We start from the raw sequence: 260,430 nt of genomic DNA, 5'->3' as shown, positions 1-260,430 counted from the left end.
TAGAAGAAACTACCCAGAACTTTTAGTCTAGAAAACTGACCAAAGGCTGCGGTGTAGCCTGGATACCATCTGAACCCTTCTCCTATCCTCCTCTGACTTCCTTTCACATGCAGCCCACCTCCAAACACTGTCAACTCTAATTCTTTGGTGTATCTTACATATGTCAATTTACCTGCATCCCTGTGGCCTCTTCTCTATGCAAAGTCAATAGAAATCCTCTCCAGCCTGGTAATTCCAAGTGGTTTCCCAACTTCGTTTCATTCCATCCATCATACTGTACTGCAGCCTGAGCCACTTTCTGAACCACAAATTATTCAATGATTGCCCCTGCCCCTGAAATTCACACTTCTTGATATCTGCAAAGCCTGCATGGTCTGATTCCTGTCTCTCCTTTATTCACATTCAAACCAGTGTTCATCTTAAAAGCTCTTTAACTTTTTTTAGCTTTTCCAATCTACCATGCTCCATGCTCTTTCTAAACATTGATTCCTCCCAAATGATGTTTCTTCGGCCTAGAACTTTTTTCTCTCTTATCTTGGCTAACTCTCACTTATCTTCCATTGACCAGTGTAAGGTTACTTTCTTAAGGACACATTCCTCAGGACAAATTAGATCCCCCTGCCCAAGGCTCTCATTGTCCCTTATATGCCCTTTAGCATAACACTCACAGCACTTTGTTCTAAAATTTGTTTAGTTGTCTGTCTTCTCCATCAATTCTTATCATCTCTGAAAGTAGGGGTTGCCTTAATCAGGCAAGATAACAATTAAAAGCTCATTTGGTCTTCTCTTTTTTTTCTAAATTCATCAGTTCATACGCTAAATGTATATGGAATATTTACTGTGAGTCAGGCACTGTGCTAAATCGTAGGAAGATAATGGTGAACCAGGCAAACCCAGTTAGTCCCTGAACATATGGTCTGTATTTAAACCCTCTTCCCATCTACTAAGAGAAATTCCCCAACTTTGTTTTAATGGCATCCCGTTTTTACTCCAGGTTATTCGGGGAAGAATCTAAGAGTAAGTAGAGAGTTCTCTATAGTTTTCCTAAGTGTTTTGTTCTCAGTCCTCCTCCCAAGGCCTTATAGATTCAAAGCAGAGAAGAGAGATGGGGAGAGAGAGATGAAGAGTGTACTGAAAACTACAGGACGCTGCCTGGCTCTGCTGTGCCCATGAGGTCGTCAATGGGGGACAGAATCCTCTGAGAGCACTTGCTGAATTTGGGATTTAGGCTCAGAGAGCAGAGAACAAAGGTGCTCTTAAGAGGATTCCATCAAAAAGCTGGAAGCTTCCAAATCTTAGTGTAGCTAGCATAAAGCTCCATCCCCCAGTTTGGTGCAGTGATGGTGTGGGACATCTCTCAGCCTCTGCAGTCAGCCCGTCTTCCAGCAGGTAACATTGTACTGGCCCCACATTCCCTTCACATGGGGTCCCTTGCACTGCACAATGGTATATAGTGAAATATCAGTCCCTAATTAAATGTTTCTATTCATAATATTTAGAGCTGCAATATAATCTGTCCATTTTAACTGATTATAAAAGATTATTATATTTTCATTTTGTGTGTGGGTTTTATATGGAAACATTTTGACTAATGATTTCTTGCATTGTAATCTTCACATACAAAAATCAAAATTCGTATAGGATGAGCATTATATTATTCTCCTTCCTGAAATCAAGGTGAGGTCATAAAATATGCTGTGACAGTTAAGGTCAGTAGGAGGGAGCTTGTGACAAATGAAGATTATTCTGAAAACTTCTTTTTATAATATTCACCTCATGTGATTAGAGTTTCATTGAAGAGACAGACATTATATACATAAACAAAACCAACCAAAATATCATCAAAACTGTGATAAAAACAGAAGTTCTAGCTCTGATAATGGCAGAGTAGGTTGTACCAAACTTACCTTTGGGCCAATTTCATTTTCAAACTCTAAACATAACACCAAAACAACTTTTTGAAGGAACTGAAGATCATGCAAAAATGGGAAGAAACTGGAGAAGTTTCAAACCAAGAAACAAGGGATGTGAACTAGGGTGAGAACCATTTTTGAAGGTGGTTACCCTAAGAACACTCCTCATAGAACTCAAGCAGAAAACTTCTGTCCTGGGCCGAGCCGGTGGCGCACTCAGGAGAGTGCGGCGCTGGGAGCGTGGCGACGCTCCCGCCGCGGATTCAGATCCTATATAGGAATGGCCGGTGCACTCACTGGCTGAGTACTGGTCATGAAAAAGACAAAAAAAAAAAAGAAAGAAAGAAAACTTCTGTCCTACTGGCCTGAGGCACTTAAAAAACAGCAACAAAAGGGACCATCTGTCCCCCCGCACCGGGAAAAAAGAAACATTCTTATTACCAGAGACAGTAGAAAAACTCCCACGTGTAGGGGCCGGCCCGTGGCTCAGTTGAGAGAGCGTGGTGCTGACAACACCAAGTCAAGAGTTAAGATCCCCTTACCGGTCATCTTTAAAAAAAAACAAAAAAAAGAAAGAAAGAAAGAAAAAGAAAAAGAAAAACTCCCATGTGAAAGATGCCCTTCCAAAACCAGGAAAGAAGAAATATTCTTGTCACAAGAGAGAGGGACTCAAGATTGAGAAAAATCTGTACAAAGAGACCTTGTTAAAATAATCCCATAAATATATACAATTATCGTGTGTAATTAAAAAATAATTTTAAAAAACACATGCAAAACTAAAAAAAAATTATCTTTATTTTATTTTTTTTAATGAAACATAATGGATTATACATATTTACAGAGTTGACTATCAGTATTTGTGTACAGTATGTGATGATCAAATCAGTATCGTTAGCATGTTCATCATTACAAATCGCAATTATTCTTTGTGTCCATTACCCAATTTCTCCCTTTCCCCCTCCCTCTCCCCCTTTTCCACCTCTAGTAACCATAGATCTGTTCTCTCCTTCGGTAAGTTAAATGTATTATTGTAATTCTTTCTTTCTTAGCTCCCACTTATGAGTGAGGACATGTGGTATTTCTCTTTCTGTGTCTGGCTTAATTCACTTAACATAATTTTCCCCAAACTCATCCATGTTGCTGCAAATAGCAGAATTTTATCCTTTTTTATGGCTGAGTAGTGTTCCATTGTGTAGATACACCACATTTTCTTCATCTAGTCTTCCATCAGTGGACATTTAGGTTGGTTCCATATCTTGAAAAAAAAAAATTTTTTTTTCAAAAAACAAAAACCTCTTTTCTTTCTTTGGTTGTCCCCTACATTTCAGTTACTTTTCCTCACATTTGCCACTCTTTGTTCAGTCTACTAAATAAGCCCTTAGGTTTTGCCACTTCTTTAGGTCTCCGTTTTCCTATGGGGACTCCCATGTGCATGTAAAACTTTATATGCTTTTCTCCTGTTAATCTATTGTCAATTTAATTTTTAAGGCTCAGTCAGAACCCTAAGAGGGTAGAGGTGAAGTTTTGCCTCCCCTCCACTATAATTGCTACAATTAAATTTCAGTCCTACAGTACAGTGTGAGAAGTTCTTTATGTGATTTTTCTGTGGAGCCCTCCTTAGGTTCTTTAGAGAGGAAATTGGAAACTATAAGTATGAAAGCAGAGATAGAGAACACTAAGGATGAAGGCTGGTGCACTTTCAGTGCACTCAGAGATTACTTTTGGAAAGACAGAAGTCCAGCCAGCATTGCCACATCCATTTGTGAATCACTTTCCCCAGCTTGCATGCAGCTTTTGTTTTATTTCTGCCTCTGTTATTTAGAAGCCTTGAGGCTTCCACTGGAAGTAAGGACTTTATTTTTTGGAATAATGGCTAATGCCTAAGGCTAATATTTAGTTTGGATTGTTTTTTTCCCCAAAAAACAAATTGACCTCTAAATCAATAATTGCTTTTTTTTAAATAATTGGATTGTCAATGATTAAATGACAAACATTGTTAAACTCCCCCAAATAATCTATAGTTCCCTACAATATTAATTTATTCCATTTTGCCTCTGATCTACTGAACTATGTCTCTGCTAATCTTTTTTTTTTTTCTCTCTCTCTCTCTTGTGGTGCTCTTTTCTCTTCCTGTAATTTATATAGATCTAAGTGTCCAAAAATTTTAGTGACTGGAATTTTGTGGCAGTAGAAAACAGGACACTCACCAAAGCTCTTATCCCTCCATGGCAATCACCCGTATACATCTCCACTAAGAATAAAAAGCTTCACATATTTAAAAGAACTATGATTATTTTACCTATTTTTTTTTAATTCCTTAAGCAGAACTGTCAATTTTGTCAGGCTAAGGAAAAACATTTTTGTTTGCAATATTCTTCACAAATATGCTGTATATGACTTTTATAGTTAAGAACACATCATCTCCTCCAAGTGTAAATATTTTCTTGGGATGAGAAATCCAGTAAAACCACAGATCCTTAGCCTTTGTGGTAGGTCTAAACAAGTCCTGCTTTTTGAGCTTTCAGTCTCTAAGTGTGACAGGCACGAATTTTATTTGAAAGGTTATATTTTGCATTTTTAAAAAAACGTGTTTGCAAGACTTACTCATACGCGGTTAAATGTTTCCATGTCTCTGAAGTCACCTGCTAGGATTGGCCCCACTTCACATATGGGAAATCATTTATGGGGAGCGAACAATACGTCCTTTGTGCCTTTCACCACAAGCTGGCTCAGCTTCACCTTCACAATTTACTGAGTTTCCAAAATTATTTTCCTGGTGTACACTGTGATTCTTTTCTTCCCTCAGAAACAGAGAACAACACTGCCTTATCCCAAGTCCATACTTCAGCTTTTAAATGTCAGCGATGCTTTCACTCTCCTGAAATGTTTAGCTGAGCCCCTGGAAAGTGTGGTGCAGCATGAAGAACGTGTGCATGTAGCAAAGGTCGCTTCTCCGGGTCTCGAGTTTCATATGTATTTCCTCCTGCCCATCCCCTTTGACTTCTTACTGATCTATTTCCTATGAGATGTATTTCCAAAATGTGCTTATGTTTTGGTGTTGAGGTTATCATGATATTTATCTTCGTTTCTAATTGTGTTTTTACAAATGTTCTACAATAAGGATACATTATATGTCATAAGGAGGAAAGCACTTTTCTTAAAATGAGACCACAGGAGAAGTAGATAAAGTCTACTAACCATCAACAGACCCTGATTCGAATCACTAGTGTTCTTCAAAGCAGGTTACGTGTGCATTCCTCTCCACCCAGCTAGAAGAGAGAGGAAAAGCAGAGTTACACAGGCCCACTGTTCTCTCTTGAGCACTTGCAACAACTGTTCTGAATGTCAACATAGATGCATTGAGTAATAATGTCACAACAGGAAGCCAGTCATTTGGGGCTAAATAAAGTTAACATTCCAGCGGGTCTCGCCTTTCTACTATTTCGTCTTTGTCTACTTCAGCATATTTTTTTAGGAATCAGAAATGCTTGTGGTACAGCTGTTCTTTGTGCCATATGGTGTAGCAATTAACTACCCATGGTCCCTTTCCAGAACTCTTTCCTCCCTTTCTACAGTGGTCAAGTGGAAGTAAGACCTTCATTCAGAATCATAAAACATCGAGCTATAAAGGCCCTATTCATGGAGTTTGGAGAGGAATCCTCAGTTAGGCTCATAGAGTCTTTTGAGATGGAAATGATATTAAGGGTCATTTAGTAAGGCGCAACATTTATGCAGGAAGAAGTAGAGCCAGAGAATTGCCTGGAGCGCTGTTATAAGTTAGCAAAGCCAGAACGCAAGTCCCCGTGTTTCCATTCCAAGTCCTGTCTTTCTTTCCAGCATTTTCATTCCACTTGAAGATAGCCCATTATTATTCTAGAAGGCAGAACACTTTTCTACCTTACAGCCCCTATACCAGAAGAGCTTTTCCCAAATTTTCTTTGATATTTTAGCTTGCTAGGATATCAGAGAATTCTATATTTTTTCTTACAGGCACATATGTATCTTCACTTGGTAGGTAGTTCCACTTACCAACAGGCATATTTCCAACAGTAACCAAGAGGATTACAAGAATTCCATTCCTGGCCAAAGACTCTTTACTCTGTATTTAAAAAAAAAAAAAAAAAAAAAAATCCCCTCTACACTTTTTCTCTCTCCCTGGTTTAAAAGTGAAGATGGCAGAAAGTAACAAATCTGGAAATATGTGTTGATACATGCTAGCCGCTGGGTTTAACAACCACTAGAAAGAAGGAAACCCATGATACCGTGGCACACCCGAAAATAATTGGTAGCATATTGACTAGAAAACAGCAAATGAAGTCTCCAAACCAAGAGGGGGATTTCAAATGATCAGCATATTTTGGGCAAATATCTCTTGCCAGGGTCAACATATAACCAGAATTCTTGTATTCCATTTCATTGCATCAGCACAATACTTTTAAAAGAAGACAAAAAACAAACCAAAAAAACCCCAAAACTATCAAAATGCTTCTTTAAAAGTTTTCCCATGATTTAAATAATCTTAAAAAAAGGAGACAAAGAATTTACTTGGGTTAATTTATATAGATTAGAATTACCCTTTCGGAAGACTGGCTTACCTTTGACAGGGTAGGAACAGAAACGTGTCATACCTTTTCTCCCCCATCGTGAAGGTAACAGCCAACACTCATAACAAAAGATGGGTTAACAAAAGAAAGGATAACGAATGCATTTAAAGTTTTACACAAAGACTGAGGATAAGCTGACTATTTTTATGCTTAGATTCGATGAAGAATGGACAGCTATGTAGGAATGTGACTCGACTTAAGGGTATGATTGAATGGTGATAATCCGAGGGAGAAAACCAAGCAAGACCTGTCTGTCAGATTCTTCTTGGTCTTTGTGTGTTTTATTCCTTCCTCTGGTTATGGGGCAGGAACCCTCTGAAATGGGAGAGGGGGAAGAGTGACTTTTCTAGTATTATGGCTTGCTTTGGGGAAAAGGAGTTCTAGTTTCTATGACCAACCTTGGGGGAGAGGAATTACAGTTTCTGTGAATCACTTTATAGGGATAGAGGCAGGAAAACAGGAGAAGCTCAGAAAGACTTTGATTCTGGGGCCTTTCCAATCCCTGTCAGTTCAGAGTCCATAGCATGCCAAAGCACCACACTTTGGGGTTGCATGTTCTCAGCCCCAACAGCAGGCAGGAGAAAAGTTATACTTCTCTAAGCCAGATCACATCAGCTCTAGCGCTTGGGCTTGTTCCATAACAATATGCGTGGGACTTGGATTCACAATGCTGAGGCCTACGCCTCAGGTTTAACTACTTGAGCTTGTCTTATAGCTTTTCCCATTCTGCACAGTGAAACTAGGTATTTGTAAGGGAGGGGAAGAAAATCAACTGTCGACTAGTCATTATCCTATCCACTTTGCCAAGTGTTCCTCTTTACAATGATCCCAAAGGCCAGGAAGTCTCATTCTCTTTATAAAGATTTAGAAATGGAAAGTCATCAAGTTTAAGCAACTTGCTCAATTCCAAACTAATAAGGAGTGGAATGGGAATTTATTTGAGAACAAAACTTATTGGTTTTGCCCCAAATCGTGACTGTGCTTTAAACTACTAAACACTCAAAGCTAATCTTCAGTGTGTGAAGAGGGTGTGAAGATTTTGGCTTTTCAATGCTTTGCAAGAGGACAAACCTTGAGGCCTCATCCATTCTACCTTTTTGTGAAACTGATTTTTTTTTTAAATCACCATTTTTCATTTAGGCAAAACTCAGACTTTTCTAAGTAAGTAGTGGCTGAGAAGGAGGAGGCTTAGCCCACGGAGTGAGATTGTCTATTTATGTTCAAAAGTGAAAGGAAAATCATTTGGGATGTGGGAACTGTTGCTGTTTTACTGTGTGGAAGTCACTGAAGATGAAAACCCGAGAGTACCATTCTCTCCTTGTTTTGGACACCCGCTGTAACAGAAACCATCTTTGTCTACTGACTTCTTGGCCTATTCACACATTTATTGAAACAGCTCTACCTCCTACAGACTGCTTCCTTTGTATAACAGAGGCTGGCAGTCTCTTTCCATTGGTTGATTGTAAGCTTTCTGAGTTCTTGGACCCTGTCTTAACTATCTTGACATCTACAAGGAAGCTGGCCTTGCATTCCTGTGATTCTCATTGATTAAGTCAGGCAAAAAGGGAAGGAAGGATTAAAGGGAAAGGGATCAGTTTTGGCTAATGTGAAAGAAAAAAAGGAAGAAAGAGAGAAAGAAAGAGATGGGGAAGGGAAGGAAAGGGAAAAGGAGAGAGAGAGAAAGAGAGCAGAAAAAAAGAAAAGAAAGAGAAAGAAAGAAAGAAAGAAAGAAAGAAAGAAAGAAAGAAAGAAAGAAAGAAAGAAAGAAGGAAGGAAGGAAGGAAGGAAGGAAGGAAGGAAGGAAGGAAGGAAGGAAGGAAGGAAGGAAGGAAGGAAGGAAGGAAGGAAGGAAAGAAAGAACTGCTGCTTTTCCAAGCTTTCTTTATTTCCATCACGTCTGTTCAAATCCATTTTCCATAACTCATCTTGGTCATTCTCTTTCTCATCTTGATGTCTTCCTTAATCTCTTTAAAACCTGTAAAATAGATCACTTGTGGCATCTATCACCCACTTGTGGCATCAGTAAAATTTAATTTTCTGTTGGTGGACCAGCCCAGACTCTAAGACCTCGCAATTTGTGACCTGCTGATGATTTACAAGTCACTTCAGGAAAATGGTTCAACAAGCTGGATCTGATTCCTATGGCAAGTGTCAATCACTTCAGTGTACTAGTCCATTTCTGTTGCTTATAACAGAATACCTAAAACCGGGTAACTTATAGAGGAATTAAATTTATTTCTTACAGTTTCAGAGGCTGGGACATCCATGAAAGAAAGTGAACAGAGACGCCAGGTACCATTCAAGCTTTATTAAAGGAAAAGAATCGGCCGGGCTGTGCCCAAAGTGGGAGACAGCCCGGGGCTGCCCTCAAAATGGAAGGCAGCAGCTACGATGGGATTGTGAGAGTCTTTATTAGCTGTTGGGCATGAAATGTACGGGGAGCGGGGACCATTAGGTTGATGTAACTGGGTGGAGAACTGCGCCAATGCAGAAGCCCGGAAAGTTGTTTCTGTTTAAGTCAGGAGGCTTCTCGTAAAGGGAAGGGGGAAGGGGCTTGATGCTGAAGTGCAAGATGAGGCCGGCAGCTATTTTGTGCTTATTGTGTGCACAATGGAGCCAGTCACGTCCAAAATCTATTAATCCAAATTCCAGAGAATGTATCTGGTGAGGGTCTTCTTCTGGGTGGTGACTCTACAGCAACTCAGAGTACCACATTGTGAGAGAAGATGGCACAACCAAGAGAGAGCTAACCTTCTCACTTGTCCCCCTTATAAAGCCATCAGAAGCAAGCCCATTACTCCATGAATGGATCAATCCAGTCATGAGGGTACAGTCCTTGAGATCCAATCACCTCACAAAGACCCCACCTTTCAAATACCACAATTGGACTTCCCACCCTCTTAACTCTGTTACAATGGAGGTCATGTTTCCAATACATACACTTTTGGGAGATACATCTGACCCACAGCATTGGATATCTCTTTTGATGTAATGATGTAAAAAAAAAAAGCAAACAAAAGGAGGACAGTGGTCATTCTTATTTAAAATCAGAAAGCTTCTTAGAGTTTATTTCTGCTTTCCTTATTTTACAAATGAGAAATTTAAGATGCTTTCTGACATTTGCTAAGAACAATGGAAGTCACTTCCAGAATTCATTGCCTTCTACTTACTGGCTCTGAACATGCACAATCTTAGGTCAGCTGGAGGGTGTGCTTATAAAAGGATTAGAATGCTACAAATATCATCTTGACAACCATTGCAGAACCTGTAAATTTGAATTATTACTTTCAAATAAGTCACTGTATAGATTTGCATTGCAACTGCTATTATACAATATTATTATGGATATTCAGTCAAGCCCAGAAATAATTCTGTTGTCTGAAAATGCCACTTATTTTTCACTTACATAAATTCTAAGAATAATTAATAAGGAAGCTATTAGGCTGACATAACTCCAGTGCCTTGGGTTCCTATGTAAACAATTTAATGTAAACAGTAAAACAAAATTTAAGCTTCACCAATCAAAAACCACTAAGTAACCTCTCATACCCAAATAAGGCAAACACCTAGCTGTAGCCAATCCGGTAATTTCTCTACTTTGCTTCCATGTTCAGCCTATGAAAGCCCACTCCTGACACTGACAAAGCAGAGCTCTCAACCTCTTACAGTTTTCAGTGCTACCTGATTCATTTAATGCTTAAATAAACTCTATTGAATTTATTTTGTTTAAAGGGGTTTGTTTTGTTTTGTTTTGTTTTTTACATAACTAACTCCCCCCAGAGACTCTTGATCTTGAGAAATACGAGTAAAGTGTAGTGGTTACAAGGTTAGAAGTATGTGCCCTACTCCATGAATTCAAATCTGGACTCTGTCACTCAATAGCTGTGGGTACTTGGGGGCCAACTACAACTGAACGTTTTTATCTGTAAAATGGAGATGATATCTATTCAGAGAGTTGTTAGAATTAAATTATTTCATTCACAGAGCACTTAGAACTGTGCCTGATATATAATCATCATTTATCTTAACTATTATTATTCATGCTAAATCAGACATCTCAGACTTCTATCATTTTCTTTGTGAGAATAAGAACAAAATGCTCTAAAGAAGAAAACAAAGAAACATGACAGGCCAGGCCCTAACTTAAGGATACTCGGAAAATTGCAAGCCTGGAGTCAGACCTGAACAATCATGAAAGAACAGAATGGGCTTAGTAACATCTCCAAAAATCCATGTTTCTTGATGTTTCTCATCTGTCTGATTCCATGATTGCTTAAGAATCAAATGAATCCTTACTTGCAACCTCTTGCAGAATAAACCATGTGATACAAAAGTAAATTTTATTATTTGTCTTAGTCTTTATTTTGAACAAAATTAATCTGACAATACTTTTTATTAAAGTCTTTTGTGAATTAATTGTATATCAACTTCCAACATTAAAAAAAATTAATAAAAAAGCTTTTTTTAAATTGAAACATAATTGATTATACATATTTGTAGGGTACAGAGTTCACTATCAATACTTGTGTAAAATACGTGATGATCAGTTCAGGATAATTAGGATATTCGTCATTACAATACATAATCATCCTTCGGGTCCATTAACCAATTTCTCACTGACTTCCCTCCACCTCCCCTTTTCCCACTCTAGTAACTACAGTTTTGCTCTCTCCTTCTGAAAGTTCAACATAGTACTGTGATTATTATTTCTTTATTGATTGATTGATTGATTGATTTTTTAGCTCCCACTAATGAATGGAAACCTCCATACTGTTTTCCGTAATGGCTGTACTAATTTAAAGTCCCACAAACAATGTAGGAGGATTCCTACTTTTCTCCGCATCTTTGCCAGCATCTGTCATTTTCTGTCTTTTTGATAATAGCCAGACTAACTGGAGTTAGATGACATCTCAATGTGGTTTTGATTTGCATTTTCCTGATGATTACTGATGGTGAGCATTTTTCATGTACCTGTTGGCCATTTATATATCTTCCTTTGAGAAATGTCTATTTAGCTCCTTTGCCCATTTTTCAATCATTTGGAATTTTTTGCTGTTAGTTGTTTGAGTTACTTGTCTATTCTGAATTAATCCCTTGTCAGAAGTATGCTTTGCAAATATTTTAACTTACAGATTCTTAAAGCACAGTTTTGATCACGTCTCTCTGTCAGTGATTTCTTAAGTAAAATAAAATTCCTTAGCCTGAAAGTTAAGGCTTTCCTGGAACTGGCAAAGCATCTTTCCCAGTTTTATTTACCCAAGTCTGGTCAAACTGAACAATTCTTCATGATTCTTGTTCACTGACTGAATATTTATTTATTCCTTTTCTAATGCTATTCCTGCCATGTGGAATGCTTTTCCCTCTCCATCTCCTTCTGTCCAATTCTTACTACCCTTCAAGGGTCAAATATCATTTCTAAGAGATCCTTTCTAATTTCCCTAGAGTCAGCATTATTTTCTTCCTTCTCTGGACTAGTGCTTTATTTATAATGCCATGGGAAATCAAAGCTCATCTTACATGCCACTACATGTCAGCAACCATAGTAATCGAGTCGTTCATCCCCAAATCAACTCTGCTTTTCTCTCCCAGGTGTGTCTGCACATGCTGTCTCTACAATCTAAGACATCCTCCATTCTCTAATTTACTTAGCAAACTTCTAATCCAGCAAGCCTCAGTCCGAGTGCTCCTTTGTCAGCCAGAACTCCCCCAGGTAGGTAAGGTAAATTTTTCCTACCATCTCATAGCACCTAACAGATTTTGAGCACTTCAAGAAACAGTAGAAGAAGATATCGTTTTTAACGCATGACAACCTGTATTTGAATCCTACTCTAGACTTCAGTTTCCTCCACCAAAAACAGAGAGAGAGAGAGAGAGAGAGCATTGAGAACGTAATGTTGGAAAAGAACTACAACAGCTTTCAAAATCATGAGAATTCGCACGTTGCAAATAAAGTACATGACACAGTCAGGGAATAAATGAGCCATAAATATTTTTGCATAGATCTATGTTAGCTCCTATCATCATATATCATTGATGTAAGTTGCTTTTATATCAATGTTTGCTCTTGACCATGAACCCCTGCAACGCACACCCTGGGGAGTGTGGCATCTTAGAGTCTGGATCAACACCTGAGTTTGAGTCAGCTCTGTTGTTTCCCAACTGTGGGACATGTGGGACATTAAGCAAGATAATTCATTTCTTTATGCCTCAATTTCACTACCTGTAATTTACAGGTAATATTAGCTATATGGGAGGGTTGTTGTAGATCCAATGAGTATAAATAAAAAGCTCAGAAAAAAAGTCTATGGCATAGGAACTTCTCAAAATATGACAGTTATTATTTATTTATAATGCCAGTAACTAATTATAGAACATAGAAGATGCTAAATAAATGTTTCTTGAATGAAGAAGTGAGTAGACTATAAAGCACTAGGCAAATTTCAATAACTATTGACTATTGACTTGATATGATTGTTTTAGCTCTAAAATCCAATTACCAGCTAATCAAGTAATCCCTTTACTTTGCTTCTATATGCAGCTTGTAAAAGCCCATTCCTAATGCTGCTGAAGTGGAGCTCTCTGAACCTCTTCAAGTTTGGGGAGTTGCTTGATTCATGAATCCTTTAGTGCTCAAATAAACTTTGTAGAATTTATTTTGTCTCAAATGTTTCTTTTAACATAACCATCTCTGCAAAAAGACTCTTGCTTTTGAAAAAAACAAACAAACAAACAAAAAAAAAACAGAAAGTGTAGTGGTTACAAGGTTACAAGCATGTACCCTTCTCCTTGATTTTGAATCCAGCCTCTGTCACTTAATAGCTGCAAATATTTGGGGGCAAGCTATGCCTCAATTTCCTTATCTATAAAATGGAGATGGTACCTACTCTGGAGAGTTATTACAATTAAATTATTTCATTCACAGGAAACATTTACAACTGTGCCTGACAAATAATCATCATGAATGACTACATATATGTGTGTATATATGTGTGTGTGTGATATATATATACACATACAGATATATATATATACAGAATTTAGTCATTCATATAATGGTGAAAATGTATTTCACTATTACTCTAAGTCTTTCTGAATTGAACCCCAGGATACAGGTAAAATAATTCCATCTTTTTGAAAAATGTTCTGAAAAATATACTTGGGCCACTAGTCAAAATTTATTTTTATGCAATTAGATCATCTACCTTCAAGAGGCCAAATCATCTATCAGGAGGCTCCCTATGTGTCAAAACAAAGAATGCTAGATCTTACATTCTTTTAGAGATTCTTTTTCCTAAATACTCTTCTCAATGCCTACAATCAACCAACAGACATTAGCTGAGGGTCTAATGTTTGGCATCTGTAAAGCAAGAGTTTTGGGCTATGATCTAAGATTCTTTCCAGGACCCTAAGGTGCTCAACACCTTCCTGGATTCAATGGAGAAATGAAGTATGAGGCATGTTCCTTTCCTCCAAAAAACACATAGTATGAAGAACAAATATTTTTAAATTAAATAAAGAGGGAAAAAGAGTTATGGAGTGGAATTAGAACCTGTTGGTTCTCAGCTTGAGGTTGAAAACACAGTATCTTTTTATTCTGGGCCATTGTTTTTCTCTGTGACCCTTAATTCTTCTGATTCTCTCGTGTCCTGTGCATTGGAAAATCCTGTACACAATTTCAACACCCAGATTTACAGGAAGGGCATTTTCAATGGGCCGTCTCCTGCTGCTTCTTGCTTATCTCATGTGTGCTCCTGACAGCCTACCAAGGTCGCCTCTCTGAGATGTTTCACTTTCTGCATATTCTCATGTCTTTCCCAGCATCTTAGATGCTGTTCTGTTCACTGACTTCAAATGTGTAGTATTAAGGATGACAGCAAGTTTTGATGTCAACAAAGGGAAATAAAGAACCATATTCTTTTTGAGTCTCATTGGAAGAGGTTTTAGAACACTTAATTTAGTTTTAAATTTTAAGAAATGTAAGAGGTATCCATTTCAAATGATTCATACTACCATGTGCCTTCCTTAAAAGTTTCTTAAATAATTAAATAACTGATTCTTTGCAGTTATTTTATTTTTCATGGTATTACGCTAACTTCATACTAACTATTTAAATTACTTGTATCTTTATCTTATCTCCCCTAAAAACAGCCAATCGTTTAAAATGCTTAATATGCATCAGACATTGTTCTGTCATTTACTCCTCTACAATGACTATATAAGAAAGGTATTATTATTATTACTGATCCGACCTTATAGATGAGAAAATAGAGTTGTGGTAAGGACGTATCATTTGCTCAAAGACTTACAGCCAGGTAGTAGAAGAGCAGAACTGGAACTCAGTTTTTCTGACTCCAAATCCTGAATGTTTACTTGCTATGTCTTAGCAGCTCCCCAACCAGTTTGGGTATTTCCTTAGAACAGAAGCAGTGTATTGCTGTAATGTGTATAACTTATCCTAACACTTAGCACAGAGTCTCTGACCTAGTAGCTTCTTATTAAATATTTGGAAGGAGGAGGAGGAAGAAAAAGGATGAGGAAGGAAGAGGATGAGGAGATATATTCCAAAAATGGTGCAATGACTGTAAAAAGATTTCTTCTCTCTTGAAGGCACCCCCAGCTTCTCTAAATCCCTGAGCTCCAGCCAACAGTACCTGCTGACCCTGCCCGGCTGCCTGTGTGGGCACGAGAATGTGAGGGGAGCGGGCAGTGCATTTCTAATTTTCTGCATGGATGCCTTAGTTGCTATGAAGATATTGTCGAAGGGAAGTAATTTCAAAGAAGAGAAGCTAGCCTGATTAAGCAGTTCGATTAAGATTGACTTTTGAGAAAATATTAAAAGCTCAGAGGACAAAGGAAAGATTAAGATTGGAAGCCATTAAAGAGACCCCTGAGGTATCAAAGTGGTGGAAGACGGCTGCTCCCTGGCACAGCACAAAGCCTTTATACTGGCAGCACCTTCCATGATAGCAATCACAAGACAAGTGTGCACTGTCGGCCTGCTCAAGGCCAAGCACACCCATGTCAGCTGCGATTCTAATAAGCCTCATGTTTCTGTGGAAAGCCTGAAGGTCCTTTAATCACACAAGTCTCCCGGCCTTCTCCTCTGGGTCACTAAGGGCTTAGATCCTATTCTTAGCACATGGAATTTAGCCTAGTCTCACCCCTTGAGATCCTGTGATTTACTCTCTCCCTAGAGATTTACTGAAACCAAAGTAACCATCCCAACTACTTCTTATTCAACAAGAGATTAACTCCTTTTAAACAACAGTCTGACCATACCTCAAGCTTCTTGCTTGTGCAGGCCTTGGCAGACTGTTGGTTTCTTCTAAACACCCTTCTCTTCCTGTCAAGGCTCCCTAGTAGTTGATGGTCTGGCATTTGGCCTCAGGAATGTAGCCAAGAAAGAATGTCAGTGACTAGTCCCCTGGGGGATCTAAGAGATGAGTTCTCTGGGATCAGCTGACATACAGATCCATATTCTTTGACCTCTGCAAATCCTACCTGCTTTTATGTCTTTGTTTTATATGTTTGGCAAAATTTGAAAGCTGTCACTCAAAATGGACCCTGGCCACTCATTTGCTGGTTAGTCCAAACATACTGTAATTTGGAGCTCCTAACACTAACGAGTAAAGAGAAAGCTGTCAGGTTGTCCACTGGCAGAACTGTAGCCAGTAGGGAATGCCTAGACCAGTCAACTTCAATTAAAACCTTGAGCACCCTGGGAGAGACAAGGGCTAGGATATTGGAATTCTCAGGAAACAAGAGGTTTTTTTCATTTTTTCTTCTCCCTAATTTTTTTTAGGGTGGGAAAAAAGGCCCTGAATTTCAAAAGCCCACATGTTCACCAAAAAGAAGAGGAATGGTATTGCCGCCCTAAAAGTTTATAATGACAAATGGAAAGCTTTCGTGTTACTGTACACATGTGTGTGCTCAACCTTTATAGAATATCTCACTGGTGAGGCAGAGCAAGTCTTGCTTGATTTACACAGAGAAATGTGAAACTGAAAGTGACATCACTTTGCAATTTGCCACTTTCCACCACAATCCATGTAATAATATTCTACTTTTACAAACCCCAAAGAGCAGATATGTTTGAAGAAAGAGAGGATATGCCAGAAATACTCAACGTGCCTTGGAATTAGCCATTAGAATTAGGTTATGTTCTAATGCTACGTCTGCCTTTCTCAACACAGTACACTCCCAAGAATTCTGAAATAATTCTATCCTAGTACTTTTGGGTATCTTTTTATCTTTATATATATATGTTTGTGATTTTTATTCAATTTAACATAACTTTTACTTTTTTCTTACTTCTAAAATCATGACGAATTATTGTAGATACATTAAGAATACCACAGAAGCAATAACAAGAAAATACCAGAGAGAGTTAACATTTAATCTCAGAGTACATTTTATCAGTCAGCGTGTTATGTTTTGTTCTTCTACACATGAGAAGCTCACTTTATTACATCAATCCTCATGGTATTCTTCAGTAATACACAAAATGGCTATTTTTAAACCCATTTTTTAATATCTACAGGGTAGAACTGAAGGAGCAAAAAGATGGGGCGTGGCATTTGCATGTATTTTAATGTACATAGAGTCTAAGAGAACTTTTTAAAACTAAAGCGTTCTTAAAATTTTAAATGCTGAAATGAATACTCATTTATTTTGTGTTCAATCCATGCTGATTTCTAATACTCTATTAAAATAACAATGTGAGTATAAATTGATAAGTTCAAAGAGAACGAGAAAAGAGACAACAACAACACATTTTGAGAAGATGAAAACCAAATTGACAAGCAGTAACAGATTTAGTAAAACAGAGAAAAACAAAACCTGCCAAAAACTGCCAGTAGGAAACAGCCCAGAAACAAGCTGATTTACTCCTTGGAATTACAAAATTTTTAAATGGGAATGTAGGTGGGGCTGGAAACTGGAGAATTTACTGAAAAATGTATCTCATAAACAGCAAGATCTAATACTGTGCTGGTAACCAGCTCCCTACGTCACCCCACCCCCATTAAAGAGCGCCGCTTGCCCATTTCCATGGTGTAAATACTTCCACCATGCCTAATGTCAAACTACCAATATAACCCTACTGAAAGTAGAATTGGGAAGACATGAGCACGTCTGCTAGGGAGCTGGTTCAAGCTGGCTCCAGCACACCTCTTGTTTGAACCTAGTAAGCAGTACAAGAAATTATCCTCTTCCTGCAACCAAAGAGTGGCTGCTTATTCTATGAAGAAATTTCAGAGACAGTACTCAGGAACGTGAGGCTTAATTAAGAAGGAGGTACAGCATGAAAAGGGAAACTACATAGAAATGTATTTATGGTACAGCCCCTTTCTTCTTGTGGTTTCCAGAACTGCCTTCTGGCTGGAGATTGGAAAATCCTTTTATATGGAAATTGAAAATAGAAGAAAAGATCAATATTATCTATTTGGGGGTTACTCAATGAAACAGCCCACTCACATCACACCACAGTGAAGCCCCTTACCTAAGAAGCTCCAGTCTTACCCAGAGCTTTTAGTCAGCTCTTCCGTGCATCACTTTTAAAACTGAATGACGTTCTTCCACCTTTCTCCTCTGAAGCCACCTTTCTCCCTTGAAAGTGCATCATAAGACTCTCATTTCAGAGAGTCCTGCCCTATACCTGGAGGCCAACAAGAATATGAAAAAATATGCCTTGCTAAGTTCCCCCAAGTTTATCATCATTAGGTTATACCTTTTTTATCCTCCAATCACACTTATACACAACTATCCATAAAACTATTCAGTCTCCCTGGGTCTTTAGGTCTATTTCTGAAGGCTCCCATGCCATGTAAAATATATTTATAATTTATTTATGAATAAATATATTTGTTATGCTTTTCTCTTGTTAACCTATCTTTTGTATTTTGGGGTTTTTTTATTTCAGATTTACTGGCAATTTTATTTATTAATTTTTTTAATTTATTTATTTTAAATTTCTTAATTTATCAATATAAAATGTAGTTGATTTTCATGTCCTTTTACCAATTCCTCCTTTCCCCCCCTCCCCCCTCTGCCCTCACCAGCATCATATCTGTTCACTTACCTTAACAAGTTCAAGGAATTATTATGATTGGTGTGTCTTTTTTTTTCTCTCCCCATTTATTTGTTTGTATATTTATTTATTTATTTTTATTAGTGCCCACATATAAGTGAGAACATGTGGTGTTTCTCTTTCTGTGCCTGACTTATTTCACTTAAGATAATTTTCTCTAAGTCCATCCATGTTGCTGAGCATGGTAGTATTTCATTCTTTTTTTACAGCAGAGTAGTATTCCGTTGTGAAGATATATCACATTTTCCTTACCCACTCATCTGATGATGGGCATTTAGGCTGGTTCCACTGTAAGTAGTGTTGTCTACAGCTTGTCTACTGTAAATAGAACTGCAACAAACATGGGAGTGCAGGTATCCCTTTAACTTCATGATTTCCATTCCTTTGGGTATACACCCAACAGTGGGATAGCTAGATCATATGGAAGATCTATCTGTAATTGCTTGAGGAACCTCCATACCATTTTCCATAAAGGCTGCAGCATTTTGCAGTCCCACCATCAGTGTAGGAGGGTTCCCTTTTCTCTGCATCCTTACCAGCATTTATTATTCTCAGTATTTTGGATATTAGCCATCCTAACTGGAGTGAGATGATATCTCAAAGTGGTTTTGATTTGCATTTCCTGAATGATGAGTGATGTTGAACATTTTTTCATGTGTCTGTTGGCCATTCATGTATCTTCCTTTGAGAAATGCCTATTCAGCTCCTTTGCCCATTTTTTTATTTGGGTTACTTGTTTTTTTGCTGTTAAGCTGTTTGAGTTCCTTATGTATTCTGGACATTAATCCTTTGTCAGATATTTATTTTGCAAGTATTTTCTCCCACTCTGTTGGTTGTCTTTTTGCTCTGTTAATTGTTTCTTTTGCTGTGCAGAACCTTTTTAGTTTGATATAATCCCATTTGTTTGTTTTTCCTTTGGATCAAGAGATCCAAAACTGGATCTCTTGTCTTTGCTGATGGGAGAAGAACTTGAAACTTTGGAAAACAATATGGCAATTTCTTAGAAACTTAAACATAAACTTACCACACAACCCAGCAATTTCATTCCTGGGTATTTATGTGAGAGAAATGAAAACTTATGTCCACACAAAGATGTGAATGACGATAGCAATATTATTTAAAATAGACAAAAACTGGAAACAACCCAAATATCTACTAATGAATTAACAAAATATGACATTTTCATACAATGGAATACTCGTCAATCATAAAAAGGAATGGATTATTTTTACATACTACAACATGGATGAACCTGAAAAACATTATGTTTAGTTTAAAAAGCCAGTCACAAGTGACTACAAATATTGTATTATTTACTTGTAATTTCCAGAAAGGTAAATTTTTAGAGACAGACAACAGATCAATGGTTGCCTGAGGCTGGGGTTGGGACAATTATTCTCTGCAAATAGACACAAGGGAACTATAAGGGGTGATGAGAAGGTTCAAAAGCTGCATTGTGGCGTTGGCTGCACAAGTATTTAAATTTACTAGAAATCACTGAATTGTATAGTTATAATAGGTGAGTTTTATGGTATATAAATTATACCTCAATAAAGCTATCTAAAAATTAAAGAGAGAGATTCACAAGGCATATAAAAAAAGTGAGCAAGACTGAATTGTGGCATTTATTATGCACAACTTGGTGATGAATATATAAAGAAATATAAAGAAGTAATTATTATCCCAGTTTTTCATTTTATATTCATTCCAAGTTACCTCAGTGTTCACCATCCCATGGGTTAAAAAAAAAAAAAATTAACTAGCAGATGGCCCCAATTTCCTAATTTTAGAACTATCTGTTCCAGTGGGGTTTCCTGCATCCTGCAAAATCTTCCATAGTTAATGGTAGAAGTCTATGTGGGCGTCTCACCGGACTCATAAACTGAACTCTCTGCCAGAATTATCTTGAGGGATCAATTATGTTCTTCCTCTCATTGTCCAACTCCTTTTGTTGGTATACATGTGTGAGATATAAAATACAAACTATGTAATTTTGGTGATTCCACATGTAAGTTAAATGCTGTTATAGTTGCATTTAAAATTGGCATTGCATAATATAAAAACAAAAGGTAAAATCTGTGCTAGTAATTTAAAATTTTAACCTTTTTACTTACTTAGGATAACATGAAATGGCAAATAAAAAAACACCATGAAGTTTCAAATGAAAGCCTCTAGAAGAAAGCAAAAAACTTTATATTTAACCATCTTTAACACTTTTTTCCAGATTTTTCAACAAGGCGCCTTTCATTTTCTTTTCCTTTTTTTTTTAATGTTGATGCTGTATTTTTATTCAGATTTCTCCAAGTCCTTATAATTTCCTTTATAGCTATTTTCCCCCTGAAGTGTGATCCGATCAAAAGCTACACATTACATTTGTCATGTCTCTTTAATCTCCTTTAATCTAAGAAAGATTCACAGTTTTTGTCACTCATGACATTGGCATTTTTAAAGCCTAGACCAGTTGTTTCATTGAACATCTTTCAATTTCAACTTGTCTGGTGGTTTCCTCATGTTTGAAATCAAGAGCCTTAATAAAGAAATAAGAAACAAATAATTGTAGAGAAACAAGTAAGGGGGAAAAGAAGTGAGGGAAAGGAAGAGAGAGAAGAAAGGAGGGAATGACAGAAAAGAGGGAAAAGAGATGCAAACTGATTTCATAATAAAATGTTAATACAAACTAAAGAAAACAATATAGCAAGTTTATGTTCAGACTATATTGATAAACAAATTTATGGAGTGGTGGGTGACGGAACATGGTGCCTTTTTTTTTTTAATTTGTAATTTTTTTTTTCATCTTGCACCAGACCTCACGAATTTGTAGTTAGCCCTGACCTGAAGGGACCATTCTGATTCAGACAGTTGTGTCCAGGTATGACAAGTGAGATCAGACACTGATAAATGGAGAGTCTGCCCCAGTATCCTGATTTTTACCTAAGACCGGAGACGTATGCACATGCCTGTTCCCCACATTGGCAGAGTGAAGGGACAATAGTGCAAATGGAGAATGACATACAATTTGGCTAGATATCAGAAGACATAAATCACGTTAATAAACTCTTAAGTAAAATAAGGCTGGCCGGTCAGCTCACTTGGTTAGAGCGTGGTGCTGATAAAGCCAGGTCCAGGGTTTAGATTGCCAAAATGGCTGGCCACAAAAATAAATAAATAAAATAATAAAATAAAATATGTTCTGCTCTTTCACCCTGGGGGAAAAAAATTGTTGCCTTGTAATAACTGGAAGGCCATGTGCAAATTTAGAAGTCTAAGACTTCTTAGAATTTTGTTCCAGGATGTGAAAATGTGGGATTGCCGTCCCTGGAATCCAGTCCCCAACTGTGACATGCTCCCATTTTATTTCCACCTCTTGCTCCATCCCATACAAAAAGGGCTTCATGCTAATCTGTGTGGATACCAGAGCCCACACATTCAAGCTCTAGCAAGACCACCATAAACGCCCATCTCTTGCCTCCCTCATAGAGCTAAACACCTAGAGGCTGAAGACACAAAGGACAATGGCCAAACCATATACAACAGTAGAACTTTGGCCACCACTTAAGCAACCTTCCCAGAAAACCAATCCCCTTGTGTACGATAAGTAGCCCAGGAAGCCAGCCTGCTATAAGCCAGACTTGCAGGAAGCCAGATCACTATCTCTAGTGAAAATCCAGGAAGTCAAACAATAACTCCTGTAACAATCATCCCAAAATGTCCAGGACTTGATTAATAACTGACAGCTTTTCTAATTTTTGTCCCTGCTTCCAACTCAGGACCAATCAGAGAAAGCCAAATGTGTTAACCCAGTCCCATAGGATGCCCCCTTCCAGGTTGCCCATGTCCAGGTTCCCTGTGCCAATAACCTCCAACAGAGCATGGCTGGAGCCTTCTTTTTTTTTTTGAGTATAAAGCTTTCTCTCTTCCCTGACTGCCTTTGAGTCTCTGCCAAAACACAAGTGATGGTAGCTGACTCTCTTGCTATAGCAAACTCTGAATAAATAACTTCCGCTTTTCTCATTTGGTCGGTCTTTATTTTCACAACATGCACTGGCCACACAGTCCACCATCAGGCAGAATGACCTAGAGGAGAGTCCTACCAATCCCTGAAAACCACAGCTGGCAACTCTGAAGTCCTAGATGTATGGAACATGCCCAGAAAGGGAGAACATGGAATCCAGGTGAAGAAATCTCCTCAGCCCCAGACACTTCATGGCTGCCTCCAGCTTCCCCATGTCAGTAAGTTATTCAGACCCTGTTATTCAGACACAGCAGAGGAGGATCAGAGGAGGTCTTTCTAAAGCCCAGGGCCCAGGGCAGGAGCTCCTCCTCCCTAGGTCTACTAAAGGTAGGAGATTGGATTTTTCATGAGGACAGGGCTAGGCACCTGATGTCAAAATTACGTTGACTTAAACAAGATAAATAATCTGCATAACTACCTTTGCACAAAATTCCTTACAGGGCTTCAAAATTCACCTGACCTTCAGTGGTCGTCTCGGAATCATCATTCCCGGTGACGCAGTGAAGCCTCCAAGCAGTGAGGCCAGGCAGCACCTCTCCACAGTCCGCTCTGCTGCCCGGGTGAGCCGGGCCCAGCCTAAGCCTGTGAGTGGAGCAAGGGTGCTTCACACCGACGGCCGGGGGTTGCTGCCTGCACACCTGGGCTGTCCCTCCTCCTCACACCCACACTTTTGACTCTGGAAAGAGGGAAGAATTAAGTTGTTGATGGCTTCACATCTCTGCCCCACTCCTCCAGATGCCCTTATGGACTCTACTTTTCGAGAGGGGACTTGCCAATGCCTTCCACATAAACCCACAGCATTCGCCCATGTGGGTGCAATTTTGGTTTCAGTCTTTCACGTAGACCTCACTCTCCTTTCTCACGTTCTGTTCTGCATGAGTTTGTGACGCTGCTCAGCAACTATTGCAGCCGAGGACAGTCGATTCCTCTCATTTCCACGGCCAGGGGAAAGCAGAGGGCTTGGTGGTAGGGACACCAGAGCTTCAGTCTGTAGGATCTCGAACAAAGCACTTACCCTTGTCCACACTCCATTTCCTTGTGTATAAAATTGGGGATAATAATATCTGGATATTATTGGAATGATGCTTTTATGGGAGATAATGTAAATTACAGCACTTGGCATATAGATAGTGTTCCATACATACTTACTACCACTGCTGCTGTTACTACTGTGGTTATTTGTCCGTCCTTTTCCTCAACATTCTATTGTTTCTATCTAAAAACACGCTTATCAAATTGCACATTTATGTAGTTGAGAGATCATTTTAAGACACACGCACATTTCAGGAAATAATCTTGCCTTGACAGGAAGAAAGGTAATGATACCCAATAGGTCTTTTCCACTTCTAATTTTAGTCACTCTATGGTCCTGCGATTACTATAGCCAAATAATCAACTAAACATAATTATGCACAATTCCAAACATATTATGAAGTGACAAGGCCTTTATTTTTCATTGTACCCTGAATGCTTGTATCATTAAAGATGTAAAAACAGAATTCAATTTGGGCCCACAGAATGGAAAGTCAAAGGAATGAAAGAAAAGATAAGAAGGCCTAGGGTTTTTTTTTTTCCTTTTTGGTTTGGAAATATTTAAACACCTGGAATAAATTTTTAAAGTGTTCAAACAGCCTAACAGCTGCCAGATCATATGTGTGACTCACCTTATTCAAGTCAATATTGTAGGAATTTTATCTGTGAATCCTCTGAGAACACCTGTAAGTAAGTGTCAGAAGTCTCTGATGAGATGCAAATAATGATAAGATGTGTTCTGGAAGACCTGGATGATCTGTGCCCAGATCATTGGGATATGTTCTGATTGTCTCACAGGATGGCAAATGTATCTAAATCCACAGTTTTCTACGTTCAGACTTGTATGCAAAAACTGAGAAATTAATTCCAGATGTATATTAATGAAAAGCAAGGAAGAGCTTAGGTTTTTACAAAGTAGTTATGATATAACTTCTGTACTATATCATTAAATGACATAATGAATGTCACCATGTTTGCAATCCATAAAGTAGCAGACTAGGTAGAACTGTTATTGTCTCTAATGATGAAACCTGGTAAAATTCTGACAATGAGCCTCACAGAACTAAGTTATACATCTTATTCAAAATCTTCAATACACAGCCTAGAATAGTAGCTACCGGTGTACGCTTTGCAGAGGAAAGCAAGCGAAACTATAAATGCACTTTCAAAAAGAGAAGAACAGAAAATCTCACAATTATTTTGGAAATTATTTTAACATTTTTTTTCTGAATTAGAAGCTTAAGTGTGATGATAACCAAGCTCAAGCTCCAAAATTAACAAAACCATAAGTTATTTTAAGTTCTAGGTGTATTATATCACACTGTTTCCCTTCAACTTGCTCTAATTTTAAAAAGCATAGCACAAGACTTTATGCTTTGTCCTTTCAGGTCCCTTTTTATATTTGTTATTTAAATTTCCTTGGGGAACACTGAACTTTGCTAAAAGTTCATCATTCTCAAAGTAAAACGATGCATGAATGAGGATTCCAAATTTTGTCCTTTCTATTTTACCCTGTATGAACATACATTAAAATCCTAACTGACTTCATGAGAGTACTGTCATGAATAAGCCAGAAATAATTACAAGTGTTTAAATCCAACTAGTTGGAGCTGATATTTCAGGATCCAGGAAGGTAACACATATTTTTCTCCCCAGTTCTTTACTTTTATGTATCTCATATTCTCTCAGAAGTTAGGAGAACGTTGAGCTTAACATCAAAGATAGAATACCCTTAAAAAGAAACATTTAACAGAGAAAATATTAATTGGTCACTGGAAAGCGTAGCCATGAGAATAAAGGAATCTGGAGTGAAATGAGAGATAAATGCTAGAAAACATAGCTAATGGAATGGAATTTCCTTTAATACATGTGGGAGCTTACATGCATGTGTTCCTTTTTCCCAAATATCTAAGATGTTTAAAGGAGCAGCAACAGGCCATTAGCTTTGCTAAGGAAGTTTTACCATTGCCTCTTCTAGTTTGTGTGAAAGGAGTCCTTTTTCCACCTTATCGTCTTGATAAAGTTGCATAATTCTGCTCCGTGTTGCAGAATGCCTACACTTCTGCTCATGCTCTGAGAACTGCAAGTCAAAGATACTGAGGTGTTACATATTATCAGGGATCAGAGAACCAGACACCATAGACATGAGATAAGTTACTTCCTTTATTCTACCCCTCCCTTCCTCTAACTTCAGATCATGTCCAGTCTTCTCTGCCCTCTTCAACTCCCCTCAAAACAAACACACTGATAGTGTTTGGGGGATGTTGATATTATTCAAGAGACTTCGATCTTGCCAACTCTCCCTTCTACTTTCCAGCATTCATACCATCTAAATTCTAGAGTTTTCATGCCCCAAAGGTCTTATTCTCAATATTAACATCAATATCAATATTAACAATGACAGCTAATGCTATCGAACATTTCTTATGCACGAGGAACTATTCCTAGTGTCCTATAAAGCTTTTAAATCACACATCACGCATCAACAACCCTATAATATACATACTATTATTGCTATGATCTGCATGTTTGTGTTCCCTTAAAATTCTTATATGATGAAATTCTATCCCACAAGGTGATGGTATTAGGAAGTAGATACTTTGGGGAGGTAATTACGTCATGAACGTAGAGCCCTTTTGACTGGGATTAGTGCCCCTGGGCAAGAGGCTCAAGGGAATTTGTTTGCCTTCCTCCACCATGTGAGGACACAGTGAGCAGGTGCCATCTATGAACCAGAAAGCAGGCTTTCACCAGACACCAAATCTGCCAGTGCCTTGACCTTGGACTTCTCAGCCTCCAGAAGTGTGAGAAAGAAATTTCAATTGTTTATAAGCTGCCCCGTCTATGGTTTTTTTGTTATAGAGGCCCAAACAGACTAATATGATTAACATCTCCATTTTACAGATGAGAAAACTGAGGCTTAGAGAGTTTTTAAGCAGATTGCCTATGATCATACAGCTTACAAGTTGTGAGGCAAAGATTTGAACCCCCATCTTCTGACTCCAGAATGTACACTTTTAATCAGTACTTTTATTATTCATTTTCCTACTTCTTTTCTACTCATCAAAACTTAATGTCCTATCAGCTCTCATGAATGAAATTAGTTTTAAAAAGCTGCTAGATAGTGGCTGGCAATACTAGGGGCTCTATTAATATCAGTTTCCCTCCTCCTTCCCCTTTTCTCATCAGTAGGTTATAATATGAACTCTCCTAGACATCTTGTACAATTGCTAAGTGTTTATCTCCAACAGAGCAGTGTCCTAAATCCCTAAGGAATGGAAAAGATACTGAGACTCTCAGGTATTCTGAGAGATGGAAAAAGGAAGGATTATTTTAGAGCCTCAGTCTATGCTAATTCTGAATTTCAGTGGAAGGGTGAGCTCTACAACCAAGCATGAGATTTCAGATGACTGTGCAGCTATATTTTCCTGCTGCAGGGATGCCATTGTCATGGTGGAATTTTAATTCGGAGTCTTTGTTCAATCACAACAAGGCTCTGGGTACTGGGGTTTATTAAGGAACAAAACACAATATCTAGGCTCCAGTAATTTCTCAGGGGAGCTAGACAAGTAAAGAGGTCCTTACTGTTACTGGACAGTATGATGAAATCTGAATAAAATACCACTTATAAACCATATTATCATCTTGCAATGTCAATTTTACATAATTAAAATGAATATCAAAGGCAATTGTTTGGAATTTATAAAACAGTTCTAGCTAGTCAAGTAAAGAAACAAGGGGAAATTTTTTAGGAAAGGAGAAAAAACATGCAAACGTCTTGAGATGGAAGAAAAGATAGCATGTTTAGCAAAGAGGAAAAATCCAGTGAGATGAGAGTGTGAAAACAAGTGGTAGAAGGTTACAAGGATTTGTCATTCTAGTTGGTTTAATTCTTTCTTTTCATTTTCACAACTCATACTAATGACCTTAAATATAAAACTGGTCCCAGCTTTGGATCACAGATATGTCTAGGTCTGTCCAAAGAAACTGTGGCCACTATATCCTGAACACATGAGCCAAATCCTCTAGCATGTTCTTTAGCCAAAACTAAAAAAAGAACATGCTAGAGAATGGAGCTCATATACTCTGGATAAAAGGTGTTGAAGAGGACAGAGAAGTATCTATTTCAGATTACTTTGGCCTGTCTCTTAGATTCAAGACTGAGCCTTCTGGAGAAAACAGCTCCAGAGAAAACTAAGAAAGAAATTCTCAGATTTGGGGGATCAAAACGTATTGCAGATTCTTGCTAAAGAAATAATACTCCAGGTACAAGACTTGAAGCAACTTGTATCACCCCTTTAAGAGAGTATTTCAAAAAGTTCTTGGAAAAATGGAATTAAATGATAATACAAATACTTCCACGAACTTTTTGAAGTACCCTTGTATGTGATGTCAATGAGAAGATATCACAGCAAGTTATCTTCTTTCCCACTCATATTCTGGTAAACCAAATAATACATGGCCCTTTAGAATTAGTGTGAAGAGCACTTATCTGCAAGAAAAAGGATTTGGAAAATTTCCATCAGTATAATGAGTCTCCTTGGAGAACTGTCAATAAATAAAGGAGCCAGTACAGGTTTAGACTTGGGCAACAAGGATCTCTAACTTGGGCCTAGTGCTTTCCAGAGAACTATTAGCATAAACTTAGCCTCACATCAATGTTTAAAAGAACATAAGGATGATCAAAAATTTTAGAGTTCTGTTTATCATATGATATTATTAAGAGAAAAGGTATGTCACACATGAGAGAGAATATACATAATACATATATTAAACAAAGGACTTGTATCTGAAATACATAAAGAATTCCTACAAACCAATAATAAAAGACAAATAACCTAATTTTTTTTAAATGAGAAAAAAACATGAACAAAAGAAGATATACAAATGGCCAAAAAGCATATGATAAGGTGCTCAATGTCCATAGTCACCATGGAAAGGAAGATTGAAATCAAAATAAAATACTATTTCACACCCAGGAGAATGGCCAAAATAAAAAAGATTGAAATTCCATGTTCCAACAAAGATGAGGAGCAACGGGAACTCTACACAGCAATAAGAACAACTACAAACTACACAAAATATATGGATTAATCCTCCTAAAAACATTACATTGAGTAAAAGAAACTAGACACAAAGTAGAGGTTGGTTAACAAATACAAATTCACAGCTAGGTAGAAAAAATAAGTCCTACTGGTATACAGCAGTGCTAGGCATCTACAACTAACAATAATTTATTGTATGTTCTCAAATGGCTAGACAAGAAGAGCTTAAATGTTTCATTACAAAGAAACAATAAATTTTTGCAAGATGAATTTGCTGACTATCCTGATTTGATCACTACACATTGTATACATGTATTGAAATATAACTCTGTACCCCATAAATATGTTCCAATTAAAATATTAAAAAATAAGGGCTGGCCCGTGGCTCACTTGGGAGAGTGTGGTGCTGATAACACCAAGACCAAAGGTTCAGATCCCTATATAAGGATGGCTGGTTAGCTCACTTGGGAGAGCGTGGTGCTTACAATGCCAAGTCAAGGGATAAGATCCCCTTATTGGTCATCTTTAAAAAACAAATTAAAAATTAAAAAATTAAATAAAAATACATGTCAATTAAAAAATACATTTTAAAAACATTTAATAAAGTTCAATAAAATTTTTAAAGATTAAAACTTTAGCTTTATTTAAATAAATTTGTTTATAAATTTGATACCATTGTTTATAACTTAATAAATATAATTTGATTTTTTCCATTTAATTTTAATAATTTTAATATTTTAGAGGATAACCTTACATGTAGAAAAACTTTTTCTTTTAATTTTTGTTTTACTTTACATATTTGATAAAATGTATTTAATATTTTACTAAAATGATTTTCATTTTATTTTTAAATTTTTTAGATTAAGATCAACAAACTATGGCATGTATAAATAAAGTTTTATTGGAACATACTCACACCCATCTGTTTATATATTGTCTATGGCTACTTTAGCACCTAATGGCAGTTAGAGCAGTTGCAACAGAGACCAGATAGCTAGAAAAATGTAAAATATTTAATATCTGCTTCTTTGAGATGTTTGCCATCGCTCCTTTAGATCATTACTGCCAAGAGAACACAAATAATGTGAAATTTTGATCACAACAATATAAATGTGATTTTGCTGAAATGCAGGCAAGAAAAATAAATTTTATGAAATAAATATATAATTTACAAGTTACGTGTCCATAAATCTTTGATCCACCCACAGAACATCTAGCCATTTGCAAAAATAATAAAAGTAGTCACCTTTGACACATTTTGCCAACCTTCAATCACCAGAAATTCATCACGTTACACATATTTTTCCTTTTTGTCACTACAAAGATGCATTTTTTTCAAGGTAGGAAATTACCACATATTTTATTTAATGATTTGTTATTTGATTTATAACTTTCAAATAATCAGACAAATGGTATTTGGTCTCCATTTGTACTTGTGCCCCAGGCTCTGCACATATAAGGGAAGAAAAGGTAAATGCTCCTGTACTCCAGGAACCCAGAGACCTACTCCAGGAACCCAAAGACTCTCGCAGTAGGGAACTTGTGGAACAACCTACTGTACACTTTGACATGAAAGGTCTCGCTCTCTTTTCATGGCTCTAGACCAGCATGAAGTGAGAAAACACCTCTTCATTCTTCCTCTGGTCTTCTGTGGCCAATGCAGATATTTGTTAAGAGGAGACAGAATGTGGCTGGGGAGAGGGAGACTTTTCAATTTTTTCCTTCTCTTTATGACCTTCTGTACTCCATAAGGCAAGTAAATAAACAAATTGTTACATATTGAGAATTACTTATGGAGCAAGTGAATCTCTAAAAGTTCCCCAGCACAGAATGAAGGTAAACTTTTCTTCATTGGCAACTGGAGACTTTCAGCTCCCATTGCTTCCTATTCCTTCTCCACCCCAAATGCATCAGGGTTCTCCCAAGCATAAGAACTTGGGGACTTTACAATGACTTCCCCTCTACCCTTGCTCATTATTCATAATCACAGGAAGCCTCAAGAGAAGCTTGGAAATTTGTTTTGTCTTCTATCTTGGACTACACCAAATTCTTAGGCAGGGCTTCTACCTACCAATGCTCTTTATAACTGGGGGGGGGGGGGGACTTAAGATTTACTTTCTCACTTTTAGGTGTAAATCATTATGGATTTTCTCCAATTTTTCCAGATTGGTTTACTCTGACCAAAAGTGAAGAACAGAGTGTTCTCCCTCCTGCTACCTACATTCCTACCTCACTGTACCCACATATTTATTCTGCAGGCTTCATATGGCTTTGACCTGGCAAAGTTACCTTTTCTTGTGTGTCAGAACATTGCCTAGAATGGAGTGGGTGCCTGCCAGAAGATTTGCTGCGAATCTGGATTTACTGCAAAGCTAATGAAGCTACTTCACAACCCCTCACTTGCACAGGTCTAAGCCTGGGAAGGTTCTAGCAATGTGTTCCCGGGGTCATACATCACGTCCACCTACAAGTAAACTGCTGCTAACTTTCCAGTGAGAGAAATTTCACCCGTTGTGCAAACTCACTCAGCACGATAACACAAAGGCCAGGGCCGTAGACAGCATTTGGGTGTGATGGTGTCATACTTCGTTATCTTTTTTTCCTCATTCACAATGAATAGCTACCTATGTATCTAATTTTACATGCATAAATTTGTATTTTTTATCCTAAAGAATATCTCTGAAGTTATATAAGGTTCTGGCCCTATAAAAGCCAAGTATGATATTCAGTAAATATTTAATGCAGGAGTGAATGACCTTCCAAGATTAGGTAAATTTTGATTTATCTGGTACAATATCTTAATTTTATTAGACATGGAAGGTAGTAAATTAAATACCTGAGTCTTTAAAAGCTCCTTTAGCATATTGGAAAAAGGTCGGAAAAAGCACACACTTTAGAGTCAGATAGAAACAGGTTTATATTTTTCCTCCTGCTAGTTTAAACTTGATCAAGTTATTTAATTTCCTTGTGCCTCATTGTCCCCATCTATAAGATGATGATAATAACACTTAGTTTGTAGAGCTATTGTGAGGACGAAATGAGATGATATATGTACACCAGCAAATCAGACTGCCGAGCATGAAAAAGGCATTTTAAAGAGTGTTAGGAGTCATGGTTGTCAGAGTTAAGCACACAGACTCTGAAATCAGATTACCTACTTTAAAGCCTGGCTCTTCAGCTAGTTAGCTATACAATCTGGGACAAATTATTTAACCTCTCCGTGTGCCTCTGTGTCCTCTTCATTAAAATGGGAATAAAAATGGTACATACACTAGAAGGTGCTTATGAAGATTAAATGAGTTAATATTTCTCACACACTAAGAACATTGCCTTGGCACCTAGCATGCTGTGTAAGTATATATTAAATTGACAGCTATTTATTTTTTGAAAATCTTTATTCCACTAGACCAGAACTGTTCTATTAGGTACATGCTATAGAAGAATAACCATAACATTATCTCCGAAAATGTGGGAAGTTTGTTCTAATTAAATCCACATTGCATTGTTCAGGTTTCTTGTCGCTGAAGATTTATAGACAACTTTTTGAAAAGCCAAAGTTTCCAATCTATGGCAACATGTTCTACCTTGTTACTATACAAAAGACCCCAATTATACTACTCGGTTACTACCTTCAAAAGTATTTTTGGTAACAATTGAACAAAAGGAATTCCAACAAAAAAACTATTGTTTTCTCTGAGATCCAAGAAAGTTTAATTAAAATACCAACATGATCAAACAGGCTAAGAATGTGTTCTCATTATCCCAATTAAGAGTCAGTAAGATTTGATTAATATTATTCTGACTGCTCTGGGCTCAGGCAGATCTGTATATTTCCATTTAGTTATTCTTCTCTAGTATATCCTGCTAATTATCTCATTCTTTCTCTCTGCCTTTCTCTTCTTTAACATAATCCTTTTTTTCAAATGCCCTCCAGAGCTTTTCCTTTAAAATGGTAAAAATTATTTTAAGTACTAAAGTTAATTTTAGTCAAAACTTTAAATACCATTTTGAGTTCATTCATATCTCAGATTCTTCCTAAAAAAGGAATATGTGAGTTTTTAAAAAATGGAGCTTTCCCAGGATTGATAAAATTTACTATGCAATTCAGGGTCTACCAGAGAATTAAAATGATTATTTATGTTCCCCAGACGCAGAGAATTAGGGAAACATTGAACTGTGCTGATTCTCTAAAACACACAATTGGAATTGTTTAGTAATGCTTCATTTGTATGCAAAGAGCCTAACATATTTAAAATAGGTATGCAATTCTGTGTTGATTTCAAGGTTTTCCTTGAAAGGAAGGGAGCCAGTTTATCATCAAAGCTCATATATTCAATACCCACCCCAAAATTAGATAAATGCAGTGCCATGCTTGAAATATTAAATGGACAGAAGTCTGAAATCCAAAGTTACAACTCCCAAAGAAATGATAACTCATTCTTTTATGTATTTGGAATATTAAATTCCTGGCTTAAAACTCCGAGTAGGTGTGTGAAATAGTTTTCTTTGGGGAAAATACCTAGTTAGTGCTCTTTTTCAGCTGGTAATTGTGCTGGTATTTTAAAATATGTTATTACACCCAGAGGTTTTGGAAATGGCCATATGTTTTATAAAAATATGAATAAATGTGAGATAGAATTATGCTACAATTTCTGTGAATATCGTAATTCTGAATTGAATGCCTTTTGTGTTTTTAAACCTCGCCTGCATAAAAGTGAAAATAAAATGTGAGTTTTAAAGAGAAGGGCATCTATAATTATATTCTAGTTCTTTTATGTACTTAGTTTCATGCTTAGTTGTACACACACACACACACACACACACACACACACACGTTTTTGGTTCCTCTTCTATGAAAAAAAAAATCCCTAAAAAATTACAGTGATATAAAGACATAATATATTAAACACAATCGCATAACGAGTTCTTGATTTTCATCCTTGTGTTAGTTTCTACCTTGTTTTGTTTTCTTATTTAAGAATTTGAAAGAGAAAACAAAATATCCTTACTCTTCCCCATTGTCCACTGCGATTACAGGTGGAGGCTGTCCCACCTTGTTTGTTTCATCCTCCAGGTGACAATTTATGTTCCCAGAAGGTACCATTCTTGACAGCACTTTTATACACGTGAATACACGTAATGCTGTTCAACTTCATTTACTCTGGCTGCATTAAGTAAAAGATGGAAAAAATTATTATGATTATAATAATTATAATTTTACAAGATAAAAATGTCTTAATTTATCCAGCTCTTTACTGATGACATAATGAGAGGAATTCTAAGTGATAAAGCGCATCTTTTTTAAGAAATGAAAAATTAAACTTCCTGAATGACATTAGTGTCGAGGAAAATTCTTCCTTGAAGAGAATCAGATATAATATCCTGATTCACTCTGATGGCAAGAGCAGAATACCGTGTGATACAGTAACATTATGATCATTTTATTGCAAAATAGATGAGAACCAGTTACTGGTTTATATACTAATCTCTTTACTATGCTATATATACATACTTTATCTCATTTTTCAAGTTTAAAATAAAATGAGGAAAACATACTTCTTTCTGGGTTGATGACAGATCTCAATAAAATAATCCACATGAAATGTTTACATAATGCCTGATGTACAGTGGGTGCTCAGCAAACGATGGCTCCTATTTCAAAACAAGATTTCAAAAAAATTACTTTTTTTATCATCCTAACTATAAGTGTCTTTTTTTTTTTTTCAAACTCATACCTTAGTTAAAAATGTGAAGAGAAAACTCAGAGAATGGGAAAAATTATTTGCAAACCATACATCTGATAAGGGGTTAATATTTAAAATATATGAGGAACTCAAATAACTCAATAGCAAGAAAACAAATAACCTGATTCAAAAATGGGCAAAGAACCTGAGCAGACATTTCTCAAAAGAAGATATACAAATGGTCAACAGATACATGAAAAAGTGTTCAACATCACTGATCATTAGAGAAACGCAAATTAAAACCACAGTAAAATATCACCTCACATCTGTCAGAATGACTTTTATCGAAAACACAAAACACAGCAAGTGTTGGCAAGGATACAGAGAAAAGGGAACTCTTGTACATTGTTGGTGGGGATGTAAATTAGTACAGTCATTATGCAAAACAGCATTAAAGTTCTTCAGAAAACTAAAAATAGAATGACCACATGATCCAGTAATTCCACCTCCAGATATATATCCAAAGGAATTTAAATCAATATGTTGAAGGGATATTTGCACTCCCATGTTGTTTCAGCATTATTCACAGCAGCCAAGATATGAAATCAACCTAAGTGTCCATTAACACATGATTGGACGAAGAAGGTATGATAAATATACATAATAGAATACTAGTCAGCCTTAAAAAGGAAGAAAATTCTGTCATTTGCAACATGGAGGAACCTGGAGGTCCTTATGCTAAGTGAAATAAGCCAAGCACCAAAAGAAAAATACCACAAGATCTCACTTGTATATGGAATTTAAAAAGTTGATCTCACAGAAGTAGAGAGTAGAATGATGGTTACTAAAGGCTTGAGGAGATAGGGGAGAAAATGAGAAGCTGTCGGTCAAAGGGTACAATGTTTCAGATAGACAGGAGGGATAAGTTTTGAGATCTATAGCATAGCAGGGTGACTATAGACAATAATAATGTATTGTATATTTCAAAATAACTAAGAGAACTAATTTCAAATGTCTCCCCACAAAAAATATGAACAAATGAAGTGATAAATAGGTTATCTTGCTTGATTTAATCATTTCACATTATATACATGTATCAAAGCATCACATTGTAGCACATAAATGTATACAATTATGATTTCTCAATTAAAAATATTAATGAAAAATTCATACCTTACTCCCAAGCATATAATATGCAAGTTATCTCAAATATTTATCATCATTTTTCCATAATTCCTTTAAATTTTACTACTTATGTACTTTTAAATTTACAATTATACACTAAATGTGTTTTGAAATCAAGTTTCTCTACTTTAAATATGAAATATCTTCAACACTTGCAAACATTTTTTTAAGGACTCTTTTATTTTATCAGCAGTTGCTGCATCTACAAGCAATAATAACATCGAACCACCATTTTTTCTCAACCACGAATTAATGAGAACATAAGAAAGTTACATAATTCAAATTTCTTTATAGATTCTTCAATTTTGTTTCTAAGAAACAGCATCCACTACCATGGCCTCCTGAACACTGAACAATTAAGTTAAAACTCAGACTTGACCATTTTGGAAAGAAAATGAAATTATGTTTAAACTTCAAAGTTACTTGAAATTAAGAAAATGAGAAAGAAAATTTGAAAGTAACAATTGGTTGAACTTTCATGCACCTCATTTTTGTCCCTTTGTCACGGTGCTTAATTTTCACTATGTAAATTGCATTCAGGATGCATGAGCTCCTTTATCTAATCACAGGCTGCCAAGAATCTGTTTAGACATTCACCTAGGTTAATACGCATAGTATTGTTCTTCAGTTTGGAAAATGAAGCTTCGGACAGAATCTATTATCTGTGTGTTTTGGTTTGCCTGAGCAATTGTTTCCCAAATGCATATTAATTTTATGTATATTATTTCTAGCTATGATCCACCTGGGTCCTGTGCCCTGAGCCAACCAGACCTTGAATGAAGACAGCTGTGACAAGTTATGAGGGTGCTGAAAGATGGGTTTCAAGTGTCTCAGATTCGTAACCCTAGGGGACTTTGACCATCCTGAGTTCTTGCTTGTGCCATGCAGTAAGGGACACTGGGCAGCAGTCACTGAAGGCCTTCCAAATGGCTTCTCATTATCCATAGGAAGTTCCAACAAACATTAGTCCTCAAAACACCTAGAAATAACAGGGATTTGTGGTTTAAAACTGGGGAAAGAAGTATACTGTAATTCCATTGGCGAGTCAAATAGTACATTATTGATTACGTGAAGGCTCTGAGAAAACATAAAGCAGCCTATTTAATTTTGTTTAACCCCATGTTTTCCAAACTTATTTTGGAGCTCTTTAAACAAAAGTCATAAAGACATTTTTCTTTTTAATTTTATCTCACCATTGGACAGATAATCTCTACAACAAATCATGAGAGAAACTTTGAATTCAAACTATACTTTAGATCAGTTTGACTTGACAGACATCTATAGAACATTTCATCCAACAACTACAGAATATACATTCTTCTCATCAGCACAAGGAATATTCGCCAGTATAGACCACATGTCAGGCCACAAGCCAATTTTTAACAAATTTTTAAAAATTGAAATCATTTTAAGTATCTTTTCAATGGAATAAAACTAAAATCAAAAACTAGCGAAACTTTGGAGACTATAGAAAATATATGGAAATGAAACACCATGCTTCTGAACAACCTATGGGTCAAAAAAGAAATTAAACATGAAATCCAAAAATTTCTTGAAACAAATAAAAATAAAAGTACATCATACCAAAACCTATGGGATACTGCAGAAACAGTGCCAAGGGGGAAGTTTATTGCAATAAGTGCTTACATCAAAAGAATAGAAAGTCTTCAAATAAATGGCTTAACATTACACCCTACAGAACTAGAAAAACAACAGCAATTCAATTCCAAAATTAGTAGATGGAAAGAAATAATAAAGATTAAAGCAGAACTAAGCAAAATAGAGACCGAAAAAAAGATACAAAAGATTAACAAAACAAAAAATTGATTTCTGAAAAAATAAACAAAATTGACAAGCCATTAGCTAGACTAAGAAAAGGAGAGAGAAGACCTAAATAACAAAAATCAGAAATGAAAAAGGAGACATTACAACTGATACCACAGAAATACGAAGATCATTAGAGACTGTTATAAAAACTATACACAACATATTTGAAAATCTAGAGAAACTGATAAATTTCTCAACACACACAACCTACCAAGACTAAACCAAGAAGAAATTGAAAACCTGAAGAGACCAATAACAAGCAACATGATTGGATCAATAATCATCAATCTCCCAATGAAGAAAAGCCATATATGAAAAATCATATATGACAAACCCACAGCTAATGTTATCCTGAATGGGGAAAAGTTGAAAGCTTTTCCCTTAAGAACAAGAACAAGACAAGGGTGCTCACTCTCACCACTCCTATTTAACATAGTATTGGAAGTTCTAGCCAGAGCAATCAGAGAAGAGAATGAAATAAAGGGCATCCAAATTGGAAAAGAAGAAGTTGAACTGTCCCTGTTTGCAGATGACATAATCTCATATAGAGAAAAACCCTATATTCCACCAAAAAACTGTTGAGCTGATAAACAGATTCAGTAAAGTTGCAGGATACAAAATCAATATACAAAAATCTGTAGCATTTCAATACAACAACAGTGAACTAGCAGAAAAAGAAATCAAGAAAGCAAGTCCATTTACAATAAAAAATAAAATAAAATAAAATACCTAGGAATAAATTTAACCAAGGAGGTGAAATATTTCTACAATGAAAACTACAAAACACTGATGGAAGAAATTAAAGAGGACACAAAAAGATGGAAAGACATTCTATGCTTTTGGATTGGAAGAATTAACATTCTGAAAATGTTTGTACTACCCAAAGCAATCTACAAAGTCAAAGCAATCCATCAAAATACCACTGACATTCTTCACAGAAACAGAAAAAAAAGATCCTAACATTCACATGGAACAGCAAAAGACCCAGAATAGCCAAAGCAGTCCTGAGCAAAAAAAAAAAAAAAAAAAAAAAAAGCTGGAGGCATTACACTACCTGACTTAAAATTCACTACAAAGCTATAATAACCAAAACCACATGGTACTGGCATAAACACACACACATGGACCAATGAAACAGAACAGAGAACCCAGAAATTATTCTACTTATTTACAGCCAACTGATCTTCAACAAAGGGGCCAAACACATACACTGGGAAAGGACAGCCTCTTCGATAAATGGTACTGGGAAACTGGACATCCATGTGCAGAAGAAGGAATCTAGACCCCTATCTCTTGCCATGTACCAAAATAAACTCAAAATGGATTGAAGACTTAAATTTAGTATCTGAAACTATAAAATTCCTAGAAGAAAACACAGACAAAACACTTCAGGATATAGGACTGGGCAAAGCCTTTATGAATAAGACCTCAAAAGCACAGACAGCAAAAGAAAAAATAAACAAATAGGACTATATCAAACTCAAAAGCTTCTGCACAGCAATGGAAACAATCAATACAGTCCAAAGACAACCTACAGAACGGGAGAAAATATGTGCAAACTATGCATCCAACAAGGGATTAATATATAGAATATGCAAAGAACTCAAACAATTTAATAGTAAAAAAAAAAATCCAATTAAAAAATGGACAGAGGAGCCAAATAAACATTTTTCAAAAGAAGACATATGAATGGCCAACAGGTATATGAAAAAGTGTTCAACATGACTAATCATCAGAGAAATGCAAATCAAAACCACATTGAGATGCCATCTCACTCCATCCAGTTAGACTGGCTACTATCAAAAAGACAGAAAATAACAAATGCTGACAAGCATGCAGAGAAAGGGAAACTCTTCTACACTGTTGGTGAGACTGCAAGTTAGTATAACCATTATGGAGAACAGTATGGAGTTCTCTCAAACAACTGCAGATGGAACTACCATACAATTTAGCAATCCTACTACTGGGTATATTCCCAAAGGAATGGAAATCATCATTTCAAAAGGATACCTGCACTCCCATGTTTATCACAGCTCTACTCACAATAGCCAAGATATGGAACCAACCCAAATGTCCATCAATGGATGACTAGAAGAGAAAAAAGTGGTGTCTGTGTATGTGTATGTGTATATACACACACACACACACACACACACACACACACACAATGGAATACTACTCAGCCATTAAAAAAAAAAGAATGAAATTCTGCTATTCACAGCAGGATGTATGAGCTTGGAGAAGAATATGTTAAATGAATTAAGCCAGGCACAGAAATAGAAATATCTATTGCATGTTCTGACTTACAAGTGAGAAGAAGGAAGGAAGGACGGGAGGTAGGAAGGGAGGAAAAGAAAGAGAAAGAAAGAAGGAAGGAAGGAAAGAGAGAGAAGGAAGGCAGAAGAAAGGAAAGAAGGAAGAAAATAAGTTGAACATTCAGAAAGAGAGAGCACAGCTGTGATTACTAAGGCGAAAGCGGGTGGGGGAGTAGCGAGAGGTTGGTTAATTGACACAGAACAGCTAAACAGAAAAAATAAGTTCTACTGGTGTAAAGTCGAGCTGGGCGTCTACAATTAACGTTAATTTACTGCATGTCATCAAATGGCTAGAAGAGAGGAGATAGAATGTCCCCATCACAAACAAATGGTTAAGTGTTTTTTAACAGTGAATATGCTCATTGCCCTGATTTGATCATCACACATTGTATACAGGTATTGATACTCAACTCTGTACCCCACAAATACGTATAATCAATACACTTCAATTTAAAATAAATAAATGAATGAATATAAGAAATGTAATACTGGCAAAATTAGTTTGTAAAAAGGATAAGGGGTTGGGGGCAGAGGAAAATTATTTAGGCAAAATAAAAACAAGAACAACAGCAAAATAAAACAAAAAATAATTTTATCTGTTTTCCAAGTTTTCTGCAATAAACAATTATTATTAGAAAAGAAAACAACAAATGTATGGAAAATGAAACGATTAGAGTTGCCACACTAATGGAATAGAATGCCTGTGAGTAGTCTGAAATTCTGATTTTTCTCACCACCTTTTTCCCATACGAGAAGCACACCAAAAATCACCTATTTATTGTTAGAGCGGCATTTCTCAAAGTAGGTGGTATAGACCGTTAGTTCCCAGATTTGTTAGTGAAGACTCTACAAAAAGGAGTTTCAGGGTCAAAAATTGGGATCTATAAATTCGCGATTAGACTTCTCAGAAATTTTAATGCACTAATGCATATTGTGCATTCCCCAAAGGGACGGATTTTCTGTTTCACCAAATTTATTTAACTATGGATCACCTTTGCATTAGTAGTATCTTGAGAGACTTTTTTGTACCAAAGACTCTTTGGAGAACACTGGCTTAAAATTTTAGCTCAGAAAGCATTTGAAAACACAGAGGCATGGATTAAAATGGTTTTCAGCAGTTGACCTAAGACCCTGGCTGAAGTTTCAGGTCTTGCTGAGAGAAAAAAAGAGAGAAATTTGCCTAATAATTATCAGAGACAGCTTGGAAATTTAGGGACCTTGTTTTTAATTATCAAGGAAAGATAGATGGATAGATGGATAGATATTGACATATATTATGATAATGGTGATAATAAATTAATATGTATATAACTAAAATATATTTCCCCAAAAGAATGAAAGTATATAAATGTGTGTGTAGTTTTTTCCTTTCATTTGGTCTACCAATATTTATTCAGCATTAATTATGGCACAAAACCAGGCTTAGTACCAAAGATACGAAAGCACTTAGGTAAGTCCACAACATCTGAGAGTTTAGTGTCATTGGCAAGACAGCATTCAAATAAGCGCAGTAGTATGACAACTGTAGGAAAAGAGCTGCATCTATAGAAATATGGGTGCAGAGAAAAGGAACCCAGAGCTTGCAGAGATTAGATTCAGGAGAGGCTTCCTAGAAGAGCAGGTTGCTGAGCTCAGACCTCAAACCCGTTGTTCCTGCTGTCCACCACTGCCCCCATTTCAGGATTAAAGCATGGAATTGCATCCTATACATTTATCTTCTTTTTGTACCTTTGACAACGGTTTAACAACAATGCAATCTCTTCAAAATTTCAATTGAAAGCCATGTTTACCCACTGGTAATAAAATAATGTCATTAAAATAATAAATGTAACCTTCTGTGCTTTATATAGAAAAAGAAATTATCACTAATGAAGACAAAAAAATAATATTGGCTCCCAGAATGAGGTGGGACTATCATTCAAATCATCCATGTTGAAGAAATACTGAAAATCTTTTTTTTTTTTTTTTTGCTGACTGCAATTTGCTGCCAAATTGAACCTTTGAACCACTGAATCATTAATTTTAAAAAATCACATTTTGCCAGCCAATTACTCAGCATTCTGTGACATGATCAATGATGTTAAAGGTTTTCAGTTCATTGTATTAATCAATTAAGCACAGAATATAAACAAAAAACAACTGTCAGCTGATCTGGATCTATTGCTGATGAACTGCTGTTTAAAACAATTAATAGTGAAGTAATGCTTGAAAACTAAGGGCAAAGGCCTAATTGATTTTTCAAAAGTAAGAACACTCTAAATGCTCAATTAGTTAATAATTTGCCTACTAATTGATTTCTTCAAGGTGTCTGACTGGCAAAATTGAGAAAGTTTCTATAAATGCTATCCTTCTACAAAAAACTTGTTTCTAGGCATCTGGGAAGATTAGAAGATCAATTTATACTCTCATTAATAGTGTGGGAAACTTTCTCCAAGGATGAAAAAGCTACTATCAGAAGCAAACAAACAAAAAAAAATTGACTAATAAAACTCTGGAAAGCACTTTATGAAATGAACTAATTTCATGAAGATTATTAATAAATTAAATAGGAAAAACTAATAAAATGATGCAAATATCTACTAGAAATAACATTTACCAAATGCAAAAGGCTAAGTTTAAGACTAAAAGACTGGTGAATAAGATGTTTTTAATCGTAGTTAATGAAATAAATAAAGAGAAATGAACATGAAGATGCTAAGAATTCTTCTAATTATATTTTATTCCCTAATTCTATATTCTCTTTCTACAGGACAGGTTACATGACTTTCTGGTAGCAGAACCTAATGAAAGGCATGTAGATGATGTGATAGAGATTACAGGTGCTAAAAAATCCAAAGCATCCCGAAGAAAGATTATGATGCTAACGGTATGGATATTAATAGCTCACATTTATTGGATACTTACTACATGGGAGGCACTTTGTCAAGCATTTTACGTAAATTAACCCATTTCATCCCTACACATTCCTGAAATGTTAGGTGTCTGTCCAGGTGGTAAACAGTATGTCCGAATTTGAATCCAGACAATATGCCTGCAGGATCCATGCCCGTTACTTTCTTATTCTCCTTCATCAAACCATGCACTGTTTTAGCACTTTACACAGGTTGTATTATTTAATTTTACAACAATCCTTCGTGCTAAATACTCTGCATTAAATACTTTATACCAATAAAGAAATTCTGATCAAGTAGTTTGCTCCAGGGCCCCTGGACCACCATATAGTCTCTTAGATATGTACAGGACAAGTCTGGCCAGTTAGCTAAGTTTTTTAGAGGGTGGTGCTAATAACACCAAGGCCCAGGATTCAATCCCTGTACTAGCCATCTGCCAAATAATAATAATAATAATAACTTACAGGAATGATGTCATAACACATGGTCTTTGGCAACAGTATTGTTGGGAAAATAGGCTAATTTAATCAGGTACCCTCACCTTAGGTCAGGTTGGGGGTGGTGCAGCATTCTTTGTAAGCAAATTGCGGGGGGTAGTTAGTGTTCATGTGTGGTGCCATGACCTTGGCTGGCGTTGACTGCCTCGGGGGTCCACCATGTGCGGCCATGCTCTCCAACCTACAGCTTCCAAAGACCTGTTTGCCGGTTACCTAACTCATAGACCTGTGTGAAGGAGACTGGTCACCCAGCCTGGCATGTAAGGGGTCTGGGGACGAGCCTGGAATGTGAAGGGTTTGTGACCCAGTCTGTGAACGGGCTTGAGGGGTCGGTCTGTGAGCTCCAGACCCAGCCCTAGCTCAACAATTGGCACAGTGGGCAGGATTATGGGCAGGTAAAAGAGCTCAACAAGTATGGACAAACAGGCCAAGATTCTCCCACTAAGCAGCTGGTGACCTTTGATTTTTAATTGCTCCTCTTCTTCTCCTCACTCCTCCCACAGTTTTAATACAACCACAACTTCACTTCTTTTCCAACGGTGCTGTGAAAAGATTTTTTACAAGTATAAATTGCATGCAAAATTATAAAGTAGGAGGCTATTTGCACTAGTAAGAATATACATATATATATATGTTTTATGTATAAATATTCTAAGTTCATTACTGTAATTTGCCTTATATGATGACCAAAAAAAGTCCCACAATATTAGCTAAAACTATCAAGCATACATTAGTTGCTAATGATCAGGAAATAATTGCCTCCTTAAGAACCACCCAGCAAGGCAGGCGATCCAGTGAACTAAGAAGCTGGAGAGAGAGGGGGCAGATGGGAGTTCACTCTGAATACAGGGGCAAGAGCTGGGACCAAGAATCCAGGCTCTGGTCTCTAACTCACCCACAGTGAGCAGCTGTTTCTCCAGTCAACACCAGAGAACCCAAGGCCCTACAACAAGGTTGCAAGTCTTTCAACCCTACCCCCTTCCTATACTTTGTTTATCCCCTGGGTAAACAGAGATACAAATATGTTAAAGCAATAAATACATTTTAAAGAATCAGGAGCATCTGCTTTTCATGGTTTATTCCTGAATAACCTTGTGTTGGAATTGCCTGCTATTAATAAAAGATAGTATGCTTGATTAGGGTTTTAAGATTCTAACCCAAGGTCCTCTTTTTCTTTATTTTGAAATTATAAATCAGCATCCTTACTGCCTGGTGTAATTGTGAAGATTAATCAGATAATGTATTCAGTGTGCCTGGACATAGCAGGTGTCAATGCAGGCTGAACCTCCTCCTTTCTGTCTCTCCCCCACCTCTCCATGGCTCTCCTTCCTACTTACTTCCTCGTTGCATTGAGGAGACCATTGCTGTACCCAAGTGCTGAAAGCCAGTCACTCCTCTCCAGTCAAGTCCCAGTCCTACAAGTCAAAGGTTACTGTAGGTCATCCTGGCCTGAGTGAAAACCTAGCATCTGTCTTCCCTTTTCACTTTAACCTCATCCCTGTGCAGTCAGCCATATGCATTGCTCAGGGAAGGGATTACATGGAATGTAGCGAACAAAGAGTTTTCCTGGCTCTGGACTTCCAAAATTTCTTCCTAAACCTTAGATCTTAAACAGTACATGTGAAATTAAATTATTTTAATTTATAAATATCACTATTTTTTTTCTTCTCTCTTCTTTCTTCTCTCCCACTCTCTATATACAAACACATGCAGACGCATGAAGGATCTTCAAAATTTCATGGAAGGATTCATTTTATGTTTTAATCCAACTTTTCCATGAACTTTTTGAAGTACCCTCATGTGTATGTGTGTGGATGTATTTGTGTGTGTATGCATAATCCAAAGGTTTGGTTTTATTCATGCAAAGCCAGCCTCCAAAGGAATTGAGTCACAAATTATATGTCCAAACACTGGAATGAGGAATAAATATCTGAGCAACGAGAATACAATCTAGATAACTAGATGAAAGTTTTCTTTAGAGAAAAGAAAATACCAGCGTCAACTGCTGGTATGCAATTCTAAGAAGGTGGGAGGTCAGTGGGGGGAGGCAGAAGGTGGGTGCGGTGGAAACCACAGGCAGGTTAAGGTAGGATCCAAGGGCAGAGGCACCTCAGCCAATGAAAGCCAATTGTCGGCTAGTCTTACAAAGATGTCACCATGACAACCAGCAGCAGTATCAATGCCTCCAAGCAGCATCAAGGCATTGAACAGTGGCAGGGTGTGTCCAGGCAGAGGACCTGAGTCAACCCTCCGTGCTTTCTTCAGCTCTAGAGAGCAGGGAAAAAAAAATAAATGTCCAGAACAGTCTCATGATCGTGAGGGGATCAGAAGAGTGTATGAGAGGGGACATCCAACCAGGAAGAACATTTCATTGGGACAAGGCAGATGCTGAGAGAGTGAATTAATCTGTTACTCGCAACAATGGGAACTACATGAAGTTTTTGTCATGGAAGGTGGTGGTTCAGAATAGCATTCACACATAGTTATTTTTCCCTTTAAAAATGTGTATTTTTTATACCCGAGCTTACAGCCTATAAAGAATTATGATATCCACAATGGATAGGGTTTAATTTCAGAGATGTCTAAGCCCCTCTAGATTCACTAAAATGAATTGGAAGTTTTGTCACAATAAATTGAAAAATAGTTATGTTGACTGTCTTAGTCCATTCTGGCTACTGTTAAAAAAAAAACAAAAAAAAAACAATACCAAAAACTGGGTAGCTTATATATGACAGAAATTTATTTATCACAGTTCTGGTGACTAGGAAGTCCAAGATCAAGGCACCAGCAGATTTGGTGTCTGGTGAGGGCCTGCTTTCTGGTTCATAGATGGTGGCTTCATGCAGATGACATCCTTGGCCCTCTTTTCTAAAGGTGCTAATCCCATTCATGAAGTCTCTGCCTTCATGACCTAATCACCTCCCCAAGCCCTCACCTCCTAATACTATAACCTTGGGAATTAGGACTTCAACATATGAATTTTAAGAGAACACAACATTCAGACCATAGCATTGATTGAGAGTGATGTCAACTTGTATACTTTTAATATGTCACAGATAAAAATAGTTTGTGCAACTCACCAATGTTTATAGCAGCATTATTCACAACAGCCAAAAGATGGAAGCCACCCAGGTGTTCATCAGTGGATGAATGGATAAGCAAAATATGGTACATACGTAGAATGGAATATTATCCAGCCTTAAAAAGAAAGGAAATCCTGACACATGGTACAACATGGATGAATCTTTAGGACATTATGCTAAGTGAAATAAGCCAGTCACTAAAAGAGAAATACTGTATGATTCCAATGATACGAGGTGCCGAGAGTAGTCAAATTCAGAGACAGAAAGTAGAATGATGGTTGGCAGCGGCTGTGGGAGAGGGGAATGGAGAGTCATTCAATGTTTAATGGGTGAAGAATACAGTTATTGAGTGCTTAAGGGGTACAGAGTTTCAGTTTTGCAAGATGAAAAGACTTCTGTGAATTGATGGTGGTGATCGTAGCACAGCAACGTGAATGTACTTAACACCACTGAACAGTACACTTAAAAATGGCTAAGATGGTAAGTTTTATGTGTATGTTATCACAATTTTAAAAAGAAGTAAGGTATTTTATAGAGAGACAAGGAATTTCTGTTTGTCTCTATCTACACAGCAACTTCACAGAAATCTTTAAAATATAACCCTTATATGCAAGGGTTATAACATTTCCTTATCTTTAAATATATATATGCAAGGGTTATAACCATTCCTTATCTTTATATGCAAGGGTTATAACCCTTCCTTATCTTTAAATGTTTAAAATATAACCCTTCCTTATGCAAGGAATTCATGTGGCTACCCAGGGTGTGTAACTGCCAAATTCACATCCAATTCTCCAGAGTCCAAATCCAGCACTCTTTCCGTTGTACTCTAATAGATATGTGTACACGAGTATATATGAGTAAATAGTATATACACAGTCATACAAATTAATATAAAATACAGTATATGTCAGTAAATAGCATATAGACAGTCATACAAATAGAAAATACGTGTGTGGTTCTCATTAGGAGACAAAATAATAAATGCACTTTGCTGAGCATTTGAATGTTACCTTTGATTAGTGAATTTCAGGCCAACTTATTTTTAAATAAAAAATATTTTTAGAGTGTGTTTGATGCCCCATAATTCTACTAAGTCTCTTACAGACCTTGTCCTTTGAAATAGTAAATCAGCTTTACTAAGTATTTAAATCCAAAACGGTTCATTTTCACTGTTTCTCTAATTCTAGACCAACAGAAATTTATCCTTGCCTGCACCTTAAAACTTGTATCTGAATTTTATCTGCCACCTATTCTTATTGAAGTCCTCTAAAAAAATCTATCTATTGTATACATATTTGAAATGGGAAATAGATGGTTGTCCTTAAAGTTGAGAATTATTTTGATATTATACAATATTTAGACATCATTAAAAAGAACACAGAAGTTCCAATAGGCTAAAAGCTTACATTTTTAAATGGCACAATGAAGAAATTTTAAATGTTTAGGTGATAGATATGCTAACAATTCTGATTGGATCATTATACAATATATGCATGTACTGAAACAACAAACCGTACCCCATAAACATGTACAAAGAAAAAAATAAATTAAAAATAATAAAGTGGCACAATGAACAAACATGTATTTATAATTATATACTTAAGAGCTGATTTTCCTACACATTGCATTCATCTGAGGTTTTATTTTGCTATGGATTTAATAGGAAATAGAATCTTTTTTCCCTCACAGTCATACTTGGGAGGAAAGCAGCATCTTGTGGCAGAAAGAGCATTGGCGTGGGAATTGGACATCCAAGGTCTTCTGCTATGCAGCTTTGAGCAAGTCCATTTCACCTCCCTTGAACTCATTTTTCTCTCCAATAAGGTAACAGAGTAAGAGTAGTGGGACTTGAACATCTTTCCATCTTTTATATTCCAAGACTTAATGCTTGTGAGATTCTGGCGTGCACATCAGATGCTCTGGCTGCACCCAGCACCCCTCATGCCCACAGTAAAATTACACTCCTTCCTTCAACCAATTTGGCTAAACCAGCTTGGCTCAATTTATAATTCCTGAGTGACTTCATTAATGATGGTGATGATAATGGCAGATAAGATTTACTGAGCACTCATTATGTGCCAGGCACTGTTTGTGGTACAGTGGTTATAAAAACATCTCTAATTTTCCAACGCCATATCCATGCCCTTTGCAGTTCCTCCTATTATAAGGTGGAGTCTCTCTCCCCACCCTTTGAATCTGGGCTGGCCTGTGGTGTGCTTTGGCCAATAGGATACAAGGGGTATAGTGGGGTACTAGGCCTCCATGCTTGCTTTTGGAGTTCTGCCACTACCAGGAGAACAAGCCCAGGGTAGCCTGCCAGCTGATGAACACCACATGAAGCAGAGAGTTGTCCTATTCACAGCTTCCAGACACCGGAGTCAGCCAGGATAAGCACAGCTTCCTAGCTGCCTTGCAGCTGGCCATAGATGCATGGGTGAGCCCCATGTAGCCTAGCTCTGTTCAGCAGAACCACCAAACTGAAATAATAAAGGGTTATTGTCTTAAGCCACCAAGTTTTGCTATGGCCTGTCATGCAGCATCCTTGTGCCAATAGGTAACTACCACCCTGCTCTAAACATATCATATGTTTTTCTCATTTACTTCTCACAACAGCCTTATATGAAAGGTATTATTATTATCCCACTTTAGAGGTGAGAAAATTGAGGCACAGAGAGATTAATTAATTTGCCCCAAGTCATAAAACACTGCTGATTATAATATGCACCATTATTTTACATACCACTAAGAAGAAAAACATTCAGACTTCAAAAAAGATGCATCCTAATTTCAGAGATGTCAAAACATGAAAAAGTAGAAGCACATCTTAGGACTGATGATATGTAGGAGTAAGTGGTGAGTGCCAGGCCTTTGGGCTGGGTAGTTTCATTTGTTTGGAATAATTTGAGATACTTAAGTATTTAACTGGTAGTTTGAGAATTGTATGCACATTTTGCAGTTTTCCAGAATGGTAGATGAGGTGTAAGGGATTTGTTCCTCTTAAAAATCTTTTGTTAGTGCCCTGGGCTTTTAAATTTTTCTCTGCCCCGTTCTGTGAACTGTGCTGTATCCCTTGTGTTCTAACAAAGACTCCTATTCTTTACTATACACTTCATTGCCGGCATTATTTTATTAATATTTTCTCTTCCTAAATCCCTCTCTGGTTGGTTGGTCTTCTAAAAATTTCTCCAATTTATCTATGTCTCTTAAAAGGAATTAGATGCTCACTTGCTAAATATTGTATTAATGAGATCTAATCACTGGTGCTGAATTAGATTAATTACCTTGCTTGTTTTGAATGTGACACTCATCAATCAATTAATATTCTACATACATGTGGTCCCCCCATTGTATTCTCTGAGACAGATTAATCTGACCATGGCTTTTGGAGGTAGATAGACTAGGATCAAATATTGCACTTTTTCGGACACTTGCTATTTATATAACCTTGGACAAGTCACTTAATATCTTTGAGATCCAGTGTCCTTGTCTAAAAATGGATATAAACTCATTCCAGCCTGTATCATTCAGGATTCATCCAAAGAAGCAGAATTAGTGGGGGAGGGAGAGTACACACACACACACACACAAACGCACACACACATACACACTCACCTACATAAAATAAAATATGATTATATATAATTATATATAAATTACGTATAATATATAATTATATATGAAGGTACTTCATAAAGTTTGTGGAAAAATATAATTGAAAGATAATACAAATATTTCCACGAACTTTTTGAGGTGTCCTTGTACATGTAATATGATTTATTTGGTTTTATACAGTTGTGAGAGCTGATTCAATCATTGAGATGAGGCTGCTGTTCTGCTGTAGCCCAAAGTCAGCGCAGTCGGCCATCTGGAAGAAGAGATGAACGTGAAGTAGAAAAACAAAGGCAAATTGGAATCTGCAAGGCTGAGCAGAATCTACCAGAATGTTCTGGAACCCACGTTGGTCTCTCATTGTCTCCAAGCCTCCTGCATTAATGAAAGGGGTGTTCTGCTGGATAAGCGGCTCCCTCCATCATGGAGATAAACACACAGCTGGCCCAGGAGTCGGAGACGCTGAAGGACTGCTGTAGCTGGAGGATAGGGCAGTTGCTGCGGGAGCTGCAGATCTGGCTGCTTCCCCACGCTAAAGGGAGAACCAGCGTATCCACTGCAACGCGGGTGAGCGACAGCAGCGCCTGGTGTCCTGCCCGCAGTGTTGCCAGATTTAGCAAATAAAAATTAGAGTGCCTATCAAAACTTAAATTTCAGATAAACGGCAAATAATTTTTAAGTATAAATGTGTCCCAAATATTGCATACAAATATTCTTTTAATATAAAAATAAATATGTCTCATGCAGTATTGGAACATACCTATGCTTAAAAAAAAAAAAAATTGTATCTTAAATTCAAACGTAATTAGGATTCTATATTTTATTGGCAACCCTACCTGCACTGGCCTTCAGAGTATAGAGAGATATGACTTCCACGTGACTTCTGCCTTCCATTTCACACACACAAAAATACCTTGTGGGCAAATCAAAATCAAAATGAGTTACTACCTCAAATACATTAGGAGGGCCACTATCAAAAGAATAGAAACTAAGTTTTGGCAAGGAAACAGAAATTGGAACCCTTGTGCACTGTTGGTGGGATGTAAAATGGTGCAGCAAGTATGGAAAACAGTATGGAGTTTCCTCAAAAAATTAAAATAGAACTACCATATGACCCAGAAATTTTGTTAGGGGACAAAATAGCAGTGATGATATGTATGAAGGAATAATATTCAGTGATGGGAGAACATTTAGCAGCTGGATCCCCCAAACAGTTCCCTTTTAAATACTACAATTGGCTAATTCAAGAAATAGACTTTGCTGAGTATTAAATAATATTTAGAAATTCAACAAACAACGCTTATAAGTAATGTAATCCTAATGTTTTCTTAGGGGAGATATCACTGTATCTGATTATTTCCTAAAGTCATGTCTAAATATATTACTTAAATAGCCATTTCAAATTAGTTAAAAGACTGTCACTCCATTTATTATTAGCATATACAGTATCAGAGAGGCAAAGCTTCCATTTTAACATAAAAATACTAATTCTAATGGTCTGGTTTTCTTACCATTTATGTACTTAGTTCTAAATTGTCTCAGGTTGAAAAAAACGTTAACTTATATAATGAAAACCATTACCATACCTGTTAGTTGACATTACTGAGAGAGATTTACAGCAGCAGGATATTGTTGTTACTCTGATGTGACCTGCTGAACCCAATTTTTGTTACCTCAATTGTTTCATAACTCTAAGAGGATAGGTTAGCTCACTTCCATGGATTCAAGTTATCTATATGATTTAATTCTTCAGCCTAGTAACAGTTCTTTCATTCAAGTTGATAGACTTCAAGTTATATAAATGTCTTTCTCCTGCCAACTCTAGAGACCTTCACACGTAATGGTATCCTGAGAAACATAACTTTAAATCCTTCGGCTCTCATGACTCGAACTTTTTTCGTTTTTAGAACTATAAAACTCTTTAAAATGCTAATATACTGTACTAGCTATATTATATCATTAACATTGTGTATTACTAATAACTTATATTAATATATATACTAATATGTATACATAATTTAATATGATTATTTCATGTGTGATTTAAGGTCACAACTTATGGTATCATTCTACTCCTATTCCCTTTGAGTCAGAAAATAAATTGAACTGAAGTATTTAAACTTTGTGTTTCTAAACTCTTTAGCAATACAATAAATTAGTCAATGACATTGACATGATTGAATAACAAGACTCAGCTCGGTTTGCTTTTCTCTTTTGTACATTATTATGCACTACTAGTTTTTCAGATTTACAGTGTGTCAGTTGACCAGAAGTACCATCCTCCTTCTGGTGTTCAGATTGTCTCAAGTACACCTTAAATTGGTTCTTGTGGTCTTTTGACATAACACCATTAATCTTCAAAAGCTTCCTTGCTTCCTGGCACAACTAGGTGCTCCAATCTCACCTTGTACCTTTGTACCTTTCAGGAGCACACATCGACTCAAACATTTTCTAAGAGATCCTGTATTCCTGGGCACTAGAGCACATCCTAGAACGACCTTGATCCTAGGCTGTGCAAGTAAACAGAGCTAAAAATGATGTCCCCCAAAATTCCCCTCATGGAATGGCATGAATTCGTGGTAATCTTTCCAATTCACTTTTGATGGTGTAGCATTCCTATTTAAAGTATTGATTTCCTAATTACATCTCCTTTTTCTTACACAAAAAATCTTGACTCCTGATGAAATAAGTTAATTACTTATTTGTTTTCTTACCAGTAATGTAAGAAAATAGTTCTGAAATAATTTAAAATTTAATTCAAACAGAAAAGCTGCCAAGCTTTGAATGTTTAGGCAGTTTCTTTTGTTTTTAGACTGCTTTTCTGTAAGCATTTGCAGTCAAATTAAATTGTTCCAGGTTCCCTCAGAATACCTCATTTTATGTGGATATATATAAATACTTATCTGATGGACAGTTTGGTTTGACTGTTTTAACCCTAGCCCTAATTCATTTTTATTTTGAGGGTATTGGCATTCAAACCGCTATGCTAGAAAACTCTGTAAAAGTAGAGGGTTTTAACCACTCCCTTTTTCTTGGAGATTGTTGCTAAGAGGAAAGAAGTTCCTCTCCAATAGTCCACTAAAAGATAATGGGAAACCTCAGCTCATTCTCCAAATTTTTCATGTACAATGGTTTTATTTTATCAGCACCGCACTCTCCGGAGTGAGCCACAAGCCGGCCCTGATGGTTTTATTTTACCACTAAGTTTCTACCTATAGTGATTATGAGAGACCGTATATAATGATCTATACAAATACAAGATATAAATATATGTATAAATACACATATATAATGACTAGCTGAATAAACCCATTATTTTTTCTATTTTTTTGTTTGTTTTCTACCAGTAGAAACCTACATATTTTCACATATTCAATTCATTTTTAACTCTATGAATTCCCACCTTGGTCTTAAAGCTTTAAAATTCGTTTTGCTCCCTTTGATGAACAAGTTCTTTGTCTTTTTTTGCTTTGTTTTTTTGGTGGCTGGCTGGTATGGGGAACCAAACCCTTGACCTTGGTGTTATACAGCCATGTTCCAACCAACCCAATTAACTGGCCTTTTCCTTACCAATTTAATAAACCACATTATCAATTGTTAGACCAAAGTTTGCATCATAAAATCCAAATAAAATTGCAAAATTGAACCTTAATGGGAAGTAATTTTAACTACTTTCCTGCCTGAGTAATAGCCAAAAAAAATTTTTTTTAAATCATACTGCTGAGTTTATTTATAACTGCTAACATTATAGTACTGAGTTCGTTTATTGCTATTGGTCCCACATGGCTATTCCAGCTATTACTAAATGATTAAGGTTGTAAATTGGCAGCTCTTTAGCTGTTCCAGTTCATCAAAGTGTTTGGTTCACATGGGGTTAGTCCACACAGTATTTTTTTAATTGTGATAAAATGCACATAGCATATAATTTACCGTCTTAACCATTTTTATGTGTACAGCTCAGTGGTATTAAGTACATTCACATTGTTGTGCAGCCACCCCCACCATCCATCTAGAATTCTTTTCCTCTTGCAAAACTGAAACTCTGCACTCGTTACACAACTCCCCCCTTCCACTCTTTCCCCATACCCTGGCAACCACTCTTCTGGTTTTGTCTCCATGAATTTGACTACCCTAGGTACCTCACATAAATGGAATCATGCAGGATTTGTCTTTTTGTGACTGGCTTATTTCACTTAGCATAATGTCCTCAAGTTTTGTGCATGTAGTAGCATGTGTCAGAATTTCCTTCCGTTTTAAGACTGAATAGTGTTCCATTGTGTCTGTATACCACATTTTGTGTATTCATTTTATGTGCCGATGCAGACTTGGGTTGCTTCCACCTTGGGCTATTATGAGTAACACGTCTATGAACATAGATGTAAGAATATCTCTTTGAGACCCTGATATCAATCTTTTTGTATATATACCCAGAAATGGAATTGTTAGATCATATGGTAATTCTAGGTTTGATTTTGGGGGTAACTGTCAGACTGTTTTCCATAGCAGGTGCACCATTTTACATTCCCACCAACAGTGCACCAGGGTTCCAATTTCTCCACATCCTCACTAGCACTGTTTTTTTTATAGTAGCCATCATAGTGGCTATTAGGTGATATCTCATTGTGATGCTGATTTACATTGCCCTAATGATTAGTATTGTAGAGCATCTTTTCATGTGCTCTTTGGACATTTGTACATCTTATCTAGAGAAATTTCTATTCAAGCCCGCACAATATTTTTAAGTTGGTTTGAGCTAGGAATTCTAGAGCAGCAGCCTTGGAGCAGAGACGTCCACTAAGAGATCAGAGCTTTGAGACCAGGGCTACAAAGGTGATCAATTCTAGCAGGTTAAGAGGAAGAAAAAGGTGTGGTGGACACACTAAGAGCCATGATCACCCTCTGCCCTGGCTAGTCTGCAAATTTGAAAGATTACTACTGTCTCAACCCCTAGCCCTGGACTTCATGAATATCCACACCATCCGCTTTTAAGAATCATTGGGCCTGGGCCGACCCCGTGGCGCACTCGGGAGAGTGCAGCACTGAGAGATGAGCGCGGTGTGGCCGGTCACAAAAAATCCAAAAAAAAAAGAAAAAAGAATCATTGGGCCTAAAAAAAGTGGAGATCCTGGAGATTAGTTTGAGGACAATCTTTAAGAGCTCTGCCTAACTTAGAAGAAGCTGTCAATATTCGACCACCACATTTTTTATATACCTTTCCCTACTCCCTCCCATGAGGAACAGCCTCAATTCACTGGGGCTCAGAGCAGCTGCTCCTTTTGGAAGAGGCTTTCATGATCTACCTCATGGCTATTTTTACTACTCCCAGTTGTATTTCCTACTGCTTGCCCTGTTGGTCTGTGTATTAGTCTGCTTAGGCTGCCATAACAAAATACCACTGACTTGGTAGCTTAAGCAAGAGACATTTATTTTCTCACAATTCTGGAGGCTAGAAGTCCATATTCAAGGTGCTAGCAACTTTGGTTTCTGGTTGAGGGCTCCCTTCCTAATTTGCAGACTGCTGCCTTCTCACCTTGTCTTCATTCACACAGCCTTTCTTCTGTACATGCACAGAGAGAGAGAGTCTTCTCTCTCTCTCTTCCCATTCTTATAAGGCCACTAGTCCTATCAGATTAGGGTCCCATCCTTATGACTTCTTTTAACCTTACTTACCTCCTAAAAACACTATTTCCAAATACAGTCACATTGGGGATTAGAGCTTCAACATAAGAATTTGGAGGGGACACAATCCAGTCCTTAAAAGGGTGCATCCTAATTTTTGTTAGCTGCCTAGCCTCTTTTAACTTTATAACCTCTGAAATACAGAGGGCAATTTTGCTATTTACAATATATACTAAAATTAAGAATCACCAATTTGTTGGCTGTTTCAACTTAAGTTTTTTGCCTACTTGTTTGGTTACCTTTTGCAGCTCATCAGTACTTATGGGTTACTTTCTCTAGTCTTCTTCTGTCTTTTCAAGAACAAACGAGTTAAGTTTCTAATTCCTTCATTTCTACTTGGGTGAATTTCTGAAAGAAATCTGAAAGATTTAAAGACCTTCAGCCACAAACTCCAGAACTCAGCATCCTTATCTTTATGTTCATCTATTCAGTTCCAGAACATGGGCTCATGCTTCATTTCTAACATCTGTGACACAACCTTCACTCTGATCAGACAAGATCTCAGCCTTGGGCCTTGCAGCAAGTCCTCACCTTAGAAAATATCCCAATACTCCAGTACTTCTAAAACTGATCTCTATAGGGCCAGAAACTGCATTGCATTTACCCTGGTTTTGCCAGTGCCTTAGTTTTTTGTATATAGTGTTACACAAATGTCTGTTCATTTAATTGCCTGTCGGATTTCTGAATATCACCTATTTTTAATTTCTTTATTAGAACACCTACTTATTATATAGTGAACCTCATACCAACTGCTGTGTAAAACCACCACCTGTTATCTGCTGGCTTATTTTCTGAGTGCCATGTTCTGTCCCCCCTTATGAATTTCCTACCAGCATCTGTAGCTGTGATTTCCTGGGTCTATCCCAGTTGGACAATTTCATTTGCAGAAACTGGACCATTCTCTACAGGGTCCAAAACATGACACTAGCCATAGTGTGACCATAGAAATTTCTTTGATCTCCCTAGGTCCTGTTTTCTTTATCTTTCAAGGGAAAATGTTAAGACTAGATTATTTCTAAATTGCCTCCTCCCCTTGAATCTGGGCTCAGTAGAATATGACAGAAGTGACAATGTGCTGATCTCCAGACCTAGAAAATACCAGCTTCCATTTCCTGTCTCTTGGAACACTCATTCTTAAAACCCTGAGCAACCATGCAAGAAATCTGATGGCTCTACTGGAGAGATCATGAAGATAGGATTTGAGAGCACATGGAGAGACAGAATAAATCAACTGAGCTCACATTTCCAGCTGTCCCCACCATGGCACCAAACCTGTGAGAGATATCCTCCTGGACCCTTCAAACCAGGCAAGCCTCTAGCTGAACAACACCAAGTGAGCCCCGTTGATACCATATAGAGAAGAAGAATCACTCAGCCAAGCCCTTTCCAAATTCTTAACCCACAGATCATGAGCATAGTAAATCGATTGTTTTTACAAACCCTGAGTTTGGAATATTTGTTACATAGAGATAGATAACCAGAAAGAGGAGATAAGAGTTTATGAACTCTGCTTCCAGCAATATTGCAGTCTGTATATCCTGAAAACCCTCCTATTACAAAACACTTTAAAATACCGGATAAAAATTTTTACAAAATTATTTTAATGCATAGCTAAGCTCACAAGAGGATAAGAAAGTATTCAGAAGTGAAGGATCCCAGAATGAATCTAGACTTAGCAGGCACTAAAGCTGGCAGTTGCCCCAAAGGCATTGGCTGACCTCCAAAAAGCAAGGGATTTGGATTTTAATAGCTGAGAGAAAGTCTTAGGCCTTCACAAAGTAGGGAATCAAAATGGAGATACTGAATAAAGCCAAGAGCCTAAAGGGTGCATCCTGACCTGAAAGAGAGTAGGGCTAGAAAAATATCAGCCCTGCAAAAGGATATAACTGGTAAACTATATTTGGCCTTAAGTGATGGAATGACTATAAAGGACATCTCTGAAAATCTGTTAACAAAAACAGTCCTCCCCTAATGTATACATATATCAAAACATCACATTGTACCTCCTGAATAAATATAATTATTATTTGTCAATTTTAAAAAGATAAAAATAGAACAACAAAAAAAGAAGCAGTTCTCAAATGGATTGAGGGATCGGGAACAGTTCCCGTTACTTAACAGAAACAAAAGCAAATTGCTTCTAAGGAATGGACTGTCAATTTCAACCTAGTGGGGTGTCTACAGATAAAGGCAGTGTTGGGCTGAAGCTGACTTGTTCAGACTTGCTTGAGAGAGCCAGTTTTGCTCATCTCTTCCCAATATCACATTCAGTCATGTCAAACTGGCAGTTTGAAATTGGCTGTTGTAGGAGCATTTACACCACGGAAATTAGCAAACACCACAATTTGGACTTTCTTAAATGGGCTTTCTTAAGTGGAGCTAGTTTATCAGCACAGCACTTGATAAAGTCCCATTTACATATGCTCCCTATTAGAAGCACCAGAATCAAGAGTCATCAGAAACAAAAACAGCACCATTAAACCTCTGAAATCTTCATATGATTAAATTAAAAGATAAAGAATATATAGTGAGAATCTTATATGTTTACAGAAAAAGAAAATCACAAACATGGGCAAAGAATAAGAGATTGTAAAAATGATGAAATAGATATGAACAAAGAATTTAAGATAGAGGAAACAATAACATAAAAGGACTTGGGAATATCTAATTATTCAATAATGTATGTTATACATTATCACTGTATGCTATCAGCTGGAGTATACATGTAGGAAAAAATTTAACCCTGCAGTACTTCCACCTGCTGCAATTCTGCCACTACTCTGCCTGTTCTAGGAAACAGGCTACTGGTGCCACAGTTTTTAATTACTGTTCAAATGGAATCATGTGTCATTATGATGAATTAAAACAATCCCTGCTACTTTTTTAATTTTCTCTACTTTGTTATGAAATATATTATCTTTACAAAAATTATAGATATCAATATAACAAACAACTGTGACTTTGGGTTATACATATATGTATTCTTATACAAATACAAATACGTATTTGGTCTTCATCTCCAGTTCCTGACACAGAGCTCCTAAATCCCTTGGAATTTCATGAATGATAGGACTGTCTTTTGTTCCAGTGAAGAAATCCTTGATGAACTGTAGATAGCTTCAGGAGGGAGACTGGTAGCCAGAAAGACCAAACCTTTATTAGAAGCCTAGAATTTTCAGCTCCAGGGAGAGGAAAGAGGCTGGAGATTGAGTTAATAATCAATCATGCCTATGTGGTGAAACCTCCATAAAAAACCCTAAACAACAGAGTTTAGATGAGGAGCTTTTGGGTTAGGGAACACATCCATGTGCCAGGAGGGTGATAAACCCCAACTTACAGGGATAAAAGTTTCTACACTAGGAACCCTTCTGGACCACGCCCTATGTACCACTTTTTTTGGCTGTTTATTTGTATTCTTTATAATATCCTTTATAACAAACTAGTAATAGTAAGAAAAGTGTCTCTCTGAGTTCTGTGAGCCCTTCTAGCAAATTATCAAACCCAAGAAGGGGGTAGGGAGAATCCCTAATTTATAGTTTGTGATTTGCATCTGTCTTGTGGGGCTGAGCCCTTAACCTGTGGGGTCTGTGTTAACTTCAGGTAGTTAGTGTCAGAATTGAATTGAGCTGTAGTACAGCCTGTTGGTGTCCAGAGAGTGGTAGAATTGGTGGGTATGGGAAAAACACCCCCACACATTTTGTGCCAGAAGTCTTGTGAAAAACAGTACACAGCTGGTATTTTACACATTTTGTGATGAAATGTATCATCCTTGCAAAAATTATAGACATTAATATAATGAAAATCCAGGTATTCTTGTGTATACCCTCCTGTTTTCTACCTCCACTCCATAGAGTTAACCAATCTTCAAATTAGTATTTGTCAATTCCATGAATGATTTTCTCCTTTACTACATATGTTTGTATACATAAATAATATATGATAGTATATTTAATGTTTTAATGTTTAAAACTTAAAATAAATTCAGAAAGCTGCTTTTTCCATTTGTCATTAATTTTTTTTAGATAATCCACAGTGAAAATGAATATTAATACTACATGGACCAACATTGACATGTAGCACTGGTTTGTCTTCTGTTCTGTTGTGTTCTATTACTTGAGTATACAATTTATTTAATTACTTTGAAAAATAATTTGACAATATCTAGTACAGTTGAAGATACATGTTCCCTTTCACTCATTAATTGTACTGTAGGCCAATTAGAAATCAACAGAAAGGGCTGAGGGAGAAGCAAAAGTGATTTCAGATGCAGAGGACAAAAAATAAGGGACAATAAATCCCAAAACTCCTCAAAGCTTCTGTGGAGAAGCCCTCTCCAGGCTTTGTTTAGGAAATACTTTTCCATTCCATTGGGGTTAGCTTGGATCTGGGTCTTAGCAGCCAGATGCTGGGGCTACTGTTCCCAGCTGTCAGACTCCCACCCAGAATGGAGCTCCCATACTCTCTCCATGCACTTTGGGGTCCTCTCCACATATTCTCTGCTCTGAATTCCCTGCATTGACAGACAAATTTACTCTAATAGTACAGAGATTCCCAACTAATTCTTCAGCTTTACAGCATTTTTAAAGCACCTTTATTAAGAAACAATTTGCCTAGAATAAAATGCACTTTTTTTTTGAGGTCTGATCTTATTTATTTGTTGCTCTTTAAAAATCTTATTTTTGACTGGACTCAGAGTTAGTAGTAGAAGCTCTCAGAGAGGACAGCCTATGTCTCTTGACAATCTGTTCCTGGCATTTTTCCTTGGCCTCCTGCATTTCCTTGGCCAAAAGTTTAGCATATTCTACGGCCTCTTCCTTATTTTTCTTAGTGCACTGTTTCTTCAGAGCAATACACCGATGTTTTTGTTACAGGACATGTGGAGTAGCAAGACACTGAATCTTGGATGCTTTGGTCCTAGGTTTCTTACCTTCTTTGTTTACAGCTTTCTTACAATGTATTGACAGACATCATCTTCTGTAGAGAGATTGAAAAGTTTGCAGATTCCACTAGCTCTTTTGGGCCCCAGGTGACAAGGCACCGTGGTATCCGTAGTCCAGGAACATTCTTCTCTCCTTTTTTATTTAACAATGACCAAGCTGGGAACACTCAGATTGGCATCCACAATGCAACCCTGAACAGATTTGTGCTTCCATTCTCCAGTTCTCCTGGGCCTGTAACAGGAATGCCCCCTACTCAGCAGCAGGCAGTCACGGCCATGGGTCAAGACATCCTGCTTCATGGGGAAACCTTGTTTGTCATTCCCACCACTGATTTGGACCACATAACCCTTCCATTCTTCACCCAGAGCATCAGCAGCAACTTCTGTGGCCATACGCTGCTCGTAAAAAGTATGAAGTTTGTGTTCATTGTCCACTTTGACGAGTTTCTGGCAGCCAGTGGCTGGGAAGGAGATACTCAGCTTCATCTTGAAACAGCTCATCATCTCCCTAAAATGCACTTTTTTAAGTGTACATTTAAATGAGTTTGACCAATGATATAAATGTATACTTTCATCTAACCACCTACACAATCAAGATACAGAACATTTCCACTGTCCCCAAAAGATCCCTTGTGACCCTTCCCTATCAATCCTCAATATCTGTCCGGGACCTCAAGCAACCAGTGACCTCTTTCCGTCTCTGCAGATTTATGCCTTGTTTAGAGATTCATATATTGGAATGATAACTTGTATTCTTATCTGGCATCTCTTGCTCAGCATGTTACTGTTGAGTTTTTAGCACAGTCTTTCTCTTTATGTATGGATATATATAAAAAAAATTGTTCATTCACATGTTGATGAATATTTGGATTGTTTCTAGTTTTAGCTACTATAAATAACACAGCTACGAACATCCATGAACAAGTCTTTGTGTAGATATAAATTTTTCATTTCTCATGGGTTGATAACTAGGAGTGAAATTGCTGGATCATATGGTAAATACATATTTAACTTTTAAGATTGGCAGGTTTTCAAAGTGCATCATTTTGTGTCTCCTCTAACATGTATGAGAGTTACAGTTATTCCACATTCTTGTCTACATTTATATCATTAGTCTATTTATTGTTACCCATTCTAATGGTGTGTGGTGGTCTCTCATTGTGGTCTTAATTTTCATTTCCCTGCTAACTAACAGTTTTGAGGATCTTTTCATTGGCTTATTGACCCTGTCCTATCTTCTTTTGTAAAGTGTCTATTCAAATTTTTTGCCCATTCCTTATTGGGCATCTCTTATTTTTCATCTTATTGAATTGTAACAGCTCTTCATGTATTCTGGACACACATCCTTCCTGTATCAGATATAGGCACTGGGAATATTTTCTCTCAGTCCATGGCTCACCTTTTTATTTTCTTAACAATATCTTTCAAAGAGCAAAAATTGTTATGAAGCCCATTGTACCAGGTATTTTTTCTTCTATTGTTTATGATTTTTGTGGCCTACCTAAAATATTTTGCCTATCCCAAGACCAGAAAGTTTTCTTCCTATCATTTTAGTTTTATAATTTATATTTAATGATTCATTTATAGTTATATCAATAGCTTTATGCTTTATGTTTCAAGTAGGTTTTTGTGTATGGTGTGAGATAAAGATTGGGTTTTATTTTTTTCCTGATGGATATACAATTATTCTAGTACCATTTGTTGAGAACACTATTTTTCCTCCATAATTACTTGGCAACTTGTTCAGAATTGATTGACTATATACAAGAGTACTTCAATAAGTATGTGGAAACAATAGAATTAAAAGATAATATAAATCTTTTCAGGAGCTTTCAGAAACACCCTCATATGTGTGTGGACGTATTTCTGACCTCTCTATTCTATTCTGTTAATATATTTTTATATCCTAAAGCCACTACCACACTACTGTCTGAATTATTGTAGCATTATAACAAATCTCGGCATCAAATAATGTAAGTCCTGCAACATTTTTCAAGATTTTTTTGGCTATTCTAACTTTTTTCTTTTCTATATACACTTTAGTATCAACTTGCGCATTTCTACAAAAAAGTGTCCTGAGATTTTTACTGTGATTGCACTGAAATTAGGGGTCAATTTAGAGAGAATTGTCATTTTAATAATATTCCAAATTCTATCTTATCTTATCCCTTCCAAATTACAACTATCTTATCTGTCTCCATTTATTTAGATCTTCCTTAATACCCCTTGGCAGTGTTTTGTGATTTTCTGTTGTGCAGCTCTTACATGCGTTTTACTAAATTTATGCCTAAGTGTTTTATGTTTCAGGATGCTTTTCAAAATGATAGCTTTTAATTTTCTATTTTCATTTGTTCATTGTTAGTATTTAAAAATACAATGGATTTTTTTGTGTGTCTTGACCTTATATCTTTCCAACTTGCCAAACTCACTTGTAAAACTTATCCCTAAATATTACATGATTTTGGATGACTTTGTAAATGATATTTTTAATTGTAATTTCCAACTGTTCTTCACCGTTATAAAGATACAACTGGTTTTTGTAGATTAACTTGTATCCTGAGAATTTACTGAACTCACTTATTTGTTCTAGAAGCTTTTTGGTAGATTCCTTAGGACTTTGTACCTCCAACTTATCACCTATATGATTATGATGAAGATTATACTTCTTTTCTGATTTATGTTTCTCTTATATATTTATTTTTCTTACCCTATGAAGGGTCTTAAAAAGTTCATGGAGGGCAGTTAGCTCAGTTGATTAGAGTGCGGTGTTATAATACCAAGGTCAACAGTTCAGATCCCCTTACCAACCAGCTGCCAAAAAGTAAAAATAAAAAGTTCATGGAAAGATATGTATTATCTTTTAATTCCATTTCTCCACAAATTTTTTGAAGTACCCTCGTATGTCACAAGCTAATACTTACAGTATAATGTTGAGTTAATATTCTCATCTTATTTCCAGTCTTAAGATTTTGGGTACGTGATGTCAATAGGGTTTTTTTTGTAGATGCCTTCTGTCAGATTGAAGCTCACTTCAGTTCCAAATTTGCTAATTTTTTTTTTTTAGTCATGAAATGGCATAAATTTTGTCAAATGTTTTTTTCAACATGCAGTTTTATGCAGTATTAGGTAGTTTTTTTATTTTATTAATACGATAAATTGCATTGTTATCTTTTTAAATGTTAACATTAAATCAACCATGCATTCTTGGGTCGTGTTATATCACACTTTTATAGGTTACTGGATTCAATTCACTAATATTTTGAGGATTTTTCTGTCTTTGCTCAAGAGGGATATTAGCATTTAATTTTTTTTTTCTTGTAATCTCTTTGTGTAGTTCTGGTGCCATGCTAATGCTGATTTTATAAAATGAGTTATTAAGTATTCCTTCCTCCTCTGCCCTGAAAAGTTTTGTGTGTAATTGGAATTATTTTTCCCTTAAATGGTTGATGGAAGTGAGCAGTGAAGGAATCTGGGTCTGGAGATTTCCTTGTGGAAAGGTATTTAATTATAAATTCAATTTATTTAATTGATATAGGCTCATCCAAGTGTTCTATATCTTCTTGAATCAGTTTTGGAAATATGTGTTCAAGGAATTCATTCGTTTTGCCTTGGTCGTTCAATACATTGGCATAAAATTATTTATAACATTCCTTTATGTCTTCATGTTTATTTCTTTATGTTTATTATTAATGTTTCAATGTCTGTGTTCTTATACTGGTATTTTGTGTTGTCTCTCTTTTTCTTTTTTTTTGTAGTTATTGTTAATCTTGTATATCTATTTTCTGAAAAAGTTGTCACTTGCCACTTCTTCCACCTATTAATTGGAATATGCTTTTAAGTTATATAGAGTAACTTTAATTTCTTCAAAAAGCTTGCTGAGAAAAGAAAAACACAGAAAGAAAGAGCAAGAAAAGGAAGGGAAGAGGATGTTGAGAGACTATTATTAGAATTTTATTTTATTTTTTTAATGTTTTGTTTTGTTTTTATTGGTTATGAATATTCATGGCATACAAAGCAAATTGACACCACTCGTGCCTGGTTTATCAATTTTATTAGTTTGGTTTTTTTTCCCCCAAAAAAACCAACTTTTGGCTTCACTGGGTTTTAATTTTTTTAATTAATTTTTAACCTTTAGAATTTCTTTTTTTCTCCTTTCAGTTTAATTTGTTCTTCTCTTTCTAGGTTATTGGGTGAATGCTTAGACCATTGATTTTAAAACTTTGTGCTTTCCTAATAGCTGTACATGTCAGTTTGAGTACTGTATTAATTATATCCCACAAATGTCAGCACCCTTTTTTTTTTCATTCCTTTCAAAATATTTTCTAATTTATCTTGTGATTTATTCTTTGACTCATTGGGCTGAATTCCCATATATTTAAGGATTTTCCAGATGTCTTCTATTATTCTTCTATTATTGGCTTCTAATTTAATTTTATTGTGGTCAGAGAATATATAATGTATGGACTATTTTTATGCACAACACTTCTGACACCAAATATCTTTCCCACACTAACCTGTTTTCCAACTCAGGTATTTCTGATTTTTTTTACAGTTATGTGTTAATATTATTTATCATATTTGGAATATTTTAGCCATTATTCCTTCAAATATGTTTTTTGTCAACCCCTTCCTTATAAGATTCCAATTAATGTAAATTGGACTGCTTGACATTCTTTCACTGGCTAGTGAGACTTTTTTTTTTCAGCTTACTTTTTCCTCTCTGTGTTTATTTATCTCCTATTGATATACTTAAGTTTACTGATCTTTATTTCTGCAGGTTTTGCTAATTTTTATTCCAGAGATTTTGTTTTTCATCTCTAAATTTTCTATTTTTAAATCTTTCATTTTTTCTCATTATGCTCATATTTTCTTTTAAATACTTAAACACAGTTATATTAGTTTTTTAATGTACTTATCTGCTACTTTGATCATTCTTGTCATATCTGCTTTTGTTACTGTTGACTGATTTTTTTAGCTTTTATGCTCACCTTTGGTGAATGATAATTTTCCTTAGAGTCTCTTCCTACTACAATGATCAACTTTTTTTAATCCATGGGATGTGTTTTTACACATCCTGCTTTTATCTGAGCTTATTTGTGTAAGTTTCTGTTCCTTCCAAAAAGAAGTAAGAGAAAGAAGAAGAGGAGGGGGAGAATAAAGAGAAGGAGAAGTAAAATAGCTAATGCTTGCATGGGTCTTACTATGTGTCAGCCACGATTCTAACCCCTTTATGTATAATAACATATTCATATCCTTAAACAACTTTATATGAGATAGGTATTCACTTTCTAGAACACAAAGGAGATGCATAAACAGGTTAAGTAAATTGCCCAAGTTCACAGAACTAGTAACGAGTGAAGTTGGAATTTGAACCCAGAAAATAGATATCTAGAATTCACGGTTCTAACAACAACATTATAGTCACTTTATGCAGATGTCTCTGTATTAGTTTGCTAATGCTGCCATAACAAAGTACCATTGCTTGGGTATCTAAACAACAGAAATTTATTTTCTCACAGTTCTGGAGGCTGGAAATTCAAGATCAAAATGTTGGCAAGTTGAGTTTCTCCTGATGCCTCTCTTCTTGGTTTGCAGATGGCTGCCTTTTTACTGTGTTTACACATGGCTTTTTCTCTGTGTATACACACACCTGTGGTATCTCTATATGGATACCAGTCACATTGGATTGGAATCCCAGTCTTGTGGCCTCATTTAACCTTAATTATCCTTCTAATGGCCATAACTTTAAATACAGACTCATTGGGGGTTAGGCCTTCAACAGATAAATTTTGAGGGGACACAATTCAGTTCATAAAATTTCCTAAATCCTCAGATGAAATTCTAAACTCAGAAAGCTGGGTTCATAATTTCAGAGTAAAACACTCAGGTAAAAACAAATTTCCAAGTTAGTGGAAAACACACCAAAAAACAAAGCTCTAACTCAGGTGTGAATGCTAGAATAGTTTATTCTAGTTATATAAAAGATAAGATCATAAGCATACGATATATGTGTAATGCACTAATAACTTAAAATGGGTTGGGGGGTCCTTCAGAAACCTATAACTTGGAAAAGCATGCTGCTTACATCATTATATTTTTTTAAAAGATGAAAAATAATCAGCTAATACATATCTAATATCATATGTCTTCATCTTTCATCCTACAGCAAGAAACACTAATTTCTAACTGGACACTCTTTCACGCCTACAAAAAAAAATACTAATTTTGTTGTCTATAAGATTTATTGAACTGAAAACTCAAGTCACATTGTAAGCTTTAGTAACTATAGTAAGATTCATAAATCTATTATTACCCTGAGTTATTGCCCTGAACTCTTCAAATTTTATTTTCTGAAAATCTGTAAGGAATGAGGGATATTTTCAAGAACAACCTTTGTTTATAATTTTTTAAATGAATGTATCATACATATCTTAGATTTACCTATTGTTTTGCAAATTAGTCATTTATACATTTCCACAATGTGCATGCCCTACAGGCTGAGTTTAGCTCTCTGATCTTTGTGAACTTCTGAAAACGTCATATTTAATAAAGATTTTCTTTTAAATAAATGTCTGATTTTCTATTATGACCAGGTAATGCCAATTACCCAAGAAAGACAAGAAAAAAACAATTCAATGCATCTATTAAAGCAAAGCTTAGGGATACCTTATTTCAAAGTCAATCCAAGTAGGTAGTAACAATAATTCTAAACTTCAGTAAATTTACACATTTTCTTTTCTTAAAAGAGTTGTGTAAAGAAATCGACTCTGGAGAATGTCAGGCTTTGGACAACCATTTATATTAACATTCTGTAATTCACAATTAATCTTATTTAGCAGATTAGTTCATATAATTAGTTTACATATTCAAGATTGGAACAATAAAATGTTCTCAGTTATGTAATTGCTCATAATTAGAATATTAAGTTACCACCCCAGTTTTTTAAATTTCCAAGCAAATTGTCTAATAATTATTTGGTATTTACTTAGCATATGTTTTTGTTGCTGAACTTGGATTTCTACTTGCAAAGCTCAAATGTGATTTGTTTAATGGGAGGAGAAGATAAAACATTTAGGTAAGCATCAACATAGTTGAATATGTAAATTTTGAAAATAGATGCAAAGGAATTGAATTCCTTCTGACAGCAACCTAAAACCTAAAATAGGCAAACAAAATCATATCTTCTTAAAAGTGTTATCCATGCAGAACACAGGCTTATCAGAGTTTTGTTTGAATCTAACTTTAAAATCTATGGTAATTCTATATCATTTGTCTCTGACAGTCGTATCACCAGTGAGGAATTAATCTATCAGATTTACTGTCTCTTCCTTTTCTTTCTCAACTTTGCTGCTCTTACTTTTTTCTCTGTCTCTCTTACTTTTTCACTTTATTTTACTTCCTTTTTCTCCTTTTCTTTCTTTCTCTCCCAATGCCATAAAAGTTTACTTAAAGTACAGCTACTATACCTGACATCCTAGAATTCCATTATAGGCTTTTCCTTCATAGAACTATCTGTCATGGCAGGAAACAATGGGTTTTAGAATATATGGTTGGTAGTTCTAATCTAGAATGTTTCTAGCATTAAACAAGGAAATACAAATAAACAAGAATTAGTCATCTTCTCACTTTATTTCATAAATAAGAATTAAATACAGCAAATGTGGAGATGTCATTTTCAAGTTTGTTGTTTTAAGTCCTCTTTTAAGGCTTCTTTTACCTGGAGACTTTAGACGACAATTCACTTCTCAGAAGGCAGCTGTTATGGGCTGAATTCATATGTTGTGGTCTAACACTTGAGGATCTCAGAATGTGACCTGATTTGGAGATAGAGTCTTTATGGTGGTAATCAAGTTAACATAAAGTCATTAGGGGAGACCCTAATTCAGTATGACTATCATCCTTACAAACAGTGGAAATTTGGACACAAGACATGCACACAGAGAGAATGCCATGTGAAGATGTAGGTAGGTATTGGGATGATGGGTCTACAAGCCAAGGAACACAAAGATGGCCAATGAACCCCCAGAAGTTAGGGATGGCAGGGAGCTGAATCTTCCTCACAGCCCCCGGAAAGAACCAAACTTGTCAATGCCTTTATCTCAGACTTCTGACCTCCAGAACTGTGAGACATTAAATTTCTATTTAATTAACCTTAAACATATGAACCTGCCAACAGCCATGTGAATGAACTTGGAAGTGTGTTCTCTGCCAGTTGAATCTTCAGAGAGACTGAGTGTAGCCCCAGCTAAGAGCCTGACTACAAACTCACAAGGGACCTTGAGCCAGAGGTATCCAGTTAAGCCATACCCGGATTCCTGAGCCCAGAAATTGTGAGATAATAAATGTTTACTGTTCCCTTGTATTCCTGGTTTGCAGAGAGTTTTCATCATGAATTGGCACTGAATTTTATCAATTTGCATCCAGTGAGACAATTATATATGGTTTTTGCCCTTTATTCTATTAATGTGGTAAACTGCAGTGATCTTCAAATAAACTTGTGTGACTTGAGGGAACTGGACATGGTGCGAGGCAGTGGGAGAGAACACTTTCTGTAGGTAGCAGCAAACTACAAATACAAGCAAGGAAAAGATAGCTCTGAATTCTACAGTGGTTTTCTAGTGTATATAGTATTTCTGAGGTTATTTATCCTGTGTTGACAAGCAGGCCTGAAATTTTGTATAACCACATGATACCCTCTTTCTTCAAGGATGGAGCTGCTGTGCTACAGAGAGGTGAAAACATATCCCTTCCAGTACTCCCCTTAGACCTGGCAGTAAGACCTCTTTTCCCTAGGCTCCACATTTTGGAAGACCACTAACAATCAAAAAAACACCCTGAACACTCAAATGTAATTAAAGAGCACTTGGGCTCCTGTGTTACTTAGGATCAGAGGCTCACAGCTTCTAGGTGCTACACTCCCTCTCTTATGAATAACACTATTCAGGACCTAGAAAATTGCTTTTCCACATCTCTTCCCTTATGTCCTTGTGGTAGGGATGGGAGTAAAAATTTGGGATTGTAAGGCTGATGATGTTGAAGACTGGCAATGCTTCAGAGTACAGGAAGAATTTGAACAGTGGAAACACTTTAAGAAAATTAACAAATTAATCTGCCAGATCCTTCCTTTCAGGTAACATGAATGCCAGAGATGCTTGTGTAAGTATCATTTACTATCAGTAGGTCAATATGTAGTTCAGGAGGTACTGATGAATTAATTAGCATGATATTTGCAATATTGCACATGGCAGCTGGTGAATATTTTGTAATAGTAATTATATTACTCTCAAATTTGTACTATGTTATTTTAGACATAATATATGGAAAGCTTGATGACAACCTTTACATTAGCAATTTGATGGACAAAGAATACAAGGAATGTGAATAGTTTTATTTTTGTAAATGTATTTAATATAATTTAATTAAATATTTTCATAAATAAATACATTTCTGCTTTAATAATTCTGAGTTCAAATTTCATGTCCATGATTATTCATATTTGTATTTCAAATAATCTAGAATAAAAATAACTTTTTTTTTAAAGATGACTGGTAAGGAGATCTTAACCCTTGACTTGGTGTTGTCAGCACCACACTCTGCCAAGTGAGCCAACCGACCATCCCTATTTAGGGATCCGAACCCGTGGCCTTGGTGTTATCAGCACCACACTCTCCCAAGGGAGCCACGAGCCAGCCCAAAAATAAATTTTTTAAAACTTTTGAAAATATAAATTTGTATTTGTATTTTGAATAACCCAGAAGAAAAATAACTCCTTAAAAATAATTTTAATTTTTGGATATTTTATATTTGTCTTGTATTGTAATGAAAATATATTGAAATTTATTCACTTAGAATACAATAGAAACTTTTATTCTTTTAGATAATTGCTGTCAATAAAGTATAACTGATTGTAAAATAATTATTGATATTGCTGAAATGGAAGCAAGAAAAGTAAATTTTATAAAATACATACAAAAAAATTTATGAATTTTTATTTTATCACATCCAAATATTACTGTTTCATTAAGAGAACACCCAGATGTATACAATAATTAAATTGAGTTATCGTCAATATTTTTCACCAATTATATAAAAAGCATAGTTTTACACACATTTTTATGTTTCTTATTGTAAAGATGTATTTTTCAAGGTAGGCAATTAGCATATCTCTTACATAACAGTACATCTTTTATATATAGCTTGATCTATAATCGTCGAGCATTTAGACTTCTGGTAAATAGGCTTCCATTTTTATTTTTGCTCCAGGGCCCAAAAATGTTAGGGGCAGGTCTATTCTCTTCTAATTTGGAGATCTTGAAAGTCATATTTGATTTGTACCTAGTGTGGATGGTGGTTGTAACGTAATTTGCCCCATTGTCCGTGGGTCTCTGGCTCATTATGCAGGGCAGACTTTCAGTGAGATGTGTGTATCTAAGGGAATGATCTGCTGCACCAGATAGCTATGGGGATCCATAGGCCCAGACAGCTGGGTTCATGGAAGGTACAGTTATGCACCACATGACAATGTTTCAGTCAACAATAGACCAAGTATATTATGGTGGTCCCCTAAATTGTAATGGGTAAACCATATACCCTAGGTATGAAGTAGGCTATACCATCCAGGATTGTGTAAGTACACTCTGTGGTGCTTGCACAACAACAAAATCACCTAAGATGCATTTCTCAGAATGTATCCCCTTCATTAAGTGACACATTATTGTATTTCTCTGGAGTTCCTTTGCATAGACCCTGGCTGCAGAGACATGTTGATATGAAATCCACTGTTGGCCAACCCACACTCATGCTGAAAGTGAACTTGTAATGGTCTGCCATTTTTGACGATGATGATAGCAACCTGTCTGCCAGAAGCTGGAGGGAAACAGTGGGAATATGAGCTGGAACCCTGAAGGCCCATCTGGTGATGACTTCATAGGGTCTGTGCCCCTAGTCTTTTGAATCACAGCTCCCGTGTTCACCATGTTACTTGGAAGTACTTCCAGCCTCTTACAGCCTGTTTTCTTGCAAAGGTACTGTATAACTTTCTTATTGTTGCTGTAACAAATTAGCACAAGCAGCGGCTTCAAACAACAGAAATTGATTCTCTCACAGTTCTGGAGGTCAGAGTCAGAAGTCAGTTTCCCTGAGCTTAAACCAAAGTGTCAGAAGAGCCAGCTCACTCTGGACCTTGCAGAGGAGAATTCATTCCCATCTCTTCCAGTTTCTGGTAGCCGCCAGTGTGCCTGGGCTTGTGGTGTGTCACTCCAATCTTCAAGGCCAGCACCTTCAAATCTATTTCTGCTCTGTCTTCACACAGGCTTCTCTGTGTCTTAGAAAACCTTCTTCCTCCATCTTATAAGAATACATGTGATTGCATTTCGGGTCCCCCTGGATAATCCAGGATTATCTCCCCATCTCAAGATCTTAGCATAATCACATCTATGAAGACTTTGACACATCAGGTAATATTTACAGGACCCCAACACTAGAACCTGATAACTTTGGGGGGAATATTTTTAACCACTGACAGGTACATAGTCCTTTCATAATAGCATAGTTTTTTCATTTCTACCTTTTCAGAGTTCTGGGGGTGATATGAGATACATAACTGAAATCTGTCTTTCAAGCTTATACATAGCTATAGAAAATTTGCCCCAAAACTAAGAACCTTGGTCTTAGACTACATTAGGAGAAATTCCACAGCAAGTATTCCTGGAACCTTCTCCGTCTCCACTTCCATCCCTCCCCTTCTTCCCCCTCCGCTCCATCCTCCCCCTTATGCTCTTTCGCCTTTTCCTCCTCCTCCTCCTTTTCACTACAGTAAGGTATTTGCTGTAACTAGGACATGAAAGAATCTGAACTACTACGGTGTGCCATCAGGGCAGTCTGCAGGTGGATGAAGAGTCCTGCCTTCCCAATGGCTTCTGCAGACTTGGCCTGGCATCTCTCAATTACATGCAGCTAATGTGGAGCAGCACGGACAGGGAGATGCTGCTACATTAGAAAATTCAGTCAGGCTTAAACCAATAACTTTCTTCTTCTCCTGTCTCACTTTTGCCCATGTGTGCCACTGACTTGGACGTCTGGACTAGGACAGGAACGAGGATCTAAGAGGCCATGTAAAGATCATGTGCAAGTAGCCAAAGGTTTGAAAGGTGCAAGAAGCAGGGCTCTGATGCCCAGGCAGTTTTTTACATATGACTGCCCGTTTTAGGTGTTATTTAGTTAGGGCCTGAGGAATGAAATAGGGTTGCCAGTGTTAAGAGTAGGAATTCTAGGATAAAAAGAGTTTAGCAAATGCCTTACCTTATATGTTTGCTTTTGAAAAACTTCAGCTGCTTGATTTAAGGGAAAAGAATCCAAGTGCTAAATAACTCTTATAAATCCAGTAAACTAAACTTTTAAATACAATGAACATTAGTTCTAGCATAGTGTTTTATTACTGAGAATTACTTGTGCGATTTTACCTAAAAATCATATCTAAATTTATTTCCTAAATTCATATTTCAAATTATTGTTAAAAGGCTGTTAAAATAATAGGTCACTATGATGGCATTACAGTATATGAAATTTCAAATATATGTGTTGGACGGCAGCTACCTTCCTGGCACAGGTGGTTGCTACACCTAATGACGACTGCTTGTTCCCTTCTTTGTTCTTCACACATGCTCAGGATGGCACCTGGAGGATGTAAAGGGGGAGTGACTATGGTGTCGGGTAAAACCCCACCCCATTTACGGGGCTTAACATCATTGGTGCAGAGAGCCTTCCGGGCTCGTGGACACTTCATGATCTTTACTATAAGCATAGGCAGGAGCCATGCATGCATGCAAGAGCTATAGGGTGATTGGCTTGTTAGGTGGAGACCCCCGCCAGAATCCCCCTCCCATTTAGCCCACTTATGCATAAATATGTAGGCTTTGAGTTGAATAAACGGAACTGCTTGACAGAACCCCCACCACGTCTGAGTGTCCCTTTGCAAGCTGGGTTGGGGCCGGGGGCTGCACTTACTTATCTCCTGGGCTCTCCCACCCCGCTCCCTCTTGCACGGGGAGGAGGAGGCAGGGAGTCATCTTCGGCTTCGTTCCCTTGAGCCAAGCGCGGTTTAGCTAGTTGTTGGGGCACCAGCGCAGGCGCCGACTCCCCCGCACCCCGACATATATGCAGCTACTTTCTAAGCCCCAAAATACTAACACATGGCTTTGATTTTTTTTATATGTTTTAATACATAATTTTAAATCTTTCCAGACCATGTTTTAAATCTTGGGGTTGATGGTAACCATCCTAGTTAATTGATCTGCCACTAACATTGATTTAACAGTACTCTTTCAGGGGATACAAAATCTTTTTAATTTTATAATATATAACACTACCTTATCATGTTAAATCTCATCCTCTGGATTGTCATATCTAGGTTTCCAGTATACAAATCCAAGTGATCTTCTGCTGTGGTCTGAATGCTTGTGTCCCCCGCTCCAAAAATTCATGTTGAAATTCTAACCCCCACGCTGATAGTATTTGGAGGTGGGGCCTTTGGGGTTAGGTTATGAGGGCAGAACCCTAATAATGGGATTAGGGCCCCTTATAAAAGGGGCCCCAAAGAGACTCCTCCTGGCCCTTCAATCATACGAGGACACTGTGAGATGATGTCATCTATGAACCAGGAAGTGGGCCCTCACCAGACACCAAATCTGTCAGCACCTTGATCTTGGACTTACCAGCTCCAGGAATGTGATAAATAAATTTCTGTTGTTTTTAAGCTACCCAGTCAATGTTATTTTGTGATAGCAGCCTGAATGTACTAAGACATCCTCCCAGTTAGTATTGTCTTGACCAAAAAACAGTGTGGTAGCTTCAAAATATGTCCACAAAGTCATTGATTCTCTCTCCTTTCAAAGTTGGAGCTTAATTCCTTTCCCTGTAAGTAAGCCTGGACTTAATGACTCTCCTAGCAAATAGTATATGGAGAAAAGAATGCTGAGTGACTTCCAAGACTAGGTCACAAAAGGCATTGTGGCTTTCTGCCTGCTCTGTCTTGGACCACTTGCTCTCAAATGACATGTTGAGATGACACTCAGCAGCTCTGGGGAGAGGTTCACATGGCCAGGAACTGAGACCTCCTGCCACCAGCCAGTGAAGAGCAAGGCATCCAGAATCCAGCCAACAGGTTCTTGAGTGAGCTATTTGGAAGTAGATCCTCCGGCCTCCATCAGACCTGCTGATGACTACATCTGGCTGACATCTAGACTGAAGTTTAATGAGAAACTCCAAAACCACCCAGCTAAACTACTCCCAGGTTGTCAACTCTCAGAAACTCTGAAATAACAAATGTTTGTTGTCTTTAACGTTAAGATTTGGTGTAATTTGTTATGCAACGATAACTAATATAACCAGTTAAAATCTTCAAATGTTCCTAATGAGTGATCATTATTACCTTGCTTATAATTGCATATGATTAACAGAGAATAATTTATGTAAATGAATATGGACCATTGAGACTTTGTCTAAAATATTGCTTGACGCTGGATCAGAATGTAAAACTTAATTTATATAATCTGTATCCTTATTTTAATTACAAATAAACCAAATACAGAACTGAGAAGCCACTGAATATATACAAATACCTATTATTTTAATGTTTGTTATACAAATTCATACTTTCCAATAAAGAATGTGATAAAATATTAACCAGAGTATATGAAAGTATAATACAATTAAACTTTTAAAAACTGGAAGTTACGTGAGATATTACATATTTATATCATACTGCTGTGAGCTAAATTGTACCCCTACTCGAAAAATTTATATGTTGAATCCCTAACTCCCAGTACTTCAGAATGTGGCTATATTTGAAGATGGGGCCTTTAAAAAGGTAATCAAGGTTAAATGAGGCCAATAGGGTGGGCTGTAATCCAATCTGACAGGTGTCCTCATAAGAAGAGGAAATTTGGACAAACAAAAGAGATGTCAGGAATGCATGCTCAGAGAAGATAGGGCATGTGAGGACACAGGGAGAAGGCGATCATCTGCAAGCCCAGGAGAGAGGCTCAGAAGAAACCAAACCCACCAACATCTTCAGCTTGAACTTCCAGCCTCCAGAACTGCAAGAAAATGAATTCTGTTGTTTAAACCACCCACTTGGTGGTATTGTGTTATGGCAGCTGTAGAAATCTAATACAAATAACCAAGAAACATTAAGAAGACACTCCCTTTTACATTCTTAAATTTTCCAGATTACCTTAGTCCTGCTCAAAACATTTTACATAAAGTTTTAGTTTTTAAAATTTTAGGGCAAAATTTTTAAATACTTCATGGCTTTGTATATATAATGCCCCGAATATACAACACGTTTTAAAACTGCACTTAACTACTGCAGAACTGATGAATTTCCCAAGTTTTAAAATCAGATTTTGAAATCTAAAGCATTTATTTTTAAAATCTTCCAATTTAGAATAGTCATTGTGGGAAATAAATGTGTTTCAAAATCAACCAAGAAGAGGGGGGTTGTTCGTTTAATCCAGCTCTCTCCTTCCCCCACCCACCATTATCTCCATGCTAAAATCACGGCTTTTACTATTAAGCAAGATTCTAAAGGGTAACTTTTTCTTTCCTTTTATAGTTCTCATTTCAGGCCAAATTTTTTTTTAATCAATTAATTGGCCTATAGTTTGTTTTAAGAGGCACATAGTTAAATTTATCACATGAATTTAAAATTGGTGAGATTCAATAACACAGATTATAGGGGGAAAAAATTGGGAAAAAAAATAGAGTTGTTTTTAAAACTGTTTAAATTCTATTCTAGTTTAGTGTCATACAGAGACTCTCAGTATCACACCACAGTATCATACCCAGTATCGTTCTGTGTCCTATGGCTTAATTGTTGCTATTCTCAGGTCTGGGTTGCTCTATATTTCACCAAAAGTAGACCAGATTATTGTATAAAGAGACCGTGGGCTCACTATGTAGTGTCAGAAGATGAAATTACAACAAATTTAGTTTAAAGGTCTGAACTGGCTCTTATTTGCAATTCTAGAATTGGGTGATAGCTCATTCTGAGTGTTCCAATGAGCTGAGCAGAGGAGTTTGGTTTTATAAGCAGAAAAAGGGCTGAAGAAAGCAGAAACAGAGAACAAAACTTAACTGGTAACCACAGTCACCTACTGGTCACTTTACAGCTACTTTCTCTGTAGAGGTTAAGGCAGAGGGGCTTCCTTATCATGCCAGCTGTCATGGGTTTACATTATTTATCCCCAGAAACAAAATATTGATCATCTGTAAGTAAGTCACATGGTTGTCCAGGGAGCACATTATTAGAGATCTCCTTAGTCTTTGAAATTTTTAGTTTTAGAATATGTGACACCAAGTTGTGTTGAATATAGAACAGCTGATTTCTTCTTAAGCACTGCCTGCTGATTTTTACTTTGCCATGTAAATTGTATCCCACTTAAAAGTCTTTGAACTCAAAAACTTTCAACAAGGAAAAGTGCATTGAATATTTTCAAACAATACGGAATGTAACATTGATTCATGTGATAGATCAGGCACTTGTACAACATTAAAAAGTGATCATGAAAATTCTCAGGGTTTTAGAGTTTAAAAAGGAATCTGGCTTTCCTCTTGAGGAGTCCAGCTCTTAGTTAAAACTGGAGTGTGATTATTCAGACCTGACCATAGTCAGTTACAAAGGCTTTATACCTTGCAGGCCTCACATGGGGAAAACTGCCTACCACAGCCAACTTGGTGCACAGCCAGGACTTTGCAGTCTCTCTCTGAAGGGAGTTGCAGTCAAGGACTCAGACTTTTCTAGCTGATCACGTTCTTTGCATATTTACAATCCTATTCCCTGTACATTTATTCTTAAGACTCTTTACCTGAGGCTTTGGGCAAAGGTCCTTTCAGGCACCTCTGCTGAGCCCTCCTTATGGTGGGAAAAAAAGGAAACCTTAAAGACACTTTCCCCACTCTGACCCAGTACCCAGTATCTTCCCACTCCTAGTCCTTCCCCCCACCCTCACCCTGACACCAAGGTTCGTAAAAATGCTAGAATCTTCTGATTGTTCTTCCCTTAGCTGTGAGAGGAACCCACATCTCTGCTGATCTGCCTGCCCCTGGACCAGTGCACCACTCTATGTGGGAAAATGAAACAGGAAGAGTTGGTGCTTTCTCCAGTTTTAGCCTCTTGCTTCTACCACACCTCCTTGGACAGACTTTTCAGTTATTCCGAGACCTGTAACCTGAGAGACTTTATCTGCAGCATCATACAACTGTTGTTCACAGTGCAGTTCCACCTCTCATCTTCCCATAACTTGTCATCGCTTCCCCCAGAACACAGAGGAACTTGTCCCAGGCTATTGTCTGTTCTTTGGGCCATTCATCTTCCCTAAAAATTATTTACTCTTCTTCTAGAAGTTCTTACATCTCCCACTTCCCTCTCCCCTATGAAGAGGGTTTTTAAGCTTCAGCCATCTAACCCTTCTTTGAGTTTCATACTTTGTGTGGCTCCCCTATACATGTGCATGTTAATAAATGCGTGTGCCTTTTCTCCTGTTAATCTGTCTATTGTCTGTTTATTTCAGTAGACTCAATTATCAAACCTTCAGAGAATGTGGAGTATACTAACATTTATAAAGCAAATGTATTTCACAGGGGCTAGCCTACAAAGCCCTGTGGTTTTAGGTTTAGCCTAACTTTTAAAATTACACACAGAAATTTTAAGCTTGCAAAAGACAGGAAACTTTCCCCAGGCTAAAGTCTCTGTTGTAGATAAAGAATTGTAACACAGCAAAGTTGCTGGCTCAAGGACAGATGCCCTTGGAGCAGGTTAACCTACTGACTGATATGTTAAGAAAGTTGCTTTATTGTTATGTAAAGATGCTGAGGAAACTGCTATAGGAAAAGACAATATTTGCTAAGAACAAGCTTTTGTTGGTGGATCAACTTAACCTTTTGCAAATTACATTATGGAACATCACTTTGTTATTTTACTGATGTTATCAGCTTCTATTGTTAAACTATACTTAGCCATAACTCCACCTATGTTCCTTTTCCATAACCTCCTGTCCTGGAAAATAGATACTGGGTGAAGACCCCAGCCTGGTGTTATTTTTCCAAGGAAGAATGCCTCTCTCTTGAGGGTTCCTGAAAAATTAACCCCTCAGGGCTTCTCACTGCTCAGAAGAAATGGGCTTTGAGTAATCCCTTGCATCTCCATCACCCTGAGTGAGGCAAAGTGACAGAGAAAAAGTTTGAACTTCCCTACAATAACCAATAGGTCAATGAAGAAATTAAAAGGGAAATTTAAAAATTTCTTGAGTTGACCATAAATATAAACACAACATACAAAAATTTATGTGCTACAGCAAAAACAGTTTAAAGAGGGAAGTTTATAGTGATAAATCTACATTTTTTAAAAAAAGAAGAAAAAGAAGAAGAAATAACTCAAATAAACAATTTAACACTGTACCTCAAGGAACTAGAAAAAGAAGAAAACTAAGCCCAAAATTAATAAAAGGAAGAAAATAATAAAGATCACAGTAGAAACAAATGAGACTAGAAAAACAATAGAAAAGATCAACAAAACTGAGTTGTTTTTTTGAAAATATAAACAAAATTGACAAACATTTAGCTAGACTAAGAGAAAAGAGAAGACTCAAATAAATAAAATCTGGAATAAAACAGGAGACATTACGAGCGACGAGTCACAAATACAAAAGATTATGAGGACTATTATGAAAAATTATATGCCAACAAATTGGATAATCTACAAGAAATGGATAAATTCCTAGACACATACAATCTACCAAAATTCAATTATGAAGAAATAGAAAATCTGAACAAACCAATAATAAATAAGAAGATTGAATCAGTAATAAAATGTCACCCATCAAAGAAAAGCCCATACCTGATGGCTTCCTGGCTGAATTCTACCAAACATTTAAAGAAAAACTAATACCAACTTTTCTCAGCTCTTCCAAAAAATTGGAGAGGAAGGAATACTTTCAAACTCATTTTATGAAGCCAGAATTACCCTGATACCAAAGCCAGACAAGTACACTACAAAAACAAAACAACAGCAACAAAAAACAAAACAAAACAAAAAAAACAAACTATTGATATTTCAACATTCCTGATGAACACAGATTTTTAAAAATCCCGAACAAAATAGTATCAAACTGAATTTAACAGCACATTAAAAAGATCATTCACCATGATCAAGTGGGATGCATCCTAGGGATGCAAAAATGGAACAATGTGTGCAAATGAATAAATGTAAAACATCACAATAATAGAATGAAGGACAGAAACCATATGATCAATTCAATAAATCCAGAAAAAAGCAGCAGACAAAATTCAACATCCTTTCATGATAAAAATCCTCAACAAATTAGGTTTAGGAGGAAAGTACTTCAACACAATATAGGCCATTTTTGGCAAACCCACAGCTAACACCATACTCAACAGGGAAAAGTTGAAAGCTTTTTATCCATGATCTAGAACAAGACAAGAATGCCCATTCTCACCACTTCTATTCAACATTAGTACTGGAAGTCCTAGCGATAGCAATGTGGTAAAAGAAAAAATAAAAAGCATCCAAATCAGAAAGGAGGAACTCAAATTGTCCATGTTTGCAGATGACATGATCTTATAAAGAGAAAACCCTAAAGATGCCACCAAAAAACTGTTAGAACTAATAAGAGAATCAGTTGCAGGATACAAAGTCAACATACAATACACTAACAGAAAATCATGCATTTGCAACGTGTGTGAACCTGGAGAACATTACGTTAAGTGAAATCAAACAGACACAGAAGGACAAATACTGCATAATCTCATTCATATTTGAAATCTAAAAACGTTGATCACATAGAACAAGAAAGTAAAATGAGCGTTTACAGGAGTTGAGGTGGTTGGGGGTGTGGGTTGTGTAGATATTGGTCAAAGAATACAAAATTTTAGTTAGACTGGAGGAATGAGTTCAAGAGATCTATTGTATGAAATCGTTGACCATAATCAATAACAATATATTGTATTCTTAAAAATTGCTGAAAGAGTGGAAGTCTTCTGACCACAAAAATGATAACAATGTGAGGTAATGCATATGTTAATTAGCTAATTTAGTTATTACACAATGTGTATATACTTTGAAACATCATGTCGTACACAGTAACTACAGACAATTTTGTCAATTTAAAAAATAAAGTAATTTTAAAAAGAACAATGTAACATACAAATCAAAAATTTTTCTACTACTCCTGGCTTTCTTAATTAATACAAATCTTTTTTGTAAAACCACTGTTTTAAGGCCATGTACGTGTACATAAAAACACTTTTTAAGGAAAATCTCTTTGCCAGCAGCAAATTGTTAAACCCATCATCAATATAATCATCTTCTAGAAAACAGAAAAAAAAAAAATCCTTTGAAAATTTAAAGTATTAGTGAATAAATTAACCTAAACAAGATTACAGCAACAGCAAAAATATCTTATTTGTTGCCATTCCTAAAAAGCTGGTGATGAGATGATTTAAAACACTCAATAGACAGCAGTGTCAGTTAGATGCAGATTAACATCTGTACAGACTTGAAGAAAACAAGAAGCAAGTGTAGGCATCCAGAATACTCCAACCAAAATATGACTGTAGGAAACCAGAACATGCCACTCCAAATATGCCTTTTTGGCATAAAGATTATTTTGAGCTGATTATTTTGAGAAACACCATACATAGGTAAAGCCCTGAAAACAGAATAAGAGAAATTTTGTAAGAGAAATTTACATTTATAAAGAAACTCTCCACTTCTAAAGGTGCCTCTCTCTCTGTACCTGAAGAGAGGATGACTCTAAATCTCAAGAGACTCTTAACCCTTATCAGAAGGCACTGATTTAAATTTGCATAACAAACCTTACTCTCGTTTACTATACCTTTCCTGATCACCTTCCCATAATTTGCCTCCCCCGCACCCTTCTTTCTTTGTTTTACCTGAAGATGGTATTTAAGCCCAGTTTCTAGTCATCTATTTCAGTTTACTCATCCTTGAATTTCTCCCGTGCCCATATGAGATATACATGTTAAAAAAACTTCTGTTGATTTTTCGCTTGTTAATCTGTGTTTTGTAACAGGTGCCCCAGCTGAGAACCTAGAAAGATAAAAGGAAAAGACTTTGTTTTCCTCCTCTACACAGGTGATACATTTGCAGTATGTTAAAGGCAAGAAAAAATAAACGAACAGCCTCAAGACCTTCATAACATCTTTATTAGCCTGCCCTAAACATTGAGTACTTTCTATACATCTCATCTGGCTTTTAACAAATGAATTTACTAGCTATTTCTTCCGGTTAGTTAAGACTGACAGCATGTCATTGGTATAAAATATGCAACTTAATTGAATTACTCTTATTCAGTCTATCTAATGCGTTCATACTGAGAAGAGCAGAAAGGATTTCCATCTTATAAAAAAATTTCAAAATATACCTAAGGTGTGCATTAACACAGATGACAAATAATATCCTTACTGGTATCTATAAAATTCAGTCAAGAGGTAGCCCCCTATTACATACCAACAATTTATCTGTACATTTTTAAATATCTGAATTAGATATATAAATAATTTTATTTGTAAAAATAAATATTTATAGAATGTCTTAATGTGGTTAGTACTGGGAATACAAAGATAAGGACAGTCTCTGTTTAAGGATCTCATGGTCTACTGTTAGAGGAAGAAATGTAAGCAGAAATTAGTTCTGAGAAACCGGGAGATGGAGAGACTAGCTTTACCTAAATTTATAAAACCTGCACAGAGGAGGTAACATTTGAACTAGATCTTCAAGTATGGGTGAGACTTTTATAGTTAGAGGGGAGAGGGCATGGCATTCTAGGAAATAGGTCAAACACAGACAAAGAAAAAGGGAAATTTGGAATTTCTAGGATAGAGAATACATGGGGATTTCTGAACCCAGAAGTAGGGTAGAATCTGAAAAGAACCTTAAATGTCAAAATAAAACGTTAAATTAAGATTTGAGCTTTGATTTTGCATGTAATAAGAATCAATAAACTATTTAGGAAAGGGAATGGTACAATTGGGTTTGTTTTTTGGAAGGATGACTCTGGTATGACCCTTTATATGATATAAACTGCAATAAGGATGGACACAGATAGGACAAGCTTGTAGTAGTCCAGGCGAGAGGTAATCAAGTTCTAGATTAAGTCTTTGGCAAAACACTGAGAAAGGAGAGATTAGAATACTGAGATGCTTCTGACTATAGAACTAACAAGACTTGGTGGGTGATTGGAGAAGCAACATGGAAGAGTAAAAGGAACACTGGATTTGCATCCTGGAAGAGCTGGCTTGACTCTAGGTTTTGCCATGAATTTGCTTTTTAATCTTAAGCAACTTGTTTTATTCTTTTTATTAATAAGATAAAAATAACCATACCTACCCAACCGGGTTATTATAATAATTAGATATAATATTCATAAATCTCCTTCATATTATTAGTTTTATTATTGTTATTATTCAGAGTATAAGAGAGAAAATCCTGGGATGCCTTCTAAGTTTTTGACATAGAAGACCACATGAATTTGATAAGCCCATGAACTAAAAGTGACAGAACAGGTTCTTAGAAATGAGCATGAATTCAGTTCCAGTCTCTGTAGGATACCAGATGAAGATGCCCAGGGAACAGTTAAAATGTGGATCAGAAACTTGAAAAAGAGAGTCTGAACATTTTTGGAACTTGTCAGCATGTCAATTACTTTTGAAGTAAAAGTAGTGAAAGAGAGAAGAAGAAGCAAGAAAAAAGTATTCCAGGAACTGAACCTATATTAAATGACCTTGAGCCTTGCCTTAAAAAATTAACTATCTCTTAAGTCCTTTTAAGGAAGATCTGTAATTTCAAAACTTCCACTTTATATTAATATAGTCTTGCTTTTGTCTTTGAGCCGCCTAGACTCTCAGTTTGGGTAAACTGTGACTAGAAAAATGGAAAAATGGTGCAAAATTTCCTAGGTCTGGTAAGAGATTTTCCATAAACCCTGCTACTAGAGCAGAAGTCCAGTGAGACAGAGCACTTATACAACATTAGGCAAAGCAAATTTATTCCTCACAGGTAGGCACAATTATAAACAGAAGCCTAGGATCTATAGCAAGACAGTCTCCCAAGGTTGAAGAAAGCTCCTCAGGGTGGATGGAGCCCTGTCTGTGTATATCTCACTTTGCACCACAGCTGAGGAACTCTGAAAGCACTCTGCTCTGGGTTTCATACCCTGGGCAACACTTGCATCACTGAGCACAAGTGCTGCAGAACATCCTGTTCTGGGAAGAATGAGGACATAGCTCAGATCATTCTGGACATTTCTTCCTTATCTCAGGATGTTGTATTCTGGATACATTCTGCCCAAGAATTACAAGCAAGAGGGGGAAGAGCTGGGTTGGCCAAAGTCATCCGAGGACTTATTCTTTTGTAGGTGAATCCAAAATCTTGTTCTGGAAGTTCAGGACTATAAGAAACTAAACAGATCTGCATAATGTAAAAAACTGTCCATGCTGGGGACAAAAAGTTGCTGCTGTCTTAGTCTGTTCTGGCTGCCATAACAAAATACCATAAACTGGGTAGCTATAAACAACAGAAATCTATTTCTCACAGTTTTGGAGGCTGGCAAGTCCAAGATCAAGGTGTCAGCAGATTTGGTATTTAGTGAGGGCCGACTTTCTCGTAGATGAAAACTTCTTGACTCTTCACATGGCAGAAGAGCAAACAAACTCCACAGGCTTCTTTTATAAGGGCACTAATCCCATTCATGAGGGCTCCACTCTCATAACCCAATCATCTCCCAAAGGCCTTACCTCTTAATACTATCACTTTGGGAGTTAGAATTTCAACATATGAATTATAGGGGGACACAAACATTCAGACCATAGCAACTCCAGAGATAAGTATAGTGTTAACTGGTCTTCTTCATCGATAATTATCTCACAAAGGTGCCCTTTCCAAGTTTAGCACAGTCTCTAGAACTTCTGGCATAAACTCTCACTTCATGATTCAATCTAGCACCCTGGCTTTAAATACAATGGAAATAGCAATAATTGTCAATTTTTTTATTTATAACTCAAACCTTTTCCCTGAGCCCGGACTTGAATATCCAACTACCAAATGAACTCCTCCATTTGGATGCCAAAAAGGCTTTTCAAAGTCAACAGGTTCAAAACCTAACTCCTAATTTCTCCCTAACCCAATGCAATATTCTCTTCCAAGAATCTTTCCTGTTTCAGAAAATGGCAATCCCTTCCTTCCAGCAGAGCATACCAAAAACCATAAAGTCACCCTTGACTCTAATCTTTCTCTCACACTCTTTATCCAATGCCCGACTAAATATTATTAAACTTCAAAATATACCCAGAATCTGCATAGAAAGCAAGGCTTTCGGAACCACTTAGATAGTAGCACTGCACACACTGATAACCACAGAAATATCAATAGCTTTAACAATACACCAGTAACATCCCAAATGATCTCCTGGTGTCTATCCCTGCCTCCTGTGGTGGACTGTTTGTGACATGGCTCCCAGTGATACTGCCTTCTGATGGCCATGCCTTGACGTAGTCCCCTCCTCTTCAGTGTGGACTGGACTCATTTTTTTATTGTGTATATTTAAGGTGTAGAACATGGTGTTTTGATATACATATACACGGTGAAAAGATTACTAGAGTCAAGCAAATTAACATATCCATCATCTCACATAGTCACTTTTTTTGGTGTGGCACGAGCACCTAAAATCTACTCTTTCGGCAAGAATCCTGAATACGACATTATTAACTACGGTCCTCATATTGTACATTAGATTTCTAGACTTATTCATCCTATGTAGCTGCAATATTGTATCCTTTGGTGAACATCTCTGCATTTCCTCTTCCTCCTCTTCTGCCCCTGGTAACCACTGTTTTATTCTCTCTCTGAGTACTTAAGTTTTTTTTTTCTTTTAGATTCCACACATAAGTGAAATCATGCAGCATTTTTTTTTCTGTGTCTTGGCTTATTTGACTTAGCATAATATCCTCCAGTTGTATCCATCCTGTGGCAAATGGCATGATCTTATTATTTTGGGGGCTGAATAATATTCCATTGTGCACCACAGTCTATTTATTTATTTATTTAAGAATCAAATGCAGTAAAAGTGATGGGATGTTACTTCCATGACTAAGTTATAAAAGACTTTTATCTTGCTGAGATTTCTCTCTCTAGCTCTTCATCCTTGCTTGTTCTGATGGAGAAGACTACCCTGTAAAGAACTGAGGATGGCCTTTTGACATCAGCCAACAGGAACTGAGTTTGAACCTTGAGATTACTGAGGCCCCAGCCAACTAACTCCTTGATTGCAGCTTTGTGAGGACCCTTAAGCAGAGGACCCAGCTAAGCCATATCAATTCCTGATTCATATAAAGTTTGTGATAACAAATGTGTGCTGTTTTAAGTCACTAAATTTTCAAGCTGTTACATAGCAATAGATAACTAATACATCTTGCTAAAGTCTAATCTTAAATAACAACAAAAATGACTGCTGTAAAAGACAGATCAAGCCACTCCTCTACCTAAAACCATCGATGACTTCCAATCTCACTTGGAGTAAAAGCCCAAATCCTACAAATAGCCAATGTGATCATACCTGATCAGGTCCCCTATCAGTTCTTTATCTCCTATGAGTCTTTTTCTTTGGTGTCTTTGCTTCACACTGGCCTCTTGGCTGCACTTGAACATGCAAGCATGCTTTCTTATTCAGAATCTTTGGACTTGCCCTTTCTTCTGTTTGGAATACTTTTCTCCAGCTATTCATATGGTTTGTCTTGCATGCCTTTTAGTATCTGCTCCGATACCTCTGTATCAGTGAGATACGAAGACATTTCGGCAGAGACTTCCCCAATCACCTTATAACATATCAACAATTTCCTCCCTGGCACTTTCTCTTTTCCTTCCCCACTTTATTTTTCTCCCTGTTTATCATGTCTGTCCTGTGCCTGTACTTGCATGCTGGTGTACTGTCCTCCTCCTCCTACCAAAATAAAACTCTAGGAAGGAAGGAATGGATATAACCAAGTCTAAACCAGATCTTAACACATAGTAAACACTCCATAAACATCTGTCAAGTAAATGAATGAACTACTGGTTCTTTAGCAGCAGAATTGTTACATTTGACAGTTGTAAACATTTAACGGGAGAAAAATGAAGAGGGAACAGGGCTCTGCTCAGGAGCTATGTAGCAAACATCACATAAATAGCCATAGGAATATGAGTTGCTCTTAACAGCCTACCATTCGTTAGGATATGAAGCAAAATTATAATTTAATGCTATTATAAACCAGTCATTTTTCACATAAAGAAAAAAAAGTCTGTTTCATAATCACAGACTGTACCCCTAACCTTGGCTAATCATCTTGCAAATGCCTGTGATTAGTCACAATGGGTAATGCAAAAGGGAGTGCCAGTGGCCCAGGCAGCACAATCCATCACTAACACAGGGGAAATAATTCAAATTTCCTGTCCTACTAATAGCAGGTCACTGGCATCAATTTTGTATTTGAAGGGCAATCCAAACCAAATTTCCTAACATGCACCAAAATTTTGATAACTACTCTGTGCTAAAACTAGCATTATCTAGCAAAACAACAGATCTAACATTAAAAGAATTTGTAGCAGTTGGAAAAGCAACAGAATTAAGAGCATAAAAAGAAATCATGCAAGGCAACCTTGTTGGTTGTTTTAATAGAACTTCCAAAGGTATGGCTATTTCAGGGGATATAGCATTTTATCAAAATGTCAGAAAATCTTATTCATTTTTTTTTTTTTGGAACCTAACAATTTGATTCAAATTGCCCTTGAATACAAATACCATATATCGAAAACAGATATAAGGGTAAGATATATGGCCCTATGTGGAATTACCATTGTGACAATCCTATGATGTAATGTTTTAAGACTGAAAGGTGAATGTAAGGGAGTAAAAAGAACCTCTTAGAATAGTCAGAAAGGTGGCGGTTCCAGTCAAGATGGCAGAATTGACAGTCCCCTGCATCATTTTCTCCCACATATCAACCAATTTACAACTATAAAAATGTAACACAGCCAAGCTGGGGTCGCTGGAGCTCAGGAGAAGAGGAGGAAAGGCCTACAGAGTTCAGGAAGGGGGAGAAGCCATGAGGAGAGAAAGAAAAAACTGCTCGGAGCATTTTGGGCCGCAGCCGCTTTAAGGCTGGAACTACTGAGGAGCAGGAGCCAGCAGAAGCCACAGCTGTGCCCTTCAGATGGAGTTGCTTGGAGGCGGCAGGGGAGAAGAGGGCCTTGGTGAACCCAGAACAGCAAGACCACTAATAGGGTTTCTGTGGACCCACTCAGAAGAGAGGAGCCAGAACAGCTGAAAAAGGGGAGCCATTCAGAGGCTGGTGAGTTAGCGCAAGGGACCAGTGCAAGGCCTGTCCCATGGGAAGTGTTTGGAGCATGGGCAGTGGCAGAGACGGGCCCACCGGGAGAACAATGGGACACAGCAAGGCCAGCCGATCCATCACCCAGTCAGCACAGGACCACTCAGAGGAGACTGGTCAGGAATGCAGAATTGCATGAGGTGCAGTTTGACAAAAAGATTTGGGCCCAGATCAGAGTTTCAACACAACCCAGGTGCACTGGGTCTCTGGAGAGTCAGAAATACCTATAAGGTCAACCATTAAACCCTGAGCTGCACAAAAAGTCTTCCCTAAGGAAACAGCAGCAAAGCAGCAATTTAGCTCAACCACACAGCTCAAGTACTGGTTCCCACAGGAAGTTCCCCTATTTTAGAAGTAAGCATTATTTCCGGCCCAGGCACACCACCAGTGCCTCATGCCCACCAGGGGACCTGAGGCATGGAACAGGAGACTGGACCCCCCACCCACCCACAACCATGCACTCAGCCAGCACCTCAGGGCCCTGCCCAGGGGCCCGGGGCATGGAGTCAGGGACTGGAAACTCACCCACAACCAGGCACACCACCAGCACCAAGGAGCATGCCAAAAACATCACCTCCATGTGGGCAGCCCACCACAGCCACCACAGTAACCAAGGCTGCTGCAAAAGTGGCTAGATGTCACAAACACCACACAGACGGTCCACCAGCCCCTGGAGTGCATTGACATAGGGAGTCACCAGCAGAGACCAAAGAAAAGAAGAGGATGTCTCTCTCCACAAAGCCCATTCCAGAGTGACAGAAGCAACAGCTGCTCTATGATAATATTGGGGAAACTGGACACAACTTTGAGCATTGAACAGATCATCTAGGCAACAAATCAACAGAGTAACCATTACTCTTTCAGAAGGAGAGAAGAACTCTAGGGTTATCAGTGGTGAGACGGGGGAAGGGGCGGGGGATGGGGAGAGACTGGACAAGGGGCATAAAGAATTATGATTTGTAACAATACATATGCTAGTAATATTGATTTGATAAGCATATGTCAACATTGAATCCCAAAAATATGTAAATCAATTATGATTCAACAACAACAACAACAAAAAGTCAGAAAGGTTAAAAAAGAAAAAAGCTGAGTGAATTAGGATATTTAAAAACATTAAAGATGACAGAAAGGGATTTTCCAATTGATTGGAGTAAGATAAAAATGATGGGATGGGCCCACTGTTTAAGGAATATAATGTTGAAAGATGACAGAACACTAAAATATTTCTATTTGGTCTCCTTCGAGTTGCAGAGGTCTAATTTTTTTTAAAAAGGAATTTTAGCCCAAGATAATTGAGAAGATACAAAAAGGGCACATAGCCACTTTAAGTGAATTTAAGTTTCTGAGCAAATTACATCCTGAGAAGCTGAAGGAATTTGTAGATGGAATCTTGGCATTATTATTTGGTATGAAGAATGGTGAAAATTGAAAGTAGCTCTATATTGCTTTGTTTTTTAAAAAAATGGGAAATTTATGATTTTTTTAAGTGTCAGGCATAGATTTCAAGCAAAATCCAAGAGTGGATTTATTAACAAATACATTTTGAACATCTAGAAAATAATGTAGTAATAGTTATGCATCAATAAGGGCTTATAAACACAAAGTCTCAATTGAACTAATTTGCACTGTCATTGGTTTGCATTTGGTTTGTTGTTTGTTTTATTTTCAGAGGGAGTGGGTTTGGTAGAAAGAGCTCCCTGAGATTTTGAGGCAGAGAACTGAACATAGATTTGAGTCCTGGATCTACCGCTTTTCTTCCTGAGTGACCTTGGGGAAGACATGTCACTCTCTCTCTCTGAGTCTCATTTACTTACAAGACTACCTCGAAAGGCTGTTGTAAAGATCTTGTGGGCTAATCAAAGTAAAGCACCTTGCACCATTCCTGGCACATAGGAGACTTAATATTATGGGAAATCTTCCTTTTTTCTACCTCTCTATTCCCTCGGAGACAGACTTCTGTTATATAACATTCTTATCCCGTCTTTCCTCTCCTCTTATTTACTTTAGCATGGGAGTAGAAAGTAGCCCTGTCCAGCTCAGATTCTTTTCTCTCTTCTTTTGGAGCTAGCTTGTTGGAAGGACACATGCATTCTGGTCACTTTTCTGCCAACCGGAAAACTTATTAGGGCAGGTTTGGTTCATGCAAATTGGCCATTTATAAATGCTCTTGAAAGCCAGAAGTGTAATTTTGCTCTATGCAAAACAACTAAAAAAGACCTTGTAGAAAGCCAGTTCCTCAAATCTCATTAAACACAACCTGTTAATAAGACAAAGCTAAATATATTGCTTATCATACTAGGGGAGAATAACACTTCAGCATAGCTTTAGTAATGTCTCAGTAGGGTGACAAAGTCAACATTAATTGAGAATCAGAAGTTTGTTGAAGGGTCTTCCAGTGCAAGGAGGGTTGATTAGAATTGTGTAAGGTTACAACAGCCCAGGATTGGTGAAAACAGCAAGGCAAGACACCTCAAGTACCATAGGGGGCAAATCATCTGCTGATGCTTTCCGTTGAAGAATTGATGAGTATTTGGGGGAAGTTACACCAATGAAGACAATGAAATAGTAAAGTCATGTTAAGGTAGAAGAGCTGCAGGAGAGTGTATTAGTCCATTTATGTTGTTTATAACATAAATACCTGAAACTGAGGGATTTATAAAGAAAACAAAATTTATTGCTTACAGTTTCAGAGGCTGGCAAGTCCACAGTGCAGGGAACACATCGGATGAGTGTCTGGGTGGTGGCAACAGTGACGCAGGGTATCACACTGTGAAAAATGGTGAAGCAGAGAGAGCAGGGAGACAGCTCCTCCTGCACTCTCCTTTGAAGCCCTCAGAACCATGCCCCTGACCACCATTTTTAATCCATTCACTAGGGCATGGTAACCCAATCACCTCTTCAAGGCCCCACCTTTCAATTACCCACCCTCTTAACATTCACACAGAGGGGGTCAAGTTTTGGGGGGACATTCAACCCAAGGTAGCAAGTGAGGAGAGTAGACATTTCATTCCTCAAAGACCAAGTTGTCAGTGAGGGATGGTAGTTTTAGTTCTCAATTTTCATCTTCAAATCGGAAAAGTTGTCTTCAGATAAGCTATCTTGTCTATATTATATAAATATGCTATATAATATAGACAAGATATATGCACGTATTTATAGATATCTGTGTGTATATATATATATGTTTTTAATAAAATGTAGTCTATATAGTGATTAGTCTGCCAAGTTTGTAGTTAAGATGCTAGTAGACTCTCTGAATATGATTCATTAGGTATCTTTCCACTTCTTCATTTTGGAGTTCTGCCAGTCTTCTATCTCGTATCTCCTGAGGTGTGGCCCTACTTCATTCTCAACATCCTTAGTCACAGGCTTGTTACCAGCTGCAGAGGACTTCCAGCCTTTGCAGAGAATGTTGAGTATCTGCATCTGTAATTATTCAAAGTTTAGATTGTTAATGCAGACACACCATCATCTGTAGTAACAGGGAAGGTCTTTTATCTACTCTTTCCACATAAAACTTGTTCCTAATTACTCGGAATCCAGAAAGTTTTCTTCTTCCTCTGTGTTATGCACCATTTCTGAAATGTTTCGGGGATATTAATACTATCAAACATCCTCCCTCAGAGTAGCAGTTTAGAAGACTTAGAGTTTTGTGCTTGTACTTCTTAGCCTTAAATCCATATTTCTACACTATATTTCTGGTATCAACAGAGGATGAACTACAGATATATTTTGGGAGATCTTAAATTATGTTGATATGTTAGTTATATAAGTAGCAGAAAAAATCAAATAGTCAAATTTCCAGTTTCAGTTTCTTAAGCCGTCATATCAATATGAGCAGCGTTCACCCTACTCAAGAGAAGGCTCATGCAATGTATGTTTCTCCTGTGAAGCAAAGATAAAATTACAAGCTTTCCTTAGGTCGTTAGTGTTTCAGTTTAGAAAGTGCCAATTCAGAAAGAATATCTGATGAGGAGAGATGGTCAGACCTCAAAGACCTTGGTCTTGTTCTTAGAGATTTCTCATTAATTTCCTCTGCCACCTAAAGACGATACTGCAGTGAAGTTCCAGTCCAAAACCAAAACCTGAGAACCAGGAATCCTGATGTTTGAGAACAGGAGAAGATGAATGGCCCAGCTCAAGCCAAGAGAGGATATTTGTCCTTCTGTCTTTTTGCTCTATTGGAGCCATCAATGGATTGAATAATGTCTACTCATGTTGGTAAGGGTGATCTTCTTTACTTAATCTACTGATTCAAATGCTAATCTCTTCCAGAAATAATGTTTTACCAGCTATCTGGGCATTCCTTACGCCAGTCACATTGACACATAAAATTATCCACTGAGCCTTGTCACTCCTCCTCCCTGCCTTCTTGTTCAAGACAATCATAAGCTTGTCCTTCAGTAACTACATCTGGAAAGAAGATAATGGGAAATGTACAAATCTATACCATTGTTAATTCAACTTTAATCTTGGTTTTTAAAGCTATCCAAGGTTGTACTCCTTGTAGTTTTGCAGTAGTATTGGTGGTTAGGAGGACAAAGTTAGGTCGTTTCAACCTTGTTTCAGAATTTTTTTTTTTTTTTTACCAGAAGACTAGATCTCCAACCTGAAACTGATTCCAGGGCCATGGCGGGATGTCTGGGGGAAAGGCATAACTGACCTGCTGGTGATAAAAGTAGTAGTGGACTTAATAAATATATTGGATTGAATGAGATTAGCATCTCTTAAGATCAGAAAGGGTAGGGAATCCTCATTGGCCTGCCAGTAATATTTCATAAGGGGATAATGAACGTTGACTAGAAAGAGAGGAATGAAGGATCCTCAGGGCAAAAGGCATGGCTTTGAGTTAAGACAATCTAAGTTCCTCAGAGAATCTGCTGGTTTGGCTCTTTGGCCCATTCTATTTTTTCCAAACAATTGAGAGTGATATGAACAGTGCAATTTTTGTAAGTGGAAGTACATGTTGATATCTCGATTAACTTTACTGGTAAATTGAGTGCCTTTAGTGCTAGAGAGAAACGAAGAGATCACCTGAGTGGTGACTCTTTGCTACAGTGGTGGCAGTAGCCTGTCTGCAAAGAAAAGCTTCTAGCCATCCTGAAAATGCACTGACTGTGGTTAGAACATATTCCTATGAATGAAACTTCAAGTTCTGAATAAAATACATTTGCCAGTGGAGAAAATGCCCCCAAGAAAGCTGGCTCGCATCCTTATCTTCACAGTTTTATCAGGATTGTGTTTCTGTTAGATGGCACAAATTGAGGAAATCTCAGTGTAAGGGTTTGAGGCACTCCCACCAATGTTTGTGGGGGAGACCTTGAATATTTTCTTTGCCGTTATGTATAATCTTACAGTGGCTGTGGACTAAACTTCCAGCAAGGGATGAGGAGAGAAGAAGAAGCCGTCTGGATGTCTCTAAAGCCCATCTGAGTGGATAGAAATCCAGCCTGTATCCAATTAGCTTTTTCAGCCTCAGGTGCTAGCAATTGTTATGACAAATTCCTTAAGCAGAGTTTCTGTCCTTAAAGGAGGGTTAGCAAGGAAAAGTCTGGTGGTTGAGAAAGAGATTTCTTGGGAATCAGTTATCTGAACCTATTTGTCAGTCAAGGAATTTGCTTTAACTTCAGGAGTCCAGCTACTAGCCTGAGGTGCAATTTTGAGGATAGCTAATACCTTTAGCAGCAGTAAGTCCTCCAGTAGGTTAACGACTTGGGTTCTACTTTTGATGGGTGTCCCTGCAGCTGTCATGAATCTTCTTTGTTTTCACAGCATATCAAACTCATATACAACTTCAGAGCATATCTGCTACCAGTGTAAACACCAGCTCTCTTACTTTGTGCTAGAACGCAAGTTCAGGGAAAGGCTATAAGTTCAGCCACTTGGGTAGATTTAACCTCAGGTCCTGTAGTGAAGGAAAAGCACAGGTTGCTATGACAGGGCAGAACATAATATATAAGAATATATCTTTATACTGATTATGTCACCAGACATTCAACACTGTCATCCTTTCCTCAGTCCCTATGTCTCTAAAGGAGGTTGAGCTAGGGAAAGTATGTGGTGGTTGAAGAACAGCTTTCTTGGGAAGCAGCTGTATTAACATATTTGTCAGCCAAGGAGTTTTCTTTAGCTTCAGGAGTCTGGCTACTAGTCTGAGGTTCGATTTTGAGAATTTTTCTTGGAAAACCTAAAAATTACAGATTTTTATGGCACCTGCGATAGACTGAATTATATTTCCCCCAAATTCATATGTTGTAGCTCTAACCCCTAATGTGACTGTTTTGGAAGATAAGACCTTTACAAAGGTAATTAAGGTTAAATGAGGTCATAAGGGTGGAGCCCTGATCCAAAATGTTGCATGTCTTTATAAGAAGAGATACCAGTGAGCTCTCTCTCTCCTTTCCCTCTTTCTCCCTCTCTCTCTCTTTCATTCTTCCTTTATTCCCCCAATTTCTGTCCAGCTCCCTCTGTCCACCTCCCAGCCATGTGAGGACACAGCAGGAAGGCAGAAAGAAGTCTTCACCAGAAACTGAATTGGCTAGCACCTTGATCTTGGACTTTCCCACCTCCAGAACTGTGAAAAAATAAATTTCATGTTGTTTAAGCCACCCAGTTTATGGTGTTTTCTTATGGCAGCCTGAGCTGACTAATACAGTGCCCAAAGTCTGAGGGCCTCTAAATGTTTGTCTTTCAGCTGATCATATTACAGAATTACCTTTGTAGAACATCCTGTTTCAGTCTGTATTTAAAATTACGTAAGGAGTCAGAAGATGAAATGAGCAAAGACTTGATTTCAAGTCATCACAATGAGTTGGTTATACATAAAGGACATGTTTTTATGGAGAAATTGATCACTTTTCTGAAAGGAGGGTCATTAGATCATCTTGGGTGTAAAACTATCAGGAGGAATTCACATGACCTCATTGTTTAAATGTATGTCAGGTAGCATGGAACAAATACAGGGAATGAAAAAACTGTAAAAAAAAAAAAGTTGTACCACATTCTAGCCTGCTAGACATTATTGGCCCAAGATCATTTCAGGCTAAGAGCTCCTTAGCATTCAAAATACATTTCAAGAATTCATATTGATTTTGCAGGCTGATACAAAAAGAACTTCTTGGGTTAGATTCCGTTTCAAAATGGCTCTAAGTGCTAACAATTACATTTCTAACATGTGTTGCAACAATCATAGCTCTGTGCTTTTTGCAGCACATTGATTGACAGCCACCTTTACTGGTAAAAGTTCTGATTCAACCATAGCTTGAGTTGTGAGAATCTGTAGTTGGGAAACTGTAAAGGTACACGACCATGCCAGTTGTAGGGTTAGGGCAATAGCTACATTAATTGTATGGCTAGGTATTTCATAATTAAAGCCAAAACATTTCATTATTTTTGTTATACTAAGTTTCCATTTGTATTGTCAGGGCTAGGGCTCAGACTCTTCAAACCCATTGTACAGACTGGGTCACCAGACCCCTCACACGCAGGTCCATGCTAGGTAATTGGGAAAGATCCCAGGAGCCATTGGCAGATGACATGAGCTCAGTTCTCAGCTTCCTCAGCAGCAGCAGCAGCAGCAGCAGCTTACAGCAGCAGTAGCAGCAGTGGTGGCAGTGGCTTCTTGGGGCATCCCAGGGGCACTGGCAGCAACAGCTTGCAGCAACAGCTTGTAGCAACAGCCTCCAGCAGCAGTAGTGGCCTCCCCATTGCCCACCCCTGGGGTCATCTCGGGGGGAGAGGGCAGGGGGCGCTGTGGACCAGAGCTGCTCATCCTTTATATTTAAGTCTGATAACCCAGGACAACTAGGTGCCCACGCACATCTACATCAGACAATAGCCAAGGAACAACTGGGTGTACGTGCATATTTACATCAAATGCATGGCAAGAGTCTGAACATCTGAGGGGCCCTGACCATTTTTCTTTACTTTCCGTACAATGTCTTATCAGTCTCAAGCAAGTGGCTATCCCTGGATGGTGCAAGGATACTTTTAGGCTATTTAGATTGCCTGAAATAAGAATGTTGGAGGAACTGGGCTCCAATATTTTCCAGAGGTTTTTGTCCATAAGGTTTAACATTTTTATTTTCAACAACTGGAATTGAATTTTCTGAATGACTTATTGGGGGAGGGAAACCAGTGGTGACCACTCAAGTGAAGACCTGCCATGATAGTTCTCATCGAGAGCACATGTCAGCCCACCATCTGTTTTTGTGAAGCTTACAATTGCAATGGTTTTTGCATTTTAAAATGGATGGGGTAGAAATCAAAACAAGAATAACATGAAAATTATTTGAAATTATAATTGCACATAAAAATTATGAAACTCCAATTTCAGCATCCATAAATAAGACTTAATTGAAACACAGTTACATTTATTTATTTATTTATTGTCTATCACTGCTTTTGCCATAGCAGTTGCAACTGAGACCCTATAGCCAGCAAAGGATAACATATTTACCACTGGCCCTTTACAGAAAAAGTTTACTGACCTCTCCTTTTGATACTGAGCAGTGCCTGACCCACATAGAAGCCAATGTTATGGCCCTGGTTTTTGAGAAAAGGAAGGCTTTATTGCAAGGTCCACTAGCATTGAGGGAGATAGGAGACAATGTTCAAATCTGTCTCCCTGATCTAGGATTTGAGCACGTTTTTAAGGAGTCAGCGAGTAAGGAAAACAAGGGGTCAGTGAGCAAGGAAATTTTGAGTTGGTGGACTTTGGTTAGGCTTGGGAAAATTCCAGTCTTTCTCCCTTTCGAGTCCATCCTGCACCCATATAAGGCACCCTTTACTTCAGATTGTGGTCCACATTTCCTAGTTCTTTTCTTTTGGTTCCACTGGGAGGAGACTTTTTGTTCCCTTAGCAGGACAAGTTTCATTGGAAGGTCATCCAGGGCGGACAGGGAGGCAGTGAAGCATTCACTCTGTAAAACATCTAACTCTGGTAAGTTAGAACAAAGAGACATACCAGTACATACCAGTTTAGGCTGTTTTCACTCTAGCGTGCTGGAAACAAAGAAAAAACTCCCTGTGAAAGTCAATCCTAATTCTTTCACTTGTTTTTGCCCCAAAATTAAAATTTTGCTAGAGATTTGGTAAAGAATTAGGCTAGATGTTTAAGAGACACAAATCAGCAAAAGCGAATCTAGATTCAAGGGTTGATTGATAAGTTATCCTTGCATTATGAGTTGATGACAATAAAATCCTAAGAAGTACCTCCTTAGGTACTTGCAAGGAATTTTTAGCTTTCTCCTAAGAACTGAGCAGAGACACAGAAAATAACTGCTCTCTCTTGACTCCTGCAATAGCTGAAGAGGATTCAGCTGGAATTCCCATACTTACTAGTTAGACTCAGAAGCAATTCACAAAAAGTGGGGCGGGCTACATTCTCTCGTTACTCTTTCCCTCTGCCAACTCCTTCTCCTCTCCCAACATTTAAAAGTTGATTTTTTTTAGGATAGATGCTAGCTAGTCCTTTTTCCTTTCTCACTCTAATTTTTCTACTTAGGAAATCTTGTTATCAGACAACAGTGTCCATCCCTCGAAGAGTGCAAAACCGCCAAGACCAGGCTAGGAGGAAGAGTCTTCATCAGAAGACTCAGAGAGAACACTGGGGATGACTCCCAAAGCGATGTCTTATACAGCCAAAATTCCTGCTTATCTTCTCACCCAAGTTCTCACTGAGGTCCTCTCATGTAAATGAAGGATAGAAGCTTGTCCAATTTGGATAGGATGACTGTGGGACATAGTTCATTGGTCAGTTCTGAAGCTCAATTTGCATTTAGACCTGGAAAGCAATGTCCCCTTTGGGCAGCAGGACTGTGAGAAATGCCCTCACCCATCCAATGCCAAAGGATGGACACGGAGACATGAAATACAGTGAAGCGAGACTTTAATTATGGCTTCATAAGGTTTGGGTGTCTGAAGGGCAGGCACATGGAAAAGAGCTGTAGCAGGCAATTTATTTCCTAATACGTAAGTCCCTGCCCCTGCCTCCTCATTGGCTGAGTACTACGAGGTGCACAATCTTCCTGAACGATGGCTAAAATTTATTACCCCCTTGCAAGGAATTCTTTTGTCTGGGGGCTCAGGACAAGCCTGCAAAAAAGGCCTGCCTAAGCCCTGTGAAGGGAGAAACACCAGGGAATGAAGAAAACAAGGGGTGCTAGTAACTAATTACCATCTCAAAGAGAGCCTTATCTGTTTAGAGATGCTCCAGGAAAATGAAGAAAACAAAAGGCGCTAGGAACTAATTACCATCTCAATAAAACACCCTCAGATAAGTCATTTCTGAAAATGAACCACTTAGATTATTTTCTTACAAGTGAAAGGAATAAAATTCAGCACCAGTTAAAGGATGAGACACAAACGCAAGGCAGCTCGCTGGAGAAGGTGTTTTTATTCTGCAGGCACATCTGCTTTTATAGGGTTAGAAGAGAGCTGATAGGTTTGCTGAGGACCCGGGGCATTTGGAGATTGGATGGATTGCGTTGCTAAGAGTCCAGGAGCAGGGAGCCTGTGCTGATTGGCCTGCGATTCGCGCCGGCAGGAATGAGAAGGCGAAAGAGAAGGTTAGCCAGTGCCATGATGGGGCATGGCTGAAAGCGTTCTCATACGACCTAATAACAAGGACCTCAGGAAATTGTTACATGGGCTAAACCTTGAGCCCTCAGCTAGTACAGGTTACAGTCCATAGGTGGCAAATTGAGACTTCCTGTCTTGATTGACCCATGACATGAAACAGGGATAAGTAGGTGTGGAGATCCCAGCTCCTCCTTGGGTGGATATTCACCAAAGTTTACCTCTGAGGCCCATATTTCAGTTTCAGCCAGTATATTTTGATGGCAGTCTAGTATTTCATGGTTCACAACTTTCTGCCACCTCCAGCAAAAACAGAAATGCAGAACAAAGGGTTCTGAGCAGTCCACTTTTTTTTTTTTTTTAACTTTTCAGCAACAGCGAGCACGTGGGCATTTAGGAGACCTTGGACCCTAGGTTACATCCTCATCCACACCTATAGCTTCAAATAAAATTTTTCTGTTTTGACTAAAAAAATTATAATTTCCAGCCCTTGCTAAAAACTCCAGACTATTTATAATATTGCCTATTCATCACTGCCACTTGAATGTTTAAAATGGACCTCAGATTGAACATCTTCCAGCAGTGCTCATGGTGCTCCAATGCAAACTGGTCTTCCTCCAGGCCTTCCTGTCTTGATGAACAGCTCTTCACCCACTCAGGAAACCAAAAACCTGGGAGTCATTTCTAACACCTCCCTCTCTCTCATGTCCTCCATCCAAGCAACCATGAAAATGAGTCTTGTCGTTTCTTAAATACTGTATTATTCAAATATACCCACTTCTTTTCATTTCCATTCCCACCATCCTAGTTTAAGCTATCTAAATCTCTGATCTGTGGCTACAGACTCCTAATTGTTTCCCAGAATCCATTCCTGTGCACTCCCCCATTTCCCTCCAATCTCAATGCAGGAGCTAAAAGAAGTATATAAAAATGCAACTTCTATTGCATCTTCCTTCTGCTTTAAGCCCCACAATGGCTTCCAACTGTTATTAAAGTGAAAAACCACATTCTTAATTAACAAAGCCCCATCGCTGCTGGAACTCACCTTTTTCCATATCACCAGCCCCACTGGATGGCACTCTTCCTGGCTGTTTCAGTCCCTCCGTTTCAGTGTCCTGGTCTTTTCTCATTTTCCCAAATGTTCTATTTTCTTTTCAGCTGCAAGAACCTTCCACAAACTGTTCCCTCTCCTAGAGTTCAGCTGAAATGTTACTCACTCGCAATATATCTACCTGAAGACCACTTAAGATCATCAGAGACATAAAGCTATTGAGCCTCAGAGGTCTTCAGAGTCTCCATCCATTTGCTCCCAAGCATCTCTTTTGTCCCTATGCAAATTTACTCACCTTTTCTCCCCAGTGACCTGATCTACATTGGATACATCAGACTTAAAAAGAGCAGTTTTGGTCAACCCATTACAAAACAAAAGCAAAAACAAAAACTCCCCAGGGCAATGGGTACCATCTTGCTTTCTATTTTTTACACTTATATAATTATGAGGCTTCCTTCAAGAGATTCTTTCTGGAGCAAATATACAGTCAGAGGTCATTTGCTGCCTACTGATGCCAAAAATTGAAAGAAAACACTAATTAAATCAGTGTGTGTTTGTCCTCTGCGTCTGCCCACAAATACCTTGAAGGTGGTGACCAAGCCTATTTATTCATTTGATTTGTCCTTAACATTCAGAAGAGTGGTTTGCACACAGTAGACTCTGAGTAATAATATCCACTCATTTGTTCAATTAAAAAAAGAAATTTTAAAATAGTACTTAAATTTAATAAATTACATTAGCAATTCATGTACATTCTAAAAATGGCAAATAACAAAAAATATTAAGACAAATATAAGGAAGAAATTAAAATTCACTTATAAGTCTGCCATACAGAAATAAGCATGATTAATGTTTTGTTACTTTTCCTTCCTATCATTTTGTCTATGTAATATACCATTGGGGGTCAGGATAGCATAATGGGCAGTTTTGTCTTTGTTTTGCCATCAGGTATCTATTTTGGGAACTCACCCTACTTTACCCCTGTTCCAGGAGGTATGTTTTCAACCCAGACCAGGACAGTCATTTGACTTTATTTCCCCCACCTGCACTCTTCAAGAATGTGTGGTCAATGACAGGCCAATCATATCCCTCCCTGGGCATGTTTTCATTTCTATTTTATTTGTTACTGGGATTTTACAATGTGAGGATGCCATAAGGGTAGAGCTGCCAGTGGCCTTCCAACTACAGGGTGAGTGGTTTGCCTAAAAACAAAGCCATCAAAGAGCTAAAAGATGGAAAGACCTGGGGACATTTGTTCACCTCTGGATCCAGCTATACCTGAAGCAATTTCTTATATACATGAACCAATTTTTTCCTTTTTGTGTTTAAACTAGTTGGAGTTCTGTTTCTGTCACTTTTATCTGGAATAGTTTTAACTAATATTGGAGTAGTTTTGATACTATTTCATGGTGTAATGGTGAAGGACCTAAGAATGCCTGACTCGACTTTTTCTCCTTTCAGAGTTCTATTGCAGGGAGGAGGAAAAAGGTGTGGATACATGAAGAAAAGAAGAATAAAAGCAGAAATTATTCTTAGCTGACTAAGCCAACAATAATCCTTGAGAGGCTCAAGCAAAGGTGAGTCAGAACGTTGGACGGGGTTCTAGGCAGAATCTCCTGCTTGACTGTAGACTACATGCTGCCATATTACTTGCCAGAGAGGTTTTTATTATATATTTCCATAAGAAGGGACAGAGCTTTATTTAATGAAGATTAGAGAAGCTAATTAAGTTGATTTAGAATTTAATATACTGGGCTTTTACAGCCAAACAGCCTTCAAATAGATGAGTAATTTTCCTGATCAAGACTGGCTATAGAATCAGACTGCTGGGACTTTGCCTTTATAATCTATCAGTGATAGCCTTGAACATTCAAATCGTTTTAAGGAGTAAGTTCAAGTACAAGGGTACTTCAAAAAGTTCGTGGAGGGGCTGGCCAGTTAACTCACTTGGGAGAATGCGGTGCTGGTAACCCCAAGGTCAAGGGTTCAGATCCCCATACTGGCCAGATGCCAAAAAAAAAAAAAAAATCCTCAAAAAGCTCATGGAAAGATTCATATTATCCTTTAATTCATTTTTCCATGAACTTTCTGGAGTGTTCTCATATGAGAAATGTCAACGCACAGACATCTGAGCTGAGAGTTGAGTTTATAAAAAAAGTTTTGCTTCAATTACCATATAGGAATTAAGTTGTGGTTATTTGGTAGTCATGAAAAGACAAATTAATGAATGGAGAATATTATGCATTCTTTTGTTTATTCACTTATTTATTATTCAATAAATATTTATGGAGTGCATATTGTATGCCAGGCACTGTTCAAAGTGTTGGAGATATAGTAATAAACAAGACAAAAGCTTTCCCCTCTCATGCAATGCACACTCAGAAACATCTCAGTTATAGTGAACTGAACATAGAATGTACATATATTAATCTGTATAGTGATGCGTATTCACTTTCAAAGGGATGAAGACAACTGAGGTAATTAACTGGACAAATAGGTCTGTAAAAGTCAGGCAACATGGAGAATATGGGCTTGCCTTCTGAATTTTCTGTGTGATTGTCTCAATTCTCCATTTGCCTTGCTGGTAAAATTATTGCCTAAGAATGTTCACAGCTCTTATTTTGGAGGAATTTAGAGATCCAGAAATGAAAATAACTGATATATGTAATTGTAATGTAGTGTTATTAAAGATAAAATGTTTTGTAATTTATAATGTTTACAATGATTTGTTATGATTACATACAATGTTTTTCCCAATGATTTCTTCCACTTCTTTATCTTGCTAATATTACTAGAATGTAGGGGACAATTATTATCCCTCAGTTTTGCTGGTGGGAAAACAGATATTTAATGAGTGACATTTAAATTACAATGCTTGACCAGGTTTATGAGAAAGTCTGATTACAGGTTTAAAAGGGAAAGAAATTACACCTGCAATGTTTCCCCTGCTTTCTGATTCAGTCTTTTACATGAACGAAGGAAATGACCTTAGACACACTCATTTAATCTCTCTAGGTTTCAGCTTCTTCATTTGGAATATTAGGCAATGAGCTATGTTTAGATTCAACTAACCTTTTTAAAACTTTATCTTTATTTTATTTTTTCATTGTACATGTTTATGGGGTACAATTTGTTGTTTCAATATATGCATATATTGCATAATGATCTAATCAGAATAGTTAGCATATGTATCATATAAATATTTATCAGTTCTTGTGGTTTTAAAATTCAAGATCCTCTTCTCTTGCTACCTTAAAATATATGATACAATATTGTTAGCTACTGTCACCCTGGAGCACCAGAACTTATTCTTCCTAGCTAACTGTAACTTTGTAACTTTGTACCAGTCTACCAAACTTTCCCTGGCCCCACTTCTCCCCTCCCTTTCCCCACCTGTGGTAACTTCTCTATTTCTCTCTTTTTTCTCTCTTATTTTTCTTAATTGGCCCATGATAATTATACATATTTATGGAGTACAATATGATATTTGGGTACATTCATACTGTGTGCAATGATCATATCAGGGTGCTTAGTATATCCATCCCTTCAAACATTTGTCACTTCTTTGTGCGAGGAACATTCAACATCATCATGACTAGCTATTCAAAGATACACAGTACTTTATTGTTAACTGTAGTCTCCCTATATTACTATATAACCCTAAATCTCCTTCTTTCTCTCTCTCTAATATTTGGTATCCACTGACCACCCTCTCCCCATCCCCCTATTTCCCTGCCTCCCACCAGTCTCCAGTAACAACTATTCTACTCTCCACTTCTATGAGGTCAATTTTTTAGCTTCCTCCTATAAGGACATGCGGTATTTCTCTCTGTGTGCCTGGCTTATTTTCCTTGACTAATTTTCTACAAGCTCATCTATGTTGCTGCAAATGGCAGAATTTCATTTTTTTTTTTTAGGTCTGAGGGGTATTCCACTGTGTATATATACCACATTTTCTTTATCCAATCACTCATCAATGGACGTTGAGGTTGGTTCCAACTCTTGACTATGCAATAAAAGCGTGGTAAACATGGGAGTGCAGGTTTCTTTGACTTGCTGAATTCCATTCCTTTGGATATATACCTAGTAGTGGGATTACTGGATCATATGGTAGTTTTATCTGTAGTTGTTTGAGAAATCTTCATACTGTTTTCCATAGTGGCCATACTAATTTACATTCTCACCAACAATGTATAAGTTTCCCTTTCTCCACATTCTCACCAGCGTGTGTTACTTTCTGTCTTTTCAATGACATTCTAACTGGGGTGAGGTGATGTCTCGGTGTGGTTTTGATTTACATTTCCCTAATGCTGAGTGATGTTGAACATTTTTTCATGTGTCTGTTGGCAGTTTGTATATCTTCCTTCGAGAAATGCCTATTTAACTCTTTTGCCCATTTTTAAATCAGGGTACTTGTTTTTTTACTGTTAAGTTGTTTGAGTTCGTATGTTTTCTTTTGAAAAATTCAGATCCTTTGCCCATTTTTTAATTGGATTATTATTTTTGGGTTTTTTTTTTTTTACTGTTGAGCTATTTATTTATATATTCTGGAAATTAATCCTTTGTCAGATGCATAGTTTGCAAATATTTTCACCCATTCTGCAGGTTGCCTTTTTACTCTATTGATTGTTTCCTTTGCTGTGCACAAGCTTTTTAGTTTGATATAATCCCATTTGTTAATTTTGTTTGTTCCCCTTGTGCTTCTGAAGTATTATTCATAAAATTTTTGCACAGACCTATGTCCTGAGGTGTTTCTCCTATGTTTTCTTCTAGTTTTGTAACTTTGGGTCTTACACTTAAGTCTTTAATCCATTTTGAAGTCATTTTGAGTTGATTTTGGTATATGGTGAGAGATAGGGCTCTAGTTTTATTCTTTTATATATGGATCCCCAATTTCCCCAGCACCATTTATTGGAGATACTGTCCTTTTTCCAATGTATGCTCTTGGCTCTTTCATCAAAAATCAGTTGGCTGTAGGTATGTGGATTTATGTCTGAATTCTCTATTCTGTTCCATTGGTCTATGTGTCTGTTTTCGTGCCAGTACCATGCTGTTTTGATTACTATCATTTGGTAGTATATTTTGAAGTCAGGGAGTATAATACCCTCTGTTTTGTTCTTATTGCTCAGGATTGCTTTGGCTGTTCAGGGTCTCTTGTTATTCCATATAAATTTTTGAATAGTTCTTTCTATTTCTGTGAAGTACATCATTGATAGTCTGATGGGGATTGCATTGAATCTGTAGATTGCTTTGGCTAGTGAATGAGTCCACTTCTGTTGCTTATAACAAAGTACCTGAAACTGTATAATTTGTAGGAAAATGAAATTTATTGCTTACAGTTTTGGAAGCTGGGAAGTCCAAAATCCAAGGAACACATCTGGTGAAGGCCTCGTTCGTGGTGACAGTGACACAGGGGTCTCACATGGCAGAATGGCACAGCAGAGAGAGAGACAGCTCCTCGTATGCTCTCCTTTTAAAGCCCCCAGAACCATCAACATTTAACCATTCACTACAGCCAGTCACCTCTTCAGTCACTTAATAGGATTTCCCACTCTCTTCATACTGTCACAGTGGAGGTTAAGTTTCTAATACATGGATTTTGGGGGACACAATTTGATTCACAGCAGATAGTATGGTCATTTAGACAATATTAATTCTTCTAATATATAAACATGGGATGTCTTTCCATTTTTTTGTGTGTTGTCTTTAATTTCTTTAATCAGTATTTCATAGTTTTCTTGTAGAGATCTTTTACCTCTTTGGTTAAATTTATTCCTAGGTATTTTCTTTTGTTTGTTGTTGTTGTTGTTGTTGTTGTTGTAAATGAGATAGCTCTCTTAATTTCTTTTTCTTTCTTTCTTTCTTTTTTAAAGATGACCAGTGAAGGGAACTTAACCCTTGACTTGGTATTATCAGCACCACACTCTCCCAAGTGAGCCACGGGCCAGCCCTTAATTTCTTTTTTTTGCTAGCTTGTTGTTGATGTGTAATGGTTTGTTAATAGTTTGTCAATTTTGTTTATCTTTTTAAAGAACCCGCTTTTTGTTTCATTTATTTTTTTTTTAATTTCATTTTTAGACTCAATTTCATTAATTTCTGCTCTGGTTTTTATTATTTCTTTTCTTCTACTTAGTTTACTTTGTTTTTGCTTTTCTAGTTCCTTGAGGTGCATTATTGGGCTGTTTATTTGAAACCTTTCTATTTTTTTGATGTAGACATGTATTGTTATAAAGTTTTAATACCACCTTGGCTGTATCCCATAGGTTTTGGCATGTTTTTCTGTCTTCATTAGTTTCAAGAAATTTTTTGGTTTCCTTCTTAATCTCTTCTTTGACCTATTAGTCATTCAAGAGCATTTTGTTTAATTTCCATATATTTGAATAATTTTGCAAGTTCCTCTTGCTATTGATATTTAGCTTTATTCCATTATGGTCAGAAAAAAAGACTTGATATGATTTTAGTGTTTTTGAACTTGTTGAGACTTATTTTGTGGCTTAATATATGGTTAGCCCTAGAAAATGTTCCTTGTGCTGATGAAAAGAACCTGTATTCGGCAGCTATTGGATGGAATGCTTTGTATATGTCTGTTAGATCCATCTGGTCTATTGCATTATTTAAATCCAATGTTTCCTTGTTTTTCTATCTTGCTGACCTGTACAGTACTGAGAGTTGGTGTTAAAGTCCCTAATTATTATTGTGTTAGTGTCTTTCCCTCCCTTTAAATCTGATAAAATTTGCTTTATGTATCTGGGTGCTCTGTTGTTGGGTGCATATATATTTATAATTGTTTTATCCTCTTGCTGTATTGATTCCTTTATCGTTATATAGTACCCTTCTTTGTCTCTTAGTACAGATTTTGATTTAAAGCCTGTATTATCCGATGTAAGTATAGGTACTCCTGCTCACTTTTGTTTTCCATTTGCATGGGATATCTTTTTCCTTCCCTTCACTTTCAGTGTATGTGTGTCTTTGTAGGTAAGGTATGTTTCTTGTAGGCATAATATGAATAGGTCATTTTAAAAATCCATTCAGCCAGTCTGTCTTTTAATTGGAGCATTTAATCCATTTACTTTCAAGATTATTATTTATATGTGAGATCTTACTCCTGTCATTTTGTTGGTTGTTTTTTGATTGTTTTCTGTATCCTTTGTTCCTTTCCTCTTCTCTTCATGTTTATCCTTGCAATTTGGTGGTTTTCTGTATTGGTAAGGTTTGATTCCTTTCTCTTTCTAATTTGTGTATCTATTCTACCAGTAAGTTTTACATTCTCAGGTATTTTCATGATGGTTGTTATTGTCTTTTATTTCTAGATATAGGATTCCTCTAAGCATTTCATGTAGGGCTTGTCTGGTGGTGACGAATTTCCTTAATTTCTGCTTGTCTGAGAAAGACTTTATTTCTCCTTCATTTCTGAATGATGGCATTGCTGGGTATAATATTCTTGGTTAGAAGTTTTTTTCTTTCAGTACTCTGAATATATCATTTCATTCGCTCTTGGCCTTTAGAGTTTCTGTTGAAAAGTGTGCTGTGGGTCTAATAGGGATTCACTTATCGGTGACTCAATGTTTTTCTCTTACTGTTTTAAGAATTCTCTCTATGTGTTTAACTTTGGATAGTTTGACTACAATGTGTTCTGGAGATGACGTATCTGGGTTAAATCTATTTGGGTACCTTTAAGCTTTCTGGATCTGGATGTTCACATCTTTCCCAAGTCTAGGGATATTTTTAGCTATTACTTCTTTAAATGGGTTTTAAATATCTTTTGTTTGTTTGTTTGTTTTCTTCTCCTTCTGGAAAGCCCATAGTTTGAATATGTTTTTGCTTAATAGTGTCCCATAGATCTTGCAAGTAATGTTCATTCTTTTTTATTCTTTTTTCTTTTTGTTTGTCTTCCTGATATATTTAAAAACTATTGTCTTCAAGATCAGAAATTCTTTCTTCTAGGGGCTGGCTCATGGCTCACTTGGGAGAGTGTGGTGTTATTAGCACTAAGGCCATGAGTTTAGATCCCTATATAGTGATGGCCAGTTAGCTCACTTGGGAGAGCATGGTGCTGACAACACCAAGTCAAAGGTTAAGATCACCTTACCAGTCATCTTTAAATAAAAAAAAAAAAAGAAATTCTTTCTTCTGCTTTATCTAGTCTGTTCTTGAAACTCTCAGATATATATATATTTTTAATTTAATTCCATGAATTCTTCAATTCCAAGAGTTCTGCTTAATTTTTAAAAGTGATATTTATCTCTTTGTTGATAATTTGATGTTTATCTCATCCAGTCATGCCTGTAGTGAAGTGGCCTGTCCAGCTGCTTTTGAGCAGTGGGAAGGGCTGCTAGGCAGGCCTGCAATGAAGGCCTGAGCAGCCCCTTCTGAGAATGTTTTCAAGGCTACTAGGTGGGACTGTTCAGGACAGAACCTGCTTGGCCACCTCTCAGGGAGGGGTGGATGCACTTTATTTCCACCAGCCCAAGGTCATATTCACTAGGGTAGAGACCCATGAGATGTTTTTCTGGGTTAGGGGCTCAGGTACACACAACTCAGTCAGCTAATGGGGCTGGGAAGTAGGGAGAAGAATGGGGGTGGTCTGCTTAAGGAGGGTCTGCCTGTCTGATCTCTGGCTGGGGATGTGGGGGTACATCAGTTTAGCAGGACTTGGAATGACTTCTCAGACTGCAGAACTAGAGTCAGTCACCATAAGCCCAGGCTTCAAGCTGCTGGGATCAGGGCATTGCAGCCTATAAGTGTGCTGGGATGAGGGCAGAGCTTTAAGGCTGGGGAAGCACCATAGCTACTGGCCCCAGGGCAGAGTGTGTTCCTACAACAGCTCTGGTTTCAATATAGTGCTGTCCTCTATTAGCTTGGGTCCCAAAGTTGGGGAGTGGGAAGTGCACAGTTTGTGCTGTTTGTAGTGTTCTAGGGCCATGCAGTGTGTGTATTCTAGACTGCTCCCAACACTTGGCTCTGGGCTTGTCCTGCCAAAATATCCATGGGCCTCTGTGGTGAGGTTGGGGGTTCGTGTGGGTCCTCTGCCTACCTTTTTGTTCCAAGGGAAAATTCTTCCTGCACCAATCCCAATTTCAGAGACATGGCAGCTGAGGCCCTGTGCCTCTCCTCTCTAAACCACCATTCTGGGCTTTTGTGCTTCACAGGAATCTCGCCAGTCTTCTGCTGCACTCCTACACTCTTCCACCAATGCTCCTGTCAATATTTAGCTGTGTGTTAGTTGTTCTGGTCCTTTTCTGTGGGAGGAACTTGCCCTGTGCACCTCCAGTTCACCATCTTGCCCTGCCTCCTCTCAATTAACCTTTATTAGGCACCTATTATGTGTAAGTCATGTGATCATGTGCTAACTGCTTTCAATGTTAAATTAATTAAATTAAATTAAATTAAATTTGAATCAAATCTCATGACAAATGAAGAAAACAAGACACCAAAAAGTTATGTAATCTGAACAAGGTAAGCCAGCAAAAAGATAGAGTCAATAGTAATTCAAATCTTCTGACTTCAAAGTCAATGATTTTTCCTCTACGCTTTAGCACTTTCCTCTATATTTTAGCATTCTTGGACTTATGCAAACATAATATAGCATTTTGATTTATTGAAATATAAGCTAAAACAATCCTATTACCCAAAATGCTAAAAATATTTGTATAAGTGGAATAATAAATATATCTGAATTAAAAATTTTAAAGTCTGACTAATTTATACCACCAGATTATCTATGAGGTAATAATGTTTGAGGCTTCTAAGTGATATAAGAGGGTGTTAAAAATACATACATTATAGAAGTCCAAATAACAGGAGGTTTCATGTGTTATCAACATACTGGTTCAGAGGTTGAGTCAATGTAGTAATTACTTTCTTGAGAAAGGTATAATTTTAAGTATATGTTATCAGTCTGCTCGGGTGAACAAATGGATTTTGATATGTTAACTGACACTAAGAAAGAAGAAAGCTACTATTCCAAAAAAAAAGATTTAGATGGAAATTTCATGATTGGCAAATCTACTACTAAGCCTATCATTAGGAGTTATTAGTTGGCTGATAGATGTTAATCATTGTAGGTGGTCACAGGACTAAAAGTGTTAATACCAGATAGCTGATATAACAAGACAGATTATGATATATTTGGGAGATAAATACTCAGAAAATTTGCTGTGTGGGGAAACTAGCTACATTTCTGGTGTGGACTATATTTCTAAATTTCCCCCAAAGTTAGTTTTTTCTTTTGCCTTGTAATATATTTTCAGTATTATTTAAGAAAATTTAATTCTACTGTAGAAAATAAGAGAGGGAGAGAAACAGAGAGGACAGATAGTACTAAGTATAGAAGCAAATAGCTTGTGAGATATGGCAGACGTAGAAAAAGTAAGTACAGTACATGTGTGGTACTTACATTTTATCTGTATAGATAAATGTTATAAAATGACAGATAAAACTGATAGAACAAATGAGAAAATTACTTATACATAGAAATGTATGTACCAGATATTCATGATTTACTAAATATACATGAGGTATAAGAGGCACTCAATATTTATTGGATTAAAAACTCAGCCATCCTTGGTGATATCCAATCTGGCCCCACATGTCCTCTGTCCAAGAAGCACAGATAAAGTGAATAGCTGTTTATTGGGCTATTTGGCAAGTTATAATTGCATCCAGGCATTATTGTCCTGCATCTCTCCAATAGCGCTCCAGGTATCTTATATCTGTTGGGTTACCTTGGTCTCATACCTCAGCTCTGGTCCTTGTAACCACATCATCGGTGGGGGAGACTGATGTGGCTGAGTTGGAAGAAAGAGATAAAGAAGTGAACTAATCCAGATTGTATGAACATTGTGTGACCCATTATTCTGATGGTATTATTTTTCATCTGTTTGTACTCTATCCTTTGTAGGCTAACCTATCCAGTATCTTTCCCCTGCTTCTCATTGTGTGTTTTAAACTGATGTAATAAACTGTGTGATTTGAGCATCTTAATTTGAACTGTGAGTCTTCCTGTCCCATGACATCTGTGCTCATTTGCCTGGTTGTATACTTGGAGGCTACCATTGCATCAAGGTAATTCCCTGCATGGCTCTGCTGGTCAATTTCTGCCTCATATTTCTTGCTTATGTTTACAATTGATGGAACAGTAGTCTCCTTATCCTTGGGGGATACATTCCAAGACCCCCTTGGATGCCTGAAACCGTGGATAGTAACAAACTGTTTTTTTAAATACATACACACATATAAATTTCAAAGTTTAATTTATAAATTAGGCACAGTAAGAGATCAACAACAATAGCAAAATAGAATAATTATAGCAATATACTATAATAATAATTATGAGAATGTGGTCTCTCTCTTTCTCAAAATATCTGAATATTTTTGGACCATGGTTGACTGTGGGTAACTGAAATGGTGCAAAGTGAAACTGCAGATAAGGAGGGACTACATAATCACAGTGGAGTAGGTAAAGTATATATTATCTCAAAAGGTATTTGATTATCTAAAGATGTATCTGTCATAGGGCTATGTTCTAATAATAGTCTGTCTGCAGTAGTAAAAAAAAAAAAAAAAAATCATGGTTCCCCAGGATAAAATCATAGCACTTTAAAACTGGTTCCAGTTAAAACTCTCATTTTGAAAAATGAGATACAGTGACTTCCTGAAGGTCACTATTTCCAGTAGCTAGCAAGCCGGAACAGGAGCCAGTGCTGTCTGAAGAGGCGAGGGGGATATTTGAGATACTACTGCTGTTTCTATCTGGGTCCTGGATAATGATCAAGCATACGTTCTAGCACATGCTATGTAATAACTAAAAATATAAACTACAGCTGTCATAATTAATAAATTAAAATTAAATGATGCAACAATAAACAGTATCAACAGGGCTTATAGAGATGTCACTGAGGCATTTCAAATGCTAAAAATTGCTATTCATATGATCATGACATTACATATTTCCTTTTGATTGTAGAAGACTAAACTTTAGTCAATTATCTCAAGTAAGTTGACTTTAGCTGTGAGTTTACACTCAGTTATACAAAATATTTAATTCACCAAAAGTTTTATTCACTAGTTAACATAGATGAAGAATTGTGTTAGATGTGTAGAACACAAAAAATGAATAAGATTTAAACTATGTGAATCAACAAATGCTTTTGAGTTCCTTCTATTTGCCAGGCACTGTTCTAGGCACTAGATAACCACAACAACAGTGGCTTAAATCAGAGAATATTCATTATTGATAAAAATAAGTCCAGCAGCTTGGTTGGCAACTCAACCAAGTGACCAAACAGTGACCCAAACAGTTTCTGTCTGCAGTGGTTTGAATGTGTCCCCCAAAGCTCATGAGGTCTTATTCATGACATTAATAGATTAATATCATTGTTGTGGGAGTGGGTTCCTTATAAAAGGGAGTTTGGCCCTCTCTTACTCTCTTCTGCCATGTGATACCTTCTGCCATGTTATGACAGAGCAAGAAGACCCTCACTGGACGGTACCCCTTGATCTTGGACTTCCCAGCATCCAGAACTGTAAGAAATAAATTTCTGTTCTTTATAAATACCTAGTCTCAGGCATTCTGTTATAGCAGCAGAAAATGGACTAAGACACAGTCCTTCCATTTCTTCCTATTTTTTTGGAATTTTCCTTCAGGCTTTTTGGCTTGTGGTTATAAAATACCTACTTTAGCTCCAGGTATCACTTCCTCACAGGATCACATCCAAAGCAAGAATAATGGGGGTGACAAGAGAGAGAGATCTTCTTTCATAAGCCCCTTCTTATCACACACACACCATCCTGAGTCTTCTCAGCAGACTTCCCTTTAGATTGGTGTTTACCAATAGAACTTCCTACGATGTTGGCACCATTCCATTGTTTGTGCTGTCCAAAATGGTAAATACCTACTATGTGTAGCTAATGAGCACTTGAATTGTAGCTAGACTGACTAAGGAACTGAATTTTTAGCTTAATTTAATTTTATTTACTATAAATTTATATGCCCATGTGTGTGTATCTATTGGCTACCATATTGGATGGCACAACTTTTGATTCTTCTTGGCAGTAACTAGGTCACATGGCTACCAATCATTGCAAAGGAGGCTGGGAAAGTGATTATTTAGCTCAAGGGAGGAAAAATTTGAGAACGGCTCTTTGGCAGCAACTAACAGTGCCATAAAAAGTAAATAAGACAGAGTGTCATAGAGCTGATATTATATTGGGAGAGTCTAAGGACATAAAACTATAAACAAATTAATAAAAAAGAAAGCTATGTTTGGATTTGGACAAGCTGTGAAGATTATTCAGATTCTGTCTAAATAGTTAGTCTAGATTCTAGTTTAATGCAATAGAGAGGTAGTGATTTAACAAGGGGGTCAAGAAAAGCTTCCAGAAGCTCAAAGTCTGATAGAGAAGAAGGGCATGTAAAATAAATTGTTAACAATAAATATAGGTACACACACATATATATTATATATAAAACGTATGTTTACACATATAAACTTATTACGTATATAAATATATATATTTATGCACATACATATTACACACAGAGTTCATACCATTTCTCTATTAAGAAGAAAAACAAAGCATCTTTGTGTGTTTCTCTGGTATCTCCTACAAGCCTTCCATAACAGCAAGACAGGATTTGCAGCATAGAAGCACTGGAATGTGGTCCATCTACTATCGTTAAATCAACAGTTGATGTAATACAGTTTTCCTGGACTATGTGTATACGAGTATGGTTAACCAGTGATTTCTACAGGACATCCTAAAGTGGGACCATCACAAACACAGTGAGAACTTTGAAAGGACCTATGAAGTCACACAACTTCAAAGGGCGTGAAGTTCTTGAGGCCTGAGGGTAGACAGCCCTGTCTGGCTAGAGGCTGTTACGTCTGGGTACCTCAATTCAAGCTTAGATTTTGGTGTGACTGAGGGGTAAAGGATGGTAACTTTCAGACAGTGTCATCCTCTGGGATCTCTGAAAGCGTGGAAAGGCCTACTTGTCATGTCCACATGAACCCACACTGGTCCAGAGTAATGAGTGAGAATTCTGTGCAGTCAAAGGACGACAATGTTGAGAAATACTTTCTAAAGCCCTTTCCAGCTTTAATATACTATTGCTTGTGATCTATAATGATCTTTGTTTTCAAAGATGCTATGAGTGCTTTCCGTGCAAGAATGGCTGAAATTAACCTATAATAAAACATTTCTTCCACATTTCTCTTTGGTACCACTTGGAATATCTTTTTTTTCTGATAATTCTGTAGTTCATATAACTTTCTCAACTATGATGAAGTAAAAAGAAGATATGTACCGAATTGATGCTAGCACTTGTGGTAAACAAATTTCAAAATAGACATGCACATTTACTGCAACTAAAGGTTTCACAATGTTTACATACTCTGTTCACACGGCAATTTATGATTATATCAATAGTAATATGATTTTTAAAAAACTTCCATATGGCTGCAGTAAGAAGCTTTTATCTTTATAAAGAAAACAGATGATGATAATAATAATTTTGTTAGGGAATAATAATTTTCAAATAAATTCTAGAGAAATGTGACCAATTTCACCCACTTTAACCCAGAGGCCCCAGTTTACTTTCTACGGTTGTTTATAGATTTAAAGCTACTTAATGGTGGTGATCATCTCCCATTTTTTCTATCCATCATAGTGTCTGGATCTGTGCTGTTCAATATCAACACGGTAGTCATTAGGCATTTAAAATTCAAATTTAAATTAATTAAAATTAAAAAAAGAAAAAAAAAATCAGTTCTTACCCCACACTAGCTGCATTTCAGTAGCTATACTTACACATGACCACCATATTGAACACATAGATCCAGAACAATTCTATTATCACATAATGTATTATTAGACAGCACTGGACCCTGTTGGGTTTACATAGTTTAATCTAAAAAAATGTTGGTCAAATGAACTGCTTTTCAAATTTAACTCTGTAGTATATGGTAAATGGAGACCATTTACTTACTATCCAGAGAGTTCTATCCAGATAAACATATTCCCGGGAATTGGTCCCTAAGATAAACTTTTCAGGGTCCTTAGGCAGTACAGTGCTCTGACCCTGGCAAGAAAAAAATCCTGCCATGGGATCTGCATTTTGGAGGGCAAAGGGTTTGGGATACATAGGCCAACGGCTCAGGTCTCACTCTGTGCTACCTGCTATTTTTCAGGGTGGAACTCCCAAGGTATCTGAGAATTCTGCATACAAACCTGGCTTTCGAGGTTGTTTTGAAGGTGTACTTCTCAAGGTAGGAGAATAGCTTGATGTATTCTTTGTAAATTTTTAAACCTAGGTTAGGTGGGCTCTGCGTTTGCAAATGTTGGGGCAGAGATGGGGGCCTTAGCTGGAATAATGCATTCAGCTGGAGTTTCTTGTTGGTTTGCTTACTATATGGCTCTAACCGGTTAACATCTGAGGTATTTCTGGACGTGAGCCATTTCTCGCAAAGGGCTGCAAGATGCACCCTTCGCAGGGACCTTAGCTGTTGTTGCTGAAGGCCAGAATGAACCTCGGAGTTCACTTTATTGGAGAGGAACCTGTCTCCTGGCTCTGGTGTTCTGGGAATAAAAGAGACCACCCCAGTGAGCCGGAAAAGCGATTCCTTTTACAAAATACTTGGCTTGGGGCACTTTCTTCCTGAGGTGGTCGGTCAAGGAAATTAGCCTAGTCGTTGTCCCTCACTCCATCCTCCGGGCCGGGGCTCCTCGGGCGGGATGGTCGGCCCCCAGGGGCGCACAGGGCGGCTTTGTCTGGAGGGCGGCGGCGGGGACTGGAAACCTGCGGGAGAGTAGCCATCGCGGATGGAATTGGGACTAGAACTTTCTTCCACCTTCTCCAAGAGTTGCCATCCTCGCGCGGGCTCCTCACAACTCCTGCCCGGAGGCTGGGGCCAGGGGTGCACCGGGTCGGGGGTCAGAGCCCTCAGGTCCGGGGAGCGCCCGTCTCCGCCCCGGAGCTGCGGGCGGCAGCGGGCCAGGGGACAGCAGAGGAGGCGGGGGGACGTGGGGAGGAGGGGACGGGGGAGGGGAGGAGCCGCCGCGGCCCGGGCCGGGGAAGGCGGCGGCGGCGGCTGCGGCGAAGGGGGAGGAGGAGGCGGTGCTCCCGCCGGGCCGTGGAGCGGCGCTGGGACCCGTGCGGCCGTGACCCCGCGGCTCCCCCGAGGCCGACGCGGCCGCAGCGGACAAAGGAGCATGTCGGCGCCGAGGAGGGCCCGTCCTCTGGCCGCCATGAGGCTCCGGGCGCCGCCCGGCCCGCGCCGCGCCCCTGCCCACCCGGACGCCGGGGCCGCCCGCTAGGCCGGTGCGCCGCCGCTCGGTCCGCAGGCCTCGGCCCGCAGCATGGAGCCTCCCGGGCGCCGGCGGGGCCCCGCGCCGCCGCCGCCGCTGCTGCTGCCGCTGGCGCTGCTCGCGCTGTTGGGAGGAGGCGGCGGCGGTGCCGCGGCACTGCCCCCGGGCTGCAAGCACGACGGGCGCCCCCGAGGGGCCGGCAGGACGGCGGGCGCCGCTGAGGGCAAGGTGGTGTGCAGCAGCCTGGAGCTCGCGCAGGTCCTGCCCCCGGACACGCTGCCCAACCGCACGGTCACCCTGTGAGTAGCCCGCGGGCCTCCCCCACCTCCGCCGTGGCGCTTTCTCGTCTGCCCGCGTCTGTGTGCGTCACTCTGGAGAGGAGTCCCTGCCGGCACCCACGCGCCTTTGTGTGAATGAAGCTGCAGGCAGAGGGTGGTGCTGGGCCAGGGTGCCCTCCGGGGGAAGGCGGGCGAGGCTGCCTGCGAGCTGCCTCCCGGCTCCGATAGTTTGCAAAGTTTTTGGGTTCCCGGGCGCTGCGCTTCGGTGGCTGCGCCGTGCCACGTGAGGATGGAAGTCAGCATGCAGTCGGCGGAGCGAAAGCTCATTCATCCTGGGCTTGGACTTCCAGAAAACACGATGCTCGATTAGAAGCGCCAGTCCTTCTGTTAATTTGCTTCTGTTGCAAATTAAGTTACGCTTAAATGGTAGAATTTGCAGAACACAAGGACTCGGAACGGTCTTGTGTATGATTCTGAAACCCCAAGACTGTTCTCTTGCCTTTTACCATGTTAGTTTTTATTACAATTAAAGAGCACCTTGTAAGATAGAGTTGTTATTCTCGTTAGAAACATTTGGGATGAAGTTGGGCATCTGTCTTGCAGTCCTGTTTTCATGTCTGTGAAAGCTTATACTTAAAAGCAAGAACTTCGGAATTGAAAATTGGATTTGTAGAGCCTTCCAACTCCATCGACTTTTGATTTTCGGACTGAGTTTGCACCTGGAAGGAAAAAAATTGGTAACTAACTTTGCGCTAGGATTCAGGGTCCAGTTTTGCAAGATTAGTTCTGCCAATTCTAGCTGAACAGTTGGCCCCAGGGACTGTTGGTTTTGTTTTCTTAACGATGAATTGGTTTGGAAAAGTTTAAGTCTAAGTGTTTCTAGTGAATATTTTGTCAAAGTGGAATATGAGTCCCTCGGTTCCGTGTTCGTCTGTGTTGTTTTGGTTGGTTTCCTAAAAAAGAATCAAGGCTGCCACTATAAAAACATGAAGACAAGGGCCGCAGCATGACATATGAAAAAACTTAAAACACGGTTTTGCATTTAACCCAAATTCAGCAGGAGGATATACTGGTAAGAGAGGTATAAATATCATTGTTAGCACTTTTGTTTATTCTTCATTTCCATTTTTTGAGTTAGGGAGCATTTAACACAGGAAAACTGTACATATGTGTGTGCTTTTCTGTTTATGGAGGCAGAGAAGTTTTTGTTTTGTTTGACTTCTTTACCAACACTTTACCATTTGGTGGTGGCAGCAGTTGTGTTTATTTCTTAGCCCAGATTCTTTGAAGTGAAAATTTTGGGTTTGGGACCTTAATTACAGTCTGAGCCAAGTGGAGAAAACCCCAGTGTTGGAGGTGCCCCTTGATGCTCTGCAAAAATTAGTCATCATGCAGTGACGTTATAATTCGGTTCTGGGTCACTGAGTGTGACTTCAGTTGATTCATGTTTAAGTCCAGTTATTCTGAAACGTCAGCAATTTCACCTGTACTAGACCAATTGTTTGTAAATTGTTGATTTTGCTTTACAGAAAAAAAATACGTTAGAATGTAGAAAATCACTATTCCGTGTGTTATCAAACTATTACATTTTTCTTGAGCTGATTAAAATGTAAATGCCTTTGAACTGTCATTTTAACTGAATTTGTTTACACCTGAAAGCTCTTTAGATGAAAATAAAATTTATAAATATATTTAGTGAATGGGAAGAAGTTGTAATTTATTTAAGGATCAATTAAAGCTGATGTTATGGATGAAGTGGGTTCTAGGTATATTAGGCCTAGTAGAGGTTCTTATGGACCAGTTTCCTTATTTTAGTAGGCAAATGATCAGGCTGTCATTGTGGATAAGTGACTTGCCTAAGTACCCATAGTTAATTAGCTTCTGGGTCCATGTTCCAGATTCCCGCCTTGCAGTTCAGATGCTAATGTCCCATTTTTCCACCTTTTCTTTCTTTATCTTTCTTCTTAGCTCAGCAGTTTTTGTTGAGTGGCTCATAGGCAGTACGTAGCATGTTGAGGTTTGGACTGTCTGTTAATTTCCTAGGGCTGCTGTAGATGACCACAGACTTGGTGGCTTTTACATTTTTGTAGGCCACAAGTCTGAAATCAAGGTGTCAGCAGGGGCCGTGCTCCCTGTGAAGAATTTTGGGGAGATTTCTTGTTTCTTTCAGCTTCTGGTGTAGTCTCTGCATCTGTCTTCACACGGCCTTCTTGTGTGTCTCTGTGTCTCAAAAACCTCTCTTTTCTCTTATAAATACACCAGTCATACTTTAGGTTCTAAGTCCAGAATGATCTCAAGATCGGTAACTTAATTACATCTGCAAAAACCCTGTTTCCAAATAAGGTCACAGTCAAAGGTACTGGGGTTAGGACTTGGACCTGTCTTTTTGAGGGACACTGTGCAACTCACTATAGAATAGAAATAAGAACATGGTCTTTCTTCTCCAAGAACTTACAGGTATTTGGGAAAAAAAATTAATGAATGAATCTCAGAACAGTATGACAAGTGCTCTAATACTGGGTATATTTGCACATGTAGCAAAAGAAACCCAGAAGAGGGTAACAGGTGGGATTGTGGATCTGAGGATCCTGACCCAATTCCGAAGGATGGATAATTGTGAAGAAAATGGTGAGGGGACAAAATGGGGCATATGAGGTTGGAGGTGGGGGATCCCAGCACGCCCATCGGCTTGGAGAGAGCAATGTCCGCTTTTGATGCCATGCAGTTGGTGTTGCTGGAAGTCAAGGGCAAGTGTCCAGTGCCCAGAGTGGTCAGATGGGACGATGGAGGGGCCAAGTCAAGGATGGACAGGCTCCTTGGTTTGCCTTTTATGCTTAGGTGTGGATAAGCATTTTCAGCTGAGTTGTGATGTGGCTGCACAGAAGAAAATTAATTGATTGGGGGGATGGGAGGATGGCAGGGATAGGATAGAATTTTTTTTTTCCTTAATGAAAAATAAGGCTATTTCTGTTTAGCGGATGAAATGGTAGCCTAAAGCCCAGACTCTTCAGCTGTTACATATGGTGAACAACACTCATTTCCACAGCTATGTTTATCAAGAGAGGTCTGGCAGAAATCCCTGGCTTGACCACACTTGTTCCTAGTATCTCATGTAGACTTTTCATTGAAAGATCAAATTGCACTTACTATTTTAACACACAAATTAAGCCAAAGTTTTATGTGTTTGTTAAAAATATAAATTATTCATATACTTTATATGACATGTTGCTTAATATTTTAAGTTTCAAAAATTCCGAGCACTTCATTGTTCGAAAGTTTTACAAATTTAGCACTGCTTTTCCAAATGTATTTTCTTCATGATGCTACATGGTTATTCTAGACAAAGAAAAAGTTTTAAAAAATTATTTGTAATTAGTCAAGAAACTTAGGGATGAAGTCCAGGTTTTTCTCAGACTGTTTAACAAATTAAAGTAGAGTATGAGTTTTGGTTTTTACTTTATAAGATGTTCTGTTTGCTATAAGACCTGATAATTATTTGGATATCACCAATATGGCTCAGAACCAGGTAGAAGAAAAGGAATGCTTGTAGTATTCAGTAACTTAAAGCTAGTTGGGGAGAAAGGATTTGCGCAGTAGGAAGTAGATATTAAGGGAATAATTAAAGAATTAAGTAATAAATCCTTTACTGCAGACTGCTTCAGTGCTTTAGGAAGCCTGAAGGAGGGGAGTGATCACTGTGACTGTGGAGTCATTGGAAGATTTTTGATTTTCCTGAAGAAGTCAGGACTTGAAGTGGGGGGACACACTTGGATTGAGTTGGGAGGAGAAGGCATTCTGGAATAAGGGTAGGGGGTGATGACTGACTGGCCCAGCTGAAGTGGAGAGACTGTGTTGGGTGAATAATGGAGAGACAGTTTTAAGGACCCTTGGCTTGTACATGGTATTTCAGACAGGCCTGGTTGGGGTCAGTTAGGGGACAGTTGCACATGGGAAGAGGAAGGGATCCAAGCAAAACCATGCTGGAGTATGGGGGAGCCTGAAACAGAGATTGACAAGGAGCATCTGCTGAGGCTGGGGGAACAACGGGGAGAATATGGTCATAGAAGTCTGTGGAAACAACTGGATGAGGAAGGAGTTTGGGATGGAGGGGACCAACAAGATGCAGTGTTGATAGATAGAAGTTTTCTCCTAAAGCCAGGGAATATTAGAACACATCTGAGTAGGGTGGGGAATATCCAAGACAGGGAGAAATGGATGGTGGAAGGTGAGATGGGATGAAGCTGGAGCACAGGTGGAGGGTTTGGCTTTTGCTGGCAGCAGGGAATTTCCATGCCCACACAGTGATTGGAGGGTCGGTGGAGCTTGGGCATACAGGCAGGCAGGGCAGTGGGGTGCAGGAGGGAAGAAGAGGAGGTTCTCATCCCGTTGGTTCTATTTTCATAGAGAAAATATGCATAAAATATACATAAAAGAAAACATATAGAGGCAGGATGAGGGAGAAAGGTGGGATGAGGAGGTGAAAGAGGCGTGAAAGGGTCCTTTTGGAAAGTGAACATATTCGCAGTGAAATCAGCAGGGTGGAGCCTTGTCCATCTTTGCCTTGTGGTCAGATTCAAAGGGAGATGATGGCCAGCACAGTTGTTTTTCTCCAGATGCATTCAGCCTATATGTGAGACTCTTTGGGTATAGCCAGGTTGTTTCTTTGCCAGGTGAGTGAGGCCCAGGGAGAGAGGAGCAAAGTGATTTTAATGGGTAGACCAGTAACCTGCTGTGGCTTGAATTTCTACCAGGAGAGCTGCTGGGTCAAGGGGAAGGTTGTTATCTTTGGATCAAGGTCTTACATATGTCTGATTTCCAAGTATGTAGCACAAATTATTTTTCTCCCCATGGACGTTGGTTGAAGCACTGTTATGTTGTAGGAACAGAGCTGAGCGCTGGGGTTCAGGGATAAAATAAGGAGACGTGATGCTTTCTTTGAAGGATCAGTCTTATATGAATTCTCTGCTGAACCAACTGTGCCTCTCCTTGTCCCCTGAGCAGACTTTTGTACTTTGCTTCCTGTGTGCCTTGGCTAAGACTGTCACCTTTGCCTGGGAATTCCTGCCCTTGTACAATCCAGCTCAACTGCTATGAACTCTGCACTCACTGTTGTAGTGTTTTGATCCCTCACTTCTCTGAACCCAGGTAGCTCTAATTATCTGTGCATTTGTGTTATCTTTCTGGAATACCAGATGTAGCTCTCATCATGCATGTACCCTTGAAGGGTAGGACTCAGACCTATTTTAGCACAGTGCCTGGAGCATGGGTGGGTACATGATCATTCTTTCTCAGCGAGAATAATGCTAACAAAGATACAACTGGATGGTGGAAAATCAGGAAAAGTGGGGGATGGAAGAGGGATGTGAATTCAAATTTCGACCCTATTATAGCAAATGAGAACATTTATTTATTTAGTTTGGGTCAGCATTTCATAGTCTTAGGAACACTGATTCAAGAATGGGTATATGAAATCTGGCTACACTTACATTTGATCTACTTGATTGAATGAGTGTGGCAAGTACACTCATAAACAGTGTGTTGGGGAGTGGCCTGAATTTCTACCAGGAATATTGTTCAGAAATATTTCAGAGTTTGGGGTAGACTTAGGCATTTGCTTCATGAATGAGTCTTTTTCTGATATGATGACAAGGTTTTGCATGACCCAATCCTGTTGCTTCTTGCCTGCTTGGAGTCCTCCAGCATCAGCAGTACACGAGAGAAGCTGGTGGGTTTGGCAGTATACCAACTCCACAAACAAACAAACACCGGAACGTTTGGAGAGGTTTGTCCCATTGCAGTCCTAGCTTTTGTTCCCAGGAGCCTGTAAAGATGGTTTTAAAAGTAGGTAAAAGACAGAATTAAAAACTCTTGAAAGTAACTCAGAAAATGACACAGGATAAAATTTCTCATAAGAATGTTCAATAACTTTTAAAAAATTCCATTTCAGCCGCTTCTCTGAAAGCCATTGTTTTCTGTATTGGCTTGATCCTATGGAGGACTCTTAAGTCCAGCAAACATAACTAATTTATTATTGTGTCAACACTTTTCTCATAAACAGACAAGACTTAGCATACAGAATTCTTTCACTTTTAGTAGCTTATTGACTCAGTTTGTACAGTGATTAAGAAACTATAGATGTGACCTTCCTCAGCAGGTTTTTAATTGTTGCCTGATTAAATTTATTTAGAAACCTAATATAATGTTAATGTTTTATGTATGGTTTAGCTTGCATTAATGTTCAAGTGCAGACAATTTTACCCTGAAAAGGGAGCTTTAAAAAAGTAAACACTTCCTCCCAAGGTTGGTATTTTCCTTCTTGACTACACTGTTCAGACATTTTGAGTGTCTAGTAAGGGAATCTACCTCTGTGTTCGCTGTGGGGTGGGACGGAAATGTAGTAGGTGCCTCCCAGAAGGCACACATCTGTCTTGGCACCTTGAGTAACATGCTGAGCACATTGCAGACACTAGGCTTTGCTTTTTACCAAATGAAGCCTTTCTTGTTCTCAGATCCTTCCTGTTCAGGGTCTGAAGGGAACAAATGGAAAGTTTGAGGGGTTGGTATAAAAATAATCCAGAACCTTCCCCCTTCCCATCCACCCCTTCCCCAGCAACCTGGTCTTTTTTTTGTATTTGTCTTCAGGCTGCAAGCACCCATTGCCTTCCCACATATAGATGGGGCTGTCCAAAGACCAGGGTTTACTTTTGATACTTATTCTTCTTTAGTGGCATTCTTGGTAATTCATATTCTAGCCTTTTAAAGTGCCTGTTTTTGCATTCATTCAGCAATTCATTCACTTCCTACCCTGCTTGTAATGGGCTTAGGTGGATTTATGTGACTTCTTATCTCTGGGCTTGACTTTATTTTTATTTTTTATTTTTGCTTATTAGACCACTTTTATCCTAGTCTCATATGTCTTTCTGGAGGTCTACCTCTTGCCTTCTACCTGTGCAATACCTGTCCAATATCTGGTTGGATGTGACCATCAGCTCTTTTTGATGTGATTTAACCTGTATTTTCTTCCACTCTACTGTGATACTTATCCACTCTACTAAGACAGCAGGAGAAAGCAGGGGGGTAACTTGTGGATTTTTAGAAATTTGATAGGCCTTGGAAGTTTCTAAAGGGAAATTTGCAAGACTGCTTTAGGAATGACCTTGCTTAAAGGAACTGATGGACCTTTCTGTTCTGTGACCATCATTGATTTCCTTCTCATGTCCCTCTGCTGCGCACACCTTTCCCCAACCCAGAACGTCTCAGACCTCTTGTAGCACATAGTCACTTCCAGTATTTATGACAGTCTTTTCCAAGATGTTTCACATCATGCCACACACAGACAGTGATGATGTCTGTGGGACACACTATAGTGAAAGGGTGAAAGAGCTCCAGGCTGCAGCCCACTGCCCGAGTCCTGCATCTATCCAGCCCTTAGGTAAGGGGAGCAGGTATCTGCACCTTCCTGTAACCTGGTAGGTGAGGTTTCTGTTGAGATTTTCAGCCTTATATTAGAATCACCAGGGAGCATTAAAAGTTCCAAAGCCTGGATGACAGACCCTGTGTTCTGATTTAATTGTTTGGAGATGGGGCTTGTACGCTGGCTTTTTCAGAGCCCTGCAGGTGATTCGGATGTCTTCTGGGCTGAGAACCTGTTGTTTAGTAGCCCAGTGACCTGAAGGGTTAACCACAGTCACTGGCTGTCATCCGCTGCAACAAAAGAAAGTAGAAGAAAGCAGAGGAGCAAAGGAGGGCAGCTGCCTCACATGGAAGGGCCGGAAGGGCTGGAGGAGCCGTTCCAAGTGGAGCAAAGATGATAAAAATCAAGAGACGTTTCTGGGACACATAGCTGAGCGCTTAGGGATAGGGCCTTGTTCAGAGGAGCCAAGAAAAATGGCTATTTACAGAGCAGAGAGTGTTGTGTTGAAGTTGGATTTAATATCAAGTCATGGGCATAAGGACAATAAGGTTTAGAGGTGTGTTGTGGAGCTAAATGAATGAAATGAAAGGATCTAATTGCGGCAAGGATTTGTCCAGTTAATATTTGAGAGCCTGCTGTGGACAGGCCTTTTGGAGAGACCATGACAGGAGATTTCCTCTGTCAGGACACATAACTTTGTTGCTAGGCTATGAATCTGAATCAACTCAGGTATCAGATATTTGTTAGTTGCTTTTAGCTCTTTATCAATGCAGATGACAGACATTCTTGATTCTTAAACAAAATAAATAGTTTACATCTTTTGTCTTTTTTTCCTTCTCATATTTCGCCTTCTTAAGTTTAAATTTCATAGTGTTTGAATTGATGTGCACATTTGCATTCTTTTATTCCTCAGTAATCACCATTGCGGGGAGGGGGCAGATCTGTAGAATTATATATTTCACACGAAGAAGGCTGAATTGTCTATCACCCTCACAGTCTCCTGATTAGAGTTTTTATTAAGGCTTTTTATGATTCTGCCTGATGGCAGTGCCACCATAGGTGTGAGAAAATCTTTTGGCAAGATTGCTAGCTTCTCCTATATGTAAAAAGGCTGCCCCGCACCTGTTCGAGAATTGTACTTGCAGGCCAAGATGTCTCTCCACTAGAGGAATAAACATGCTCCCGATTGGGGTAAGGAAGAAGTAGAGGACCCTGAGATTATCTAAGCCCCCCAGTACCAGTCCCATCTTCCATCTCTTCCCCCTCTCTAAGCACAGGGCATTAATGCACCGTATGTGATTGGTAAATGTTTGTGAATTAAATTCACTCCGGATATGAAGACATTTCTCATTTGGAATACATCATTCCAAGTATGTGACTGGGCTTCATCTGGAATGTCAGTTCCATTGCAGGGTTGCAGACTTTGTTTTACTCCCTCCTGCATCTGTAGAGCACTTAGGACAGTGACAAGCATTTAACAGGCACTCCTGTGATGGCCTGCTATTGTGGATGGGATAGAAAGCAGCTTGTAGATTGTCCTGGGGATGACACTTCAATCCGAACCCTCTTTAGATTTAATTGAGGGAGATTTAGAGCAGCCTTCGAGGTGTAATTTTATGCAGGTTCTTTAACTCAGGTGTCAAAATTTTCTGTCTTTAAGCCTGCTTAAATCTAAGTTTAATTAAGTTGACTCATTTCCCATCCAGATAAAACTTAAAAGCATTCTTTGTTTTATTGTGCAATTCTTCCTGACTCGTTTCTCATGAAAAAGCCAAAGAGAAATTGACTGGTGGTACATTCATCTCCAGGGCAGTATTTAAGACAGGTGTCCTTTCTATGAGTGTTAGATTTGTCTTTTTTTTTTTTTTTTTTTTTAAACCTGCCTTTTGTTTGTTTGTTTGAAACAAGACCAAGTGTAAACTCTCCCTTTATGGCCAAGACTGAGAATTCTAAAGTCTTTCCAACAACGTAGAACTTGCAGTCTACCGTAGTGGACAGTGCTGGACTGGCTCTTCCGTTCCTTGTCCTGTCTTGTGTTTGCTTGAATTGTAGAAGCTAGCATACAGTTTTGGAATGATTTATTTACATTCCTTGTTCTCTTACCAGATTGTGGACTCCTGACAGTCATATTTATCTCTGTATCCCCAGCGTCTAGCACGGGAGCACTCCGTAAATCTTTGTATGAAGAAGTCCCATTTTTCCTAGTATTCTTTTTCTCAAGTAGGGCTAGGAAGAATCTTGCATTATTTCTATGAGGGATGAATCTATCATGGATAAACTCGACACTGTTCAAAGCAGAATATCCAACATACAAGGTCAATGCTTAAACTCCCACTCTTCGTCTGATAGTGAGAAGAAGTGTCTCTTACCTACTGTCTTTTTCATTTCTTGATCTGATTCCCTCCCATCTCTTGAGACAACATTGCTTATCTTTCCTCTGTTTTAAACTTCTCCCCTAGTTTGTGATATTTCTCCTTGGCATACATAATCATGTCCTTTTCTGCTCTGTTAAAAAACTCCCCTCCCCAAATGCCCCCTTGTAGCACCATGATGGAGTGACCACTCTCTTTCCTTCACAGTTAAGCTTCTTGAAAAGTAGCTGGAATCCATCATCTTCATTTCTTTCCCTCTTATTTCAGTTTTAACCCCTTGCTGTCTAGTTTCTGCCCTGTGCCCTTGCTGAAATCTTCCTAGATTAGAACATTTTTTTATTCATCGCTACATGATTCTTCTTATTCTAGTTGCCTATGTATCTATTCATTTATCTGTTTTCACACTCACTAATTATTGCATCTTGGCAACTGTGTTTACTACTTAAGCCATTCTTTCCTGTTCACATGATTTGGGCTAGCAAACTCTTAGTAGGACCTGGCTGGCTTGGTTGCATGGTTTTTCTACCGAGATAGACCCAGGAAGGGCAGGGCCTCCTGGGGGATGGTGTGCTTTTTGAGGTGAGGCTCTTGGGAATGGGCGTCATCCAGTCTGAACCTATGAGAAATAGAAATTGTCTGCTTGAGATTATTGCCTACTTGAAGAACCCTAGCAAACTGTTGTACTAGGATTTGATTTTTCAGGGCTGTTTGTTGGGGAAAAAAATCGTATTTGAGTTCTTCCCTCAGGGATAAAGTTGAAAAACTTGTCTATCACCTTAGCTTGCAGACTGAGATATTTGTAAGACTTTTCTTTCTCTTGTTTTCTTTTCTTTTTTAAGCTTTGTAATGCTCTCAGTTTCTTGTGCTAGTTTTCCCATCTTTTACCGTTTTAGGATTTTAAAACCTTTTAAATTGGAAGTGTTTTGTTGTTATCGTACACAGCAAGCATGAGAAGGGAAATTAGGGAGACCTTTTATACTCAGTTTGTCCAGAGTGAGAACAAGTGGTGGCAGCTTTAAGATGGAAAGGAAAGTGTGGCGATTCCCCAAGACTTGCAGTCAATGAATAACAGGCTCCTTTCATGGCTGGAAAAATAGTTTGGGGAGGTGAGCATCACGTGGCTCACTCAGGTTTGTTCTTGCTCTTTAACTTGTGATGTTTTGCTAGGCTGTGAAAGTATGTAAGCCTTAATGGTTGTTTTTTATTCTGACCCAGAGTTTATTTTCCAGTGATGCATTTCTCTTTCTGTTGGGATGTTAACATCCTGGCCTTCTTCTTATTATTCTCTTTCAAGAGAATGGGCTTTCGGAAAACACTTCCTTAGCCTTCTGATAAAATTAATTTGATATACCTGATGTTTAGAGTTTTGAGGTAACCACAGTTAAGTTACCTAATATACAGGTGTATTAGGGTTCTCTAGAGATACAGAATCAATAGGACAGATAGATAAAAGAGGGCATCTATTATAGGAATTGGCTCACATGGTTATAGAGATAAGGACGTCCCATTATCTGCAAGGTGGAGAACCAGGAAAGCCAGTTGTGTTACTCAGTCCAGGTCCCAAGGTCTGAGAATCAGAATCAGGTGGGTGGGATGGTATGAGTCCCATTCTGGGTCTGAATGCCTGAGAACCAGGAGCACAGATGTTGGAGGGCAGGAGAAGATGGATGTCTCAGCTCTAGCAGAGAGCAGATCTGCCCTTCCGTGCCACCTTTGTGTCCTGTGCAGGCCCTCAATGGATTAGGTGGTGCCTGCCCACAGTGAGGAAGGCCACCTTCTTTACTCAGTTCACCAATTCGATGCTATTCTCTTTTGGAAACACCCTCACAGGCACACCCAGAAATAATGCTTTACCAGCTGTCTGGGCATCCTTGAGCCCAATCATGTTGACACGTAAAATTAACCATCACAACAGAGGTAGGAACAGTTTTTTTCTGATGCTGATTTGACTTTCTCCTAACACTGGTTTGGTAATTATCTTGAACTGCCATGACTAGAGAAATGTCATAGAACTTTTTGATATTCAGAACTTTATAAATAAACATCCTTAACTGATTTAAAAGTTCTAATAACAACCAACATTTGGATTTTTATCATGTTCTCGATACTATGCCGAATACTTCATGGACAACATCTCACTTAATTGTCAAAATAGTTTTATGAAGTTGGTATTGACCACCTTTTATAGGTGTGCCAACTGAAGTGTGGGCAGGTATATTGATCTTCTCAAGTTTCATAGTTTTGTGACTCTAGGTCTGCACTTCTAACTATTGATAAATCTGTGAAAGTCAGAGGCAACTTAGATGCTGTCTTTGATGGTAGGGTTGGTGGTGAGCCTTCGTAGAACATTTGACACGGAAGACTTGTTTGCATTGATCTGTTTCTTTGGAGGTGGCTGACTGATGGGAAAACTGACTGAGAATTTTCACCTAGTCCATATTATGTCCAAGTAATTAACTGTTGAAGGAAAGGGTTTTAACATTTTGCTATCAACAAGTGGTTGTAGAAATGACTAGGAGCAGTTATACTTAGATTCGTATGACCAGTTATTACACAATCAGTCCTTCTTTGCTTATCTGCATTCTTGACATTGAACATTTTACCCTGGAATAAATAAATGCCCCTATTTCTAACATAGCAGCCACGTTAAGATGAAAGGAAAAGGAACATTGTAGGGAGGGTAGTTGCATTTTTGGTAGGTCTCCATCTGAAGTGAAAGGAATTGATAACGCTCTAGCTCTGTTTTAGGAAAGGTTCAGTCTATATGTCATGCTGTGCTGGGTGAGCAGACAGCCGTCGTACCTCCTCATTTAATAAAGATGCCAGCAAGGAGGATACAGAGGAAATAATATGAGACTGAATGGGCATAGGGACTGACATTGGCTTTGCTACCAAATAGAATTGTGACCCTTAGCAGATCACATTTCTGCCCTTCACTTTCCTGATTAGTAAATCGAGGTTTTGAACTAGATTACCTTTAAAGGGCTTTTAACTGCAAAAATTCTGTGGTTTTACATAATCTACACATCAAACCAAAGCTGACAAGATTGCTAAAATATTTTCAAAAAGCCACAGAAGTTACATGCACTTTTAATGAAGCTCCAGTCGTTTTGTTAGAATGGCTTCATTGCATCATTATGTTGCATTATAATAGGGAGGGCAGGGGCTGTTTTCTTGGGGGGAGGGGGGAGGTGGAGGAGGGTTGGGGCTGCTCCTCATTAGCGTCTGGTCTGCCTGGTTCCTGAGCCTTTTCTCACTGCTAATTGCCCCTCACTTACCAGCTGAGACCTGCCCTCCTTCCCTAGGGCTAATCCAACATTGGGACCTTGTGCTCTCATTGTGTTAACTGAGTTTCTTTCTTGTCCCCGAGTTCCTGAATGCTTGGCACCTGAACACTTGAGGAGCTCTTTTAGCCTGTGAACTCTGGTTGTCTCTTTGCATTTCCCTGTTTGAAAATATACATTTTTAAACCCCAGCACCATTAGTAGACCAGCCTGCTTGTCTGAATTTCTGAGTACCAGATGAATCTGCAGGGTGTTGATAAATTTCAGAAACATAGTTTTTTTTTCTTAAATACAGTGAACATATTCTTGATGACAGTGTAGACACATAGACACCCATTCACATGTGTGTGAATGTGCACTTTTTTTCATTTGTTTCCAGACTTTATGGACACCCTGCAGATTCTACGTCACAGGATTTTTCTTGCCTGCATTCTCCCCTACCTTTTACTGCTTTGCCTTTATGACCACATTTTTGTTGTGAAATCCTTCGATGCCAGCATTCTGGCTGATTCTGTTTCACAGCAGTTCCCTATTGACCCTCTTTCTAAATGTGCAGGCCAGTTCTTGGTCATGAACCCTCCAGTTACAAAAGCACATTTGGGTCATAGTTGCCTTTGATATGGTTTCTGCAACAGAATCAATGGGGCAGATGGATTTCTTGCCCCAGTGATTTGGAAGACACTTTGCTGTCGGGAGTGCTGTGTGAGCTTATCAGGAAAGTACCAAGACTGAGTAAGGATCTGATGGGCTCAGTATGGGGAGGCGATGGTCATGCCATTATTTCCCAATGGCGCTGGAAGCCCAGAACTCTGTTAATTATGGTGTTCATTGTTTCTTTGGTTTTGCAGTTTTGGGCTCATGCTAGCCTTTTGTACATATCAGGGTTCTTCACTGTTTGAGATAGAGTTTCTAAAAGAGTGACACAGCCACCTAAATTTACTAAAGGTCTAGAGATTTCTTACCAGTACAACTATTTATATACCATACTTAGTAGTAAAACTATTTATATAATATACCTAGTAGTAAGCTCTGTCCTTGTCAAAAATATTGACTTCATTCTTAAGTCATAGTTTCCAAAATGTGCTCTCCAAGTATATTCTAAAAAGTATATTCTAATAGAGAGTGACTCCCACCATTTGGACCAGCTGCCTAAGGATCTTTGGGGGACTGTATTAGGGAGAAATGCTGGTTCTTGTATATTAAGAACACCTATAAATTAGTAAGAAAAGACAGGTCCAGTGATAATAGGTAATGTTTGCTGAGTGTGCCAGATTCTGTAGTATCTGTTTTAAGTGTGTTGTTAGTTACTTTCACAGTTGCCTAATGAGGTCATTATTATGATCCCTGTTTTGTGCAAGAGGAAGTGAGGCATAGAAGCTCAATAAGTTCCCTGGGGTCACCCAGTCAGTAAATGATGGAACCAGGTTTTGAGCCAAAGCAGTCTGACTCCAGAACCCATCCTCATAACCAGCATGTGGTCAAAAGGTATTTCCAGACCTTCACAGGAAGGGAACACACATTCTTTATGAGAAATGCAAATTAAAATTTTGAGGTACCATTTTTTGCTTCTCATATTCAAGTGTGACTCTGGCAAGAATACTTCATAGGTGATGGGTAGACTTACATTATGGGGTACATAATATCATCATTTTTGAGTTATTTAGCAGCCTTTGGTATCATTGCCTATAGTTATATTATTAATGTTTGCAAAGTGGTGACACTTTAATTTTATCATTCTTTATTTGTTTATTAGCTCCAATTCTTCTATAAAAGAAATTTTCCTCAGATCAATTACTTGGCTTCCTTGAGGTCACTTTGTCCCAAAGGGCAAGATAAGTCTTTGATTGTTTTTCTTTTTTATTAATTTTCAAAATAATGAGTTGGTTCCCATTCTATATTGTTTTCACCTTTGACCCATATAAATACATTATCTAGTTAAAAAATAACTAAAAACAGTCCTTTAAGTTGCAAATGAAACACCCACACGGTGACAATTTATTTAGAGTTTAGTATTTTGACTGTATAACTTTAGTTTTTTAGTGTTCTAACGAAAATAACAGAAAATATTTTTAAACTTTACTCAATCGTTCATTTGTATCGTAGTTTTTTTTAGAGTAATATGTGTAGTAGTTTTCTTTATTGTAGGATATAGCACATGTTATTCAAGAGGTTTTCAAATTTGAGTGCACATCAGAATCCTTTGGAGGGTTTGTTAAAACAGATTGCTAGGTCTCATGTTTTTGGAGAGGTCTAATCCTTCACCAGACAGCCGAACAAGTCCAGGGCATGAAGAGATTGGGAATACCCACTTTGGATCTAATGCCAGTCTGCAGGAATTGGGGGTGGGGATGGATGGTGAAACTATAGAAATAGCACCAAAAAGAATCACTCAGATCATTCATTATATATTTTTCATCCAAAAAGGAGGGGGGAGGGCTGGACTGTGTCATTCATTGTGTTGCAAGGGACATAATCAGGATACATGTGTGGTCTTGGAAACTGGTTTGGACCAACCACCTGTAAAGGATCTTTTTGAGATACTTAGAAATTTGATTGTGGCTGGGTTATTAGAAGAGAAGAAAATATACCAAAATGGAAAGGTGGAGAATCTATAGCTGAAAACAACTGGTAATAGTGTTATTTACAGTATGATCTCATTTTGTGTATACAAAATACAAAGTTATAAATATATGTGGATGATAGTGTCGGGAACGAGCTTTTTTAAAGTATTAAAATGGTCTTCCCTGGATGCTGGCAATATACTTTTATTTTCTCATTTTTGCTAATCTTTGTTTTCTGATTCTTTACAGTGCACATCCACTGCTCGTGTAATAAAAATCATTTAGAAAGAACCCATCTTTTCAGTGAAGAATGTCATTTCCCACACTATCTAAAGGGTAATTCGATCTCAATTACACCTCCGTATCCCTGTTTCTTTTATTTCTTTCTCAATAGAACTTTTCACCAGCTAACATTTTCCATATTTTGCTTATTTATTTTGTCTCCTCTTACCCACCAGTGTGTAAACTCCTTGAGGGCAGGGATTTTTGTTTTGTTGTTGTGTTTCCTATCTCCTCGAATGCTATCATATCACGCACAAGAAGGCACTCAGTTAATCTTTTTAACTGAATACATGAATGAGTAAGATCCAGTATATTGAGTTATTTGATGAAAACTGTAGGTTGCAGTTAAGTTTAAAAACCACTGTGCTAAATTTCATCAAAGCTCCAACTGGGCTTAGAGTTATAAAACCTGATAGGTTTCTGTTGCTTCAGATCTGCCTATTTTCATTGTTTGCCATTTTCTAATGCAACTAGTCTCAAGAAAACAAGAGGGAACAGAATGACTGAATGGGGTACCTTTTTCCCTTAATTTACTATTATATGTGAGGCTAAATCTGCATTCCTGTTTTTCTTCCCCAGAAACCAAATGCATTTTCCCGTGGTACTGCAAAGCTATAGCATGGAAAGTGTGATGGAGGGAATGTGTGTATTAGGGTGTCTTAGCAATTTTACTTCCTCCAAGGTGTACATGCTCAAGTGCAAGGGTCAACAAACTACAGCCCTGCCTATTTTTGTACAGCTTGTGAGCTAAGGATGGCTTTTTACATTTGCAATTGGTTTGATGATTGGGAACCCTAGTTAAGTGAAATGTTATCTCCCCCCATCCAAAACAAATCCATTCTTCTCATTAGTTGACCATTATGTTAAAGAAAAAATTATTCTGACACTTGTTAAAACAGTAAGGAAGACTTTATTCAAGCCTATTGAGATACAGATGTCAAGACTATTGCAATTAGGGGAGAGAGACCAGATCAACTCCAGATTCAATAAGAACGAGTAGGGGTGTATAGCCAAGGAGGTTGGAGGGTCAGTGGAGGGAAAATTACTAAGAGAAGAGACGTCAAGGATAGGGAGATTTTTGTTAAATTGACCTGACAGGATTCTTATTAAAGGCAGGCCAGGGTGATCAGTTATCACCTGGGGAATTCTGGGGGATAAGGAATTTGATCAGATATTGGGAGTGGTCAGATATTGAGAGTGGGAGGATTCTCTCTAAACTGGCTTAGCAGGATTCTGACTTTTAAAAGCTGGACTCCATAAGGACGAACACCAAAGCCCAAGGTCAGTCCTTGTGGAGAACAGAGCTTGGAGGAACCTGACTCAAGTTCGGACAAGGAGAGCATCTTTGCTGAGCATTACAAAAAACATGATACTCAATTATTATATTTTGAGTTTTGTCAATAAAGAAATTGTGGATATTTTTCTTCTCTCGTTCCGTACATACCTACATACTATCCTGGATCTTGCCTCTGGCTCTCAAAGCCTGAAATATTTACTGTGTGGCACTTAACGGAAAAAGTTTGTTGACCTTTGCTGTAGAGTTTTAGAACTCCTCTTGTGAATTTTACCAGCTTCACATTTAAAAAGAGTTTACGATTGATATGTAGACCTGTGCTTATTGCTCTGAGAGTACTGGCTACAGGCAGAAAGGGCTTGTCTAATTCAGCTTACATAGTTTCCCAGGCTTCTTGCTGGGTGTTTTCAGCTGGACACCAAGTGTCTTGTCTGCCTGTTGTTTTCTCCCTCTTTCCTCCGTCCCATTCATGAACTTAGGAGCAGCCTCACTCCTGATGGCCAGGTGCTCCGTGGCTGCTTCCACCTGACCAGTGGACCTACTTCCTCTGTACCTGGATTTCTGACCTCCAGGACTGTGAGCTAATACCTGGGTGGGTTTTTTTTTTTAGCAGATTTATGCTGCTAAATTTGTGGTAACTTGTTATGCATTAGTAGAAAACGAATACAGACCTTAGTGAGGTTATTTCTATTTAGAAAGATTTCCCCCTTCCTTTTCTGCCCTTTAAATTCCTACTTTTTTTTTTTTTTTTACAGTGTCACTCCCAGCACACAGTAGTTGATCACATGTGTATATATTCTGAATTAATGAGTAATAGGTCTATCATCAGGAACTCAACTGAAAAATCAGACTCAAAATTCTAGAAGAACCTCAGTATGTTCCCAGTGGAAGAAAGCTCTCCATTTGATTAAAATGCCAAGTGAACTTGCTTCTATTATATTCATAAATAATGAAGTGTCCAGTGTTCTTTATGATGTACAGACAGCCTGAAAAATGGGCTTCCTTTTCTCATGAAACTAATGTGTTCATAAGATAAGATGCAGTATTATTTAATAAACAGTTCTTCATTTTTAGGCATTTTTGAAAGATATCTATTACGGCATTAAAAACTCTTTAGTTTTTCTAAACCAGTTTCTAAATCATTTCATGTAACTGTGTTTAATGATAAAGCAGAAAAATAGGTTATTTCCTTTTTGTTTATGAAATTGCTAAATAAAGAATTTCAAATAATAAGAAAAAACTCCCGGCCTTTATTTATTTTAAAATGTTGAGTTCTTGATAAAAATGCCTGGGAACTTGAAAGGTTATTTAATGAACCATTTGAAAAGTTAAGGGTGACCATATACCCAGGTGATGCTTCTTGTCCTAGTATAATAATTAATGGCACCTCCTTTTAACTCTTAAGTGTCTGTTTGACTATAAATTATATTAGACCCTATAGTAGTATGTTACCATTGATATCTTTGACTTGCTGTCTCATTTTCTTTTTTTTCCTTTTCTTTAAATCACCATGTGTTTTGTTTTTAATTTCTGTGCTTTCCAAAGTTTTCGTATTGGCCTACTTTGCCTTTTTTTAAAATCTGAATTTAATTCTTTAAAATGAAATTGTCATAGAGATCATTTATATTAAGAAAACGTTTTTTTTGGCCATAAAACGAGTCTTAATGTGTTTAAAAAGACTAAGACCATAGGAAATATGACTTGCTGTCTCATTTAAAGTAATTGTTCACCTTGCAGACATTAAAGTTGGAAGTACAGTTGGAAGCTGTGAACAGCTTCAAGAAGTCAGACTAAGTATGCTGAACTCTCCCAATTCTCCAAATCTGTAGAAGAGAGTAATAAAAATACCCACATGTTTTCATGTCTGTTTGAAAACTTAGTGGATCATTTTTTTTATTATTGAATTCAAAAATCTTACTAGAATATGCCCAGATGCCTATCTTTTTTTATCAGTTTGCCTGGCACATTGTCTTTTTGTTACAAGTCTTTCTTCAAACTGGACATTTTCTTTTCTTTTTTCTTTTTTGTCTTATGCACATGTGGTGATCCTAGCCCCTGACGGCTAACAATGTAGTCACTAGCAAAGCCCACCTGAGAGTTAAATCATGTCAGATTCCCACACTGTAAGATTTTGAGCTTAATGACATAGGAAGTACCTAGGCTTTGGTATTTTGATTTTAAAGCTCCATGCATGATTTTAATGTGCAGCCAGAGTAGAGAACCATTGCTATGCACCAGGGGTTGGCAAGCTGTTTCTGTAAAGACCCACACAGTAAATATTTTAGGTGTGCAGGTCATACAGTCTCTGTTGCAACTACTCAGATCTGTATATGTGAAAGCAGCCATAAGACAATTCATAAATGAGTGAACATGGCTGTGTTCCTATAAAACTTTAGTTAAGAAAACATTTTGCAGGCTGTAGTTTGCTGACCCCTGCTCTGAACAGATCAGCACGATTATTATCCTCTTTTATGGATTCTGATGCTGAAGGTCAGAGAAGGGATCACTTGGCAGTCTGTACTAGTGTCACATGGCAGTACTGGATTCAGATCTAGCCTTCCTGATCCCAGGCTCTGCTTTTACCTTTTGCTTTCCAGGCAGCTGACAGCTGTAATTCAGCTTTCTGCACAGTAGGTTTGGTAGGCTGTTGAATTGTTATCACTTAAGAGAGTTTCTTGGTTAGATAAATTTGAGACATGTGCAACCAAACAGGTTTGAGTAAGTATCTTCAACTTAGAATGGGGCAATTTAGCAGGTAGTGCTTTCTAAATGTACCTTTGGTCAGAAAGCTCTTTAAGAGGCCCTTTTTTCCAACTCTCATTCTATTCTGTGGCTCTTTTGTTTGTGAAAATGGTAGTGATTCCAGACTTCAGATGTGTGTGTCATCACCCTTGTTTGTCATTGGATATCACTTGCAAAATGTTTATAAAGTATTCTCTCAATTTTAACTTTGCTCATTTTAAAATACTTGTTTTAAGCAGTATTTAGGAAGTTATGCATTTGATCTAGTTTCATTTATTTTAACATATTAGTAAAAAAAACATTAGAAAGAGGTTCCTGAATCTCAGTGGTGTAACAGTTTGGAGAGACTGGCGTGATAGGACAGATACTGTTGACCTTGTCAGAAGACAACGGTATTAATTTCTGTCACTTATAATACCTGAAACTGGGTAATTTACAAAGAAATGAAATTTATTTCTTACAGTTTTGGAGGCTGGGAAGTTCAAAGTCCAAAGAACACTTACTTGGGTGAAGGCCTTCCTCTGTGTGGGAAGTCTCTACAGGGTCCTGTGATGACAAGGGTGTCACATAGTGAGAATGGGCTGAGCAACAGAACTAGCCTTCAGTTGCCTTCCTTTTATTTATTTAATTAAATTAATTAATTTGTTTATTGTTTACATTTTAGTGATATATTTTATTTGTCACTATATCCAAAATACTGTCATTTCAACATGTAATCTCTATAGAAAATTTATAATTATTATTATTAATTTTTATTTTAAAATTTTTATTGAATCGTAATTATACATATTTTGGGGGTTCAGTGTTGACATATGTTGATCAAATCAATATTACTAGTATATATATTGTTACAAATTGTATTTATTCTTTATGCCCCTTGTCCAATCTCTCCCTATTCCCCTCTCCCTCCCCCCTCCCACCTCTGATAACCCTAGATTTCTTCTCTCCTGAAAAAGTAATGTTTACTCTGTTGATTTGTTGCCTAGGTTATCTGTCCAATGCTGAGAGGTGTGTTCAAGTCCCCCAATATTATCGTAGAGCAGATGCTTCTTCTGTCACTCTGGAATGGGCTTTGTGGAGAGAGACATCCTCTTCTTTTCTTTGGTCTCTGCTGGTGACTCTCCTTGTGTCAATGCACTCGAGTGGCTGGCGGACCATCTGTGTGGTGGTTGTGATGGCTAGCCACTTTCGTGACAGCCGTGGTTACTGTGGTGGGCCACTCACATGGAGGTGATGTTTTTGGCATGCTCCTTGGTGCTGGCAGTGTGCCTGGTTGTGGGAAGGGGATCTGGTCCCCAGCTCAATGCCTCGGGTCCCTGGTTGGGCCCCAAGGCACTGGCAGTGTGCCTGGCTGTGGGAGGTGGGGTCGGGTCCTCAGCTCCATGCCTCAGGTCCCCAGGCAGGCCCTGAGGCGCTGGCCCCACTGACAGTGTGCCTGGCAGAGCTAGTCTTCAGTTGCCATCGTTTTAAAGCCATCAGAACCATGCGCATTACTCTATGAATTGATCTATTCACAAGGGCACAGTCCTTACAATCTAATCACCTCTTAAAGGTCCCACCTTTCAAATATCATAATTGGATTTTCAATCCTCTTAACACTGTTACAGTGGGGGTCAAGTTTTCAATATTTGAACTTTTGAGGGACTAATTTAATGCATAGCGGCGACCGATGAGCCCAGCCTGGTTGGTAATCAACCCGCAGGTACTGCTGAATGAAAACTAGTATCAACTTTACCATTTTCTGGTTGTGATGTTGTCTATTTGCTTGAATCTTATGAAGCAGTCATCCGGGCCTGCTTTAAGAGCTTCACCACACATTTATATATATATTCACAAAAGCATCCTAAGAGCATTTTCTCTTAGAAATGCCCGGGACGATTTACAGATGAGACATTAAACAACTGAGAGGTTAAGGAACTTGTCCTGGTGTTAAGATTCAGTCAGGTAATTTGTATCCCAGAGTTCTGCCCTCTGTCACGGTATTATGTGCTCAGTAATTATTGGGGGAGGACAGAGACTAGAAAAGTGACCCCAAACAAAAAATTGGTTAGAGCTGCCAGGCAGGGGACAGAACTACATTTCCCTCCCCAGCAGGTCTGCCGCATTTGACCCCCTTTCTTTGTGTTTGGTGGTTGATTGCTAGACCAGGATGACGATGCACTTAAAGAATGAGACACCTGACTGTTTTACATGAGACCTGAGACTTTAACTTTGGTCAACACGTGAGGCATGAGGCATTCCTGTTTTAACAGGCAACCTTGTGATTTAAAGTAATAATTCTTCTAAGTGGAAGGCTGTTGAGATTTTTCTGTGGGTTTTTGCAAATTTGTAAAGGGAATTGTTAGCCTCTCAGCATGAAGGGGAAGAAATGAGCTAGAAACTGTGCCTTCCCCCTAATTAAGCATCAGGAGAAGACTTAGAGAAATGAGACCTCTACTTTTAGGAAATGACCCCTTTATGACACCCTAAGTGAATATATATTGAATGACATTTGTTTGCTTTTTCTCCTTTTTCAAAATTCTATTGAAAATGAGAGAAGAAACATAAAAATATGACTAGACAAGTAATGGGGCTGAAAAATGAGAAAGGGGCTACAGTGGCCCAGAAGCATTAAGGAATAAATAAAGCGGATGGGATCAGATTAATAGTGAAACTCCACAGCAGAGGAACATACAACCCAACAGAGACAAAAGTAGGAATAACTAGAAAAATGGATTTTCTTAACAACATCCTGGAAAATTCCCAAGAATTGAGACTATAGGGAGTGGTGACAAAAGTAGGTAATGAGAGTGGTCGGCCAGGAATTAATAACCTTGGAACAGCTGTTCTAGTCCTGCTCCCAGAGGGGTTGGTGGTCGTTTGCCTTTGCAAAAAAGCTGTTTAGCCCAGTTTTAAATAAACTGGGAGATTTGCCAGGGCAGAATGCGGTGGGTGACTATAGCAGGAAGGAGCAGTCATGGAGGCCCCAGGTGTCTTTTGTGTGTGCATCTCCAAGGATATGAGACTTCTGAACCTTGAAATAAAGGCAGTTTTACTCTGTCCATTCGCCATTATTTTCATGTGTGCTAAAGAAACTGCAGCAACTAATACTGACCAGTCCAGCCCCAAATTTGTAAATATGAGCAAGCACCCAAGAAGGCTCACCAGACATTTGAGAACTCAAGAGAACGGGAGGGCACTGCATCAGCTCAGCAGAATGAGTGGGGCGAAGTTAATACAGGGAAATTCTAATTCATAGTCTCAGACCCCAGAGAATAGCAGATCCATAAAGCAAAAGCAGTTCATGGGAAAGGTAGAGAAAGGGGTCATAATGTTAAAAAGTGCTGATTGGGGGTCTTGGGGGACACTAGATGTGCCGAAGAGCAGGAAAATGAAAACAACTCATGACTTAGACAATCAGTGATCTGGAAAATTGAGCAGAGGATTTATTCCAAGATTCAAAGCAAAAGGAGTAAGATGCGAAGTATGAAGCAGAATTAAGAAATGTAGAAGATGATCTAAGAGACGGAGTATCCAACTATAGAACAGATGGAGAAGGATAAGGCCTCCTTTGCCATCAAGGGTTGGATGCCTATTTTCAAACAACTTTTCAGCAAGGGATCGGGGAGACGTGAATTCCTCTTGAGAGCTAGTTTCTCTACGAGTATAGACTTCTTTTTCCCACACCGTGCAATGCCACTTCCCCGTGCCTGTGTCCACCCCAAGCCCCTTCATTTAGAGTTCTTCTGAATTGCTTAACCATTCATGTTCTCCATGGTATCTTAACACAAAGCTTTTTACATTGTTTATTTGAAAATAATTTCAAATGTAAAGTTGAGTTAAAACATAACTTTTGCAAAATTAAAAGAAAAAGAATAATGGATAGAACCCTTGTATATTTTTTACTCAGATTTACCTGATTTTCCTATTACTGACATTTTACCCCTTTATCAGTTTTTTCTATATGTACATAATATATTTTAAATCATTTCAGAGCATACTGCATACATCATAATTCCACAGAACTTTTAATAAAAGTGACCTTGACTTTTTTTTTTTTTTTTACCACTTCAGCTGTGATAATTTGGATATCTGTGAAGAATGTTAAGCTTTTGTTTGTATTCTGAGAGATTTAACATTTTTCTGCCTTTAATTATGATAATAGGAAATCTTCTATTGCACAAGTTTTGGGATTCTTTTTTTTTTTAAGTGCTGTACCATAGTGAAACCCTAATGTATAAAAAGTCATGATTAAGGATTCTGACCAGACTTAACTTAAAATTCATTGTGTGGGTGCCAACAATGACAACTACTGATAAATTCATAACTTCTTCCTTTTCCTGACAGCTGGAAATTTCTTTTGATATCAGTTTTAAGATGGTCCTAATTTTAGAAGGGTTAACATGTGGAAAAAGTATTTTAGGAAACTTTTATGGCAATATTAAAAGAAGAAAGAAAACAAGACGTATTCCGGTAGAATTTTTGATTTCTAAAAAAAAAAAAATCCCATAGCCTCACATAGAAGAAGGAATGAGAGTGGGACTGAGATTTATGCTTTTCATCTGTACCACCGGATGCCGGTAAATTGTAGATGCTGTATCATTATGTCCTCAGGGAAGGATCTTTGAACATGGAAACTTAAACCCAGCCATTTATTTTTTTCATTCATTTATTGAGCAGATATCATGAGCATCTTGTCAGTTGGGTTGTCTGGAAGCACTTGCCAGGGTGGAGCTAGAAGTACAAGATCCTTACTGGGGGAAATGACTGTGGAAAATAAAGGGAGAGGACACAGAAGTAGGCGTGGGAAGCCTTCAGATGGGGATGCCGAACTAGCATCTGTGAAAGGAGAGGGGCTGGAAGGACGATGGGGAGGAGAGAACTCAGACTTTGATGCAGCTTTGCGAAAAGGCTTGGCCACCCCAGCAGAATCTCTTGTCACTCAGCTCACCCACAGGGAGACTGCACTGGGTAGACATGGAGAGCCCTGTTACCACTGCTGTGCTCAGTCCTTGGCTGGGTACTGCCTGCAGAGTGTGTGGTCTCTGCTTGAAAATTGCAAAGGGAGGTAGATCCTCCAGACACTTGCAGCTTGGGGCTGGCCCGCCAGCTAATGCTCTCCTGCAGCATGGACTCTTCTGAAAAGCAGTCACTCAGACCAGACATTGTTGGAATCTTGACTCTGCCATTTAGTCTGAGTGTGAGCCTGAGCAAGTTACCTAACTTCTTTTGTCTTGCAATTTTTTTGTTATTGTTTAGGAGAAAACGATAATACCTATGTGGTAGGGTTCTTGTGAAGAGTGAGTGAGAATATTCACATAAAGAAGAACAGCTGCACAATATGATCACTCACTGTTCACCTTTATGTTCTTTTTGTGGGGACGCAGTAATCGTCAAATTGGAAAAGAGCTCTATACTTTATGGAATTTGCCTTGCCGTAGGAGACTTGGTAAATATACAAGTTCCTGAACGGGTACTTTCAGATAATGAAAATGCTTTTAAAATAAGTAGAGTAAGGACAAAACAAATTTTTCTCTACAAAAATTAATGAAAGAATGAATGAATGCATCCATTCAAGAGGAGGACACATCGATGAACAAAGTAACTAATATACTTATGACAGAATGTAATTGCCAGTGCCATGTGGAACTACATGTAATTTTAAAATAAAGATTATTCATATTAATCAGAAGTTTTGAAATTCTGTAGATACTTTCTTATTCTTACTTGCTAGGAAGAATTAAGTTAGGAATTAGTACTTGTTTGCATTTATGTAAAAACAGAAAATAAGCTGGGACAGAGTAAAATGGGAGTTGGCAAGCTTTTTCTGTAAAAGACCAGTTAGTAAATACTTTAGGCTTTACAGGCAGGAGTGGCTGCTGTCGTAGCTAAAAGCCACTGTAGACAGTATGAAACAAATGGGCACGATTGTGTTCCAACAGTGCTTTATTTAAAGACATTGCATTTCGTGTAATTTTTGTGTGATTTTTTTCCCCACTCCTTTAAAAATGTAAAAGCCCTTCTTAGCAGTCACGGTCTTTAAAGATAACGGATTGCTGCTTGGGTTTGGCTCGGCCCTGGGCTAGAACTCTGAAGAATGTTGGGAGTCACCACTTTTAGTGGGATAAATAAAGCAAAGCACTAAAAATTCATTTTTGAGTTAATATTTCTGAATGTAGCTTATCACAAGTGGACCTAAAGGTGTAGGATGTATACCAGTTGAAGTTAGTGATTCACCTGGCTCAAAATCTAGCCTACTTTTCTACTTTTCTTGCCCTTAATAGAGAGCTATTTGGCAATAACACACATCATTATTCATTATAAATCTAACAGTATCAGTTTGTATTACTACAATTTGTACTATTTGAGCAAATCAGAAATGTCAAGGGATGGAAACTCTTAGTAGGTGAACGAATGCCTTGATCTTTCTTTGTGAACACCTGAAGAGCTTTCTTTCCCTGCCTCCTGCAGCCTCCTCCTTCATTGTATCTCATTTTGTAGATGGACAAAACAATCCCATAAAATCCCCTGTTGTTGGAACCAACCTAAATATCCAGTTATTATCTTTTTTACAAACAACAGTGCAATGAATACTTTTGTTATGTAAATATATACAATTATATAATATACAACATGGAATATATTTTGCCCACGTGCAAGTATGTCGTTAGGATAAATTTGCAGAAGAGGAATTAATGGGTCTAACATTATATGGGCATGTGTACTTTTGCCTTCCTTAGTGATTGTAATGATTTATAGCAAAATGTAAGTGGCTGCTTCCCTTAGAATATGAAATGTGTTCTCACACGTTTTTCCCACTCTGAGCAATGTAAGGTATCTTCCTTTAATTTATGTTTCTCTGATGATGGAGCTGTGCACATAGATCTTTTCAGTCATTGGCATCGGTTTTGTTGTTTGCTTTTAAACTGATTGTAAGCATTTTTCTCTTCATCAAATTCCTTTGAAATAATCATTTTTAGTGGATACATAAAATTCGTGGTCCACTGGTGTTTACTTTCATTGACCTATTTGTTCAGGGCCTTTGTCAGTTTTTCTATAGGTGAGTTGTTTTTCCTTAATTTTTTTTAAAAAGCTCTTTATATATTTGGGAAATTAGTCCTTTGCCTTTGATAGGAGTTGTAAATATTTGTTACCTCTTAGAGTCATTTATGGATTTTAAAAAATCAAATAGAAATTTTAGAAATGTACTATGTTTTAAAATGTTCTATTCCTTTCTTTACTTAGTTCTGGAAATTCCTTAGCTATTATGGCTTCTAAATCTGCCTTCCTTTCCTTTTCCTTCTTTTTCCTTTCTCAGGCCCATGTCTGCCTTTGTCTTTATGTGGCCTTTTCCTTTGTCTTTTTCTCTTCTAGGGACACTTGCCATTGGATTTAGGGTCCACCCTAATCCAGGGTGATTTTGTCTCTAGATCCTTAACTTAATTACATTTTTTTGTAGATAAGATCATATTCACAGGTTACAGGTAGACGTGTCTTTCAACCCACTACAACAATTCAACCCACTACAGTAATCTTGTTTGAATATTTAGCTGATTTTTCCCTCCAGTAGCTGATGCCAAGAATTATATTTCTAATGTTTGATTTGAATATTTAATGCTTTTGAAATATGTTTTTAAATTCTTCTCAAAGAGAAAATTATTTTGTGTCTTTTGCCATATAAGGTGTGGGTGCTGTTAATAGCTTTCAATGATTCATTCCATTCTGGGATTTGTAATAGTAAGCAACTGAGAACTTCTAATACTTAATTTTTATTTCTTCTTCTCCATAAACTTTTGATATTGTAAAAAACATGTCTACATTTAAGTCATACTCCTTTTTTCATATTTCAGCATGAATGCTATACCAAACTCACTTGGTACTGTGTTACATGATAGCAGTGGACATTAAACTCTCCCTTACAGTGTTTAAATTCAAACACTTTAAATTTAAGGTGTGAGCCCGGAATAGCATTCCTAAGCATTGTCTATAGATCATGTGGTGTTAACATCATTAGTATAGGACAGAAATGGGTATATATAAACTTTATAACTTTGGTCAAGTTTTATATTTTTCATTTAGTTACCTCCTAGACAGTTTGAAATTTCAAAGATGTCAGCAAAAATATCGATTATGAATGGGTTTTAGGTATATAATGATACATGATATTATGCATTTGCTAGTTCCACAGTCTCCTGTTTCAAAATGGAATATAAAAGCTGTCTGCAGAGTAGATTTATTCATACCGATCCTGTTTTTTTTTTGCACAAAATCCTTAAACACATCAAGTAATGTGTAGACTGAATATATTAACTTGGGGTTGTAAACTATATTTCTAAGGTTACAGTTATAACTTTTTAAGTGTGATGAAATGTCTTCCTTTTTACTCTCCTCAATAAAATCTATCATTTATTGTACTAAAGCCTTTATGACGGAGCAAATGATAGTCCTTTTGCTGAAGCAATACTGAATTTCAGTGGGTGTAATTCAGTTAGCACCCTGGCAGTTTTTTACAAGATACTTCCATATTTGGGTTTCATTCTTCACTCAGAAACAGGATACTAATGTCAGTGAATTTAGTAGTTTGTGTAGTTTTCCTTTGTTTTCTTATTTTTAGTTTGTTGGTTATAAATTTTAAGTCAACATAAAGTTTGGCATTTTTGTTCATTAAAACATGAATAAAATTTAAAATTAGCTAGAAGGGATCTTGGTAATCATTCTAGTATAATTTTTTTCTTTGTTATAGATGAAGTTGGATTCTACCTAGAACAGTGAAGTGACTGTCACACACTGAATCATTTATTCCTGCTGGGGTCTTGATGAAAACCCTGGACTCTGGATATCAGCACTACTGTTATTTGCGCTGGTTTTAGTGCCTATTAACCTGCCAACATCTGCCACTCTATAAACATTTTTCGAATATAAATAAATAAGTGTGACTCTTTAATCTCAGAGCATAAAGTATTCCTTCAGTTTTTATTTCTAAGATACAATTATACTCAAAATTAATTCAAGCTGTATTAGTTATTAAGAATCTTATGTTTATCATCAGGAGAAAAAAATTTTTAAAAAGTCTTAATCTAAATATTTCGAAAGATACTGCAAAGTTATAAACAATAAAAGAGAAATTAATAAAAACTTCATCACTAAGATAGTAATCATTTTGATGTATTTTCTTCCTAGTCTTTTTTTTTCCTTTGTCTACACATAGATTCTTTTCAATCAGTGGTATCAGTTTTGTTGTTTGCTTTTAAACTGATTGTAAGCATTTTCCTCTTCATCCAGTTTCCTTTGAAATAATCATTTTTAGTGGATGCATAAAATTTTGTTGTTTGGATGTACCATAATTTAACTCTTCCTCTTATAAGTGACCTCTTTGATAGTTTCTAATTTTTGTCTGTTGTAAATCATGCTGAAGTAATGTAGTCAAATATACTTTTTGTCAGACTTGGTAACTGTTAGCTTGGGATTGATGCCTGTGTAGGATAGCAAGGGTTGGAGGCTCTTGGTATATATACCCTGCCAGACTGCTTATATACCCTGCCAGACTGCTGGAGAAATATTGTTCCAGAAGTGACCTTTGTGGCTGTGTGCGAGTCTGTTTGCTTTTTTTTTTTTTTTTTTTCTTTTTGTCTTTTTCGTGATCGGCACTCGGCCAGTGAGCGCACCGGCCATTCCTATATAGGATCCGAACCCGCGGCGGGAGCGTCGCTGCGCTCCCAGCGCCGCACTCTCCCGAGTGAGCCACGGGGTCGGCCCATCTGTTTGCTTTTGCATGTGCCGACTACCTTCCTTTTAAAAACTTTGCAAGTTTGATTAGACACAATGGTTTTGTATTTTAACTGGAATGTTTTAGATCTCCATGTTTTATTGGTCCCAGTGATTGAAGATTTTTCCTTCCTTTAGCTTTGGGGAAGGACAGAATACTACACAGTAATATACTTTGATTGCAATGTCCACCTTAACTTCAGAAACATTGAAATGAGGGAGGACTTGTGTCTTAACCAAGGAAGCAAAATCTGGAACTTGATGGATACTCATTGAGTGTGCCATGCTTTTCCTAATTTCCTTCTAGTGTTTATGAAGGAGATATTATTCTTCCCCTTTTATGAATGAGGGAACTCTGTTACAGAGAGGTGGTGTGACTTACCTAAGATCAATATAACTTGAAAGTGATAGTGTTGAAGTCTAAACCCAGGTATGCTTGACTTTAGGAATTCCTCATCATCCCACAAAAAAGGCTCTGATATGTTAATCTGCATGAGCAGGTTTTTTTATTTTTATTTTTTATTAAATTCTAGTTATATCAAAAGAAAATAAAGTGTCAGGTGGCTATTTTTGTTTGCTTTAAAGAAAATGAGCTATTTTTTTTTTTAGCCAAATAAAATAAATACCTAAAATCTTATGACCTGTTAACGTTTGCATATACACAAAATTGCTGTGTTGCACTGTCTCAAGGAGAACCAACTCAGGTTGTTTGTACCCACTGTGAAGGGTGCCCTGAAAGTTAGGCAGTGCTGTGTGTGAGGGAGAATTTTCTGCCCAAAGTGTCAGTAGTGTACCTCTTGATCACCGTTGGTGTATGTCGAAGAACATGGGATTTGGAATAGAAACTGCTCAAGTTCAAAATCTGGCCCTGCCATTTGCCATGTCATCTTGGGCTATTTATTACTTGAGTCTTCTGTGCCTTGGTTTTCTCGTTTTCTTTACCTCGATATTCTCACTCCCCCAATCAGGTAGCTTAGCATTTTCACGTTATTCATAGAAACTATTTTCAGATTACGAAAGCTGCATAAATTTGCAGAGCAGGACTATGTGCACATAGTCTCTTCTCACGTAAGTCCTGCCGTGGGGGTTGGCTTGACTGTGACTTATTTTAATCAGTTTTTGTTTTCAGTTCATTTTATAATGAACATTGTCCTAATATGTGAGATACAGTATTATGATACAGCTGCCTGTGTCTGTCTGTAGGTGCAAAACAGATTTTCACACACATATACAGTAAATTTGTGTATTGTTAAATTACAGATAATATTAAGCATTATTGAAATGATATTTAAAAGATATTTTATTTCTTTGTAAGGTCAGTATTTTAGAGATCACATGTTATGCATTTTTCTGTTGTTTCCATGTTTAAATTAAGTATTCAACTTACGTAAGCTGATTGATTATATGTGTACATGGCATTCTTTATCCTTATATTGAACTTTAAGTTATGACATGTTGACTTTTCTCTCTCTTTATTTTAAAGTTTTTGGTTAAGTGTGACAGGAACAATTTAATATACAACGAGGTATATGAGTGAGCTCTTTTAGGTGGTTTCTCAAAGAAAGGGGAAGACACTCCTTTGTATCAGTCATCTCAAAAATTCTGGCTAGTAAATTAGAACTCCTCATAGGTTTAAACATAACGATCTAAATTACTTTGATGTCGATGTTGTATATTAGGCAACTCACATTTTTATCCTCTTATTTTTAGGATTCTGAGTAATAATAAAATATCCGAGCTGAAGAATGGCTCATTTTCTGGATTAAATCTTCTTGAAAGATTGTGAGTATTCTTTCATTGTCATTTCTTTTTATTTTATTTAATGCATTTATATTGTAAACCTATTAGTAAACTCCCAAGTATTTACAATAAAAATAGTTTTCCCAACATTTTATTATGAAAAATTTCAAGAGTTGAATTTTAAAAAACAAGTAATTATTTAAATTCTGTAAGGGGCCAGATAGTAAGTAATTTAGGCTTTGTGGACCATAGGCCTCTGTCACAGTAATGCAACCCTGCCACTGAAATGTGAAAGCCCAGCCTTAGATAAGTCAATACATAAGTATTGCATAAGACAATACTTAGGAATACAAGACCCTGCCCCCAGCCAAACCAGCAATGGGTCTCGGGATCCTGAGATGGGGCCGGGCCAGCCCCACCCTCCTCTTCAACCACATCCTGAACTGTACTTATTAACTGCACGTGTTTCTTTGGGGTATGTAATTATCTGCTCATATCCTTCACCAAACTTCTACTTAGATTTTCTTGATTCATTTTTAACAGTTCTTTCTGCAGTAAGGATGTTGATCTTTGTGGGTTTAAAATAAAAAAGAAGTAGAGAGTAGAATAATGGTTACCAGTGGCTGGGAGGGGTGGGGATGCGGGGGAAAATTAGGAGTGAACTAATGGGGACAAAAGTAACTACCTTAAGTGAATCACTGTACAGTATGTGCATGTATTGAAACAACTCTCTGTACCCCACAAAAATAAATATGAATAAAATTGAATTGAAAAATAAACACACAGTATAAGTACCTAAAAAAAAAAAAACAACTTAAGAATAATAAACAAATCGATGTAGACATCTTCCAGTACAACTTTATTTACAAAACAAGCTGTGGACCGTAGTTTGCTGACCACTGGCTTAAAGTATAGATTGTTGTTTTGAGATTCTATGTCATGATATGTGTATGCCTTATAAGATAGTCGAGTAGAATATGAAAAAAAAATGTTGAGAGGGAAACTTTTGGATAAACTTGGATATTTTATTCTATTCATATCTTTGAATGTGGGAATTTTTCTTTTGCTTAGCAATTAGATCTAGTTTTGTTTATGAGTCAGTGTGTTACAAGTAGCACTCTGTTTTTGCTTTGGTAGATTTTAGACGGTGGATATTTCATTTGGTTATATTCTGACTGCTATTCCAGGATCATGTTTCAAATTCCCCTGTTACTTATGCATTTAGGATAAAATTTCATATTACATAAGAGAGCTACACTATGGACAAATATCTCCATTTCTGTGGAACAACAAACTGTCCACATTTTTCTTAATTCAACTTCCCTATTTCTCTTCGTGGTCTTTCCTTGACCATTTGACCTAGGGGGCTTCTCCTGCAATTGAACTCCCACAGGGTTTCATTGCTTAGGTTACTGATGTGTTAGTTAAGCATATACTGTCTAGAGTTCTTCATCCTTTTGTATAAGAGAGTAATTCAAAAAGTTTGTGGAAAAATATAATTAGAACATAATATGAATCTTTCCATGACTTTTTGAAGTATCTTTGTATGTCTCTGTTCTTTTCATTATTTTTATTTTATTTTTTTAGACAGACACAACTGTTTGCCATAGGTTCTTTTCATTTGATAAATGTCTTTTAAGTTAGGTTATATATATGTACTTACATACACACATATACATATGTAGCACACACATTCCTATTTACATGTGTGTACATACACATAATATATGCACATATACTTGTACATATATGTATGTATATATACAGAAAAACACAAATATTTTAAACCATTCTTGGCACAGCAGTATTTAATTCCCAGGTTCCCCCCCCCCAGCTGTTTTTATTCAAGTATTCCTGTCATATTTCACATAGTTCATGCGCTTCAGAGGATGCTGGCTGCACCCTCAGCTCCAGACCTGACTATGCTAAGGATAGTCCTTTATACACATTCCAGAGTTGTTGGCTCAGGAATGAGCATTTGACCCGATTTGATTGAGTTGAGATGTGCTTGGGGATTGGAGAGAGGAATTTCCTCACTGTCACTGGAGAAGGTGATGGATTGGAGAGAGGAATTTCCTCACTGTCACTGGAGAAGGTGATTTTACCTCTGGTACAGAAACCATCCTGCAACTAGCTTGAGCCAGAGCCAACTCTGAAGGTGGAGTGGGGATTGTCACATAAGCAGTGGGGAAGTCTGGGAGGACACTGCATGACTGCCTCTGGATTGTTAGAGTGTGGGGGGCACTATATTACCATTAGGTTTTCTCTTCCTTGCAAAGAAAGGTTATTGTAGTTGACAGATATCCTTAGCATATAGTGTAGTGTCAGGAATTTAGTAGTTGCTTATTTGTTAATTGACGGAATCAGTGTGGTCTTTCCTTTCCAAAAGGAAGGATGACAGGCATTCCTAGGTTATAAATAGCATCTGTTGTTTAGAAACACATTTTATTTTTGGTACCTAGGATTGATGTGGCTATTCATGGACACCATAAAAAGTGTAGATAGCATAGCTGATGTTCTATGCTGTGGTATGAATTACTGTCCTTTTTATATTTATTTTTTGTCTTTGACCTTATTTTCAGCCATTTGTTGATAATAAATCTCTGTACATGTTAGAAACAAATCAGGTTGCCAATTTGGGTGCTGTTAAGATGCTATGATTATTTTTAGCCAGGGGCTTGTTTAAACTTGAATCCCAGAATACCACCTCTCTCTTTTAAGGGATCACAGGTAGATGTGTAGATACACACACACACACAGACACACGCAGACACACGCAGACACACACACACACACACACACAGACACACACACAGACACACACACACACACACAGACACACACACACACACACACACACAGGAGACTGAGAGACTGTTTTGTTAGCGGGGGCTTCAGTGTAAAACCCGGGTGTCGACTCTGGGCCTCCGTTGTTGGAGAATATCATGAGCAGACCTCAGCTCAGCATTTGTTATGTACACTTGGGAATCCAGACCCGAGTCTTGGCCTCACAACCACAGTGTGACGGAGGCTGTGTGTGCCCAGGTGGGACCTGCCTCTGCACTGTCTCTGTGGGAGAGCAGCCTGCTTCAGACAGAGAAAAAGTGCTGATGTGGCTGGATTTGCTATTCTGGCCCTGGAGGGACAGAGAGAGGGGCAAAGAGTCAGGAGGAAGCACCACACTGACAGAGCCTTCCTTTGTGGGGATGAGCCCCGATGGTTCTCCTCAGTCTTCCAGAGGAGCACTCACCTTTCCTGTGTGTCCCTTCCTAAGTCTTCTAAACGGAAGCCTGAGCACTTTTTTGGCTTTGGTAGTGCCTTGGAAGTCAACACCCCCCCCCCCCCCCCGCCCTGCCCCTGCCACCATCAACCAGGCGCCCTGAGGTGTGCTCTCCATTGTCCTCCCAAGTGCCCAGGGGATTGGTCTTAGTTGATCACAGTGGTAACCTCCTCCACAGCCTACCTTTTAGTCTCTTTCTTGTCTCGCTCCCCCGCCACCCTGCACTATTGCTGCATCCTGGGATCACCTCCCACGTAAATCCACTCACATTTACATCATTGTCTGGGAGAATTCCACTTACAACCAGCCAGATCAAATGTTTGCAATCCAGACTTGGCTTGTTTGGACACTTCTGAAAACAAGGAGAAATTAACCAAACAACTTGAAAATATGGCAGAACAGGCTAGCAGTGGTAGAACAAGGAATTACTCAAACCAGGGTCAAAACTTCAAGCCTGCGATGTTAAAATTACTGCAGCCAAGCCATGCAGAAAAGGGGTGCGGTTTAGTAGGGTAGGGTAGGGAGAAAAGAGAGACCTGGCTGGGTTGAACTAGCAAACATGCCTCAGAGATTGAGGAACTTGGGGGGCCCAGCCATCCTTGGCAGTTCCTTTGAGTTGAAGAGTAGACTTTGTAAGAGAATTCATTCTCTCTCTGTCTCTTAGATATAGTGAGTGTGTTAGAGAACAAAACAGCCCTGAGTGTACACACTCCTGCAGACTTCATCTAGAATAGATCCTTTTTCTTTAGGCTTGCCAATTTGTTCTTCTGAATGTTGAGGAAAACATGTAGCTTACAGTCTGGCAATAGAGGAAATGGACAATACGTGAAATAATTAAGGAAAACATAGAGGCAGGTAGATTGTGATCAGTGCCGTGGAGGAAAACCAAGCAGGAGGGGAGTGTGGGCCGAGGGTGCACTCAGCTTTACATAGGGTGTGCAGGGAAGCCTCCCTGAGGAGAGACCACAGACCAGAGGTAGGGCAGGGAGCACGGAGAGCGGAACCTGCTGTCAGCTCGACCAGGGGGCCTTTTATTTGTTTTATCCAGGTAAATGATGTTTTGGGCTGTTAAATGGCTAAACTTGCATCTTAGTGGTCTCCCTTGGCCTAGTTGGTAAAACATATTGTCTTTAAAAGATAAAATTGTCTAAAATATATACTTCCTGCAACTTTTTCTCCATTTTTTGGTGAATGTGTTTCTTAGACTTTTGAGACTGTTTTTAGAATTAAGACATATCCGTCATTCATCCATTTTTTTCATCCACTTGTCTATATCCCTCCTTCTTTCATCCCCCCCCTTTCATTTCATAATATTGTCATTCTAGTATTATGTCATGTGTTTGATTATTGGTATTCAGTGACATGCCTCCCTCTGACGCTAGGATTACCCACTGGTCAGTGTGTTTGACTTCCCCAATGTAAATCCCATCCCAAGAGCTGGGTCTAGGCTACCAGGTAATCGAGCATCTCTTTCCAGCTATTGACAGTCTTTGTCTGAGCCCGTAAGAGATGACGGGCAGCCTGCTGTGGGGCCTTGGAGAAAGATTTTCTAGCTCCCAAGGGGATGCAAGAAGAAAGTCTGTTTTTTTCATGACTTGTGCTTGGAGGTGATTTCAGACCTGGGATACCATATGGTGACGGAGGCCTAGCCTGAAGGCACATTTACATTCTGAGGATGGTGGATCTGAGACGTAGAGGGAACTGACCACAGAGGCTGTCCTGCTTCTTAATTTCCTGTAATGCCAGAGAATTATTTTCTTGATTGTGGGAGCTGTTTGTAGTTGAGGGTTCTGATATGTGCAGTTAAAGGCATCTTATCTATTTGCTGTATTCTTTCCTAAAGGAGTTGTTTCTTTTGCTAAGAACTGCTAAAATATTTCTTTAATTTTGTTTAAGCAGTTCTTGTGCTTCTTTTCATTTATGTTTTAATGATCCAACATATCCAGATTTAAGTATATGTCCTAAAGTTAGACTTGTGTTTACTAGGGAATCTGTGGGTTGGTGGGGCTGGGGAGAAAGGGAAGTTAAATGAGAGAATCTGGCTATAAATATCTTTTGGCAATGCCTGATTAATATGGCTATTATTAAATATTATATAATATGTCAAGAAGTTTTTATTATTAAAGAAGTGTATCTTTAAATCACATTACAGTACTCAGTTATTCATGAGATGTATTTTGTAGAAACACATGCAGTTTATCACTGACTACAAATTTATGTGCTGCTTTAGCTAAATCACTTCCTGTTGTAGATGCTGTTTAAAACCTGGAAAGGGAAACTTATGTTTTTCAAAAATGGAACTGACATTATATATTTCCATTTGCAGAGTTTTTTTTAGCTTGTGCAAAACAAGTCCAAAACGTGGATTGAATTTTCTTATAATATTATCTTCTTGAGGTGTAGGGTTGGGATTAGTTGGGGAGATAGGAGCTAATAAGTGGGGCCTGATGATTAATGGTACTTCCTGCGACTTAAAAAGTTGGGGACAGAAAATAAATTTTATTATGGAAAATTTCAAATATACAGAAGGATTGAAAGGACAATACCATAATCTCCCATATCACCAATTTACTTACCCACACTCAACGATTCGATAATTATTAATAACTTGCCATTAGTTTTTTCACTATATTAGGATATACCTACACAAACACACATTTGCTGAATTATTTGAAGGTCAGTTGCAGGCATTATGACCTACCTTTATTGAGAACTGTAAATGGTTATGAATGAGATGCGGCATTCTCTACGTTGTCTGACTTTATGAATATTCTAATGATCTCGTAACTAACCATAATTTACTAAAAATGTTTTTCTAGTAAAGGTTAGTTAGTGCAGTTCCATCTCTCAGTCTTGGTTTATGTTTTCATGCATTTATTCCTCCATTCACTCCACTGTGTATTGAGCCTTTCCCTCTCACTGAGCAGAACAGACCCTGCTCTCGTGGAACTTCGGGTCTCTCGATGAAGACAGTGTAAGCAGCCAGAGTACGGTGCGGTGAGAGCCCTGACAGGGAAGGCCCTGGGCGCTGTTATTCACAGGGATTTTCTGGAGGAAGAGGGATGGGCTGAGGAGACGGAATGATGTGGGAGTTTGAGATGTGTGTTAAGGACAGGGAAACCCATGTTCAAAGGCCTGGAGGTGAGAAGAGATGACCCGTTCTAGAAGCATCTTGAAATATGCCTAGTGTATACGAAGAGAAGGGAGATGGAGTGAGCGAGTGAGTGTTCAGGGAAGGCATGGGGGCAGCATGGGGAGGTGAGAGCTGGGGCAGGGAGAAGAGTCTGAACTTCTTCTGCCGGGACTGTGGAGCTTCTGGAGGTTTTAACCAGAATAGAGACATGATCAGGTTTGTGTGCAGAAGGATTACTTTAAACGGAGAAGTGAGGACACAGCTAGAACTGTGGTATGCGACCTGGGCTAAGTAGTGGCGGTGTGGAGGAGAGGATGACTTTGGGGCGTAGTTGGAAGGCTGGAAAATACCATGTATGATCATGTCTTCTCAACTTAGTTTTTCAAACATACAGAGAAATTGAAGGAATATTACCTTCAGCACCTTGATTTCATCTTGGACACTTTTTGCATGTTTGCTTTATTTATCTCCCTGTGCCTCTAGGTATAAATGTACTTGGTTCCTTTACTGTTGTATCAGTCTGAAAGATGTGCTTTACCTCCTGACCACTTATTAATTTCAGGAATTTGACCAACCTTCTTAATCCTTCTGCATATGCATTTCCTCATCTGAAACAATGACACTGTCTCCTAGGGTGATTGTGAGGTCTTAATGTGATGGTAAGTGGCAGACACCAATTTCACTGGATTTAGTGATTTGTGTAACTGGGGAGTGCAGAGTTACAGGTGAATTTCAGGCTTGGCTGGATCCAGGGACTCACCACTTATTCTCTTTTCCTGTCTGTTGGCTTCATTAGACAGACCCTCCTGTCACTGTAGCAAGAGGATCCCCCAGTAACAGCTCCAGGCTCACATCTTGACCTCTAATCAAACCCAGTGGTATGGCTGTGCTTCTGCCCCTCCTCCTCCCAAAGTCCTAGGTTTAGTTAGATCAAGGTCATGTTATCATGCCATTTACTAGGGCCAGGGTTGATCAAGTATCACACGTGGAGGAATGATGTTGGAAGTTTGGGGGTATTATCCATACCATGTGGAGAAATAGGGGTGCTTCCCCTAAAGCAAGGGAAATGGCTGCAAAACAAAACAAAGACAAAAATACCTGTGCTTAGCACAGTCAGTAAACATTAAGTAATTGATAGCACTCATTAGTGTTGTCACTGTTGCATTCTGGAATCTTTGGTAGTTGCTGTCCTTTTCTACCTTCACCCACCCTGAAATTTTTGAATGGCTTCTGGTCTACCCTTTCTATTTGTTCTCAAAATGTAGTAGGCAGTCTCCTTAGGTCTCTGTACTGGTTGTTAATCCTTGGCCTGGGTACTGGGAAATTCACATGGCCAGGTCTGTATCTTAACCTGTGTTTTCCCAAAGCTGGTTCTGAGAGGTTTGCATCCAGGTGTCCCAGAAAGCTCTGGTTTTTGGGAGCAGGAGGATGAGACGCAAGGGCATATCGCCCACGTTGTAGCCCCTTAGTGAGCAGTGCCTGCTGCTGGCATCTGGGACTTGGGACTGCTGGAAACAAGTGAGGGGAGCACACCCCAGACCTCTCGTGTCCTGGAAGCAGGGCTGTTCTCCTACTTCCTTCCCTCGTGGGGTGAGGGCTCTTCCCAGGGCCATTCACACCTTTGGTCTCTGACCTTCACAGATTGACTCTTAGGAGCTGGCCAAGAGAAAGCCACACAAGGAGAGTTGTGTGTAGTGGGACAGCAAACGTGGACAACTGCCACATTGTCACTATTTGCTACAGCAGCGGTTTGGGCCCCTGAGGCAGGTGCCAGGGGATAAGGGCGCTGGGGCTGCAGCCTTCATAGCAGGGAACTTGTCCTCTGCACGATTTTTCTCCTTCTGTTGAAATTGTTATACCAAAGACCGTCTTTATATCATAGTTAAAAGAGGAGCTTAAAAGCTGGTTGGAGTCCAGAGAGAAGGGGAGGATTTGTGAGTTTACCTGAATATTCTAAGATTTTTATTACTGTCCAAATACATTTTGTGACACTTCTATTTTTAGTTAGAAAATGTCTTAGAGGCTAGGGTTCAAAAACCAAAAGAATTAGGGTAGCTACCACTGTTGACAAATCTGTTTTCTTCTAGGGAAATATAAAATTATCTGAATTCTGATCAATGAAATATTTATATAGTCATGGTAACTGGAGCACGGATTTTATACCTATGTTCGATAATGATTTCCTTTTTTTCCAAGTAAAGTATTCTGAAGTATGGGAGGATGGCGGTGGTTCAGTTTTATTTAGAAAAACCTGGCTCTGATTGTGGGGGAGGTGGTGGACTTGCAGCCCTAACCCTAGCCGCTGAGGAGCACCTGGTGTGTTCGACTGGGGGTGAGACATGAGAAAGGCAGGCTAGGGTTTGCTGGAGGCCACGATGTTCACAGGATTCACAGGTGAACTTCAGTGAAGTGTTCTTGAGAATTTCTAAGCAATCTCTATCACCATGTATTAAAACAGCATGGATAGTGTGGGAAGCCACGGTGACAATGACATATTAAGAATTTAGGGTTACTGTAAATGCATGACCATCACTGTTGGTGATGAGGTTTTTGTGAAATTTGGAGGAAACCTGTCCAGAAACCAATCCCAATGTTGTGCCTTTTGCTATATTGGTAGTTAGGATAAGTTATTAGAAAAAAACTAACATGTTACAAATCAGGCAATTCAGCAGTTTTCATTAGCTAGTGGGACAGTAAAATTGAATGTGCCTCTAATTGGGTGGAAGGAAACATGGATCCGTGCTCATTGCAGTAAGTAAGACTTCCTTGGAGGAGTCCTTTTCTTAAGCACAGTAGAGAAGGGATGCCTGTGCTTTCTGAGTCGGAGGGGTTTGAGAAGGCAGGCTGAAGATTGTTCTCTAAGTAGTTTAGACTGCCCAAGAATGGGTAGAGTGCCCGTGATAGTTTTAAAGATCCCCAAGACATAGGCCACCTCAGTGTTGTGCGAACAGGTGGCCCCGGTGGTCCCATATCGATTTCCAAGAAGGCCTTTTAAATCTAAAGTAAAGTAAGGAACGAAGGAGCCCATGAGGCACCCACTATCTGGACTTATATCAAGCACTCCTCTGTGCTTCTGTATTGTTTCACCTCTGGTGTGCCATCCCTAAGCCACCTGTGATTACAAAGAGTGGTGGGGGCAGCTCAAACGTGGTTGTGCAAGGAAGGGGCAGGATTGCCACTGTTGAATAAAGACTTGTCAAGGGACAGAATGACAGCAAATTTAGTTAAAGATCTCAGTTGGCTTTATTGCAGTTCTAGAATCAGGCAGCACTTCATTCCATAGAGTAAAATAAGTGTTCCAACGAGCTGAGCAGAGGAAGGTGATTTTGGAGGCAAAAGGCTGAAGAAAGCAGAAACAAAGAACAAAAAGCAGATGGGTCCTTTCAAAGTTACTTTCCTTGTAAGGTGGGGACAGGGAGACAGAACAATAGAAAAATAACTGTTTATTTAATGTCAGGTTACTTTAGGCTATCATTTTTTGTGTAAGGATTAAAGCAGAAGGAGCTTGATTATCATGCCTATTGAAGTTTTAAACCGGCCTGTTTGGGAAATTGGTCATTGTCTCTCTCTCCTGATTTCTCAGAGGTCCAGACCACAACTTGGTTTAGACATGGTGATGTGGAACTTGGCAGGAGTGACTCCATTTTGATTTTTAGTCTGGTCTTTTGGGGCCGAGTGTGGGAACTTAATCCAGAAACAATGGTCCCCTTTAATTTTATTTAACAGACTCTTAGGAGAAGAAAAGCTGGAGAGTTCTGTTCACAGTCTGGCCTCAGGTTTCCTGAGAGATGACCAAAGTCCACTCTTTGACTTCACTGGGAAGGTTATGAGTGGGTCTTGTCAAACAGGCCTGCTTCAGGGTATTTGGCAAAGCTGAAGTGTGGGCCAACCCCTGGCAGGAATGTGGTCTCGGGAAATGGACGGTATCTGTCAGCTCTTTGCAGAGGTCTAGGCAAACTTTTGTGTGGGGTGACTTGAGAGTCCCAGCTGAGCCCAGACACTGAGAGGGGAGCAGTAGCCTTAGGCCTGTGGCCTCAAACCGTGTTGGTCGAGAGATGTGGCTGTGACACTCACTGCTGCCCCCCAGTGGTAATGTAGTGGAAGTCCCCCCTCTGCTTGAGAAGAATGAGGATAAATCGTGACTGCTCTCAGCTGCCACGTGGTGTGGGGTTTGTGCAGCCTTGCTTTGAGCTATATGTTGTGATTTATCGCATATTTGTTTTATGTCTTCACTTTATAGAAAACCTAGCCATAGAAGCCCAGGGAGAAAAGAAATACGTAAAATTAAATGACACAAATTTTTAAGAGTGTATTTTCAAAGGTGATTTTAAAAAACATACGATTTAATGATGTTTGTCACAAATATAATCACTGATTTACTTTGATAACTAAAGTATGGCATACCAAGGAAGAAGTTGTGGAAATAATGTATGTGATCGTAGTTCAGTGATAACTTTGAATTTGAACCATATTAGTATCTTTTATGACATGTACTCTTATCCTTATATTGACCAAAACAAAAGCTTTTGGAGCCAGATTTCTCAAATTGGAATTCTAGCTCTGCCATTTACTGCTGGGGTGATCTTGGATTAACCTTTGCTTCAGTTTCTTCCATTTTTATTGTTGCTTTCTGTATAGCAGGTAAGTAGTGTGCCTAAATATTTGTCACAGTGTTAATGTGTGAGTAACTTTTATTTTATTTTTAACAGGGACCTCCGAAACAATCTTATTAGTAGTATAGATCCAGGTGCCTTTTGGGGACTGTCGTCACTAAAAAGATTGTAAGTATTTGGATTACTCACTTAATGAGTTTGAAGTGTTCCTTTTATAAGTCGCTGTTAACTTACTTTGGCATGATAAAAAAAGAATGGATATTTAATAATTTTTAGAGGCCCCCCTAGCCAGATACCAGATAGACACAGAGAGAGTATATAATGTTAAGTAGTTTAGCAGGTGGTTAATTTGTACAGTAATTTGATTGGTGGTAGATGGTTTTGCTTCTCTTATGCTAATAAAATCATTACAGCCTTGTCTTTGCCAGCTAATGTAATTTATAGATGATTTTCAAGTTATGAATCTGTTCAAATTGTATCTGTTGTAAATGCCAGATAAATTGAGGCACCTTTCTATTAATGATTTAAAGTCTTATCATTTTCATGTGTATTTTATCTGTGTATAATTGTTACTGAGCAATGGGCTTGCTGCCCCACGTGTACAGAAAGCCAAACTCTTGTGACTCTGGCTATTGTGAGAAGAAAGAGCTTTATTGCATGGCCGACCAGAAAGGAGATGAGTCTGTGCTCAGATCTGTCTCCCCAGTCTGGGGTTGAGTTAAACTTTTATGGGTTAGGGGAACAGGTTGGTATGCAAAAGCACTGGTGGGGCACATTTTGATTGGTGTTCTTTAGCACCAGCAGTGTCTGGACAAGGGACCTCTCACTTCTGAAAGAGCTCAGATGTTTCGGGTTATGGTCATGTCCTGTACTGCTTGGTTGGGGGTGGCACGGGGTGGGGGATTTTGGTTCCAGGTGTTACTTGTAGGTCAAAGCTTCTTCTACAGTGCAAGCCCAGACTACATGACTTGCAGATGCAGCCAAGCCAAAATCTGCAAGAATCTTTAAGCCATGGTTAAAAATAGACCCAGTCTGAGTCGATCAAATGGTTGCATTATTATTCCAAAACCTAAAGACCAGTTTTTATTACTTCTGAAGCTAAACGACTCCCCTATCCCCCTCATTGTGCTCTTTTCACAACTGATGTATAAGCAGGCTCACACCTGAGAAGTGACTGTACATTCAAGCCATGAGGACTGTCTCACCGTCCTTTATTCCTTCTAAAGACATTGAGCTCTGGCTACTTGCCACACTCTGACTTCTCTGGAAGAGCTCACGGACTCTTGTGAGGGAAGTAGATAGATAGTGTAAGGCAGGAAAAATAATTTTCCCTCTGTTCTTCTAAGTTCTCAGCTGGGACCCCTGTAACAAAAGACAAGAGAAAAACAAACAAATTTATTATTATATGTATTTCATATATGCATGGGAGAAAACTCAGGGAAAGAATAACTCAAATAGGTGGCTTACAAGTCCAGCTTGTATAGCATTTTCAGCAAGGAGCAATACATTTTTAGAGAAGTGACAAGACAGAGGAAAAGGACCTTGAGTCTCTAGGGGTAGCAAATTGTGGGAAGGCAAATATATAGAAAACTAGTGGTAGATAAAGTTTAATTAGTAATGTGTGGCCCTCTCTAGGCTGATAAGCATCTAAAGTCCTCTCCAGGGAGGAACTTTTGTCCTTCCTGGTGGAGAGGGGAGGTGAGACACCTTTGTAAATTTAAATTCTGCTTTTAGACAAATGGGGGTAGGCAGAGAGCTTTTTGTGTGTCTGTTTCTTCTCAGTTGCTTTCAGCTCAAAATAATCCTTATGCCCAAGTGGCATATTTTGGGGGGGTATGTTCTGCTACCCTTCAGTAGTTAATGAAAATGCATTCTAACATGCGTACATGTGCTCTGCCAAGTAAAATAATAATAGTCTGCCAGGAAAAGGAGGGACCACCTGAGAGGGGAATGGCCTGCCACTGCATTTAGATTTAAACATGCTCCTCAGGGATGAATATGTATTGACGAATAACAGAAAAGGCATTGTAAGCAGAGTGGGCATGGGGATGAAAGAACGTGTCTTTTGGGACAGTAGTCTAGTTCTTTGGGCAGAACATAAAGTAGAAAGGGGGGAAAAATGTTAGGAGATGGAGCTGGAGATATGACCTCCTGCTGTGTTAAAGAATTGTGAATCTATTCTTTAGATAGTAGGGGACTACCAGAACTTTTTGAATATGGAGTTGACATGATCTTATTTATGTTTCAGAATATTTCTGATGGCAATAAGGAGAAACCACTTAAGTGCAGAGAAACCAGGGACAAAAGATATGATGGAGGGAGACCTGCTCCTCCCTTTCATTTTTCATACAGTCATCTTTTGGGCTGGCCCCTGTCTCTTCTTTTTGGGTTCTTATTATTTATTTCTTTAAGTTTTATTTATTTTTACCTCAGAGGTGCTTGGGTATTTTTTATGTCTCAACTGGTTTTCCATATTATCTATAGAGGTAAAACTGCCTGTGGTTGCTCTTAGTTTAATTATGCCATGACTTAAATGTTGACACTGACTTTCCATCCTAATGTTTTTGACATCTTGTGTCTATTATTCCATCATTGAAAACCTATTCCTTTTTATTGTCAGATCCAATTGTAAGAGTTGGCTATGCTATTTCTGCAGGTTTTCTTAAATTATTACTTTTGTAAGTAAAATTATCTTTCATCCAAAATGTGTCATCTGTAGTTCTCCCATTTCTTTTTCTTGGGTGGTCTTACAGTTCAGAATTCTATAGGAGCAATAATTATTAATAATAGGAGTTAAAGGATTAATAATAGGAGTAAAAGGGGTCTCGCTTCTTCTTGTAAAATTATTTAAAATTTTAGTCAGAGTCTGTCGTAGGGAATTTTATTACCGTAGTTTTTGTTGGGGGTGAGTGGTTCATTGCATTTCAGTCTTTGCCTGCATTCAGTAGATGCCTGGGGATGTCTGGAGGATATCTTGTTATTCATCAGTTTTCTTCTTTTCCACTCACTCTTCATTTGTTACTTTCCAGTTAAGGTTTTTCAGTGAAGCAAGTCAGAAAAACTGGTCTAGGGGTCAGTGGTGTTAGTGGAGATTGGAGTTCCACGTAAAGACGGTAAGAGCTGGAGGAGGGTGGGCATCAGAGTTTCAGTGAATCAAACGAGGAGTAGAGTTCAGCAAGAGTGGGATCAACCAGGTGTAGCAACATAGTCAGAGTGGTAAGACAGAGGTCAGCATCCATTCAGTTCAACAGAAATGCATGGAGTTCATCCTGCGTGCCCAACAGTGAGCCATGTTCCCGAGATACACAGTAACTCAGGAACTCTTTGAGGGGTTTGCAGTCTGTGGACTCATATACAGCGACCAAGAGCCCAGATATGGGATTGCAATCTGGTTACAGAGAGATGAAGCAGTAGTTAGAGGGTAGCCACTAAGAGTCTTGGAAGTTGTTAGGACTCAGCCATACAGATGCAGGCAGGAGGTGTGGAGCACGGCCACGAGTGAGTTGCACCTCCAGAAACAGTCACTAGGGAGAGGAGGGACAGCAGCAGGTGAGCTTGATTTATAATAGAGAAGTCACTTTGTGCTGCTTCCACCTAGGAAAGTGGGTCCTCAAGTAGGAAGCACAAGTGTAGGGGCTAGACCTCCCGTGTCAGAAACTCTGGGGTGGGGATGGACGGTCTTGGTGTTAACCATCCCACCCAGTGATCCCAATGCTAAAGTTTAAGAACTTCTAGAATATTTTCCACCCAGTCTTTTTTTCCAAGGAGAAGAGTGTGATGTCAGCGTCATACTGTAAGACAGGACCACTTATTCCCTCCCTCCGTGATCCACATCACTGTATCCATGGGTAATGAAAAGATTAATGCTGATATCTCTATGCTGAGATACAGGTTGAAAGAAACCTGTTAATAAAAAGCAATTTCAAATGGGCCGGCCCGTGGCTCACTCGGTAGAGTGCGGTGCTGATAAAAAGCAGTTTCATCCGGGTGTTTTAAAAGTACTGTGGAATACCTTAGGTTCTCCATCTAGTTCTTTATCCTTCAGTAAATAATTTCTCAAGTACTGCCATCCAAAGTAAATTTTAAAAAGTTCTTATTCAGTAGCATTTAATTTAATTACTGTTATTGTACCAGGCATTGCCTTAGCATTTTTTCATTGCATTACACAGTAAGTAGTCTCTTGTGTTCTTGCCTAGGAAGGTAATTGCTATTTATAATGTTCTTCCTGCTAGAAAATACATTATTAATTCCAAACAGCTGACTTGTAATTGAACTTACGGTACACAAGTGGCAACCCGAAGGAGTCCTATACTATATATAAACTCAATGGGGTATAAAGATATTCTGTAGTTGTAATGTTTGCTAGTTGCTTACAGACATAGGCACTTTTTCTTATGGAGCCTTAAATCATTCGTTTCAGTTGTGTATCTCATTTGACAGACGCATGTGAAGTGTTTTTGTAAGTGTATCATGCCTTTGTGTTTAATTTATAGATAATTTGAATCAGGATTGAGTGGCTTTCTGAAGAATAAACTATCAGAAGTAGGTGAAACCTAGACCCATTCAGTTTCTCTTTTGCTTTATCTACAAGTTCAAGCCAATTCTCAATCCAAATGAAAATCCTTTATCAATATCTAAATACTATTTTAAGTAGGTATAGCTATAACATTGTTTCCTGAAGAATCAATGGTAATTATACCATTAAAAGCTCAGAATTGAGACAAGATAATGAAGACAGCCCAGACATACTTGTTTAAGCAACAATTTACAATAGATGCCTAATTTTCTTAAACAGTAAAACCCAGAAATAAAAGGAAAATCAGCTGGAATTAAAAATTTTTTAAAAAATCCCACACAATTAAACACTTAGCTTTAATATTTCAAGGAACTGGAGCTGCAGAACAACAGGCACAGGTAAAGATTTGTATTGCTTAAGATTCTTTTATCAAAAGTTGCCGTAATAGAGGGAAGGTTGAGCTATGAAATTATTGAACCATCAGGATTACTGAAGGTAGCTTTTAAAATAGCTAAGGGAAAAACTAAATGAATAGGTACCTGATTCAAATGCTATGTCCTTATCATTTCTAGTTAGGCTAATACATTTTCTGCCATTACCCACGTATACAGTTTGGAGTTTACCAGTTTTTGTTTGGAAATGGATGGTGCAAATCGCTTTTCTAAGGAATAACTCAAAATGTCACTCAAAGAATGTGTACTTCTCTACGACAGAGAATAATGTGGACATTGAAGAAAATGGAAAAATATTTTTGGAAGTTTGGTTTAGAGAACTTGTTCTAATTATTTTATTGACATTCAAAGCAGGATGAATTATTATAAATCTAACAACTAATAAAAGTTAAGATTTATTGTTTTAGGGTTTTCTTGCATAGAGTTTACTTAGTTCACTGATGAGGAATAATGAAAGACATCCTGGTTGAAAGGTACAGAAATTGTCAGCTTATTATCTTCCAACATAAAGTTTTCACTTTTTAACCAATGCAGATCTCTGATTAAATGTAAAAATAAAATTGCATCCTTGGTATAAAGCTAAATAAGTAAGGAGAGAGAACAAAATATGAACTAAAAATTATACATGGGTAAAAGTTTCATAGATTGAGGAGAAAAAAACTGTTTAGAAAGTGACGTATGATAGGAAATAAAAGTTAGGAGTGACTGAAAAAATAATTGGACCATTACCTAGATATTGTTAAAGTAATGTGGCTTGGACAATAAGTTGAACTTTCAGAAGGAGAGAACAAACCTAAGGATGCTAGAGGTGGGGGGAGGGAGGGGGTTGGGGGAAGTGATAGGTCAGGCTAAGGGCATAAAGAAATATCACGATTTGTAAGAATGAATATGCTAATAATAAATAAGTTAAAATTAAAAAGTATGCAGTCAAAAAAGGTGTAGGGAAAAGTTGCTTCTGGAGGTGTATAGTGCAATTAATCATTAAAAATATTATCTTGTTTTTCTGTGTTTTGTAATATTTGTAGTATTTGTCAAATTTTTAGTATCTGTAATTTGTCGTGGTTTTATTTCTCATTCTAAATAAATGCTAGCTTTTAACCTAAAAAATAAAGAAAAAGTAATTTGGCTTGGAGGTTAAAATAGATTTGTGAAGTACAAGCTAACTTAGTTGTTTTTTCATTACAGTCAAAACTTCTAAGTATTTAAAGAATGAAGTTAGAAAGCATTAAGTTTTAAATGTTCTTGAGGAAATAAAAGTTCCATCATTTTGATTATTTACCCTTTTAACCATTGTCTTTTATTTGCTGGCTGGGATTGGGCTTAGTTCTCCAACTGCCCTGGCATAATTATCTGTGTAGGTCATCTGAGGAATTGTATCACAGACAGATCAATTGAGTCTCATTTTTACTAGTCCAGTTTTATCTTGAGTAATTTTGCAGAAGTAAATGCTTGAAATATAGAGAGTACTATAATTAAGCAGCATTTAGTCTGTATGTGCCAGAAGTGAAAGCAAGGATCATTTTTTTCTCTCAGTGCTATCGTTATCTAACTTGAGATGGATGAATGTCTCAAAGATGCTGAAAAGTCTTATATGATACCTGAGTGCTGTTCTTAAATACTGAATGCATGAGATGTGCATTAACCAGGAAAACTAATAGAAGACATTTTTCCCCCTTCTCTTCAGGGACCTGACAAATAATCGAATTGGATGTCTGAATGCAGACATATTTCGAGGACTCACCAATCTGGTTAGGCTGTAAGTACGTCTCTTTTTTCCTATTGAAGTATAAGGAAGCATTTGAACCAGTACCTAAATATTTATGAACACCTATATGATATGTTTAATATTAAAGTAACAACTCTAGGGGTTATAGAAGCAGTAAGGGACAAGGAACTCACAATTTTTATCATGGAGATATAATGTCCTCAGAATATGATATTACCACAACACACACGTGTACACATACCTCGTACACATACACAGTAGTACATGCAGCAGAGAACATGTTCTTATTGAGAGGTTTGATTGAAAGCTTTGCTAGTCTGGGAAAATTTCTTGGAAAAGGTAAAGTGTGAGCTGATGGTCCAGAAGATTTGCAAATATTTGGACAGTTAGAAAGCAAAGAAAGCTGAACCAGTGATGCAGGGAGGTGGAAATAAGGGCAGGAGCAGTTTCTGAAGAGGAAGGCCATGGACTCGGAGTAAAATAACCATTTGAATCATGCCTTTGACCATGTGACCATGTGACTTTTGGGTGAGTTGTTTAACTTTTCTGAGCTTTTCTGTTTTTCATCTATAGAGTAGGATTAATAGTGCCTCAAAGTTATATGTATTAATTAAAATTTAAATTATCTGTGACTATTTATGTCTATTATGATTTATGTATAATATAAATGTGGAAGAACTTTGTATAAGCCATCAAATATATTTTGATTTTGTTTTTAAGGTAAAGTTCTGTTTGGGTGTAATTAGAAAAAAGGCTGGGTGGTACAGAGATTATGTTAGGGCAGGTTACTATTTTCTTAATGTTTCCTTTGCTTCCTGCTTCAAAAGCTAAGGTTTCTGGAAGTTCTAGAACTTGGATCATCTGTTACATTTTTACCAGTTACCTAATACCTGTTGTGAGAATGTAGAGGTCATGGAATGCAATTAACATTTATCTGGGTGAATCATTAAACCATAAAAATAACACTGTCGAGCTGCCTACTTTGAGATTTGATCGAGATGATTTTGTAGCCCATGTGATAATAGATTACTGCGGCTCTTTTAAATGAAAGTCAGTGGCATATGTAGAAGTATACCTGGCTTATATCCTTTAAATACTCTTTAAAGAAAAAACCATAATTGAGGTTGCTTCTTAACTTTCAGGAATATATTTCAGTGGACTTGCTTATCATAATTTGGATTGACATCAGTCTAGAGCTATGAATCAGGAAACTTTGGAAGAAATGATTTGTATGGGCTGCTTCATTACCCAGGTTTCTGAGCTCTGTGAGCCAGGCCATACACTGGTTGTAAAATTTCAGATGTGGAGAATAACATTTTCTCAATCCAACAAGTGGAAAGAGAATCTGATAAGTAATGGAGCATGTAGGACATTTCTTAGATTAGGAATCAGAGAGCTTCCTCTTACTGATTCCCACCCCAAAGAGAAAGCATATGAAAGAAGTGAGTCTTGAGTGGTTCACTGTTGTGGCTATTTCATCTGCCAACTCTTCAGCTGAACTCTCTGGGTTGCCCTGGAACCTGGGACCTCAGACTGACAGGGCCTCTTAGCCAACGAGGCTGAACTCTGAGGCTCCTCAGGGTCTTGATGAGACCTTGACAGACAGCCTACTTCTCATCATTTTGAAACAAGTCTTGGCTTTGGAGATCTAGGTTCAGAATTCAAAAAAACCTTTCTTTAAATATGTCAGAGGCCTCAGTGGACATGGGTGGGTTAGGGGTATAAAATTGATTAATTCTGTATATTGCTCTCTGCCATTGCTGATGGAGGAGAGGTTCTCTTGAACTGTCCCAGAGAGGTACAGCCATACACCTAAAGCCTCCCTCCCCATCCCACAGTAGTAGTGGAAATAACTGGTAGATCAAAATTTGGGAGTTGATAATGGACTATGTTAAGTCTCTGTAGTTCACTTAGGAAATTAATTTGCAGAGAAAGATCAGCAAACCAAAAACTTTTCTTTTTTAAAAAAATTAATTATGATTAATTTAATATCTATATTTTTTGCCCTAAGAATTATGCCTTTAATATTTCTCCTTCAGAAATATATGCGTGATATTTATAAGAAGTTCCCTTTTACAATTTCCTTTGTAGAAAAACTTACATGTATGTAAAAAGTTTGTATAAAGAATTTGCTTTATACAAAACATTACGGATATTATTGAGTAATAAAAACACATGTGGGAAAAGTTAAGTCTCCCTTCATAGCTTCGGTCATGTCACCCTGAGATAGCCTAAATTAAGGATCTGGTGTATATATTTTTATGTTTTCTGTTACCCCCAGAAATGTATAGGCATGCATTCAGATCTTTAAAAATGCACTATATTTGGTAACTACTTTTAAAAAAGATTTTACTAACGTATTACTAACATCTTTTCAAGAGAGTACATATTGATTTAGTTCATACTTGTTAATGGCTACAGAATATTCCAGGTAGAGAACAGATTTTAATTTAGTCAATCATTCCTCCTTGAGGATCCAAGTGATTACCTTAAACAACTCTGCCCTGTTAAACACCCCTGTATATGCACAGATAATGCATCATATGTATGCAGCTTAATGAATTTGGATATTTCTGTTTAGGAAGAAATAAGTAAAGAAAGAAAAATTGAGAATGAGAAACAGCAACGTAAGAGTGGGGCTGGGTGCAGGTGGATAATTCACCTGCCGCTACATTCAGGGAGCAGGGACTTTGCCATGGTCATTGTCATTCTCAGTTCCCTTCTGTTTTTTTTTGTGTGAGCATCTCAGCTGGAGTATGATTCGATGTTTTTTAAAATATGCACAATTTTTTATGGCCCCCAAATCCAAGCTAATTACTTCACTTAGTGTTCAGCCAAACAAATAAGAGTCTGTTCCAACACTTGAGGAAAAATCGGTGTGTGTTGGGATTTACTGAGAGGATGGCATGTTCTTTTCCAGTGTGGTTCCTTCTTCTGTGATTTCCAAGGAAATATATCTAACAGTTCACATGTGAGAATTCAGTGGTCACTATTAGATACAATTCTTTTGTTTATATTCTTAAGTCCTATATTTTCAATATAGATTTTTATTTCCATTTTACGATTATGGAATCTTGGCAAACATCTAAGAAAAATTAGAGATAATTATATAAGGAATCTCCATATACTCATTGCCCCAGTTTCAACATTAGCAACTCATAGCTATTGATTTTATTATACCTACCATCTTTTGTCTTACACTCTGCGTTATTTTAAACAATCCCGGATCATATAATTTCATATGAGATAGCTTCATAAAAGTACAGTTATTCATTTTAATTGCATCTAGGTTATTTTCATAAAATGTTATGGTGATTTACATTCCTATCAGTGTACCCTTTTCAAAATCCACATTTGGTATCCAGTCTGGTCAAACAAATGAAAAGGGCATCTCTTTCAGTGTTCTTTTAATTTGTAAATATCCTTTGTTGTTTATTCTTTAAGTTCCTAGACATTTCTATGAGGATCAGAATAATTTTATCCATCCTTTCTATTTCAAAAAATTCCTAAAACATATAAAAACCAATTCAGCATTGTTCATACTGAAGTTCGTTGTATGTATATTAATTTGCACAGGATTGGCAATTGTGTGATATCACATCTTTCCATCCAGGAAAACATTGCTGTGTGTATCCCAGGAACAGCTGACCTCCCCAGATCAATTCAATTCCCTTTCCTCACTGAAGGGTCCATCTGCCTAGTTGGCACTCTGTCCCATACTTGAAGAATTCAGCCCAGATTCTGGAGGAGAAGTCGGCCTTGTTGCAAGTCTCCAGACTTCTGTTCCATCCTCTGCTGTCCCCCCCACCCCCCATGTCATTTGTTGAGAACTCTTGGTCTAAATTGACATAGAACAGATCTTGGAGTGATTGGGTCATGCTGCCATTTTCCCAGAGCCCTCAGTCCTGTTTTTGAATCAGAGGCCTCCTGATGGCGGGGTGTATATCCTGAATGACCAGCGACCATTACTGAGCACCTTCTGTACCCCAGCATGTAATTAGCTGCCAGAGGTACTCCAGTAAATTAGATATACAGGACCCTCCCCTACCCCCCACCCTGGAGCTCATAGTCAAGTGTGGAAGAAATACTTTGGTCAAATCACTATGGGTTTAACCAACTACTCAGATTAGAACATAGGGTGTTCTGAATTTAATTGACAAAATGCCACAAGATTTAGGTTATTTATTAAAGTCATCTGATAAAAGGGGAAACTACAGAGCCTAAGTAATTATATCCCAAATCTTTCATGTTAAACCCTGGACTTATTCCACTCTGCTAATGTTTTTTCCTCAGTTACATTATGTTGCTGCTGCTGATCACTGAGGTCATTCTTTTCCTTTTCTTATTTTTTAAAATTTTAATTCTTATTTGTTATTTCTTTAATTTTTATTTGTTGCTTTCTTTAATGATACTTAGTGAACACATGAAGAGTAATTCTAGTGGGAATTCAGTAAGGAACCTTTTAGGTTCCCCTGATATTTAATAGAAAAATCCTTATTTAACATTGATATATTTTTAATAATTTTACTCCTTTGTACCAGGTTAAGAATAATTTTTTTCTTCAACCTTGGAAGAAATATTTACCAGTTGCTCCTTCTTTATTTAATGATTATAGTATGCTTTGGAAAACACAAAATAGTAAAAAATGATATGTAATTCTAAGTATTTTTAAAAATGAAATTGTTTCTTTTTTTTCAGAAACCTTTCAGGGAATTTGTTTTCTTCATTATCTCAAGGAACTTTTGATTATCTTGGTTCATTACGGTCTTTGTAAGTAAGAATTTTTTCTTGTGTTTTGATAAACATATCTGTTTTTGAAAATTAAAAACATTTAGTATATTGTTTAAGAGACTTTATGAGGAAAATCTTGCCAATCTGCAAAAATTAGAATCTTACTTGAGACCTTGCATTCACATTGAAAAACATACAGTGAGCCTTGATAATGCATGGCAGGGTTGGGCAACCATTTTCTCCTTAGACTACTATGCCATATTAATATATATTTAGAGGAAATAAATTGGTAATTGTTTCTCTTTGACTTTTTTGTTAGTCCAGTTCTATTGCTTATAACAAATACATGGAATTTGGGTAATTTGTAAGAAAATGAAATTTATTGCTTATAGTTTCAGAGGCTGGTAAGTCCAGAGTCCAGGGAACACATCTGGGGAGGCTATTCTTTGGTGGTGGCTTTACAGCAACGCAGGAGTCTCACTCACATGGCAGAAAATGGTGGAGCAGGGAGAGAGAGACTCTCACAGGCTCTCCTTTTAAAGCCCTCAGAACCACTCCTACGACCGTTAAACCATCAACTTAATCACCTCTTCAAGGTTCCACCTTTCAATTACCAAGGCTATGGGTTCGGAACCCCTATAGGGATGGCCAGTTAGCTCACTGGGTGAGCATGGTGCTGACAACACCAAGTCAAGGGTTAAGATCCCCTTACCGATCATCTTTAAAAAAAAAAAGAAAGAAAAAAAAAATCAATTACCGTAATAGGATTTCCCACCCTCAACAGTTACAGTAGGTATTAAGTTTTGGGACAGTCAATCCAAGGCAACTTTGTTTTCAAATCAGAAAATGTTTTGTTTGTCTAATTAAATCCTCAAAGTATAAAATATCCCTCCTTATGTAGAATTTGTAGTTAAGAATATTTTGTACTTTAGGGATTTAATTTTATCTTGTAATCTCTGTTACAAACTGAATTCACAGCTTATTACTTGTGTTTCTAGGGATATTTATTTAGATTGCCTGCTTTATGAAGTCAGTGTAGGTTATACAGTTCTCTATAGATTTAAAATTGGTTGATTTTTTTTTTCCCCCTAATCACAATTTTGTTAACAGAGTTTGCACAAGAGTTACTTTAGGAGGTAACTGTATTTCCAAATAAACCTTAAGATATCTCAAACTGTAAGATACACTAATGTCTATTGGAATTACAGTTAAATATAATGTTTTTCAAATTGCATGTAAAGTATGGGATTGAGTGTCTTTTGTTAGGCAAAAATTTCTTCTCTACCACATGCCTCTCTTCAGTGGGTGCTGGCTTCTACCCTCCCTCCTTTCCTCTCTTTTCCTTCTATAAACCTATCATTAAATCTCATTTAGAAGTTTTCATTGGGGTATAGCTAATAGGTTAGGCACTCATCTAGCCCCTCGTTCTCAAGGCGGGCATATATATGTTTTTTGAGAGTACCTTTGGATCAGACTGCATCTGGTCTCTCTTTTTGGTGCCACTACAGTTCTTACCCAGAAGGCTGCTTTTGAATGGAAACATTTCCTTTTGGTGTATTTAGAGAGCTCAAGTCAGCCATTTTTGCAAAGATTAGGAAATAAAAAAGATAGCAAAGGAGAATCTGGCTTTTGAGGCCCTGGATAGCAGGAATGTGGGAAGTATTTTCATCCAAAGAAATGGGAACAATTGCCAGTGTTTTTACCCGGTAGTGTTAGGAACTGACCAGAAGGTGGTGCATAGGAATTAGAAGTCAATGAGGTCATCCTTCTGGTATTGTTTTTTAAATTTATTTTCTCTCTGTTGTATCCCATCTCATTTCCTCCCTTTTTTTTTCTTTCTTTTTTTCTTGCCAAAACTGAGGTGAACCCTGTGCTAACAAACTCACTGTGTTAGAAATATATGCTTATATTTGCTCTTTGCACTTTTTAAATTTTTTTATGGAACATGTTGCATCTTATTTTAGTATGTTTTGTTTCCCCTATTATATAATGTCCTACCTGTTGACAAGGGACAGTATCTTGTATTTATTTTTATTAGCCGGACTCTGCATAATGTGTGGCATATGAATTCAGTGCTTAGTAAAAAAGAGTATTCAAGAGATTATTGTGTTTATATCCAAGGTCTGTATATCTTTTCTTTTTTTCTTACATCCGTGTACTAAATTATAAAGCTTTTTGCATCAGATAAGTACAATTCTCTGTTTTCTTTCATATCAAGTGTGAGGTATTCTTATCTTTATATTTTTGATGTGTTTTGAGTCTCTATTAAATACCTATGGTGTCACTTGGCACATAGCAGAAAAGTTTCAGAAATAGTCCCCACCCTTGAGGAGCTTACAGTCTAGTAAGCTCAGGGTTATTTGCGTACAGGCATACACAAATAATCATGCAAAACATTCCCATATTGCTTTTTTTTTTTCAATTTAACTTTATTTTTTGGTGGCTGGCCAGTATGGGGACCCAAGCCTGTGACCTTGGGATTATAAGGCTGTGCTGTAACCATCTGAGCTAACGAGCCAGCCCCTCCTATATTGCTTTATGTTACTATTTCATGGCCAAAATCAACAGGAGAGTTTATAGGCATTTAGGCCAAGAACGTGGCAGTGATGCTGAAAAATTGTGGAATGCTTCAGGATCCAACATTAATGCAACACGCTGTAAGATAAATGGGTAGAAGCTTGATAGGTGAAAAGATTGGGGATTTGGTATTCCAGAACCCTGGGATTGAGGAGCTTGTTGCATAGAAGAGGGATATCCAACAGATAGTTTTTGTATGCATACCCACTTGGATTGAAAACAGAGTCCCAGGATCAGTGAGGAACAATGTTGGAGTGACAAGATAGGTCACTGGGAAGGAGAACCATGACCAGTTGATGGCATATGCCACAAGCATTGTAAGGGAGATCAGCATTGTGCTTGCCATCAAAAGCGTAAATCAGAGCCGACCCCGTGGCGCACTCGGGAGAGTGCGGCGCTGGGAGCGCAGCAGTGCTCCCGCCGCGGGTTCGGATCCTACAGAAGGATGGCCGGTGTGCTCACTGGCTGAGCGCGGTGTGGCCTGTCACAAAAAGACCAAAAAAAAAAAAAAAAAAAAGCGTAAATCAATATAAAGCAAAAGTGCTGTTTACTTTTATTTGCTATAATCTCTAATTTGTATTTGTATGTTACAGAGAATTTCAGACTGAGTATCTTCTGTGTGATTGTAACATACTGTGGATGCATCGCTGGGTAAAGGAGAGGAACATCACTGTACGGGACACCAGGTGTGTTTATCCTAAGTCACTGCAGGCCCAGCCAGTCACAGGTGTGAAGCAGGAGCTGTTGACATGCGGTAAGGGAGAAATCAAAACTGAGAAAGTATTCACCATATTTTGACTTGCTACCATGTTTTTCTTTACAAACTGTGAAATTCTTTTTACACTTGGACAGAACTGTTTACAGCCATTAATCTTCGTTGATTTGAAAATATTTAGTTTAGGCCAACAGTGATGCCAGCTGGGTTAAAAAGCATTATTTTTTTGAATGGTCTTTAAGGTAGCTGTTCTTAGGTTCGAACAGCTTTCTTTAGGAAAACCAAACAATAGCATAGATCTTCTGATTTTCTGTCAGTTGGCAAATCAGGAATTTGTTGATGATAATAAAATCTCAGGATGCACACATTGTTGGGGGGGAGTATGAATTGAAGTTCAGCATTGTGTGTCAGTGTTCTTAAGAGATTGTTACAGTTAGATCCAGTAATTCTGCATCTTGGAGTTAATTCTTAGGAAATAATCAGCTATGTGTGTAAATCTTCAGACTAGGTATAAATATATACTAAATTCTCAAAAAGTGGGAACTGGGAATTGTTTTAATTACTTGTGACACATCTATTCAATGAAGTATTTTGCAACTATTGAAAATCATGATTTTGAAAAATTATCTGAAGACAGGAAAAGAACACATTTGCCATGTATTAAATGACAGCCCCCCCACCTGCATAAACCAAAAATAGTTCTTAAAACAATAGAGAATGCAGTTTAGTATTTGTGTTTGGAAATAAACAATCCTATTATTAGTTTTTTTCCCTTTATTATCATTGTTGTTGAAAATTAAGATTTATGAAAGGAGACAAAAAAATTAAAAGAAGCAAAGAAAGCCCATATTAACATTTTCTGAAAGATAGTTCATGTTAAGACCTTGGTGTGTCATCTTCTGTACCCTTTTCCTATATTTTAACAAAAATATTATGCTTGGTAATACTCTGTAACCTTTTTTAAGTTGAAATAACATAAACTTATTTCCTTATCGTATAAAATAGATGTATATCAGTCCATTGTATAGATGTAGCCATAATTTAACAACTTTCTTTTTACTGCATATTTAGCTTGTTAATCATTTCTCACTCCATAAACAATACAGTGATTAATTTCTTTGTATATATTTTTGCTCTTTTTTTTTTTTTTTTTTTAAGTGTACTGCTAAAAGTAGAATTGTTGTGGTAGGTAAAGGGACTAAATATTTTAAAGGCTTTTAATGAACTGATGGTATTTGTGTATATGTTGCACATGTATTTAAAGTCTCTTCCTTTTGTTTTTCTGACTGGAAGCAAATATATCATTTTTTAAAAAATGATTACAGTATATGGGATCTTAAAAGATTTTTTCTTTTTTTTTCTTTAAATGTTCAAAATTTTCTACAATGAATATGTATTACTTTTACAACCAGAAACCAGTGTTTTTAATCAAAGGTAATACAATCTCCACAATGCATTCTAAAATTACAAATATCAGCGTATTCTTATCACCATCTTCATTCTCTAAATTTAAGTATCCTTTTAGAGCTTATTCTTTTATTTTGCATCTGATCACCTGATATTCTTGTGATACCATCATAAAGGAACAATTCTAAATGTCAGAACTGGGTATGAAATGGTTTCATTTTAATTTTACTTAATTTTGTTTATATCTGTGACCATTTAACTCAGTAGCATTCTTGTTGGTATTAGCACTAGAATGCTGATTACTGAGGAATATTTGTTTTATTTTTATAATTTTACAAAGCATTTCTATGTGAATATAGTACCGTATTTGCTTACTGGTTCTTTGTGTTACTGCTTCTAGATCCTCCCCTTGAATTACCATCTTTCTACATGACTCCATCTCATCGTCAAGTTGTGTTTGAAGGAGACAGCCTTCCCTTCCAGTGCATGGCTTCGTATATTGACCAGGACATGCAAGTGTTATGGTATCAGGATGGGAGAATAGTTGAAACTGATGAATCACAGGGTATCTTTGTTGAAAAGAACATGATTCACAACTGTTCATTGATTGCAAGGTAAACTTTTTTAGATGAATTGTCTATGTGGATTTTATCCTTTTGGAATTGCATGTTTAGTTAGAATTTGAATTAATACTTTATCTTCTAGCATTTAAAAATGCAAACATCTGGTGTTTCCTTTTCTTGATTGTTATTTATCTTCTAAAAGTAACATAAAAGGGAAAAACTTTAAAAGTTTGAGACTTTTTGGTTCAAGTTTTAGGAGGAAAAATGTAAATTTTTAGTGCCAAATCTAATTTCTAACCATTTCCTGCTGTTAAGCTCATATTTTCATATTTAGGAATCACTTAATTTTTTGTTTTGTCTCATGATTAATGCAACATATTAAGGTACTTCCACTCCCTACCCGCTGGTATAGGAGAATATAACATCTGAACTGTCAACCCCATGTTTGGTGTGAGAACCATATGAATTAATTTGAATAAACTCTATAAAGTGTAAAAAATAGGCTAAAAATATATATGATATTATCACTCACCAGATATTTTATTTTGGTAAAATCTTTACCTGTAGTTATTGAATTTCTCCCTCCCTCCTTTCTTTCCTTCCTATGTGTCTACCTAGACCAACTTGGCTTGAATTTTTATTAGTATAGAGCTGTAGTTTCCAAACTCTCTGCCACGGCACCACAGCAAACTCACTAGGGTGACATGAAAAAACTCCCGAGAACCTAAGGGTTCTTTGAGTTGAGATTCAAGTCTGAGAACTTCTGGGGCCAAATGTTCTGTTTTATTCTGTTTCTCTCTTGAGATTTCTTGTCTGTTTATTAGAAGTGCATTTTTATTTATGTCTTCTACATATTTAGAGTAGATGCTTTTAAATTCTTCCTTGCCTGCTTATTTCAACATCTGGGTCATCTTGGGGTCATTGACACTGACTGCTTTTCTTTTGAATATGGTTTATATTTTTCTATTTTTAAAAAATATTTATATGTCTAGTAATTTTGGATTATATATACTGGGCATTGTGAATGATTTGCTGTAGAGGAGAGGTTGATAAAATACAACCTTTGGGCCAAATCTGTCTCACTAAGCCCATGAACTAAGAATGTTTTTTACGTCTTTAAAAGGTTACATTTCACATGGTTATTTAAGTACCTATGTAATATCCTCAGTGTTGCTTCTTAGCCAGCAAAACCTAGAATATTTACTGTCTGGCCCTTGAAGAAAAAGTTTGCTGACCCCTACCTCTGGGTTTTATTGTATTCCCCTAGAGGAGCTGAGTTTTCTTTGGTCAGGAAGTTAGCTTGGCTAAACTCAAACTCCTAGCTCTGTCTCCTCTGGTAGGCAGCAGCTGAAATCTTGTCGTTTACCCTACCTGTATGTGTAGTTCAGGGGTTTCTAAGAGAAAAAGGTGAATTTTATTCATAGAAGTTTAAGCTTTCAGCCAGTCTTCTTCTAGCCTCTGTCCTCTGACTTTTCAAGGCAATGAGATTGTGAGTTCTCTTTGAGTGGGGCCTGCCCTTCAGCAAAAGCCACTGAAATTTTTTCCTAGCTACTCCCCAGTGCCAATTCCATCTTGCTGGTATCGACTCCTCTTTAGTTTCTGCCTGCTTTTGATCTCTCTTCATGTGTTCAGATAGTTGTCACTTTATAATTTGTCGAGAGTTTATAATTGATAATTGCAGGAAGGGTGGTTTAATATGAGCTGCTTGACCATTACCAGAAACAGAATTCCCTTATTAGCAGATATATTCATTGTTACATTATTTTTACTGTAGTGATAATTTCATAGGTGTATACATATGTCAAAACTCATGAAATTGTATACTTTTAAGCAGTTTATTGTGTAAGTAGATAATAATTGACATATAGTACAAGAGTAGAACCGAACCTTTTCCTATATAAAAGAACTTTGATTGATTTAGAACTCTAAATTGTGTCACTGTAAAGAAAGTAGATTTACTTTATAAATCTATTTCTGCAGCTTACACTTAATCTAAATTCTTTATAGCGGTACAAAAAATTAATTCAAAGGGTAGCAACTTAGCCTGACATTTTTGTTGGCAGAAACATTTGACTAAAGTGAAACTCTTATATGAAGATTGAGAGGTCCTTTACCCAGAGTTAGCCCCACAAAAATAAAGACATCGTAGAAGAAGGAAAATTTGTGGTTATTGAATTGGTTAACTTGAGATTCTTATTGATTTGTCATTGATTTCCTCAGGTCATTTATCCTTCATTAGTAAGAATCAGTGGTTTTAGTTTTCTTAGAAGATGAAATTGAAGCTACGTCTATCTCCTTAAATCTCTAAAGCTGCTGAGGATTCCTGGAAGTTTTATTGCAGCGATTGCTCTTAGGCATTGAACATATTGCTGAAAGCTTTTCAGAAAGATATTTGAAAAATATGTTAGACCATAGTTCCTGAGAGGGGTGCTGAAGTGCACGGGGGCACTACAGTGAATTCACAGAAATGCTGTAGGGTATGCTTTTAAGTTTTTGAGAGAAGCATAGTGATACTCGACACTTGTTGGACACTGCACAGCTACTAGCTCCAGGTGTCATGATCTAATGTTGACACCACAAACCATGGGAAACTATGGTCTAATATATTTTGCAGACTTTATTTAGGATTTTTTCTGAATCCCTTTTAGCAATACTCTCAGTGTCTAAAAGCAGTCTCCGTATTAAAATTTCCAGAAGTCTTGGACATTTAAAAAGAAAGAAGTAACTTCAATTTCATCTTCTAAGAAAACTATAAGCATTGATTCCATTGTTGGTACTGTAGATTGGGATGCTGGGTTTTGGGCAAATACTATGGCATAAAGCTAGTACCATGCGGAAATCATTGTGGAATAAGAAATGAATGTTACTGTCTGATCTGAACCTGAGGTTTGGATAATTTTGTAGTACCCAGCAGGTACCTACATCCCATTAGGAAGTTGTGGTTATTTTTAAGAATGAAATAAATTTTACTTCAAATTTCTGTGTGTGATTTTTTTCAAATGGCTACTAATTATTAGGGGATAGATATACGGTTTTCCCCTACAGCTATTTTTGGGGGGCACTGTGAAAAAATTACGCAGTCAATAAAGGCTCTTTGGACTGAGTTGGGAACCTCTGGATTGAGGAGTGATTTTTATTGCCAGAATTGTTTATGTACTTCTTCCTAGTTCAGCAGAGCCTTACAAAGTAGACTGTTTGACAAACTATTTTTGTTATTTAAATTTAATGTGAAACTTTTTTGTGTCACTCTATCTTCAAAATATTCCAGTATATTTAGTTTCCTACCTTAGTAAAGATAATATTTCCTTTAATGATTCATAATGTAAAAGTGCCTCAAAGTCTTTATTAGAACATTCGTTGTAGCCATCAATGATTTAAGAGGCCAGACAAATGTGTATTAACTTCAAGACATAATTTTATAAGTTAATTAAAATGACACATGCATTACGTCTAATTATTTTTTATCATTTGCGTCTACATAACAGCCAAGCATAGTGAATCATGTGGGGGTAATTGAGGTTAATTGAAGGTTCTGATATTTGATCTATAATTAATAGGTTTTACATTAGAGAATTATGATTTCATGTTGAAAATTGGATTTACTGACAACTACTTAAAAATACAGCTGTTTTATAAAGTGAAATATACCTTTACATGGAAACTCCTTTTGTGAAAGCATTGATTATTTACTAAATCTTTTTAGAGATTTAACGGGCTGTTTCTAGTATATCCCTTCTTTCACAAAATATTTTACCTTAAGTATTTTCTTAATTACATACTTCATAATAGTATTCTCCTTTCTTCATGCTTGAATATTTTCCTCAGCATCCATGAAAAGGTAGATGTGTCCTGGACACTTATCCAGGTTTTGCAAGAGAATGTGCTGTGATGTTTATGCCTTGGGGCCTGCCATTCCTGTTCCCTATGCTGCTCTGCTCTCCCTGTTTCTGGAAGGAGAGTTCTCACGCATTATGTGCCATGGCACTTCATTCATTCTTCTCTTGTTGTTCTTATCATTGTATTTTAAGGATCCCTTTTCCTCGCTTGTCTTGACTTGCTACTGAAGGACTAAAGGGAGGGGTCATTTTCTTATTTATTTTGAGCCAGCCTGTGCTTGGCCCACAATGTACATTCAGACATGTTTGCTAAATGAGTGATTGAAGCCCATATCATCTCCCTTTTTGCCTAATCATATTTTCTTTCTTTTTAAAATCTTTCTTCATGCAGTGCCCTAACCATTTCTAATATTCAGGCTGGATCTACTGGAAATTGGGGCTGTCATGTTCAGACCAAACGCGGGAACAATACGAGAACTGTGGATATTGTGGTGTTAGAAAGCTCTGCACAGTACTGTCCACCGGAGCGAGTGGTAAACAATAAAGGTGACTTCAGGTCAGTGACATGGGAAGTACTGGAAGAGGTCGATTTGCCCCAAATCTTTTTATTCTCGTAGGCACATAATTGGTTTCCTATTCTCAGTAACGAAATTTCAGAAGTGTGTATGTTTATATATATGCATCCTTACATGGCTATCTAAGAACTAGCCTTTAGAACGATGATTTCAGAATCATTTATGGAGATTAAAAAAAAAAAAAAAGTACCTGAACTTTATCTCAGACCTGTTGATTTAAGACTTTCTGAAAGTAGAATTTTTTTTAACAAATGGTTTCATTGTGTAAGTGAAGAACCATGACTTTTGGGAAACATTTTGTATATTCTGCTAAAATAGTACACAATTCAGACAGGATAATGGTATTTCCTGTTTTTTCAAGGGCTTTTTCATGGATAAATTTTGTGAGGTTTTGTATTGCTAAGTCACTTTTAAGTATTGATGGTTGAGGAGATAGCATAATTAGGAGAAATGCATATCTAATTTTCTTCCACTGTTCAGTTCTTCTGGCACTTAAGGACTTGGGGAAATTAAAGTCACTGGGTATCCTGAAACTTGGGGAGTCATTGGAATCCCAGGTGGGTTTGTTGAACTCTGGGTTAAGATAAGCAGAATGAGTTAAATTTTTTTTTTAGTAGGAAGTTTAGAATTTGTGAGAGGTAACAAATTTTATTGTAGACTCTCCTTATTTTCAAAGTTACTTTAAACATCTTTAAACATATTATTTACTTGATATTCTTTATATTCAGGGATTTTAATAACAAATTTATAGTTGATATATCAAAAGGGAAATATGTTGCTCTTTAAAGCAGCGTAAAGATTGTTAATACCCTGTTTGCACTGTCTCTGATGGGTACTGTTGCTACGCCCTGGCTGTAATCCCAGTGTTTTCAGAGTGAGAAAATCCTTTGGTGTTAATCTTTCAAATCCCAGGTTAAGAAACAATAGTAACATCTTTAGGTCAGCTAGTTTGTCATCGCTTTTTGTTTGATTGTTTAAAAAACAAAATTCTCTTTGATGTAAGTATATGGAAATTAGCATTTATTATTCCAAATGGATTGGTCTTTTCTGTTGATAACAACTTATCTATAAGATATATATTGCATAGTTAGAAGTGAAATAGACAGCATTTGTTAGTTTTGTTACATTCAACACCTTTTAGTAAGTAATTATATGAGGTTTCTGTTTATGGTGGATTTTTTGTTTTACTCATAGTTTTTGAGTGTTTTATATTTATAAAAATAGAAGAAAAACTAAATGTTTAACTGCTTAATGAATTATTTATGTTTTGACACCCCTTAAGATTATGCAATAAAATTCCTCCTGTGTTAATAATATTTAGTTTAGTGTTGCTCGATCTACTTATGCAGATTTTGGTAATGAATTCTATTTTGGTTTAGCAGTTCCTGTATTATGCGTCTGCTGTAACTTACATTAAATATGTTCAGTTTCATTCTCAGTTGGAGAAATAGAGCTCAGATAACAAAGTTTTCTCTCCATACAGTAGGATGATCTGTGTCAACAGGTATGTGGTGACAGGACATGTCCTAATCCTTGAGTTTTCCTCTGCTGTTGCTGTGTTTAATTTACTTCTGTCACGTAGGTTTTCTTACACTATTTTGTCTTCATCTCTCTAGATGGCCCAGAACGTTGGCAGGCATTACTGCGTACCTGCAGTGTACTCGGAACACCCACGGCAGTGGGATATATCCTGGAAACCCACAGGATGAGAGAAAGGCGTGGCGGAGATGTGATCGAGGTGGCTTTTGGGCAGATGATGATTATTCTCGATGCCAGTATGCAAATGACGTCACTAGAGTTCTTTATATGTTTAATCAGGTAACTAGAAAATCTTCAAGTTTTGTTAGGTTGTGAATAAAACATGATATTCAAACCAAATACATGAGTTTTTCTTTTTTTTTTGTTTTTTTTTTAATACTAGGCAAAGTGTAAGGATTTGGTGTTTTTACTTTAATTGTTTTATCCGTTTTTGGTATCAGGTCTCATCTTGGGTGTCCTCCTTTCTTTCTAGTTACTGCCTGACTTTGTGCCTTTGTTTAAATGTCTTTATTATCTGTATCCACCAAACAAAATCCCAGCCATCCTTCAAGTCCACATGGAAAGCCACCTCTTGGGTTCCTTTTATAATACCTTTGTCAAAAGTGATTCCTTAAGATCTGTTAGGGCTTCATCCCCACAAGCAACCACTGCTTGTGTTGCCAAGCTGGAAAGCCAGCAAGAATAGTCTTGACAGAGCTCTGAGATACCAGGGACTGGGAGAATCCTGGGTCCTGGCTCACTGCTCCTCACCAGAATCAGATTTTTATACTTGCTTGCCAAAAAACACCTATTCAAAGACGTTGGAGCCAGGTTCAGTGCTTATTGTAAAAGTGTTAATAGGGATCAAGCCTTTGAGAAAGCATTGTCCTGCAGTAGTGGAGGTTTATAGAGAACTATGAAAGCTGGTATAGGAATAATAAATTAACTGTGAAATTTTGGTAAACCTCTTAACTAAGTACCTGATCTCATCTGATCTCACAGTTTTTCTCTCTCTAGTTACATGTTGGGATAAAGGGAAAGTTCTCTGGACATAAATTTGAGTAGTGGCAATATAAACTTACGACCATCTCAGTTTCCAAGTTTAACAAAATCACTCTTGGTGGGCAAAATACTGGTGGATATGACATGAAATTCTGCTCCTGATTTCTGGGATGATAGAAAAGGCTATGGTGGCTTAGCCTACGTCCCACTTAATGCTGGTGAAAGATGGGAGAAACAGTGAGGAGGGAGGAAGGTTTTAGTGTAGAGTCCTTAAAATAAAGCTGGAATGAAAGAAAACAGACAAAAAAATTAAAGACAATCTGTTAGAATACTTGTACTGTTCAAGTGCGTTTTATTATCTTTGCTTCTGTGCTTTTTAAACCTTACCAGACTATAAGCAGCTGGAAGACGGCTTCTGCGTTGTATCTTTTCTTTTGCTCTTTAGCACTTAGTATACCCTTTCTGCAGGGGTTGGTGCTCTGTCAGTGTTTAAGGCAATAAGTAAACATGTAAAGCATTACTGGCGGTGCATTGCAATAAAGATAGCTGTGAAATAAGTGGTTTCTACTCTTGTGCTGTAGGAGTTCCAGGGGAGGTATCAATCCTTCCAGCTGGAATACTCAGGAGAGGCTTTGCCAAGCAATTGAGATCGAGGTATGTGTAGAATATGGATAAGCACAGAAGAGGAGATGGTGCAGCTTATTTACCTGGTGTATTCTTATGTATTGTGTTTTATTATAGGGTTAAAACAGTTTCCCGCAGGTTAGTTTCCATCAAAATTCCAGGCTTCTTGGGTTTGAAAAGCATTTTAAGAAGCCGTCGAGTAAATAGTAGAGTTTTTGAATTCGTTGCCATGTTTTGAAATACAAAGTTAACATGTCAGTTTTCAGTCATCATTTGCTGTGCTTTTCTTTTGCCTTTTTAACGTAGATGCCCCTCAATCTTACAAATGCTGTGGCAACAGCGCGACAATTACTGGCTTACACCGTGGAAGCAGCCAACTTTTCTGACAAAATGGATGTTATATTTGTGGCTGAAATGATAGAAAAATTTGGAAGATTTACCAAAGAAGAAAAATCAAAAGAGGTATTTTTCCTAAGTTCAGATTTGTAGCGTACAGAGTTAGCAAATGGCCATGGGATAGAGTTGAATCTGTATTTTTAAAGCCTGTTTATGTTTGCTATTTTTGAACTAAATACACTTCTAAATTTCCAAAATTGTTGAGAAACGTATGCCCCAAGTATTATAGTGACCTGTTTGTTGTTGGGCGGAGTAGGGGTGAACTGTCAGTTCTAGGAAATGAAGGTACTGTGATACGGCAGAGGTGGCCGGTGAGGACGCACCTTGTGCTTCCACACTGGGGCTTAGCCGGGGCTGCTCAGCTTGCACCTGCTGGAACTTCTCTCTTCCCGTCTTCCTTCTGTGTACTTTGCTTAATTGCTTTTGTAATGTCCGGGAGAGATGAGAGGCTGTTTTAGCAGCTTTCTTAAAAGTTCCAAATGATTAGAATATAAAGTTATAAAAGTGTGATTAATTTTTTAAAGGGGTTCATTTTAACAGGGCCACATTAAAGCTGTGGTATGCTTGTCCACATGCTGTCCTTTAGGGGAAAAAATGGACAACCACAATTTGCAGAATGAATGAACAGGAAATAAATGATGTTTTGAATGGTTTTTAAGAGGCACAATTAATGTATTCTTAAGCGTTAGGTTTCTAGCTATGTGATAACTTTATATGTACTGTTTCTTTTGTGATATAATCATATACACAAATGAATTTTAGAGGTAGAAGGAACCTAGATCAGGTTATAAACTGAAGGCGTTATAGCTAATTCTGGTAATTTAGTGGCAAATTTTAAAGTTTCTTTTATTTTATAAAAATTATGGATGAAATATGACATCTAGAATTTGCCCAGTGAAAATTAAGTGATTTTACAAGGTTATGTATTTAGGTTAAGGCAGGGCTGAAAAAAACCGAAGAGCCCTGGCTCTAATCCAGAGGAGTTTTCTACAATATCACATTTACTTTCTAGTACAGTGTTGCCCCGTTGTGCTATTCTAAAAGTACTCTGTACACAACTGTGGGGAAAACACTGGGCTGAATAAAGTCTACGTATTTCTTTATGTAGGACATCTTAGATTCATTAATATTGCTTAGAGGTAAATACTATGCCTTGGTTCTTTAAGCGATTTAACGAAGGAATTTTTTTTTTTTTTTGGTAGAATATCTATTAGTATCTTGCATTTTGGTAATATGTCTTGGAACTGTGGCCCTAGTAGGTTAGGCACTGTACTTGGTAGGATGTAGTTATTTAAGGAAGTAAAATAGATACATGTATATAAATGGAGCTCAGGAAAACAGGCCACTTTGCTTGAAGATGAGAAAACATTTCAGTGTTATTATCCGAACTTCAGAGACCATGATTTTCTAAAGAACTGTCCTCTACTGAATTGTGTCCCTGGGCCTCAGCACACTTCCCTGTGACAAATTGTTCTAGCACTGGGAGAAGCTGTTTGAATTTGGACTCTGTGATAGTATTGCTCTGTGTTGGTGCTTATAATTACAAGTGAGCTGCCTGTATGAGTAGTAGTCATTTCTGGAAGTAGGATGTTTTGAGTTACTAGAATAATTGTAATGACATTTGGAATGTGGGCATTGGAAAATATTTTGCAGAAGTATAATATAAATAAGATAACCTATTCTCATGCTGACTTGTTTTGATGTGAGGAAGCTTTGTTCATCTCCCATCTTGGGAAGAGGAGTGTGGTGCTCAGCCGTGTACATTTAACTGTTTGCCAGTTTGTAGAACGAACTGTCTGCTGCGTTACATTTTTCGGTGAAAGCATTTTGTCGAACTGGAAGTAGACGTGGTTTCATGAGTTATTAATTCATCATGGGCCCTTTCTTTGCTTTTAAAATGGAGATGATATTTGCCCTGTTTAACTTGCAGAGTTTGTATGCACAAGTGAGGAAATACAGGTAAAACTGTTTTGCAAAATAGTAGCAAAGTTTGAATATAGTTTTATACGGTTGTGAAATTTAACATTCTTACATCACAAAAGCTAGGAAAAAGGTCCTTTTGAAAAAAAAATCACAAGTGCTTTAGTTATCTAAAAATTTAGTTGGAAGGAGATTGCTATCACGTTCACTGGTTAACATAAGATGGAAAGCTATGATTATCTTTGGAAACAAGCGACAGCAACGCATTAAGTACAAATAGGTGAAACAGAGTGAAAATAGTCAGGATTGAATAATTGATGTATAAATGTTTTATTAGCTGTGGTGCAGTGACTGACATTCTATACGGTCTTTTGGAAACTTAAACCTCAAGCCATAGTTTTCATTGTTTATTAGTATAGTAAAAAGAAATTATGAGAGTTAAGGGCTTCATTTTAAGTTAATTACCACAGCATGAAATTATGCTAAGGTATCCTAAAATGTGTATAGCTTAGATGGACAGATAATTAGTTAAATTGATTTTTGTAATATGTCCAAAAAGTTATTCTGTGGGGATAATTTCATAACTAAAATATTGTAAGGCAATTGCTTTTTAATCTGTGATTGGGTATAGCTAACACAAGCCACTGCTCTGTTATCTCAGGTTAGGTACTAAAAGCTATCAAACTGCCAGATCTAAACTATATATTTAGTGGAGTCTTTTAAAACTAGCTGAAGGTTGTCTGTCAGGCAGTGTAAGTGTCTGTTTCATATTTACTAGAGTGATTTTTCTTTTGAAAACAATATATATCCATTTCAGAAGATGAGAAAGTATATGAAGATTAGATTTGGTTATGCTTTATAGTTCTTTTATTGTGCTCTAGTTTTAAATATGTGAGTGAGACATGCACTTTATGCATCTTTACTACTAAGTTTATTTAGTACATTTTATGTACATATTTTTAAAAAATTTATAGTTTCATTCATTTATTTTAAAGCATAATCACTTCTGTATTGACGGTCATGATTCTTTTTTATTTTCAGTATTCCTACTGTTTTCTCTTTTTTCTTGATCTTACTTGCCCGACATTTCTGTATTATTAAGCTTTATAAGGACCCAGTGTCTGGCTTTGTGATCCTTTCTAGAACATTGTTTCTCAAGGTTTAGCGAGCATCAGAATCACCTGGAGCGTTTGTTAAACACAGAGATAGTGCTCTGAGGCTCCCAACCTCCATATTTCTGACTTGGTAGATCTGAGGCAGGTTCCGAGAATTTGCATTTCTAGTCAATTCCAGGTGGTGCTGGGATAGCCAGTCTTTGACATAGACTTTGAGAACAACTGTAGTATCTTCATTTTCATCCTTATATTGCTTTATTGAAAAAAAAATTTGGGGGGGGGGTCTAACTTCTAAAGAACTATTATATTGAAAAATTTAAAAAGTATAGAAGAAAGAATATTACCATTAATACTTAATTACACCTCTCACCTTGTTTCATCTACCCTACTCATTTATTTTCTTTATCATGTCTCTCTCTCTCTCTTTCTTTCTTTTTTTTTTTCTCAATGCTGGAACACTTAAAAGCAAATTCTAGATGTCATATTTCATCCATAATTTTTCTAAAATAAAGGGAACTTTTAAAATTGCAGAATTAGCTATAAGTCCTTAATACCATCACATATGTAGTCTCTGTTGAATTTTCTTTGATTATGATTTCTTAAAAATGTGGACCTTGTATCTGGTTATCTGACTGAGTTCATTCACATCATTTTGCAGTTGGTTATCTGGGATTTTCTAAAGAGACAGTTTATGTTACCAGCAGATAATAATTGGTTTATCTGGGGCCAACCCCGTGGCTCACTCGGGAGAGTGCGGCGCTGGGAGCACAGCGACGCTGGGAGCGCCGAGGCCGCGGGTTCGGATCCTATATAGGGATGGCTGGCGCGTGTGCACGCAAGCGCGCGTGCGCACACACACACATCTGTTTCTATGTAAAATGTATCCCTTTATTTTTATTTTTCTTCTGGTAATACATTGGTGAGGGCCTCCAGAACACTTGATAAATGTTGGTGATAAGGGGCATTAATGAGAACGATCTAACATATCATTAAATGTAACATTTGTTTGCTTCTGCCAAGTGCCCAGGCCCAGTACCAAGTTAGGGGACTCACTTTGAAATTAATTCTTAGCTTGAGGTTTTTCAGACCACAAAAACTAGTGTGAAGTCTGACCTCAGTCCTTACTGAAGGTTGACTTGTGTTTACAAATTATCAGAGAAGAAATTATTTTACCTTCTTCTACCTCGTGTCTATGTCAAGACAGGCACGTTTCTTAGCTCTCCCCAACTGTGAGGCTGTTATTGCTGGTGGAGCCTGACTTTGGAGTTGTTGTTTCCCTTTGGGTTATAGCTTTATCTTAGGTGGTCTTCTCTTGTTAGACCTGTGTCTAAGTCAGAACATAGCTGCTGGTCATCAGAGTGCAACCTCCAAGCTCTTTGGATTGCTGCTGTCATGTCGCTGTTAGCCTCTGAAGTCTTTACTTTCTTACCGCTCAGTGGCATATTTACAAGGATAACTTACTTCCTTCAGTATTTTCACTTTTTTTCAGTAGAGTCATCCATAGTACTCAGTGCTCCATACTTCCAGAAAGGGAAATGCACATACATTTTTGTAATCAGGAAAAAACAAAAAACAAAACTGCTTTCCTTGGGGATGGGAGTTAAACTTTTCCTTTGTTGTGCAGGTGTGGCTGAGATGTCTCCCATTCAGTGCTGCCTGTCTTCAATAGTGTTTCTCACCTGTTCTAGGAATTTGTTATAAAAGCAACTCTATCTGCCTTGAGGAAATGTTCTCCCTTGTGCTTATAATTGTGAAATTGTCTTTGTTGCCTTGACTAGAAACACATCAAGAATCAGTTTTTCCCCAGTCATAGCATCTCTGCCATTGACATCTATTTTTAACTTGTCTGTGTCTCTTTTTCTTAAGTCTGTATTTTCCCTCTTTATTTTATTAATTAAAAAATAATTCTTTTTGGGGGGTAACTTAAACTCAAATTCTTTCTGTAAGAAAATGGGGAGTAAATGCAGTACTGTATTTATTCCATGCACATTATTCTCAACCTCTTCTCCCTCTTCCCTTCCCGCCATTTCCTCAGTTTCCTCATCCCCCTTCCTCATCCTCGTCCTCTTTACTCCTGTACTGCAATAAAATCCGAGCTTGAATCTTTGTCGTAGGTCCTGATGAGGTTCACAATTAGACCTCTTATTGAAGATTGGGTGCTTAACTGAGTAAGCTTCTGAGAAGCCTACAGTGGGGTCCCATGACATTTGGGACACTGATGCTAGTAAAGAGTGACATGCATACATGTTAAGACTTGACTGTCAGAACAGAGCAATTCCTTCATTAAAAGTAATCAGGGTAATAGCATATTGGTGAAAGGTATGATCTCAGTATTGTATGCAATTATTAACTAGGAGGAAATTGTGAAGACTGCTTGAATCTAAGTAAGCATAATATCAGCTGCTGTGGTGATGGTGATGGTGATGGTGATGGTGGTGTCAAGTTTGGGCCACATGTTCATTCCTCTGTTTCTACCTCCATGTCTGCTGTCCCAAAACATTTGCCCAGTTTGTTGCTATGTCTGTGATTCTTGCTTTTCTAGTTATTGGAATTGACCAAAGTGTCTCTTGCTACTCTGTGCTTGAAAATGGAGATACGGAGAGGGGCCTAGACTGCTTGGCTTTTCTCAAAAACTGTGTGAACTGCTTAATTTATATTTCTGTTGGGTGTGTGGAGATATTTGTCTTCTGTTTGTTTGTTTTTTCTTAATATACCACAGGATGAGATGTTCTGAGAACTTCTTAAAGGGTTCTTGATCTCCTTTTACACATGAGCAAACTGAGTCAGAGAGGCTAACTAATTTGCTCAGGGACATCTAACTTGTAAGTGACAGACTTGAAATCTTAACCCAGGAGTATTTAACTCAAGGCACATAAATATTCTGTCTTCATTGTTAAGCACTATGCTTCTACTACGTTAAAACTCAATATTGGGCCAGCCCGTGGCTCACTTGGGAGAGAGCGGTGCTGATAACACCAAGGCCACGGGTTCGGATCCTATATAGGGATGGCCGGTTTGCTCACTGGCTGAGCGTGGTGCCGACAACACCAAGCCAAGGGTTAAGATCCCCTTACTGGTCATCTTTTTTAAAAAAAAAAAAAAAACCTCAATATCATCAAGTTTACTTTATGTATTATCTTATATTTAATATGATAACATTTCAGAAATTCATCTAATTTACAGATAATTTTGATCTAATTTTGATCAAAATTTCAAACCACATATATAATGAAGAACATGAAATGTTCTGTCTCTTACAACATGTGACTTTGAATACTTTTATTGTTATTAATGTGGCATTTTCACTTCTTTACTGTTTTTTGATAAAGTGCATTCGCGTGTGTTTTCATTTGTCCTCATAGTTCAGTGTGACAGGTGCCAGAGGAGGTGCCTTGTTCCTTCTGACCTTTTTGTGGCTGGAATGGCCTTCAGGGAATGAAGCCAAGGAAAAATGCTTTCTAAGGCTGGTTGCAGTATTTAAACTATCTTTGCGTGTCACATTTCAGGAATACTTTTTTAATCCAATGTAATTTTTCGTGCATTGTCATCTCTTTTTGTCCTATTTTTTTTTTTTTTTGCCATTGTGACAGATTAAGAACTACTTGCGTAACCAAGCTACAGAAACATAGCATTTTGTGATTATCTGCTTTAGAGGGTATTTTGGTAACAAATCCCTTTCCTCAGTTCTTAGCCATTTGGAGTGAAATAATGAGAAAAATAGTTTGCTGTCAGTGAAGGCAATCACTTTTGTCAGCTCTATGCCTTCTTAGAGGTATTTCTTCTTTTTGCAGTTATTAGCACAAGTGACATCCCTTTACTGGCATTATTTAGTCGGGCATAGCACTAGTTCTTTGATCTTGTAATAATCATAATTTTGCAAGAGAGATGATATATCTGCAGGTCTCCTGCCAGATCTTCATAAAGTCCATATGTTTAAAACTTCAAAAAAAATTAAACAGGAAGTTTAGTTACAACCCTGATAATCTGTAAATTTCCCATATATTTCAGTAGCACCTTAGAGTAGAATCAGAAACTGTGTATTTTCTCTTAATTTTTGGCAGCCAATAAAAATTTTATTTCTGTCGTAGAAGGTATCTGACCGTGTCATCTCTTTTATCTGTTTCATTTTTGTATAGAAACTTGAAAAAACAGTAAGTCAGAATAATAGACAAAAACTTAACCAAATTATTCTAGCTATTTTGAATTGCCATCAGGAGTTGGAACTTAGTCCAGCCTCTGTGTAAATGGCTGGTTGACAGATTCAGTAATTGACATATCAAGACTCACTACCCTTCTTCATAACTCCAGAAATAGAGGTTTCTGGTAGAATGACATTCACCCCCATACCTGTTTGTTAGTAAGAAAATGTACTAGAATGCTAATATTCCCATAAGTTGTATAAAATGAACCGACTAAAGATTCTACAAAGGGTGATTATGGGCTTTTCTTAATTCTCTGTCAGTTGCTCTTGTTAGTATCTTGGGTTTGGTGAAATACTCCTTGAGAATTTGTGAGTCCATTAAAATAGGGTGTTTGGATTAAATTTTATTAGTCTCCATCATATATTACTCTGCTTATTTCCTTCATAGCAGTTATCACAATCTACATTTCTTTTTAAAGTAGATTTACTTGCTTGTTTTGTATTTTCTTCACTAGACTGTAAGCTGGAGCTTGTATATTTCTTTTCCTGCTGTGTGTCCATTGCTTAGGAGAGTGTCTGCCTCACTTTGGCCTGCAATAAATATTTAGTTAATGGACATTGTAAATGTACAATAATAATGAGCATTTTAAATGAACATTGGCAGCTGTTGGCTTCTATACCAGGTCTTATACTGATGAATAAGGGTGGAAAGATAGGTAAGACATTGTGTTTTTCCTGCCCTCAAGATGTTTACATTGGAAATAAAATAAGGAAATGATTGTAATAGACTGTGGTAAGGACAGTATAAAATCAGGAAACTTTTTTTAAAAAATGTATTCTTTTGGAGGGAGGGCAGCTGGCTGATAAGGGGATCCAAACCCTTGACCTAGAAATCTTTTTTTAGTTGGATCAAGTTGGAGGGGCTGCTTTACAGAGGATGAATAGGCAGTTTTGATGGATGCATTGGTTCTGTTTATATGTGAACACAGATTTACAAAATACACCCTTTTACCACTTCTTCTAGAGCCCATTATCTTAAAACAGAGGCCTACTTTAGGATTGAAATGGTTAAAAAAAAAAATTTTTTTAAAAAAGGAGCTAAAAAATAACAAGAAAAGTCAACATATTTTTGAACCACATGCCAAGCATGGTTGCGTCTTCAGGAACGTTACCTTTATTATTGGAACTTAATTTTCACAATACTCAAAAAAATGGGACTATTGTTATTACCTCCACTTATGAATGAAGGAAGTGGAGGTGAAGCATCTTGCTCAGGTAGTTGTGGTAGGCATTTGAAGTCCTGTTCTTCACCATGTGCTTATTGCACTTGCTTCACCCCGAGGTTCTGGGGTTGGGGTCTGGTGGATTTCCACAGACCTGTCTTCTTTGTAAAGTGAACCACGGGCAGGATGGACTAGACGTTTTCCATACCCATCTCAGCCCTTGTATTTATCCATTCTGTGAAGTGTGTTGGGTGCAGAATGGCATTAAAAATCTGAACTGGGATCTTCTGGGATGATCAAAAGACATCTGCTGAAACAGCCTTGGCTTTCTGGCTTGGCATTGGGGCTTAACACCTTTGATGCTTACTTCTTGATTAGAGGACCAGCCTGCTTGTAAATCCTCTGATCCTTTCTCTGGAATGTTTTTGTTGTTTCTGCCAGAGATCTTCCTCTCATGAACATTTTGCTCCCTACAAAACCCCCTCGACACCAGTCTGTCTCGTGAGCCCTGGTCTATTCAGTGTGTTTCTGTGAGGTGGGACGTACAGGTCACAGTAAAGAGTAGTCAAATGACTTTTCCCTGGCATTGCCTGATGATGTTTACATCTGTAAGTTAGCAAGTGAGCTCGTAAGAACTATCCAGTAAAAGAAACAAAACAAGGAGGGGAAAATCGAGCACCTTTTAGGATCCTTTGTTCCATGGCACTGGGTCTTAAAGCATTCATTGAGTTGAGAAGAAGGGAGGGACTTCATTCAGGGTAGAGGAAACCACCTGCACAAAGGTACAGAGGTGTGAGATCACACAGCATACATGGGAAACTCGCAGTAGCTGGACATGCCTAGAATTTTGAACATGGCAGGAGACTGAAGAGGTAGGCAGTGTGTATTTCTTAGTAATAACAGAGTTTGATTTAAGCCAATGCTTGCACAAAATGAAGTATTTATAAATCATTTTCTAGATGAAGAGTTGATATCTTTTCCTTCTTCTTAATTAATCTAATTGCCTTTCTCTCTGAGATATTGCACAGCAGTCTTTTCATCAGTTATATGGTAGCTACTTAAGTACACTGTTTTGAGCAAAATATTACCAAATGGCCGTAATCGAATGTGCTGTTCATATCTGAAGATGTTTCAGTGAGAAACAAGGAAAGTGTCTGTTGAGTTTCCGTGGGAAAAATTAGGCTAAAGGCCAATCTCATTGTCTCATGAGGCGTTTGATTCTATAAAACAGCCTCTATTGGTCTTAAAGAACTTTCTTTTTCTCTTCTGCCTCCTGCTAGCTAGGCGATGTGATGGTTGACATTGCAAGTAACATCATGTTGGCTGATGAGCGTGTCCTGTGGCTGGCACAGAGGGAGGCTAAAGCCTGCAGTAGGGTCGTCCAGTGTCTGCAGCGCATCGCTACGTACCGGCTAGCCAGTGGAGCTCATGTTTATTCAACGGTACGTGTGACATGATCACAGGCTTCTAAGGAACAAAAAATATTTAAAGCTACTATAACCCAAGAGATAGGTCTCTTCCTGGGTATTTTCTGTTACTGCTGATTATTACAGAATTTCTCTTTCTAAAACATTTTAAAAGTTAATTTTGCTTTTGAGTAATGTGTTTTCTTGATAATTGGAGAATACTGTCTTAATTTGTAATTTGAATGATTATCATCATCTAATCCTCTGAAACTGTTTCTGCAACAAAAATAACACTAGTATGACCCTGCTGGCACATGGTAATGTTCGGGCTAATGTTCTGTTCTGTGCCTGAAGGATGTTTGCAGAGTGGTTGATTGCATGCCCAGGTTTCAATCTCAAAAGAGAACTGGGATGCCCTCCAACACTCGCAAAGCTATTGGCATTTTCAGTCAATCCCACTCTTGGGATAATGAGTTATTAATAAATAATAATCACTCAATTAAATAGTATTAAATTTGATTTGTGCTAAATTGAACTTTTGTAAATATCTTGGTGTACTGCTTACTTTTCATTCCAAAAATTTGGTAAATGTGGTAAATAATGTGTTATTCCTTTAGCAGTCATATTTTGATCTTGTCCATGATCTTCATTTCCTAATTATTTTAGTGAGTTTGCAGAGTTAGAATATTCTACACTTCCTCCTATAATTTCATACAACTGAAGATGACTATTTTTCTGTTGATTTCTGAGACCTTTTTTGACGATTTTTTGTTTTGCTTCTTTTGCTCAGTTAACTGTAGGATTACTTTTTTGAAGAATAAATAAAGCAGAGGCTTAGAATGGCTACTGTCTTTACAACATAGTTCTGGGTAATTTCCCTCGCAGATACATGACCTTACTTGAGACCAGCTTGTCATTTTTATGGCCACACTTGGTCCTCCCCAGCCATTTAGACTCATTTTAAAAGTCCCATCCTGTAGTCTTACTGATTACTCAGCGGGAAGATCTTTCTTCCTCTGAACCTCATCGGTTCTTCTGAGAACCCAAGAGTATAATAAAGGCCATGGGGTGTATTTTTGTGCCATTTCAACATGTAAAGAAAGGTTTCAGTAGATTATGCATCTACTTATAATAAGTAAAGATGACACGCCTTAGAGGTTGCCTCGAAAGGACAGGTTTCTTTATTTTCATGGAGATTTCATGTGTTGGTCATGATTTTGGGCACTTACCAGAAGCTCTAGTGGTTGTGTATATGTGGCTTTGACCAGTTAAAAAAAATGGGATATACGTTATTAATTAACAAATACAATTTGATTAGTAAGACTTTTCACAATGTGTAATCTGTGAGGCAAAGATTCCTTACTCTTGAAAAGTTTGAGAACCACTAGTTAGTTTCTACCATATTTATGGTACTTGCCAAATTTCACCTTACTTTTCATATTTTTTAATTTGTATCTTATTCTCCCTAATAGATATTCGGCATCTTGCACCAAAGTCCCATGCCTTTAAAAAAAAAGAAAAAAAAGGAAGAGGATGTTGTTTGTATATGGTAATAAGAATAGTACCTTGCTTATAGGGTAGGCATATACTTAATCATCTTTAAAGGAAGGAAAGAGACACCATGTTGTCCTTAGAATTTACTGTGAGTCCTGTCCCCTTGCTGGATATGAAGGTGCAGCCCATCAGCTTGTCACTTCTTATGCCCTCTTTGGCGTGGTTCTGGTGGATTGGAGTGACGCTGGTGGTCCTCCAGCATGCAGGCCTGGTCTCTGTACTGACAGGTGTATGTTTTGGCAGATCCCCGAAGTTCAGCTCACTTTTGAATTCCTTAAAAATCCTGAGGCAGGTACCAGCTTTTTCAGGCGATTTCTGACCTAATTTGTTTTTTAAATCTGTTTATTTCTTACTACTTGAACTAATGTCTCTTTTCCTTTTCTGAAGAAACAGCTTTAGAGTGATTCTTTATAAAGTTTTATTGGTGAACCTTAATGTAAAGCGTTAACTTGATCTCCCTGTCAAAGGAAAAATTGACTCTGCCTGAAGTGTTAAACAAGGTGACTTTTCATTACTCCTATAGGAGGATTATTAAGAAGGTCCACTGATTTTTCTGATTTTTTTTTAAATAAGAAATTTCCATTTTTAGCTTGCAGTTTCCTGCAAGGTCCTCTTCAGATTACTTTTAGTCGACTTCTAATTTATACCTGATCTTCCATACTTCATGACATCTTTTCCTCTGCATCAGTCTTCCTTCCATTTTAGGACATCCTTTTCATTCAAGCATCCTTTTTTGTTCTTCCAGTTATCTATACACTGTTTTTGTTTGGTAAGAACCTGGGCTTTCTGGTGTGGCTTATGTATAGTGTTTATGTTTGAAAAGTCTTTGTAAGTGATTTTCCCCTGTATTATAAATCTTTCATAACTCCTGTTTGGTTGACTTTTTAAGTATTCCCCCAATATTGCTCTGGAAGCTTATGTCATCAAGGCTACTGGCTTCACTGGGATGACCTGTACCGTGTTCCAGAAAGTGGCAGCCTCTGACCGTACAGGACTTTCAGATTATGGCAGGCGAGATCCAGATGGAAACCTAGACAAGCAACTGAGCTTTAAGTGCAATGTGTCAAATACATTTTCAAGCCTGGCATTAAAGGTATGTTACATTCTGTAATCATATGTTAGATTAGAATGCTCAAAATGTTTTGCTTTGCAAAATAACCTAGTTAAAAGGTTTTTTGGGGGGCAGGGGAGGGTATTGTTACTGTTGTTGCTAATGTTTTGGGAATTCAGACCAGGCTTAAGGCATTTTTGCCTTTTGGTACCCTTTCTTCCCATAAAAATATGAAAAATTACACTTTATGACTGCAGTGATATAAAGACAAATATATTAATATTATATATTAAAACATTTCCGTTGACCTAAAAGTTCAGTTTTCTTTTTTTTTTTTTTGATCTTGATTTTAAGACATTCAAATATTGTCATGGGTCCCTTAAAATATTGTGGGCATTGGCTTTGTGCTTACTGTTCTTAGTGGAGAAGTCAGTCCTGAGGCCTGGCATTTAATTAGGCCAGCTGTATATCAAGATTTTTGACAAAGAAATGTAACTATGTGATATATCTTCAAACAAATACGTGTTTTATTGGAGCAAGTAAAATTAAAGCATTTGTATTGATTTTTATATTTTATTGACTTTATTTTTTTCATTTGTATTGGTTTTTAAAATTGGGAGTTTAGATGTGTTTCACTTAACTACATGGAAGCAAACAGTGGGTACACAATTCTAACATCCCCATGGAACTGCGTTTTTTTCATTTAGCTTTGTGTACACATGTGCTATAGTGTTCTCTGTCGTTTTTAATCGCACAGTACTTTGTTTCTGGCTTGTCCCTGACTGATCTTACAAATAGTATTCTAGTCATTTTAATGACCGCATAATAATTGATCAAACAGGTATTAAGTGTACTGGTACACTGTAAGCGTGCAATAAATGTTGAGTGAATGATGAAGGAATGAGTATATTTTGTTATACTTTACCCTGTTGATCTCCACAAAGAGAGCCAATTTGCTAAATTTAGAAATATCCTAACTGCCCAAGACAATCTCAACTAGGTCAAAATGTCTGATGATAATATATTTACTTGATACCTGTACCCGGAGGAAAGTGGGCACAATCTATCTGTTACTCTTGTTCCTGTGAGAGTACTTGATGTGCCAAGCCATGCTACTGTAGACTTGCTCAGCGTTTTTTGTTGTCTTTTGTTGGTAAAAACATACCACAAAAGGCATAGAAACAGCCACATACATAAGTCCATGAGAGAAAGGCATGTTTTCTGAGGAGCATTTAAAATGGTTGAATGCTTCTGAGTTCAGTGATCATACTGGGTAGAAAGGGATTAAAAATGATGGAACCCAGCATTTCATCAATTTCACAACCTACCCCTCTGGGTAAGGAGAGTTTGTACCTGCTAAAATAGGAAGCTTTAAATGAACGTTCTTAGGTTTATCAGTTTCACACTCTTCTTTCCTTTTAAGATCATCCTGTGGCCAGAGAGCAAGGACACATTACACACTTATTCATGCTTCATAGATGGACATGATTAAACTGAATGAAAAAGGAACATGTGCTTCGTGACACAAAATTGATTAGAAATTGTGGTATTAACAGCACAAAGTGTACTTACGCTTTAGCACTTTCACAGAGAACTTTCTTTACATTTTAAACTTTATCCTAGGGCAGTTTGTATGCATTCTGTGCATTTTTTAATCCCTTGAATTAAAAATTTTAATTACACAGAATAATTATAAAGTGATATAATGGTGAGTTGAGTTACAGTGAGAGGCCGTGTGATATGGTGACCAAGCATGCAGTCTCTCTGCAGCCTTGGGTGCATGTTCTGCTCCCCTGCTTAACAGCTGTGCAAATTGGGCTAGTACCTTAACCTCTCAGAATGTCAGTTCCTCATCTGTTTATGGGGATCATGAAATGGAGAGGATTAAATGAGGTAAATATGTAGACATTCACAACAGTGCCTGGCACAGAATAAAGTAAATATTAACTCTTACTATTATTGTTTTGCTGTTGCTGTTGTCGTCTCTTCCTGTTAGATAATGGATTTTTGAGGGCGGGGGCCAGCTTATTTTATTGTGTATCTCCAGGCTCTGCACAGTACCAAACACAGAGTAACTAAACATCCAGTAAGTGTTATTGAATAAAATTAGCAGCCAAACTTATTTAGCAAAGTTAGTTAAAAAATTAATTTTAAAGGCAAGCGTAATTCCTGTTAATCTTCAGCAGTGAGATAATGAAAAGGTCGTACACAGTCAATAACTATACACAACAAAATAATTGATATATCATAATATCTATATGTTTAAAGTTGAGTAAGTAGAAAGTCAAGAAAACACGGACAAATTAGTATTTTATTGTTTTGAATTGGATGGCTCTTTGATTCGGTTTGATTTTAGTGTTTTTACCTCAGTGATTTTACCTTACTATCATTGTAAATAGTGAAAAATATACATGAACTTAGCAAATAAAATAATAAGAGCTCTAAGATAACATTTATTTCATGTGTTCATATTTCATCAATTTTTAGTATTAAAATTATTACCAAAACTGAATTTTAGAAGTTGAAACAAAAGGTTCTAGATGATTGTTGGTAAGTCATTTACTTTAAGATATTTTCTCTCCCCAGGCCCCATATAACCATCTTCCACGCTCCTGCAATAATGATAATAAAAATACCACCCACAGTCCCATAGCTTTTTTTGCTTGTCATGGTCATGATCCCATCTGGTCCTCACAACCGTTTGTTAAAAAGATCATTAGCTGCGTTTGCAGATGAGATTCAGGTTAAACAAAATCGTGCGGTGTTAACCAGCTACTAAATGGTGAGACTGGGGCACGGTGAGGCTGGGCTGTGGACCTTGCTTCCTTGTTTCACGTCCCATGTTCTCCCTGTGGCCGCATGATCTTTTGGTAATAAATATTAGAAACCAAAAACATGTATTTCCTAAAGAATCTTTAGAGAGATTTTTCCAAAATATTAGCTATATTCATGTGTTTATATTTATTTACATTGCCGTAATCCATACATTTTTAAATAAATATATGGTTAAATGAAATTATACACTTTGGGTTCCCTGCCTTCAGGCCAAATAGCAAAAGGTATAATCATGATAAATGTAACAAACTTAAAAAGTACTCTTCAGTGATTTTTTTCAGTAGATGTACAAACTTTTCATAAATAATGACCAACATTTCTTTTAAAGAAATTAAATATACGGGGATTACATTCTTACTATAAAAATCTAAACATTATTGACATAGCTGAAGTGTGCCTTACCAAAACCCCTAAGCCTCTCTTGCTTCATTCCATGGAATCTATAATTATCCTTAGATAATATTTAATAATATTCTCTATTGAACTTTGAAAGATATTTTAGACGCCGTTAAGTGTGAAACAGCCATGAGTATGTAGCTCTGGTCTTTTAGTGATGTGTCCATACACCTGGGTTTTTTTGTTCACTGTTGTTTTTGATTGGTTTTACAAATTTAAACTTAGGTAGAAGACCTTTTTGGACTTCTGGAAAGTATAGATGTTATTTCCTTTTTTAGCTCTCTTTTAAAAAATGTCAGGTGTGACTTTTTAAAAATCAATTTGATTTATCATTACTAATACCTTCCCAGAGAACTAAGCTTTGTTTTCAAGTCATTTTGTGTTTACAACATGATTATTTTATGAGTTTTATAGTACTTAAGTTTTAAAACACTTTATCAGAGTTTGAAACTTTTAATCAATCAATCTGTTTATGATTTTCCTCTTTACATGCATCATTATGTACATAAGAAAAGTTTATATACTTAATAGAAATTTACCAGATTAGCAAATGAATTTATAATAAATTTTGTTTCCACATCAGGTTATATTTGTAAGCGAGAGCAGCGGAAACATTTTTATGCATTTTCGTACATGAAATATTTCTACTAAATATTTTCTTGGCATCTTCAGTTTAAAAGTAATACTCAGACTTCTAAATATTTATATGGAACAGATATTTATGGGTACCTGCTGTGTCCTGATGTTGTTTTAAGCACAGCAGTTAAATCTAAAGTCAATCATTTGCTAAAATACCTTTTCTTGTATATATATACGTTCCATACAGACTTTGATAATGTCATAGTGAGCTCTTTTTATTAAATATAAGTGCCAGGAACTGTTAACATAAAAGATCCCCTCCCCCCCAAAAAATGAAATTGTACCCCCAAATCCTCACACTTTGGTTAGGAAAACAGACAGTCACACTGTGAGGCTGCAGGTGTTTGCATGACAGAGATGTGTGCTGAGTGCTGTGAATCCAGAAGAGGGAGCATCTAGCTGCAAAACCAGTATACTGAGGAGATGTGATTATTCATCCACAAGAGCCCTACTTTAAGGACTCAGTGTAGCGTCTTTTTCCTGGCTGCTAACCTTTCTCATTCTGATTCATTCTTTCCATTGCCAGCGGTACTACCTTGCTAAAATAAAGTTGGATACATTCTAGAGTTTGCCAGCCAAAAGAATAGCTGAGCATTTCAGTATAGCATTTCAATAGCAGTGAGCACAGTGGCATGAAGAGAACATGGGAGGACTCTAACACTGTAAGCTAGCTCAGGGTGGCCTGGGTATGAGTCGTGGTGTAGGAGTGTTAGGAGACAAATTTGAGAAATAGATTTGGTCACATTATTTGGCGTACTTAGGATTTCTCTAAACATTGCAGAACCAAGGTATTATTTAAACTGATCATATTAAATGATCTGATTAGTTTCTTAAGAGGAAATTCTGTTGGCAATGTGAACGTTGGATTAGAGGGGGAGAGGTTGGTGACCAAGAAAAAGACTTTGTAATAAATTCTTAAAATAGGGATTTTTTAAGGATAGTTAACTATTTTCCTACCCTTGGCGTACAGATTGTTTTTATTGAATGCTGAATAATTTATAGTTTAAAAATCCCCAATAAGGAAATCTGAAAAGCATTCAGTGATCAATCAACATTTTCAGTTGTTTCTATTTGTTAGGTTTTCCTAAACATGTGTTTCTTAGTCTTAAAAAAAATTTCTGCTAAAATAAGAGTGTGCTGAATCTAAACTTCTGGTATGTTTGTATAATTTCATTCTTTTGTTGTTTGACTGCTTGCATCTGTCATAAATCACCTTAAAGTTCCATAAGCCCAAATTAATTATACTCGTATTTGTGATATGCTATATTTGGGCTTGCTTACCATATTTTGTCATTGTAAAATTGATGTGAAGAGTGATCACTGAGATCCTTGATCTGTTTAATGCTGTCTACTTCAGCAGTATAGTTTATCATGGGAAAACTGTAATTTGAAATAATCTCTTTGTTTACTTCTTGAACTCTTTGAAAAATAGTTTGCATTTCATTTCTCTTTATTTTATACTTCTTTTGGTCTATGCTGTCATGGTGTTCAGACATTTTCCTTGACTGATAAATTGTTTTAACTATTAAATTTTGTATATACACTTCTAAAAAATTTACTCAACATATAATTAGAAAACTTTTATAAATAGCTGGAATATTTTTTCTGGTTTCTACCTACTAATATAGCAGCCTTTCTTTGGTTTCTTTTTTTTTTTTATGTATATACACATTTTCAGAATACTATTGTGGAGGCTTCTATTCAGCTTCCTCCTTCCCTTTTCTCATCAAAGCAAAAAAGAGAAGTAAGACCAACTGATGACTCTCTCTATAAGCTTCAACTCATTGCATTCCGCAATGGAAAGCTTTTTCCAGCCACTGGAAATTCTACAAATTTGGCTGATGATGGAAAACGGCGTACAGTGGTTACCCCCGTGATTCTCACCAAAATAGGTGTGTATGTGGCATATGTTAATCTGTAGTCACTGGCTAATGTGACTTTATAGTTGACTGTTTCAAAAAATGCTTGTTTTTGTTCGTTCTTGTTTTAATGAGTCACTCGCGAGAAAAGATCTTGCAGAGTACCCATTAGTGTATAAGCTGTTGTGTATGAAGTTTGTTTTAGAAATATTCTTATTTCCCATTTTCTCCAGATGGTGTGAATGTAGATACTCACCATATCCCTGTTAATGTGTCACTGCGTCGAATTGCACATGGAGCAGATGCAGTCGCAGCCCAGTGGGATTTCGATTTGCTGAATGGACAAGGAGGCTGGAAGTCAGATGGATGCCATATACTCTACTCAGATGAAAATGTCACCACGATTCAGTGCTACTCCCTCAGTAACTATGCGGTTTTAATGGTATGGCAGTTGTTAACTTTATGCGTAAACACTATTTTAATTTTTCGCTATGCATAATTAAGCTGAAACGAAGAATTTTTTAACTTTTAACATCAGTTGCTCCCTTTAGTTGTGTAAGAGGTGGTGTTTTGTGTAATTCTGATTTTAAAGAGAAGTTGAATTACTACCAAGTGAAATGTATGGTATTCAATTTGTAGTATAGAAATTTTCAGTAAACCTTAAAAGTGAATCAGTTCAACGAGACTTTGACCTAAAAAGTGGGAGAGATCTTGGATTTATACAAACTCTCTCGCCCCAGAAAGAGTGATTTATTTGTCCAACAATACACAGTGAATAGTGAAGGGAGATTTTCCCACTTTGCCATCTAGTGCCTTTTCCTGCTATATGTCATAATTATTAGATTCTCTTTGAATTTAGAATTAATGGTGATACTTTCAGTTTTGTCATTGCAAGCAACAGGATTGACACAAAGAGTGTCTTTTCAGTTTCAATGCCGATCAATCTAATGTTGTTTTCTGTTATTCACCAGTGTTAATAGCTGTTCATCTTTTTGGTATTTATTTATGTTCAAGGACAGGTCTTTTTAATTAATGAGATATTTAAGTGAATCTGGTTTCTGAGTAGATAATTATGAAATTAACCATGCTAGTTGTTATTTTATGTTATATAATTATTATTAGGTACTAAACATCATGGAGTACATTTAGAGTATAGTGAAAGATATTACTGATGAGTCTAAAATATATTTCCCAGAAATGGTTTGAAGTTAGCCTGGGTGTGAGGACTTCTATTTTCTTATTTCTGATTCCAGTTGTGAATCTGTTATCTGGGCATTATTTTATCAAAGTACTAAGTAGTCTTGAAACAGACATATTTTACATTTTGTGAACTTTTCTTAAAAAACAGGATAGCATTTTCTACTAGGAATGATCTTGAAGCAAACCTGAATTATAATAAATTTTCCTCAGCTCGTTTTCCTTTCTTCTTAACTTCCTATACCTTACTCTGTGCACCAGTGGAGCAGACGGAGAAATGAATAGATTATTTAGCAGGTCATAAGGATTATCTTTTCAGTGACATCATTAGACATTTTGTACAACTGCAAGTAACGTACACGAATATGTATGTTATTTGTCCCAGCTGACAAGTCCTTTATCAGTTTGGACATAAAGTTCACGTCGGTAGTTTATAATTGTCTTCACAAATGGAAGATGTCTGATTTCTATAAGTCTGAGTCTAATTTTTGTAAGTTCATATTTTATTATTTTATAGTCTCTTTTTAAATTAAAGCGTGAAGTATAATTGTATGAAGGATTTTTCTCTTTCAGTTTAAAAGTGTTTGACCATTCAGGTTTTGAGTATAAAATAATCCGAAGTTATGATGTACTGAAGGAGAAATAATAGAAATATAACATTGTCTGAAACTTATATAATAACTAGAAAAAGTTGAGCAAAATAAATGAAGCACAAAACACACAAAAAATGCATTTAATAAACTTCACTATGTTACTGAACCATATGAAACTTTTATTTTTATTTAATCTAATAGCAGTTTAAAGCATCTATTTTTGAACTTCCTAACTGTGCTTCTAAACTATTTAAATTATTATAATCCTTTTCTAGAAGGAATAAGCTATTCTTTTATCTTTCAGACTTTTAATCTTTTAAAAAATGTAAAACACAATTCTTTAAAGCTAAAATACAATAAATACTAAGATTTTTTTTTCCATTTGTTGTGTTCTTTCTCTTTTCTTAGATGTAACTGTGCCACCTAGAGGCAGCAAAGTAAAATGTATCTGAAATTGTTGACAAAATTATAATAAAGTTAGTATATGGGAATTTTAGAGTTGCTAATTAAACTTAAAGGTGAAGCTACTGAAATTTTACCCACTCTGAAGTAATTAAAGTTATGTCTAAGATAGACAAAATAAATTTTGAAATTGGATGAACATTTTTTTTTCTTACACTAAACTTTTTTTGAATGATAAAATTCTGTTTTTCTTGATTACCATCTTAATATATCATTTTATATAGCAAGTCTAAATTTCTGTCTTGGGAAATAGTCCATAAAACTTTTCCTGTTCTGGCTTTAAAGTATTTTTTATTAAAAAAATGAGACATGAAGAATATCTTTGTTTATAAGTCTGAAATAGATACCACAGTTGGTTCAAGGTACATCCTGCTATAACAAGTTATGTCCTAAGGTCTCAGTGTGAGTCAGAGAAAAGTTAAGCAGAAATTGAATGATCTGATCAGATATAGCCAGTTGGAGCAGGAAGATTCGTAGGAACTGGGGTCAGTAGGAGAAAAGAAAACTGAATAGAAAGTAGGGTAATGATTAGAGTCTGGATCTAGCTATGTAGTACTTAGTACTTTAATTGGTAATAATAGTGAAAATGATTCTGCTTTTTTTATTGTATTCACCCAAAAATGTGAAGCTAGAGAATGATCATTTTTCTCTCTAGTGATGCTTTTAAATTTGTTTATGTAAAACTTGCTGAATGAAAGCAAACTTCAGTTTTATTTACTCTATAACTGAATGTGAATGCTAGTGATGTTTCTGTTTAAATAGTTTTTAAATAGGTGCTACATTCACATGGATCAAATGTTTTAATTATTTCTACACTTTAAGGATGTATGATGAAAACTTGAACTTCTGTCCCTCCTCCCATCACAGTCTTAGGAAACTGCAGTTATCAGTTTCTTGCATAATATTGAAGAAACTTTCATATGTATTGAAGAAATGTTATTTTCTCCTGTTTTTACAGAAGGGTTGCATGCTCCATGTATTGTTCTGAACTATGCTTTTTTCCGCAATGGAATGGTATATCTTAAAAAGGAAGATGGTGGTGGGGATGCTGATGGTGATGATTGTGGCTAATGTTTATTAAGCACTTACGTATCAGGCACTCTTCTGATGTCTTTACATGCATTAATTTATTTGGTTCCCATAACAATGTCATGAGGTATAGGGCTATTATCATCATCCCGCAGTTTACAGATGGGAAAACTATGAGACACAGAGAGATTAAGTGCCATGCCACAAAGGTAGTTAGTATTGGAATTGGGATTTGAATTCAGGCAGTCTGGTTCCAGAATCTGTGTTGTTAATCACTGTGCTAAATCTCCTTTCTCAGATCTTCTCATATTGATATACAAGAGCTTCTTTATTCCTTTTTACCTCTGAATATTATTTTATGCCCCTATCATAATTTATTTAGATTTTTTCATTGTGTTTGTTTCCACTAGTTTGCTTGTACAGTATCATTTTGCATATTTAATAGGGTATCTGCAGGATAAATTTTCCGAAGTGGGATTTCAGACCAACTCTTTTTCCTTTTTCATTAAGTTGAGTTATTGAATAAAGTATACGAATCTTAAGTGTATGATTTGATGATATTTTTGTACATGAATGTTGGGCTGCAACTGCTCCAGGGGTGCTCTCTCGGTCAGCCAGGCCTGGGCTCCAGATTTCCCTGGCCATGGCTATGGAGTGATCCCCGGCAGATTCCCTATGCCCCCCAGGCAGGACCATATAAGTTGCCCTCTGCGGTGCGGAAGAAGGATCCCCGAAGGTGGGTGAGTGCACTGCCCGCCTATTTAGCCCGCAAAGGAACACTCAGACGTGGCGGGGGTTCCATCAAGCAGTTCCGTTTATTGTCTCTTAAGCACTTGTATTTATATCTAAGCAAGCGGGGATTTCCACACTGACAGCCAATCACTGGAAAGGTCACATGTGCATGCGCCTTACTTTCCTATGCTTAGCCTACTGATCATGCACTAATCACAAGCGTGGAAAAGCGCAACTACCAATACAAATTTTTGCGGAGCTAAAAGTGACACTCCCCCTTTGCTTCCTCGAGGTGCCTTCTTGTATGGACCATGCGGGTGGGAAACTTAAACAGCTGCCATTTTGTGTGGCCTCCTTTCACCCTAGCAATTGCTATAGCAAGTGGAGCGGTTGCAGCGCAACACATGAAAGACACACATAACTATCTTCAAGATCAAGATTTGTACTTGAGCACTTGGTAGCTCTTGTGTTTCTTTCTAGTCAATTTCTGCAACCATGTCATGAGATATCCATCTTTCTGATGTCCCTCACTGTAGAAAAGTTCTTCCTGTTCTTAAACTTGATGTGATTGGAATTGTGCATTATGTACTCTTTTGTGTCTGGTTTCTTTCCTGTCATATTGGTGAGATTTATTTATTTATTTTTTTGCATGTGGCAACAGTTTATTCTTTTCCATGGCTGCGTGGTAATCCATTGTATGTACATATTAAAGTTTGTTCATGTTATTGTTGATGGACATTTGGCTTGTTTCTAGGTTTTGGCTATCAAGAAAAAGCTGAGTATTCACATGTATGGTTTTTGATGGACATACACACTGAAGAAAGAAATTGCTGGGTTGCAGGCTATGTTTAGCTTTAGTAGGTAATGCCACAGAATTGACCAAAGTGGTTGTATTGGTGTATGGTGTCACTGTTAATGAGCATTCCAGTTGCTCCACATTCCTTGCATCCTTGATATTGTCAGTCTTTAATTTTAATTTTTTTTGTGGTAGTCTTGTGATATATCATTGTGGTTTTAATTTGCATTTCTCTGGTGACTGTTGACATTTAGCACCTCTTTATTTTCTTATTGGCAGTTTTTACTTCCTTTGGTGAAGTTCCTGTTCAAGTTGTCTCCCCTCCCCAAACACACACACAGTTGTCTGTTTTCTCATTGATTTATAGGAATTCTTGATATGAGTTCTTAACAGGAGCTCTTCGGTGGCTATATATGTTGCAAATAGCTTCTCCTAGTTTGCAACTTTTTTTCTTTTCCTCTTAATGTTGTCTTTTTATGAACAGAGTTTCCTGATTTTTCTGAAGTCCAATTTCGTATTTAATTATTTATCTGTTTTAGTTAGTGCTTTTTATGTCCTACTTAAGAAATCTTTGCCTGCCCCAAGATTATGAAGATCTTCTTTGTTTTCTTCAAGATGTGCTTACTTTTCACATATGGTCCATGATTTGCCTAGAATTGATTTTTGTGTATGATGTGAGGTAGGGGGAGCAAAATCTTTAAATTATTTTTCTTTGTTCCTTGTGGAGGAAGAAAGCAACATAAAAGTCATCCTTTTTTTTTTCTTTTTACATTTCTGATTTCAAATTTAGTTTTTAATTTTATCTTATTGGAAATTCTTATTATAATTCCTTGTACTCGGACAAAGAGGGTACCTTGAGTCATTTTCTTTGGATTTCCTTCCATTGTTCAGATCCTGGTGAATTTAGATAATTGCTGATTTTAATTATTCTTATTATTGATATGATGATAATCAGTAATTTAAAACTTCCATCGATTTTTATATTTAGTAATTCTAAGGCTTGTAGTAATTCTTGTAAATATATAAATCTCTATCAAGTAAATACAGTTTCAAAAACTCTTCTTTGTGTTTTATTTGGGTCCTTAATAATGATAATCTTTGTGATTTTTAACACTTTTAAGGTGTTCTAATTTTCTCTACATTGGTGCAGTAACCTGTGTAGAGAGCTTTATTTTTCGCTTCCTAGCATAGTTATTTTCTTAAACTTTGTGCCATATAGAAGAGTGACTAAGGCCAGCATTTAGTGATGGACTGTGGTAGTGTAAGTACCAGAGGGCAGAGACCTCTCCTGTTTTATGTATCATCATATTGCAAATGTGAATGACAGTTTTACTTTTTCCTACTCATGGGTACTTCCTGGTACCATGTGTTTGTATGGTGTGTTTAGTAATGTTTTTGTTGTATTATTATAAAGCCTATATTTGTTTACTTCTGTAATTGAAAATAATTTGATTCATATTTCTGCTTGATCTCTCTCATTGTAGATCTTTAACTTGTTAGCCTAAAGTCCTCATCTTCTCGATTGGCTTAAATAGTCTTATATTCTCTCATATTGCCCAGTCCAGCCAGCTATAATGTTTTTTTGTTCTTTTCTTTTGAAAGCCGAAAAGCTAAGAGTGGTTTTTAATTTTTTAATGGTTATATTTTAAATGGTTAATAAGTACGTGCATAATAGCTTTGATTTGCCTCTTGGCTTACAAAGCCTAAAATATTTACTATCTGGCCCTTTATTACTTTCCCTAGGTTAATTTCTCAGCAGGGGATCTCATTGCATTTGTGCAGGTCAGAAATGCGCCTGTGGAAGCAGTGCCCTCTGTTACCAGTGACTGAGGGACTTGTTCCTTTCTTCAGTCATTGCTTGGAATTACCAGGGTTATTACTGCCCTCTGTTTTAACTTCCAGTTTCTTCCTCATTCTATGTCCCCTTCATTTGGCTTTTAAAAAGTACTGTTTCTTTTCAGCTCGAATATAATGTACAATATACTTTGAGAACTAAATTGGTGCTTTGATGTTTTATTAGATAATATCCAGCTCCCCACGTTTTGTTAATCTCTGCCAAGGATTGTGGAAGATACTTTCACCCCTTCCCCAAGCCCCTCGAGATGGAAATTGTACAGCTAGTAAATAGCAGTGAACATTACTGAACATTCCCTACAGGAATTCCCAACAGGAATCTAAAGCAGGCAGTGCATAAGAGGAATTTAGAGGCTAAATCCTAGATATTGATCGTTTGTCCTCAATTATTAATTTGGCACTGAGTGGTAGCTTTTCATAAAAGTTGAGGGCAAATGTGTCTACTTTTACTAGACTCCAGGTGGTTTTCATTGCCTGACATTCTTTGAGTTTTTCCACTAATGTTCTGGATTTTAACTAATGTGGATACCTGGAGGCCATGTACCATAGGCTAGTGTTGTGGCCCTCCTACAAGGGCAAATTATACAGAATGGATCACGATAGGCTTTTCTTTTGTTTTTCCCTTTTGTGTACTTGGTTTACAGACTAAGCTGGGACTGTCTTCTGCCTGTTCCTGCATATCTGGTGCTTACCTTAGTGCCTGGCCCTGGGGGGTACCCAATTAATACTTGTCGAGTAGATGATGCATTACAGGTTGGAGGCTCATCACAGTGTAGTGGAGCACTCTGGCTGGAATTGTTTCTTGTGTTCTTGGTCCAGCTTCCCACTTATTGTGATGTTTGTTAGATTTTTGTCAATAACGATTTATATTTTGTTAAGTTGAAGGGTTTGTTGAGGTGTTCCAATATGATCTTTTTAGGTCTACAATTGCATGTTGTTAACTTCTGATTCTTCCCTGGTGATATTTGCCCATTCCCTTCCTACAGTGTTGAGGCCATCCTCCATTCCTTGTCTGTCACCTGTTTACTTCCCCTCTTCACTGAGCTTTTCTTATTTCAGATATTATCTCAAGAGCTTTCTGCTTAGAGATACATTCACTGTGAGCTCCTTCCTACGTATAGCAGTCATTTTTTTAGTTTTAAGAGTCAGTGCCGTAAGAGAATTTGGTGAAGGGATCTGGCGTACCTAAAACCCCAGTTTTCTGGCCTGGGGCTGTCACCTGGATAGAATTGTCTTCCCAGCTTGCTTTGATCCTTTGTAAGAAAGGTAGCTTTAAGATGTCCATTGTTTTCATGTTAGAGAGGCAGCGTCTGCATTGCGGTTGGGAGCAGTCTTGGCAGCTACATTCCTTTGGATCCAATCTGCATGCACTCAGCGTCTCTGTGCCTCAGTTTTTCAGGCTATTAAATGGAATTAATAATATACCTGCCTCACAGGGTTACTCTTTGTAAAGTGCTGAACGCAGGCAATGCCTGGATTTTGGTAAATGCTCTGTAAGTGACCTGCTGTTATTGTTCATGGATTTCAGAGCTCTTACAGGGCTCTTCCTCTTTTCTCCCTTGACTGTGCTGCACTTATCTTCTTCCAGCATCATTGTGATCTGATTGTACATCTCTCTCCCCAGTGACTTTCAGCTCTTCAAGGGCAGGAACCACATCTTACCATTCCATCTCTGGTGCCTTAGAGTGTTTGGCCCATTTGTGTTTGTGGAACTTGGAGTTGAACTCGAACACCGATGGTTAGAGAGGTCTACTGAGTCTTTGCTGACTTGGAGATACTTACTGCTCTCTGCTGTGTCCTATCAGCTGGTGAATATGCAGAATGATGAGTGGGCTGAAAGGGCATTAAAAAGGATGGAGTCTATGGTTGCCCCTTGTGAACCACCTGCATGTGGGCTGCTGTTCTGTCTCCATTACCCTCAGTGCGAGTCAGTATTCAGATTTACAAAGCAGATGGTCCAGGGCAGAACAACAACATGCCACAAGTAGTTAACACAAGGGAAGTCAGGGAGGCAAAGAAGTGAGTGAGGAAAATAGCACGAGATATTAGTCCTTGAATAAAGTGAAGAGATCTAAGGGCCAGCGTTTTTGTTTGTTGGTGTGTTTTAGTCACTCAAGAAAATCTCAATAGTTAAATGTCCAGAAAAGTGCACTACCTGATTCTTTCTTTCTCCCCTCAGGATTTGACAGGGTCTGAACTATATGCCCAGGCAGCCAGTCTCTTGCACCCTGTGGTTTACACCACCGCCGTCATTCTGCTCTTGTGCCTTTCAGCTGTCATCGTCAGTTATATATACCATCACAGGTGAGAAAGAAAACTCGGCAAGTACGGATCTGTGCACTGGGATTTGAAGGACTTTATTTCACATTTAATTAGGGTAACACTGAGTTTGATACCATGCTGTCTTTCCAAAGGACGGATGATTACTTTAGACCGCATACAAGGCTTCTTCATTTTATGCTATTAGAGACATAATTAATTAGTGCATGAGATGGTAAATTCATCTCTTACAGTGCCTAGTCAGTTTGCTGGGTTTGTATCTGGAAAAGAATATTTCAGGTATCGAACTACTACTGTGTTACTACTACTGTGTTACGCAGTGTTACCACTGTGTTACTACTTTTATTTTATGACTTTTTGCCTGTTGTGGCGTTCTTTATTTTACAGATGGCATTTTAAAGAACTTTATGACATTTAAGCACGGGATATGGTTTTTGTTAATTGGAGAAACTTAATTTTATGGTAGAAAATAATGAACCAAAAGGATTTGCTAAGCAGAAATTCACTTTACAAAAGGTTTTGCTAGAATGTGTTTTCCTCTTTAAGCTGGACATATATGACATGTCTTGACATTTAGTTAAGAAACAAAAGGAGATTTTGATGTTAAAAAAAAAGAAAGACATCAGTGTTTTGTTATTAAAGGCCAGGAAGAAACGTCCTGGGTGTTTAGACTATGTTATCCTAGTAGATCCGGAAAAAGACTCAGTGGCACACTGCAGAAATCTCTAGGTAGCCAAGTAGTAAATTAGTCATCTTAAGACATCAGAGTAGCAAAAGCCTGCATGTTTTTTATTATGGAGAATTTGTTTAGCTTTTAATGGGTACAGTGGTTCTATAATTGACTTGACTTTTTTAATGCATAAAATTAAGTGTTAAGAAACTGTATTGAGTTAAATTTCTCAAGTCCTGTTAGTGTGTGTATGACTGATAGTATATGTTTGTTAAGTAACATGGTTAAATGTGAAACATGTGCATTTGGTCTTCAATGCAGTTGGAATTGAATTATAGATGCACATCATGGTGTTTTACTTCAAATGCACTAGACTGAATATTGAAAATATGTACGTTTTTTGTAGTTTGATCAGAATCAGTCTGAAGAGCTGGCACATGCTCGTGAACTTATGCTTTCATATTGTTCTGACCTGTGTGGTCTTCGTGGGAGGAATAACCCAAACCAGAAATGCCAGCGTCTGCCAAGCAGTAAGTCAGAATGAAACATTGAAATGGAAAAAAAATACTGGTATCAGAAAATAATTTTATATGTTTCATGAACTATACAAGGAAACTGTTTCTTTAAAGCATTTTCTTTAATTAAAGTTAAACATGTCTCTCACTCAAACAATGTACCAGTATACCTCAAGTTTTGAATTATCATTTTACAAGTGAATATAAACTTAAACAGCTCATTTCTTTATTATTGGGACTTTAATGTCACTTGTTATGTCTGTTATAATGCCTAACATCTAATTTAAAAAATGTATAAAACTTTGGCTGAAAGAGAAATGACATTTTCTGACACTAGGATTTTAAAAATTACTTCATCCATTGGTGAAAACAGTAGGAATTAGAAAAAATTTAACTGTAAGATGTAAAAATAAGAAACGTATTAGCTTTGATAAAGATTAAGAATTAAATGTTCAACTTATTTTTAAATAAATTATTACATATGTAACCTTAGAGAACAGTATTCTTGCACAATAATTATTAAAAAAGAAAATTCTGCACTATATGAATAGGAAATAGGTAAAATTATGTTCTGTATTTGTATATTGTCTTACATGTGCTAGATCACAAGAAGTATTGCATAGTAATTAAGAGTTGAGATTGCCTGGATATCAGATTTCGTTCTGCCATTTACTAGGTGTGTTTTTATGGGCAATTTACTTAACCTTTATTATTTTCTTTTCAAATTGTGGTAAAAAACATCTAACTTGTGATTTACCCTCTTAACAAATTTTTCATTGTATGGTACAGTATTGCTAACTATAAGGACTGTGCTGTACAGCACATAGCTAGAACTTTTCATCTTGTATGACTGATACTCTATGCCGATTGAACGACAGCTCTCCATTCCCTTCTCTCCCTAGTTCCTTACAACCACCATTCTACACTCTGCTTCCATGAGTTTGACTTCTTTAGAGACCCATATAAGTGGAATCATGCAGTATTTATCTGCCTCAGACAGGCTTATTTCATTTAGCATGATGTCCTCAAGGTTCATCCATGTTGTAGAATATGATAGGATTTCCTTCTTTTTATGGCTAAATAATGTTCCATTTTATGTATTCTATCACATTTTCTTTATCTATTTGGATGTATAGGTTGTTTCCATCTCTTGGCTATTGTGAATAATGCTGCAGTGAACATGGGAGTGAAAATCTCTCTTTGCGATCCCGATTTTAATATTTAATCTTTGCATCTCAGTTACCTCACCTGTAAATTGGAAATGATCATTGAGATGTTGGATGATATAACTGTTTATATAAAAACTAAAGTTCTTTACACATATATTATTAGAAATAATAGGGAGGTTTAGCAAAGAGTGAATGTAAATTTAATGTACAAAACTACTAGTATGCAGAAATGCAACTGTGAGAAAACATAATTAGTGAGAAAAATATCATTTATTTAGTATCAAAGACTATCAAGTACCTAGGAATAATAAAAGCTGTTCAAGATTTATAGGTAAAATTAAAATATGTATTAAAGAAGACCTAAATAAATGGAAAGATATACTAGGTCCAAGGAGGGGAAGACTTAATATCAGAAATGTGGTAGTTCCTTCTAAATTAATCTTAGGTAAGAAGAGAATTTTTCACAAAACTCGGTAAGATGATTTTTAAATCACTCAGCATCCGGGAAATGCAAATCAAAACACTTTGACAAACCATCTCACTCTAGTCAGGATGGCTGATATCCAAAAGACTGAGAATGGTAAGTGCTGGAGAGGTTATGGAGAAAAAGAAACTCTCATACACTGTTGGTGGGACTGCAAAATGGTGCAGCCTTTATGGAAAACAGTATGGAGGTTCCTCAAACAATTACAGATAGATCTACCGTATGACCCAGCTATCCCACTGCTGGAAATATACCCAGAGGAATGGAAATCATCATACCGAAGGGATACCTGCACTCTAATGTTTATTGCAGCACTACTTACAATAGCCAAGAGTTGGAACCAGCCCACATGTCCATCATCAGATGAGTGGATACGGAAAATGTGGTATATCTACTACTCTGCTATAAAAAAGAATTAGATACCATTCACAACAGCATAGATAGACTTAGAGAAAATTATGTTAAGTGAAACAAGTCAGGCACAGAAAGAGAAATACCACATGTTCTCAGCTATTCAAGGGAGCTACAAATAAATAAACAAACACACAAACGGAGGGGGGGAGAAAACCCAACAATCACAACAATTCCTTGAACTCGTTAAGACAAGTGAACAGATATGGTGTTGGGGGCGGGGAGGGAGGAGAGAGAGAGGGTTAGAGGAATGGGTAAAGGGTCACAAAAATCAACTACAATTTATATTGAGAAGTTAAAATTCAAAAAATGTATGTGAAAGTAAAGGGCCAAAGAAAGCCAAGACACGTTCGAAAAAGAGAAGCAGAGCCCGAAGACTGTTTTACTAGTCATCAGGGCTTATGGGGTTATGGCGATTAAGACACATGGCATTCACTGTAGGGACAGGTGGATTGATCAACACAGTAGAGAGTCCAGAAGTGACCCCTGCGGAACCTTGGTACATGACAGAGGTGAGAGGCCTCATCAGTTGGTCAAGAGAGACCACCATTCAGGAAATGGAGCAGGGAGCAATCTGTTTAGAAATAAGTCAACTCTGGGTGGATTAACATCTCACATGTCTGAACCAAAATGTTAAAATTCTTATTAGAAGATGCCATAAACCTTGGGATAAGAAAGGATTTCTTAAGACAGCGAAAGGCATTCATTTAAAAAAGGGAGAAATTTGACTAAAAATAAGAACTTTTATTATTAAGAGTTTTTAAAGTAAGTGAAAAGACAAGTTACAAATTGGAAAAAGCTATTTATCTTGCCTACAATGGTCAGAGCATGAGGATAAAAAATATATTGGTAACTATAATCAATGAGAAGGCCACAAACAACCCAGTGGAAAAAGTGGTAGGAGAATGGATGGCCATTCTTAGAAGAGTAATACATGTGCAGAGGTGTTTCACATCATTGGTGGAGATGCAGATGAAGACACTTATTTACCATTTAATGTCTTTTCTGTCAGGAAAAAATCAAGCCTGACAATGACAAGTATTGACAAACATACGGATCCACAGGGTTTTTTATACATTGTTTGTAGGAATATAAGTGGGTGTGTGTAAGTGGGAGGCTTTACCTTCTCGAATTAAAAACATCGATATACCCTGAAACCCAGCAGTTCCACCCCTGGGCTCAGAGAGTAGCCTTGCCGTGTGCGTGTGAATGTGCACGTGGATATGAGTATTCATAGCAGCACTATACACAGTAGCAAAAACCTGGAAGCAACCCAAATGCCCATCACAAGGGAGGGAATGAATAAACTGAGGTACTATACAAAAGTCAAAACTAATGAATTATAGCAATGCAGAATGAACACGAATGAGTCGTGAAAAAAGTAAGTCCCATAAATTATATTCACCCTGGTATCTTTTTTTTATAAAGATAAAAATAACTAAAGTAAATATCACACTTAACAAAAATAGGTAGCTGCAATAAAACCATATAAAGAGGAAATCAAGGGGGTGATGAACATAGAACGTAGGGTGACAATTACCTTGGGTGATGATGTCGTAGTTAGATGCTGGTTATTGTCAAGGTCTTACCTTTTGTCTTGCTGGTAGATTCTTAGATGCTTATTATATTATTAACAATAACTAATTAATTAAATAAGGCAGTTTATGCTCACCACAGTTATTAGAATGTGTCGTGAGACATAAACCTTAGGATTAATCCAATGTTAGTTACCTGAGATCCAATTTAAAGTGTGTGTATGTATAAGAATTGCTGAGAGGATTAAGTGACTGAAAGGGCTCAAGAATACTAGGTATACAGTAAGTGCTCAATAAATGTTACCTATTAATTGGGCTACTATTAATGTTATTGATAAAATTATCTCTCAGCTTTGGAGTGTATTTCTCTGTTTTAGGCCATTACTATACATTTGAAAAAGAGCTTTGTTTGCAGTTTAGAAGACAGGCAACAGGTCTCGGATGGGCGCCATGCGTGTACAGAAGACAGTGCTTCTGCATTCCTCGCATGGCTGGCTTCCACTGACCTTGCAGGTCTCAGTTTACTGTTACTGTTTCAGAGGTACTGTCCCTCACATCCCACTGTTATTCTGTGGTCCTTAGTAAAATCTCATGGTGCCTACAAAACTTTACAATTTACTATTTACTGTCTCTGGACTCTTAAGCTCTGCCTGGATTCAAAGCTCTACAGGGGCAAGAATTATATCAATTTGATGCACCAGTGTTTATCTGAGCACCATCACGGGACCTGACCCGTAGTAGGTGCTCAGCAATATTTATTGGGTGAGTGAATGAAAAGAAGCCTCTGTTTGCAAACAGCAGAAAGCATTCAAACCTAGAGCCCTTTTAAGCATAGACTGTTTGGAGAGTACTGAGCACACATTGGTAGTAATGGTCTCAGTTTTATCTAAAAGTGTTGATTGATTTCATGAAGCAGACACATTTATTTATTTGACTAAGGAAATGAATAAAAAGAGGCCGTTGTAAAGATGACTGCCTTTCATTGTCCTGAATGGTATTTTATACCATTTGTAAAAGGAAAAGAAGAAGAATTACACTGAATTTTGGGACTTTCTAGAACAGATGTCCATTAGAGAAAGGTATAAAAAAGAAAGGGGAAAGGCACATCCTCAGATGTTTTCACATGTTGTTTCTTCTGCTTTTACAATGTTCTTTCTTTCTGCTAAGAAAGACATAACACCATTCTCGTATTTCTGACTCAGATTACTTGTTTTACTTTGCCATTATAATACTTAAGTCAGTTAACAGCCAGCTGAGTGGTGGTGGTAGAACACTGAAAGGATTGGCCTGGGATTCCAGGTAACAGTAGATTGTAATTCTGTATCTGCCATTACAGCTTGTATTACTAGTCAGTTAACCTAGTAGGGACTTAATGTTTCTTTTATAAAATAATGGGTCAGGCTAGCTAAATGAAATGATCATTAAGGTCCTTCCGTCTCTAAAACTGAACTCTCTTGGGTGTGTTTTTATGTGTAGTTTTGTATATGGATATAATCTGTGTAGTTTTGTCTTTGTTATTTCCTGTTTAGAATGCTCATATTTTACAAACAGCAAGAGTAGGTTCTAATAATATCAAAGTTGTTTTCCTCTTATAATATACAAGTAGTTTTCCCCACACAGTGATTGGTTAAGGTTATTAAAGACACCACCAGCCAAACACTTCTGACTCTGGTTTCTAAGTTCCAGGTGATACCTTAGGGCATGTAAATAATTAATTAAATGCAATAGGTTATTTCTTAAGAAAATCACCTTACTTCAGAACACCAATTTCCAAAGCTGCAAAATGGGTATAAAATAATTATCCTAAAGAGTTCTACTTTATATGTGTGTCACACAATTACAAATTGTCACATACTGGAGACTTTTTAAACACCAGTAACCACAATTAAACTGAAGATAGTATAGTGTGGATAGCAACTGTGCAAAAATGATCTTTATGATGAATACAATCATATATGAATATAGTATGCACCACATAATGACATTTGGTTCAATGACGGACCGCATATCTGACAGTGGTCCCATAAAATTATAATGGAGCTGAAAAATTCCTGTTGCCTAGTGAGGTCGCGGCCATCTTAACATTGTGGTGCATTACTCACATAGGAGCAATTGGCAATACCATATAGCTTAGGTGTGTAGTGGACTATACCATCTAGGTTTGCGTAAGTACACTCTATTATGTTTGCAAAATGATGAAACTGCCTAAGAATGCATTTCTCAGAGTGTATCCCTGCCATTAAGTGGCGCATGACTGCATATAAAAATTAAAATAACGGCTTCCACTATTGAATGCCTGCTGTATGTCCCAAAATGTATATTTTTAATGTGGTTTTCACTTTTTCCTCCTAGTTTAACCATTCGGTCAGTATTATTAACTTTGAGATGTGGACATGGAGACTGAGTCTGAAAGAAGTTAAATCATCTACCAGAGGTCACATGGTCAGTAGCAGGCTATGATCCGAACTCAAGTCTGCTGGTTTCCAGTGCCCTTGCCCATTCTATGATTCAGTGCTGACCCATTCTAGAGTGTAAAGCACAGTAGTGGAGACTGACGGGCACCCAGAGTCAAACAGACCAGCATTTGGATAATGCCTCACCACCTAATAACTCTAGTGATCTGGGGCAAGTTATTTCAATTCTGTGACTCCATTTATGTGTTTAGAAAATGTATGAAGAAAAAGTACTTCTAGGATTAATATGAAAGTTAAGATAACACATTTGCAATAGTTGGCAAGTAGAATGCTCTTCACTGATTGGATTTACCCAAAGGTCTCTCCTGGACCACAGCAGCAGTCCTCTAGTAGCAGACATAAAAGGACGCTTGAGAAGGGCAGCTGGCACTATATTTCATTAAATCATGGAGTGATGGAGCAACAGGGTAACTTAAATAAGATCCAGCCGAATCCCTTCACTGCCTAACAAAGGAAACCAAGGACCAGAAAATTAATGATTAAGCTATTGGCAGCATGTCATGAACCAGAACACAGATCCCTTCCAGCTTTGAGTCAATGGCCACTTCTATTGTGTCACTCAGCTTCTTAGTTCTCCTTCAGCTCCTTTTGCAAAAAAAGCGTTGAAGGCCGTAGAAAGCATGGTAAAGAAAGATGGGATAGCCTACTATGTACCTAGGTCATACTTTTATATGACTGGCAGCACAATAGGTGTGTTTACACCAGCATCACCACAAACACGTGCTAACACATATTACAATGGCTACTACATCACTAGGCAATAGGAATTTTTCAGTTGCATTATAATCTTAAGGAACCGCCGTAATAAATATGGTCTATCATTGACTGAAATGGCATTGTGTGGCACATGATTATATTTATATATGATTGTGTTCATCATAAAGACCATTTCTTGCACAGTTGCTATATACACTGTACTGTCTTAGGTTTATTGGTGGTTAAAATACTCTGCAATATGTGACAGTTTATAATTGTGTGACACATTTAAAGTGTAATTCTTTAGGATAATTATTTTACACCCATTTTGCAGCTTTGGAAATTGGTGTCCTGAGGTAGGGTGGCTTTCTCAAGTAATAATCTATTGCATTTAATTAATCATTTACATGCCCTATGAATTAGATTCCTTACTTCAAAACTGCTTACAAAATGTCTATCTGAATCTGACTTATTTGGAAGAAAATGTGACAGTGAGGTTGTCTTTCATGTACAAAGTGTTAGATGCAGAATATAGTCTGAAGTACCACATTCCAAAAGACAGGAAAACCTTCTGCACTAGATCTTAATTCCTTCTTTTTTCTCGTTCTTGTGGAATATTTAGTGATTTGTTTACGTGACTCTGTTACCAGGTGTCATCAGACTCCTAAAATTCCACTATTGGTAATAATCATTGAACTGGAAGTCTTCAGTATCCTCAAGAGTGGACACTTTTCTGTAAATTTAGAAATGCCATAGAAAACATATCAAAACCTAAAGATAGATGTTTTTCCCCTTAGAAAACTCTTCATCTTACACCTCCTATGTCAAAAATACTTAACCTATATTTTTAATTTATGTATTTTAAAGCTCTATCTCATTTTTTTGACCTTTGTGTCAGAGACAGCTCCAGCAGTAGGGGAGCCTACTATTTTGAGTCAAAATCGCTGATTTGTCTTGAATTTATTGGTTTCTGTGCACCAAATTCATTTATACTGTTTTTACTTACAGACTTCAGATAGCTCAGAGGGTTATTTTATGCTTTCTGTTTCACTTCTGCCTATAAATTTTGCTTTTGCAGTGCAGTCAGCAAAACTAACAGGAGCCAAGGAGCCACTTTTCTTCTTCTTCTGAAGATAACTTCTGACTTCTCTAGTTTGTCCAAGCTGGATCCACACTCCTAGCACCTCCAGAATCACTGCAATGTTTACCCTGGACCAGCAACTACCCTGATTTTTCCTCCTGCAAAATAAAACTTAGGCTTTCATGTCACCAAGTTTTAGCTGCAGATTGGTTCTCGTGAAAATAAACTCTGGACGGTGTATACATGTCTCTATTATTGCCCTAGTTTATCCGCTTGATGTTCTCGAGATTGGAGAGCCATCTCTTTAGAATGAAACATTTTTTCTTAGAATTTTTTATTAATAGAATATTACTTTGTGGCTGGAGCATCTCTGAACGCTCTGTTCTCTCTGAAAAAAACTTTCTGCCCTGGCTGGATACCCCTGGGTACAGTCAGAATCTTAATTCTGCATTTGCCCCTTCCTGAGGCACAGCCCCAAGTCTTGAACTGGCTGGATAAAGGCAGTATTTGCGAAACATCTTTCCTTATTGTTTCTTCTTCATACCCAGTTACTAAACTTGGGTAGGTTAAAAGTATTTTTGACATAGGAGGTATAAGATGAAGAGTTTTCTAAGGGGATAAACATCCATCTTTAGGTTTTGATGTGTTTTCTGTCATTTCTAAATTTACAGAAAAGTGTTCACTCTTAAGGATACTGAAGACTTCCAGTTACAAAAATGCTTAAGAAGAAATAATAAAAAAGGTAGCAAGTAATTAGTTAAGAAAGCTGGATTATGTCTTTGATGTGCCAGTGACACATGGCATTTATTTTTCTTAAAATAAGTTTTAAACCTCTGTTTTATACCTTTATCTAGACTTTCCTCTTAACTGGAGTTGCTTCAAACTCAAGTCATATGATAAACATGCCCCATCATCCCTCTAGGAAGGCACTTGATTAGTGTCATCAGTTACATATATTGTAATTATCTTCCATTGAGCACCAGTTACAGTCCAGGTGTTGTGCCCATTCAATCCCTGTAACCCATAGAGGTGGCTATTGATAATCCTCTCACTATTAAATTGAGGAAACTTATTTTCAGAACAGTCACATTATTTCCTCAAAACCACACTTCTAGTAATTAATAGTAATAATACAGATATTTTTACTAATTACTTATCATGTGCTAGGCAGTGTACTAAATGCTCTTTTTTTTTTTTTTTTTTTGACTGGTAAGGGGATCGCAACCCTTTGCACAGTGCTGTCTGCACCATGCTCAGCCAGTGAGCGCACCGGCCACTCCTATATAGGATCCGAACCTGCAGCCTTGGTGCTACCAGCACCGTACTCTCCAGAGTGAGCCACGGGGCTGGCCTCTAAATGCTCTTTTTTAATCCTGTTTAACCTCAGTATTTTCATAGTATTTTTGGTTCCCAAATAAGTACTTGAGATGTTATGTGACTTTGCTCAGGTCACACAGCAGGTAAGAGGTAGATAGCAGTTTTTAAACCAGGCAAAATTTGATTCTCAAGTTCACCCTCTTAACCATCAATATATTATATTGCTCTCTTGCTACTACAGTATATAAAAGCTCTGAATTAGAACTCAGGTCCCTTATCTAAAACTCTTTCTCTGTCAGGTTTGGATTTTAGCCTCTAGTTACCCTCACCCTCTCTGTTCCTCCTTCAAATGGGCATTAGAAACCAAACTCTAATTTATAACATTGTGTCTATGAAAAACACGCCTTTGGTTTAATGTTGTCTAGGAGCCAGTTCTATGATGTAGTAAGGGTCATCCTGGGCATAAGTGGTAGTCTGTGGGCTTCCTAGATCCATCTGTTGGTTTGTGCATTGGAAGAATGTAATCCTCTATTAAGATGTCTCTTAGAGTGCTTTGTTTCATTAGCAGGTAAAGGTGTTGATCGTTAGAATCTGTCTCCGTAACTACTTTTGGATCAGACTTTTGAAAATTATTTATCAATCTTTTGATAAGCCTTAGTGGAACATTATTTTTCTTATAGTTTATATACTCTTCAATCTTCTTTGTAGGTTGGGATAATTCTTCATTATTCTACCCTTGCTACAGTACTATGGGTAGGAGTGACAGCTCGAAATATCTATAAACAAGTCACTAAAAAAGCTAAAAGATGCCAGGATCCTGATGAACCACCGCCTCCACCAAGACCGATGCTCAGGTACCTAATATCTTTATTTGTTTTATTATCTTAAATGTTAATTAAATATTTTGTTTGCCTTAGTTGAAGCATAATCATAAATTATTATAAAAAATTGCTGAATAAAATTTGGAAAGTAAAAGATTGGAGTAGTAAGCTGGGCTGCCTATTTTTAATAGGAATTATGCATCCTTCCAGCTGTGAGTCCTTGGTCAAGTTCTTCACCTGTCTGTGACTTCTTAGCTCATCTCTAGAGTGGGGTGATTCTCCTTCACGGAGTTGTTGTAAGGAATAAATGCATTAATGTGCAAGCACTTAAGATGGTACTGGCCGTATAATAGGCTCTAAGAAAATGTTAACTGTTTGTATTTCCTTGAGGTCCTGTGTCATTTTAATCTATACAAGTATGTATCATTTTACTTATTCTCTACAAAAGACAAAACAGATTTGGAGTTATGTCCTTCCTACCCATTACAATAAAAAAAAAATTATGAATGGATTATCATGCTGGATGAGTAGAAAAATCTGTCATTGATGACTGAGTTTAGTTTGCAGTTTGCAGGAGGAGACAGGGTAGTTCTATGGATGGTAAGGGCAGCAGGAGTGCTCGGCTGCAGAGTGACATTGTAGGATGAGATTTGGTACATCTGTCGCTTGTGTTAAAAGAAATGAGAGATGGTCTTTGGCTGAGCGATTTGGGAATCCTATCCTGAAGCAGCTGGTCCTTCCTATCTGGCTCTGAGAAAAAACAAAGGGTTAAGGAAAAGGCAGCTTTGGCTGTAAACCTTATTCAGTCCCCAATGACCCACAGTACCCTTTTGCTGTAGACAGTGCAAGGTACACCTTCTAGGGCCGGTGCCCTCCTTCCCCTTGGTCCCTTAGCTTAAGGAAGCCCGAGCAGCACAGCTGCCAGGTACGTGGAAAGAGGGCAGCCACAGCATCACTGTGGGGGCAGAATCACCCCATCATCAGGTGACCAAGGCAAAGCAAGTGCTGGTGCCATTGTGCCCAGGAGTTTGTCGCTAGAGGGAGAGAGAAAGGTGTAGTTCAAGGAAAGTTTTAGAAGATGGGGAAACTTGAACATATGTGTAAAGGCTGAAAATAAGCCGTGGAGAAGAAAAATTTAAAGCTGCAAAATAAGGGTTAAATTGATAATAGGAAATTGGGGGGGGGGGATACAGAGAAGATGATAGAGCCCAAGATTAACTTTGGAAATGATGCTGTCTTTTGAGGTAAGATGCACATGTGATTAGTATAGCAGGGAGAAAGGGAGGGCCACATATGTTGGCTTTCCTCTAACTTGGGTAGTAGAAGACAGGGCTGTAGTTTTATAGGGTAATTAGCTGTCTTTTCAGCAATACTAATATATTAAACGATTTTAGTAACTGGGTATGAAGAAGAAACAATAAGGGAAGATGTGTCACAAATATTGCCTTTATCCAGCCAATTCAAGACTTGGGGCTGTGTCTCAGGAAGGGGCAAATGCAGAATTAAGATTTTGACTGTACCCAGGAGTATCCGGCCAGGGCAGAAAGTTCTTTTCAGAGAGATCAGAGCGTTCAGAGATGCTCCAGCCACAAAGTGTTTCTTCTCAGGACGAGTCACCTCTCTGTCTCACTCAGTTCTTCCTGCACATCATTTCCGTGGCTCTCCCCAGCTGCTCCGTGGAAAGGGGTCAGGGAGGGCCCCTGCACTCTGTAGCTGCTGGGATGTGCCTCAATCTCCATTGATGGGGAGAAGATGCATAGCCCTGTAGGTTCTGGAACATGCAGGCTTAGCTGAACATTAATCAATGATTAATAAGTCATTTCATTTTTTTGTCTGTACTCTGGCACAGTGAGATCTTAAAGTCCATACTCTGTTCACCAGCTGTTCCCTCTAAAAAAAAAAATACGTAAGCAGAGTTCCTGCCTGCAGTAGCTGCGTGTTACTGTGCCTGACCACAGGGTGGCAGAAGCAGATCAGCTTTCCTCAGCTTGGAAACTTCTTAGACCTTGTGCTTTAAAAAGAGAAATCGAGAAAACAAAGCAAAAACAGGTTGTCGCTAAATATAGCAGTCTCCGGAAGTGAACTCTCAACTTATTATTGGAATAAGAAGGATAATCTTCAAGGAATGACTTGAAGTACAGAGATACTGTGATAAATTCACCTTAAAAAATGATTAAAGAGCGGTTATTGCCATTATTCCTCCATCTAGGTTTTACCTGATTGGTGGTGGTATCCCCCTCATAGTTTGTGGCATAACAGCAGCAGCAAACATCAAGAATTACGGCAGTCGGCCAAATGCACCCTAGTGAGTATTTCGTATTCTCTGTGTACCTGATCGAGTTGCTTCTCTTTTGAGTATTTTCTAGGCACTATCATTTATTGCAGTCTCTTACATAATTTGTTATAATATGTAGCATCTGATCTGATTTACCATTGTCTTTCCTAGTTGCTGGATGGCGTGGGAACCCTCCTTGGGAGCCTTCTATGGGCCTGCCAGCTTCATCACTTTTGTAAACTGTATGTACTTTTTAAGCATATTTATTCAGTTGAAAAGACACCCTGAGCGCAAATATGAGCTTAAGGAGCCCACTGAGGAGCAACAGAGATTGGCAGCCAATGAAAATGGTGAAATAAATCATCAGGACTCAATGTCTTTGTCTCTGATTTCTACGTCTGCATTGGAAAATGAACATACTTTTCGTTCTCAACTTTTGGGGGCCAGCCTCACTCTGCTCCTGTATGTTGCTTTGTGGATGTTTGGGGCCTTGGCTGTCTCTTTGTATTACCCTTTGGACTTGGTTTTTAGCTTCTTTTTTGGAGCCACGTGTTTAAGCTTCAGTGCATTCATCATGGTTCACCATTGTGTTAATAGGGAGGATGTCAGACTTGCGTGGATCATGACATGTTGCCCTGGACGGAGCTCATATTCGGTGCAAGTCAATGTCCAGCCTCCCAACTCGAGTGGGACGAATGGAGAGGCCCCAAAGTGCACCAACAGCAGTGCAGAGTCTTCATGCACAAACAAAAGTGTCTCAAGCTTCAAAAATTCCTCCCAGGGCTGCAAATTAACCAACTTGCAGGCTGCTGCAGCTCAGTGCCATACTAATTCTTTACCTTTGAACTCCACACCTCAGCTTGATAATAGTCTAACAGAACATTCGATGGACAATGACATTAAAATGCATGTGGCGCCTTTAGAAGTTCAGTTTCGAACAAATGTGCACCCAAGTCGCCATCATAAAAACCGAAGTAAAGGACACCGGGCCAGCAGACTCACGGTCCTAAGAGAATATGCCTATGATGTCCCAACCAGTGTGGAAGGAAGTGTGCAGAATGGCTTACCTAAAAGTCGGTCGGGCAGTAATGAAGGGCATGCGAGGAGCCGAAGAGCGTATTTAGCCTACAGAGAGAGACAGTACAACCCCCCCCAACAAGACAGCAGTGATGCTTGTAGCACACTTCCCAAAAGCAGCAGAAATTTTGAAAAGCCTGTTTCGACTAGTAGTAAAAAAGATGGATTAAGGAAGCCAACTGTAGTTGAACTTGAAAGTCAACAGAAATCTTATGGCCTCAACTTGGACATTCAGAATGGACCAATTAAAAGCAGTGGGCAGGAAGGACCCTTGCTTGGTACGGATAGCACTGGCAATGTTAGGACTGGATTATGGAAACACGAGACTACTGTGTAGTGTTGGGTGGACTTCCTAGGTAGATGTTCACGTAAACTGTGATATTCACATTCCTTTAAGCTATGAACATTTGAAAACAAACTGTTTACAGCCACATTAGGGATTCAAAAGAATTTTGAATAAACTAAGTTTTGGATTTTTATATACCCAAATTATTGCATTTTTTTTTTTTTTTTAGGAATTAAAAAAATAAACAAAACCAAAACACTATAATGCATTGTTTTAGTTGTCAAAGCACCACAGAATATTTTGGGAATCTGAAGTGTAATTTTTTGGAATCTGTAATATCTACTTAACATTTCAGGTTTGTATTGAATACAATAAATAGGTGTTTGTCATTGTGTCAATCTTTTATTTCTGTGTTTTACAATAATGAAGTTTATTCATTGAGATATTTAATGAAGATTATACATAAATCAGTTCTCAGATATATTACATGGTTAACCGTACAAAATGAGTTTTGGATTGATGTATTTTATAAATATATTTTTAAACACTAAAGGTTTTTAAAAAGATCTCACAGGATGTTTTTGAAAATGGGAATGCCTAAAAACACTTTTCCTAAATTGCATTACTTTTGCCATATTACTTTGATACTGTTAATACTGTTTTCAACACTTTGTGGCTTTTCAGTGGTTTATATTTGGGTTTAATTTTCTTATTTTGGTGGGGGAGGTGGTTCCTGCACATAATGTTATTCTTGAATATAAATGAAGAGCTGTCATATCACATATACTCATTCTGGATTCTTCACTATTGGCTCTTATGTTGGCTTTTATTTTGTATTTAAACAGATACGGTTCCTTAGGTTCATGCTAAAGTCACGATCATTAAATTCCACTCCAAGGGCAAAAACAGTTCTGACCTACAAGTTATCACTGGTTGTTGGTGTGCTGTAGCCCTTACCCATCTCCAGTGCTGAATCTCACTGGTGTTCTCAGTTCCCTCTCACATGCAAGGCAATGCCTGAAAAATTGGCACAGCTTAGATCTATTTTCAGCAGAATCTGAAGGTCTGAATCAGATCAGATTCAAAAGTACATACAGTATTCAAGAAATGCTAAAAGAGTCAAGCAGCTTAACTCGATAAACTTCAAAATCTGAGAGATTAATAACTGCTTCCTCACAGAGAGCAATTCTCAGAGACACCATGCATTCACCATTGTAGCTTAAACGTCCACTTTTTATTAGGTTACTACGTTAGAAACATTATTTTGCTTTAAAATAATAAAACTTTTAAGCCTTTTTTTAAGGTGTTAGTTTTAGAGACATTCTTTTTGGTGACCAGTGGATAGATTTGCCATTTGTACATTTAATAAACTTCTTGGCCCAGCATCTCCTGGTAAATTGATATATTATATGCAGGATGGTGTTTGGAAATGACAAAGAGAAGCTAATAAGAAATCAAGTGAATAATTCTTACTTCTTTATTACTGTTTTTTATTTTGCTTTGTAATTTAGCAATACTTCTCACTATTTTGCAATATTTTCTAGTGTTTAGCCTGTTTCTCTGATTTGTTGGTCACCTCTACACAGGGAGACAACTTTGCTGCTCTTCTTTTTTCTACCTCTCTACAGGAAATGGGGAATTTCTTTTCCTAGAAATATTCACCATTCAATAAGCATTTATTAATTTAAACATGACTTTACTAAGGTAACAAAGAACATGGGGTTGGGGTTGGGAAGGACCAGAAAAGACAACAGATACTTGAAGAAAATAAAAATGTCCAGGGAGATTTTGTTACTCCTAGCATTGAAAGTGGTGAGCGATGATTTTATGCATTCTTACTTAGTATTTGATTGAATAAAATTGATGTTTGTATATAGGACGTGAATAATACTTTGCCTCCCTCCCTCTTTTGTCATTTATAATTTATGGCTTGTCACTGCCTGAAATTTCTCTCTTTTTTGTAGAATTGTAAACTGTTAACAGATGTTTCAGTTTTCTTAGAGATCAGTGTGTTCATTCTCCTCATTTAAAAAACTTGGCAACTGAGATCCAAAGAATTTCTGACTTGCTGGATACACTGTCAGGTTCTACCATATCCGGGACTAAGACTGTGCTTCCTGATGCTGAGGCCACCATGGTTGGCACATTGCTTCTATAGTGTTTATTGTCTATAATTTCAACAAACTCCATTTTCATCCTAATTTTGAGTTTTAGTTTTATAATGAGGTATAATTTGTTATATGCTGCTTAAGGAAACACACATGATTTATTCTTTTATTCCATGAAAAGTTAGCTTTTGATTATGCCATATAAAGTATATAATATACATATTAGATGTATGCATTTACATAATTTGATTTATAGGCTAACCTATCTTTTAGGTAATAATTAGAAATTAGGATTGTATATGAATATTTTTATGACTAGATTTATATACTAATGTAGATGTATATTAATATTTCAGGTCATTAGTAGGTGGCAACTGATTTCCAAATCTCAGGATATTTAAGATATGCATGTAGCAATATCCATGTTCAATATGTTTATATAAATAATATATGAAGATAGCAATTTGTGTATATATACTGATTGGGATTTATAGATTGGGCTCATTATGGAGAAATAACAATGTTAAAACAGACCTATGTTACAGGCATTGAGTTCAGAATGCCCAAACTGAAGTTGGTTGAGAACATAAAAAATGAGGAAATAAAGAAATGTAGCTGAAAACATCTGATGCAGGAATTGAACTAAATCATTAAGGAAAGTGATACATACAATATCAATCTAAAATTTAAAACAAACGTTAATTCTGTTTTTCTTTTCAGATTCCAAGAATCGTTTAATTATTTTAATATTTACTCCAATGCTTTTATCTAAGAGCTGATTTGATTACTGATAATTACTTATGATGTTTTCCAAATTTGAGTCATCCTATTACTTTTGCTAATTTTGCTATATTTTCCTTAACATTTATATTAATGCTGTCATGTGAGTCAACTCATTTTTTTTCACTGAAATATAAGTAGTAATAAATCGTATCGATTTATTTGTATAAACAAAGCAAACTCCTCGAGGAGAAATTTGTAATTGCAGTCTGTCGGTACTCATAATCTGACTACATGTTGCTCTTTCTTAGACAAAGGTGAGATTGCAATTAATAAGAAGATTCTTTTCTTTTTTTAGTTTTGGTATTAACTGTTTGGACTCTTTCTGACTTACCTAGGGGCCTCTAAACTACACCTATGTCTTTTATTGGCCATTAGAGTCTCCTAGCCAGTGGAGATACTGGGATATAGGAGGCATCTGTTAATAAACACATAATTGTGCAGTGTATGTTAACTTAGTTGCTGTAGGCTGATTAATCCTGGTTTTTCTGCCTTTCTTGTGTGCCTAGCTCTGTATGAGATGAAGCCTTAGGCAGCCTTTGGGCAAACCTGTTTGTCATCGTTCTTTCACTGGGGATGCCAGTGGCTCAGAGGTGGATGCTGAGTGTGAACTTACAGGACTATTAATACAGTAGTATTAAGAAGCCCCTAGTTATGTAGTCAGTGAAAGACTGCTACCTAGAATTGAATGCTTAGAACTAATTCCTGGCCAAAACTCTGTTAGACTTTTGTTGAACAAACTTTTGTTTTATGCTGTTTGAAACACATATTGACTTTCTAATTGTGTCATATTTATAAAATGGTAGAAGAGAGTGTATGTGAATATGTGTAATCCATTTTCTGATATTGTCATCTGGTTTGAGAAGATACTGATGAAGACCTTTATCAGAGTATTCCAGGTATCTTCACAAAGTTCAAAATATTTTAAAAGTAGTCTTCAGATGCAGTCCTATCCGGCTTATTCCAACAATGTAAAGAATCCAGCTAATCACATCTTCAGTTTTGCAGTCATTCTGTTCACTCTGTCTTGGCATATAATACTGATGAAGGTGTACCCAGCTTTTACAGATCAATTTAGATTATTCAAATGAGGAAGTATATTTGCAAGACATGATTGCTTGCAAAGCTGGGCAGGTCATGAGTACTAAGTCAGGTTGAAGATTATATTAAAGAACACTTTCCTTAAGAACGCAGTGGGCTCTCATACTAAATAAGGTGTTTTGGCAATGTCCATTCTTTTATAAAACCGAGTAAAAATGTTAATTTAGTGGTCAGTCATGACTGACAATTTTTACTGCTCAGTTTTTTGTTTTTAGACATGTTGACTATCAGTAAACTGCTGCTTTAAAAAATGTGACATTTTAGGGGCTCAACAGTTTCTCACTGAAGTAATAGTCCAGCATGTGTGTTACCAACCTGGCAGTTCTTCTCACCCAGGCGTTTGCCGTGTTGTGGCTTTATCCTCCTCTAGGTAATTTCTCAGAGAAGGGAGGATAGCACATGGGAGGGTTTTACGGATCAGGCCTGGAGATGGCACATGTCATTTCTACCCACGGTCCATTGGCCCGAACACAGTTGTGGCCACACCTAACTGTAAAGGAGGTTAGTAAATGTAGTCTAGCTGTGTGTCCAGGAAGAAGATGGTTTGATGAATGAATGAGCAGACTGCCACAGGGGTAGATTCCTGGTATGTACAGCAGTGAGCTTTAATCCTACTCAGTCTTTCACGACACTTTAAAAATTTTACTTTGGGGGCCGGCCTGTGGCTCACTCGGGAGAGTGTGGTGCTGATAACACCAAGGCCACAGGTTCGGATCCCATATAGGGATGGCCGGTTAGCTCACTGGGTGAGCATGGTGCTGACAACACCAAGTCAAGGGTTAAGATGCCCTTACCGGTCATCTTTAAAAAAATAAAATAAAAATTTTACTTTTAAGCACTGATCCATTGTGGGTTCCAAACAGAAATATTAGATTTCAAATCAGTTTGCAAATTCAATGTCTTAGTCACCTTGGGCTGCTACAACAAATTACCATAGACTGGGCAATTTATTTTTCACAGTTCTGGAGGCTGGAAATGAAAGATTGGGGTGCCCTCGTGGTTGGGTTCTGGTGAGGGCCATCTTTCTGGCTGGTAGAAGCTTCCTTCTTGCTGTGTCTTCACGTTGTGGAGAGAGAGATCCTCTCTCCTGTATCTCTTTTTACAAGGGCATTAATCCCATTCACAAGGGCTCCACCCTCATGACCTAATTACCAAAGGCCCCACCTGCAAATACAACCACATTGGGGACTAGGTCTTCAACGTACAAATTTTGAAGGGGGGAGGGGAACGAACATTCGGTCCGTAGTGTTCTGCTTTTGTTTCCCCCAAACTCATGCCCTTCTCATATGCAATATATGTTCATTCCATGCCAACCCCAAAAGTCTTAATTTGTTCTCACACCAACTCTGAAGTCCAACGTCTAAGATCTCATCTAAATATTGTGTAGGTATGGGTGAAACTCAAGGAATAACTTATCCTCAGGTAGAATTTTCCTTGTGACCCTGTGAAACAAATTGTGTGCTTCCAAAATATAGTGGTGGGACAGGCATAGGATAGACATTCCCATTCCAAAAAAGAGAAATAGGAGCAAAGGATGACAGGTCTCAAGGAAGTCGAAAACCCAACACAGCAAATTCCATTAGACCTTAAGCCTTGAAAATAATCTTTGGTTTGATTCTTTACCCTCCAAATGGGAGTGATACTAGCCACTGTTACCCCTAGTGACCCACTAGCAAAATTCTTGCTTCCTGTTCTTGTGACCTTATGCTCTGCTGGCCTAGAGTGTCTAACTTCCAGAGGGAGGAGTGCTTGCACCAGGAGACACAGCAGTGATTGTATTGAACTGGAAGTGAAGACAGCCACCCAGCTACTTCGGGCACCTTATGCTTCTGAATCAACAGGTAAAGAAGGAAGTTACTATGCTTGCCAAAGTGAGTGGTCCTGACTACCAAGGAGAGAGAGGACTATTACTACCCAGTGGAGGTAAGGAAGAATATGTCCGGAATTCTGGCAGTCCCTTAGGGTATCTCAGTATTACCATGCTCTGTGATAACTGGAAACTGTAACAACCCACTCCAGCAGGACTGGAGTGGTTATAGGTTTGGGTTACCCCACCAGGTAATGAAGGTTTGGGTTACCCCTCCACGTAATGAACCACTATGAGTTGAGATGCTTGCTGAAGGCCCAGGGAACACAGAATGGGTAGTGGAAGAAGGTAGTTATAAATACATCAGCAGCCACGTGACCAGTTACAGAGATGAAGACTGTAATTATCACGAGTACTTCCTCAATTTTGTTATGAATACATTTGTGTGCGTGTGCACATGTATAGCAAGGATCTTTAATTTCTCTCATTTCCTTATGTAATATGAGATATACTGACTATGTTATAGTATTTAAGTATTGCTAATTTTACGTTGTAGTTTTAAAGCATAGTTTTAAGTTTTACCTCATTTTCTGCAGAAGGGTTTAGTGCATTTTTGATTGTATGCAGGATCGATGTATCTTTAGGTAGAATTATGACCTTGTTATTGTCTTTATTTGGAGATTATGGTTTAAGAAGATGGATATGACTGCCAAGTTGACAAAGGTTATATTTATGATGATTAATTTTATGTGTCAACTTGGAGATACAGAGTTCCCAAATTAAATATTTCTTGTAGTGACTGTGAGAGTGTTTCAGATGACAGTAGCATTTGAATCAGTAGACTTAGTAAAGCAGATTGTCCTCTCCAATGTGGCTGGACATCATCCAATCTGTTGAGGCCCTGAACAGAACAAAAAGGTGGAGGAAGGGAGAATTCAGTCTTTCTGGTTCACTGCTTGAGCTAGAACATCAGTCTTTAGCCCTCCAGTTTTCAGAACTCCACCACCAGCTTTTCTGGGTTTCCAGCTTGCAGATGGCAGATTGTGGGACTTCTCAGCCTTCCTAATCATGTGAGCTAATTTCTTAAGAAGTATCTTCTATATCTGTATCTATCTCCTATTTCTCTGGAAAACTCTGACCAATACAGTCAACATTTTAGATGTGTTTTTGCAAAAAACTCAGTAAGTACATTAAAAATTAGTGTCTATTCTAATGGCCTATTGTGTTAGTCCATTTCTGTTGCTTTTAACAAAATACACAGAACTGGGTGATTTATAAAGAAAATGAAATTTGTTGCTTACAGTTTCTGAGGCTGGAAATTCCAGAGTCCAGCAATGACATCTGGTGAGAGCCTTGGTAGTGGTGACAGTGACGGCAGACTATCACATTGTGAAAATAGTGGAGCAGAGAGAGAGAGAGACAGACTCTCCTTTTAAAGCCCTCAGAACTATGCCCCTGACCACTATGATTAATCCATTCACTACGACATGGTCCTACAATCTAATCACCTCTTCAAGGCCCCACCTTTCAATTACCATAATAGGATTTCCCACCCTCTTAATAGTCACAGCAGGGGCCAAGTTTCTAATATATAAAACTTGGGGAGCACAACTCCAGCTTCAATGAGTTTGGGAGGGACATTCAATCCACTATTCCTATATTCGTAATATTCATATTAAAAACAATTGTATTGGAAAGCTGATTTCCTAAAGGTTTGACTTGTTCATAATAATGCCAAAACACTGGACCTATAATTCATTCAATCCATGAAAAGTGGATTGCTTTGGAGCTGTTTTAAAATTGTTTTTATTTAATGTACAGTAAAATGCACAAATATTACATGTAAAGCTTGTGGAACTGTCACATATGTAAACATTTAAGTATCACCTGGATCAGGGTATAGAATATTGCCTACGTATACTTATTGTGTTTGGTTTCTTTTGTTTGACATTGTGAGATTTATACATGTTGCATGTAGCAAGAATTTATTTTCTATTGCTGTATATGAATATTTTTTATTGGCAGAATATGTCATAATTTCCATCTTTCTATATTGAACATTCATATACTTATTTGTTGATAGACATAGGGACTCATCCCTTTTAGATATATACTCCCACTGGCAATGTATGAGAGCTCTAGCTACTCCACACCCTCTGGTAGAGGTAGAGTGATATCTTATTGATTTTAATTTGCATTTCCCTGATGGCTAATGATATTGTGAACCTTTTTTATGCTTATTGGCCATTTGGATATTTTCTTTAGTTAGGTGCCTGTTCATGACTTTTACTTGTTTTAAAAATTAGGTTGTCAGTGTTTTTTTCTTAAACAAGACCTTTGTCAGATACATCTATTTAAAATATTTCTCCCAGTCTCTGGCTTACCTTTTTAATCTCTTAATGTCTTTGTTAAATAAAAATTCTTAATTTTAATAAAGTTCAGCTTCTTGATGTTTTACTTTATGGTTAGTGGTTTTTGTCTTCTGTTTAAGAAGTCATTGCCTACCACAAGGTTATGAAGATACTTACATCCTTTGTATTTTCTTCTAGAAACTTGATTGTTTTAGCACTCACATTTAGGTCTGTGATCCACATGGATTAATTTTTGTGATTTGAGTGAGATAAAGAAGCAAGGTCCTATGTCTTTCTTTATGTCAGTCCAACACTTTTGATTACTGTAGCACTGTAATTTTTGAAATAAGGAAACAAGATCTCCAACTTTGTTCTTTATCAAGACTGCTGTATTAGTTTGCTAGGCTGCTATAACAAAATACCACAGACTGGGTGGCTCAAACAATTAACATTTATTTCTCAGTTCTGGAGACCAGAAGACAAAATATCAAGGTGTCAGCAGGCTTATTTTCTCCCTGGACCTCTCTCTTAGGCTTGCAGATGGCCATGTTCTTGTCGTGGCTTTACATGGCCTTTTCCTCTGTGCACTGACATCCCTGATGTCTCTTTCTGTGTCCAAATTTCCCTTTGTTATAAGGACACCAGTTAGATTGGATTAGGGCTCACCCTAAAGACATCATTTTAACTTAATCTCTTTAAAGGTCCTATCTCCAAATATAATTCCATTCTGAGGTAGGTACTAGGATTTAGAGATTCAAAGTATGAATTTTGGGGGAGTCACAATTCAGCCAATAATCATTGCTTTGACTATTTTGGGTTACTTGAGATTCCATATGAATTTTAAGATAGATTTTTCTATTTTCTGCAAAAAATCCTGTTGGGATTTGATAGGAATTACATTCAGTTTGTGGATCACTTCATGTAATATTGACATCTTAACAATATTAAGCCTTCCAATTCATGAACAGGAGATGTTTTTCCATTTATTTGTGATGTCTTTCATTTCTTTCATCAGTGTCTTATAGTTTTCTGTGTAGAAACCTTTCATTTCCTTGGTTAAGTTTATTTCTAAGTATTTTATTCTTTTTGATGCTATTGTAAATGGCATTATTTTTAAGTTTTATTTTCAGATTGTTCATTAGTTATAGTTAGTGTATAGAAATACAACTGATTTTTGCATGTTGATTTTGTATCCTGCAGCTTTGCTGAATTCATTTATTCTAATAAGTGTGTGTGTATGTATGTGTAAGCTTTACGGTTTTTTTCTATATAAGATCATGTCATCTTTGAACAGAGATAATTTTACTTCTTTCTTTCCAATTTATATGTCTTTTATTTCTTTTCCTTGCCTAATTGCTCTGGCTAAGACTTCCAGTACAATGTTGAGTAGAAGTGGTAAAAACAGGCATCTTTGTCTTGTTCCTGATCTTAGAGAAAGAGTTTCCAGTTTTTTATAAACTGATATTAGCTGTGGGCTTTTCATATGTGGCCTTTTTTATACAGAGGTCCTTTCCTTCTATTCCTATTTTGTTAAGAGTTTTTGTCATGCTGAATTTTGTCAAATGCTTTTTCTGTATCAGTTGAAATGACCAGACCTTTTTATTTATTTTATTCTGTTAATGTGGTGTATTACAATGATTTACATGTGTTGAACTATCTTTGCATTCCAGGAATAAATTCCACTTGGTTTTGGAGTATGATTCTTTTAATGTGCTGTTAGCTTTTTTTGTTTGTTTTGCACTTATATTTTGTCAAGGATTTTTTCATCGTGTCATCTACTATTTCTCCTTTTAATATTTAGGTGTTTTATACATACATTTTATGATATTAAGAAAGTTTTCTTATACCCAGTTTTCTGAGTTTTTACCATGAATGGAACTTGGATTTCATCAAGTGCCTTTTCTATATTTTTTGAAATGTTTAAATGGTTTTCTCCTTTATCTTATTACTGTGGTCAAACACACTGAGTGAAATTTGAATGTTAAACCAACCTTGCATTCCTGGAATAAATATTATTTGGTCATAACGTATTATCCTTTATATATATATATATATATATATATCACTGATTTTGATTTGCTTGAGTATTTTTTGGATTTTGCATCTATATTTGTGGGAGAAATTGGTCTATAATTTTCCCTCCTTTTAATGTTCTTATTAGGTTTTAGATAAGTATTATACTGGCCCCATAAAATGAATTGTGATATTTTAGTCATTCTTTATTCTTGGAAGGAGTTGTTATAAGATTAGTTTTATATCTTCTTTAAGTATTTGAAAGAGTTTTCAAGTGAAGTCTTCTGGACCTCAAGTTTTCTTTTATGGGTAATTTTCACTTAAAGATTCAATTTTCTGAGAGATATTGGACTATTAAAGATTTTCTGGATCTCCTTGTTCACTTGTGGCAAATTGTATTATTTTTCTTAAGGAATCTGTTTTATCCAAGCTGATGAATTTATTGTCATAAAGGTCTTCATAACATCCTCTCATTCTTTATAGGTGTGTACTAATGTCTCTTTTTTCATTCCTAATAATGCCATTTCATCTTTTCTCCATTTTTTTTTCATCTTTTTCCATTTTAAAAAGTCAGTATTGTTAGGGGTCTCTCACTTTATTAGCCTTTTCAGAAAACCAGCTCTGGCATTGTTGGTTTTCTCTACTGTATTTCTTTCTACTTTTCTCTACTGTTTTGCTTTCCACTGTCATGCCTTTTACTCTATTATTTCTTCTTTTCATGTTTTTGGAGTTTACACACACCCCCATTCTTAAAATAGGTTTTTAACCTTTTTCTTTTTCTAAAATATACATTTAGAAGCTATATGTTTTCTTCTGAATATTGCTTTAAAGTAATGGAGACCATAAGATTTATCCCCACTCTTGAATAGCATCTAAACTTTGTGAACTATATTTATAAATACCTTTATCTTGTTTACTTTCTTGTTTATTTTTAAATAAAATAATGGGCTATTTCTAATTACCTTAAAGTTCAAAGAGAAACATTTTTTTAAAGTTTATTCATGATTTCTATTTTTACCCTTCCACCAAAGATTCCGTTACCTGCTTAAATTTCATAATCCCTCATTTTGATTGTTTTTCTTTTTAGTCCATGCCATTAGAAATTTCTGAGGTGAATTCCATGCTGTAGATATTCCTGAATGTGCTCCTATTTGAGGATACATTGCATAATGTACATCTGCCTTAGGGTAGGCAAAACATTAAGGGAATATCTCACTTTAGAACAATTCTAACTGTGTTTTTGAAGACGTGTGATTTAGATCATCTCACGTAGAATATTCCCTGAAATAGTTTAGCTTTATGAAAAGCTGAAGAAAACCCTATAACCTTAGAATTTTTATAATCAACAACAAAAGGAAAGTGTAAAAGAGGAAATGATTTGAATCAGATAAATAATTTTTTTATTACAATTTAAAGTTTCTAACATTGAGTACAAACTGTGTTCGATAAATAGTGTTTATATGAAATTTCCATACATTTTACTGACTTCAGGTTTCAGTTAGCAAGCTGATGCCATGGTAGGCCTGGAAGATTTTGCTGGTTTTGTTGACTAAAGGCCTTGTCAGGATAGAAGGTGCCTTGAGAGGCAGAGGGTTACAACCAAGAAGATCAAATAAAGCTGAGTCCCTCAGAGAACTACATCCACAAGAAGAAATCCACCCATCTTTAGGGATAGAAAACAGGGAAATTTATCAGTCATGGTGTATTCATTTTCTGTTGCTCATAACAGAATATGTGAAACTGGGTAATTTATAATGAAATGAAGTTTACTTCTTATAGTTTTACAGACCAGGAAGTCCAAGGTCCAGGGGGCATATCTGGTGAGGGCCTTCTACTTGACAGGGACTCTACAGGGTCCTGTGGTGATGGAGGGTATCACATGATGAGGGCTGGGTGACAGTGCTTGTTAACCTGCTCACTTGCTCTCATAAAGCCACCAGTCCACACCCATGATAACCCATAACCATTAACTCATTATACCATGAGTGGATTAATCCATTTATGAGAGTGTAGTCCTCATGATCCAGTCACCTCTTAAAGGCTCCACCTTTCAACACTGCCACACAGGGGGTCGATCTTGCACATGAGCTTTGGAGGGGACATACATTCAACTCATATCACATGGTCCGGGTTCTGGTTTGTATCCTCTGCAAATGTATAACCACTTGGGTTTGGTGTTAACTTTTTATTATCTGTAACGTTTTGTGGTTATCCCCAACCAGAGATAACAAAAAAGTTGTCTTGATTTAGCAGTCATACTACTGGATATATGTACAAAAGAAATAAAATTAGTATGTCGAAGAGATATCTGCACTCTCATGTTTATTGTAGTACTATTCACAATAGCCAAGATATGGAATCAACCTAAGTTGATGAATGCATAAAGAAAATGTGGTATAAATACACAATGGGACACTATTCAGGCATAAAAAAAAGAATGAAATTCTGTCATTTGTGACAACATGGATGAACTTGGAGGACATTTTGTTAAACGATATAAGCCAGACACAGAAGGATTCATATGTAGAATCTAAAAACATTGATCTCATCGAAGTAGAGATTAGAATAGAGGTTACCAGGGAGAAGGAAAGGGGAGGGGTTGGTCAAAGGGTATAAAGTTACAGTTAGATAGGAGAAATAAGTTCTGGTGTTCTGTGGTGCAGTATGGTGACTATAGTTAACAGTAATGTATATTTCAAAATAGCTAGAAGAGAGGAATTTGAATGTTCTCACCATAAAGAAATGATAAATGAGGTGATGGATTTGCTAATTACTCTGATTTGATTATTACACAATGTATACATGTATCACAGTATACCCCATAAATATGTATAATTATTATGCGTTAGTTAAAAATAAAACAAACTTTAAAAAAAATTGCCCTGCTGGATGTCACTTTTAGGGATAGAAAAAGCAAATATACAACCTTGAAAACATACACTTTCAATGACCTGTGGGATTTACGTGCCCAGTTTTGAACAGTCTCTTAGGTATTCAGCAATGCTCTATCCAAATACTTCTTTGGAATGGCCTGCAGTAGTAGTCTCTCTTGTACCCCTTTATCTTACCCCTCCTGTACACGGATACAGCAAGAGTAACCATCTTGTGATGTGATCACCTGGCCATGATTAATTATTCCAAGAGTGGGTACATGGCCCAAGCCAGGGCAGGCAGTCTCTTCTCTGGGAAATTGAACTAAGAAGTTCTTTCTAGTGACGGAATTGATAATTTTGAAACTTGGGATTGTTTGGCAGTGACATATTCTTCCAGATAAATTGATGCAGAAAACCAGAGGGAATAAGAGACATAAAAGAGTCCCAAGGGCTTTTTACTGCTTAGGTTTAAAAAAGTTCCTAAAGTATAGCTGCATTGTCTACCTGTGGATTCTGCGACCTATGCTCTGTCATTGGATCCCCCTCTTTTTTTGGTTGAAGCTAAAATTGATTTTTGTTACATCCAAGAATAATTCAAACTAATACACCTTTTCATTTTTTGCATGTTCTTAGAGATGTCTAATTTCGATGTAAGATAGAAGAAATACTTCAGATCTGACAAATGTTGCAATTGCTTTTTTGGATAAACACTTAATTTATTCTTGTCATTTGAGAAAAATGACTAATAATGTCAGTATAATTTATTGCATCATAATTTTGTGGATTTAAAAATGATTTTAAACATACCACTAGAGAGAGGGGCTTAAGAATAAAGAAATACATTTTTAGGCAAAATAGAGTATGCCAATCTCACATACCTACATTTAATATTATGCAGGTGAGGTTTACTCTCCAGCTAAAATTATTTTTTTATATGAACAAGAGATTGGTTGAGTGATAGTTCTTAATTCATGAAAGAACAGTATAACCGAAAAGCTATTCAGAAGCAAAACTATTCTAAAAATAGTTTTGTGTTCTATAGAATGTTATTCATTTAATATTCAACTTTGAATATTGAAATTCCTTTTGCCTCATCAAATACATTCTGTCATTACATAAAAGACATGCTTTAAGGATTTAGCAATTCATGAAGATCCATTTATAATTTCATATTTCTACTCTAGAGAAGCAGTTATGCGCAGGATGTTAGAATGGAACTCTCTCTGCCTCAGTGTCAACTGAGGTGCCAATTTGATGAATATCAGGATACAAAATGGAGTGAAAGTGTTGCATGCAAATCTTATGAAAGAAATATAAAGGAAACTATTCGACAACCCTAGCTCCATCCAATAGAACAAGGATAAAAGAGGTCAGGTACACTGGACCTCTGGATAAATGCGATCTCTGGGGGAGCCCTTGCCATCCGTGGAGGAGTGGAGAGAGAGTGCTGCCTTCTCTACCTTAAGCTTGGCGGAAAGATTTCCATGAGGAGATCTGGAAGGGCTGCTACGTGTTCTTTGAAATCGAGGCACAGTGAATTGGGGTACTGCTCACCCCTGCCCCCGAGAAATGCGAAGGGAGACAGGACGTGATAGTCAGAACTGTAGTCCTGAAAAGATGTTTACAACCTAATCCATGGAACCAGTGAATATATTACCTCACATGGTAAACAGGACTTTGCAAATGCTATTCAGTTAAGGATCTTGAGACAGGGATAGTAATCTGGTTAATTCAGGTGGGCCTGATGTAATCACAAGAGTCCTTTTGAAAGGGAAGGAGGAGAATCAGAATCAGAGATGTGATGGAAGCAGAGATCAGAGTGATGTGGTACCAATCAAGGAATGCAGGAGCCTCTAGAAGCTGGAAAAGGTAGGAAATGGGCTTTCCCCCTTTCTTCAGAGCCATCAGAAGCAGCATAGCCACACCGACACCTTGTTTTTAGCCCAGTTAAACTGATTTTGGACATCTGATCTCTGGAGCTACAAAATGATACATTTAGGGTAATTTGTTACTGAAGTAATAGACAACTAATACACAGGCTGATGCTTTGGTGAAGGAGCTCAGAGAGGGCTACTGCTATGATGTAAACCATTAAGCACAGAATGTGGGGAGAAAGATGGTCGAGGATTTTCCATGGACCAGAAATTGATCTCACAGGAGAGAAAGTTGGCAAGTTTTTTTTTTGTGAGGCTTATCGGATAATGCCCTCTGTAGGAGCAAGGGAGTCTCAGTTGGAAGAGGCTGGAGGCTTGCCACTGACTTTCCGTTGTTCAGGAAGGAATTCCAACTGACCATGTGCACTGTCTACATCAAGGGAACTGCAGCAAAGTGGGTCCCCAAAAGTTCAAGGCCATCCTATGACAGTTCGAATTCAAGTAAAAATTTTCTTGCCCCTTTCCCCAACATGTCAGTCTCTATAGAGGCTAAAGCCAGCTTTAGATAGATGGAGGAAATAAGGTGTAAAAATGGGGAAGCTGGATAACAACCCATTTCTATCATAGGCTTTGAACTGTAGTAGTTGGAACTACTGGAAGAGAGTAGAAGAGTTAATGTTAAAGCAAACTCACAGCTTTATTATCTTGAGCTAGACTTCATCAAGATTTTTTAATGGTACAAAGGCACCATAGAACCTTCCAGAATTTTCTTCTAGGGAGCATTTTTTTGTGTCTTGATGATGTATAAACAGACAGTAGAAGACAAAATACTATTATACTTTTTAAATTTTATGAATGTTTTCAGACATGTAAAAATATTAGAAACAATAGTGTAATGAATTCCCTTCTGCTGTGGACTAAATGGTGCCCCCACCCCCCACCCCCCAAATTCATATGTTGACTGTATTTGGAGGTAGGGCTTTTAGGAGGTAAATAAAGTTAATTGAGTTTATTAGGATGGGGTCCTGATACAATAGGATTGATGGCCTTACAAAACGAGGAAGAGAGAGAAATCTCTGTCTCTTCAATGTGCGTGCACAGAGGAAAGGCCATGTTAGCATACAGCAAGAAGGCGGCCACCTGCAAGCCAGGAAGAGAGCCCTCATCAGAACCTAACCATACTAGCACCCTGATCTCAGACTTCAAGCCTGAAGAACTGTAAGAAAATAAATTTCTGTTTTTTAAGCCACCCAGTCTATAGTATTTTCTATACTCTCTCTATACCCTGTATTTAGCAATTATCAGCATTGTGTCCTGCTTCCTTGTTCTGTTCCCTCCCTCCCTTCTTTCTTTCCTCTTTTTCTTCCCTCCTTTCTTCCTCCCATCTTTCCTCCTATCCTATGAAGATTATTTTAAATTAGACACCATGTGATTTTTACTTTTAAATGTATCCATATATGAGGGTACCTCAAAAGGTTCATGGAAAAATAGAGCTGAAAGATAATACAAATCTTTCCATGAACTTTTTGAAGTACCCTCATATATTTCTAAGAAATAGAGATGATTTACAACCCAGCCATTGAGGCACACATTATTATTATTTATTAGTATCTCATTTCCCAAACCTGCTGGGTACAGTGTAAGTTGAAGTGAGTTATGGGCATGTGATTTGCTTTTAGTAATGAAATGAAAGCACACGTACATAAAGTTTGTTTCTGTTGCTTATAACCAAATACCTGAAACTGGGTAATTTATAGAGAAAAGAGGTTTATTACTTACAGTTTTGGAGGCTGAGGAGTTCAAGGTCCTGAGGGCACACCTGGTGAGGGCCTTCTTCTGGGTGGGAACTATCTACAGGGTCCCCTGATGACACAAGCGAATCACATGGTGAGAATGGCTGGAGCTCTCTAACATGCTCACTTTCTCTCCTTATAAAGCCACCAGAGCCCCTCCTGTGACACCCACTAAACCATTAGCCTATTACTCCACAAATGGATAAATCCATTCAGAGAGCTTGTCCTCATGATCCAATCACCTCTTAAAGGCCCAACCTTTCAGATACCATAGATGGATTTCCCACTCTCAACACTCTTGCAATGGGAATCAAACTTCAATGAGTTTTGGGGGCATATTCAATCCACAGCAAGAAGTAACATGTTTCAGTTAGCTATTACCATGTGTTAAACCACCCCAAAATTTAGCAGCTTAAAATAAGAATTTCTCCCAATTCTGTGGTTTGGGTGGGCATTTTTTTTCTGATCTGAGACAGCTTGGCTTATGCTATGTGTTGAATGTGAACCCCAAAAGTTCATGTGTTGGAAACTTGAACCCAATTGTAACAGTGTTGTTGAGGTGGGAAACCCACTTATGACATTTGAATGGTGGGGCATTTAAGAGGTAATTGAGTCATGAGGAGTAAGCCCTCGTGAATGGATTAATCCATTCTTGGAGTAATGTGTTAATGGGTTAATGGGTTATTATGGGCATAGACTGGTGGTTTTGAAAGCAGAGCACATGAAAGCACTCTTGCCGTTCTCACCGTGTGATACTCTGCATTGCCACGGGCGTCTATACAGAGTCCCTACCAAGAAGAAGGCCCTCACCAGATGTGTCCCCTGGGCCTTGTACTTCCTAACCTCAAAACTGTAAGAAATAAATTTCATTTCTTTATAAATGATCCAGTTTCGGGTATTCTGTTATGAGCAATAGCAAGCAGACTAATACACCTTATCTCTGTTGTCAGCTGACATCTTGGTTGTGGCTGGATAGTCTAGGGGGGCTTTAGCTGAGATATCTTTGTGATGTGTCTACTCTTATCAGTAGACTAGCACTGAAATTTTTTAAATGGTCTCAGTGTTCCAAAGAGCATCAAAACAGAGCAAAGTCCAGTGCACAAGCGCTTTTCAAGCCTTTGCTTCTGACACATTTACTAATGTCCCATCAGCTAAAGTAAGTCTCTTGGCTGAACCCAAACTCGAGAATAGACTCCACCTCTTGATGAAAAAAGCTGTAAACGTTACATTGCTTTCTTTCTTTATTACTTTTTGGTGGTTGCCTTTGTGAGGATCCAAACCCTCAACCTTGGTGTTCCAGTGTGGCTCTCTAACCAGCTGAGCTAACTGGCCAGCCCTAATGTCACATTTTAAAGGAGTGTGCATAAAGGATGAGAAGATTTTGGGGCTATTCTTGCAATCTGCTGTAGATTTCTGAGCTATGATTAACTGAAGGTTTCATTTTAAATAAATTAAGAGAGAAAGCTGGATAACAAATTAACAGTTGGGAATTTGGAATGAAACAAAGCAAAATAGGATTCACAGGAGAGAAAAGTGAGTTTCTAATTGTTCATTAATAGTATATAGGAAAACAATAGATTTATGTAAATTGACTGTCCCTGCAAATATGCTAAATTTACTTAACAATTTTAATTTTCTTGTAGATCTTTAGGATTTTCTGTGTATATGATCTTGATGCCTACAAATGATGGCAGTTTTAAATCATTCTTTCTAATCTGTAGTTGTTTTCTTTTTCTTGCCTCATTTTTAATCTTAGAGGAAAAACATTTAGTCTTTCACCATTAAATACAAGTTAGGTATGGTTTTTTTGTAAATCAAGTTGAGGCTATTTCCTTCTATTCTTACTTTGTTTATTGATATTAGACCTTATTTCTTTCTTAGTGTAAGCATTTAGAGCTATAAGTTTTCTTCAAAATTCTTCACTGGCTGTATCCCCAACATTTAAACTTTTAAAAAAAAATTATAGTCATTTTGAAATATTTAAAATTTTTTTCTGTCATTTCTTCTTTGACTCATGTGTTGCTTAGAAGTGTGTTGGAAGATTTTGTAGATATATTTATTGTTATTGATCCCTAATTTAATTCCTTTGCCATCAGAAAATATACTTTGTATGTCTTTAATCCTGTCAAATTTGGGACTTGTTTTATGCTGAGCGTATGATCTATCTTGTTGAATGTTTTTGAGCGTGTGTAAAGAATGTGCATTCTACTGTTGATGGATGTAGTGTTCTATAAATACAAAAGGTTAGATTAGTGGTGGTGTTCAAAATGTCTACATTATTGTTGTTTTTTATCTACTTGTTCTCTCAGTTGCTAAGAGAGGGGTACTGAAAACTCCAACAATAATTTTGGATCTGTCTACTTATCTTTTCTGCCCTATCATTATATTTTTTATGTATTTGAAGCTCTGCAATTAGATGCATGCAAACTTAGGACTGTTATGTCTGCTATGAATGATAATTTTATTATTAAAAATATTTGTCTTTATCCTTGGTAATATTTCTTGTCCCAAAGCTTATTTTCATTTCTATTAATATAGTCTCTCCAGCTTTATGATTAAGTTTTTCCATAATACATCTCTTTTGCTCTTCTCATTTCAACCTATTTCTGTCTGTGTATTTAGAATACATTTCTTATATGTAACATATAGTTGAATATTACTTTTTAAAATCCAATCTGACTATCTCTGTCTTGTAGTTGGAATGTTTAGATTACAAGCATACCTTGTTTCATTACTCTTCACTTTATTGTGCTTTGCAGATTTTGAGTTTTTTAAACATTGAAGGTTTGTGGTAACCCTGCATTGAGCACGTCTACTGATGCCATTTTTCCAACAGCATGTGCTCACTTCATGTCTCTGTGTTACATCTATAATTATCACAATATCTCTAACTTTATTTTATTATTATTATATCTATTATGGTGATCTGTGATCCATGATCTTTGGTGTTAGTACTGTAATTGTTTTGAGGCGCCAACTGCACCCATATAAGATGGTAAATTTAATGAATAAATGTTGTGTGCATTTTGAGTGCTCCACCGATCAGCTCTTTCCCCTTTTCTTTCCCTCTCTTTGAGCTGCCCTATTCCCTGAGACTCAACAATATTGAAATTAGGCCAATTAATAACCCTACAATGGCCTCTTAATGTTTGAGTAAATGGAAGGTTCTCACTTTAAATCAGAAGCTAAAAATGATTAAGCTTAGTTGAAGAAGGCAAGTAGAAAACTGAGACAGACTGAAAGCTAGGTGTCTTGGGCCAGTTCAGCAGGTTGTGAATGCAAAGGAAAAATTCTTGAAGAAAATTAAAAGTGAGACTCCAGTGAACAAACAAATGATAAGAAAGTGACACAGACTTATTGCTGGTATGGAAAAAGTTTTACTGGTCTGGACAGAAGATCAAACCAGCCACAAACTTTCCTTAAGCCAAAGCCTAGTTCAGAGCAAGGCCCTAACTTTTTTTAATATTATGAAGGCTGAGAGAGGTGAGAAAGCTGCAGAGGTTGAAGCCAGCAGAGGTTGTTTCATGAGATTTAAGGAAAGAAACCACCTCCATAACATAAAAGTGCAAGGAGAAGCAAGAAGTGTTGTAGAAGCTGCAGCAAGTTTTCAAAAGATCTAGCCAGATGTTGGTGGAGGTTGCTACACTAAGCAACAGATCTTCCATGTAGATACAGCCTTCTATTGGAAGAAAATGCCAGCTAAAACTTTCATAGCTACAGAGGAGAAGTCAATGCCTGGCTCCAAAGCTTCAAAGAACAAGCTGACTCTCTTGCTAACGCAGCTGGTGACTTGAACTTAAAGCCAGTGCTCAGTCACCATTCTGCAAATCCTAGGGCCCTTAAGAATTATGCTAACTCTACTCTGCCTGTGCCCTATAAATGAAACAAGAGAGCCTGGATGACAGCACATCAGTTTACAACATGGTTTATTGATTATTTGAAAACCATTGTTGGAACCTACTGCTCAGAAAAAAAGGATTTCTTTCAAAATTCTGCTGTCCCTTGAACAACATGTATTTGAACTGAGTGGGTCCACTTATGTACTGATTTTTTTCCTACAAATATATTGGAAAATTTTTGGTTAGGTATGTCATGAGTGCTAAGAGTGGTCTATTAGTAGGCTACTTGTAGTTAAGTAGTTAAGAAGTTGATTCCAACCCTCATGGATGACTTTGAGGGGTTCACGCTCCAGTGGAGGAAGTAACTGCAGATGTGGTGGAAATAGCAGGAGAACTAGAATGAGAAGTGGAGCCTGAAGATATGACCAAATTGCTGCAATCGTATAATTATACTTCAACAGATAAGAAGTTGCTTCTTATAAATGAGCAAAGAAAGTGGTTTCTTGTGATAGAATCTACTTCTGGTTAAGATGCAGTAAATACTGGTGAAATGACAACAAAGGTCTTAGAATAACTAACTGTTATCAGTAACTTAGTTAATAAAGCAGTGGCTGGGTTTCAGAGGACTGACTGACTCCAGTTCTGAAAGAAGTTTAGCTGTCGGTAAAGTGTTTTCAAACGTCATCACATGCTACAGAGAAATATTTCGTGAAGAGAAGAGTCAATCGATGCAGCAAACTTCATTGTTGTCTTATTTTAAGAAATTGCCACACCCACCCAACCTTCAGCAGTCACCAGCCTGACCAGTTAGCAGCCATCAACATCAAGGCAAGACCCTTCACCAGAAAAAAGACTACAGCTTGCTAAAGGCTCACATGATTGTTAGCATTTTTTAACAACAAAGTAATTTTTTAATTAAGATATACACATTGCTTTTGTATACTTAATGCCACTGCACACTTAATAGACTACAGAATAGTGTAAACGTAACTTTTATATGCATTGGGGCTTATTGCAATATTCACTTTATTGAAATGATCTGGAACCCAGCCCAGAATACCTCCTAGGTATGCCTGTGTTTATATTTAATATTATCAGCATAGTTGGGTTACAATCTTCCATCTTACTGTTTGTTTTCTGTTGCCCCATCTCTTTGTTTTCCCTTATTCTTGCCTCTTTTTTGATCAATTGAGTGTTTTTTGTATTTCCCAGTTGTTCTTTCCTGACTTTGTGGAATTTCACCTGTACATGCACAACTTAGTTTTCAGTTATAGAATCAGATTTCTGGAGCTCTTTCCTTGCGTAGATCCCTCATTTCTATTTTTTCCTACAAATTCCAACCACATGAGCTTCCCTGAATTCCAATCTTCTCTTCACGAACTTAGTGACCCTCCTATACTCTGCTTAGGTTCTCTCTTTCAGCATGGTTCATGAAGTGCCAGCAGGTGGAAAGCCAGGGTGACTTTATTGCCCATGTTGATTGTTTCTCTTCTCTTAGGGATCAGAGTTTTTTGATATACGTTCTCCAGTGTCCCAAAACAGTTATTTCACATATTTAATCTATTTTTCTAGTTTCTTATGATGGGTGGACAAGTCTGATTTCAGTTACTCTATCACAGCTGGAAGTGAATTCCCCCTCCATTTGATGTTAAAACAACTTATAACATGGTTTATTAATTCCCTTCAGAGATAACCAAGGTATATAAAACCGTTTGCTCAAATGTGTTTGCTATTAAGAAAATTGAAATTTTATCAGTGTTTCAAATCAGAGCTAATCGTTATCAATCTACAGATCTTAAGGTAGAATTAGAGGCTTTAGCAGCTATTTAGAATGTTCCCATTAACAAAACAAAAACCATATAGTTAGCACCATTAGATCAGTCAAGGAAGCATTATTGTTGAGGATCTATACAATGTCATTCTCTTCTAAATTTGGCAAAACCTTTTTTAAAATTTTCCATAAACCTTATAGTAATGTCATTGATTTTCATCATTTTCTAAAGACCGAATTTGATTATATTTTGAGGAACCATTAATTCTTAGTTTACGTGGCTTTTATGGTAAACCCTTATTTTTCTGGATCAATTTTTCTGATATGAAATAATATGAATTTCTTCTCTCTCCTTTCTTTAGCCTTATTTAAAGAGTCCTGAGGGGGCATTAATTTAGAATTATTTATTCATTTAGGTAAATCAAAGAAAGCTTGCTAGAGATTTGGTTTTCTTTCATCTTTTTTACAGAAATTCCATTTTCACAGATTTTGACAATATTGAGCCCTTTTTAAGTAAATATATAAAAAGCCAGAGTTTTGGGATGAAGCAAGAAGAATCTTTAGAGTTAAAGGATTTCATAGTGCTACAGATGCAAAAAAAAACTAAAAACTAACCAAAAGGCTAATAAGTGTACCAGATTCAATATTTCTTGTCGTACTTACTCCTGACACTTCATACTTAATGGAAATTCTTTAATGAACTGATTATATTAAAACCCAACTTCTATACTGCTGCTACTAGTATGGACGCGATCATCCAGGAACAATCAGAATCAGAAACAGAAACGAGATTAGCTGAGTCAGATTTAGCACTCTCCAATTGCTCAATTACTTGACATGTGACCCAACGCAGAGAGGCCTGTCTGAAATATAGATGTGACTTTTGGCCTATGGTGTGAACCCAGATAATTTTTGTAGGACACTCACAAAAGTTTAAATAAAAGTATGCTAGCACAAGTACTGCCAGCTTGGATTAAAAGGGGCAGACACAGTTGAAAGTGAATTAAGTCCTCAGAAATCCCAACTTTCTGTGCTCAGGAGGTAGTCTGAGAAACACAGTCAGCTGTAAACATGGCACATTTTCTATGGAAAAGGAAGGACATTGCAGAGGGATTGCTGTGAGGGTGCAACAGAAAGGAAGTGCTCCCAGGCAGGAGAACTGGGCCTCAGTCAAGGAGTATTTCCTGCTCCCAACGGATGCTTGGCTGGGTTTCAGAATTGATACATATCGATGACTGCTGTTTGCCTTCTTCTTTTTCTCTTTTTGAATGGAAGTGTCTTTGTTGTTAACCTGTTTTTGTCTGACCCACGTATGTTGAAGGGAGGTAGATAACTCATCTTCTCAGTCATCAGGTTTCGGGATCAAGAAGAGCTGCTCCTGTTGATCTGCATCCAAGTCGACTCGTCCACATCTAGACCTGATAAAGATCATGAGTCAAGGGCTTTGAGCCTGATGTCATAATTGGATGAGACTTCTGGGGGTGATGTGATGTGGGTTTGCATATCTTATATTTGGGAAGATTTAAAGTGATTGTGGCTAGGGGTAGACAGTCAGAGATTGAAAAGAATAGTCATAATACTTTGAAGCCTTTTCCATCAAAAGATGGAGTCTTCTTCTGTACTGTTTGAATTTAAGCTTAATCCTGTGACTTGCTTTGGCCAATGGGACATTAGCAAAAGTGACATAAGCAAAGGTTTGAAAGTTACTTGTTGCAGTGGATTGAATTGTGGCCCCCCCAAAGTTTAATGTGTTGGAGGATTGGTCCCCACTGTGACAGTGTTGGGAGGGTGGGAAATCCTATTATGGTAATTGAAAGCTGAAGCCTTGAAGAAGTGATTAAGCTGATAGTTTAATGGTGGTCATGGGCATGGTTCTGAGGGCGTTAAAAGGAGAGCACACGAGGAGCTCTCTCTCTCTGCTCCACCGTTCTCTGCCATGTGAGACCCCTGCATTGCTGTAAAGCCACCACCAAAGAAGACCCTCACCAGATGTGTTCCCTGGACTTTGGACTCACCAGCCTCTGAAACTTTAAGAAGTACATTTTGTTTTCTTATAAAGGGTCCAATTCCAGGATTTTTGTTATAAGCAACAAAAACAGACTAATACAGTAAACTGATACCAGAGAAGTGGGGTGTTCCTTATAACAAATACTTGAAAATGTGGAAGTGGCTTTGAAATAGATGTTTAAGAGAGGCTGGAAGAATTTGAAGGAGCAAGCTAGAAAAAGTCTAGCTGATGGTGAAAGGCTAGAAGACAAGAAAACCAGGGAAAGATTAGAATGTTTTAGAGACAGGTTAAATGGTGGTGACCAGAACGCTAATGGAAATATGGACTGTAAAGACCATTCTAAGGAGGACTCAGATAGCAGTAAAAAGAAATTTATTGGAAACAGGGGCAAAGATCACTCTTTCTATGAACTGGCAAGGAACTTGGCTGCATTCTGTTCATGCCCAAAAGTTTTATGAAATGTGGATCTTAACAATGCTGAATTAGGGTATTTGGCAGAAGAAATTTCTAAACAGCAAAGCATTCCAGAAGCTACATGGCTACTTGCAACAGTGTATGCTGAGTTAGGGTGGCAAAGGCATGGCATAAAGCCAGAATTTATAACTAAAAGGAAAGCAGAGCATAAAGATTTGGAAAATTTGCAGCCTGGACATGTGGTAGAGAAGCAGAGAACATTTTCAGGAAAACAATTCAGTGGTGTAGCCCAGCGACTGTTTGCTAAGGACATTAGTACAAAAGAAAGGGATTATCAAGAGAAGGGAAAAGAGATCTTGGAGGCTGCATATTCCATTACAGGCCCAGAGGCCTAGGGAGACAGAATGGTCTCAGGGAACAGTCCTGAGGTGCCCAAGGCCACCTCGGAAAGCTATTTCTTGCCCCAACACCCTGGCTGCTTTGGCTGGTCAAAACTGTGCCTAAATTGGCCTCAGGCGTGGCTGGACCTGCAACTTTGGAAGCTACAAGCTGGAAGCCATGGCAGCATCCACATAGTGTTAAGTCTGTAGGCTTGCAGAATGCCAGAGCTGTGAAAGCTTGGGAGCCTCTAGCCCAATTTCAAAGGATGTATGGAAAATCCTGGGGCCCAGGAAGACATCTGTCACAGGGGCAGAGTCACTGCAGACAGCCTTCAATAGGGGAATGCTGAGCGGAAACATGGGGTTGGAGATGCAGCAGAAAACCCTCCACAGCACCATGTCTAGTGGATCTGTGAGAGTGGGACCATCATGTAGACCCCAGAACTGTGGAACTACCAGCATGCAACCCCAGCCTGTGAGAGCTGAAGCATGGCCTCAGACCAAGACAACTATAGAAGCAGAATTGCCTAAGGACTTGGGGACCTAACCCCCACACCAGCATGCAGAGGATGTCACATATGGAGTCAAGGTTCATGATTCACCAGCTGTAAGATTTGATACCTGCCTTACTGGGTTTTGGGCCTGTTTAGGACCTGTTATCCCTTTCTTTTGGCTTATTTCTCCCTTTTGGAATGGGAATATGTGCCCTACGTTTGTCCCACAATTGTATCTTGGCAGTGGATAACTTGTTTTGATTTCACAGATGGGACTTTGATCTTTCGACTTTTGAATTGAAACAAGTCAAGACTTTGGGGATAAAATGAATGTATTTGTATGTGAAAAGGACATGAATTTTGGGGGGCCAGGGGCAGAATGCAGTGGATTGAATTCTGTCCTCCCAAAGTTTAATGTGTTGGAGGTTTGGTCCCCACTGTGACTGTTAAGAGGGTGGGAAGTCCTATTATGGTAATTGAAAGGTGGACCCTTGAAGAGGTGATTAAGTTGATGGTTTAATGGTGGTCATGGGCATGGTTCTGAGGGCTTATAAAGAAGAGCACACAAGGAGCTTTCTCTCTCTCTCTGCTCTGCCCTTCTCGGCCATGGGAGACCCCTGCATTGCTGTAAAGCCATTACCAAAAAGACCCTCACCAGATGTGTTCTCAGGATGTTGGACTTACTGGCCTCTGAAAATGTAAGCAATAAATTGTTTTTCTTATAAATTACCCAGTTCCAGGTATTTTGTTATAAGCAACAGAAATGGACTGATACACTTGTTCATTGGAGTTTGCTCTCTCTTGCTTCTCTTTGGATCCCTGGACCACTGTAGAGAGAAGCATGGACCTAGTATATGATGGATGAGACAGCATGTGGACCAGAGTCCAGCTATCCAAACTTTGGCCCCTGTCACACTAACCAGTCTGCCAACCACAGGATATACGAGTGAGGCCATCCTAGACCACCTAGCCCCAACAGTGCTAGCATAGGACAGAGGAACTACCACCCAGCAAACCCAGAGGATCATGAAAAACAAGAATAAGCTATTACACTTTAGAGTGGTTTGTTATATAGCAAAAGCCAACCAACACAAGTATTCATGAAGGAGAGTGAGTGTGGGCATGTGGGTTACTTAGACAATAGAAAGATGTGGACAGAGGTCTTACTTTGAAACATCCAGGCCTTTTTGCCCCCTAGGTGAATTTAAGGCTGTGCTCATTGAAAACTTGGTTTAAGAAACAAGACACTCTAATATTTGTAAACCTTTTCTTAAATGCAATGATTACATTGTTAGTATAAGTTTTTTCAGAATCATGGTTTAAGCTTTGAAAATAAGACTTGAGGCATCAGTAAATATTTAGCTGTATTTTCAACTCTTCCCTGATTGGGCAGACACATTCTTTAAAACATGTCCTTTTCCTTCTTACCTTGAATTGGAATGACGACATGGTAGTGGTGAGCCAGTTTTGAGCATATAGATGAGGACAACACCCTAGGTGATGGCAAAACTCCAAGACAGAATGACCTGGAATCCCCATATCATCCCATAGCTTCTTACCCACCCTGGACCACCTGTCACCTCCGGACCGTTACACGAGAGAATAGTTAACTTCTGCCTTGTTCGAGCCATTGTGCTTTTCTCTCTGGTATACCCACTTAGCCTATACTCCGAGGCAGTGTTGCAGTAGCAACAAGTGAAAGGTCAATCTGGGTACATTTGTTCCTCTTCAGGTTAGAACATTTATTTCTTTTAGTCCTGTGTCTTTAGCTAAACAAATTGGGAAATTATAGTAGGCGTTTTTGTGTAGACTCTTTGCACAGTTCTGTAACCCATCTGGAGAGCTGCAGTAAACTTGTAAAAAAAAAAAAAAATCCACTCACGCTGTAATTATAGTTCCTACAATTTTTTATTCACATTTTCTCTTCCTTTGGAAAATACTTATAAATTTTCAGTTTACCATATTCTAAATTCAATTCAACCAGTATTGATTGAGGACCTAAAATGTACCAGACATGAGCCTACCTTGAACACAAAGTTATAAAATATGGTTCTTGTCTTTAGGGAGTTAATATTTTAATGAAAGAGAAAGGAGGTTCATAATTATAGTGCCCCCAAATGGCAATTTCAATAAGAGTAGTATAAATAATGACTAATTTAATTTTACAGGGAAATGAGCAATGTATCATGAAGCAAAAAAAAAAAAAAAAAATTTATGCAAGAGTTACTTCTACATGGCTTCAGAGGACATCCAGTTGTTTCACAGGATCACACTGAAATCATTTTTTATGCTGGGCACATTCAGGTGGCACAGGGAGGGGGTATAAACATGACCTTGAAGGTAGAGGGCTGCTTGATGAGGTGTGAAAAACAGCCATTAACTACTATAGTCGTCAACAGAAAGTTAACTTATTTGCTTCCATTATATCTTTCCTTACAAAGTTTTGCTATCCAAGCCGTAAGCTAGTACTTACTAACCAGCAATGATATACAAAATAATTAGTTTAAAAACTACAATGTTTTCTGTCCTATTTTCACAAAACAGAAAAACTGTTCTTAAGGGAATCACGTCTGGATTAATGGAATCCTCGTATTTCTTGTAATTCTTCAGTATGAGGAAAGCTTGTGCCAATACGCTCCTACTACATTAAGTTTCATCTTGGTGGTGTACAGAAATTTATTTCATAAAATAGCAACTTAAGAAAGACTGAGCTAAACTTAAGCTATTTTTTTAAAAATTTGCATACAACTGTTTAGTCCATAAATTCTACTCTTTATATTCTCTGGGATAATCCAGGTCAATAATTCCAATCAAGGAATGTTCAGTGAGTTACTGCTAGGTATAAGGCAATGCGCAGTGTAGGCCCAAGACAAAGGAATTTTCAAGTTAGTGGATAAATGTGCATACTCTAAGATAGACAAGTCGAATCAAGTGTAAAGCAAGTTCTATGGGTCTGCCACAGATGGGGTAATTAATTCTGAGTTGAGAAGGGTCCATCCAGTAATATATTCACCAAGAATGTGGCATTTAAATTGGCCTTGAAGGATGTATTCATTTCCTCTTGCTGCCATAACAAAGTGCCACAAATTAGGTGGCTTAAAGCAACAGAAATTTATTCTCACAGTCTTGGAGGCTAGAAGTCCAAAATCAAATTATTGTTAGGGTAGTACTCTCTCTCTGAAGGCTCCAGGAAGAATCCTTTCCTGTCTCTACCAACTTCTGGTAGCCCCAGACATTCTTTGGTTGGTGGCAGCATAACTCCAATCTCCGCCTTCGTCATCATATGGCTGTTTTCTCCGTGTGTCTGTCTTCACATGGCATTCTTTTTCCTACGTCTCTGCTTTCTCTTTTTATAAGAACACCAGTCATATTGGATTAGGGACTACCCTACTTGATTTTGACCTCTTTTTATCTTCATAACATCTGCAAAGACTCTTTTACATTTCTAAATTTGGTAACATTCACACGTACCAGTGCTTAGGACTTTAACATATCTTTTTGGAGCACACAACTGAAGCTCTAGAAAAGGATGATGCCTGTTGTTCATTGATACGTTTTTCATTCCTTGCTTCTATATTCTTTCTTCTCTACCTGTTTCCCCACAGTTTGTATCTTTATCTGGTCTGCTTCTGGTTAGCCCCACATTCAAGAAGCTCTTCATTAGTATATCAGTTAAGTTGTCGAGACCAATGACCTAGGCTTCATAGGCTCAGAGATGACTGGACTGAGAGCTTCTGATGCATTGAGATGATGCCTTGTCCATCTTGTATTAACTAAAACTTCTTTAGCCTTTTGGAGCATCTATGAAGTGGACACAATAAAAGGGTGTTGTGAAGAATCAAAGAGTTCATACGTAAGGGACTGACACATATTAAGGACCTTGGATAACTGTTAATCCTTTACTTAGTGTCTTAGTGCCCTTTGTAGGCTGCTTGGTAAGTGTCTGAATGAATGAATGAATGCATACCTCATTATAAAACAGTTATCCAGCAGAGACAGGCTGGGAAATCCTACAGTTAAAATACTCATGTAGTCGAATGATGGTAGGTGAAGGTTGCACAGGCAACAGGGGCTATAAAATTTGGAATGAACTTGGATTAGAGGGAAATGAAGTTCAAATGAATGGAAAGATTATAAGAAAGCATCAAGCAATGATCGGCTGCTGTACATTATGAGCTCTTGGCTGCAGTGTCCTACAACCCGGGTACTAAGAGAAATTGCAAATTAAACCATCAAACAGTTATGGATATTCTTCAAGAAATTCTGAGGAACAGAAAAATCAGGATAGCCTGGCCGGTTAGCTCAGTTGGTTTGAGCGCAGCCTTTTAACATCAAGGTCAAGGGTTAGGTATCCTGTACTGGCCACCTGCAAAAAAAAAAAAAAAAAAAAAAAAGAAAAAGAAAAACATAGGAAGAATCAGAGTTGGGTAAATTCATTTATTTTAAAAATGAGAAGCTTCCATAAACTGTCCAGCTCACTCACACTTACAAGATAAGACAACTCCAAGGCCTGACTGTTCTACTGAAAAAGATTCAATGAGTCACTTTTAGATTTGGATTGTTTATTATTTACATAGCAAAAAGAAGAATAAGCCAAAGTGCCCAGCTCCTGGGTCCTTGTCCCACAACAAGAAGGATGACCACAGAAACAAAAGGCAGAAATGACTTCAACACCAATTGTGAGAGTCCAGCTGAGTGGTTTTATTTTCCGCAGCTCTATCCTGAGGAGTGGGGTGGGGCAGAGACTTCCTCAGAACCCAGGCAGCACGAGACACTCTCATGACACCCTTTCAGAGAGGTGAGAGGAGCATGGGAGATGGCCTCATGGCAGCTCCTTAGAGGCCTCCCACCCTCTCTCGGTTCCAGGATGATGTTCTGCCCAGACTCAGAGAAGCTGCGATTCAAGCTTTGTTTATATAGACACACGCGAGCTTGCCGGGGCACCAGACGTCTCTGTGCTGCAGTTTTCTCATCTGTAAAATGGCAAAAATAATGGCTCCTCTCTTGTCGGCCTCCTGTGATGATTACATAAGGTATATGTTGAAAGGCTGACACCAGCGTCTGCCACACAGTAAGCTCTCAGTAAAGTTACCATTATGACCATGAAGATCATTTTGATCTCACTACTATCTTGAGGGTTCTTTTTCCTCCCCTCAGCCCACACCAATACTGAAAAAAATATTTAAAGAAACCAATGACTTAGATGACACTAGGAATCAACAAAGTGAAAAGGAAAGGAAGAGCTCTTTAACAGAAATGACATTGATAAGCACGCTCTGCAGTGTGGACGCCTGCCAACTCATCTCCCGCGAACAGACAAGCTGCTGTCCAGCCGTGCTGACACCTGAAGACTTCCCCTAGTGGAGGTGGGGAATCTGATCATCTTGGGTGGGGGTGACAGCTTGAAGGGAGAATCTCAACCTTCCAGAGGTTATACAGAACCAGCTGGGAATTTGCCTAAGAATGAGGCAGTGGACAGACAATTGCTATTGCAACTCAAATACATGACTCTACCTCCATAATAGAAAAATGCCAAACAGCAAAAAATGTCAAGCTGGTATTTGGATGGCTTTAATTTCCATATGGTAGAATTATAGAAATTACACAACCATGTTGATTAATTGTAGAGTAATCAGTTTTGAGTACAGTTAAAAATAAATCAGTTTCTCTTCAAATAATTCTTCTCTCTAGCATTTTAAATATCTCCCTCTTAAATGAATCATTTCCTTTTATCCTTGAACAAAACAGCCTTTTAAAAGATCTTGAAAATTACTTTCTCATGACATAAACCTTCTCAACCTCTCACCACCAGCCACCATGTCTCATAAGTTTTATTTGAACTTCGAGTGACTAGCATGCATACTCCTGCTAGTTTTATATTTTCACTATTTATTATCTTCTTTATCTAGGTAGATACAGTACATAAGTATGGTATATTTGGAAAATTGTGTTTTCTTTCTTTAATTGAAATGTAATTGATTATACGTATATGTGGGGGACAGAGTTGAATATCAATAATTGTGTACAATGTGTGATGATCAAATCAGGATAATTAGCATATTCATTAGGACAAAACATAGTCATTCTTTGTGTCCATTAACCAATTTCTGGCTAACTCCCTTCCCACTATCCCACCTCTAGTAACCACAGTTCTGTTCTCGCCTTCTGGAAGTTCAACATATTATTGTTATTCTCTCTCTCACTCTCATTTATTTTTTTACCTCCCACTTATGAGTGAGGACATGCAGTATTTCTCTTTCTGTGCCTGGCTTATTTCATTTAATGTAATTTTCTCCCAGATCATCCGTGCTGCTGCCAATGGCAGAATTTCACTCTTTTTTTAATGGCTGAGTGGTATGCTATTGTGTATATGTACCACAGGGAAAATTGCATTTTCTAAAATTACCAATGACTTTACCTGTACAAGTCTTTCATTTATTATTTCTTTTGACTTCTCAGAAATATGTGACACCAATTCCCCTATTTAGTTTTTGAAATTCTCCTCCATTAATTTCTATAATATTGCAATATGCTAATTTTCTTCCTTCTTTTATAACTTCTTTCTGATATCTTAAAGATCATTCTTGGCCTCAAGAAAATTACAGTCTAATGAAAAGACCACCATTTTGACAGACACTGTTGAGTAGCTGACCCAGTCTCAGTGCACAAACTTCCCCCCAGCCATTTTCCCTCTACATGTCTTGTACCCAATGAAGTATAAAACAAGGAATATAACATGTACTATAGGAACATGGACAGGGAGAGGTCATTTGAATGAAGGAGATGGGGAGGTTTCATACAGGAGGTGACACTTGGGATGGACATCTAAGGATGGAGAAATTTCAACAGTAAAAAGTGGACAAAAGATATTGCATGTGGATGGAAATACTTGAGCACTGACCCAGAAGTAGGAAAATATCACATATTCTGGATAGGTCTGGTAAAATATCCACTGGGATGGAGTAAAAGATGTGAACTATAGTAGCTTGTGGGGTATGGGGGATGTGTAGATCATGGGAAAGTGGTATGGACCCTGGACTTTTTTATGTAAGTAACCCCCCCCCTTGACAATTTAGAGACAGAAGAGTGTCACTATTAGAGCGATGTTTTATAAAAAAAACTACAGTGTCAGTATGGAGACTATATTACTGGGGAAGAGAGATAAGTGGTAGAATAACTATATATTTTTTATGTATCCCATTCAGCAGCAATCATATATTGTTCTCTTACATTACTTATTTTTCTTTTCTATGCCAAATATTTACTCATGTGTTGACTTCTAAGATACTAAGCTCTTTGAAGCAAGAGCCAATCTTGTTTCCCTTTCAAGCACATTATTTAATACATAGAAGTTATCACCTTGCCTTGCACATCATCATCATCATATTCATTGCTAATATATTAACTAACATTTATGGAGCACTTAGTATGTACACAATGCAAAGTCTTATTTAATCCTTATAAAATGATTGTCCCCATTTTATATATGTGTAAACAGGGACTTACAGAACTCAGTTATTTGCTCTAAATCATGTAGGTGTTAACCAGTGGAGTCAGGATACAAAACAAGTTCTTTGTGACTCCAAAGCTATTAACTATAGTATTAAATAGACTCTCCACAGCGGTTGATCAATGAATGCTTTTGAATGATTGGATAATTAAAATGATGGGTCAAAGAATAAAGACTTGTTGGTTTGAATTGATTAATATAGGCAAATTAAACTTATCCATTCATATTGAGAAGATACTCTGTATTTGAATTGTGCAAGTATGTTTATCCAGTATTTAACATAAAATGGTAATAATACTGGTATAGGGCATTACTTAGATCAATAAATGAACATCATTAAAGAACCCCTTAGAACATAATGTCTGTGCTCTATCCAGATTGAGTAATATTCCTTTTTACTGTTCCTGTTGTGTCCCCAGACTTTGATATGCTTTTGTTCCCATTATTCATACACTGTAGCAATTTTTCAGAGGACTTCCTTCAACCTACTGGAGTCTTCTTTGAACACATGGGAATTAATGTCTTCCTGGTGTGACCCTTTGCCAGTAGCTGGTGTGGGAGTTTGAAAGCCCAGCTCCCTTGACTCGGATTAGGACAGCTCAGAGCTCAGATTAGGACTCTCCAGAGTTCCCCCTGTGGGATCAGGCTGAAGTTACCCTGTGTGGGATTTTGCTTGAGATCATACTCCTATTGCCTTCCTCCCCTTCACCGTTCTGCTTCTTTTACCCTTTTATTGGTTTTGCTAATGAGAATTTACATGATAAATCACTTACCTATGAATCCTCATCTCAGAGTCTGCTTTTGAGGAAACGGACCTAAAAAAAATTATTCACCTAAGTCTACAGGGCGAGTTCATTTTTTCCCCTCATATAAATATTAGTTTTTTTTCAATATTTAACATGGTGTGTGTGCCTTCATACTTATATGCAGTGTCATGTTTGAATGCTCTCTGTTATTATATGACTTTTCATGACATATGATTTGACCTGTAATAATTTCTATAGCAAGCCATACAGAGAAGTTTTCTGCTGAGTATGTTCATACATAAAAGCACAGCTTATGTTCGTTGTATGAAAACTAGAAATTGCCTTAAAAATGCCACTATCAAATTTCTAGGAGTTTGAAATTCTAAGTTCCTTAATTGTATTCAAAATACAGTAAATGTGAATTTGTAAATTTGGTACATCTTGAATTCACATGGTTCAGATAATTCTATTTCTCCCAATACTGTGAGCAAAACATGGGTATGTTTCTTTTCTTCATTTCCTAAGCTAAGCATTTTATTGCCTCCAGCAGGACCATGGGTAAACAAATCATTCCAAATTTAGCACATTGGAAACATCTCATATTTAAATCATAGATGTTTTTGTGGGTTTTGTGCTTTTTGCTAACTTTACCCTCCACTTTGCTTCAGGTAACATTCTGAATGGTGGTGTTACTTCTGTATTGAGACTGGTGATGGTGGTGAACTTTCACAGACGACTAGACCATAAATATATCCTGTATTTTTGAAGAAAGCTCAATCGTCCTCATGACTTGCAAACAAATTGGCTCCTCTTCCCTCTAGCCACTTTCCTTAGATTGTAAGCAATTAATGGGACCCCATCAGCATCCTCATTCTACTTCTGTGACTGACTACTATGTACATGGAATGAGGCTATCTAATCTAGAAATCCTCCTTGAATTTATAAGGAAAACAGATGAGGGAAAATTTTATTTGAAGAAAAGATATATATTTATTCTTAACCCTTTTGAAATATATATAACTGGATACTGCTTGTGTTAGAGGTTACATTTTGCATCCTGATTAGAGTATGTTCTAATGCCACACGGTAGGGTGGATGATCTTAGATTCTTTAACAAATTCGTGGAAGGACATTGTTTTGGACTGAGCTTCTGCACTGGGTCCAAACAGACAAGACCAAACTACGGTAGAGTCACATGCTAAATGCCACGTAATCAAACTGAAGCTTCAAGGAAGCAGATTGATACCCAAACAGACCATTTTCCCCCTAAAAACAGGAGATTCCAGTCCACCTGAGTCAATGTAATAAGAAAGTCTCTTCTGCTTTAACCCTTACAAAAAATAAGTAACTTGAAGTAACCTGACGTTAACTAATTAGTTTTGTTTTCAATTGTTCTGTTTCCTGGTTTCCACCTTACAAAACCCACTGCTTTGCCATTGCCTGGGGGAGCCCTCATCCTATTTTACAGAATAGAGGCTGCCCCAATTTATGAATT

The 260,430-nt window shown here is 37.6% G+C and overlaps 1 protein-coding gene and 1 pseudogene across 2 annotated transcripts; one reads left to right on the top strand and one right to left on the bottom strand.

Moving 5' to 3' along the window:
- Positions 1-60,140: 60,140 nt before the first annotated feature.
- LOC134386590 (small ribosomal subunit protein eS6-like) lies at positions 60,141-60,892 on the bottom strand (annotated as a pseudogene).
- A 54,964-nt stretch (positions 60,893-115,856) lies between these two features.
- On the top strand, positions 115,857-225,471 carry ADGRA3 (adhesion G protein-coupled receptor A3). 2 transcript variants are annotated; one of them, XM_063108435.1, is made up of 19 exons: positions 115,857-116,104; positions 147,487-147,558; positions 158,639-158,710; positions 165,195-165,266; positions 169,935-170,006; positions 173,138-173,298; positions 175,067-175,280; positions 179,457-179,621; positions 181,257-181,458; positions 183,091-183,246; positions 192,860-193,021; positions 195,429-195,632; positions 201,139-201,352; positions 201,553-201,761; positions 210,162-210,286; positions 211,339-211,462; positions 221,323-221,468; positions 223,645-223,740; positions 223,882-225,471. In XM_063108435.1, exons 1-19 carry the CDS (start codon positions 115,857-115,859, stop codon positions 225,122-225,124), a joined length of 3,957 nt encoding a protein of 1,318 aa, XP_062964505.1. In that variant the 3' UTR covers positions 225,125-225,471. The 2 variants fall into 2 exon arrangements, with proteins under 2 accessions (XP_062964505.1, XP_062964506.1); XM_063108436.1 differs by lacking the exon at positions 115,857-116,104 and adding an exon at positions 131,964-132,050.
- Positions 225,472-260,430: the final 34,959 nt, after the last annotated feature.

Source organism: Cynocephalus volans, chromosome 9 (assembly GCF_027409185.1).
Source record: "Cynocephalus volans isolate mCynVol1 chromosome 9, mCynVol1.pri, whole genome shotgun sequence".
Taxonomy (NCBI): domain Eukaryota; kingdom Metazoa; phylum Chordata; class Mammalia; order Dermoptera; family Cynocephalidae; genus Cynocephalus; species Cynocephalus volans.
Note: the sequence above shows the minus strand (reverse complement) of the source record. Positions and strands in the feature narration are given on the sequence as shown.

Excerpts from the sequence above, each read along its gene's own strand:
- ADGRA3 (XM_063108435.1), top strand. The coding sequence starts at position 115,857 with ATGGAGCCTCCCGGGCGCCGGCGGGGCCCCGCGCCGCCGCCGCCGCTG. Across the intron at positions 183,247-192,859 it reads AAGAAGAAAAATCAAAAGAG|CTAGGCGATGTGATGGTTGA; the intron begins GTATTTTTCCTA and ends GCCTCCTGCTAG. Across the intron at positions 201,762-210,161 it reads GTAACTATGCGGTTTTAATG|GATTTGACAGGGTCTGAACT; the intron begins GTATGGCAGTTG and ends TTCTCCCCTCAG.